General features: G+C 38.1%; 4 protein-coding genes and 1 long non-coding RNA gene across 10 annotated transcripts; 1 reads left to right on the top strand and 4 right to left on the bottom strand.

The window, feature by feature from the left end:
• Positions 1-12,215: 12,215 nt before the first annotated feature.
• Positions 12,216-120,984, bottom strand: ADGRG6 (adhesion G protein-coupled receptor G6). Of its 3 annotated transcripts, none has more exons than XM_027751498.2 (25): positions 120,580-120,984; positions 114,781-114,881; positions 79,563-79,904; positions 73,475-74,095; positions 68,260-68,328; positions 65,156-65,239; positions 59,352-59,437; positions 57,944-57,996; positions 57,810-57,863; positions 48,538-48,680; positions 47,740-47,854; positions 44,461-44,522; positions 42,819-43,026; positions 42,296-42,461; positions 39,036-39,176; positions 35,553-35,669; positions 34,399-34,444; positions 32,807-32,913; positions 30,018-30,145; positions 28,565-28,833; positions 26,924-27,038; positions 25,580-25,863; positions 21,567-21,668; positions 19,212-19,364; positions 12,216-14,978 (listed from the first exon to the last, which is right to left on the bottom strand). In XM_027751498.2, coding segments are annotated over exons 1-25 (3,747 nt in total). In that variant the 5' UTR covers positions 120,582-120,984; the 3' UTR covers positions 12,216-14,799. The 3 variants fall into 3 exon arrangements, with proteins under 3 accessions (XP_027607299.1, XP_027607303.1, XP_027607305.1); XM_027751504.2 differs by lacking the exon at positions 12,216-14,978 and adding an exon at positions 18,391-18,947; XM_027751502.2 differs by lacking the exon at positions 65,156-65,239.
• Positions 120,985-127,047: 6,063 nt separating this feature from the next.
• Positions 127,048-128,362, bottom strand: LOC120324493. The gene is made up of 3 exons (XR_005565849.1): positions 128,005-128,362; positions 127,809-127,878; positions 127,048-127,695 (listed from the first exon to the last, which is right to left on the bottom strand). It is a non-coding gene; the product is annotated as an uncharacterized LOC120324493 (long non-coding RNA).
• A 27,816-nt stretch (positions 128,363-156,178) lies between these two features.
• On the bottom strand, positions 156,179-193,002 carry VTA1 (vesicle trafficking 1). 2 transcript variants are annotated; one of them, XM_027751486.2, is made up of 8 exons: positions 192,858-193,002; positions 181,504-181,598; positions 177,984-178,111; positions 177,245-177,320; positions 173,653-173,764; positions 165,408-165,584; positions 163,701-163,781; positions 156,179-157,645 (listed from the first exon to the last, which is right to left on the bottom strand). In XM_027751486.2, the coding sequence occupies exons 1-8, from the start codon at positions 192,964-192,966 to the stop codon at positions 157,500-157,502; spliced, it is 924 nt and encodes a 307-aa protein (XP_027607287.1). In that variant the 5' UTR covers positions 192,967-193,002; the 3' UTR covers positions 156,179-157,499. The 2 variants fall into 2 exon arrangements, with proteins under 2 accessions (XP_027607287.1, XP_027607288.1); XM_027751487.2 differs by having other exon boundaries at positions 165,408-165,581; positions 192,858-193,001.
• A 2,372-nt stretch (positions 193,003-195,374) lies between these two features.
• On the bottom strand, positions 195,375-202,395 carry GJE1 (gap junction protein epsilon 1). Its single transcript, XM_027751510.2, has 3 exons — positions 198,619-202,395; positions 197,850-198,032; positions 195,375-197,442 (listed from the first exon to the last, which is right to left on the bottom strand). The coding sequence occupies exons 1-3, from the start codon at positions 198,655-198,657 to the stop codon at positions 197,047-197,049; spliced, it is 618 nt and encodes a 205-aa protein (XP_027607311.1). The 5' UTR covers positions 198,658-202,395; the 3' UTR covers positions 195,375-197,046.
• Positions 202,396-205,941: 3,546 nt separating this feature from the next.
• On the top strand, positions 205,942-228,590 carry NMBR (neuromedin B receptor). Of its 3 annotated transcripts, XM_039387405.1 has the most exons (4): positions 206,738-206,797; positions 211,209-211,254; positions 220,907-221,255; positions 223,602-228,590. In XM_039387405.1, exons 3-4 carry the CDS (start codon positions 220,929-220,931, stop codon positions 224,001-224,003), a joined length of 729 nt encoding a protein of 242 aa, XP_039243339.1. In that variant the 5' UTR covers positions 206,738-206,797; positions 211,209-211,254; positions 220,907-220,928; the 3' UTR covers positions 224,004-228,590. The 3 variants fall into 3 exon arrangements, with proteins under 3 accessions (XP_027607310.1, XP_039243339.1, XP_039243338.1); XM_027751509.2 differs by lacking the exon at positions 211,209-211,254 and having other exon boundaries at positions 205,942-206,797; XM_039387404.1 differs by lacking the exons at positions 206,738-206,797; positions 211,209-211,254 and adding an exon at positions 211,603-213,639.
• Positions 228,591-254,778: the final 26,188 nt, after the last annotated feature.

Genomic DNA, 254,778 nt, shown 5'->3' with positions numbered 1-254,778 from the left:
GTAGCTGCATCAGTTATGGTTCAAAGCAAAGGGTTTAGCCTGTCCCAGTGAAAATGTTGCTTTGTAATCATTCATATCTTAATTCTTTAGAATTTATTACAGGGCTGGGAAAGAAGCATCATGTGAGATAAACAGAGTGACAAAAAGATGTATGGGAAGAACCTGTGATTATTAACTGAAAAAATTCAGCATAGACTGTAATTCCACTAGTGTGACTATGCTGATTTATGCCAACTGAAGCTGATTGTTTGTTTGCTTGTGTTAATTGCATTTAAAAAGTAAAGTATTCATTTCTAATCCTCATGTTTGCAGAGAAGTGCTTGAAAACGTAAGTGCATCTAATTGTTAGAAGAAGAATGCAATTATAAGACAACCTAATGGTATTAGGTTAATCTCATGGTACTTAAAGAAAATGATTCCTAATTGTTTTCAGACTATTTTGAGAATTTGATAGGAGTTTTGTAAAATGGTAGTTTTCCCTCTTTTTTGGTTTTTTTTTTTTTTTTTTTTTTTTTTTTTTTTTTTTTTTTTTTTTTTTTTTTTTTTTTTTGGTGCATCTTTCAAACAGTGTCAAAAGGCAGTAAACATTACTTAAGGTAAGCAATCTTTAGCATAAAAATTAGGCAAGTTTGACAGAAGCAGATCTAGTGAGCAAATTATGTTCTGCTTATCTGGAGAAATTGATTGGTTCCTAGGAATTTTGGACTCACGAATTTGAAAATATATTTTCTCAAAATTTCACACCAAAATATTTGAAACCTCTTTTGATTGAACAACCAGTAAGAAAAGAATTTAAATCCATGACCACACTGAAATTAGTTGCAAACTTCTAATTCTTTTCAGGAGGACTTCTAATTGAGATTAGTTGCAAACTTCTAATTATTTTCATTTTTCCAAACAATTTAACATTGTAAAGTGTACTGGTTTGGCCATAATAGAGATTGAATTCTCCATTCACCAGCCAGATACAGAACAAGAAGCAGCATGTACAGTCTACCAAACCTTTTCTTGCTTTTATGGCTTGCCTTCAGTGGTATTCTGCCAACGTTCAATGACTTACTGGTGTTGCTGCTGAGCCAGACTATAACAAATGTCTGTTTCCTAGGGATATTTTTCCTGGGCTCCAGAAAGAGAAGAAGCAATTATTTTCTCACACTCTTCAGAGTGTAAACCTGGAAGAGGGTGAACTCAATGAAAGAGCTCAGATGGTAGGTGGGGAGCACAGCGGCTTTGTTCAGAATTTCTGTGTGACCATGCTGTGTGTTTGCGTGGTGTTCCTGTGGGCACTGGTCAGGGGAGAGAAACCTACATGCCTGTCTTCTTCACAGACCAGTCTACTTGGCAAGCTAAAAAGCCCCAGATACCGTGGAAATGTAGAAAATCATTCAGTAAAGTGACAAAAATTGTTGCAGATGAGCAATAACATCGCAAAGATGTCTAAAACTTCTTATTTGTCTAATATTCTGAAAGAATTAAAAAAAAATAAATGTCAAAACTGACTCTGAGGTAGCTGTAGGCCCCTTCAATTCACAGCCAGGTGCTCCAGAGCTGGGGGACCTTACAGCTGCAATTCATCAGGCATTTCTACTGCAGCTATTTATTATTCAGACCTAGCACATCAATTTCTTCCCCCCCCCTTGCTTTTTCTTAAGGATGTCCCAGTTTTGCTGAGCCCAACAGTTATCCAACAGCAGGTAGCATGTAGAATGTTGACTCGCCCCCTCAACACCAAAGAACAGTACCCCAAAGAATGATCTACAAGTCAAATGGTATTTTGGGGTGACAAGGTTGAAAAGTGACTTGCAGGTCACATTGCTACAGGATCCAGGTGGCTTCCCTGCAACCCCAGAACTATATGGAAGTTGGATGCAGGCAGTGATTTTGCAGACATGTTGGGAATTAATTTTGCATGTACAACATATAAGTCAGTTATTCCGCAGATACTAGGCGAGGCAAAATTCATATATGCAAAGAGCCATATGAAACTCTATAAAATAGATAAGACCATTCAGGAAGCTGCCACAGGGGATGGTAGGAGGTAGAGACAGCTCTTAGACTGACTACTGTAGCCTTACTTGCCCACTCAAAGGACAGTAAAACTATTTTTAATTCGGCCATACACTGTAGCCTGTAATGTCCTCAGTTGTTGGATCTCTGCACTGGAAGAGTTCAGAAAGAACTTATGCTAGTGCCCTAAGTTATAAGGTCCTCTCCTGGGAATTCTTATTTCAATGGACTTTCTCTATATCAAGCAGGAAAAATTCTACATGCTTTTACAGAATGGGAAAAGTGTGTTATCCTCAGTGCTGCTTGCAGTCAGATGGCACTGCTCAGGAACAGAGGAGCTTCTCTGAACACAGGAAAGCACAGGTTTGAAACTAATGTGGAATGAAAAGTGATATCTGACAAAAATAAAACTTTGTTTTGACCACTATTTCCCGTAGCGGTTTTCTTTTTAGAAACATAAATACATAAAAAGAAAACATCTGTCAGTGTCTGCAGGTTTTTTTGTATACACAGTTTTTGTTTTAAATTGAAAAAAGATGCTGAAGAATTAAAAATGTGTAGTTTGTTAACATATTCCAGTAAAAGTTTTTGAGACTTTTCCAACATTTTCTCTTATTACTCTTGAATGTCTTTGTTGCTTTATAGCTTACGCATCAATTTATCTGTGTCTTTACCTGTATTTGAAGCCAGTTATACCACACAGAAGTTTAACATTTGGCATGTGACAGATTTCATAAGAACACCTTTGGTCATGAGTCTAGGGCTCTTTAATGTCACAGATGAATCTCAGTGACATTCGTTTTTCCCTGCTTCCCCTCTCACGTGCTTTTTTATGAACGGCTCCATACAGAAGTTGGACTGGGTTTATTGGCCAAGTATGAGCGGCAGCACTTTTCACAGAGAGAAAAAAGTTCAAAGAAAGATAAAACTTCCACTTTTGCATGTCAGTCACTGCTGTGGCTACAGGAGCACAGTGAGCACAGACACAGCTGCAGCTGCCACCAGCAGCATGACTTCTAACGGCAAAGGCTTCTGCTTGGCTTATCACTACTTACTCCATGACTGCTTATCACTCATTATTCCTCTAAATTTCTAGATAGGATTTTTTTCTAACTGTTCAGTACCCTGGGCCTTAAATAGTTTATTTTTAGTCATCCACTCATGCCTGAGCACTCCCAGTTTGCCTGAAGCCCTGGGGCTGCTTGCAGGGATGGTATCACTGATGCTCTGCCACCTTCCCACGTGCGGCTTTGTGCCCACGGCTGCACCTGCCGCTGGGCCACTGGCTAAGAATAGCGCCCTGTTAGATGGAGTTATCTCTAAACTGCTGCCAGAGGAAAACAGTGAAAAACATGGCACTGCTGAGGGTCACAGAGGAAGCCTAGGGCTGAGATAAAGAGCATGAGGCTCTGAGGGTGCCAGTGAGGTGCTTGGGAAGTGCTATCTCCTTTCTACCCTTGTGTCTACCTCCAAGCACTGTTGTGCTCTGAGTGCCAGAGTGCTCACCGGGAGATCCACGGGAATCTTGAGGACAAGATGACAGTTGGAATAATGATCTTGCAGAAACTGAGCTTTGCCTAGCACTGCTGTCAGGAGGAAGGTCTTAGTGGCATAGCAACCGCAAGATGAAAATGGTCAGGAATGTGAGGGAAAGGGGAGATGGTGTCTTACTCTATAATGCAGTTTCCTGCTGGGAGGAAATCCTGTGGTGCTCCAGCAAGACTCTTACTGAGCAAAGCTCACAGGACTTAGGATTTACTAGTGCTCTCTTGCCTTTCTAATGCCTTGATGCATGTCTCATGTCCAGCTCTATTTGGTCTCAGTGCAGAGTGCAGCAACTCTCCCAGATCCCTAGTAAGGATGAACATCCACGTTAGGCTACACACTGAGTACCCAACTCCCTTCTCCTTCTTCACTCCCTGTTTTTCAGAGGAGTGGCTCAGAGGAGTGCCCTGGCAGGTCCTTTCCTCAGAGGCCAGGCCATGTGCTAAGCCCCTCACTGAGCACTAAATACAAATTGTTCCAACAGAACCACATTCAAGCCTGGACATCTCATTGTAGGTCTGATGTTCTTTGAGCAGAGCGACCCAGAGGGCCATCCACCTGGTGCACAGTGTCACAGGAGTCACATGCCACCCATCCTGGGGACAGTCTTTGGGGCCAGACTTGGGATGGCTTTTACCTCAGAGTTTCATGTTTTCAGGAGATAAATGACACAATTTAAGGCTGCCCTTTGCCTTGATTTTTAGTTTTGGCCCATCCCTGAGTCTTAACTATGAATTTGTTTTTGGTTTAAGCTATCTGACAGTTTCTTGCAATTGATAGATTGATCAGGACAAGTGGAGACAGTTGATTTATATTTCAGTAAGTGTGCTTGCAAATGGTTTTTTATCCTCTCAGACAGAGAAGTGCAAGATGTGCTGTTCATTCACTCTCACGCAGTGACTGACCAGCTGCAATTCCGCCTTCTTTACTCAAGACTTTGATGTCTGTTTTCACCTATAACTTGAAAGTAGCATTCCTTCTGCTGACAAATGTATGATAAATCCAGTATGATAGAGGATTTCTTTTTGTTTTCCCAAAAAAACTTCAGATATTTTTAAACACTAAATATATGTTATCCAATGATTTGTAAGTTGATGTTCCTGCCTTTTAAAAATGATAATTTCATTTACATTTAGAAATCATTCAGCTATAAAGGCTACAAATAGTATTGCCTCATTCATCCACTCTGAAATAATTTATTCTTATGACCAAAATCGTTGCAAAGACAAGCAACCATTTATCATTTTTTATACAGCTGGTTACACCCTGACTCATAGGCACAAGAAGAAGCCATCAGTAGCATGTCATACTTAATAAATCAGTGCATTCAGGTCTGGAGCACATAGCTCTGTTATAGCAATTCAGTGTGCATCAGCTGAGTGAGGACTGGCAGCTGCTAGCGCAATTCTTAACTTGTCACAACTGACAGGTAAAACATGTTAGAGAGAAAAAGAGGTGGATGAAAAACTTTCACTTTGGCAGTCCTGATGACTCAGGAGGACAGGGCAAACTTTTTAAATGGTAATAGCTTCATCATAAGTCTGAGCCCCAAGATTTATGGAAAGGGAAGGCTGACTGCTTGAGAAAAGAAGTCAAACTTTGTGGATGTGAGAGGCCAGCCAAGGAGATAACACGTGGTGAAGCATCCACCCATGGCTTTAAGCTTCTGCTATCTCCACAGTGAAAATATATGCCATAAAACTACCTGAATTTAAAAACTATTGCTGTGCAGCTAAATGGATCCTGCTAAAACGTTAAAGCAGATAACCCATAGATGTTGTTTGTGCATTTGTGTTGCAATATATGAGCAAGTTCTGGGGAACCATAGCTCCAATGCCCCATTGAAAGGACCTGCATGCTAGAAAACCAAAAATTGTATAGGGAGGCTATGCACAATACTAGGCTGAGCTCTTCATCTGAGGAAAGTAAGAGGGCTCTGATCAACCTAAGTGAAGCTGATGCTCCTCATCATCCTACACAGCATGGCTTGATAAATAAATCACAAGTGTATGGCAAAAGAGTTAAAGCATACTGATCCTGTTTTAGCTGATATAAAGAAAACTATTTCTGTAAGATAGGAATCTTATATGTGGGTGTTGGTTAAGTGGACCCTATCCATCCCAAACTGGACAAATGGAATTGTGCAAGACAAACAACCTTTGTTTTCTGAACTCAGGCACTAAGTCACCGGTAATTATTTAGAACAGGTAAATGGGCCAAAACACTTCATAAAACAATATTTGTTTTGTTCCTCAGCTATTGCATCTGCTACTTTTCCACATCCACCTTAGTATTAAAATGCTTCTCTTGGCATTGTGCCAGCCAAGGGAGAAACAGGCTGGTTGAAAGTAACCACATGCCAATCACAATCACAGGGCTGCTCGACACACACTGAAATGTCTGGTTTATGGGAATAAGCCATTGCAGCTCCTATCATCAGGCAGCCAAAACTGTTGTGATTTGTATGCACCAAGACAATTCAAGGTTCGTGTGCAAAAAAGCCCTGTTAGGCAGAGATTACAACCTAAGAAGGAAGGACTCTTTGCCAAAGGGAGAATTTTTTTTCCTATGGTATGAAAAATAACAACAATCAAGCCATTTAATTTAATGTCTAAAAGTGGAATTAGGTCAATACATTTATTTGCAAATATCCTAGAAAACTATTTGTTTCTGTAGCTTGACTCTCGGACAACTGCAGCTAGTGTTTTACTTTTCTAATGGATTGTTTATATAGCAGTTCAGAAAAAAAAGCAGAGAACAAACACATGGCCCATTTTTCAGACCTCTCTGGGACGTGTGTATGCGCATCGGGGTATTCCTGTCTACGCATGTGGTACCAATATGTGTTGTTCCTTAGATCCTTCCCACCCCACTGCCTGCTGAGTACCTGCTGAAATGGCTTCTTAAACAGGGGCCACTGCAGCAGACTCTGCAGTGCCTGCTTGCCAAGTGTTCGAGAAGTTAATTCTTGCCATCCCTGGCAAATGTCAACTTTTGAGTAAACTCAACAGTTTGAGGCAAACTTCTTCATCTGAACATTACCCCTGAAGCTTCTTTCTCACCTTCTTTTTTCAGCCTAACCAAAAGAAAACACTGAAATGTCATTTGCAGCATTTTCAGCAATGGATATATTTCTTTCAACTGGGAAATAAAGGCCCTGTCAATTTTACTGGTAGAGTCAATGGAGGTGCCAGCTGCCATGCTCCCACAGGCAACTGCATGAATTTAGCACAAAGGTTAAGAAGTGAAACAAACATCTGAAGCTCTGGCACAGATTTAACCCGGTTCATAAAGGTGCCAGAGACAAGCCCCAGTTTCTAGTATAAAAAGCTCACACAAGCCTATACTGGAAGTTATACTGAGCAAAATAATAAAGAAAAAGGAAAATTGAACCAGAAGGGTTCTTAGGAGAGTGTCTGCTTCCCACCCCCACCATCCCCCATTTAAGGCAAATGTACCTCTGTCAAAATCAACTCTGATATACATATGCCTAAACCTAACTCACCTCTAAAACCCACCTCTAAAACAGACCAGGGCTCACAGGCAGCGTAGCAATGGTGCCTGCACTTGCTCCTCCAGCACATGTGCTGGTTACTGCTGACCTCTGCACCACAGCACCATACCAGTGCCAGGCTGCTCAAGAGATGGGAGATGTTGCTGCTGTGGTCATCTCTGCTTTAAACCTACAGCAACACGTTTTGGTAAGTGAAGGGATGGGCTGTTGCTGCAGTGGAGAGAGGCTTGTGACTGAAGTGATTAATGGTAGTGTGGAGTGTGATGGCTGTGGGCTCCTTGTTAGGGAGGGTGAAGCTATTTGGTGGATGAGGCAGTTGTTATGGGCAAAGGGTTTGCAGCTGAGAAATTGAAGTGAGAAGAAGATAAGCCAAGGTGAGAGGGTACTTATGAATTTTTTTGTGGGAGCACCTTCCTCCTCAGGCAGTGTGCTGTGTTAGTAAAAATAGCTACATGAAATTAAAGAGGATCATCATAGGGCAGGAGGTTGTCTCTGTGTGTCATCTGATACTGCTGTCAGTGTTCGTGATGGCACCCATGAAGAGTGGGTTTAGGAAGCCCAGGTTCAGCCTGTTTTTAGTCACCTCCAGACAGAGGGTATTCTCTGTCCTGAAAGTCTTCCGGTACTTCAGTAGGACATCTTCACCTTTGCCTTCAGGAGGCAATTTGTAGACTATCCTTACAATAGTTTCCAAGTGATGTCCAGTCTGATTGCAGTGAGAGGCTTTCTTTGCTTGAATATAGGAAACTTCATATACAGCATCTGGTAGGATAAAATACGATCAGAGGATTGCCTGTTCAGTTTGGGTGAAAGCAAAAGGCAAAGTGAAAAAGACCCGTCTTTGGAAGACACTAAAAAATCAACGAGAATAAAAGAGCAGAATGCGTTAAAATCAACTGGCTGTTACCCAGCAACAGTATCCAACAGCCACACTCTCAGGGACAGGCTGCTTCTGCCTGTGCTGATCTTTTGCTGACTGATCTTTTCTGCATTGAAATGTGCATTTGGCTTTTCCCTCAGTTCTGCCCTGCCAGCTCAGGGCAGACTCACATCACCACGTCTCCGTCTAAAACTGGTGCAAAGATCTGAGGATCTAATCCAGCTAAAATAAAGGTAAATTCTTCATTTCTGGTAAGAGCTGCCACCTAACTACAGCAAGGGGTGGGGGCTGCTTTGGACTACCATTTTAAATAAGTCCCAGTCTGCCTGAACACATCTTGCTAACATACAAGAGACATTAGCCAGACTGCTTCAAATCTTGCTCCACAGTTACCACCGACTCTAGGCTACACCAAAAAAAAGGTGAAGAAGACACCCATGGGTTGAGGTCCAGCAAGGCTGCTGGAGCTACATCTCCTTGAGCTGCCCTCCCTGCAGAGTTCAGCCCAGGCCTCTGCAAACACACACAAAACTCCTCTGAGAGCTCTTTGAGTTGCACTCTGCATGGAAAACCACAGTATTTCAGCCCCTGTCATCCAGTGTCCCTGAAAAGCTTTGCCAATGCTAGTTTCCCATGTGTGCCCTCCTTTCTTGAGTACTCTGTCATACACTGTCAATTATGGTTGAGTAGTGCTGCATAATCCCCAGACCACCCTGCACCTCAGATAATTCTAAAAAATGACCATATCTGAGCAAGGACATGTTTGCAGCCAGACTGAGAGGCATACTGGCATGTCTGCTTTCCTGGGAAGTGAGCACTGGTTGTAGGGAGCTCATAAACTTTGGGGAGCTCATGCTGGCTCCTACCTTGCACAGAGCCATACTTGTGTAAGGTCACCAAAAGCTGATATGCCAGTAACACAGCTGTGCTGTGACTGTGAACTTGTGCAATACCAACAACATAAATATTTTGAAGAAATGACGGTGTCATGACATTTGTCATACTAGTCTTGTGCCCTGCTCTGTACACCAAGTCCTGACTGTTCCTGGGCCTCCCTTCCTACTGCTCCTTCTTCCCACAGGCACAGTAGCCATGCCTGTGGGCTGTCTCCGGAAAGAGTAAGTGAGCCCAGAGCAGGTCGTGAGGCTAAATCAGGTCATGTCCTTCCCTGCCCCCCGCCCCTCCTCCCATCTACTTCAGACCACCCCTCTTCCCTTAGCTTAGTGCTGGTGAAAGTGTGGAATCAGAGGGACATGCCAGCGAGAGTCCAAAATTGCAGACCAAACATATTAATTTCAACATGGTGCCATTCTCCAATGGAGCAGCTTTCTGGTCAGTCCTGCCCTACAATGGAATGGCCGTGGGGCAGCTGTACAGCTGAGACTGTAGCCCAGCAGTTCTGCACTATGCTTGAGCTGACTGGGTAATGCATATCAAGGGGAAGGAATATGCTGCTGGGGTTTGTCCTCTCTGGACAGTTATGCATACAGTGAATTTCTGAGTCACTGGTTGGCATCCTTGCAGATCAAATCATTTGCCCAGTACTGGAATAAGCCAGTGTACAAGCCTGAAATTGTGAGAAGGTTCTGTTTGCTCAGCTGACAACAGTGTAGCAGTTGCTAATTCCATGCATCCCCTCAGAGCAAAAAAGGAGAAAATGTAGCAACCGGCAGAGAAAATAGAGAGACTCTATTGCACTTTCCACTAAATACGCCCAAATGCAAGGCAGACAGCTCTCTCCCCTCACTTCCCTGAATGCAGTGTTTGCTTTTTCCGGTGATGTAACCAATTGCTAAATAACAGCCAAACCTGGTATGAACTCTCCTACTTATCTCTGCGCCGGTGTGCATATGGAAGAACATTTCTGCATTTTTCTCTGGATTTTAACAGCTTTGCAACTAGAAATACGCCACTGCCCTCTGCTGGAAAAGCACAAGCCAGGCGAGCAAAAAAGAAAACCAGAGTGGAATTCTGTAAATGTGTAACATTATTGCATTTACTGCACTTGGCACGGGAGAACTGTGAAGTGCAAGACAGGGAAAGTGGGAGTCATCTGCACGCAGGGCAGAGCAGCATGCACTCTCTTACCACGGCTGACTTTCTCCCTCATTTTGGAGGGCTCCCAGGATGGGAAAAACCTTGCAGTGGAAGAAAACATCAGACCGGAGTTATCAATCTTTCTTCTATGCTTCATGTATGGAATACAGCTGGGGTTTTTGAGAACCCTTTTCTATCTAAAGCTATGTTTTTTGAGAGGCCTTACTAGAATAGCCTGGATAAAATGTGCCCAATTTAGGCTGTTACACGCTAAAGACTGAAACTGGCATTTATTTTGTGAGGTAAAGATCACTCAGTGCACCTTGAGAAAACCATGTCACTCAAATTGCTGTCAGATAGCTGTGGTTATACTATCCATACGGAGATCCCCTCAATGTGCACTCCTCATGAGTACTAAATCTGGACTTAATCTGAGACCAACAGCAGCATGGGCTTTGAGTGAGCAGATGTATCTGAATGGGCTACCTTTCCAGAATAGGCTTCCATAAGTTTTATTTAGCTATTCCTGGTGTGGTGTTTATCAGACTGATTTCTCATCATGAGGGGCACTAGTTTCTTCCTGAACTACAGAGGTATTATTGCTAGGTTAGTCTCCAAGCATGGAAATTCTGGAGTTGCTGCCTTGAAGAACCATGACAAATTTTCAGCTTAAAGCTGGAGGGTCAAAAATACTAGTTTACATTGACAGATGCCACAAATAGCCATGGTGCTGTGTTCCACCCACTCCACTGGCCTGCCTCTGTTGCTGGTCAGGGTGACATACTCTGAGGAAGGGGCAAGAAATCCCATTGAAAGTATACGAACATGCAGAGCAGCCCTTGACAACTGTCCTTCCCCTTCTTTCCATCTCAGTTTCCCTTTCTCTTTTTTCTTTTTCCCTTTTCCTTTTCCTAGTGCTACAGTAAATGATTGTCCTGAGGATGGAAGTGTCACGATAGTGACACGAGATCTGAAAATAAAATGGACCGAGTAACCAAAGACTAGCTAAGTGGAGAGTGAAGAGGAAAGCCTCCTTGGCATAGCAGCCGCTGGAGCACTGGGCATGAAATGTCTGCTCCACAGACTGGTTTGCATGATTGACTTTCCTGACATTAACTTCAAAGCCCTTTGCCTAATTTGCTGTCCCATATATGGGTTTACATCTTTATATACAGTAAATGCATAAAAACTTTTTATAATGACTCCATGAATGACACATTGCTGCCCTGCAACTCTGTAGCTGTCCCTGTGGTTACACAGATGTGTCTGATTATAGATCAGCCTTTCAAAAGCAATAAAATGAAGTGGCATTTTATGTAACTCAATGGGTTACAGTAGGAAGCTGTTAACGGTAGAGGATTAAAATAAAATTGTTCTTGGTATTTAAAAAGTGATGAAGTGAGGAGAAAAATAAATCCACCCCCAAATGCTGCAAATCACTCCTTACAAGTTTGGCATCTGCCAAGATCCTACTTGGAAAAAAAACTGGGCTCCTTCCCACACTGTTCAAGGCATAAATCTCAAGGGTAGTGTTCACCATCCACAGACACACATGGACAGACCATACACAGGCATACCCAGCATGCTTATTAATAAATGCCACCTATCCCATGGGGATTTTTAATGCTTTCTAAAAAATATTACTGCTAAATCTTCATATTTTGTGCATTTTCTTTGATGAGACTTAATTACAGATCTAACACATTTCAACAGATTTCTGTATTCTTTAAAGGTAAGCATGTAAAGGTAGACCACTCGTGAGACATTTATTGTTTATAGATTAGTAATCACTAATCAAGTGATTGGCTCAAGAAAATATTTCAGCAGTGATCGAAGTATGACTACAAGTTGAAAGAAGTTATTGATAATGAGGGACTAAATTCAGCTGGAGAGAAACATATGAAAAGAAATAACTTCTGAGTTTTAGATTATTCATTTGTATTACTTTAAAAGATCATCCCAGCATATTGTCTGTTGCCTTGATTTTCCTTTCATTTATATGATGTGACTGCTACCATAAATAAATGAGCTTGCATAACTTCTAGATCATTCACTGAATGTGGCATTGAGTAAATTACAGAAGGGAAAGGCATATTCTGCAAAATGTGTTCCTCTGATGAGATGGAGTTAGTCTTGCACATTTATTTCCAACATTATGGCTAGGCGTGTACCAGAATTCCACTGTGCAATTTTTGGCATTAAACACTAAAAAAGAAAAATAAAAGTAAACCATTCATTATTAAAAGACTTTAATTATTTGGAACATTAACATCAAAACTGTTTACTTGAAAAGATTTCTTTCCACTTTAGTCCATCTTCAAACCTGTTACACTATATTTCACTGACTAGTATTACAAATTAGATCAACATGTTTTCTTATACTTGTAAAAGATAGAACTACAGTAAATCGTTTCACACGGTGTTTAGAAAAAACATATATAAGAAATTATTCTTTCCCTCTTCTTCTATGATAAAGCAGAAATCTAGTTTTAAAGTAACAAGAACAGTCATTACAGAACCGAATATATTTGACATATCTAACCTCACAAATAAATAAATATATACAAGGGAGGTTACAGCATGTCAACTACAAAACAGAAGCTTTACATTGTAGAATTGAGAGCATTCAAGAGCTGACATAGACAGTTTAAGATTACTACATGGTAGTAAAAAAAAAGAAAAAATCTTAATTCAGCAAAAATATAGTAGCTGTACATTAAACTGATAGGTTACAGCTCAGCTTCATTCAGGATACTGTGTTTTCTTTTTATTTATATTTTACTGATATTTTTATTTTACTTATGTTTTATTGATTCCTTATTTTTTCAGGAATGTTTCGTGTTCCTTTGCTTTTAAACACCTTAATCAGGTATAAATCTCACAGTAAGCTGCTATGTGAACCCTATTATCTACAGTAGTTAAGCAAGTGGGATGATAAAATATAAGTTCAGTAAATGCTTGTACATAATCTCTCCCTAGACTATTTCACTTATTAAAGATATCTGACAACACTCATCCCTGTTATTAATAACATTTTAAGTGAATCAGGTTGACTTTTGTTCATACCACCATGTAAGTATCTGCAGTTACAAGACTGAGGTTTCGTTAAGGCCCATGTAGCAACAACAGTGTTTCTGGATGGAATACCATCAGGACATCCTCCTCCCACCAGGTGTTTGCAGCCAGGGAAAATATGCCATTTGTGCGGTCACAGCATTAAATGATCTCTACACACAAAAGCATGTGCAAAGAGCAGAGAAAGCACAAATCCATATCCCTAATCACTGAGCATCCACCTGCTTGGCAACTGAAAAATCTCAGCACAACTTTCTGGTCACCTTCTGAATGCAAATAATTAAATATTTGGCTAAAAATAATTTGGTTAAAAAAAAGTAATTTTAAAAATGAAAACTTCCATTAGGGGACACTCTCCTCTGAAAATAGTACTTGAAAATACCTGTGATGTTTCAGTGCATGCTTTCAGGAATGTGTGCAGCTACAATTTTTATAAAGCCTGTCATTGGATCAAACATGCTTAATGAGGAGAGACGCCCTTTTGCCACTCATGGCCACATGCTAATATGTCATATATTTATAAAGTTTAAACAAGTAAGCATTTTATGCTCTTGTCTATTCTCTGCACATACAACCCCCCCCTCCCCCAGTCACTGTGGACACAGTGTAGCAATGTAAATTCCCTAATATTGCCTGAAGACTGTTTAAACTCTGTGCCTCCAACAACCTCCATCAAGTAATCCAACAGGGATGCCTGGAAACATTAGGTGCCTGGAAAGATGTTATTTGTTTATTATTGGTAAATGTATCCAGGTTATTCTAATGTTGCAATGCCATCTGATGGAGGTGTCTACACATACAGTATATCTGAAATACAGAGACTGACGAACTCAGGGGTTTACAAAGAATTCACCTTGTATTTAAATACTTAAGATTAAGTTTTAGCACCATCCATTGTTTTTAGAATGTCTGTGGTACACTCTGTGGTTTTCTCTGTCATATTTACAGTGTGCATTATTACAAAAATATGTGTGGAGAGAGTTCTAGGTATTTATTTATAGATCTATATATAGTTGAATGTCTTCAATTTTGTTTTGTGAAAAAGAACATTAAACACAGACTTGTGATGGGAAATGCTGCATTTCACACATACCAATCAATAAATGCTGAAACATGACTTTGTGTTTCTTTGTACATGGACAAAAAATGGCCTGAATTTACAGCATATACTGTTTTGCATGATTAAGTCTATTTAGTTAAAAATGCTTTAAAAACCCTAACTGGTGTAAGGGTTTTACTCATTTCTGAATAAAGAAGAGTCAGCACTAGACAGTCAAGAAGCAAGAATCTAACAAGTGTCATAGGGAAAAATCCATATTTTCCAGTTGAAAAAGACCATCAGTAAACTGTTCAATGAAAGCTTGCCTGTACTGCGTGAGATGTCTGCTATTTTCTCCAGGAGTCATGACTTGTTTCTCTTTGGACTATATAATTTAAAGTTAGGCTTGTGGCTCTTTAGCCTTAAAAAATATTTGCACAGGATTACAATTAGCTGTCCAGGTATCACGTTGGCTGGCACACACTTAAAAAACAGCTCAATACCACGGTGGAAAATTGTCTTTTTCCACAACAGTAAGAAGGTAGAGAAATCGGTCCTTAAGTGGAAGCTGTTAACAGAAGAGCATTATAAACTGGGGAAAAAATAACTAAACAGGTCTCATTCTATGACATCCACTATTCTCAATTCCAGGCAGACTTTTTAACTTCCTTTGATTAAAAAGAAAATAAATCATAAGCTCAGTTAGAACTTTGTGCTACGACTAAATGTGTCAGACATGATGATATTTTTATAGAAGTTGTCGGAGTGAGGATTGCAATATCCTTTGACCTTGTCAATAACCTGGTGGACGGGGATGATTGATGTCTGTTCTCCATCCTCTTGGGCAAATTTTGAAGATGGTTTGTCAAGAAAAACATTCTCTAGGAGGAGGAAAAAGCAACAAGAAGTTAGGGCCTCTTACGCAAACTCACTGTTTAAGAGATGTGTCACTTCCATATAGATATGCCTTCAATTGCCACTACTGCTGAATGAAATTACTGCCCTAAAAGCCAGCAAAGAACTTTTTGGCTTGACATTGCTTCTTCTAAATTCTTTTAAGATGCCTGGTTTTGTGGGCAGACCTTTCGAGTATTTCTTGAAATTATCCCCCTATTCTTTTGCCTAAAGTGTAACTGACTCCTATGACTTTTTAATATATTAATTTACTGTTGATGCTTTGCATCTTGCTACCTTTTGATAGCACAGGAATAGGGGTGGCCTCCATAAATAGCATCTCCACGTAATACAGTAGTGGAAAATGACAGTAAACAGATTTAATTATTTCAACAGTGGAGGTTTTGAGTTATGTACAGAAATAACATAATCTGTGCAGAATGTAGCAGAAAATGTCTTGCATCTTAAAGCAGACAACAAGAGCTGAAACTGGCCTAAACCTTGTGCTTGTCTAGCATCACCTTTTTTTTTTCCATAATGTGGAGGGTACAGACTGAACAACTGTGGGGAGAAAAAGATGCAAAAACCAGGCATCCCTTCAGAGTCCATGAGCTATAAGCCAAGGGTGAAGCTGATGAGAAAAAGGAGCAAGGTAATTCCCAGACAGACTGAGAAAGTCTGCTCCAGTGGCTAACATAAGTGCTGTTCGGAGAATGGTCAGTAGGTAGAGCTCATGTAGTGAGAAATGAGAAGGAGAGACCTTGTCTCTCATTTTCTCAAGTATGTTGTATAAACGAGCTTTCTTTCTTATCTCTTCCACTGTAGTGAATAAAGCTGGAACTAATTCTCTTAACCCAGGCAAGGTTTGGACCACTGCAAGCTGACAGTAAAGTGGAGTACCCTGGGAAGCAATGTTTTCTACAGGTGACATTTTTGATGGCTGTTTACAAGACCTTGGTGAAATCACCTTCAAAAATTCATTGTTAAAGGATCATTTAAGAATTAAGCGTATTACTTCAAGTATGATTCAATAAAAACTTTTTTCTTAGGAATAAATGAACTGAAAAATAAACACTAACTTGCCCCTGCAGAAGTCACGATATCAAGCCATAAAAGAGTATAAAGTGCTGCAAAGGAGAAATGGCTTGCAGACTGAGAAATGAAAACAGTTTCACTCATGAAAACAGAAACAGGCATGTTCAGGAATATTGAGATGATTTTTTCAAAGCACCCAAGAATGTCCATGAATTGCAGTGATTAACTCCATGTCCCATAGCAAATTTCTGGGTACTCTGTGCCTTTCAAATGTATGCATTTACCAACCTATGGCTTCACACCTAGATACAGGGTTAAAATCATGTATCACTGAAGTAAATGGGAGTTGTATCAGCAAATTCTCTGCAGACATAATCTTAACTTCTCATTCATAAAAGTGTTGCATAGGGTATTTAAGTACTATCTACAAGTAGTTTGTTTCAGGCTTGTAGACAGCTGGGGCACAAGATGCCGAAGTGACCTCTTTTGTCCACCCGTAAGGGTCCACCCAATATTTGTGTTGGTGCATTCTGCATTCAAGCAGCAGTTCACAGGATGGCTTGCAGGCATGTACATTTTGTCACTCAGAGTTATTCTGAGTGTGACTGGATATAAAAAGAAAAAAGACTAATACGATAATGGCCACAGACCAAATAGAAATACATTATCTTAAAATTCCTGTGATAACTTTTATAAATACTAACAAATCTTCTGGAACTCAATCAGATTGGTTTTGCTTTTTAATGTATGCTTTGTGTATGGGTGTTTCAGGACAATTTCCTTTACCCAGACTACTCTACACAAGCACTAATGTCAGGACATGGTCTGTTTTCTAATATGGTATCTTCCAAATGCTTCATGCCCCATGCAGAGTGCAGACACCTGAAGTTTGAAGCATGCTTATCCTTTGATTCAGCATCAATGGAGCAAGATGTAACAGTGAGAAATAGGCAGTGTTTCTGATTAGCAAAATCCTTTGTGTCAATGAGGACATCATGCAAGAAGCATCCCTCCACCCTGTTTCAACCATGCATTCAACAAAAGCAATTCTCACTTTACCTGTAATGCTCCACCACTGATGAGGAAAGGGCCTTAGAAGACATTATCTATACCACAAACACATGAATGCTTGTGTCAATTCCAGGGAGCACATTATAACCATATTAACAAGACTTGCCAAGACACGTAGCTATTACATTATTTGCCTGCAATTTAGCTAAGTCACCAAACTGAGAAATTCAGCTCTATTAAAAATCAGAATATGAATATTATTTTTTATTACTTTAACACGAGAAGATATGTTAGTATATGTTAGCAAAAATTCCTGTGAAGTATCACAATAAGATGTGTATTTTTAGAGATCAAAGCAAAATGCATTAAAATTTTAAAAATAATAAACGTTTACATTACAAACTTTGATTACCTTGCCAACTAAAATCCCTTTTAGGAACAATTTATGCATGGGATTAAGCTCCTAATTTTTGAAAAAGGTATATGAGCAAGTTTCTTTTAACTTATACTTTGTATCTGGAACAGTTTCTTTGTTTTGCTTTAAGAACACATTGCAAAAACTCCAGCCCTAAGTTTAATTGTCAGCCTGATAAATAGTCCCGACTCCAACAAAACATTTAAGCATATTTTTATCATTAATCCCAAGACCAAGAGTCTAAAAACTGATCTGCCAAGAGTACAAATGGGGATTCTCTGGCTTCAGAACACAAGGCTGTCCTCTACTATTAAATCAACAGTAGCACTGTGATCGGTGGATATTAAGGATGCTATTTGTGGAAGACTGCTGGTAGAAGTGTCCTTCCATAGGGAAGAGATGAAGACAGCTTGATCAGGGCAGCTGGGTGCACTGAAGACCAAACCTGACATGGCAGCAAAGACAGGCAGCCTAGGGAGGCAGGCACCAGCTGTGTGCTCCCAGCACAGTTGTGAAGAGCAGTCCTGAGAGCAAGCTCAGGTGTTATCAGGGAATTTCTAAGATACACAGATATTCTCTATAACCAAAAAAATTTTAAACTCTTATAATACCTGATGTGCAATCCCTCTTGCTAATGGATGCAATGAATATTGGTCACTGGGAAAATAACAATTTAATTCTTAAAAAAATGAGATTTCTAGACAAAAACGGTGTGCCTAATCAAATCAGGCAATGATCATCAATAAAAAAAAGGAAGGTATTTCTTGGAAACTATGCCATGTATCAAGAAAAGAGAGTGTGCCATCATAAGAGAGACACTGGAGACTTATGAAAACAATTTATACTTAAGAAACAACATAACTTTCATTCTAGTAAAATCATCTACTTCATGTATAAACATTGTTTCTAATAAAAATTTTGAAGCAAGTAAACACATCTTTGGGTTAAATATGTGCACAGATTTTATTACCACTATGTTTATAATAGAGTATTCTGTAATAATGTATGTGACTTTACACAGGACAAAAACAGGAATTCACCAAAACAGAGTAACAAAAAAAAAAAAGTGAACTCTATGTGTAATTTTCTGAAATATGATCTCAGACATAACCAAACTTGCAAATCATTCCAGCTCCTCTCTTTCTTTGCTCCCTTTAAGTCTTCTTAAAATGAGCACATTTTCATGGTATGAGTGGAATACAGATGATGCCTTTTATTACATATACCATCGACAGCTAAATAAATAAGCAGTAGATATGGCATGCTATTTGTAGAAGGTCAAGACAATGCATAATCTAGGAACACTGTATCCATTTCCAAGTAGGCTCCATTTGTCGTTTTACCCATAAATGTTTTACAGTTAGATGGAAGGAGTTTAACCATGTGCATCAGCTGTGGACTTGGGCTCTGAAGACTTGATTCCTATTTCCAGCTGTGCTGCCAGCTTTCATGTTACCTTGGGTGATGAACGTCATCTCTCTGTGCTTTGGCTACCCTGTGTTTACAATAGGATAATAAGCAAGATTTGCTTTCATCACACCTGCTTTATTTAGTATGGGAACATACCAAGGTCAGAACTATATATTGGATGTATTGCATGTTAGATAATGATTCTTATTAAAGTAACATATATTTAAAAAATACACTACACAAATTGATGAAATTTTCTCACACTGACCTTTGGGTAGAAACAACTACTGTACCTTTAACATGAAACTATGTATTCACAGACACACTTGCACACAGTGTAAGAACTCACCTGTATGGCTGTTTCGTTTGCAATATGTATTTGTTGTAGATTTTGATTTGGATGTTAAGTAGGTTGAATTGGAGCCGATGGAACTAGAGGATAAGGATTTCCCAAGATTATCAGAACTCTTCTTTATAATATTGGTTGCCGTTTTGCTCCAGTCTAAAAATGATTGAAAAGTTTTACATAAATAACTACCATAGATACTAAATGCCTAATTTATTCAATTATGATTATTTCAGGTAACAGATGCATTTCTTAATATTGCTTACAACAAACAGCCTATCCTTTTCCTGTTAGGCAGCCTCTTTCGTTCTTAAGAATCAAAATTATTCCAACTTAATTTATTCTACCACAATAGTTAAAATTGGTGGCTCTAACACTCTAACAATCATTTGTTAGATTAGATTTGTTAGATTAGAACTGCAAATAAGGCCTAGCTTTCCAGGCTACAAGAGAGCAGAGAAGCTCTGTAGCAGTATAAGGATACCATACTTTCATGACCTGAAGAGCAAAATCTAAAGGGGTGGATAGGATCATTTACAGTGATCTTACCATCTGAGGGTTTGATCTACTGAGGAAGACACTGCATAATAACAGATTCTCAGTTGATTGTTTAGAATATTGGTGCACTATTATTTTACACTGTTTATTCAGTCATTCCCATTTTAAGAGTTTTGTCCAAACCATTAACACAATAGGCTCTTATGCTGGAAGAACTTAAAAAATCAAATTAAATAACTAATACTGATAAACTGAGTGAGGAAAATTACCAGTGAAAAACTCAACAGTCTGTCCCAATATCAGTAGAATAAAAGCATCTAACTACTTCTGTATCAGATACTTGCAGGTAAGTGCAGGAAGTTTCACATTTGAATCACCTTGCTGTTATTCACTGTACCTCAATGAAATTCACAAAATAGAAAAGAAGTCCAAACCAAAGACACCTAGGTCACTTTATCCAAAATCATTGCTATAGGGTTTATGTATGCAAGTTCATATTTGACTTATTTTTCACTGTTCTGCCTGAAAACGGTGTCAGGTTCATGCAGATTAAAAACAGCTCGTAGAGATTGACTGGTTAATGCTAGACATAATGACATCACATTAACTATACCACTGAAGAATTCAAATCCTTCATGTTTTTATTTCTATCATATGCACAAGCTGCTCAACAGCAGTATAAAAAAAAATAGTTTGATCCATCTGCGTTTTTAAGTTCAGGAGTTACAGCATAAACCACACAGAAGCTGAACGTATGAAACAATTTGGATGTCTGATCAGAATGAATATGATTTTCCCAATTTGTATTAGCTCTTGGAAATAATGAATCAAGTTTTCTTACTACAAAATGAAAGTATGTTTTAGAGTGTACAATGAGAATACATTCCCTAAACAAAACAGAGCAGGACAAGCAAAAGTCTTGATACCAAAGCAGTTACTTTAAACCTTGAAACAAGCCCTGTATGCCAAGAGAAAAAGAAAGGACACAAGGGTATTTGGAGAACTGTTATTACCCAGGACAGACTGGCTTACCGTAATGGGCTATGAGCTTATGCCACCTTACATCAACTCTAGATTTGAACACTGGTCATTGAGCAGGAACCATATGAGAAAGAATTATATGGTCCAAATCACCACATCAGGCAGCAAAGTAAAATCCAGTTGCCTGAACACAGCAATCTAATGCCATCCGAGATGGTCAAAGGTGCAGGAAACTACAAATGCAGTGGCCCAAGTGTTACTTTTACGTGTCCAAACCAACTGCTCTCCTCGCTCCCTGACTGTTGCAGATAAAGTTGAGCTTCAGCCATGGAACCTAATCAGGCTTCTGCTTAAGGAATTTTCTATATTTCTGAGTGTCTAATGGTCTTTCTGAATTAAATGGTGAAGGACAGACAGTTTAAAAAGACAAAGATAAAAGCAAAAGAAGACAGAATATTTCTACATGCCTTTTAAGAGTTGCTCCTACATCAGTCTAGCAGTTCACACAATTCAGTCAACATACTTTAATGCAGGAGAAAATGAGTAAAATGGATTTTGAATGACAGAGTTTGAATCTCTGGATCCTTATTTAATTTTTTTTTTTGCATGGTCCAAAGGGCCTTCCAAAACCATGCTTATAGCAGTACAAAATTTACCAGCTGCTTTCAGTGGAAAACTGAGAGACTTGAGAGTTTTTATGAAGTGATATCTGAAAAGTGCTTTGGCACTGTTAGTACTGAAGTGACAGTCTGTGATTAATATATTTTTCCACATCTCTGGCTTACCTTTTATTATATTAAAAGTAACTAACAAGCTGTTTACCTGGACTTTTAAAGACAACTGCAGTACCTAAGGACGGGAGCTGTGAACTGTTTTTACCTGAATTGTCTGCCAGTCGGAATCTGCCACAACAGAGATGTCTCCTCCATTGTTTCTGCACATTTTCTTTCATAGCACAATGGAATACAAATATAAACAAACCTTGAAAAAAGCAAACAAACACCAAATGAAGCATGTATTTATAAACAGATAAACAGATTAACTAAAATCTCTGATCAAAAGTCTATGAAGTACAAGCAAAGAAAAAATAATCTTAAGATTTTGTTATTGTCATCTATGCCTCATTTAAGAGGTACAGAAATTAACTAAAAATTTTCCCATCCTCTAGTTGCTATATGGGTGTTTGGGATATCAGAATACAGAGAATAGGACCCATTTTATTGGCACTGTTGATATAGATTCAGCTCAGTGCTGACCTTTTAGTTTTATTTTTTTTTGGCTTAGAGGAAAATGATTAAAAGGTTTTTTCTTTGAACCAAATGACTATTTTGCAACCAACAAGACTGCAAGAGACAGACTGCAAAGTAAATACAGACACTATGATATTAACAAGGAGATAATTTATCTCCTTCTGTTCCATACCTACTGATCTGTGGGCTGCATTCTTTTAAAACCAGAAGTCTTGCAAATGGCATTAATGGGTGTCCTAAAAAAGCACACTTGGATTTACGTGCATCACATGTATGTACTTGAAAAGATTATGAAAATGTTAAGAATATGTTCACAACTATTAATCAGGTGTCCAACTACAAACTTCCAAAGAAAATGAACTGATTTGTGCATGCAATTGCAGTAAAAGTGTTTAAGAATGTTTTTGCAGAGTTAATCTTTCTCAAGCAATTGTTAAATTTTGATTTTCAAGACAGGAGATAAGCATCCTACCATGTGATAAAGTAGGTCTTAACAAGACATATGGTACAATTTCATCATTGTACAGACACACTTTGGAGCTAAATATAGTAGCTGGAAATCTTATGTGCTCCTGGTTTTTCCCAGGCAGGCTCTGTCTGTGGAATCTTTCGTTGTTCTCCAGCTTAGCCTATTCTTGTTTTACTCGTATTCTCTGGGAGAGAGCCAACCTGAGGCTGAACACCTGATGGCAAAATGCTACTGCCAAATCCCTCATGATTACATATTAAACATGAATAAATGCTACAGAAGGTGGGCAAACGTGGTCAAGTGGCTTCCTCTAATACCATTCCTTTATGATTATCATGAATGGTTCCGTATACTAATGAGTACTGTGTTTCAGTTGGTAGAACAAAATGGCAGGGTATAGCTTGGATAATAATGCTCTAGAGACTCAAATTATCTTCTCTCCTCCAAATTGCTGAGGTCTAATTTTCCACTAATGCATGTCATTGAACTGGATTTGTATTTGCTTATAGCCATCAGGCCAGGATGAGACCTCTGAGATCACTTAACTTTAGGTAAGGGCTGTGTCATGAAACACGTTTTTCCCAAATTTTTTCAAGAGTTGATGGGGGAAAAAAAAGGAAAAACACAATTTAAAAAAGGCAAACATACCTTGATGCATCTCATATGTAACCTCTCTTGAAGTAAGGTTACTGTGTTTGCATTTAGTGAAATATTTTTGTGTGATTTGTTTAAAACACACAAGCAATTCCAATGCAATCATTAGCAGTTCTTACAGTCTTACAGTCTTAGAGACATGCAGTTCCTCTTAGGGCTTCTGCAAAGCTACAAACTTTGTAAATTGATGCTTTATTAAATCGCAGTAAATGTTTGGAACATTCTGAATTGTTAAAAAAGAAAATGCATATTCTGTAGTAATGCAAAACAAATGTACTGCATTAAGTACTTTGCCTTTGCCCTGTCTGGGCTTGGTCTCCAGAATTTTTTTCTCTGTATTTCATTATTCATTAAGTTTACAATGTGCTTTTAGTAGTACAGCTTTGGTTTTGTTTCCCAGAGACAAATCAGACCCTAGGCTTGGCTGTAGCTTGGCTCTGACTTGAAAGTATTTGGCTTGCCCAGGCATATATATAAAATGAGCAGCCAAAAAAGAAATGTTCCCAGATTTTTTACTCTGTGCCTCAAGGAGAGAAAAATAATTTCCTATGTAGATGAAATAGCAAAGTACAGTAACACCAGCAGTTGCTGCAATTTGCTTTTTCACTGCCAGTGCACAGAAAACTGCTGATGGAGGCTGCTGGTATAGCTTAAAATACTCATGCAGCTTTCAAAAACTTGAGAGAGAATAATAATAAACGTATTTATTAAATAAACGAATTTACCAAGGTCTCGATAATTAAGCTCATGCTAATACTGCTGAAAAATTTGCCATACTGAACTCCTTTTTGGCTGCTAGGAAATGCCTCCTGACACAAATCCTAATTTTTAGTTTGTTCCATTCATGTACCCTTACTGGTACATGAACACTGCACCACTTATATGTGATTTTAAACATAACTCTTTTTTCTTTAGCTTTACCTAACTCTTTCACAGCAATAAGTACTTTCACATAGGAGATTGTTATCTTCCTGGGCTTGATGTGACATGCCCGAGCATATACTGTGTCACTATTGCTACCACAATCCAAGAAAAGCTCATCACTCTTCTTTTTGCGTTTACTCCTCAGCTTTTTCACTTTCATCTTCTGACTTAGGTGCCTTCCAAATACTCATTTTCCATTAAATAGTGCTGTTACCCCACAGAGACTTAAACAGTGGTGGTCAACCTTGTGTGCACTCTGCACATACAAGTTTAATTGATTGCACTGGAAATTCTGGTTACAGAAAACTTGTTTAATTTGATCCTTGGCACACTTTTCAGAATTTAAATCTTTTTTCATGTTCTTCTCATACTTCTAATCTCTCTAGGCCCTTCTGAATTTCTCACACAGACACAATGCAGCAAATACTTCATTATGCTGCTAGGGGAATATCAGAATCTGTCCTTTGGAAAAAAAGGCTTCAGTAAGAACAATAAACCATTTTTGCCATTTTGCCCAGAATTTTAGGTTAAAACTGACCCAAACAAAAGCCCAAAACATTACTCTCTTTCCATGAAAGTACAATAAATCTTTTAGCACAATAAATACATCTCAACTGTATCAGATAAAATCCACACAGGATAACATTAAGTACTTTTTCCATAAAGGGAAGATATTTTGCTAACCCTAAGAAAATTCAATTTTTATCTTAATATTTGTGTTGCAACACGTGTTCCTTCAATGACATTCTTGAGTTTGTTTTTTGTTTTGGCTTTTTTTCAGGCAAATGAATTTTTTATATCAATATGTGTATGGTATAACACATGCCCTTCCAATAATCTTCTTGGGTTTTCTCTTCCTTATGCTTTCAATAGTTCTTTATTAGTGGGTAGGGTAAGAGTTGGTTGAGAATCTTATAACATTTGATACATACACAAATTTTAGCTCTGAGCTGAAATTTTTTCTAAATGTCAGCTATATAATTCTGTAATTTATAGCCATTTGAGTACAGTTCACAACATTTTTCAGAAAGACAAACTATGCTGGAAAATGAAAATATTCAAAACTCGATTAAAGGAAAGGAAAATAATCTGACTAAAACAGTCACTGGATTTTTCTTAACCAAAGAATATCCCATAAGTCTATGCTATCTCTACACACTGAAACAGGAAAAGAGGACTGAATTTTGTTTTATGAGCTTTTCATGCCTTAATAAAATAGTTGTGAGCTTTACAGATTCCCTACAGGAATAAAGTAGGGAAGAAGGCTTCCTATATTTGAAAAGAAATGTTGAAGGTGACACAGCATCTATCTCAACAGTGAACACTTCAGACTGTTAGTCAGGAATAGCTCTATTTATAATATAGTGCATTTTATGGAAAAGACCTTGAAATGTCAACTAATTTATGAAACATATTCAATCCACATGTAGTTGGGATCATTATTCCACATAAGGGAAATAAATCAATGATGGTTTTGTATCAATGGAAAACCTAGAGATTGAATATGAGTTCCCAGTCAAATTACTGGGCATAGTATGCCCCAGAACAGCAATAGCTCAAATATTATTCATTTACAGAACAAAAATTCAGCTTACCTTGCAAAGAATTGAAAATTGAGAAGAGGTACAGGAAAGCGAGAGTCAAGGGACCCCAGGCAAAAAAGGCAAAGCCCCATGTCATGCCCAGCAGGAAGGTCAGGCTGACCACGCTACGGAGGTTCCTCAGGATCTCTTCCTTCAGGCTCCGATTAGTTCTTTTCCCATTCCTCCCACAGATTTGCACCATCACCACAATAAACATGGCAATATTCATTAGAAACATGATTCCAAAGTAGCCAGCACAAGTCACATAGAAGACAATTTCATTCTTGATCCAGCAGCTGTAAAAAAATACAAAAAATGATCATTTTTGGTTAATGCAAACTATCCTACAATTATTCACATGACTACAAGGAAAACCAGCCTATTTCTGATTCCACTAATGCAGAACTACGCTTGAAAATGAAACCTTTGTCCATTTTCTGTTTGGAAATACAATGAAGTCCAGAGGTGTCTTAAGTGACTATGGCTCAGAGTACTATCACCTTGGAAATCTAAGGATTGTACCACAATTTTGTCAAAACCAATTATAAAGGAAATCCAACCTCAGATACAAGCTGTGGGAACTGCAATCCTATAGTGAAAAGTTTAAACAGTACAAGCAGCTTCACGGCTGTCATCTGTGTGAAGCATAGTATGTTTTAGTAACAGAATGGGCAAACTTGGATCTTCAGTGTCGAAATTTCAACTTTCTGCCACTGGAGCTAAAGGAGAACTTGTACATGACTGGAGAAGCAGTAGGACTTTTGAGGTAGCCATTTGACAGCCAGTCATATGAGATATCTAGCTTATACCTCTATCAGCAAATGGCCTGAATGTTTAGGATGATACTATAATAGACATATAAAATGACATTTTTATTTATCATGATGAAGCTTTGCCAGGCAAGGAACAGAGCACTCATATAACAATTTTGGCATCTGGAGATTATTAGCTGGACATCAAGAGAAGAAAGAAGACTATCAAACTACATTGGCAAAAGACTAGCTTACTTAAAAAGGAAACTATTTTTATACTACTTCTTTCTTTGCTCTTACCTAGAAAATACAGCTTTCATTTAAGATAAACTAAATTTTATTTTATTTATTTTATTTTCCTGACAAAACCTAGAAATTTTTCTTCTGCCAGAGGAGTGTTTGTACCTGGCATTGGCTAATACAGATTTCCCTCCACTTTTTCTTATGGCCTTCTTCACATTTCAGAGTCAAATAACTTAGAAGACAATTTTGCCCATTTTGCTTGTTTAATGCGTCTTTGACTTTTCCAAAGCAATCTGACTGATGCTAATTTTTTTTCCAAACTATAAATGCTCAATTTTAAGAGATCAAAAGAAATACTCACAAGTCATCTCCTCCTTGCCCGTTAGCATCTTTGCCATATAATTCCTTGCCATAAACATGACTTGCACTTGTATTAGCACTCGCTAAAACAATTGCTATCACCAGAGCTGGCAAACCTGTAACACAAGAAAACTTGGGAGCTTTCAAATTTCCTAAACCTTTACATTCACCATGCTAAGTTGAATTATTGATGTCTCCATCCCTATTGTTTTAGTACAGAGTATCCTGAAAAAACTGCACTGAGAAGGTAGAAGAAAACAATTTTTCAAACAGTACAGATATAAAGAACTTGCAAAGCACTTAATGGGCATTAATGAATACACCTCGTAACCTTCTGTGAGGCAAAAACCATTATTTTAGAATGTGATATGGAAATGAAAATAACACAATCTCCCTTAACTACCCAAAGTTAAATTTGCAACTTCACATAGGTTCTCTAGTGAGAAGATTAAAAAAATATTTTAAAAAATGAGTTTTAAGGGAAGGATATTATTGGGATTTTTTTGAGGGTTTTTTTTCAGAGATGCTAATGGGAATTCATTAGGTTGGGCAACTGGGGGATATGAACTTAAATCTGTAATTTCTCCACTGCTTCTCTCAACCGTAAGCCCCTCCACCTTATAAAACAAAATATATATTTCTTAATAATAACGTAAAGGGAGTATTTTGGGAAAACAGACAACTACGCAGAAGAGAACTCTGTGCAGAAAGGTACAGCTCAAACAAAAGAAATGTACGTTTCCTGATATGCCTTATTTACATGTCTTACCCTTGCTATAACAGAACAGATTCAAAGGGGAAGAGGTTAATTTGCTTTTCCGACCACTCAGTCCTTGCTCTCTGCTGAGGTTGCCAAAGAGGATGCTAGTTGCCAATGGAAAGACATCAATTATCAGCTGTACTGAGGTCAGTGCTCTAGCCGTAAGGTTAATGGTTTTGTATTGTGTTGTATTATTTCAAACACAATATGTGCATTCAGGGGGAAGGCACAGATTCCTGATATAGACAAAACTGAAGAATAAAAGCCTTGCTGCCTGGGCCTTGCAGTTATTTTTCAGTAGTACATTTTCCATTTCAGACCTGCTTTGTACATTGCTTAGGGCAGCCAGGATCTCTCTGTGTTTTAAACACCGTACTGAAGCTCAGAAAATTTGGGTTGCCTCTGATTCCACCAACTTCTACATGTATTTGTTGGCAAGAAAATTTAACCTGAACTTAAAGTTTTTGAAAATCAATGCAAAGATGCCCATAGGCATTGCAGTAACTGCAAGAGTTTCTGCATTCATTGTGTGCTATGGTTCTTCACCTCTGATAGGACACTCTTGTTTCCCCTCTCCCATTCTGGCCTCTCCGGAGAGCAAGACCAGTTTATCCGGTCTCTCCACTCATCCAAGGGCCGTGAGCTGCCCTGGGTGGAGAGTGCCAGTTACAGTGTATTTACACAGAATTATACAGGGGAACTTCGTGACAGAGAGGGCTGGCTGCATGCCAGCACTACTGCAGGCGGGGGGGGGTGGAACACCATGTTGATATTAATTTTGCTCTGCACTTCTGACAGAGAGCTTTTATATAGCAGCATTTATAGAGAGCATTTTAGATAGCAGCATAAGTGCCATGTAAATATTGCATCTTCGGAACTCACCCCAGCCAATGATGCAAAACTTCAGTATGTATCGCCGTATGTACGTGTTGAACACCTTCACCAGAGCAATGTACATATGAACAGCTTCTAGTCCCATCCATGTAAAGGTGGCCAGAAGAAAAAAGTGCAAGAGTGCAGCTACAGTTATGCAGAGGCCATCGATATCAAATGATGCAATCCAGCCGTCGAGCAAAAAAATCAGGTTAAGAAAGAGTAAGGCTGTGCTCAAATTCATCAGGATTTTGGACGGGTAATCTCTTCGCAACTTCCTAATGAGAGAAATACAGGTGCATGTGATTAACTTGCTGTACTCACGCAAGCCACATTCAGCAGCTGGGTTTACTGGTTCACAAAGTAAATAAAAGTACAGGGATCTCCTCTGAGCTGTAAGTGTTTGTACTGTAAGACGTAGTGATGTGTACTTCTGTGTCAGATTGCTGAAGGCTTCTGCTGTGTGTAGTGGGGGTAAGCTACCAGTTCTTTAGGTCCTTAATGAGCTAATTAACTGCCATCATATTTTAGCAACTGATTTTTTCTTTAAAAAACCCCTTTCAAATTAAATATAAAACAGTACTTCTTATTTTAGATAGAAATTGAAAACAAAAAGATACAGCTGACTAGAAGGTCATCTGTGATCATTTTATATGTAAGTCTTCACTTAATTTTTGGAATATATTGTCCAGTGCATGTTGTTTTCTCTTTGTTTGTTTGGCTTTTTTGAATAGGATCTTAGGAAGACTGAAGATCATGTAATTTTTTTTTTAATTGATACACATTGAAATGTAGGAAATTTGGGGCAGCCAAGAACTTCTGCCCTCTTGGACCAGAACATTGTGCCATAGGTAATTTAATAGGAATGCCATCATTGAAGACATTTAAAATGCTTGAAAACCCCCACCTCTTCCCTCACCCCCAGCCAACTATCGTTCTTTAGCAGCTACTGTGTCTTATCCTGTTACAGGCAGAATGGTTTCTTTGTGCTGACATGACTTCATTTTCTCTTTTCACTGTTCACAGAACTGTATCACTTCAAAACTTTTGCCTTCTCTTGAGTCACTTTCACATTTAAGTAGAACTGCTGTTGAAATTGTTGTACCACTTCACAATTTATCTTCATTTTATCTCTCTTCCCAGCTCTTTCTGAAGGGCTCTTGAATGTAATTGTCCTAGCTGGAAATTTATTTTTTTATACCTGGGTCAAAATTTTGACACACATTCACCTTATTCCCAGGCCTGAGCAATACAACACATTAGAAACTGGAGGAAAGACTCTGAATTTATGTCCCCTTGAAAAAACATTTCACTTTTACAATAGTGTGACCGTGATTTTACAGGTTTGGTTTTTTTTTAAACATAGATTTCCCTTCCTGGACAAATAAACCACACTATCCATGTAACTAATTTATTTTATTCAGCACATACAGGTACTACCTTTGTGATGTTTTTCACTTACTCAAATGCAATGTATGTTAGAAGAGTTGCAGCTGAAAATATAGCAGATATTCCACAGCCTATGTAAGTGATAAAGGTCAGGACGTTGTTATTCTGTGAGTCTATTTGTGTCACACTTCTCTGAAGGTCCTATGTGAGAGAAAAGGAAGAGATATCAGTTATAGCCAACACCTATTCTATGATCACCACACTCTTTGTTGGTAATTAGTCAAGTAAAACTCAAAAGCACTTTGGCAATACCACTATAACCTTGACACTGGGGTTCATTTTTACCGAGTGTACTTCGTCTATAGCTGTTACACTTCTCACTTCCTTCCCACAGCTCTCCAAAACATTGTGCTTTAAGTACTATAACTGCTCGGAACAGCAGACAGTCAGAGCCTAATTCTGATCCTTATAATTCAGTACCAGGAGTTCAAACGTCCTTCTCTGGAAAAGTCTCTAGTTTTTAAACTTTTTAGTTTTGTTGCTTATATACAACTGTCTTTCAGAAGATGTAAGATTTAGGAAAATGTAATTTAAAAGTTTTCATACTGAAATGTTCAACATTATTGGGAATTTCTGACATTACTTTTTGTTATTAAAAGTTCATAAGAGTTAATGTAGCTAATCATCTACAGATGAAATCAAGGGCAAGATACTGCTTTTTGGTTTTATGGTCTGCTTTGACATAAAAGCTAAAATTATAATAGAACTGGTGTGAAAAATAGTGACGAAGACAAAAAAAAAGATTTAGAAATGAAGCAGAAAATTCTGAGGATTTTTTTTCCAGTTTTCTGTCTAACTGTAACTGCTACATAGTACCACCTGAGAATAAATGCCACTGTTATTTCCTTTATTTAAGGACAAGAAACTATAAGAATGTTTGGATCTATATCACTGTGGAGAAAATGCAAGCAAATGCTAGCAGATAACGATGTTCATTCTACAGTCAGTGTCACTGCTGTCCCTAGCAAAACTATCCAGCAAAAAGAAATAAAATGCTACAAAACTTTGCATGCTTTGTAGAAAAAGGCAGGAGCAGCTTTTTTACAGCCTGTCCCAACCTTATATGACAGTTTATATATACATAAGGAGAGTGTTATTTGAAAATAATTTAATAGCTGAATTAAAGTCAGAAGCGATTATTAAAATGGAAAAGCAATTAGAAGGGTCAAAACTGTGTAAAAATCTATTGGAATGCAGCCCGAATTCAAAGAACTTCTGCCTTATTTCCTACTGCCACTAAAGCATTCAGGGAAGAGAAGGGACTCATTGAATATATCCTAAAGAAAGCCTTTTCTTTCTCCCTTTGAGGATGGAAAGTGGAACAAGACCACAATTTAGCTTGCAATAAGACACAAAGTTAGTGGCTTTTTCATATCTACAACTCAGCATGATGTGAAGAGAGCAGTCCTATTAAGAAGGGTCTTGAAGGCCAAAGCTGAAAAAGTCAGCATGTGTGGCTCTCTTGCGGGGTTAAACTTTTACGTGATACCGCCGCAAGTTACTTCAAAACCCAAATACTTCCACTTAGGAGCACTGCTGTGACCAAGAGCCAATATCTTTTCTGAAGCTATGTTTTAGAGGCCAAAGAATAATTTCAGCTGGAAAGAAGTGTTTCAGGCCATTACTGAGCATAAACAATCACCAAATGCTAAGAAAAGATAGCAGTATTCCGTTTTTTCATGTTGGGATTTTTTTCCCTGAAAAACACTTCACTAGTGCAAATTGTTGGAGACAGCTGAAGGCTAGAGGCTATGCTACTGAGGCTAAAGTGCACTCTATGGTTCCCTCTTTCATCTCCCTGTTAGGCATTGCTCTACCTTTCTCAGCCACCCATTCTGGAGACTTTGTTTAAGGTTCTGACAGAGAATGAGCTACATGTTCTGTACCAGCCCACTGTTGACAGACTTTTTCCCAGAGCAGGTCTGTAATGTAAGGCATCCCCAAAGCTGATTAAAGCCAAGTAAGAAAAGAGCCAATATATGCTTACACATTTTGCAAAAGAAGGTACTGCTTTATACTTTTTGACATTAGATAAATCTTGTCAGATTTGCAGCCTATATTTGCGAGGGACAAATTAGCCTCTCGATCTAAGGATGAAAGGGAATTATTGTGCTCCCTTGACTTTTCATCCTCATTAGGAGTTTTACTGACTGTAGGACATTTTTCTTTCCCTGTTTTTCCTGACAATATGTGTCTCTCTCCCTTTTGTTCTGAAAACAGCAATTCCAAATTTTTTTCATGATTTTTTTTCTGTAAACAACTTCCCACTTTCCCAATCTGAAAATTTTAAATATACTTAGACTTGTTTCTCATTCACTTCCCTCTTGTCACACCCTCAGCTGCAGGTCAGTTTTGACAGATTATACTACTGAGGGATAAGTCGGGGATCCCCTGCACTTCAGGATCATTAAGATCAATTTTTTCTGTTTCTCTGTGGAAGTGTTAGTACTGGTATTTTGGTATTGCTCAGAAGCCTCAACCCCAGGTCTTCTGTGCCACAGTATTTGCAAAAGAATGTAATAATTTGTAAAGAATGTAATAATTATAATAATAACAACAATAATATTCTTTCATTACTAACTTTATTATTTCATTCCTGAATCCTTATCACTAGTTACTTTATTATGAAAAGATAACTTTATGACAATAAGGGGGAAAATTATTTTTTATTATTATTGTTATTAAAAATCATATGCAAAAGAAATAACCCAAGTAACAAAACTGAGACTTGTCTTGACACGAGAGAAAAACTGCACTGCTGTTCCTAGGAAAGGTAACTTGGTGAACAGCGAGTTTGCCTACCATTAGGATCCCAAAGTGTGTGAGGTGGTTGCATAAGCACACCGTTTCGTTTTCATTGGACTCTGCATCCACCTGGCAGCCCGCAGGGTTCCAGCCACCATTGCCACCTGTGGAAATGAAACATGAGAAACTGCTGTCCAACAAACACGTCAACCTATCTTTTAACAGATTTCTCACTTCACCTTGTGCAAATGCAGAAGCGCTCTCTCAAATTGAATGTGCAAGCATTAAAAACAACCAGGAGAGAAGCAAGTAACAGATTTCCTAGTTTCTGCAGAGAATCACAGCAGGTGAGTGTCTCAGTAATGGACTACTGAGCAGAAGCAATAGATGGAGATCTATAATAAAAGTAGGGAGCTTTTTGGTTAGTGAATAAGACCTACTATGTGGATCATGCATTAAGACACACCTTAGTTTTACCCAATAATAAGACAGTTTTAGAACTCCCTTTTACCCCACTGATGTGACGTGTGCACCTGCCTGCCTCCCACTCATATATCCTCATTTATGGCCCAGGACCAGAGAGGGTCCTTCCCTTCCTCCCTGCAGCATGTAAAGCAGGAGGTCAGAGTGGATAATCCCAAAGATGCCTTGTGGCCTTATGAAAAAACTCGGAATAAACTATTCCCTACTCACCCCACCTGAAAAGGTCATTCTGAAAAATAAATAGAAAGATTTTATTTTTAAAAATTAAATGTTAAAAAGTAAAATCTGTTTTCTTCGTTTTCCCCCTGCTAAAATATGAACTAATTTTGTGAAATAGTTCATATTCTCTGACTTCTAAAGACATTTTTCATAATTCCTGACAAAATCCAGCATAATTTGCTCTGTAATTTCAAGACAATCAAGTACTCAAATTTAAGACAATTTCTCAAAAGACTGTGAAGATGTTCCAAAACCACTCAAAGCTCTTCCCCACTTAAGCAGCCACTGGGAATAGTTTCTTCCCTGTGTGTTTCTCCTTTATTGTGCTTCCTAAGTTCAGCTTCATAGGTAGGTTCTATGATTTTGTGCTCTTTTTTTATCCTCCTGCATTCTCCTCAGTTGTTCTGTATTTCCTGCTTTGAAGTACAAACTTGAATAGCAAATTTTATTTCTTGCAAGACTCTCTGTATTAAACCTCTCCATCCAAAATCCTACTGCTCTATCTGTTTGATTGTAAAGAAGAGTAACATGTCCGTAGTGATCTCTAAAATAGAAGGATATGGAAAGCCATCCCAGAGAACAAACGAGCAGTTAAAAGTATAGCTAAGAACCACTGCTGTGTTTGAGTAGCATTATAATTTAATTTGCGCATACAGACAGATCAGTGAAAAACTGCAATCAGCTATGGAAAAGTAGAGAAACTTGATTGAAAAATTTAAAATGTTAGAAACATTTGCATTAAAAACAAACTTTGAAAAGGAGTATATAACATCTACTGTTACAAGTAACTATATTAACCAGAAAAAATTATACGCTTCATTGAATGGACTTAATTGAATTCTGTAAGGATTAATTAGGAGGAAAAATGGCAAATACTGTATCTGATTTTAAAACTCAAAACAACTTTATTCCCCACATGAAAGAAATCACAGTATTTTTAAACTTACCGTTTTTGTCCATATCCCAGAAGACACAGGTAGGTTTAGGATCTTCCTAAGAACAGATGCAAAAGTAGACTTCATGTACCTCTTCAGGCATAAATCTCATCAACATTTACAACAGTTATTGTAATGCGTATTTCATTTACTGAGCAGAATAATCCATATCATTTAGACTGTTGAAAATTTGTCTAGTGTCAAATTAGAATTTCTTCTGCTAGAAAGACAGATTTGCCCAGATTTTAAAATCTGGAGCACTGCTTCTCTGCACTGTTCCACTACTCCACTGCTCCTTTTCCACATCCTCAGAACAATGAAGTTTTATTGTCTCAGTGAAGTTATCTTTGAGTATGTCTTTATAGAATCTAAACACTTTGTACTGTTCACTTTCTTAGGGCTTCTCCGTGAATCCTTTATGTACATCCTTGACAATATGCAAGTGCCTGCTGAACCCAAGTGGAGGTTCTTTTGCCTCACCTTAAAATATTCATTGTAATGAAACGCAAGATAAAGTTAACGGAACCGTGAAAATTACAAACCAGGTTCTCACAATTTACTTTGGTATTACATTTTAACATTTTCTTTTTTAACATCTCTGGTGCTATTGCCTCTTTTGGATTAGACACTGACTGTGTCTGAGAACAGAGTCAAGCTCACCCCTTCACCGTTTTTTAACTGAAACAGTATGTGCCAAAAGATTGCATTTGGTCTCTATTTCCCTAAATTTGCTGTGGTCATCTTTTAACATGTTCTGTCCATTCCTCCTTTGCTGAAAACCACATAACAACAAAATAATTCAGGGAAGTATTAAATTTGATCAAAGAATTTAAGTAATTCTAAAGTTCCAGTGTAATAAATCATGTCCCTGGTCAAAACCATGGTCATGAACAGAGGTTTTACTTAGTTATTGGCACAGAAATTGCTTCTGAGGGACAGAATGAACAGTTTTTCAGGTAATTCTTAGACCATGAATGGAGTGCGAATGCATGAGGATGGGAGAGGTTACTTGTTTTAACTTTTTGCTTCTGTCCTTTTGTTCTAGAGTTTTTGATTTCCATTTATGTTCTTACTCAAAATCCATCCCAATAAATCAGGCTTTATGCTTAGCCTTTACCACATGCACTCTGCATTCCTGTTCCTCTGAATAATCAGTCTTGTTTTACCTGAATTTTGGTATGCTTGATTGTAACCTTCACATAATCCTGAAGATCCTGAATGGTTAAGTTTCCAATACTGCATGCCACCACAAAACTGGTCAAATTGGCAGGATTTTCTGCATCCTTTGAAAGATTAAGAAAAACATAATAAATGCTTACACAGCACATAACATAAAAGCCAGAGTACATAGTTTCATTTTTGCAGCATGCCAGAATAAGTAAGTTGTCAGCATTTCTGTACTTTTGATTACGCAATATAAGAACATTATGTTTATAAAATCAAATTATGGGTTAGCTTCACTGAAGTTTCCATACATGGGCACAGTCATAGAGAGAGGTTAGAAGGCAAACAAAATTATAACTTAAACAATGTAGCAGATAACAACTCATGATATGATTAGCTCATTTCCCTAAACAAGAATGAACTAGCTCCCTTATTGTTGACACTATCCTTTTGAGTAGATGAAAAGTTTTCAGAGAATAACCTGTTTTCTGTGTATGGTTGCTAAATCATCCTGCATCTTAAAATGAATGACTAAGAAGAAGTAAACAAATTCAAAGCAATGTTATGTACTGAAGGAGGTAGTATTTTCTGCAAGGTCTTATTTGATGGGAATTTAAACAGAATTCTGATATTATCACTGAGCAATACTATTTTTAACCTGCAGCTAAGAATCTTCCAACTGAGAAGTTTTCCTTTATTTATTAAAATGGAAATACTAATTTCTTTTGATGAGCTTCCATTGAGACCTGCATAGTTACATGCCTGGTTGGGAAGCTTGGTCACTGCCTATGGCAGATCTTAGGTCAAATGAAGTCTATTGTCACTCCCTCCCAAAATCTGGTCTGTCAAATTCCTGAACCCTTGATTCCTTCTGTCTAGGGGTTTTATTAACCTAACAAGATGTCAGGTATCAGCTCAGCACTGGGCTCATGAGATCCCACCACTTCTGTCTTCTAAAAGACAGAACAGTTTCAGTTTTTAAGTACACATTATCCTGAGAAGACTATTTCATTCCTTAAAAACCATATCCAAGAATTTTCAGATGCAGTATTTCAGATTATACTGGAGCTTTGTAACAAAATTTCCTAAAACCTTAAAAGTCGAAGAGGAAAGAAAATTGAAATATCTAGATAGTTCTTGAGCACTCAAACAAGACAAAATCTCTTGGCTACCACCTAAATTTTAACATCTGACCAAGTCTGTGGAAATCCTTGGACATATTTCTACAGGTTTCAGTTGATTGTGTCTCTAGCAGATACGAAAAACTAGAAATAAATATCAGTTGGTCTCTCTAGGGAAGGCAATTTAATATATTCTTACTCATCCTTAGAAACAAATAGAAATAATGTGTGTATTAAGGTAAAATACAGGTAACTACTTATTTAGCTGTAAGGCCGTGTTCAGCTAAATTAAGGGAAAATACCATTCTAGTGTTTCTTAACATAGTGAATGAAAGGAAACTGGCACATCCAGGGCATAATTCATTGTATCTATTCCATGCATCTAGATCAAAATACGACTTGCCTAAAAATAAGTGTCCATTTTAGAGGCTTTAGGGTATTCTGCCCAGTCTCCAGCTGCTACTGCAGAAGATGTCACATCTCTTACTCTTACAGGTTCACTGTCACATCTGTCAGTACTTTTGCACCTTGGAGTATCTCAAATTGCAATTGCTCCTTTGTCTGGAGAACTGATGCTGAGTTCTGCACTGGGATGAGTTATGTTACACCTCAACGGTGTCTATTCTTTTCCATCGACTAGCTTTGAAGGCAACTTATGAATAACAGTTCAGGCATTGATGTGTACATAGAACACACCTGCCTTTGGTGAAATGAATCCCACTCTGAATAGCTTTTACATAGTCTTCTAATTAATATAACCATCAGATTTTAATGAATGACAAGATAAAAGTTTCTGAATTCTCCCAGTTGCAATAAAAAAACCCCCTCCAGTACTGTAAAGTAAAATGTTTCACTGTTACATTGACTACTTACAAGGAATACAGCTAAGAGCATTTGGGTTTTTCTAACTGCAATTGAAATAAATGTATCTATGAAATACTTTTATTCTAATGAATAAAGTTACTGGGTTTGAGATGGCATGTGGATTAATTTATTTGTAGGCCTTATTTTAACGTCCTTTTTTTAACTTCCTTTATTTTTAGACCTACTAAAACACAATTTTAATTGTGTTGATCATACCACCCATGAATAGTTTGAAAAACACACAAAAAAGAAAAGGCATTTTAGTTGCAAACTCAGATGCAATTTTTCCTGGTTTTTTCCTTTTTAATGGCTTATTAAGTATCACTTAGAAACACATTCTAAAACTACTAAAGGACACATTCTAATTTTATATGATTTTATGCCATAGTGACAAGAGTCCATCTGTCTTCTTCTGGGTTTTTTTATTAAAGATATCCATCCTGTTTTTCTCAAAAGCAGGCCTAAAATTAATCCATTTTAAAATAGTTAAAATACTTCGGGGTGTATTTCAGAAGGCAACTGTGGGTCATGGGTATTTTCTTGCCCTAGATTATCTGATGAATCTGGATACACTGCCAATAAAAACGATAATATAGAGACAATACAATACTACAGAGTTCTGCGGATGCACAAGAGTCAAAGGTCACTTAAAATACTGATGGGAAAACAAACTCAAGTCTTCTGAGACACATTCTACAGTTCACCATGAAACAATATTTCCTTCTTAATTATCTTTTTTGTTTTTTTCAAAACAGATATGGTTTCGGTTTTCTGTTTTTCAGGTTGCAAACTCTTTATACTTTTTTTGGCATCTACCATGCAGGCACTATTTACAATTACCATTTGATGGGACCCCAAAAAGACAAAACCCAAATCTACCTGAGTACCTTTATTTTTCAGGTGTAAGTATTGTTATCCTTATTCCCTATTAAAATACAGAGAGCTTATGAGAACACAGATATGAAAAGAATAGTATATATCGAAACAAAAGTTCTCTGGTTACTGACCATCAGCCCAGAGTTTCCAACTGAATATAAAGTAGCCAGCTGGATATGATTACTAACCAACTCTTATAAGGAAAAGAGAGTACTTGCAGTGTTACAGGCCAAATTCCCTTCTGATACAAAAGAACCTGGCTCCCCTGAACATCAAAGACTTATATTAATGCATTTAAACACAACTTATGCCCTTTAAAAGGACATGCTACTTTCCTCTGATCATAAGCAGCTGGGATACAGTTTTCCACAGATTACCGAGAAAAGGTTTATCTTACATTTCACAGGAATCTGCAGTCAAATCACAGACTTTAACCCATCTTGGGCACTTCAACTATACTGTCACTCTGAACATAAGACTGTCTTTAGTGCCTACATTTGGTATCATCTTTTAATTTCTGTAACTCACAAAACACTGTGAAATGATTCCTACACTATAGGAAACTTTTAGCAGCTGGCTTTGACCTACCCTATCTGAAATTACTTCAAACACATTAATGTTTACCTGAAAAAGACCATTTTTATTGAAGAAAGTAAACTGAGCCCTGGATATAACTTCAAATTCATCTTGACTTAAATTCTTCAGTAAACTTGGTGGCAGAACAACAGAAGCAAAGGCACTTGTCTGATCCTTGTCAAAATCTATCTGTTAAATAAAACAAGAGAAGAACATGTTCAGACAAAAATCAAACAATCTGTTGTCCACAACTGGGTTCACACCTTTACACAAAGATATCTAAACATGGGTATAGAATCAATCAACACTTATATGACCTGTGTCTATGTAAGAGTTGATGCAATAAATAGGGGTTTTTTTAAGGCTTGGTAGGTTTGCCACCTTCCCAGCATGAGATCAGCCTTCTGCTATAAAAATGTATTAGATAAAACCAACAAAGAAACAAACTCCTCCACAGCTATAATGATGATTTGGAAATAATGGATGGCAATAATGGCAGTCATAATCATTTTCAGTAACCTTCAAGATACTTTTTCTCATAGAAAATAATGCTGAGATCTAAAAAATATGCTCTGAATCCTGTATTAGTTGGATTGATCCACATATCTGAAATAATTTTCTTATAAGCTTTTATAGTTTCTCTACTACAAAAAGGAGATCTTAAAACAATTATTAGTGTCACCCATCTATATTTATTGTGCTATATAGCACAAAAAAAAGACACTTTCTGCCATCAATAGAAATGTAATATATACTGGCAACGTGTCAGACATCTAAAAGCCCACTGTGGCCCAGGGATGTTACAAGTGAGTACGAAATAAATGAGGATGCGACCTTGCATTTTATTAGCAATTCTATGAATGCACACTTTCCCACCATGACATACTCAAGGTGTGCCACCGTAGCCATCAAAGGAAAGGGAATAAGCCATCTCACTATGGCTCTATAGTAAAAGCATTTAAGAATTTTACTGTGAGATATGGAAACTCACACTTCCCCAGAGGCATCCTGATCATGTATTTATGCCTCTCACTATGAGACATTTGATTCTAAAAGCACCATTAGCTAATAGAAAGTTAAAAGTCATAGGTTACTGACAGATTATTCACTGGTTTACTGTGAATAAAAGACACCGTGGTAAATCAGTCAGAAGTGGTTCATAGATATCTCCTGACAGGGATAGATGTAGTTGAAAAACAGGTTTTCAGAGGGTAATTCTGCTACAGTAAACAGAAAGTGTGTGTGATAAAGATGTCCCAGGCACTGCCTGCAAATAGAGTGGAAGAGACTTCTATAAAGAAGCATGGATATATTACAGGAACAATTTAATAATATGAATCACCAAAACCTAACTTAGTCAAAGGTTTGGCAAGAAACATAAAGACATAGGGGACTGAAATAGAATCTTTCCAAATTGCCATGGATAAATTTGCTTGATATCTACTTTAAAAAAAAAAAAAAAAAATAAAATCTGGAAACATTCTGACATACAGCTTGTTACTGTTCCCTGATGAGCCTAGGATAGGACATCACATTGCTGGTGAAAAACATGGGCTTTCACAAGGGAATCTCCCTCCAGGAGGGATAGCAAGTCTCTTTCCTGACAGGTATGGAAAATATAAACGGTGACCACAGCTCCTGAAGATTTTTCTAGCAGGAAGGATGCTAAGAATTCTCAATCAGCTGTTTGAAATGTGAAATCCTCAGAAGAAACTCATGTTCCAATAGGAACATTATAAATACTTTGACAGAGTTTGGATTTTATGATTATTTCGGCAGTGCTGTAATAAATGATTCCAGGACGAGAAGATTCCTGGATGTCCTCAAGCCACAGATGGTAATTCTTGTTATACAAGCGAACATCCAAAACCTGGTTTTAGATTTTTTCCTTTCCTCTTTCCATAAATAAAGGATGAAATCTGGAGGAGAAACATTCCTTTGAAAACAAAGCTGAAAACAGCTATTGAGGAGCTTCATTAATATGAGAGCTAAACAAAAGTAGATTTACAATTATCAAAAATTTCTGATAAAATTGATTCAAAGAAATTTTAGCCAAATGTCTATGAATAGAAATATGTGAAAACTCCATTACATGAAATGTATTCATATCTATTTAAACAGCACCTGAGTTTTGATCCTAAGTCTAGATACATGTAAAAGGCCTGAAGCCTACTATGTTGCTACTACTTTTTAAAAATTATTCTTAGTCTCTTAGACCTTTAAAGATTAGTCTTTAACTGTATGCATAATGACAAGTATTGTTGAATTCAGTTTTGGTTCCTCTGGCCCAAATGACAGTAGATTTTTTTCTTTTTCTGTGTAATATTTTCTGTGTGTTTCTCCAAGTAATGCTCACTCTACTTGAATGGTTAAACACCCAGGAAACTGAGATTACATTGTCACAGACTTCCTATTTAACTGCCAAAAACCCCCAAAAACATTGTATTGCACTTTTGAGAGCATTCAGGTGCCATAAGATGCAGTTAAGCATATAGTGAAATTTAAAGTCTCAGCATCTCATCACTACAGATTTCCAAAGAACCTTTGGAAAATCCTATAGGTGCTCATGCGCATCTCAAATTCTATTTCAAGCTTTCAGATGTCTGATTTTTTCTATTTGGGGGGGGAAAAAAAAAGAGAAAAAATATTTTTGAGGTGACAATAAATAACTTTAATATACTAGCCTGTCTAGATACTGTAGCACCGGAGACCTTCCTGCATTTTGAGTGATCTCTGTTTCTTTTTTTTTTATGTCTAGGCTGGCCAAGCTCCACATGAATGACTTGAACTACGTCAGACATTCCTAAATGGTACAAGCTTAACAACCTATGTGTGGACAACAGGATCAGTCGTAGGTCTCTTTCAGCAGTAAGTGTTAAAACTATACTGGAAGATTGAAGACCTATTGTATCTGAAGAAATCTGCATGTGGATACCTACATCTAGGAGTCTTATTCTAAAGCTGAAAGGCATCAATGGAATTGTTAGCTAGTGTACAATGGATAATACAACAGACTGCTGAAGATTATTTTCCTTTTTCACTAGTAAAAAAACTCACAAAACTAAAAAAGGGTCAAGTTGTTCTGGATTTATAAGCAAATCACTTTTTATCTGCATGGAATGTGAGTTTATCTGTGTTTCCTGTCATTCAAGGAAATACTACATTAATCTGTTTGGATGATTGCAGGAAAAGGGAAATAGAAAGTAAGGGGAGAATTGGGAGTTGTAACTGTTTTTACAGGAACCACAGTAAACACACTTGGAACAACACGCACATTTCATGTTCAAATACAACTGCTTGTTCTGTACCTGGAAATCAGATGCATTATTCTGTGGACTGACACTGAAAGAACCACCTTTGAATGAAGTTGAGTTTATAGAAGACACTCCAAGTGCGAGATTTCGTGTTGAAATACTCATGGATGGTCCAGTGAAATGGATCTTTAAAGCCAAGGCATCAATAGTTTTTAGAGCCCTAAAAACAGAAGTTAAATTATTCTAAAACAAAAGCTTTTGACTGACAGAAACTATCTGACTGACAGAAACTATCACTGCTCCTGAAATAATTTTTCAACAATACTTATATCTATGCTGTGTCATGTGTCAGAAGACTTCTTTTTTTTCCATTGAAATACTTCATCTTAGTCATACACATTAATTTTAGTACAAGAAGAAATATTTGTGTATCTAATTTGGAAAATTCTTTTTGATGAAAATCAGAAAAGTTTGATTTTTGTGCTGCAATCATTTGCCTATTTATGGAAGGATGAATCCTTCCATGAAACCTTGCAAGTTGCTCTCAAAAGCTTGTCTCAAATGAAGAAATACTTACTCTGAAGATGAGGCTGCCAATACACTATCTGAACTGGTTAGAATATTGGAAAAAATGGTCACCACAGTAGAACCCAGAGATTCATCAATTTCTTCATCATTAACAATTTTTTTGAGCTTCTGCACAACGTCATTTACTTTGTCTGAGGTTAGCTGCTGCCCTTCACCAGTGAGATTCAGAAGCTGATTGGCTATATCAGCTGCATTTTCTGTAAGCATACAGTCAAGTAAAAAAGAGAAAATAATGCATTACAGTCCTGAAGTAATACAGAAATACAAGTTTTTATTCACATTGTTGAAATCTAGAGAATGTTCCAGGGTGCTGGGAATGATCATAGGATTTTATAATTTTGTCAAATTTATAATTTTATGAAAAAAGTATATAGAACCTGCTGATTACATACGGTCTTCAATGGCTCCATTTTTCTTTTCTTTATTTTGATTTGAGTTTGCAAATCAGAACTATTGTTGAAACAGTTGATTGAAACAAAAAGTAAGGAATAAAAAGTCTATTTTTTCTCTTTTTTTCTCCTTATGTTATCCTTTTTTTTTCCCCACTGGGAAAAAGAGGTTCACTCTTTCACTATTACTGAAAGAGTATTCACTCTTTTAAGCTTTGTGAAGAAAGGCTGACCCCATTGCAAATGTTTCACTTCTTTCAGAGGATGGTTCTCTTACTCATCAGAGGGCTGGTAAGTATGACACACAAGCAAATTTCATGAGAAGAATCTTCCTGGTAAGGAAAGTTTTATAGTGTGTCCAATGGCAAAACACTAGTGTAAATCACATGTTAAACTGTAACTTCAATGCCACCTGGACAAAAACTAATGTGAATGCTAACCTTTTACAATATCAAAATATTTGAGATTTATTGGAATTTGCAAATAAGATTTTGAAATATCAGCCTTCTTCAGTCTGCAACTGGTTGTGGGTTTTTAATGCTGTTTTTTTATAATACAGCTTTTGGTACATTTACTTTAGAATGTTTACTTTACATGACATGATGTTTTCCTATAGTCTGACTGCAAGTACTCAATCAACTATGTTATGTAGCCGGGCTCCCTAGGACACCTCTATCAATGAAGAAAGAAAAAGAGGCTTCTTCAAGAAAGCAATTCAGAACAGGAGCTTACTTGTAGGTGCTCTAAAATACACACAAGAGTATAATTCTCTTCACTAGCTCTGACAATAAAAAAAAAAGGCCATAAAATTGTTGTCTTGTTATTTTATTACTCCTTTATGGCCAGAGTGACATCAAGGGGTATTTTACAAACTGAGAATAAATCTGAATACATCTGATTCTTTCCCCTGGCAGCTACAGGCATTGGAAACATTTAAAAATTTGTCCTAACTTGAATATCAAATAGAAGCAAGATACCACCTTCATCTACTCTTGTTTGAATTGCCTGAAGAGTTTGATTTATTTCAGTAATTCGTATTCAGAGCTTTTAATGGGTGAGTTGAATTGAACCCGGCACCCTTCCTCAGAGTTTAATTATTTATTCTGATTATTTAGAAAGATTTTCAAACAACTTAGCATAAAGAAGAAAGATATTCTTCCTTAATGTAACTTCCTTATGGGAAGCAGTAATCAAAGTCTACCACACTATTCCTTTAGCCAAGACCAACATCAATATACCCACCTGTGCAATTTCTAAGATCAGGTTGACCCCAGTATGATGTATAATTCTGCAGACCCAAATAGCTAAAGAGGAAAATGACAAAATTCGCATGAAATATAGTAACAAAATTACATACATATTTCATAATTCTTATGCAGGTGTCACAGTGGTCCACTCTTCTCAATTCACAACATTGCTAGCAACATGGCCCCTAGTGAAATGCAATATGAATAGTTGAGAGTGGTATAGAATCAAATGTGATCGATTAAGTGACAGCGCAAACAGAAACCCTATTCTTTTGAACAAATTACCAGCTGATTCCTATACTGATTTGACAAACTGCTTCAATGGAAATTCTAGCCTTTATTTCAGGAAATACCCAAATGCTAACACAAACTATTATGCTCCTATTATGGCCACTCAGGTGCTGTTCCTATAATTTATCCTTGATGTAAATGGCTTTGATTAAGTCAATTGCAAGTCATAATACCTCTCAGAAGAACATGCAGAGGAGCTATGTGAAGATATAAATTATGCCATCCAGGAAAACTAGGGCAAGTCACTTTCAGATCTAGATCCAAAGTAAGGGGCAGATAAAAAGATTCCCTTTTTGTTTTTTTTTTTTTTTTAAAGCCTTACCATAACAAAATACGGAATCACAGAATGGGTCAGGTTGGAAGGGACCACAGCGGATCATATGGTCCAACCTCCCTGCTCAAGCTCCATCCTGGAGCACATGGCACAAAATTGCATCCAGATGGTTCTTGAATATCTCCAGTGAGGAAGACTCCACAACCTCTCTGGGCAATCTGTTCCAGCGCTTGGTCACCCTCACAGTAAGGATGTTCTCCCTCATACTCTGGTGGAATTTTCTGTGCATCAGTTTCTGTTTGTTCCCTCTTGTCCTATTGCTTGGCACCACCAAGAAGAGCCTGGCTCCATCCTCTTGACATCTTCCCTTCAGATACTTAAGAGACATTGATGAGATCCCCTTTCAGTCACCTCTTCTCGAGGCTGAAAAGGCCCAGTTCCCTCAGCCTTTCCTAGTAACAGAGATGTATGAGTCCCTTAATCATCTTTGTCACCCTGTAACAATGGCTCCAAAATTAAACAAACTTTTTCCTCAATTTTCTTTAAAGACAATCATGTTGTCATAGCATGGCAAAGGTAGGATGGTGAAAGGAAAAAACTTATCCTTTCACTAAGCACATGATAAAATAACATTATTCCTCAGCTGATCACATTTATTATAACAGCACACTAGCAGGTAACCTTCTACTGTGGGATGCACAGGACTAAAAGAAACTGTTAGAAGAGCTTCCTCTTCTTTTGAAACACATCCCACCAATGCTCCATACTGGTAAAAGCTAGTGGAGTCAGAGGGAAGGAAAGCACAGCACAGGGCAGAACACAGTAATTTTTTTTAGGAGAAGTGCTGTACACAGACAATCAATGGTATTGTGTAGACCACAAATAAACAATAAAGATAAGCAATACTGGACAACAAAGGCCAGAAACCTTAATTTTTAATGATTCGGAAGTTCTAACATAAAAACAGTTTGACTTCTGTACTACTCACTCTACAACAAAAGTTGGTCAATCAGGATCAGTTCTTGTGCAAGATTAAGAGGCTGAGGAAGTGAGTTATTTAAATATAATGCAGGTTGCTTTCCTGTTTGGCACAGAACCTCAAAGCTGATTCATATCCATGTTGCCATACTGTTTTCAAGAAGAGATGTGGTCTTCTCAAAACATGTTCCAGATGCAATGTGGGCAGATAAGACTAATATATTGCCTTTAATGGTAATCATCCTAAATACTGAGCAAATTAATTAATATTGCATCATCATAACCACATTTAAGGTACTCAAAAAAGATCAAAGCCATAGTGTTTTGGTCATACATCAATGGAGGTAATAATATTCCCATTTTACAAATGGGAAATAGAGATACAGAGTCAAAGTCTTTTGTAGATGTTTGCAAAGAAAGCCTACATTAGGGAAAATATGTCCTAAACCTTAAAAACACAAGTTCAAATCTTTAAGCCTAAGATTATTTCCACCTTCAGTTATGATTAACTACTGGCAAAATGTTTGTTTCACAATTTCTTTTTCTTTCCCCTGGTGAGATGAGATGTTCTGGACTAACCAAATACACATCTCAAATTCATAGAATTTTATTGTTTCTTACACATGGGAGATAGTAGTAGTGGAGTGGTAGCATATGTGAAACTTTGGTTTCAGTAACATAAACATCATGGCCAAGTACAAGGTCCTGAACGTGGGCAGGGCAATCTCAAGCACAAATACAGGCTAGGAGGAGAATGGATTGAGAGTAACCTCGAGGAGAAGGATTTGGGGATGTTGGTTGAAGAAAAGCTTAATGTGAACAGTCAATACAAGCTTGCAGCCTAGAAATCCAACTGTACACTGGGCTGCATCAAAAGCAGTGTGGCCAGCAGGTCAAGGGAGGTGATTCTGCCCCATGAGACCTCGACTGGAGTGCTGCATCCAGCTCTGGGGCCCCCAACATAAGAAGAATGTAGATCTCTTGGAGCAAGTCCAGAGAAGGGCCACAGAGATGATCAAAGGGCTGGAACACCTCTCCTATAAAGACAGGCTGAGAGATTTGGGGTTGTTCTGCCTGGAGAAGTGAAGGCTCTGAGGACACCTTATAGAAGCCTCCAGCACCTACAGGGGGCTACAAGAGATCTGCACAGGAACTTTTTACAAGGGCATATAGTGATAGAACAGTGGTGAATGGTTTCAAACTGAGAGAGATTAGGTTTCAGATACTAGGAAGAAATGTTTTACTTTGAGGGTGGTGAGATGCTAGAACAGGTTACCCGGAGAGGCTGTGGATGCCCCATCCCTGGCAGTATTCAAGATCAGGCTGGAAAAGGCCCTGAATAACTTGGACTATTGAAAGGTGTCCCTGCCCATGGCAGGGGGGTTGGAATCAAATGACCTTGGAAGGTCCCTTCCAACCCAAAACATTCTATGATTCTATGACTTGAATAAAGCAGTTTCATTCTGTAAGAAGATGCTATTTTTATAATCACTTTGAACATGTATTAATTTTGGGCCTCAATATGCCCTACAGAAGTGGTAGATGAGCCTTTTTTTCTTATCAATCAAGTACATACTCTTACTGCATGCACAAAATCTCTCACAGTATAGAAATCGTCTTCCTGAAACACAATACCAGCCAATGGCAACCATTATAGAGAATTTAGATTAACAATATAACCAGAAAGTTGCATCTGAAGCAACTCAGCTTCTCAGACATTTGAACACCTACCAGGTTCTTGATGCAGTCTGAACTGAGCTCCCATGGCAAAATGTGAAGTTGGTCACAGTAGGTCTGGTATCTGGCCAAAAATAGTTTGGAGGGTTTTCTTCAGCTAAACATTTTTCTGTAAAAAAGAGTGTTAATATCATTGTTAACAGTAAATTTCACCACTTAACCGTCTTGCATTTCTTGTCCTCAGCACATCAATCAGTCTACAGTACAAAACTGTCTTCAAATTAAACTCTTGGTTGTTTGCTATAGAGTGTCAATAGATACTGCTACTGCTCAAGGGAAAGGGCTGAACACGCATGCTGCATCCATTTGCATTCCAACAGCCTCCACCTCCTCCCTCCCAAAAGAAAAGTAATCTTTGACTGGCAGTAGGTGCATGGGAAAAGACAACAGCTAAAAAGAGACAGATTAAGGGCAGCAGCTGGCAGGAGCACAAACAGCATTGACAAGTGGGGATGAGAGGCCTCGGAGGTCCAAAATAGAGGTCATTTTAGCACTGGCTGTAAAACATACTTCTTTATCCTCAAACTACCAAAGGAGCTGTCAGGAACTGTCCCAGCCTCTGAACCAGACAGCAAAACACTAACTAAAGCAACCTGGACAACTGCGTTTGTATTAAAATGATATCTTGACCATGGCTTTCTGAGATTAGTGGAACAATGAAGCTTATAGGGACAATTTAAAATCTCCAACAGTCATATCATTTGGAAATGTGTGATTATTTTAACACAGAAGATGCTTATTTATAGACAAGCAAACAAAATTTGTTGTGTAGCAAAGCCAAACACTACTTACCCACTGGATCAACATCCACAGTATGAAGTTGATATCCTTCTTCTATGGTTCGATTATTACTTATGAGCTTCTGTCGGATGTCTTCCTCTTCTAAATTGATGTTGTTGGTAGAATTATAAACCAGAAGAGCCAAAACACCAAAACTGCAAGGAAAATTATCCAAGTGTTTCAGTCGGAACAGTAGAGGTCAAATGTGTGAAAATAAAAATATCTGATTTTCTGAGTACAGAACAGTGTCACCAACACAATGTTGCACATTATCTGTAAATTATTTTTATATATAAGACCACAACAAGAAAATATGGTTGGGAAATTTCATCTTCTAGTTACCATTAAAGAAGCGTGTCATTAAAAGAGCTAAGAAATGTTTTCAGAAGAGTTAGAATATTTTAAAAGATATTAAAAGATGAAACCATAGACTTGTGAGTTCTAAATGGGTCCTAATTAATTTTAAAAATCTGTTTGCTGATGGCTTAGAAATTTAAGAGCTGATTCATGCCACCCCCAGAGGATCTACCTCTACATTGACTACAGAGGAAGACTAGAAGATTAACAAAGAACAGATGCCTAACACTTAAATCTCTGGATTCTAATGGAATGAAAAACACCATGACACACTTCTGAAGCTTTTAGATGTAATTACGAAAGTCAAGTTGCTCAGATGAGTAATTCAAGTCTGAGCACTAATAGCTGTTTTGTACTGTGGCCCACTGCTACTTTCTTGGGCATAAGAAGTAGTTCAAAGTGCCCAAGTCTCTTTCCTGTGAGAGAAATAAAACAGTCCCCACCCTTGTCCAAAAACATAGCTTTTCTGAAAGGGAAACCATGAACAGCCAAGCAGTTCTAGCAGGACAAAGGAAACAAGCTCACAGTGGAAAGCCCAGAAATTTCCTCCTGGGACACAAAGAAACACATATTGGAGACAAGAATATGTTGGTACCCAAGAGCATTGGTTGGCTCTGGCTCGTAGGACATGACGCCACTAAAGTATGGAACACTGGATCTCCATGCAAGCCAAAATGTGGAAAAAAGGAAAAAGCAAACCTGCTTTAGGCTGTCTTCATCTTAGCCTTGCCCTTGGATACCCATCAGCCTGAATAAAGACAGACCTTTGCAGTGAGAGCCATTCCTGGCAGGCTGGGAAGCAGCAGCACTGCCAGCACACATACTGTGAGCACGGCACAAACTAATCAGAGCTGCCTTCACCTGCAGCCCCCTGTGCAAGAAAGCAACAGTCAGCTAAAAGGTCTTGTGGTCTACAGAAAGAAGCACAAAAAAACTACAGGGGTGCTGAAGAGGGCTAGTAGGGTTTTCAGGTACTGCTTTCTATGACAGACAAGGACTTCAACTCAAAAAAAATCTTCCAGAAAGACATCCCCATGATGACAGCTCAGAATTGTACTTTCCAGAGATGTCTAATCTGGTACAGTATAAAACTACGTCTTAGTGTACAGATATTGCTCTAAGATGGCAGATTTAACCCTCTTTCTGTCAGGCATCATTCTGAAAACTGAGTAACTCCAGCCAATAATTCTGAAGTACTCTCTCATAAGTGAAATGGCATTAAAACAATTGGCATTAGAAAACAACCTCTCAGTCTAGGAAAAAAAAAAAACAACAACAAAAAACAACAAAAAGGAAAAGCGAAGTCCAAACCTCATACAGAAATCACAAATGTGAACTAAATACTCCACACATTTAACTTCTGCAGATGTAAATAAATAAGTAAATAAATATACACAGTCCCTGGTTGTTTATTTTCTTTTATTGTTGTTGAACACCAGCACACTTTTCTTTTTTCTTGCCATATTTACTGTCTTACTGGTAACATGTTACTGGAGACGAAAGATAAAAATGTCACCACCTGCTGGCTTGGCTTGCCTTTTTCCCAGTGGATGTATTTTAGCAGAGAAATGACAACTATCCTTGGCCAGGTTGCTCCTGCCCTGCTCCCAGATATACCAAGTTCCTCCTAACATTCCATTCGTCTCTGTGGAGTGTTTAACATAAACAGCAAATAGCCTCAGTAGGGTAGATAAGCATTAGTAGGCTTTTGCTGTATACCTCGGATATATTACAAAGCCAAGTTTATTATGACATTTATTTTTAGAAGAAGCATGGAAATTGCCTACGCGACTGCCAATTCCTTCAGCCCTTCAGTACTTCAGCCTGAGTCTCCTGGCACTTAACCATTTTTCCTAAAAGATCCTGGCTTCACTCATCTATTCCCTTTACTTCAGAAGAGGAAAACTTAATATATTTGATGCCACTCCCTACCTCAGCACTCTGGCTGCAAAAGAGTTCTGAACAGTCACTGCTACTGTTAAGCTGCCTGTTTCAGGACTCCCAACTAACCAAAATGATATTTACTACCCATAACTGCGCAGAGGAATAATAGTAACAAAATAGAATGTATAATGATAGATGAGGTAGAACTTGTTGCAGTTATCTTGAAAAATTATAGAGGAAGGTATTGATAATGAAGCACTGATAAAAATAATCTCTTAAACCAATCTGTTACTTGTTTTCTGAGAAAATCCTAGATCACAAGTCATGTCTACTATATAATAAGAGCCTCCTCCATAATATGACAAAAAAAAAGTCTATTAACTTTTCAGAATGACTCATGCTAGCTTCCCAAAGTAAATAAATATCTTTTAACTTGACAGCTGACGCAATATGAAGCTGAGTGCTTCCTTCCACTTTTGTCACACTCAGATCGCAGAAAGAAAACATTTTAATGGTGAAGAACAAATTCTCAGTTTGGGAAACAGTAGCCCTACAACTCTGCCATGCTCTGCTGGGGTCACTGGATTTGCTATTTATTGTGTGCCATATAAAAGCAGATAGATTCTCACAGCAGTAATCAATTACAAATTACACATAATCTACAGTAACCTGTACTTCCAGCATTACAGCTATTGATATTAAAAAAAATGGACTGTGGTGTATGTAAACACAATGAAGATAAGTATGTTCCTCTTTTCTTTGATTGAAATGGTGACAGCTGGAGCAAGCAGGAAAGCAGGGGAAGACCAGTGTTTCTCCCACTTTGTCCTGGTCTGTTGAGCTAAGCTGGCTCAGAGAGAGGAATTTGCTAAGCTGCACCCTCATCAGAGGCACAGGAGGCGGTGGTGGAGCCTGCACTGCCATGGCTTGTACCACAAAGCCAGCTTTATTCTCTGGCAGCGTGACTCAGAGCTATTCCAGGACAGTGTGCCTACACACGGGCTGTGGTCTCACTGCTTCACGATGCAAGGAGCCTGAAGGAAGGATTAAGAAACCATGTGAACCATGCAGCACAGACTGTCTTGTACCTGAAGAGACGTGGTTGATAATTAGCAATGCACATTTCTCCTTTCTGTTGTACTAGACAGGCTGAACCAATACTGAATTACTGCTGTTGTCAAACTGGTTCACAAATTGCTATTAATTTCTTTCATAGTTAATGTTACTTGATTTAAAGAATATAAAGAATCATTTTTAAAGAAGCTAAATACTCAGGGAATCTAAATTTCCACTCAACGTCACTGGGAATGTAATTGCTAACTACTGTGGTGTATTTTAAAAAGCTTTAAGATGTCAACATTAAATTCTTTATCAATCTTGCTGTTATGTTGGCTCTGAAGACAAGCAGCGATGGGTAGCTATAACTCAAGACTGGCAGCACAAGTAGGCCCACAGTGTCACCTGTGAACAGTACTAAGTTCTTCACATTAACAAGACAGACAAAAAAAGAGCTGACTATTGCATAAGTCACTCAGTGAAGATGTAACACAAAGAGCAGACAAAATGTTAGAAAACACACAGAATGAGACAGAAATAACTAAAAAAGTAGAGGGAAACTAAAAGCATTCCACAAAAGCATCTGAGTTGTGGATAAATTTTTACTTGAGGTGATTTTGACTGCAATACTACTAAAATGTTCAGAACACAGAGCAAAAAACTATGATTCAGCATAACACAGACATTCAAAGTAATGCGAAGGATAAAGAGTTTCCTTTCTCAGGAGAAGGTGATGTTATAATAAAATATAAAATCTGAGACTTCAAGACACAAAACTAAAAATTGCAGTTACTTTTTGGACTATTAAAAATAAAAGTATCCTAAGCCTTCCTTTTTAAGTTAATGACGGTTGTAGAAGAGCAGTGTTGCAAGCAGCATAGTCATGCATCTGTGCTTGTCCTTGTGTCTCTGGGCCTTGCTGCTCCTTGCAGATCTGGTGTAGGAATACAATCAACTATGGTTTTTCAACAGAAGGCACTTATAATATGTGATAACTTGGTATGAAGGCTATTCATTATTACAGAATGTTGCAAAGAGCCAAAATAGAAAGGGCTGGAATCCCTCGCATTTAACATCTGGTCTTTGCTGAAATGAGTTTTTGGTTACCCTTGAACTGTGTTCTGAAACAACGAAGAAAACCCCCGTTCTCCATTCCTCATTCCCCAATGCACTACTTTTCTAAAACCAGCATCTAACAATGTCAAACCTACATTAAAACTAGTTAAAGCCAGTGGAAAGATAAAGGAAGTAACTGGAAGCTGGACCAAGAGCAAGAAGCTTCAGTAAGAGATTAAGAAGAGATCATCCTTCAGTCACTTGAAAGGTATTCCCAACCTCCTCTATCTGTGATGAAGGCTTTCTTTACAGGTCATGGACACAAGATGCCAGCAAGCCACTGTGGAGAAACCTGAGGACTTCTGCTTGGCACTTTGTTGGTTGGTTTTTCAAACAGAATATTATACGTAATATACACATTGTGTGGCATTTTAAAATGTTTGTCAGCCCTAGTAAAGGCTGTCCATTACTGCCTTCAGCAATGGAGGCACTGAAGTTGAAGTTGCAGGGAGTAGAGGTGGGCCAGGTCTAAGTTGTTCCTAAAACCTCACCAGTAGAAACCAGGAAAACTTTTGAAACAGGAGTAGACATCACAGATACGTTCGCTTATAACAAAAATAGCATAATTATTTTATAACAAATAATTTGAAGTAATCTACAAAGAATGTAAAAAGCCTAACATTTCACTTAGGACTAGAAAAACAAAATTATGCTGCTCCGATGTTCCTAACTTCTGCCTAAATCTAATTAATGTAAATTCTATCCAAATGCATTAAACTTTACATTAAGCAAAACAACACCCAAAACCATGGCATGCAGGGTCCTGAATGTGCCTCACTGACACTGGTGGCAAAACTCCCACAAACTTCAAAAAGCAGGACTAGGCCTGGACAGTTCTGATTTTTTCCTTTCTATTTTCATTCCTAAGAGAAAAGCTTTCTGTTTAGGTTTAATAGTCTTTGCACCACGGCTACCACTGTGGTTTTTAATTTGGATGAGACATTTAACAGTACTAACATTAATGTTGTTTCCCATAGTAGAAGCAATTGAACATTGGAAATAGGCCAAAATTATGAAATCAAGCAGTGGAAGCTGGAAAAAGCATAAACTTACTTGTATGTTAAGTAGAGAAAAGTTTATAAATTAATTGGGGCCTGAATCCTCAAAATTGCTTGGAAAATAAAAGAAGAAATGAGAAGCAGGGGAGCTGAGCTGTTTGTTAAAGACCAATTCCCCTACTGTGAGGCAACACTATATAGTCATCTGACAAAACCTAGGATCAGTAGGGTCCTTCTGAGAGAAGGCAGCGGCAGCAGCCACAGGAAGCTTTGACAAGGCTGCAGAGTCATAAAAGGCAAAGAATTAATGAAAGAAACAAACACATTTATAGTTTATCTACACAAAATCCATAAATTGGTTTCACTTTCAAAGGTTTGTGCAAGAGCAATGGGGAACAAAGAAAGAGCTATGTCCACAGGCCATGCTGATTTCCTGTCTATTTTGAACAGCTGGCCTCTCATTAAGAGATGGTAACAGTATGACCAGAGGTAAAAATTAAACACAGACACAAAGTCAAATATAGCTATGATAAAATTCTGTCTATTAAAGTAGTTAATAATCTACCAAAGTATTAACTTGATATATACTTCTGTCATCCAGGGATGTCACAGTATTAAAGGTGCTGATGATAATATGCACATTTGGACTTGGAACTATCTCTCATCACCAGGCACATGAACACCTAATAAGCGCAGTGTACTTTGGATTTCTGCAGCTCATTGAACACAACAGTGAAAGAGAAACAATCCAATTAAATAATTTTCTTTTGTTTTGCTGTTGTCCAGAATGCAGTACAGTTTAAAATATTTTTTTGGAAAACACCTATTTTTAACGTGACAAAAAAAGCCAGCTTCCTACCTCCCACTTCCAGCTTCTGTTTCTTCTCTGAATCATTCTCTCTAACCATTCTCTCTCCTTCCCATGCAAGAAGACTAGGTGAGGAGACTGACAACTGAAGTTCCTTGATAAGGTAGCAGTGTGGTGAATTAAGGTGAAGCAAAGCAAAATGCATAGAAAAGGCTGGGGAAGGTTGCTTTGTTAGGTTTTATTTTACTGCTGTATAAAATACTAATCCAAAAGAAAAGGAAAACAAACATACGTGATCTGAATGATAAGAAAATGAATTCATGTAAAGAGAGGAAAAACCTTCTCAGAGAGCAATTTTTAAGAATTATGATAGTGTCTCAGAAATAAGGCTATGATCTTGTGGAAAATTAAGAAAAGGGAAATAAGTTTTAGTGAGTTAGAGTTAAGATTAATAGGTTAACTGCTGTAAAAGATAAAGATAAGGCCATGATAGTTACTGCTTAGGTCTTAAATTTTAACTGTGGAGTGAATTTCTGTTCAGATGAACACAAAGGTAAATAGAATAAGAAGTACTTAAAAACAAAGTAGAATGTCTTGAGACTGCAACAGTCTTGTTCTTGGCTATACAAAATGGAGAAATAAGAAAATAGTTGGACAACTATTCACAGAAATAAATTATAGGGATATTTAATTAATAGTAACTGCATGAAATCACATTGTGAGCAAGTTCCATATGACAGCCATAACATTTCAGTGGATCATCTGGGCAGTGAGAAATTACCATTACTTCCATCAGGTATTAGGAACTTCTAACCTTTAACTTAGTTTTTTATACTCTGAAATTTTACCCTAGTGTCTTGTAGGATTTCCTAAGAATCCTATCCAGGAAAAATCCAAGAAAGTGGAAAACCTAACAAAGAATCTTGAAAGCAATGAATGGGAAGCAGTAGGAAAAAATAGTTTGCTTTCCAGATCTTCAGAAGTTCAACTTCCTCGCAAACTCTAGAAACCTCAAAGAACTGCCAGTCTGGTTACTAAAGCCAGGAACACTAAAGACCACTGGTAAGCTGATCATTCTTTTTTTTTCATAAGGGAAGGATGTACAAGCATAGATGTATGCTCAGAAGAACTAAGACCTAAAGCTGTTTCAACCAACTTTTCTCAAATGTTTCTTCTGTAAGAGGTAAATGATGCATGAAAATGTATGCAAGACATGAAAGATATACAAAAAAAGACAAAAAATTACTGTGTATATATATTCCTATATACGTATATGTGTAATAGGTGTAAATGTTGTTAGTCATCTATCATGTAGCTCACCTAAATTTTTAATTATCCCTGTGTTACCACAACAGGGTAGGCTGGGCTGGATCTTGACTTCTTTTTTTCGTTTAGTTTTCTAAGTTTTCATAGTAACACTCCTGATTATTTGGAGAACATTAACATTTCGTGTGACAAGATTAACATTTATACTAAATTATTCAGAATGATGACAAAATGCTATTTGACCTTGACAGAAAGTGCACTAGAGCCTTTTCACTAGACCAGGCCACCCCTGACAAACTTTATGACATATTATGAACATGTAATTCTATTGCCTCTGAGATGACATATGATGATCAAAATAAATAGAAATGGGGTTACTTCCCCATAAGAGTAATACATTATGAGAAGTAATTTAGTGGCACAATCACTGTATGTCAAAAAAGGAGGAAAAGGAAACGGAAAGGGAAATTACTAGAATAATTTCTCCCTCTTCACCTTTTTTTAGTAGACCAAGAAGAAGAAAAAAAATCCAGAGGATGGGATAGTGGGATGACGAGACAAGAAGAAATCAGGTGTGCAGCCAGGCTGCCAGCCTTGTAAAAGATGCAGGAATAAGGATGGGGAAAGCTTAACATTCCTCAGCCATCCCAGATTGTTGGTACGAGCTGAGGCATGGCCTCCACTTGAAAGGCACTGTTGGCATAACCATATCATTTAGAAGTGGGAAAAATAATCCTACCCACATCACTACACCCTACTGTAAATGTAGGTCAAGTAGCAAAATAGTCCATTCAGAGACTGGGCTTACAGTGTACCAGTTAAATGGTTTTGCCAACAAAAGCTGTCTTTCTGCCGTGTCTGTGTGGGAAGCAGCTACTACCTTTTACAGATTTTTTCGCACCTAGGTAAACTCTGTAGAAAACTGGAAGCAGCACTGGCTACTTCCTGATGGTAAATTGGGAATCCTGGCCTATCTCTGAAATTAAAAAGCCCAGTTTTTACTACCATTATCATGACAGTTCTCAAAAGTCAGCAGCTAAAGTCCTTTTCTATGGGACTTTTGCCTACACTGCAAATAGATACATTCCATACTCATTTATTGTCCCATCCTCACAAGACTAATGATGTTTTGGTTTCCTCTCCTCAGTTTGGTCCTAAGATTCCCTCCCTCCCCATACTACCCTCAGAATCAGCCTGCTGCTTTCAAAGAAACCCCCAGAAGTCAAATTTTCAGGGGGTGTGACCCATCTAACTTTCTGCCTTTGAGGTTGTTCCAACTCTAGCGCCTCAAAGCCCAGCAGAAGTCAGGAAATGAGAGCATATGGTAAATAGTTTAACTCACACTAGTTTGGCTTTCAATTCTAACATGATTTTTCAGTGTTTTGCATCTAGTAAGATGTCTATTAACTCCAAAGGCTCTGGTTAAAGAGAACAAATACAATGACAGTGGACAGACACCACTGTACTGCAGATTGTTGCCAAAGAAAACTGGGTGTGCCATGCAACTTACATATCATATCTCTATTCAGTTCTCTGAGAGATGAAACCTGAGCTCTGAAAAAAATTATCTGTTACGGTTTACAGCTCCGGAGATTTAAACTAAAACAAACATGATAACAAGTATTAGGTTTCTAAGTACATCCAGAGCACTCAGCTTGTCAGCAGTCATATATTTGCAGACTTGCAGCATATGCCAAATAAGAGACAATGAATCCAATAATTGAAAATAAAGCCTGTTGTAAAGCCACTTGTAATAGCAGCTGTTGCCTCTATTGAGAAAATGTCTTTAAACATGTTACCTTTTAATACTTCTTTTTTCTCTTGCTCCCTCTTTTATGGAGCCTGGGTGGATGCTATAAAAGAAATAGACATTAATTAGGGTGGGATAATTCTCCAAAGGAAAACAGCATAAACATCTTCCTCCTTAATTTACCTGATGTTGACCACATATACAGTGTAATTCCAGTTCTGGAAAGTACGGTTCAACTGAAAAACAGGAAGACATTGATCACATGAATAGTGAGATGTTAATGGGGCTCTTCATTGCTTAAGGCACAGTTAGAATTTCACCCTTCTGCCCCTTGAGAAACTCCCTTCAGTTTTGCAAAGCAAAGAGAACACTCACATTTCAATGAGGTGAATGCTGAATGTTGTATTTCTCACTGGTAGTGAGAAATGTGGCCTTTTATATAGATAGAAGGAAATGTCTATAATGTCATGACACAGTGAATAGGCGAGTGCACAGGATGCTGACCTTTTCCTTTTTTCCCCTCTTAAATTCTCAGGAACACTTTGATAAGAATAGATTTCCTGACAAAGCTACCAGGTAAATATTCACCTGAAAGTCTTCAAACTTTTGATGATTTTCTTTTCAGATCTTCGTACTATTTATTCTGAGTGCAAAGTGGCTGCTCGGTTCTCCTCTCAAGAGACACTTTTGCATACTCTGCTAGGGCCAAGTGACACCTTTCTATATTCTTTGGCTCAGGCACCTAAAGTACTTTGCCTGGCTACTGATGTTAAGAGAACAACCTTGGCAGGTGTGGATGATTGCATTTCTGGTTTGTAGATTACTACTATAGGTGGTTTCCCTATCTTCTGAAAGCTGAAAGCTCCAGGTTTATTAAAAGAAAAATAAAGAATAGTTGCCATATATTCATGATATATTTTCATGTAAATAGTTGTATAAAGACAACTTACGAACTGTGTGTGTGACTATGTGAACTGTCAAAAGAACAGAGAATATCTGTATTCAGGCAGAAAGAACTTTCAGAGACAAGAACTTCAAGAATCCTCCACCCAGAGGGCCCGGAAAGGAGCTTATGTCTACTAAAATGGGTTGAAAACGCAGAGACTACTAGAATCCTCAGCAACTGACCCATGGGAGAAGCCTTCTGAAGCAGAGAACATAAGGATAAACTGGAAAAGTTTATTGCTTCACACAAATCAACACTGCCTGGCTTTTTTAATAATTTCTTTCACCATATAACTTCAAAACCATATTAGCATTTGGGCAGAAAAATTTTGTCCTGTATAGTGATGTTGGAACTCGGACATCTACTGCTTTCAGTGGACAATTACAATTTCTCCATACTTTTCAAAATCTTACCTAGTATCTACATTTCTTAAGAAGTGGAGACATTTCAAAATTTTATCTATAGGGTCGAAGAGCCCCAGTTCCACAGAGCTGAATTCACTACTGCACAAATCAATAATAGAAAGATATTTAGAGAACACATATTTAGAGTTTATTTGGTAGCCTATTTTTTTCCTTTTCCAACTGATAATATTGATGCACCAGATTCATATATGTAATCACACAGGAAAGAAACTTAACTTACCCATTCTGCAATGACATCATGTACTTTTGACACTGAGTTGGAGTTGGAACTAAAGACAGTTATAGATATCCTGTAGAACAGCCCACCTGTCCATTAAAAACAGCATTATAATGTTAGAAACTGAGAAAATTTACCTTTTTAATAATGAGACTTTAGTTTCATGATTAATATAAAGATTAGGCTGAACCTCATATACAAGGACATCTCAGGCTCTTCTCGGCATTAAAAAGTTTGAAGTGAACAAGGCCTGCAGGTTTGGGACCATTCTCGGTAGTGCTGTTGATTCTGACAAGAGTTCCCTTCCCCTTCATATTTTCAGAGACATTTGAAATGTGACATGGAAATTCACAGACAACGTATATAAAAATATTATTTTGCATATGCCTCTAATGTGGTGTGTTAAAGCAATATCATGAAAGTGCCATTAATTAAAAAACTATTATAATTAATGAAGTTTGTAAAAGCAGATAAATACTGCTCTAAGTCATATTGTTATAATTCAGAATTGAACCACTGCAGGTTACATTTAAAACTTTGTGAGAGCAGATAAAACTCATCAGTTAAAAGTAACAAGGTAACTGAGGACATAGGAATAGGTGTGAGAAGGGATATACAGCTCTTGTTTCAAAAGCACAGTCTTTCTCTCAGGCCTGGTGATGGCCAGAGAGTAGATGAACTCACATTAGCTTTACAAAACTGGCAGCTGAACAAACCATCTTTCAGTCACAAAATGTGTAACACTTGGCTTGGTGCAATTTTATATTCAGAAAGCTGTTTTGAAATGTCACTGGGCAAATATAAATTCTCTTTAAGCTCATGAGTGGGTAGGCAGCATTACAAGATTTTACATCTAACAAATAACATCAAATTATTTCCTGGTTATGCTCTGTGTCAAAAGTCTGTACTTCTCACAAGTCACTTTTTTTTTCATTAAGCTACTAAAAAGCCTCTAAGTTCCAGTTGGACAAAATTTCCCAGGATGTGGGGGAGGGTTTAAGAACTTCTGGATGAATTCACTTGCATATATGTGCACATGTGGCATTGCTTGGTTCAGGGCTGTTACCAAACAAAGCTGTGGGTCTTGATCACAGATACATGTATTCATATAATCCTCTGCAAATCTTACAGAGACAGTACACAGGACAGAACAGGGTATGACAATAATTATACAGAAATCCCTTTCTGTCTCTGATTGTAAAGGAACTACTCTATTTTTCTGAATCTAAATAAAAGATCTTTTATTATAAGTGGAGCAAATGTCATAATTTTACAACTTCATAGATAATTATTGTACAAGAGCTTGAAACAGAAGTATCTGGAAAGAAAATCTGAAGCCAGCGTTTTCCAGTTTAATTGTGCATACATCGGTTACTATCTTATTCATGAGATGGCCTGGCCTTATCAATATGGAATTAGTCACATGAACACTGAGATTAGTCTGAAAATTGATCTATGATAAAATACTAAACAGGGTTTCCTAGTTACCTTCTTTGGTAGGCTATGATTAAATTTTATATATGAATAGAATGAACTTGCTTTTTGATTTAATGTCTTTTTTTCCTCCCTTAACTCAGGAGATACACAAATTTGATGTACAGTTTAATCTGAAAATGTGTTTTAGTTTTATATTATTACTGTGATAATTTTAAATAAAAGAGGAAAAGTTAAGTCTTTGAAAGTAAAAAATTGGACTTTGCGCAAGTTGAAAACACTTGCAAGACCCGGATCTCATTTATATGTATATATCTTTGTATATACACATATACAATTTTATATCTATAATGTACGTGTGCTACACAGATACACACATACAGAAAGTGTTCATTTAATATATTCTCACACATTCATATATAATTACACATATGTATAATTACAACCTTATTCAGATAATTATACATATGGACAAAACCACTTTAATATAGGAATATGCAAAGTATTTTTAAAATCAAACATAGAAAGTACAAAACAGTCAATACCTTCGAGATCTCCACCAGATAGTGACCCAAAGCATGGTTTTAATGAAAAAGAGAATAAGAACAAAGAACAAATCTATATTTAAAACACTCTCAGGAGACTGCAGTGGCCGATAGTAAAAACTAAAAATTTTTTCTCATTCTCCACATTAAACTGTGGAAATCCATCTCAAAATGCTGACTGAAAAAAAAATATGGGTACAAAATTGATAAAAAGTAGCCAAAGGTAATTTGAAAATAAAAGAGAAAAAAATAGCATGGATATCAATTCTCCCCACACCCACCATCAATTACAAAAATATAAAGATCAATGAAATACCAGTATTTTTTTTTAAATTCTGTTAGGCAAATTATCTAAATATTCCTTTTTTAAAAAATCTTTGATTTTTGAAATTAAAATCTTAAAAAACATGTAAGTAAAAAAATTCATACAATCCCAAACAATTAAATGGCATAAAATTATATAAAATACATGGCAACCAATATATTATCTTCACAGTGTCATGAGAGCTGTTTTAGAGAAGTACACAAATACTAGAAATCACATTAATGACATGTACTATCACTAAGATGTTACAAATTCCCTTCTACTGCAATTAAATTATTATTCCAAAACATCTTCATATGCTAAGTCGACATACAGCTAAAGGATGAAAGACAGCTACTTCTATGTTCATTCTACAAACTGAATATCTAATAGATAAGATGATGTGGGTTTTTTTCTACATCTAACTTAATAGCTTGACATACTGTAGGTGACCTCAGGTCAACACAGGCAGCAAGAATCAGTGAAGGAGACATAAACAAGACAAAAGGACTGCAGCAGAGCTAGTAAGTTGATTCAGTGATGGGTAAGCGGTGCTGTTTTGGCTTGTCCCAGATGGTAAATTGGCCGAGGAATGAACATGTGCTGAAACTGATGACTGATGGTATGTTACAGAAGAAACTTGTGTTTGGAACCGCATGAGAGAGTGATGGATGGCTGCTGCTGCAGCTGTTGTCAGAGCGCCTGTCAAAATGGTCTCTTTGTGCTGAATAACAATTCCACTATGAAAATGGTAGAGGTATCGCATCATTCATTACTGCAGTTCTGGATGACTCCAAAATAGAAGAGCGATTTGCAAAATGCCCATAATCGGCATTTTTTAAATCCAAGACATGAGTAATAACAATATTCAGAGAAGACATTCCTTCTCTGTCCTTGCTGAAGGATCCATACCCCTCCCCTTCTGAATCCCATTCAGAAAACCTCAATATGTTTGTTGGTGTCAAAACAGCAAAATTCCCTATGTCTTCATTATTGTCAATGTTCTACTGACCATAGAGAGTATCTCCGACTGTCCACTTGATTTTCAATGGAGTTTTGTCCTAAAACAGTTTGATAACAACATTCTACTGGGTCCTAGGACTGAATTTGTCAGTTGGATGTCAGGCATAAATTTTGTGTATGTTGGGTTTGCACATGGAGTCTCTACAGAGATTAAATTTGTAATGCCTTCTGAGTGATGTTCCTTAATGTACGTAGATTTTCTAAACTGAAATGCACTGTTTGCTGGTAACATAGAAAAAGTTTTCCTATCAGCATTGCCTTCTATCATTTCCATGTAAAAATTTTCAGGTGCCAAGTCTAGCAAATCTAGCCTATTTTTCTGGAATGGTGTATCTCCTGTGTAGATGATATAGAAAAGCCAGAAGGAGAATGATGTCTGTCTTCTTGAATGTCAGAGGTGATGTGATGACGAAATACGGTCTCATTCCACCAGTTCACAGGCTCCAAGACACACATGAAATTGGTTGTATTGATGTTGGAGGATGAAATCTAAATAGTTTCTTTTTTGTGTTTGTAAGCAGTGCTGCTGCTGCTGCTGCTAACAGGAGAGCAGAACGCTGGCTCAGAGTCAGAGTGACCTAGTCCATTTGCCAAAGTCCATGCTAGCTCTGCATTAGGACTTCTGCTGTGAAGAAGAGGAACTGCTGCATTCACAGAAGGCTCTATAACTGCATCTACTGCATAAGAAGTGCCATGAAGTGCACTTCTAGAATAACTAAAAATATTTTCATTTGGCAACTGTTCCATCACAGTATTGTCTAGGTTGATTTTTTCTGTAAAAGCAGCCCAAATTTCACTGTGTATTTCAGAAGCAGCTGATGTAGACATAGTTGGAAGAAACAAGTTGTATGGATTTTTTCTCTCTGGATTCTCATCTACTGAGTTTTTACTGAAACGCAGAGGCCTTTGTTTCACTGGCCAAGTAACTGGGGTTGAGATAATTCCTATAATTTTGACCCCTTCTATCTTAGACTCCTGCTGCCACTGTGGTTGTGAATGGGAGAATTCAGGTGAATTTCTCTTCATACTGAAGATAAGTGTAGCAGGAAGGCTGAATTCCAGCAAGTCTGTGTGCAGTAAGCCACACAGTTAATGGATTAAAGAAAATATATGTAATGTGTATGTTCTTGGCTGTCTGCTCTTGGTTTAAAAATCAACTAACCAAGAGTGGAGAACGACACCAGTTAGCTGAGTGAAAGTTCAATTTGCTTCTGCCATAAGTGAATTTGGTTTATTTTCTTAGTCTTTCTACTTTGCCCTGGGTGTTTCAAAGCCACAGAAAGGACTTAATTGTCCAATTTTTATTCATATTAACATTAATAAGATTTCCTTCTGTCATTAAAAAAATTAGAGTAACTGCTCATGGTGAACACAGAGTGAGTGGATCCACAAAAAGGAAACAAACACAACTTGCAAGAAATTTTCAATATTTTCTTCTCACTTTTACAGTTTACTAAATCCAAAGAGTCTGGATTCAGATAAATTCTTTCACATTGTGTACTGCATTGCCTGATTGCCAACGTACAATAAATGATCTACCAAAAGGAAAAATATTCCAAGAGTTTTAAATCCTACAGTAACAACTGATGCATTGGGTAAAAAAAACCCCCAAACCAAACAAGTTAAAAACCAAATGACAAAAAACACCCAGATCCTAAGTTATTTCAGTGGAGCACACTGAAAAAATAAATCTTTAAAAAAATAAATCTTTAAGCCTCAGATGAAAATTGCAGAAATCTATCTCTGTGTTGGTAATAACATTTAACAACCATCTTTAACAAATGAATAAATATTTTAGCAGCACCTCACAAAATGATGCTCAGTCTTTAGGAGACAGTGATATCATAGAATTTGAGAAAACCTCAAAAGAAATCCTGGCTTTAATCCTGTGCTAATAATAGGCTCATTTACTACCTTATTTTTTCCCTTAATCTTTCTAAATGAAAAGTAAACGATATGTGATACTGTCAACATTTTCCCTAGTAAAGTCTGATCCAGCTCTTCTTGAAGTCAGTGGAAAGATTCCTGTTGACTCAGTGGAAGTGGCTTTGCTCCATAGGAATGGTTCCACTTGGCTCCTGCGCCTGACTAGTGAGGAACAGACAATCCAAGCATACTACCACCCTGGCTGCACAAGCGGGAGCCACACAATCCGCAGCCTTGAAACATTTCAACAGCACAGCTCTTTTCGGACCCTTTTCAAAAATCCCTCTCCCTTCCGTAGTTCTTTGCATGGGTAAATACAACGGGTGACACAAAGTTAACCTCTTTCATAGAAGAGCCAGGTAAACATGATACAAATAAACACTGAGTTTGATTCTGTTCTCATTTGCACCATTCTGACATGGTCCAGTGAAGTTAGTCCTGATTTATTTCAGCATAAATGAGATCAGAATTGAGACATGAGCCTTGACATTACGATAGTCGGAAAAACACACCTTAAAATACAACAAATTTGCTTTACATACAGTACAAGAAAAATGTAACACAGGATTTCTTACCATTGTTTGGCTTATCGTTTCTATTAGTATCAGGCATGTTAGTGGTGACAGTGGGTGGTGTAGGAGTAGTAGCATTTACAGTAGCTGGTAATAAAGATGAGAAAGAGGTGAACTTGAATGAAATATGAATGTTAATAAGGTAAGACAAAATGGGAACAATGCATGACCATGTAAAATGAAACCATCTACACACAATGCCATAAATGTTAAATAAACATATTATTTTTTCTGCACAAAGTGATGAATAGGTATGAACTGAGGCCCCAGTCCTGCAATCTTCACTTGCATTGACTTCACTGGGAGTTTTGCCAGTGTAAAGTTTGCAAGATCAGTCCTATAACTGCTTTCACAAACTCAAAATCCTCTTATGAGAGCTTTAGATCGAAACAGCTGTGCAAAGACCAGAAAATAAGTTTGAAGATGCACTTATTGCCTGTGAAAAGAATCATTGTCCCAACTCAAAGACTGAATATGACAAACAAATGAGAAACTAAAACATCCATCTAATTAATTCCATCCATCTAATTAACTCCACCGAGCTCCAAACAATAAAGAGAACTGAAATCAGACTTGGAATAGGTGAGTAGAAATATATATTTTGAAAGCTTGACGTAGGAGCTCAGCCGTACTTTTCTCACTGATACCAATAGGAGTCACTCCAAACAATTCTGGAAACCATCTGGACACTTTCCAAAATTAGAGGGAGGAGCCAAAACCTGCAATTTTTCCCCACAGTAGACTGGGCGGGTATACGTGCTAGAGGAATTCAAAGATTATGCCAATCAATTTTCAAATAATGATTTGGGAAATAATTTAATTTTGTCCAGTAACTCCCAAGGAATGCAGATCCACTCACTGACACATTTACTTTTCTCCTGAAAACTCTTAGTTAAAATCTGAAGGTTGGTATGGTAAAATCCCAAATGTTACATGGCTTTGGACGACTTTGACCAAGAAACAACGTGGAAAGGTTAAACAATCATATTTTGGACAAAAAATTGCATTTTTTATGTTTTGTTAGGTGGATTTAACTAACCTTCTGAGTCTGAAAGTCATAAATTCAAGTCACAACTTAGGGAGTAGGTTCATGTTAAGGTTTCAGTGAGACAAGACAATTAGGGAAAGAGAAGAAGTTGCACGCTGGAGCAAACAGGTTATAACTGGGAAAGTGAGCATATAAAGTGACACCTAAAAAAACCTCTTCTCTCATGAAACCTCAGAGCTATATTGTCTGAGAAACAAGTTATAAGGCTTCTAATAGATTGTATCTTCCAGTCAATGCTGTCAAAGCAGGCATCTTTTAATGAATGAAAATATTTACTAAGCATGACGGAGAAAACAGCTTTCATCAGGCTGTAGCTGATCTGGCACCCACAAACTTTTTGCCTGGTGTTATTGCACAGCATACAACAAACAAACAAAAAAGGAATCCAAACTTGCCTCTCAGTTTAGAGAAAGTCTGCAGTGTCAACAGAAATAGACACTTTTTATGATTTCCATGATTATTACAATAATGATGATGGCGCTGAACGGGGTAAATCTGATATGGCATCTTAGTCCAAAGTGATGAACTGAACACAAGGGACACTTTACCAAACACTTTTTAGAGAAGCAAAGTGAAAATACTCAGTCTTTATGATGGCCTAGGAAGTTAAGAGAGGCAAGTTTGAAAGGTAATATCTTCTACTAGACAAGTTAATAAAGCTGGAAAAAAGGATAAGGCTTTTAGAAAAGCAGGTTTGTTTTGATGAAAGTGTGCCCATTTCTGCAGCCATATTAGCTGACGTAATGATAGTATCTTCTTTTCATCCCATGCCACTTTGATATAGGAAAACATTCAGAGTTCTTCCAAGAGAATATACAAAGTTATTTATATGATGGCTGTATTACCCTTTACATATAAAAAGACTAATACTGAATAATTGTGGATGTCTCATTTACCAAGGTATTTGAGTGGTAGTATTTACATCACACTGTGCTTTGTGAATATGATGCCTGAAAATTACTGTTTAAATCTGATTATGAACATTAACAGCATTTCACTTTCCCTGTGGAGACCAGTACACTATGCTCCAAGAACCTGAACCAAATTTACCTCAGGAAAATCTGGGAAAAGTAAACTAAAGACTGACACAGATCCCTTACTGGCTTTCCAAGAAGAGTACATTTTCCCTTTTATATTTGACCTAATCTGATTTACTTGTAATATTGGTTTTGAAAGAGTTCTCAGACTTCCTCTTCCCCTCTTATATTTTATTATCTCCTGTCTCCTTCTTCCACCATTTGTCCAGAAAAGGGTTACAGAGCTAGACATTTTTGGTGCAGTTGCTGCTGCGATTAAAGTCTAACATAAAAGGCCAACACGTTATCAGGTTTGTGTTCATGAAGGTGTTGTGGAAATGCATTGATGTTGTTCGTGTAAAGCACTTTTTATGGAACTTCAGCATCTAAGGAGAACAGAACAAATTAACCATCCTTGCATGCCCACTGATTCACATGACATGGAAATCTTCAGGGTTCACCAATTCCTTGCATTCAACTGAGCTGACCTTTAAAGACATCTAATGCATTCTTATATGTGGTGATTTTTACACTATTAAACCCTCACTAAGTGCTGTAGCATGTGTTGCATTAACTAATAGCTACTGGATTTTGCAGTTTAATGTTGATTTTTTTGCCTGCTAATCTCAATGTATCTAGTCTCAAAATAGCTTATTGAAAAAAACTCTGAACAAGAGCCACTTCCTTTATTTCCATCTGCTCATTTTTTATTTACAGATGTACGCACTTCTTATACTGGTTAATATTTTACTGTCAAAATGTGCAGGAAGAAAAGATGGGCAGAAAGAAATGAAAGCAGTCAATTAATGCAGTTTTGATATAATGGAGACTATTTGGAAAATGTATTATCATGGGAGTGATCACATTTTTTCCACATATTGTACATACAGGACACCCACACACTTGATGAGACCAAAGAATTCCTTTCCTTGCTATTTTTTATTGCCACTCACCCTTTTAGAAACAATAATAAAAAAGAAATGGAATAAAAAATCTCAGGATTTCCCAAAGATGAAACTGTGAAAAGGACCTGGGCTTCTTACCTTGGCAAAGGCTTCCTAGGTTTGCACAACTGGTTGGTTCAATTGAAGAAGAGGGAATTAGATATGAGCCTTTAAAAGAAGAAAGCAAATAATTTAGAAAGGGTTGACTACTGGGCATAAAGCTATCATGTCTGAAAACATATATCATTCAGTGCAGTCCCCTTCCTAATTTCTCTCAGTGGCAAAACTGACACTGCCATTTGCCTATAAGACTTAATGTGTTTTCATTTTCTGTTTCCTCTGTGGGATCCTTGAAAACCCTGCTGACTTGCAAGTTATAGTCACTTGTGTATCCTCCCATGGTTTTCTTAGCTTTCACTAAATAACATCACATTAAAGGAATGCAGCTTGCATGTACTGTGTGAAATGAGTTTAAGCAAAGGTTCAGTATGGCCATAGGATTTATGCAATCTTTGTGAGTAATAACCCCTGCCTTGGAGGAGCAACTACACTCTGCTACTATAGCACAGGTTACCCACCACACAATTCTGAGTAATCTCCCTGTGACAGACACCAACCAGATAAAAGGTAATTAAACTTGTTTCTTTGCCCAGGGTGTGGGTGTGATTAACATTCTGGTATGCATGATTTATAAACAAATAATGTTATAAGTCTGTATCTCTACAGAATTGTTCATTACAACAAGCATACACTTCGATGATCTGGAGGCAAAAACAGGGCACGTAAGAATGGCTACAGAAAAACAAACGGTGCAACTGAATTAGTTGCACTTTGTGTATCCCAGAAGTTCAGCTGCAGACAGAGCTGCCTTTGCACATTGTGTTGAAAATAATGAGACCATAGAGCACTGGCAAAATGTAAACCTACTAAGAGTGCCGCCCTTTTGGCTTTTGCTTTACTACCTCAGAATCATATCAACTCAATGAGGTTGTCTCCTTCCATAAAATTCAACAGCCACCATCCAGCAGCTTGTAAAGATAGCTAAGGAAGTATTTCCTGTGACGCAAGAACAAATGAAGCATGGACCCTTGACACAGACATCGTATGATGCCGCAGATACCACTACGTGTATTGCTGACAAATATAAGGCAGAATTAAAAATGTGATCCTCAACAAGTATCAAAACTCAGCAAATTTTTTTTAACAGATTAAGAGATAGAGGTAAATTCACTCCCTTGGTATATGAACTCCAGAAAGGATGTTCTAAGTGAATGCACTACATCCTGCATGAGCTTTCTTTTTCCCCCCAAAATAAATATGCTAATATTAAACAGTCAATATCAAAACCTACTCTAAGTTTAATCTCTGTTCTGTAACATGGAACGATGACCTGAGAGTTGGCTGGAAAATCTGCAGGCATTCATATTTTCTTTAGTATTTAAAACAAGACTGCGATTTTATTCGGTGAAACTAAAAAAAATCCAATCCAACTTTACAAAACATTTAAGTCAGAAGACTGTTGTATTGAGTTTGCATGGCAAGGGTTTGGCAGCAGCGGGGCTACAAGAGTGGTTCTGTGAGAAGCTGCAAGAAGTCTCTCCTATGTCCAATGGAGACAATGGCACTCAGCTCCAAAAATGCCACTGGCCAAGGCCGAGTCCATCAGCAACAGTGGTAGTGCCTCTGGGGATAACAGATTTTAAGAAGGGGGAAAGTTACAGGACAACAGCAATGCAGCCAAAAGAGGAGTGAGAATATGTGAGAGCAAAACCCTGCAGACACCAAGGTCAGTTAAAAAGGAGCGTGAGGAGGTGCTCCAGGTGCTGGACCAGAGATTCCCCTACAGCCCATGGTGCAGCCCATGGTGAGGCAGGCTGTCTCCCTGCAGCCCATGGAGGTCCACAGTGGAACAGATATCCACCTGCAGACCATGGAGGACCCCATGCTGGAGGAGGTGGATTCCTGAAGGAGGTTGTGACCCTACGGGAAGCCCATGCTAGAGAAGTCTCCTGGAGGGATCTGTGGACCCATGGAGACAGAAGCCCACGCTGAAGCAGGTTTGCCAACAGGACTTATGACCCCATGGACTTTTATTACAGGCAATTGTGTGATACATCTCACTCCAAATGTCTGACTCAGACATCCATATCTGCTTGTCATAATAGACTTTCGTCATAGTCAGTGGAGAGGAACAAGCACTCCTACAGCAAAAAAACTTCTGACTTCACTAAGACACCTTCTCCAGTATGAGATGCACTGACCTGTGGAATAGCCTTTTTGATTCCACTGTTCATAAACAGTACTGAGGGCAATTATCTCTGCCTGAAAAATTGTCCAGCTGCCTAAGGCAGAAACATCCCACACTGAGTTAAATCTGACAGTGAAATTAAGAATTCCTTTGGCCTTTGGGAATGAAGGACTCATATAAAATGCATATAAAACAAATGCAATTGCAGGCATGGAGACACATGCTGCCACATTATCCTTAAACTGAGTAGATCACATCCTGCTATAGGTATAGCCAATTCAGACTTCAAAATCAGAACCAGAAGTTGTTTAAATGCTCCTCAATTTGCCTGCACTGAACTCTGAACCAGTGTTCAGTAGCAATAAAGTGCTATCATTACCTAGGCTACTTGTTTTAAAATTAGTTCAGATACCCAGGCTGTGTATGTATACCTTTAAATGCAATCTGTGCAAAGGTATGGCAATAAAAACAGAATTCTGTCAAGTCCTACACAAGCACCCCACCATGACTGCACAGCTGTGAAAACACTAGTATAGGGAATAAACTAGTAAAAGGTAAAACTAGGAAAAGACTATCTGAAACAATCTGCCAGTGTTTTCAAGCTCCACAAACCTACTTGTAAAAGCTTTGTCTGAAAAACCCTGAAAATAATACCCCTTGATAAACATAAGCACTGTTCAGGCACAGATACGTTGAGATCACGGCTAAATGCTTGGCTTGCTTTTTTTTAAATGACATGCTGCTTCCTGGTGAAGCATTATTGGAGCTGTGTGAAAACCTTTTCTGCATAAATCCTTCCATTGCTGTTAAATGAAGCCTAATCAGAGTCAGTTCTCCAATGTTAGTGGTTTATTCATGGTTGATAGTCTGACTCATCAACTCTCCTGTTGAAGGATGGTTTTACAAAGAAGGCTTTTACTCAAGTAGAGGAAGGGAAGAAAATTCTAACAATTTAATCACTGGGATTAGTAACCATCTTTGAAATGGTATTGCATCCAGTATTTTCTTTTAGGAAATACTCTGGCTCAGGAAAGCCTTTATCACAGAGGGTGATTTAACATCTAAGAAAGAAAAACACTGACTAATGAGTTAGTTTTCTCATAGGCTGATTTAGAGGAAATAACAATGCTTATACGTAGATACATTTTAAGTGACCTGTATAGACTCCTGGGCCTAAAGTAGGAACACTAATATACTTTTTCTAAAACAGTGCTCTGCTGGACATTGATATCCCAAAGAATAAAGCTGTGCAATGAAAGTAAGTCTACTGTTTCTATTACCACAGCTGTGATACTACATTTGTGTTACAGGACTGTACAGTCTTTAACAGAAAGAAGAACAAGACCCCTACTTCAATCAGAATTAAATGAGACTGCAGCTTTTAAAGAGGTCTTGGTAGGTTGTTTGGTAAAAGTGTTATGGTAGTCATCATGGTATAACAGTGTAAGAAGAGTAAGATTTTTTGGAAAGTTATTCGCTATGAGATCAGTTCATACCGATGAAATAGAAACAACTTCCTTGTCCAGAACACCTTTATCAGCCATAGTCAGATCAGTCTTTTCTTTGTTCTGGTAGAAAGGTGAAAGTATCCAGTTGCTTCTGGTTTTATAGAAGTGTTGCTTAACCTTTTTTAGCAGAGGTACGCTGAGATCTGTCTCAGTGGGTCTAGCTGTGATTGTGTCTCACACTTTGATCTGAGTAAAATAAAGCAAGCAAGATAGCTTTTTTAGCCACCTTAATCCCTTATGAACTATTAGATACAGAAACTAGCATGTCTTAATGGTGCCAGCTTCTGTTCTAAACTAATGACTCTCTTAGTGCTGACAGATGCTCTGTCAGGAGATGTTTATATTGACACTACTTAAACTGTGTTTAAACCAGTAAGTAATAAGGTGTCAGAGGAGCAAGAAGGCAAAATTGGAGAGGACATTAGATGTGAAGAGACCTCACGTGGTTTAGAAAGAAGCAATATCTGTAACCATTTTCTTTGATTTTTTTGCTTTTGTTTTTGTCAACACGTATTCATTATTATTGGAGAGCTTAAACTCTGTGGACATGGAGTTTGACAGCAGCTCATTTTACAAGCATCATATGTATGTGTATAGGCTGTTCCTGGCCATGGTTCAGATTTTCCACTGTGCGTTTTATAATTATCTAAATATCTCCAAAGCTATTAAGCAAAACATTCTTTAAAAATTATTATTATTATTAAATTATTTATTACTTATTGGTTTTTATTATTATTCTTCTAAAGTGACAAAGAGTTTTCAGCTTTGATTTTTTTTTTATTTCAGCAGAAAACTGCCAACCAGCTGTAAAAATATAGACATATACAAAAAATACATCTGGACACTTATGAGAATCAAGTGTCTGAGACATGAAATGAGAACAGGTTGGACAATGTATTGAAATTTATCTTCTAGAGTAATCTACAGGAAAAAAGACCTTCAGTAATTACCAATTAAAAGAAGGACTGATAATATATCATCAGGGACACAAAATCTGATGATTTTGATCTAAAACTCTTCCTTCCTGTCTGCCTCCTCTAATTTAATATTTTTCCCTACTTTCCTGTCTCATATGAATTGTCATTTTGTCACTGATTTTGCTGGTTTTGTACGCTCAGCAGAAGGCTACCAAGCGCTCCCCTGGCTAATCAAAGGGTGAAAGGGCAGGTACAAAAATATTTAGTAATTAGTTAGTTAACATACTTTATTTTTTTTTCTCCAGAGACCACTGTAATCTTACTTGGGGCTAGCAGGTAGTTGCAGTTATCCCCCTTTTGCATGAGTCAATAAGGAGTGTTTGGGAAAAACTTTGATCATTTCAAGCAGCAACTCAATATACTTAGGGGACTTGTTCTTTTCCTTTAAGGAATCAACTCTATACCTTTCAAAGCCTCTGTGTTGGTAAGAGTTGAGCTAAAGTCTAAGAAAGGTAAGACCTAGCTATTTTACTTTCACAGGAACACTCTCATCTTTTTCCATCTTGGTATATGATATGTTCAGTACAATGCAGAAGTGTAGGGGGAAAATAAGCAAAAAAGTCTTGGCAAGGCGTACTCACCACAACTCAAATTGTTTTCTGCTTTCAGTGCTGAAGTTGGAATACTCCAGAATTCATTTTCCCAGTCTACAATGTTTCCTTTCACATCGCAGCTGAGGTTGGCCAGCATTTGTGCATTCATGGTGAAATTCCAGAGGCGGAAGTTGTAAATGTCTCCATTTAGAGAGCTCATTTCATTGCTGTTAGAGCCCAGCACCAGCCTCCCATTTCCAGGGATAACTTTGTCAAAGATACCTGGACAATGCACTATATGATAGGTGCTTTTGGCATATATACCTATAGTCTCTGAGAAGCTGTCCCATACAACACAGAGCTGTTGAAAGGTTCCCGTGAAAAACTCTGCATTTCGGGGCAATGCATTCTCAAGGATGCACTGTGTGCCTGAGATGGACAGAAAATGGCCTTTTGTGGTCTTTCCGAAGCTGAAGAATTCTGTCGACAATGCATTAGTGTAGGAGAAAACCTTCCAGTCGTCATTGTCATCACTGTTGCCTTTGGTTGCTTCGAAGCACAGTGTAAACTGGCTAAGATCTGGCACTGAGACAGACTCTGCCACAGACACAGCATCTATGTCGGGAACCTGGGGAATGATGACTTTCTGATTCCTCAGAGACACAGCGACTAGAAACAAGAGCAGATGAGTAAATTAACAAAAAAAAATTTCATCATATAGAAATATAGGCAGATTGGGGTTCAAAGTAAGATTCATTAAATCAAACATTCATTAGGTGGTATTTATCACTGTAATTGTCATAGTTTGAAATTGGCCCCCCGAGAGGCTGGGGGGGGCTCAGAGGTGATTGGGTGCCAGGACAGTGTTCCCTGGAGAGCCAATCACCACTCATGTTGTTCGCTTCTGCTCAAAATCATATATCACAGCACCGGAAACGGTTGGCAGTCTTCTTGTTCTGGCTGTTGGTGTCTGCTGCATGTAGGTGGAGAAGGCCAGGGGGTGGTTGGGCTCCCTCTCTCCCCCTCTGGGGGTGTGGCTCAAACTGCCACAGTAATATATCAATAGCACACAACAAGGGGAATTAGACTTAGGAGTACACTCTGCTGAAAATATGCAGAGATCCTTTCAATGGCACAGAAAATGCTGTGTAACAGCTAACAACCCCCTATGTTGCATTAAGAGCAATATTAGGACATATTACTTGCTAATTTCCAATTCTGCCTCAGCTCACTTTAACACTCGCAGGATCACTCTTGAGGAAAAAAGGCAACGCAGAAAGAACCGTATATTGCAGAATACACCATCTAAGGAGTCTTTCTGCTGTGCCTTTTGTAATCGGATATGTCTGTCACGTATTGGCCTCATAAGCCACCAGCGTGCCTGTAACAAATGTGGATAGAGCCTTCCCAAATCTTCGTTCGCGAAGCCTAGCCATGACCTCAGCTCACTTTATAAAAATTACTACTCATTCATCGACTAAGGATGCACTAGGCAATGGAGTAAACCAGTTATCTGAAAAACACAGCATGACTTGCTTTTAAGATATATTATTTTGATTACTTGTCTGCATGACTATATTACACTAGTGAAGTTCAGGCCTTGCTGCTTTTAATTATCACAATAGAAGAAAGCTGCCATTACATTCCTTGGCAAACTGAAGCCTTTTGTTTCTGAATTCAGCTAATGGCTTTCTGCAAAGCATTAGGCATCTTCTCATTTTGTCCCCAGCAGCTTTCTGGTTGAATACTGCAATCGCGTGTTCATGAATATTTATATCTAAGCTGCTCACTATTTGCTAACAGTTGGGTCAGCAGTTTTGGATTTTGCACAAGTGTCTAGAATGTCTAGTCCTCCTGTAAATTATGTACTGCTGTAAAGGTATTTAGGCTTTGGTAAAATTGCTCTCTCTGTTATTAAGTATTCTCACTTTCATGGACAAAATGGCAGTCACCAAATGTGAGAAGACGTATCCCATGACATGTGCTTTTTCTCCATGGTACATTAATGACAATTCTGTTCACTCTATTTTGGAGAACATTAGTTTTCAAAATAAAATGTCAATATGTTCAGTTTTATTGGCACATTTATGGCAGCAAAATTCTTCCAGCAAATTTCTCCACAGAATTAAGTTTCTGGCTATCAGACATGCACAGGCAGTCAAGATCAGATTGCAGCAGCTCCTGGTTTTACTTCTGGCTCCACAGTTCTTTGTCAGACCATATCTCCAGCGATATTTGCTACCTCTTACACATTTTCACAGCAAATATGCTGGAAGTGAAACTGTTTCTTGCTGCACCTGAAGGATAACTGCCACAGTAGCTAATTCCTAGACTCCTCTGGGATTTTTCAGTGATGTCACAACTCTTACACTCATTACTACAATTTTTGTCTTCTCAGAATGAAATAAAAACCTTTTTAATATGAGAGGGTGAGACAGTAGGGAAGGGTGACTGTCACATCATACTTGGGAAAAGATGCAGATATATGGGGTATAAGGATTCTGTGTTGTCTGTGGTACTGCAAGTTCCTTTTGCCAACCAAGACACAGCTGCTTGCAAAGACTGAGCTCTAAACTACCATATTTGGATATATACAAGGACATAATTTGACCAATATATTACATACTAAAAGAACATAAAGCATTGCTCACTATCCGCCAACCCACCAACTGCAGAATGGGAGGGAAGAGAGAAAAATACTGGGCTTTTATAGTTACTGGATTTACTTCATAGATTTATTTTTCTTCCCAAGGGAAAAAGTATGTTGTAACAATTTTATAGATAGAAAATGTGTTCAACTCTCCATTGAAAACAGGGGCATTTTTTTAGTGGGGTAATTATACTGTAAGCTCCTTTACGTAACATGGAAAGTGTTCCAGAAGAAGTATAAGGATTCACGACTTGGAAAAGAAGAAAGCTTATTCATATGAGCACTATTCAGCCTGTGTTAGGGTGGTCAGGGAAGTTGTGGACCACTTGTTCAAAATTAAACAGTATAGAAAGAGAAATAAACAGAGAGGACATTGCTCCCATACTGAAGAAATCTCCTCAACTTTGCTGTATGAAAGTGCAAAACTGAGAAGCATTTTGTCCCCATGAAGAAAACAGAATCCCGTGCAGGTGTCTTTCCTGATTGCTGTTGCACACTCAGTCATCACACTGACAAATTTCAGATGTTAGTACTGGAGAAACTGCTTATTCTTTGAGGAAGAATATACATATATTCTTGGAATATTCATCCAAGTGTTTATACTACATTCAGAATAATGTTAAATTGTTTCTCTTAGGAAGACAACTGGATTACAATGGACATGGGCTTTTCTGACATATTGCGATTTTGTCATGAAGAAGGTACAAAAAAATTTACTTGCATCTCACTATCTCACATCTCATACACCCCTTTATGCATAAGCAAGCCAGGAGTCCCTAGACTGCATTTTACCATCCCTTGCAAGGAAAAACTGCTTTCCTGTCAGCTGATGGGCTTTTCAGCACAGTTCAGCTCTTGACTGATGCCTTTGTCTGCCCTGTCACTGATGCTGAAGAAATGTGTCAAACTTCAGTGAGATCTACAAAAGTCTACATACCAAGTGCCTGTTTGAGAGTGTCTTGTTACTACCTCAGTGAATTGTGCTATTAATCTGAGCTACTGCAGTACTGCTCAACAGTATGCTAATTTGACATTGTCTCAAGCATTTCTGTACTAACAGCCATCTCTTGGCTCTCTGTCCTCCCCTTTTGGCAATTGAGTGACTTTTACTGACTAGTGGAGCTATTACTTATGCAGTTAACTATTACTAGGAAATTATTTACCATGCCAGCTCTTCAGCTGGTGTAAATAGACATTAATTTCCCTAAGACTGGCAAAGTTGCATTTGTTTACCGAAGCTGAGGATATGGCCCATCCATCTGCTGTTGGTGTGTTGCAGTAGGTCACAATCAGAAAATCAGTATTTGTGTGGGCAGCCAACTTGCTATGGATAACAGAACACACTTTGCAAAACTCATTTTGAAACTTGTTTGTTCTTACATAACACTGAGCTGTCACAGAAAAGCTGTTCTATTCCCAATCTACTTCCTTCCCAAAACTCATTGACATCTGCCATGAGGATGAGTTGTAATTTCAATGTGTGTGTGCGCTGATGTCCTATTGTCCACTTGCTTTTATAACTTGAAAAGCAAGTGGTACATTATAATACCTTTACCAAGCCCATTTTCTGTATCCATTTCCAGGTTAAATGTCACTATGATCTTTGTCTGTAACAACCTTCTGAAACTAACATAATTGCACAACTGTGGGCAATAAGCAGAATGCAGTTTTAATTTGTCCTAGAAGCATGTGGCCAGCTCTCCCAGCATCCACGGCCAAAATCAAGATGTCAGGTGAAAGTTACACATTTGGAGTAATGAAGCCAAATTCATTGGCCTCAGTCTAGATGCTTAACAAAAAGCCTTAACACAGACCTTCTGAACCAATATATATGAAACATTAAAATACAAGTCACTGGTGAAGGTCTCCGACACTTTTATTCACACTGGGGAATAGTCTTCTTTTTCAAAATAAAAGGATTTCCAAGACTATTTAATGGTGCTATCCATGAACAGAAGGCACTATCCAACATGGCACAGAGGTAATATTTTTGCTTTCATAAAAATACATTACCTCTAGGTATATATACACAAAGGGCTCTCTGACTATGTCTGTGGACCTTTCCTCTCTTCCTCATTAAACACAGCTGAGGGCAACATTGCATCTTTAAATTCCAATTGTAAGTCATCTTACCCCTACAGTGATAATTAAACATTAAAATATTAAAGAGGAATAAAGAAATAAATCATTTGAATAATCTGACTGCAAATAATTTTTATGATCCACTTGATTTTACAACTTCTTACAACACAGCAAGAGTTGCTATTTTCAAATAGAGAAACCTTTCAGAAAATTTGCTTCCACTTGCAGAAGAAAACCAATGCTCCTAGAATTATTACTACATTCATTTTGTCAGCATGAAAGGACCTCAGTAGAAAGAGATATTGTCAGCTCCTCTGTGATGTTACCTTTTTAATTTTAAGAACTGCACACAAATTTTGCTGTCATAATCAGGCCTACTTTTGTCTTATCATTCCTGGGAGTTACTATCTTAATTATTATAAAATATATGACGTGTAATAAATATTTTTAAAATTTAAATAAAGGAAGATGTGCTTGTGACTGAAGACAGAACTGCCAAGCCTCCCTGCTCTGTGATTTTAAGGCAGCCAGCCAATCCGCAGAACATAAGTGTGCTACAATAATGTAAATGCTCAATGCAGTACTAGTGTTCAGTTTAAGGTGTGCAACTTCTACAAAAAGAAAGCCTACTGAGAGAATGCAATTGGAAACTAAAGAAGTGGAATGAACAGTGAGACGCATATGGGGTCTGGCAGCGATCATCCTAATGCCCTCCATTTAACGTCATGCAACTTCTAATTAATGCTTTAAATAAACACCAATCAGAAGCTATTTGCACCCTTCTAGGAGAAAAAGCAGGAGTTTTAGGCTTTTTAAAACCTTTAAAACCACTGTTATGTGTCTAAGGAAGGGAAAGAAATATCAAGGAACTGGAACAAAAGGTAGCCATTTGCAACGTCAGTTCATTCCTGGAAGTTCGTTCCAGAGACTGGACAAACTCTGAGAAGTTCTACTTTCTGTACAAACTCCTCCCTACCACTGGTCATTTCAATGGGCCAGAGGTCTGGCCTGGTGTTGTTTCTATCTCAGCTAAGTTCCCTGTCATGCTGTCTTTAGGTTCCTATGTCCTCTGCAGGTATGCTGACCTGAAGGACATGCATCCTGCTTTCAAATCTGCCGGCATAAATTGGTAGAGGCAGGAACTGTTAGGCCTAAAATCTTTGCATGGGAAAAGTTTTTCTAACACATTTCCTGTCATGTGTCAGAATAAAATAATTTTGATTCAAAGAAAAATAAATTAGTTAAAAAAACATACAAGAGAACCCTGTAGCCTGTATCCTGCAGTTCCCCCATCCTTTCCCTTCTCATGGAGGACTTGATTCCTTTGGGAAGTGTCATTCTAATCCTTATAGGACATTTCCTTCTAACATCTATAAAGGGATGAAATGCTTTGGTTTTACTTACTTCGTACATAACTGGCATTAAAACCTTTCTTTTGGATACTGAAGTCACTTTTAAATGACACAATCATTTCATTCCCAGTAGAGTTATAGGATAATCCTTTGGCAGTGATGCCACAAAGGTTCATTGGGCTTTCTCCATTGTCTAATGTCAGTGAATCATAAATGCAGCCTGGAGCTTCTTCAATGTCAAAATCAATAAATGTTAGCTGTATGATAAATCCATGAGGTGCTCGGATGATCCACTTGCATGCTTGGCTGTTGGGATAGTCACTGGGGAAGCACGGGGAAGTGAAAACTCCAGAGGGGTCAGTCAGCACGATCCTACAGTCGTAGCATCCATGAGCTGACAATAAAAACAGAGAAGGCTGGAGGTCAGGCAGAAAGGTAACTTAAAAGGCAAGTAATCATCAACACAATAAGTAAATGTATTTCTATACAGAAAAATGTAAACAGAGATGGGAGAAAGAAAGGCAGGAAAAGGCCTCACTTCTAGTGGGCAAAATGCTGGAGGAATAGTACAGGAAAAGAGTATTTTATATAAGAAATCTTACAGCAAAGAAATATAAATTATACTGCTAAATATTAATTTGTGCACATGATATATATTTGCCATTAATATTGGCCTGATAAAGGCAAAGCGAATGCAGTCTTTTTGAATTCAGAAAGGCAAATTCTGAAACTGCTACTTCAAGAAAGATGACTGGTATAATTTCATTTTTTGACTGCTGGTCTGATGCTGACTGGTGGCTGTCCCAGCAGCTCTATGCCATGCCACTGTTTCCAGAGAAGTGTCCCCAGAAAGGAGCAGCATGAGATGGGTTGAAGAGCAGCAGAAGTGGCAGTTCCTGAAGGTTAGTCATCTGCATTTCCAGCTAATGCATTCCACATCACTCAGAAGAGTAGCAGTAAGCTACTGGTTTTTGAATCAACAGTAAATTACTGTGTTCTTCCCATGCTGAATCAGCTCCATTGACATATTTGTGGCAGTCAGGCTTTAAGAAATTCTTATTGTATTCCTCATACTCCTTTGCTCACCTGCTGTGCTCATCCACGAGAACTGCGAGCCCAGTTAGCCCCCAGGGTTGCGTTTCTTGTTTCGTTTACACTTGCTCATTTATCATATATTTACTTAGCATAATATATGATATAATTACCATAAACTTCCTGCTGCTAAAATCTGTAACAATTTGTCAAAGCATTACTGAATAAACTAGGTGGGAACTGAATATCACCAACAGATAACCTAAGAAAGTATTTGTCACATTTATGCTGAATTACTTTGCTAATATTCCATCAGGCCACAATTCTGAGTCAAGTACTACAAGTACGGAAAAAATAGGACTACCTAGGATCTGATATTTTTCAATCACATTTAAATGCTGTTTGGCCTAAGCAAATGGACCCTGACCCTGTAAAGCGACATGTCAAAAAAAGCAGTTTACATCCGCAGGTAGAATTGTTACACTTTTTATAATTTTTATTTGCAAAACACAAATCATATGACTGCAAAGAGGTAAAGAGACTGTTCGTTATTTGGGCTCTCAGAGCCAAATGCAGGCTGGTTACATTAGAAAAGCTCAATGGGATCCTTCTTTGTTTAAATGAGAAAAAAGGATTGTCTGAAATATTTGCAGGTAACTTTGGGAAGAAGTAGTGCTCCTGGCATTGGAAAACTTGATCTGTGTAGTATAAAGAGAAGCCTATCCACGCTGATTTTCTCTGCAAATCTTTACAGTTAGAGGACTATTCTAACCTGCACTGCAACCCTGGTGTTCCATTTATTAACCAGAGAGGGAATATTTACTTATTGGTATGGTGACTCTAAATCCTGCAGTTGTACAAACAGACGATGGCTTAATTGCCATCATAGATTTTGCACAGATAGGTATAGCTTTTAGAGAACCACCCTAGACTGAAAGGAGGAAGAAGGACAGGAAAAGCATGCTCTATGCCACAAGCCACTGCAGGCAGTCTGCTAGTCCAGGGCTAGTGAGCCTTTACAGGGCAGAGCAGCTGTAAGACAGTTCTGTTTGGATCTGCCTCCCACTGGAAGGCTCACTGATTCGAGCTCCTGCCTTCCTTATTGCTAGGATGAGAGCTCACAGGGGCTGAGAATTTGGCAGCATGCCTCACTCACTCTCCTACTCATTCCTGCCAGAGAAACAAATGACACAGTCATGGGCAGTTGAGAGCTTTCCCTGAGCGCTCAGATGGACTTGGAGTCAGGGACTACTCTGTTAAGTGATGTAAATACAAATAGGAACATGGGTATTAATGTACGCTCATTCGTTCTTAGACACCTAATGTAATTTTAAGGCATTATAAAACATTGCTGAACCACATAAAATATGCTACTTGTCAGTAAAACTGTTGTTCCCTTATTAGTAGAATATTGCATTCAACCTGAGACTGGAAAAGTCAAATTTGTCCATCAGAAAGAATACTGATGTTCCTTGTCTTTATTAATTCTATTGATTGTCAACAGCCAAAACAGGACTCATCTTTCTATTCATCTCTCCCTTGAGTATGTATCATTGTTTCGAGGCTGCATAAAAAAAAAAAAGTCAGCACACGTAAGAAAAAATACTTTTATCCCTGCTGTCACTGCAAATATTAAAACATAAATGTTGTTTCTGGTATTTTTTTTAATAATTTAATTTTCGCAGTAATGTGTTCTCATTTTATTACATCCATACAGTTTTGTTGGTTTTACATCAAAAAAACCAGCCCCTAAATTTAGGTAGGAAAATAAGTGCTCAAAACTTTGCATACACAGAAGAAACAGATTTGGTAAGCAAAATAGTTTACTTTTTTTGAAGTGGGTTGGCTCCATTTTGGCATAGTAGCTATTCTGTCCATGACTGCAATTTGAAGGAGAAATATCCTGTTTTCATGCAAATGTCCACAGTAGTAAGTAAAAAGAAAAGAAAACAAACAACAAAACTATATATAAACAGAATGGTTTTGAATGGAACTTTTTGCACAGCTTCTCATGAGACAGTTATTTTTCTATAAACATCACCTATTTTACTCATTAAAGAGAAAAACTGCTGTGGCAACCTTAGGCTGTCAGCCAAAGCTGACAGATATTTTGCAATCCCATTGGCCCAGAGCAGTTCTGAACTACGGAGACTGAATACTTGTTGCAATACACACCACAAATATTTCCACAAGCAATCCAAGATATTTATTGATTTTAATGTGAACAAATTTAGGTATGATATTCCTGGTCAGAAACCCCACATAAGCAGAATCTGCTGACCTGTAATTTTTACCACTTTAGACCACAGGAAATTCACTCTCTAAATATATTTTATACAAATATATTTATACAACGCCTTTCTCTTCCCCCCCCCCATATTCTTCCCCAAACCAAAATGAGCACTTCTTTAGATAGTGAAATCAAGCACTTAATTTCAACATTTTGTAAACTCAAAGTTACACTTTCTTTTCCCTGCATCATACTCATACTTCCTATAATAAAAGAATAATTAAGCTTTTAGTGTGACACTTCAACACTATGCTAAAAAGGGAAATGAATAAATTCTTCTGGAGTACCCTAGAGCTTTCACCAAAGTTATCAAAGCAATTCACAAATGTTAATTGACTTCAGAAGGGGAATTAACTATAGTGGAAATGGCATGGAGATAATGGGACAAAAATGGCAAAACTTTCCACAGATTTTGGGTTCCTCAAAGAAGAAATGAGACTTGATTTTTCTTAACTACTTGGTATTTGTACAGGGTTTTATATGTCCAAAACACACTATCAATGACTTGAAACTGCAGCTGGGAGAGCACTCTGCCAATCTGGCCCACTGCAGAAAATAAAAAAATGAGTATTTAATGGCCAATGGAAAATTTTGGTCACAGCAATTTGGCTATCTTTGATAGGAACTTGTCAGTAAAGGCAGGAATACAATCCCATTCTCGTTGTTGCCGACGTTCCTAACCATGAAAACATTCCCCCCTCTTCTATGAATCTCCTGCCAATTTTACATATATACCTTTTAGTTTCTATAAAGGGGAAAGTATCTTATACTATTCTGAATCATCTGAAGACTGCCCTAAAACTAAGGGGCTAAGTGAAACAGTATGTGATGCATTAAAGATTGCACCGTACCAACAGATGCGTACACGCAAACTTCATACCCTGTGAAAAAAAATTAATTGACCATCTTGTTCTGTCTACTGATTGTGTCTCTTTATAGGACTCTTTATAGAGTCCTAGCACACAATTCCACCACTGGAACTCATGAAGACACCTGTAAGCACTGAAATGCACAATCTGAAAGCAACTTTCATAAGCCAGTTGTGGGCAGCTGAAGCAACAATCAGACAGAGCTACAATACTTAACTGCAGATTTGGGAAGGAAACATTCTTTATATAACCTTATCACATTTGTTCATACTTCTCTTTTTTTAAAATTTTTTCTTAAATGACTAACACATTCCAGTACTTGCCTCCAAAATCTGTCATATTTTCCTGTAGCTTCCCACATTTCTCTACTTCTTTCCATTATCATCCTTTCCCCCCAAACCTATCTTTTACCCTATTATGCTCTGCACTTCTTTATCAGGCATGAGTTTTGACTTCTACCTCTCCACCTGCTTTCATTTCTGCACTTATCCAAGCTTGGAGAAGTGCTGGACAACAAGTTTCGTTTGGCTGAGAATTTTCAGAAGAGCGCAAAAGTGATCCAGCTTGGGACACTGTCTATTTCAGCCCTAAAGACTTAACTTTTGTGAAGGTTAGGATCAAAAGAAAACAGTGTCTCTGGGGAAAAAAGTCTGCATTTGCAAATTGTGCATTATCCAGTTTGTTTTCAAACTAATTGACACCTTGCATTGGGTCTTTCTTTTTCCAGCCGTGGGATGCAGCATTTTCCACCTGACAGAAGCATAAATGACTACATATGTGTAGGCAGTGGCACAGGACACCAATGATAGCCCGTGCGGATTGAATTAACACTACTGGTATTTTTTTTTAATACTTTAAAAGGTTCCTTCATAAAACAGAATGCTGCTGGATTTCATTTTGGCATGAAAATTAAATTTACTTCTCTCTGTAGATGATATAATTTTCATATGAAAATATCCTAAAATAAATCTATGTCGCTCTGGAATTGAATTTTCAGAAAAAAACCCAAAACATTTCATGCTAACTCTAGTCATATTAAAGTGGACAACAAAATCTCCCCTGCCTGACAGAATTAGGCCAATCCTAAACCACAGAAAATCTTACCTAGAGTACCCAGCACTTTAGGCATAAAAAGCAGTAAAGAATTAACTATAATTTGCTTTCATGTTGACGTGGGAGACCTTTTAAGCACTTTACATGCATTTGAAAAGGCAGCACTTTTTTTGTGATGGTGATTTGAATTAAGTAGGAGAGAAGCACAGCCAGGTGACATGACAGAGACACTTTTAAGTGTGCGGTGATGGCCAAAATAGAAAAACTTTACAATCATTTGCTGCAACAGCATGAAAAAAAAAAATCTATTTTGATGAACATTAGGTGGAAAAAAAATTTGCTTTGAATAAGCAATTAATTGTCAGGGGTTTTTTTCTATTTCAAGGATATCATAACACAAATATGGCCAAACATTAGGTTAGATGTATTTATGACTGCAAATAGATGGGTGAATGAGGTCAGAACGGGCACACCTGCAGACAAGCAAGAGGAAGGGCCAAACCACCAAGATGTGGGTGGCCTGGAATGGCTACAGAACAAACAAACCCGTGTTATTCCAAAAAGACACAAACACCAAACTCAGAACAGCTATCACATGGCAAGGCTTCCACAGTAGCTTATCTTCACTTTAAAAATCATTTTGATGTAAAGGGGATCTGTAGATCTACAAAAATATCTATATTCAAAGTGTGAGCATATTATTTGCAAAGAAATGTCCCATCATTCACTCTGAACATAAAGTAATGCTCTGTTCTGCTTACTCACTTGTAAGTTAGTTATGAGATATGACATAGACAATTTTCATGCATAATATGAAGCCTAGCACTCTTCTGGAGCCTCTGCAGACCAAACCATGTACTCTGCTCTCTGTGCACTTTTTGAGTTCAGTCTGAGAAAGTGCAAATGAGGAGATGTGACAGGTTTACTTTTGCTTCTATATTTGCTATCCAAATTGTAGAAGCTGTTTAAGCTCCCAAAAATATTATGCTACAGTACGCTGATAAAAATTACCATATACATACATAATTTAATGTTAGCATGTATTGTAATCCTCAAAGCAAACAGACAATTCTAATTCTATTTAAACATCCAGATTTAAAAAATAAAATAAAGGATTATCTCTGCAATAAATAGAAGGAAAGTAAGACTCTCATCCTGATGTGTACAAAAGTTTGTCCCTACACATACAATGTTACAGGGCTGAGGTCTACTGTTTGGAAGCATGGCTGTGTCCCCTGATTTGTAATCATCACATGGCACAATTTCTACTTCAGCATTTCTACTAGGTGTGCACAGCTCTAAATTCACAAAAGTTTTGAGCAAACCCTAAAATCTCACAGATACGATTTGAATTTAAGCATAGACTCAAAATTCGGCAACTGTTTAAAGTCCTCTCCTGCACAATGGTGCCTTTGAGTCCTGTATTTGAAGCTTTACAGCCCTGTCTTCAGCCTTGCAGCCCCCTCAAGGCCAAACGGGAGGACGTGACTCCGTAACTGTTGCCGTCTGAAAACCACAGGGGAGGCACTGCATGGATCTGAGCAGGGAATAAGACTGTGCCATCCTATCTACTTCTGATCACTTTATTTTCTTTTTAGTGAAAGAAGTAATAACTGGACCAACATAGGCAAACATCCATTCAGGGAGTGAGATCCACTCTCGAACACACATATGATGAGTATGGAAAGCCGGTAACCATGTGAATAAATAATGCTGATTGAATTTGGGGGGAGACAGAGGTCGATCTTTTATACCAAACTGTAATGAAATAGTTCCTTCCAGACTTTAAATTTCCTTTCCAAATTACTTTCCACCTCAAGACCAGGAAATGCAAAGTTTAATATGTAGAATTCCTAACAGGATAAACATTACAAGTTTCTCTGTGAAATCACCGGCATAGACTCATCAGTAATATAACCAGCATAATTTATAAAATAAAATTTTATAAGCTTTATATGAGTAAAACTTTACATTATTCTCCTGCAACACATAATCAAGCATATTTTTCACAGCATAAGTACAATAAAGTTGTAACTAGGAAGAATCTTCTGCATCTGTGTTATTCTTTATTTGCAAATGTGACTTTTTTTGTTGATTGGTAAGAAAACACTATTTTAAGCGCTATTAAAAACTCAGTCCAGACTCTCATTCTGCATCATTCCCATTGCATCATCTTCATAGTACTTCTTGTACCCAGCAAGAATTTAAAGCCTCCATATTCCTGACTGGAAATAGCACATAACCCTGGCAGAGTCTTTTATAATTCAATGAAAGACAAGATTGTGCTCTCACAAAATAATTCAACAATTGGGATTTGGCCACTGAATCCAGGAGACAAAGGGAGTACTATGCCTTGGCCAGTCCTATCAGCTTGCTTCACATCATCTCTTGCTGACACATTATGTCCTGCAACATATGCTTTAAACCGATGAACCAGTTGGTGCACCTAAGAATAATGAAATGGTAGGAAAAAAAAAATCTCCTCACAGGCTAATATAGAGACTTATATGAAAGTGTAACTGTTGTCTATGAAATAACTTATTATTCCTGCTTTCTGTTGCTCTAGCCCTTATTACTTATCAGTTAATTAACAAATTAAATTTGTCATCACATGTAATTAGAACTGATTATTTTCTCTCTTTTGTAGGACAAGAACAAAGCAATTAATGAAATTGTATGTGGCAAATTGAAAACTGATAAAAGACAATATTTTCTCTTATGTTACACTGTAACCCCATGGAACTCGGACCTGAAAAGTATCAAAGCAGGGAATGTAAAATGCAGAAAGTGAACAGACATTTTTCCAAGCATCTAATAGGACCTCTGAATCCCTCCAGATATAAAATAATTGATAAGGAATTGTAAAATAACTGTAAGGAATTGTAAACCTTCTGACTTATGTCTGAAATTAATCTTAACCAACTGATCAGGAACAGTATTAATAGTGCCACCTTGCTTGTGGACACATTCCCAGTCTCTGGAACTCAACTGCCCGTATGGCTGTAGAACAAGGCTCTGGCACTACTTAGGCCAGTCCAGACAGCTCTTCTACAAACACTTCCTGGGTACAGCTGAGCAGCCAGCACAGGTTGGAGGCCATTCCCAACATGCAGCCTCGATACAGCTACCCTAGTTTTATAATGTGTGCACCTGAGGCACAGCATGAGCTGGCCTCTGAGGCAGAGAACAGCCCTGGGCATATCTCATCTACTGGAGTAGAATTGGCCATTGCAGGTGTGGAGAACGGGAAGAAGTCATGTGAGGCAGAGACAAGGCTCGGTCTTGTGTATCTTATGTAGCAGCAAACAGAGCAGTTGTCGCTAGTTTTGATGTTCCAACATTATAATGAAATCTGGGAGAAACAGGTGGTATTACATCCTGTTTCTAACATGATAATCAAAATTATCTTTCAGGATACACGTGAGGTCAGTAACAGCAATAATGTACCAAAAAAAAATCAGGAAGAGCAAAGCTTAATTTTGAAATCAGGTTAAGATTAGAAGAGCAGAAGTGAGAATAGTAAATTACTGACTCGGGAAGCATTTACCAAGAACACAGGCAGTCGCCACCTACCACTAAACCCAGCAGCAAGCTTTTCACTAAAACCAAGACAGCAGAAGCTGGTCTGCACTTCCTCTTGACACAACTGTATGATATGGTCCTACACCAAAAGAGATTTTGTTATTTATTTTCTCATAAATAAATATAGAAACCATGGCTTGATTATTAGTCCTTTTTGTAAGGGACACAGATGGACTGGAATTTCACACTGACTGAGCGTGTACCATTTGTATTCAGGCTGTTGAGACTTTGGACAGGACATTTCAGGGAACTGACCTCTTGACTTCTCAAGCATCCTATCCAGCCCTCAAACTCAAAGGAGTTACCTAAGTATTGACATTTTCAGCACTTGTTACACACTGGATCTCCAAACCTTTATGATAGTCCTGGAAAGGTAAGAGCTGATGCTCTTCTCAGAGTGGGATGCTAGCACAATATAGAGACCATTAGACATTCATTGTGCTTCCAGATATTCTATACTGCACCCAGGCCCCATTTTGCGCTAGAATTTGGTAGGTATTTATTTCTTTAGGGTTATTAAAGCCCTAAAAAAGCTCTGACCCCTCTTCATCACTCTAGCACAGATATCCTATCCCCTGACAGCAACCAGCTTTATCACAGCAGTGACTCCAGCAGGTTTTGATTGATCTGGGAAATTAAGGGAACCAGCTACAATAGAAGAAAATACACTCAGAGCCAGGGTGGGGGCCCTGCACTGCCTGTTTCCCCTTAGTTGTTTGGTTTTGTGCCAATGAAAATGGAAGTGGAAACAAACACACTGACTAGGTAAATCTGCCCTGACCCATATGAGTAGAGTTCACACTGTAGACAAAGTTATGGATTTCCCCCAGAGGGAGGGGGTAATGTGAAAATCCTGTGTTACACCCATTGTAACTTAAGAATATTTTCATTGGCATTCCTGTGATAATCTTATAAAAATAACAGAATTGACTTGCTGATTTTGGCCTGAGTTGGATTTTTTTTCCACAAAGTAACAGAAGTTTGGGACAAAGAGTGATATTGGCAGTTCAGTTTAGATATGCTGGTTGAAAAAGTATTAACTAGTAACTATATATAGGTGAATACAATAAGCACATAAGCTAACGTGCATGTCAGTAAAGAGAAAATTAAGTTATTGAAGGGATAGGGTGGAAACAGGTGAAGTGTTTTTTGAAAGGTTGATGCATGTAACAGTGTTTTCAATCTTGAGATCTACATGTCATACTCTATTACAAATCATGCTAAGCTTTACAAAAGAAATGGTCATCAAGAATGTCGTGGGTTTGTCTACTCCAGCAAGAAGTTCTGGCTGCTGGCTCCCAGCTGGTCTGCCACTGCAGTGTTATAAAGAGGATCCCATCCTCAGCTGGAGTAAATCGATAAGCACAGTTAGCTTCAACACAGCTACACCAGGCTGCACAGGCTGAAGAGCTTATTATGGCTAAATAAATTCTTGGGTATCAGTCGTGCAAATGAGCGTCATGCTTGTCTGGGAAGCTGTTCAAAAAATTAGTGGGAAAACAGCTGACAATCTTCTAGTGAGGTGTGGGTTGTAGAACTTGAGATCCCACTGAAGCGCACGGATATTGGTTAAAATAAGATTACATCTAGGCACAGGTCAGCTTCTTAGTAAATCTCAATCAGACAGATGCAGACAAGAAATACATTTCTTCTACATATACACTGGACACAGACTAAAGAAATTGTTAGAATACAATTTCTAGGTAACAGAATATTCTGTGTAGTAAAAGTAGAAAATACTGCCTTTTCACTAGGTGCTTTACCCAACAAATCCAACACACACCCAATAGCCAAAGCAGTTTCCATTTGACCCATGATGCCTTCAACATCTTTTATTGCTTGTAAGAGGGCAGTTCAATTGCAGAGTTTACTTTCCCAGGCTTCAGTGTTGAAATGTCTTTTCCTGTTGCTACTATCAGTATTCTGAATAAGCATAATTTTAAACTCCCACAAAGGCCTCTAAAAAACACAAGGTGGAGGGGGTTATACTACTTCTTATCAGTGATATTCTTCAAGCTTTGTGTGTTTATTGGTTATATTTTGTGTTTAGAAATTTTTTTAGAATTGCTTAGCTATCCCAGAAAATTTGCTATTAATTACAAGGATCACTTGCAGCAGAGGATGAAACTACATTTTGCTGGGGTTTAACAATATACAGAAGCTATGCCAAATTACTTTGCACTAGAATTTACTATTATAATACAAGACTAAAGCATTCTAGACATACTGGGAAACACCAACTCAAAATCGATTTCATATAGGACCTTCAAAACATTTTAAGACTTTATTATCTGTCCTTTATACCAGTTTTCAAACTGTCTAGTTTGGTATTATTTGGGTTACTTATATTTCAGTACTTTAGTATTTTCTGGATCATTTTATTAAGCCATTAAAAATAGACGCTGTTAGCAATATATCTGTCTCAGCTGATCTGCAAGAAGGAGCAATGTAAGTAAAAATATTTGAGTTTTTTTAACATCAAAAAATAATAAAGAGTTTTTCTATTACAAACAGAAATATTTTGTTCTATCCTATCATGGAAAATTAGCCATTCTTTCACCTTCCACAGAAAATAACATATTCAAATGTTAACACTTATTATTCAATCAGTTCTGCCCAGACCAAATTGAAAAGATGCTGAATAATTATATCAGGTATTTTCTTGTACACTGTAAATATTGAGAGGTGAGGAGACTGGAAGGGGTTAGAGCCTCTTTGCTAGCCCAAGTTTTCACCCTTCCTGCTTCATTTAGAGACTTGCTAGAAATAGTGCAGCTACACAAGTGAGATCAGAAATTACTTCTTAATATTTTTCATTGCTGAGAACAGAATAATGCCATAACAGAATAATGCCATGATATGGCAGACTAATGCAGAATGATACCTCTAGTTGAGGGGAAGTGTGTGCATTTTGGACCCTTAGTGCTACTTTGATCTCTCTAATGCTGTTTTTTGCTCCATATTCTTAAACAAGGCATTCATTATAATTTTAAATAATTTCAGTGATACAGCATCTAGCTTTCTTATCGTATTGTTTCTATCAGATGTAAATGTGGTAAGGAATGGCATACCTAACTCAAAACACTAATTCTTTCAACTGCTGTATTACTAATTTCCACCCCTAGTTTGTTGGTGTATTTGCTGGAGAAAAGAAAACATTATGAACACAGACAGCAAAGTCTTGTATTAAACAGTGAAGTGTCTCCTTATCTTTCATTAAACTTAAAATGACTGATCTTTGTGTGACTATACCCAAACCTTTTATTTTTTCTCACTCTGGGCTATGTGATTTATTTTTCTAACCTCCATCCAGTTCTCCAACTGCTCTAGACACTGAACTCCCACTGCAATCAATCAAAAAGTCTACCTACACATTCCATTGCTTTTTCCAACTCTATAAGCTTTTTCTACCAGTTCTCTAAAGACAGATATTCTGTGGATGAATGGACTTTAAAGTTAGGAATTTGACTCTGATCGAACTCCTTGAGAACAGACAGTATGTGCCCTACTTCTCTTTTTGCATCTTGCTTCTTTACTGAAAGCAAAAAAACACATTTACAATGATCAAATCAGAAATAAGTGATTAACTGTGCCTTTTTTGTTAACTATGACCACTTACCACATAAAAACTGAAAATATTCTCTCTTTAAGCAAGAAAACTATGATAAGCTTGACCAAGTTTGGCTTTAAAACCTCTCTGGTAGATTCCAAAATGCTTAGTGCCTTGATTTTATTATTTATTTACATCTTAAGGAACAGCTTTACAAATATGGTGTGATGTTTTTAAACATGTCTGCTACAATGTTAAACTAATCTCTGTATTAAAGACATGTATTGTATTTAATTATGCAATACTGGACCACTTCAATCTCAAATACTAAGAGAAATCAATTCTTCACTGAAAGAGGAATTCTGAAAATACACTTCTTGTTTGTCTGGGGAAAGTTCTTGTTTCCACAAATCCAAATCAGCAAGTTATTCAGCTTATTATAAGAACAAGAACGCTTTCTTAGTCTTAACAGAACTTTCTTCATGTGAAGGAATTTATTTTATTTTCTGTGATGGTTCTGCAATCATCAGCATTATTTGGACACAACATCAGAAGCACTTGCCATTTAATGGAAACTGCAGAGTTTTACAACTGATTCGCTCTGCAATTTCTGAAACCAAACCAAGCCAATCAACCAAAGGAAATCTCTTTCATGAATCTGTTATTGACATATAAAGCAGACAGGAAAAGGTATTTTGTTAGCTCTGGAGACACAGTTTAAGGAGGTTTTAAAAGATTAGGAAGTCTAATGACAGGTGCACAGTGTTCCTTAAAATGAGACGGGAAGTGAGTACGAGACAGAATTTTATGGCATCATCCTTCTGTAAAACTAAATGAACAAACTGTTCTCTCTTAATAATGACTATACACTAACATTTACAACCAAGTATTGTGCCTTTACTTGACCTTTAACACACTGTACTGCATTAATTGCCTTAACTATTCAATTAATGACAGCCAAGTCCTGGGTTGCTTCCATATTCCTTCTGTCTGAGATTATTTTTAAAAATATTTTCCTGAAATATTAAACTCTGCAGTGGTTTTGTATTCAACAAAACTTTGAAGTTCAAACAAGCCAACATGTGAATTAATTTCAAAGCTTAACATTCTCACCTCGCAATTTTTCAGCTAATCTTTCTAGCAAAACCTACCTCAGAGAATACCAGTGACCATGGCACTCTCCTTTTCCACATCATTTCCAACACCATTTGTTACTACATTTCAACTGTTTTTCAAGGAGAGCCTATTTCAAAGCCACAGTGAAAAAGATATCTTCTTATTTAGAGTTTGAGTCCATTTATCAGTATTTTCTGTCTTTGCACCTGAGATATGAACTAATAACTATATGAAAGTAACTGAGTACCTAGAGAGATTATCTGGACACCTCTGAGAATCAAAGCCCAGTTTGACTGAAAGTTTTCTATTTCTGAAATTCTCAAACCCGCAGAGATTGAATCCTTCAGGATCCTATGTCCTGGCTCTTCCAATGATGAAGTCTGACTGAGATATAAAATAAAATGGGCCTAATAAAAAGAGTAAATATGGAAGAGACACTAATCAAACTCTAGTATTGAGCATTTGATGCTGAATTTCCAAGAGTACTTACAATTCCCACTGCTTTCCCATTACTTACCTTTTAATATAGTTTTTAATCACAATTTCTTTGATTCTGCAGATACGCAAAATCTTAAAGATCACAATACTATAACTTTTGAGCTAGCATTTGAACAAGCAATGGTACAAGCCCAAAGACATAAACATACCAGTGTGGAGAGTATAAGCATACTTCTCTTAAAGAGGGAGAGGATTTTGCTTCCTGAATGTAGATTTACTTTACAGTAACAGTCAATAACAAAAGTTAGAAGCAAATAGTTAAAAGTCAGTATATTTTTACCCATGACTCCAGGTTTATGATTATGCAGAGTTAATCGCAAAGTTTGGAGGGAGAACTAGAGAGAAATATCTCAAGTGTTATGGAACAAAATGATTAACAGAAAAGCAATTTGCCAGGTGTGACAATTAATAAAAAAGCAGCAAAACATAAAGCATATGCCCATTGCTATGACACCCTTCATTATGCTACCAGTATGACCCACCACAATACACTAAGTACAGCAGCAAGGTATTTAATTCACCTCCTACAACAAAGAACAAAGCAGTGTTCTTGGGAGTTCTCTTGTCATTTTTTAGTTTGGGTTTTTTTGCCCAATTTCTTCACATACGCTGTGTAATCTATTAAACTATAAACTTGAGTTTATAAATGAACCCATCAATTACTTTTAACTCCACTCTTTTAGGATTTATCTCAGTGATTGTTTCCCTGTATTGAAAATTCGCTTCAGAGGCTACTGAAGCACATCAGTGCAGTGTTCAAAAGCAGTCTAAGGAGACTGGTGGGAACAGTGGCTGTCTCCCACATACTCAGCCTATTATAGGATCAAGAACAAAGTTAGTGCGAACTCTGTTCACTGTTGTCCACCTAGATATTCTAGATATTTCATCGAAAGTCTGGATGAACACTTCAAAATAGGGTAATAAATTATTAAGGTAATAAATTTAAGGCTTTGAAGAAGAAGATATGTTTAAACATATTAAACAAAAAATATACATAAAATGTATCTAATTCTCTTTATTTCAGTTCAAAATTCTACGCTTAACTAAAAACTTTTATCCTTTCATCATCCTTTGCTAGATCATCTAATTTTAGGCTTCATCCAGAACTGTTTAAACTCAAAAGAAATGCTCTCACGGTTTGCAGTTGGATTTGGATCACACCCTATAGACTCAAACATGAAAAACTGTAACTGACAAAAACGGAACCTGATAGGGTGATCTGGCTGCTGGTCATGTACAGTTTCTGTCATAGAAACAAATAACCTACCTTACTATCTTCACACACTAAGTTCAACAGAAATATAGAAGTTGCTTAAGGTGAATACCTGAAGCGTGGCAAGATTTCACACAGAAAGCATACTGCCTGTGAGTGACTATAATATCTGATCAGAAAACAGCAGGCAACAGAGTGGAAAAAGTTCTTCTTACTAAGAAACCTCACAGTTTGAGTTTTGAATTATTATTCAATGTGGTCCCTACCAGGCATACACAAGAAAGAGAAAATCTGCACAAACAAGAAGTAATTTGAAAAATTGTTCCAACAACATTGCCCTATGTCCCTCTAATATCTGAATGCAGCAAGTAATAAAAACTGTAAGATAATGAAGCAAACCACAGCACTTTTCCAGAGTGAAAGAAAAACATAAATACAAGGCCTCACCTGGGCAATGTGTTACCTTCGTAGAGGTAGAATAAGAAAAGGCGAGAAGTGGTCTAAAAACATAGAATTAACTTGTTTGGTGAGTCTTGTCTGTAATGCAGAGTCACAATCGAACAACTACAGCTACTGAAAATAAGGTAAGGCATAGCATAATGACACTTTCCATGCTAAATGATCATATAATTGTACTCACGTGAGCGTGGATGAGAAAAAAGCGGACAAAGACTAGTGAAAAAACAGTGAGGGCTGTATCTGACTCTTCCTTTCTCCTAATAGTGTGTCCTTCTAATATGATATACTATATCCTGAGAGCAAGGATACTGTGAAACATCCATCAGGCCATGGTACAGACAGGAATTAGGAAAAGGCATATTAATACTATGCTGTATAGGTTGGAACCCGCTTTACAGACCTGCTTAAACACAGCTCAGCCTACTTAACAAGTTGGTAAGTGTTCCTTGCCATACCACAGTGAGACTTTTTTAGTGGTCATATTTCACTCATGCAAGTAAGAAAAGAATGAGTCGTGAGTCATTTCATAACAACTCTGCAGAAATTAGTTCAACACTATGGCTGTGGGACAACTTAGCTGGACTGTCAGAGCACAGAGGAACAAGGAGAGAGAGTCCAAAAATCATCAGTAAGAAACAGAGTAAAAAGGATAGCGCTTGTGTAAACAGGAAGTAAAGGAAGTCTTGCATTTCACCCTGACCATAGTGTCTAATTGCTATGGATAAGAAAAATTAAACAATTCCTTTCACTCTACCTATGTGCATAACCAAGTAGCTGTTGTACTCCGCATGCCCTCTTGTTGACCTAAATCCACCTTGCTACAGCCCTGTGACTCCATTATTTCTTCCACACAAGCCACTGACTAAGCCCAGAACTATGGTAGACTCCTGTAGCAGAATTTTAGGCAGTTCATCTGAGTTTGGTCAAGAGTTCATCAATAAAACTTAGTGACTTTATGCTTACTTTCTTCTAGAGGTTTTTATCAAAGACTTTCAGCTAGTAGCTCAATTCAGAAACAGTCAATATAAGGAGCTCCTTAGGGAAAGTATTCCTTTTTTTTTTCTAATTACTTGAGTAGACCCTAGTGCGAAGTCTAGTCTGCAAAACAGATGTTGGCCAAGAGTTAAAGAATTATTGTATCTACTTCCTTAAGAGACAGGCTATTCCAGATCTCCTAGTACTTATGAAATCTATTAAATCTATTTTAGTAGCTGTGTGGCTGGCACTAGCATCAATCATTGCGAGTTTTTCAGCAAAAGTTGCTGAGCAGTCAGTGTGTGCAAACCAACAGGGAAGTCTTCAGTATGGTTCAGGATAGCTTCAGTATAGCTCTCCCTTAGCACGCATGGAAAAGTAGAGACCTTTTAATACCTGCAGGTATTAAATCTAACATGAATCTAACACCTGGTCAGCTGATCCAGACATTAATTTGATGTAGCAAAGAAGTAACCTCCTGAAAATAAGTAGCATATGAAAAACTAGATGGAAAATCTTATTTCAAAAAAAAAGGAAAAATTAAGAAATCTCCTTCAAAAATATTCTGCAAAGTAATAGTAAATAAGTGTAAAACCTTTTCATTGTCATCACTTTCAAAACCTTTAGAAAACCTTTTTTAAATATTGAAGGAAATTCAAAACAATTACTTAAAAATTTGTTTTGAATTTGCAAATCATTAAAACACTTAATCTAGCATTTTTATCCTGTCACTTTTCTTTAAAATTGATATACTTTTCAGTTTAAACAAAAACAATATGTTTGGGGAAGAAAAATCAATCTTATTTAATAACAACTGAATTCCTCATCCAAGCTTTCCAGGAACTCCAATATTTTCTTTCCTTTTTTTATTGTGCAGCAAACTCTGAAATGAGACAGAGTGCTGGAGATCCATCTGTAGTCTAAAAAGCTTTTGGATGTGCAAGACAGCTCTTCTGTGGCTGTCATGACTGCAGGTTTTTCTCAGTGAAGGCAGTTCCCATCCCCTCTTGTAGTCAGACTCAAGACTATTCACCCAGAACAGCCAAAACAGGCTCTGACAGCTTACTGGACTAACAGCAATTACAGCATTTTGTAGTGTGTGGTAATTGAGTCATTATGATCAGGCTGCAACAATCACAAGAAGGAAAAAATTCTTATAATAGCTCAGATGGTAACTGCTTGCATATTTTCTTCAGTCTGTATCAGTTATGAAAACGGAAGAGCACTTGATGATTAGGTAGAATGCCTTCCTTCCAACAGAACCATTCAGGTACCACTTGTATCTATGCAATGCCATAGAAACAAAAAGTTGATGTCATCCTGATCTAAATGGCTACGAAAGTGTGACCACATCTTCCAGTACTGAATCACACGCTGCACTACAGAAAACTAGTGGTGTCAGTCTCAACACTTTTTTTGGCTCATCTGGTAAGTCTGCTTCAGCCTGAACTCTAAACTTAAATATAATTAAGTGTCAGCAGCAACTTTAAGCAGTTTTTGGTTATGGAAATGGCAAAGGGCTGTTTGTAAGTAATCAGGCAACTCCTAGATTCATCTGTCAGCTGTGACTCCCAGACATTTGCCAGAAGAGTCTTCATTCATTTATGACGAGGCAAACAATTGCACCTTTTCTTTCAAAGCCAATTTTGTTAGTCTGCAAATGCAAATCTTGCTATTTTATTTACAAGTAACCAAACCTTCCTGTTCTGAGAAAGCAGTTACTTTACAGGAAGTAACAGTATCAGAAGTTTCTTGGTATTTGGACTTACTAAAAAACCAAAACCAGCACAACAGTTTCAAATGGAAAGGTCTGAAAACATCTACGTCTGAGCCAGCTGATCTCTGAACTGCCCATCAATAAGAAATAATCTATTTATGTGACCATATCTGAGTTGATATGAGGATATGCAGAAGTGCTCTGTCCTTCTAGGGAGAGGTAGGACCGTTAGTCCCATGGTTACCAGATCTGCACTGTGCAGAATAGCAGGTTTGTTCCCTCATTTGTGAGAAAGAACTTATAGAATATATGGTGAACTGCTGACTATCTTGGTTCCTTCTTCATCTTAGTTTATTTCTGTCTCTTCTGCATTTCAGAAGAAAGCAGAAATTAATGCTTTCTTTTTCCAGTGATGGTTCTTTTTATTCTCCTTCACAGTCTCAGGGAGCATTATATGAAAACCAGACATTTGACACCTTTCTCAAGGTGGTAAAACTGTGGTCTGGCTATTTGTTGCAACTGAAAAGGTTCTTCTGCTTATGTTTACAGTTGTGAGGAGCTACCACTCAAGTGAGTTGCTTCAAGCTTTCATTACATTTTAGTAAGGTACTAGCTCAGTCTTTTCCACTGCTTGTCAACATGATCAAACATATCCTAATATTTTCAAGCCCATTTCTGCCAGATGCAGTCTTAGTCTAGAGCACTGGGAGAGGAGTGTAATTACAAGTCACACATCCTGAAGGTATGCTAATAATGTTAACACTTGTAAAGGTTGCCAGTAACTGGCAGTCAGGTAAAACCAGTTTACTCCAATTTTTCCCTCTGACCAGACCAGTGTCTTCGCTACCGCAAAGGATCTGCGGTATAAGAAACGCTAGAATTAGTGGACACCTGGACAAATAAAAAGTGACATTTTGTCTTTTAAACCTCTTGGAGTTCTCTGCAGGGTTTAGTTGTGCCATGTGGGTTAATGTAATCCAGCTGACATGGTCCACTTGGACATCCAGAACCTTTCTGGCAAAGACTCTCACCATAAGCTTTAAAGGAAACTAAGCACCATTCTATAAAATGGAAGGTTCTGGCACAGATAAGTAACTGGTTAAGAGTTAGGGTATAGGAGCAAATATGAAGCTGCAAAAACACAAGAAAGTCACCAGCAGAGTTCCATAGGGGTCTTTGCTGGGATCCACATTAATTAACATACCCAGAAAGTATCTGGAAAAGCAGTAGAAGAGTACAAAGTTTGCTGATGATGGAAAGCTCCTCCAGACAGTAGATACCTTGAAGGCAAAGTGCAAAGAACAGAAAAATGAATCTCATAAGACAGAGTGACTGGGCAATAAAATAACAAATAAAATTCAACATAGATAAGTGTGACAGTGCCCTGAGTGCACTAAAAGCCCTTAATTGGCTTTCAGTTCTTGCTGGACATATGCTGTAGGTGTATCTGTATCTGGCCTTTGTCTCTGGCTGCTCCTGACACGACTTCCTGGACAGACCCTGGGCCTACTTCTTCACCTCACCCTGTCTACTAAACCAGCTGAGACATGGTGAGACTGTGCCAGTCAGTGAGAACTCTGTGCTGGAGTCAGCCTGGCTTCCAGATCCTCCTCCATCACGGACAACCCAGCTCCTGCTGCTCCCAGCCAGGTGACAGCTGGGGATCCCAGCCTGGGTTCAATGAAGATGTTGAGCCACAGGCAGAAAATGCATAGGTGTGGGTCTGGGGTGGGGATGGTCAGGGCAAGAGAGGGAGTAGTCAGGTACTTTTCAAGCTGGGAAAGAGATGATATAATGACATCTGACAAAGGTCTACAAAAGGTCTTTGGGGGACAGGGAAAAGAGAGATAGGGAGTACCTGCTAACTGTTTTCACTTGGTGACCCCATGTTATAGAAGCCGGGTTCAAAGTAAGGAGAACAAGGTGATTCTTCATGCAGTGGGAAGTGGACACATGGCACTCCCTGCCTGAGGACAACTGTGGATGTGCAAGTTCAAAGGGAGAGTGGGCAACTAGTTGGCAGAAATCCATTACAGACTACTAAAAAGGCAAGCCACACCAGCCTCAGTGAGATTTGCATTCCCCAAATGGAAATAGTTGAAGACTGGGACAATTTTGAGGTGAAGCATCATGTACACAGGCCTTGTTTTAACTCTTCTGTTCCAGGTGCCCATCTATAAACACTGGGCTGCTTTGACCCCTGGCTTCAACCAGTAACAGACTTACTTCTGTTCCAAGGGCAGATGGGCATCAGGACCTTGTCCACAGTTACAGGAAAATTAAATTATTTGATGACCTGTAATCTGAAAACTGCCACAGTTATTAAACATGTCATAATTTCTGGAAGACTCATTTGTCTTACCACTGGCTACATGTCTGGAGGGTAAGAAAAACACCCTTAGCTCTAAAGGAAATCCTTTTTCAAATCTGATGTCTTAAGGATTACAATCCTTGTTCTTTTTGAGGATGTTGGCACCAAAGGCGCTAAGGAAGCCGGGGGATGGTTGGCACTGCATGCCAGTTCCAGTCTTTCATCTAGCAGAATATCTTCACATCAAAGATATCCTACCCTTTACTGAATATATTTATTTATTTACTTATTTGTTGCTGAAGAATTAGGAATCTTTCCACAAAGCTCTGGGCACCCTGCCATTACTTCAGATACACAAAGATTTTATGTGTTTCAGAGAACCCCACTTCCTACCAAAATGCCACCTTCGTTCAAACCTCAGTCCACACAGGACCTACTCATCCAAATTCCAACACTCCCCAAGTGCTCCTCCAGAAACTAACACTGCAGAAGTGAAAGACTGAACATATTTTCTCTAGATAGATATTTTCTTGTCACTGTTTTGCTAAGTGTAACATTGAATCCTCTATTCCAAACACCAACATTTTGTTTTCTTTTTCCAACAGCATGATACAAATCAATCATCAATAAACTAATAATTACAGTGCCTTAAAACAAACAAACACACAAAAAAGCAAACAAGCAAGCAAAAAAAATCCCCAAAACCCAAAAAAACACACCAAACCAAACCACACCCATACACAGTATCACCCTAGAGAGAATACTGGAGAAGATGGAGAAACAATATTTTTCAAATGCGCAACCAGAAATACCCATGGAATAAAAAATCAAAGGGAATTTTTTTTTTTTTCAAGTGGTAGGAGCATGTGGGAAGTACATGTTCTTTTTTTTCTTTTTCATTATAAAAGACTATGTACTGGTGTTACTTAGGTCATGCAGGACCAGGTTGATCTAACTGCTGGATCACTCAAAGGATGCAATAAATAATAAAATTAAAAAGAAAGGTCTTCTAAGCAAATTGCTTCACAGGGAAGTAGTTTGATTACTCCAATCACTGTCAATTTCAGCCTTCTTGAACTGTCTCAAAAATATAGTGGAGAACATCTCAATTAAGTGAATATGAGCGATACAAGAAAAATCAGTAAATTATATTTTGTTAACAAGACTTTCTGCTCTGCATATGGGATACATTAAAATTCTAACTCAGCACCTCGAAGAGTAATTATATTTTTATCTACATATACACAGCCATCTCAACAATATAAACTCCTCCCAGAAACATTCAGACACCACTAGGATTGTACAATCAAGGACTACTGAAGTTAGGAAATGCCACAGTTAACCTTCCTCTGGCCTTTGTGCATAGATAATTGAAAAAAAAAAAAAACCTCAATTACATAATCACATACTCATTTTGGATCTCATTTAGTTCACAGGAAGGACAAAACACATGAAATAAGCAACTTTGCAGTATCCTGCTTTACCTCAATTCTTCAAAGTGTTACCCTCAGCCTTGAAGCAATTCCAGACCTCTCCTAAGACATAAACACTGATTTCCTCACGAGCTTTTCTCTGGTGTTCATTAGTATAACATTTGAACATTTCTTCAACAGTTATTTTAATTAAAAACTTACAATATTACTGTGAGGGAAGAAGTATTCTTAAATTCATTTTACAGAAGTGTAGCTGGGGAATATCAAGATGAGAAGAATCTTCTGATGTTAGGTATCTCATTTCAGACACACAGGACCTAACTTACTTGTGATTTCCAACATTATACAGAGGTTAATATAGTCAAATACAGTTCCTCTTCACTTCAGTTGCAATTACAGATGCAAATCATTCTATAGGTTTAAATTAGGCACAGAAAATGAGACTCATTGAAGACAGCCATGAAATTCATTTGCTTAGCCACCCCTAGCAGAAAAGAGCCAGAGTTTTCTAACATAGCCTTCAGCCACCCTAGCAATGAGCTTTTCTTGCAATCCAGTACCTCATTTAGTGTACATATTTTACCTCTGGCCACAGTTTAAGCAAAGACATTAAAACCTGTTTTCAGCCTCATACCATGTCTGCTCTGTCCAAAGCTGGAGGCCAATGACAAAAAGTAGGAGGCTTTGTAATAAAAACTGCATCATCACTGTGGATGTGAAAATGGAAAAATCCATAGGCAACCTGAATTCTTCCATTCTGTTATTTCCAAATTACTGAATTGACAGCTTTCTAGCCTTAATGCTTTCTTTAAATTATTTTCTTAGTAAAGTTTTCTTCTGTTATTTAAAATAAGTCAAATTTGAAAACCACCCTTGTGTGACAGTCAAAGGAAACCTACCCCGCTCGTCTACCACACAGGTATCTGACATTTCAACTGAATTAGCAAGTGCCGATTCTAGATTATCATTCTCTATTGCACTAGCTGAATCCCAAGCTTTTCCTCACCTCCACATAAGACAGGAAATGATGAGAAAGTAAAAATATATAAATGTCTTACTCTCTGTCAGAATTGGTGTGATTGAAGGGTTGTGTTACTTTAAAGCAGTAACAGACAAGTAAGAGACATTTAAAAGCATGTGACATTTCAGAAATAAACATACTGTGTCATAATTAGAAAAGACAGATTACAAGGATATGGCGATATTTGTATATAATTGGGAGCCTAGATATTTACTCAAACCTCTCTTATTGCTGCTGATAAAAAGGTGCTAACAATTAGAACCATTATTCATTCAAGTCTCATAGGGATATATTTTTCCATGATCAAAGCAGCCTTTACTCAAGAACAATTTACTTAAAGGGTGGACAAAGGCTCTGTGTTATTGGGCTGGATTTATTAATCTGTCAGCGCACACAGGCAGTACAGGAGATCCACCTGCACAATTCAAATAAACACAATAACGTATCAAAGTTTAAGTTGCTTTTTAAACATATTACTATTTAACATTTATATTATTATGATATTATTACTTCAAGGGGACAACCCTCTTGGAGTAGCTTTAAAAATATAACAGGCAAATGGTTAACCTTAATGAAAACTTTGTATGTGTAATACATACCATAACCCCAAGAAATGTCCCTAAGGGAACATATTCACTAGATCATTGTTTAGACTGGGCATATTGGTCTTCAGTGTTTTTCATAATTGTTGACAAATTGGTAAGCATAGCCCAACACTGATATCTAATGGTGCAGAATGTCTCCTTGCATTTGAAGTAACTTGCTCTTGAATGTATAGACTACCTCAGTCATACAAAGTCTACCTGCATAGCATTTGACTATCATGATATTTGTTACCACTGGTACTTGTATACATACCTCTAAGTCTACACTCTGAGGCTGTAATTATTATGAGGAATGATATAAAAGGAATAATGGGGACTGTTGATGAGAACTGTTGTGAGGGTCAGTATAAAATACTGAACCACAAATATAAAGACAATTAAATTATGACAAACTGCAAAGAACAAACTGCAAGCACCACAGAAGAGCTTCTCTGCACGAAACAAAAACTTTCACCAACTGCTATTAAGTAATTTATTTTTGTGACTCACAGCATTCATGTTTTCATGACCAGACTCTAGTCAAAGACCTTCCTCTGTTTTTACAATATGTAACATTACTTTCCATTCTGCTGTCATTGTATCATCTCTGATATTGAATTCTGTAAAGGAAAACTAATAGAAACCTAATGTGAAATACTACGAATTGCTAAGAGACTAGATCTTTTTTTAAGTTTGGCTTGATCCCTGCTAACAGAAGATGTTTCTACAGATTTCCACATATTTCAAGTGAATAAACACAGTAGCTGATTAAGATAAGAAGCATTGGAGACCTCACCCTAAAGATTAAAACTGGCCAGGCTGAGCTGTCTTCTCATTAGAAACAGAAACTACAGTAAAATATGAGGAAAGCTCAAAAACTCATGCCACTATAACCAAAAGCAATCCACTTCAAGGGGAAAAAGAAAGCTTTCCTCTGCATGTTAGGATTAAAAAGCAGTCAGATTATGGATGGATGGGTAGGTAGAAACAAGAGTGGATGTCTGGATTCTTACGATACTTTAAATGACTCTGCCAGTTACTGAACAATCCTCAACCGGATGCATTAAACCTAACTGAAAAAGAGGATGATATGTCAAAAATGCTGGTTTCTCCTTGGCTTAGTTTTTGAGTGCTGAGAATGTTATTTCCCACCAAATCTCAGAATCAGAGGTTCTCTGACTCCTGCAAATGTTACTGTGTCCTGCACAAAGCATGAAAAGTGCTGGAAGAAAAATTCAGTAATATTCCTTTCAGAAGAGATTGTGCATCTGAGTTTTTTGCTGGAGCTCGTCAGTTCTTAAGTACCAAGAAGGGATTCACGACATGGGGATTACACAGACAAAAAGCAGAATACAAAAACCTCTTCCATTTCACTGGGTGAGATCACAGTAATCTGCAGACAAAACCCACAAGTTACAGCATATAATCACTGGCAAGTGTACATAGTAACTCTTTTTAGAGTTCTTTAAGCCTTTTTCCTTTCTCAACAGTGAACAGCAATGATGCAGCACCACACAAGTTAAATCTTTAAAGGCATGGGGCACAACTTTGGCTTCCTCTGACATAGGAACATTGTTTGGCTAAGACACAAACTACCAAGTAGTTTCTATTTGGACATCTGGGGAGGGATTTTCCAAAGAGCTCCACAGTGATGTACCTCTGCACTTATTCAAAGATAGTAAAACCTACATTGACTTTGGTGAGACCCAGTAAAATTAATGATATGTAATCCAGTTAAAATGGAAAAACGACCAGATCATACACAGCTGAACATTCACTGAAGAGTTTTTTTATATCTTATTCCAGAAGTTGTGCAAAAGTATTTCAAGGTTAAAGCATATTTGTCTCAATTTCACCACTCTTAAGCACAAAAAAGCAAAATGCATGATTGTTGTGAGATTATTTCATTATTTTTTCAATCATACTATTACTAAGTTTTTTTCCTTTTTTGGAAAAAAAATCTCTATTTAAGAAAATTTGTTCTTTTAAGAAAACACGCTGAAATTTTAAAATGAACATAATTTTCTCCTTCAAATTCAGAGTATTTATTACATCAGAAAACTGATTAAGATGATAAAGCAAGATAAATGTTTTGAAAACAACAGCTTTAAAAACTGGACTCTTCTCAGCTACATAATTGATACATTCCATTGCTATGATGTGCTATTCAGAAAAGTTTTATGCAGCCAAGCATTTTTTTTCCAAATAGAACAACTTCAGATACTTTCGTTGAAGGTAACAGTCAAAACAGTCAGTAACTACAGGAGTTGCCTGAAAAAGGATACTTCTATCACACACATCAACATTGCTGAAAATGAGAGGAAGAAAACCATCTAAACCAAAAGACAACTGACTATGCCAGATATTATTTGCAGGTAACTTCTAAGTTACCAGTGTTTGGCAAGAGATTTAAAAATTGCTCATTTAGTACTACCCACACGTGAAAAATGTGAACATTTTATTAGAGGAAGGACTGTATACATAGAGAGATGTTTGCCTTTTTAATCCTCAGTACTATCTTATGATTGCCATGGGCCACCAGAAGAAGAAATTTATTATTCTACCAGTGCGACGTCTTTCTTTTTGACTTCCATCAAGACCCTTCCAAGAATGCAGAAGGGTTAAAAGCAATTCACTTGTAAAGCAGTGAAATAATCAGTTAACAGAAAAGCAATTCCTCATATGCAGAGACAGACAGAGGGAAGCCCTGACAGGTAGCATTTCTGATATACATGCCTTTGCCAGTTCCAATGGCAATATCTTAACAGAAGCACACCCAATCCAAAACAAGATCAAAATACTAGACATCATGGAAACAGTATACTCCCAAAATCTGACAGGTCAAAGAAAAAATCCTGTGCTTTATAAACTACTTACATAATAAACTGTAACCAGAGCAGCTGGTGCACACAGCATATTTGAGGTACCGGGCTTACCCATGTGAGCGAGGGGGTTCATTATTTTTATTGTTACATTTCCTTTAAATATCTTTATCAGTTTTTGTTTTCTAAAAGCCCCGCAACCTGTAACTCACTGTACAAATGATGCCTTTGTTCAACACCAACATTTGCCTTCTTGTGTGTATATTAAATAAATACTCGAAAAATAATGGTTCTCTAAACCAAAGTTAAAATCCAACATGAGCTGAACACCATTTGGGTGATTTGTTGTTCAAAACATTGGATAGGTGGGCACCCACACTCAGCACAAAATCTCTCAGTTATTTTAGATTTCATTACAAAAGACATATTACTGGTGTTCCTTTGTGTATTTCTAACAACTCATCAGTCAAGATGATTTCAGGATTCTCTGTATGCTCTCAGTTTCTGTAAAGTGCAGTATAATATATGACTAACATACTTTGGAAGTGGAAGATATTTAGACAGAATCAGAAGAAAAAAAACCACTAAAATATTCAAAATTTAAACCTGCTTAGAGACCTTTCCTGTAAATTGAAGATGATGAGAAAAAACAGTTGTCCTCGCAACACAAGAACAAATGTCACAGAGGACTGGGTCACTTGTACAAATGCCTCTGTGATAACTTCAACCATGAGGTCTTTTTCTCCACCTAAATAGCAAGTTCTGATTAAAAAATGCCTTCAGCTTCATAGTATGGATTTCTCACTGAACAGCTCTTAATTAAAAGAGCTGTGAGAAGCCAGAGCATGCATCCGAACAAAACAAACTCTGTTCAAGATAGAGAGTCGCAGTTTTCTGGCTGACACCCATTAAGAAGCATATTCATGAGGGAAAAAGCTGGAATTGGGAAAAACTCTGATGGCTTTGTATCCTTTCAAAAATTAGGTTAGCTGTGTGACAATCTTTTCATGGATTTACCCTATGTTCTGCAAGAGCTAACTCTTGCAGATATTTAGCCCTGGAAAAAAAAGCATCTGTTTTACAATGTACTGGGAGACAGTTGGACTACTTTGGGGATATCCAGAAGAAAAACGGTTTCAAGAATAGGAACTAACTTTTTGTCACTCTTTAATTGAGTAAAATATTTTCCAACACATGTTTTTTCAGTCTACAAGAACTTTCAAAAAATAAGTTCTCTGAAAATATGCCATGCTGACATTTCTATACAATATTAAGTATCTTGCATCTTAATAGATATTGCTGCAGTTTTAGAGCATTACTCAATCTGAGTTACCACTGTGGTGGCCTTGATTGTCAAATTTGACTATTTGCAACACTGGAATTTGAACAAACCAGTAAATAACTGAAAAGATGTTCAGAAATTGCTGAAAAGGAAATTCACAAAATGGGAATTGGTAAACATGTTTGGGGGCTGAAATCTTGAGGACAATTAGCAAAATAGTTTCCAACCAACAAATTGAAAACAGTCAGCATACTGTTCATGTGGCTGTAGTCCCAGACAGTAGGGTAAAAAACTCAAAAAAACCCCTACAACATGGAAGATTAAAACTACAACATGAAAGATGATAATAATGGAGCACAAGTTCATAGTGGTACCAAAAAATTGTGACAGGAGTTGTGTTTAGGACAGAAATTGGCTGGATCTTTCAAGAGAAGGCAAACAAAATTAACTACTGGAGGCCAGACTACATAAGCAGTCCTCTAACTATGAATTATACACTTAATTTTCCTGTACTGCAGCAAGAGTTAGAGCTTAGTCTGTCATTTACAGGAACTGAGCAGACCAAGAAGCACTGAACCCAGACAAAAGAAGAGGTGTTTCTGGAAGTCCTCCCTTCCCTTGATATGGGAATTTATATTTTGGTTCAATGTATCACTGTAAGGGATGTACTTCTTTGATGCAACTTACCATTATTACACTATTATTTTCATTAGCTCTGTAGAAAATGTTTACAGTATATAGCTAAAATACTTTATTTTTCTCTCATAGGAGAGATACTTTTCCCTTCCATGAGGAGAAGAAAAAATCTGGAAACAGTACAGGTAAGTTATTTAATCAGAGGTAATTCATACACAATCTTAACAAGGAATGTAGTTTTCTAGGTGAGTTTTCTTATATCATAATATCTTACTAAATTGTAGCTACAAGTCCATGATATTTTTCCATATTCTTGAAAAACAAAAGTCATACATACTTTTCTTCATTTTAGTATTGTATATCTATCACAGACATTTCTGTGCTGTGGTTTTATAAAAATGCAAATTTTAACATTTTATTATCAGGAAGTGATAACTGAGGCCTTGATTTAGTTAGTTGCATGTTACACCTTGTGTAAATCACTTAAGCAATCTCATTAAGTAACCAAATCCTATATTCTAGCAAAACAATCATTGACATAGCAATAGGCATCTCAAATCTGCAAGATCAGCTCTTCTGATTGAGAAATGCTGACTTTACAGTGGTAATCACTCACTTCTAAAAGGTCCACCGGGATATTAAATCAACCATTTTAATTACTCAGTATTAATTGTGATGCATACTGAAATGTGCATCACACGATTGCTAGACCTGTATGTAGGGAACTTTTATCTGGAAAGCTTCTATTCCTAATCAACACCTTCACTTCATGATGCAACACTTGTCCCATAACTAATACATAACTAATACATGCTAGAAAAAAGTGACATTCTCAAAGACTTCAGTCTTTTAGTAAGAGAGAAACACATTTTGCTCTAAAATGTTCATTCACATTATTGAGAGGAACTGACAAATAGCATAAAGAATTAATTTTTTTTAAAAATAATAACCTTTATCAAGGGCAGCCTTTTGTAAAGCACAGTCACAAGTTATCTTGGGGCTATTGTTGGATGTACCACTCAGGTAGGTACTTTTATTATCTTTTGTCATAGACAAACATCCAAATTGTTGTTGGCTATGTTTTTAATTTCTAACAGTGAACAGAAAAAAATGAGTCAAAAATAATTTATAAATGGATTCTGAAATCCTATAGGTCATAAAGATTGGACCTTCAGTGCCAGATTGTTCTTTCTTTAAAGGTATACTCTTTATGGAAAGGTAAATTATTTAGCCTATGTTCTAATAAAGGAGTGCAGAGACCCTGTAAGATGAGGTCCCAGTCGGCCTTGAAATTCTGTGATGTTTGAGCGTATTCCACGTGGGTTTAGCTATCAGTGCATATCAGAGGAGGGGGAAAAAATCACCATGTTTTTAAGGCAATATTGTTATGGTTACTGCAAGGAGGTCCAAACTCTTTAGGGAAAAGAATTATCAACACCATAAAAAATAATAGCTGAAAAAAGTAAACAGAGGTAATGAGAGGCAGGTTCCTGTGACATTCATTCCAACAGTAATTTACTTTTACATTAACAAATTGTCAACTAGGGGAAATACAAGAAAGCCAACTAGCAATTTTTTCTCTGCAAGGTTTGTATGAACAGAAATTCTAAACACATGCCTCAAGCCAGGAAAAAGGGAGATATTAAACAGAACATGAAGAGGATTGCTTTTCATATGTTTTGCTTAAGCTAAATTAAAATATAAAAGAAGATTGACAGAGAAAAGAGAAAGAATAAAAATACTTGAGAACTATTGATTAAATACACAGATTCCTTCTGACTAATCTCCCAATTACTTATGATGTATGTATGCCTGTGTAAGGAAAGAGACTCCCAGACTGAACATTTTTTCAAACTTTTTATGTTTCCTGAGTTTTTCCATAGCTTTCAGAAACATGAATTTCCATACTTGAGTCAGGGATGGTACTCTCAGTCACATTTACCCTACTCAGCTGTTGCTTTACCTATGCACACCTGTTCCCACCCGTGGAATGCCATGAAAGAAGCTTCACAAAGCACCAGTAATAATGTTATAAAATCATTCCTTGCTGTACGCGAGGATTGTGCCGACTGACAGGGTTAATGCCTTGGCACTTCGGTTCTTGCTGTGCACATGGTAAGAAAGAGGAAGATAAGGGAATGTGCTGACAACCATTTCATCACTTGCTCAGTGATAGGATCTTTGGCCCCTGTTTGGGGTACACAGCTTGAGATCTGTGGTGAAAAAACACACTTCCTGACTTGGCTGTTCCAGATAAAACCCAATCCATTTTCACGGATGGCAATGTCACTAACTCTTGCTGCTAGGGCTGGTGGCATGAGCAATACTTCCCACCATACTGACTTCCCACCTCTTATTAGGCTGTTGAATCCACAGGTTCAATCTGAAATACTCCCATAAATGAGAGAGGACTTTAATCCCTCCTTTATCTACATAGGTCCAATTAAAGAGCACAATAGACAGAGATGATCTGATATTGGGATCATCATCAGCCATGTGGCTGAAGGACCTGCTTTCAGGTTTATTCTTTTTTCTAACCTCTCCTTCTTGATGAATTAAATATAGCACAAAATTTTGCTTTGAATCACCACTAAAATTAAAATTTCAAGGCTTGTAATAGAATTGAAACTACTCTTTGGTGAACTTCTAGGAACTGATTAAAACCTTTTGGGAACATGGAAACGTGATTACAGACATCAGTGCATTTTACCAACAGATGACCAAAACAACAAAACCTCACCCTGGCATTAGCTACAGTCATAGTAATTCTATGAGAACATCAGTATGGGGCATAAGAAATAGTATAGTAAGAATTACAAATGTCCTCATGGCTTTACTAAGATAAATACTTTCCACATTCTGAATAAAACTAAACATGGTTGCACAGCAGTCAACATTTGAAATGCCTATTGACTCTTACGTAATTATATGTTTATTAATGACATAAGAAGGTAAACATTCTTATGAGGATGTGATCTCCTCAAATGTTCAAGTGTTCAAAACTTTGAAAGTCTAATACTGACAAGACACTTGAAAATTAGACTGGAAAGTAATTATGCAAACTGGAATCTGCTTTTAAGGTCACTGAGAAAACTCCAGTTCTTCTCCTGGGTTACCAGAGAGAGCACAGACAACTCCAAAAGAAAACACAATGTTAAAACATCAGACATTTTGCTATGACAACTGAAAAGTGAAAAGCAAGGGGGGACTAAACTGAACATTTTTGTGAGGCTATACACACCCAAAGCAACTGATTTTTACTTTCTGTAGTGAACTGCTGTTTCCTTATGTGAGATAAAAATGAGGCCACTGCAACAGGACAAACACCAACACAAATTTTAGGCAGAGTAAAACCACTGTCGTATTCTAAGAAGTGCAGTTTCCAAAGGATCTCCTCATTTCCCAGATTTTTAACCAAAATAGATGCTACAGGGCAACGATTACGGAAGCGCTATAGAAATAGGGAAGTTTGGAAATTATCTAATGTATTTCTCAGCCCCAAGGAAAGAGGAATGTAGATTTAAACCATTTCTGGCAGATATTACTACACATTCCCAAGGACTGAGATTCCCCAGTCTTTCTTGGCAGTCTATTCCTCTAAACCTTTTGATGAGATGTCCTCCCTTCATTTACCTTGCTGTAATTTAGGCCTATTCTTTTTTTCCCTTCCAACTGCCCAGAAAGATCAGTCTATCCCTTCCCGCTGCAGCTATCTCTTTAAATAATCTCAATTTTTATGCATTCCCCCCTCTGACTACCCTAGACCAAAAAATCTTAGCTCTTTCAGTCTGCCTTCATTAGTTATGTTTTCCACAACTCTGTTCACTCTTGTTCTCTTTTGGGCTCTCTGAAACCAATGAAATGTACGTAGAAACAAAACGTTAGGAATGTCTGAACGTGATATAAAAGCAGATTTAACTAATTCTGTTTAAAACACCCTCATTCTAACATCTCAGCTTCTATACAGTCCTTTCACTGGAAGATATGTAAGCTGTTTACAATGGAGGCGAGATATACGCTCATCACGGGGAAACTGAGGCACAGCTAAATGACTCACATAAGGCCATCAGAGACATCTGCCCCAGAGAGGAACGGAAACTTGTCAAGTTACTAACTGAGCTGTGCTGTAACTTCACCCCGTGTCACAACACATGATGTTAAGCCAGTCTGCCAAAACAGTTATGGCTGCTGAGATTTTAACTAACATGTTATATTTTTATAAATTATTTTCATTTTAATAATTTCTTTGTGTTCTTCTATTTCAAGTGTCTCAGTCCATCCATTGATTCCTTTGAGGTATCAGACCTATATTTTGGGACTGCGCTTTTGCTGCACCTGCTTGTCAGGACCTTACTTATCAATTTGTGGCTAAACATTGTTTCCACAGACCATCCCACGCCCGTTCTAAATTTTCTGCGGCGTAATCCTTCTCCTAACCTTTGTTTCTGAAAGCAGGCCAAGTGCTGTAGTTTTTCTCAAGGTAAACTATAAAATTATTACTTTTGCATTTTTCCATGTCACAGTGTGACTGATATCTTTATCTTAACGAATAGCCCCTTAAATAATCCATAAAACCTAGACCTGATGATCTTAATCCCTCGCTTGTATGTAACCTCCTCTAGGCAAAGCTTAATAAGCCCCAAAAGCTTTCTAAGCTTACAGCTCACTAGAGAGGCTGGATGAATGTCAGGCTTCATGATATTTCTACTGTAACTTTAGCAAAGCTTAAACTGCCAGAGAGATTATGAATACCATATGAATCCACAGCCAAGGTGACCAATACCTTTTAAGAATATGAAATAAAAAATGCAAGAGCAGCAGTGTTTCCCACTTTGTGTGTCTTGCTCTATTAAAAAAAGCAGATGAAAATACTCCATTTTCCCACATAACCTATGCTTTTACATCAACGTAAAAAGAAATATGAATCCTGGGGGTCTACAGGCAAGCACTGCCAAGTGACAGGTTCCTGTAAAGGTAAACAGCAGACTACCTATCATCTATTTCACTGTTGAACAGCAAACATTTGTCTATTGAATGTGGGCATTTCCAGGGTACCTTATTTATCTACTTATCATTCAGACAGATAGGGAAATATCTTCTGCATTTATTGAAAGGTTTGAAGATTTCAAATCTGTTCCTGTGGAGTCAAGAAAGGAAAAGCACCCACAGGGATGCACTTGAGATGTAAAAGACTTGGGTTCAGGTCTTTGCTCTGATTTCCATCAGAGACCTGGTTCTGAGTTTCCTACATGCCAAGCCAGTGCCTGAGAAAAAAGCATGAACAGTTAGAGGCTGGAACACTTTGTCTGCTTTTACCAACCCAATGACACCAACCATTTTATTGCTGAAGTGGTTAGCCAGGGGCATATATGATTTCATAAAAACACATCTTGGAGTTTGGCACAGGTCTTTTCACCCAGCTACTTGTTCAGTACCAGCATAGCTAGCGATGGCATGCTGTGGTTAGCTGAATGCACAGGTGAGCCTGTGGTTGGCTTCCTCTGTCCTCAAAGCAGAAGGCTTGGACCTTCTGCCTCATGGGACTTAGGCTTGCCGTGTCACCTGCACTTTCAATAACTGAACTGTTATCGAGAGGAATTAGCAAAGGCTAATAATCTTTGGGTCTTATTGTTCTAGTAGTCATCAGAAAACAGCCCACAGGACATGTAAATTAGATCAGGTTTTGCTGATTTACTTTATGCTAAGGATGGCAGCTGCACGGCCCAGGATCACCGGGACACAAAATCTGCCAGCCAATGGAGTCATAGGTGAGAGCAGATCCCAGGTATTCTTCTGGCTACACAATTTAATGAAAATGAAAAACACCTAATAAAATGACATGAATCTGGAAACTGTTACTGCATTGTTTTTTCTCTAAAAAAAAAAAAAGTGCGGGTATTAAAAATGTAAAAAAATGCACCTTTTACCTAAAGAAAAAAAAAAACATTATCAAAGAAGCTAAAAGCTCTTGCTATATATAAACAATCCTTTTTTCCAATGGCAAGTCTGTAAAAGCAAAACTACTCATCCGATATGGAATCAGCTGAGCACAAGCTGCTCCAAAATTTTCATATGCTCCAGAATAAACTCCAGAGATTTTTTTCCAGTAAAGCAGCTGGAGCTCCTAAAATACTTTTCACTCTAGTGGTTAGGACAAGACATTTAGTAAATGAAACCTCTCATTCACATATTTAAAGAAAACAGTCAGAATGTATTACATTATGCTGTGCTGAAGTGTCACCACAGATCAAGATGATGTCAAGTTAAAACTGATTCTTCTTTACAGTGTATTATTATCTCAGATACATATAAATTGCTGAGGAATGTTTCTATTATATGAATCATAAAAGCATTTAAAAATAATAAGCACACTACAGTTATTTTACAACTTTGAACTAGAGTGAAGAGTTACTGAATACATAATTTACAGGCACAAACAGTACTGTGGAAAATAGAAGAGCTACATGATTACTCACAGTATTCCAAAAATTAGAAGAAATTCAAAAGAGATAGGCAAGGTAAACACAAAGAAAGGACAGCATGAAAGAATTAAAAAGAAAAAAGCCAAAGGAAAAAATAGTAACAATTAATAACAAAAATAATGAGTAACAAAACAAAGCAAGGCAAAATGATAAAAAAAACCAACAAAAAGAAAATTCAGTGGTAGCAGAACAAGGTATCAAATCACAACTAATTACTATAATGCATAACTTTCATCAAATTCTTATATTGGACATAATTCAGTCATATATAAGCATAATCCTCAGTCATCAAAACATTGGCTCCTAGACCACTTATTTACGCAAGAAGATAAATTACTGACTTACCTGCTTGCTGCATGCATATAATATATGTGGTAAACAAAATGAGACAGTACTGCAGCTTCCATTTCCAGTGATAGCACCACATTTCACTTACATGAGACATCCTGTGGGGGGGAAAAAAGGCAAGAAAGAATTCAGGGAATTTTCCAAGAAGACAAGAAAAAGAGGAAAACACTGTTGTTAATCAAACAAGTAACTAGCATTAAATAAAGTAGCACTTGAAAATTATGGATGGCCCTAGTATTGCTTAAATGGGGACACAAGTCTGCCAAAAAGGGTCAGAAATTATATTGTCTGGTTCTTAGCAGACAACAAAGTCTAAGACTGGTCAGCATTGGGCTTCTAAGCAGATATATGTGGGTGGTATTTCAGTAAAAGAAACAAGAAGCACAGTCTGTATGAGTTAAGGTGTAGGGTTCTTTTTAAATACTTTTGCTTAATTTACCTAATTTACACATATAAACACATTTATGCTATTTAAACATATATAATACATACATATATAAAGATGGTAGGTGATCATTTGCCTCTGCCCTTAACAAGGCTTTCCATCTTGCAGTGCTAATATTTTGACAGTTATAACATTTTCTGCTGAAAACTTTTATGAAAATCCTGAAACTTTCCTTGCCAAAATCTAGGAGCTCATCTGTGCTGCCAATGAAGTCAGAGACAGCTTTATTATTTAATAAAACAAATGCAATTATATAAAAGTCTCTATCAGTTATAGCTTGAAATTGAAGCTTCCTTTCCCTTGAAGCATACAGGATATTTAATGGCTAAACCAAAATGTTTCCTCCATAGTGAGCAGAAAAGGAAGCAAAAAAGACTTAATAAATTTGGACAGGTCTTTAACCAGGTATCCAAAATGAACAGTGTTCCACTACATTACCATCTCATCTTATTCAACAAGTTAGTGGCAAGCAAAAGGAAGCAACATATAATGAAACACAACACACATTATTTTGACCAACTCCTTCCCCTCCTATTTGGTGATGATAACTGACTTTTGTTCAGTAAGATATTATCTACCTATACTGGGAGAAAACTTGTTTGCTCCACAGACACGGCTGTGAACCCACCAGTGAAAGCTGGGGGCAAATATAAAACCTTTCCCAGTATCAGCTTCTGTTTCTTCCCAAAGCAGAAGCCAAACTTAATGCAGCAAGATAAACCACTATAAAGGAACAACTAATGTTTCAGATTAAAAAGTGGTAGTTCATCAAAGCACCCCCCTGGGCCAGACGCCAGTGGGCCCAAGTAAATGGCACTTCAGCAGACTGCTGAAGACTGCAGTCAGTCAGGCTTTCATTTAGTGCAGTGTTACACAGCACAGGTATCTGATTACAAAAGAATTTCAGTTCTTTATGGGTAGTTGTATCAAATTAAGAATCTGAAGCAGACTTATTTTTTCTGAAATACTGTAAAGTCAAACTTAACAAGTGTTGAAGACAAGCACAGAAAACACTGGGCTCTGAAATACAAGAATCTCTTTGATGAAGCCAGACACACAAAGTAACCAGATTATCAAACAATAGAATTATTGTCCTTCAACTTAATATCCAAAATCCCTATTAAAATTTCAGACAAGAGAATGCAGAGATTTTGAAACCATTACTGTTCAATGTATACAATTCATAAATCCACAGTACTTTTAATATTAATTTAGAAAACACAGTTTGAACAGAAGTCCTTGTAAGATACAAAACCAGTTGCACACACATGCAAGCATGTACAACATACGTATGTTTTCACAGAGTGGGGAAATGGAAACGTTGAGGCTAGCAGCATGACATACCAGAGATACAAGAGAACACTGCTCTTCCTACAGAAGAATTCGCAGGTACTGATGAGCTACATGCCATCCTGCTGCATAATTTACGAATGCAAACGTGTAGAAGCAGTTGCATTACTAGTTTTTGACCGTTGCTTTGTTTTGAGCAAGCACAGATACAGTTATCAGACTAGGAAATAGCTGCAAACAATTATTTATTAACTCAGAAAAAATCTGTGTTGGTTTTTATCAAACCGAAACATTGTCTGTATCATCACTTTTGATGTCTCTGTGAACTCAGCCAAAGCTTTTGCTCATTTAACAGCTGGGGAATCCAAGACACCAAGTTTGAAATACTTGAGGAAAAATAACATGACAAGCTTCTGCTGCCTAGGTCTGGTGTGAATGTACCCAGTCACATTGCCTTTAGTGCCTTTCTTAAAGAATATGAAATTCTGCATTAGTCTGAAAGAGGTATTTAATTTGGCCAATTTGCTATTGTTAATGTTCACTTGCATTGCAGTAATGCTTATGAGGCCAGTACTTCATGGTACTCCCTGGTGACAGTTTACATTCTGTTTCCTCATCCTTACTTATGAAAGTAGTACAAGTTAAGAAAGATTTCAAGAACATGGATAATCAAAACCAGAGCAGAGCATAAATAAGTGCAAACAGTAAGGCAGAAAGTTGGTATAAAGATTTTTCCCCAGAGAAAAAAAAGCTAGATAGTTAAACAATTGCTATTAAAAAAATATACAATTCTCCACCAAAATAAATAAACAAATATGTAAACAATACCAAAACTGTCTTCTCCACTTACATTTTTTACAGTTGAAAGACAAAACAATTCTCTTTACACTACATCATCTCAGTTGACAAGAAAGGTTTATCAAACTCACACAAGAATGACCACAGGAGAAGCATGCTACCAAAACACTCCACTAATGTGGGCACCATGAGTCAGAACTGTTTCTTTTGGAGAGGATTTTTGAAGAACTATTTTACAAAGCATAACCTCTACCTGAGTGCTACAAATAAGTGAGAAAATCATTTTATTTATATATATGATATATATATGATATATATTTGATCTTGTGGAGATAAAAAGTCAAAATTCAGAAAACTGACTGCCTACAGCTTTCCACTGTGATGTGTCACACCCTTGTCCATACAAGAAATTGTCAGGGATGGAAGTCAGCTAACACGTTGCCAACAAAAAGGCTTCTTGCACAACAAAATCCATCCGTGATATTTTTTAGTGTGACATCCCAGACAATTACGATAAGGTGTTGTAGTAACTGACAAATAAATACTTCCAAGACATTAGAAAGACAGCCTAGTTGCAGATAATATTCACCTCTTAATACCCACTATGTTTATATTTATTTTAAAGTTCTTCTTCTTGATTACTTGTGTTAATTAACATCTAGAAGTGAATCCAAACAGCATACGAATAATTCAGTACAAAAACTAGCAAACAGTTCTGGGCTAGTTTATAGCTTATCAAGGGATGATATGGTCCCCTGACAGCACTGACTTGATGGTTCTTTGGTCTTATGTTATTATTTTTAATAGTATTAAAAAGATGTGTTCTGTCATTTAAAATTCAGCAGCAGCACAGAGAATGGCTATTGCACAGCAATGTACTAAAACACACCATGAGTAAGCAAAGGGACGGATCTTTGTCCACAGCAACATATATGTATTATTTCACTCTTTAGCTTTGGTTACATTAAAATTGCGGAGAGCATACTAAGTGTTCTTCTCTACTGTTTTCTTCTCTATTTTGTATCAATTTAAATGAAAAAGCCCTGTTCTGTCCCCAGTTGGTAACAGACTAGCAGTTCTGAAGAAATCATTGTAAAGTGTCAAACAGAGAACCAAAACTTTTTACCTAATATATTTGGAAACTATTAGGACACCTATGGTAGAAGTATATCCATTACAGCTGGATGTAGTCTCAAAACAGCAATCTCTTGTAACGTTTTGGGGTTTTTTGGCCTTCTGTGGAGTCTGATAGAAGAAGTACTATTTTTTTCTATGGACTTGCATTTCCTATAGTAGACACTGTGTGATATGACCACTCTAGCTACCAATTCAGTAAAGTCCAGTCCACAGCTACTTTTATTTCCTATAACATAAGGAGACAATGAGCTTATTCACAATTCATTCCAGAAGAGCAAAATAGACATGTAATTTATCTAAACCATAAATGGATGTAACTTGACATAGTCCAAGATGGGATTACTGCAAGTTTTACTACATCCAACTACTAAATCTTTTACTCTACGTGCCAGCAGCCAGCTAGCAAGAACAACATCATCACCTTTTAGGGAGTATACAGCTCCACAAGACAACATACACAAAATGTGAATAATCCTGGAGCATATCATTTGTATACTGTACAGTCTCAAAACATGCAATACAAATTTGAATACACCATCTTCCTTGTTCAGAGCTTTGTCAAAGTTCCCTGAAGTTACATGTGAATTCTACAGCGTGCCTCAGGCACACTGACATGACTTTCTTTGGTCTTTGACATGTCTAAAGCTATTAGGGAAAAATGTTGCTGACACTTTAAAATTAAAAGAAAGATAAGATCAATTTCACAATTTTTTTTTCTCACAGAGGTTGTAAACAAAAATACTTTAAGCTTAATCACTCTCAAGTGGAACTACAAGTAAAAGGTGATGGCAACTCACAGTTTAGTTCACAAAGGTTAATAGAGGAGTTGATTTTAACTTTGAAATCCTTGCTTTAAACTGTAGCACATGAATGTCTTGAAAGATTAATTACACAATACCCCTTAAAAATTTCATTTTGTTAAGCACTACTTGTTCCTAATTATTCTTACAGTCAACCTTGAAAACACTATCATGCTCATCAAAAGAGATGAAAAAAAATTAAGACTGTTCCTTTTAATTTGAACAGTATCAGCTCTATCAGAGCCATCTAAGTCCCTTGGCTTTCCTTTCAAAAGAAGCTTTTCCAAGTTGCAGGCAACAAATCTGCTGGCTGTTTCCAACTCAGTAGCACTGCAACATCAGGTCTTTAGGAACTCCTTTTCATTTTCTGCCTCAACTTCACGGTGTACTGTGTGGGCCCCCTACCCTCTTCCCCTTGTACGGATTCCCTCGGGTGTAGCCACAGGTCTTCGCTCTTGACTGCGAACGCACCGGCGAAACGTCAAACACCAAACCTCAGCACTTCGCCTTACCGTCGGCGAGAGACAGTCAGTAAAGGAGAAATATCTCGGGGAAGGCGCCCAGAGGCCACGGCACCAGCCCGCCCGGGGCCAGGCAGCGTACGGCAGGAGGGAGAACCCCCGACCCGGCTACGACGCCCCCGCCCGCCCCTCGTCCCCCGACGGCGGCAGAGCCCCGCGCTGCCCCCGCTCCGCCGTGCGCTGTGGAGAGTCGCGGTGGGGCTAGGAATGTTTTATGAAGGCCGCCCGGCACTGCCTCTCCCCTTTTTATTTTTTCCCTACTTGTTCTGGCACCGCACCTGGAAGGCCCCCCGTGGTGCCTGTGGTGCCAGCGCTTCTCGACGTGAACGACCGCGGCCCCGAGCCGAGAGGCCGGGACCGGGCGGGTGCCGGGGCACCGGCGTTCAGGGAAAGCGGCGAGCGGGGCCGAGGGTTTCGCTACTTGTCTGCAAACACGGGGAAACTCACCAGGACGGTCCTAAGGACGGGATTAGAGTGCCTTGTGAAAGGCAGCGGCCGTCCGGGAGCCTGCAGGGCAGCCGCCGACGGACGCGGAGCCCGGACGGGGCAGAGCCCCGCCAGTCCTGCCCTCTCAGTTCCCGGCGTGAAACTCCGCCGTTTCCCCATTCCTTCAGCCCTACCTACCTGCGCGGCTCAAGTCTGGTATTACTCACCACCTACTGTGGGTGGTGGTGGGGGGGAAGCCCTGCCGCTCTGCCCGGGGTTCCCTGCCCCACGATGGAGCCCGCGGGGATTATCCGCGCTCCCCCAGCGCCGCGGGTGGCCGGCAGCAGCCCTTGCCCCAGAGACCGGAGAAGAGACTTACATGGTGACATTACGGGACGGCTCTACTCCGGCTCTCAGCAACCATCCTCCCTCGCTGCCGCTCGCTCTGCCTCTGGCCCGCTCCCTCGCCGGCTTCTCGCAAAGGTCATCACTCCTTGCCCACCTCTCTTCCCCGCCCGCGCTGATCCGCTCCTCCTCCGCCGCGATGCTTCCCCCACCCCGCGCCGCGCCGGGACCTGCCTCTCTCTGCACAAGTGGAGGAAACTTCGGTGCGAAGGGAAGTCGCCCCCGCAGAGGGCAGGGGCCGCCCCGCCCGCTGGCCGATCCCCGCGCCCTGCGCCCCGCAGTCAGGTGGCGGCTCCGGAGGCTCCGGCGCGGCCCCGCGGGCTGGCCCGACCCCCCCGCCGCACCGGGGGCAGGACGGGACCCGCCGAGCCGCCAGCGGGGGCCCCCGCGCACTGCTCCGAGGACCTGCTCCACGGGGCTGGCGCGCCCCTCTGGGCAGAGGGGTGGCTACCGGGACCCCGCTGCCTGCGACCCCTGGGAGGGCGCTCCCCGGGCGGCACCACGCGGCACGGCCATGCAGCGCCCCGGCTCGATGGTTAAGGGCCAGCCCCGGGGTGCGCAGCCCCCAAACACCCCTCAGGGGGTGGTAGCCACAGGCCCAAAGCCACCCTCAAAGGACACGGGCCTCCTCTGAGAAGATTCCATACCAGGGACACTGACCTTGGTGGTCACAGCGCCCTGGGCATGTTGCACCTCGCAGCATCCCAGTGCCAGCAAGGCCTCTGGGCGCAAGCACACCCTGCACACCCACCACAATGTGCACTGCAGAGGTAAGCGCCCACAGATGTGCCTGCTCGCCCCAACACTCTGTCTCACTGTGTCCCAGAGCTGTAGACACAGACCCCAAGGCACTTTGTGTTGGTTTCCTTTGAAGCATACAACACACTATACTTGGGATACAAGATGGGTAAGTGGAGGTGATGCAGCTCTGACCTACTTTCTGAAGCGTGCAAGGCAGTAATGCTGCTCCCACATAGAGTGCTGGCCCACACCTCACTCCTGGGTAGCGTTTTTGGAGGATGGTAGTTTGTGCCATTTCCTAAAGATCCTGAGTTGCTTTGTTTAGTTGAAATCTGTCCAATGTGCTACTGCACTACAGGTAGGTAGGAAAACATGGATAGAAAGGAAAAACCAAAAGGTCAGCAGAGAAATCCAAAATTTTCACAGTACTCTATGGATCTGAGCTGGCAGGATGAACAAGGATGGGGGAAGAAAGTGAATCATCCAATGAAGTTATCAGCCTGCAATGGCAGTTACAAGCAAACAGAGTTCCTATTTTAAAAAATAAAGAAAACATCACTAAATTTTTCATGAACTTTATACTGAACATTAATATTCACTTATTCTGGTCAATTTTTATTCTCTGTCTTTAAAACCTGTAAGCTATAGGCCTGCTTTCATTTTAAATTCCTGGCACTGAATGTGGGTGCAGGAACCTCTGGGCCTGTGTCAGCCAAATCTACACGGCCAACAGTGCAGGCTTGGGCAAAATCAAACTAAAAGTTCTCACAGCCTGGGCTTATTGTACACCCGCTGATTGCATTTACCTCATGTGCACAGCAAAGTCTGTGCTTCTAGAATGCACTGGACTCACTGTGAGCTCTGAATCTCCTGGGCATATTGGACCCACTGTGTATGAGATGTGTGCAGTAAATCAAGAGCATCTGAAAGAAGTCAATCTGCCATTCATAAGGAGATTAGTGATATGTGTGTAGTGTATATTTGCTGTCTGTGTTGGAAACTTCCATCTTCCTTCCCTACTTGGAAGGCATTAAAGGTGATTGCAATTCCAGAACCTTGCAGTCAAGCTAAAAAAAAAGGAAAAAAAGAAATCATGGGGTTTTTTCCCCATCATGTTTTTGTTGAGTTGTTTCTTGGTTAATTCTCCTGTTCTGAATTTGCTGTCATATAGTTTTGCAATCGTCAGTCTGCTTTCTGCTCCACAATAGGAGCACTGCTACTCCTGGATCTCAAACTGGACACTGCCCAGTGAGAAATGCCTGTACTGTCTTGTGGGGATAATGTGCAGTGCAGATTTTCTGGACACTGAAGTAGCATGTTGCTGGAGACAGTCTCAGAGCTGCAGAGCAGCAAAGAGAAGCCTAATCGGTCATGCCCATCATTATCTGGCAGCAGCTCACTGTGCCACATCTGCCTTTAATCAATAGTGAAACAACTTGGCATGGAGTGGCTAGGCAGAGAAGGCTACGTTTCTGGCTGCTGCTTAGCAAGAGTGAGACTTTCTGTGTAGATTGCAGTGACAAACTGCAGGCTACCTTACAACACTCATCTCAGGTTAACATTGCAGGCTGTGTTTTGCACAATATGATTAAGAGGAAAAAAAATTACAAAAGTCTGGAAAACAGCGCTATAATCAACAACTGAAAGGTACTTTATATTGACATTTAGTGAGTGATGCCACCAGAAAGGCAAGCACATCTTTTTATTCTCTTCTTACTGCATCTGTAGTGACAATGTGGCTTCACACTTATTTTTACTATACTATAAGCAATGGTGTCTGAATATTTTTAGGTACAGGGGTAGCATATTCTACAAATAATCCAGAACGTTTAATGAATATTCTGAGATGATTAGTGAAATATTTTGTATTCATTTTATAGGCCCCTATTTTTATGGCTTTGTTCATGTATTTCTTTAAGCTTACAGTTAGGGTGGTTTCCTTATATTTTGTGCAACTTTGCATGGACTTCTAAAAATATTTATAAGAATGTCAAAGAATAGTTCATAAATAATATGAAATACCATATTTTATGTCTGTATACTTCATTTTAACCTATGAGACACATGATTTTTCACTGAACTTTTGTTTCGAAAATTTCTTTATTATATCAATTTCATTTAGGAAAATCTGTGTTTATTTTCCAAAGAAGTGCAAATACTGAAACTTTATTGCCCATAACAGTGCAAAAGAGAAAACACTTAACGTGGAACAATAAAGAGGAAGCTGAATATAAATAGTGCAGTGCTATAACTTCATGAAGAAAATTCAAGATCATATGCATTCTCAAAAAGTCCAAGGGAAAAAAAAAGTTATCTTTGCATTTTACAATCGTTCCAGGCTTTCTGCCTGGTCATTCTCCTGTTTTGGAGAAAACATGATAGATACCCACAGCTGAATCTGAAAGTTCAAAGGTGAGCTCTCAAAAGCTGGTTTTCAGGATCAAAGTCTGGGTGTTGGTCTAAAAGGTGAAGTAGCAGAATTTATGTGAACTGTTGGGAACAGCAGTTCACATCAATTCAAGAATTCAAGAATTCAAGAAGTACTTCAGATTGTTGACATATAGCAGACAAGGACTCTGTTTCACTGTGCTTTTACATTAAGTAATCTCTACAGTCCCACAGCTTTTCCTTTTTGAGAGTCTTCTATCCCTCTAAAGACTACTTAATCAGCTGCCAGATTTCCCAGCACCGACTGGCCTTGTTTGCCCCTACCTGGGTCACTGCAGAATTCATTTTTCATAGTCCACAGGACAATCTGACCAAACTTCCTGGCTTTTTTCCTGCCAGGAGGTCTCTAAACAGCTCCTTTTCCCTTATTTTCCCTTGTCTGAGAGATTAAGAGCCTTATGTTTCTGTTTCAGGTGTAAAGGTAGTGTGAACTGGATCAGGAGTGTGTTTTACTTGGTTTAGTTTTTTTTTTTTTTCCAGGGAGATATTTTCCCTTCAGATTTGAGATGCCTTCCAGACAAAGCTGGTTCCCATTAGTAAGAGACTGAAGAGGTGGCAAGTCAGTTTTCACTGTGGCCCTTAATGGTTTCAATTAAGTACTGGGCAGGGGCACAATGGTTTTGCCTAAGTACAGTGCTGAGTGAGTGAGCGTGTTTTAGAGGCTGCTGACCCAGTAGATAGGGAGGAATGGCATGCAGCCTGCGTGCTTGACCAAGTTCCATTCAAACATGGGCTTCCAGGAACTTGGGAGGCAAGGAAATTGTAAGGACTGTATTGACTCAAGTTAGTAATTGGTGAAACTGCCTATAAATGATTGCACTGACATGTATGTTCTTGAATTTAATTTTTTATCTCCTGAAAGCAAGCATAAAGTGAATTGTAACTAATGTATTTTTACAATGCACGTGCAGAAGTTCAGGGGCTAACATACACTCAGATGTTTGCTTCATTGGTACTTTGTCTATGTGCTTTCATATGCATAAAACTTAGGTTATGAAATATTTCCTGTCAGGGAGGTTACCACTAGCTAAAACATTGTGCATTGTGCCAGGTGAGATGTCTTTGATGAAGTGCTGAGAGCATGGCGTATCCAGTGCCTGCACACATTGCACTCCATAAAATCCTGTAAAGTCTGTGACCTCAGGCAAAGCACGAGATAGATCAGGCAGCAAAATAATTTGGATGGTTTTCACAAAATATTTGATATCTTTGATCACTCTTGGTTTTGAGCCCATTTCAACTCCTTACTCTTGATCAGGCACTCCAGGGGTCCTAAACCTTAGCCTGCTGGATCATGCTGCCACTGGTGGTTTTGCACACATTTCTGATCTGTGGGGTTGGGAGGATGCTGGAGGTCCTTGCTTCCTGAACTTTCATTTCTCTGAAGGGGAAGAAGAGCTTCATAACTTTTTTCTAGCTTCAAATGATTGAACTTAGAAGTGGTGCTCACTTTACATGATGATGCACTCTTACTATAAAAAACCTGTAGGATGATTGTTATCAGCAATGAAAAATTACTGGCAGCCTGATCTGAGATGGTGTCTGGTGTTTGAACAGGAAGATAAACCTGGTAAGAAAGAATCAGAGGATACGCAGGGAGAGCTAGTCAATTTGGTGTGATATAAAGCACAGGGGAAAAAGCTCAGTAGTGAAAATAGAGGCTTCATCAAAGAGATAATTCTGCCAAGTATACTTTTGAATTTCTTAGATATGAACCGACATGGTAAGCTGTCGGATTAAGCTATCCAATGTGGCTCTGTGGCTACAAGTCATTTGAACGGTAAATTCAACATCAGCTTAACTGCCCCACCTCCTCAACAGATTAACTCTGAAATAGGAACTTTTTAGAGAAGGTTACACTAATAGCTGGGGTCTCTCCCACAGTGTTGATGCTGGGAGCAAACACACCAATATTTTTGTACAAGACCAAGATAACCTTTTCCTGCCAGCATCTGTGTACAACCTTCTCATGAATGAATACATACTTGACTGGAATGAGAATAAATATTCATCCCTGAAAGATTCTAAAATGTCAACAAATTTGAATTTTGCTCCACATATGTTACTTCACAAATAAAAAAATTCTAAGGAGCAATAGGTTTCAGCTGAGTAGGGCTATATTTTTATGGTACCAGTTAAATTTATTAATCTCTAATTCTGGATTCTTGATTTATTTTTTTTTTTTTTCAGTCACAGATTAGCCAGTTTGGAGGAGCTAAAAAACCCAGTCATTCACCTATTTTTAGAACCCAACTTTTCCTACAATACTTCTGGGCAGGATTTCTCACTTCCAGTTTCTGTCCAGATGTTAAATATTTGGAGCAACTGGAAGAAAAGCTGACTTCATGGTATTTCCATCAGGTTCCACTAGTGGAACAACTGGAAACCTCACGAGGAAAGCCCTTCTCTAAGTGTTCAGATTAGTTTTGAAGACTCAAGAGCTTAGGAAAGTTTGGATAAGTTTTGAGTAAGCATCAAAATATTTGGATGCTTATCAGAACTGAAACCAGAGTAAACAGTATGAAGTTCATTCATCATTCTTTGTAAAAACTGCACAAGTGGTAACAAAATTGTAGAATCACATAGAAATAGTAATAATTGCATGTTAATCACAATCAATTAACTTTTTCCCATTTCATAAAAAATAATATACTTATGCAGAATGGAAATCAGATACTAAACACAAGTGCAACATTAAAAAAAGGATTCAAAGAGCAGAGTTGTAGTTCTGTGGTGAAAACAGTAAACATACAGATGTATAAAACCTTTCTAACTTTTAAGAGAATGAAAGAAAAAATGAGCTAGAACCATGTTTGTGATTAACTAGCTGCCCACTACTCTTCTGAAACTTCTCACTGTGTTCAGGCTGAAACCACAGGAGTTCCAGACCAATGTTTTAGGATAATTCTGTAAAGTATTGCTTTGAAGATACGAGAAAAAGTACTTGCAATTCCAGGTTTAAATAAACTATACAAAAAAACACCCCAACAATATTGGTTCAAAACTATGTAAAAATTTGACCTGCCTTTATAATTTAAATTCCATTTCCTGTACATATGCATCATTATAAATTACAGAAGTGCATATACTGTCTGTTCCAGAAGACGAGAATGAAATGAGACAGTTTCTTGAGCCTGAAGCACAGGTTGGAGTGATAAAGGTAATGCTTTGTCTGGCAGCCTTCAGCACCCCAAACTGAACAATTAGGAATGCTTTAAAAGCTGAACTAAATAGCACAGACTCTGGTGTGAATTCAGAGTAATAATTAAACCCATGTTTTGGGCTCCCAGGGCTCATTAAGTATGAGAGCAATTCATTAAAATAAAAAGGTACTGATCAGAGAAAAAAAATCCAAGCCCTGAACTTTTGGAAGTACATTTTTAATTACCCTCATCATAATATCTGAAAGGTTGATTACACAGTATACTTAAGCGAATACATGGATTTACCGTAATTTTCCAAATAGAAAACTGACAGAGAGACGGATTAAGAGCAAAATTACAGAAAAGTACCCACATACTAAGTGTCCAGACTAAAAATGCTAGGATATTATTTTCCCTTAAGATTTCTGTGATATATTTATAACACTTCTGAATTTTTTAGTTGTATTCCTGTTGAGCTCACGTTTTCTCATAGTAAAAATTAATAGGGAAGTGTAAATACAGCAGTTAGTAATTATTTTTTTCCAATCTAAAATACTTTATGGCAGCGGTAGGAACCAGTTTTTCATAGCTTCCTTAAAATAGTGTTTGTCTGCCTTCAACTCCTTTCCCAGGCATCGGTCTCCTTTTCTCGCTGGTTGCAGGTATTGCGCACAGTGAAGAGGCATATCAAATTCTAAAAATAACTGTGATTCTTGCCGGTGTATGTATAGACTTCCGTCAGTGAACAGAGCTGGAACCTTGAGGAGGGTGTGATGAGAACCAAAAGGTTATATAACAATATATAATGTTATCTGGCTACTTCCTAACCATGTCCAGCTCACGGAGCTCCACTTGAAACTGGATCACCTACCTCCAGAACCTCCAGTTAAGCCACCATATTTTATTCCAAGTTGACCTGATGCAGTAACAACATCCTGCAACTAAAGAAGAGAAAGCTGTGAGGGAAAACTAATCTGAAACAGATTATAATTTATTTACTCAAAGGAATACTGCTAGATGAGCCAAAATGAGTTCAGAATCACTAGGTTAATATGTATTTGCCTCACCAAACATGAACTTTTCCATAAAATGATTTGGAATCCACATCTCTGCAGGCCTCCTTGTGACTTCTTTGTATCTCTCTTTTCCTTTCACAGGCAGAATATAATTGAAAAGAAAGGTAAAAAGCAGTGAAAAAAACCTGAAAAGCAAAAGCACAGTCTCATTAAGAGAATGATACTGGAACAGGAGTATGTTTATGTGATTGTGGCAGATAAGGAGAGTTATCAGTGGTCACTTTCCGCAGACCAGCTGCAAGAACAGGGGAAGGAAGTCAGCAGTGGAGCAACAGACATCAAAGCTTTATAGATTTGATTCAGAATTGTCATAGAAGACCTAGTCTAACACTGAACATGCTCACTTAATTGTGAAAGATGAGTTAGAGGCATATGTTTTTGACTTACTTTATTTCTTTTTCAACACTGGTGTGACTCTCATCATAGAAGCAAGACTGTATCTACTGGTACTGCAATGTGAATGTGCAGTCCCATGAATATCCCATTTAATGAAGTGCAATTAAGACTGTGTTTGTTGGACGTGCTTCTAACTTGTCATACCTCAAGTCACTTAATTTTTCTAAAATATTTAAAATATTTTAAATCCTTTGTGAAAGTTTATGCATTTTCTTCAGTTTTTAGTATATAGTAAGACATAGTAAAACATCCTAAAATACAGTCTCAGGAATTGAATTAATTTAATCTCTTAGTATTACTTCTATGGGGCATGTGTTGGATGGTTAAATCTATACTTTTTTGCTTAATTTAAGAGAGAGTGCATGAGAAAAACAGTTGAAGTTTTATTTCTCCATGATGAATAAATAAGATCTGGAAAATTTTGTGGGGAAGGGGAAAGAAACAAAGAATCTCTACTTCTCTAACTCAAAATTAGGGCTTGACAAGGCACAGGAAAATATGCAAGGAGAAAAGAACATATTTTCCATTTTACTCTGTGCTTTACTTTGGTGCTTCATTCTTACCATTATAAAGTTTTCCTAGCCCCCTTCCCCCTTCTTTCCTTCCTGCCCCTTCTGCCCACACCTTTCCCCCACAAATAGTTGATGGTAAAATTGTTTCAATTTGAGATTTTAAAATAAATGTTGTTCAACTTAACTCTATATTTTTGAAAATTTTAAGTGCTGTTTTTTCACTTCTGTTTGGAAAATATGGACCAGTTCTACCCTCACTAAAGGTGTCTCCTGTACTCTTTTGCTAGGACCTGGAGACTGTTTATTTTACTTCCCTAAGCATTAGGGATATATGGATATATTAGGGACTGTATGGATATAAAACATAATCCTGCCGACTGTACCCCTGACTGCCAGGAGGAGTTTAAATGTAGATATAACTGGCAGCGTAATCCTCCCCGATACCACAACCCTTTCCTCAGGGCTGGGGTTAAAAAGGCACAGGACAGTGTTTACCAGTGAAGCAACTGCAGCAAGAGACAGTAGCTTACCCACAGCAAATCCCAGCCCAAGGGAAGAAATCACTCATTACTGGAGTGAGGAGCAAGCTTTGCCCACAGAGCGGGACACAGGAGTAGAAGACAGATCCCACAGCACAGGAATTGGGGCTGCTTCTGTGTTCCTGTGGCTTGCTTTGTATTTCAGACATAAGGTCTAGGTAATTGTGAGAGTTGCTATTACTTAAATGCTCTAAGTCTTACATTATAACACTTATTAGGGTTACTGTGTTTCTAAGACAAAAGAAATAAGTAAAATCTCTGTTAATAATATTAATTACTGACTACTTATATACACTTAATCTCAGAAATCTATTGCAATAAACAGAGAGAAACCGCTGCAAATAATGTAAATACAGGTACAAGTATAAATATTCAAGATTCACAAAGTTTAAATGTGTTTGAATATCGTTCCCATTTAACTTTCTTATTTTGCTATTTTAAATCATTTTCTTTAGAGGTAGGCAATCATGACAATGCAAAGGGTTAAAGAGCAAATTCCAAAGAAATCCCTTGTATGAAATCTTCTGAACTTAGTTTAATGATATTTTTTGGTAAGCCACAAAGATTAATTGAAAAAATATAGTAATTCTTTTGAAGTTCACCATTTTCATTAGGATGTTGAAACGTCTTCCTGCAGCTAATCTTTGTCTAATCTATTCTGAACATACTTATTTATTTTTTCAAATAGCAAAGGAAATTCAGACAGTTGAAGGTTAGTGCTGCTTATTAATTTCATGACACTGATATTGTCAGTAATTTATTAAGCTAGAGGTATTTGGCAAACGAGTTAGAGTTAATGACTCAGCAGCTTAACTATGTCCCTAAAGCAATGATCTCATATACAGGTTATTTTAAGTCCTAAGTTATAGGAGTCTAGTTTTGAATGACTTGGTTTTACCATCATCACATCATAGCTCACATCTGCCTTGGGATCTTCATTTAAAGTCTCAGCAGAGAAGTGAATGGGACCGTGGTGAGGGCCAATGTCTCTCTTATGGCAGGTCTATACCATTCCACTTACAGACAAGACATGTTAGCTCTATACCGTGGGAAGGCAGCAATGTCTACCCCAAACTCCTTCTATGAAAAGGTCAGCAGCACTGGAATCTCACTTTCAAATACCCGCCTTAGGACATTTAAAGTAGTATGCTGGAAATATTAACGTGTTAGTAGAGTTATTCTGTGTATCATTAAATGAACCCACATTTAGATATTCAGAATGGGTGTTCCTCTGGGTGCTGTCCTTTCTTCTTGCAAAACATGCTTCCTCCCTGTCTCCTCTGCCCTTATTCTTTCATGCCTTTTTGGATGATGATGGAAAAGGAAACAGCACAAAGGCTTCCTAATTATCTTTCTGTCCCCTAAGCATGCAGCGCTCCACCTCCACCTTCTCCTTGCTCAATAATAGGCAACTGGATCCACCCTCTACTGGAATTTCACACAGCATCTTAGCAAATAAGGCATATGTAAACAAAGGAGTGCAAAACCCTAATCACTACTGAGGAAGAAGGGTGAGTATATGAGGTGACAGAAGACAAACATCTATAGGGTGATTAAGAAGATCCAGAAAATTTTGGGAAGTGTTTGTTCCTTTGTGCTTCTTGATGCACAGCATGCATAGGCCCATAGATATGTGTTGCTGTGTTTTTCCCATGGCTTTCCTGCGGAAGTGGAGATGTGCTAGAGGAGTGTGTCTTTTGGGTTCCAGTTCAGTTCTCTCATAATGTGCTATGTAGAAAAGGGAAGGGAAAGACATAAAAGCCTGAAAACATCCTTTAACTAAGTCTAGCTGGTGAGTAAGAGAGGTGAGAAGTTAAGAAGGAAGATGCAGGAAAAATGGTAGAGGCACTGAAAATTAATTAGTAGAAGACTGGATGGATAAACCAAATAGATACTGAAGAGGCATAGGCAGGGCCACATAATGGAGAGAAGAGAAATGGAAATACTGCTAAAGAGCAAAAAAATGGCAAGACACACTATAGTGAGAAGAGGAAAGAGTGGAAGATGACAGAAGGAGGTACAGAAGGAAAACAATACATTAAATTGGAAAACTTAAAAAACTTTAAAAATATGAAATAAACATTAAGTTTATGAAAATTAAAATTATTAGATCAAAAGGAAGTGGATGTGGAAAAGATGATGCAAAAACTTGGTCCTGGAGTTCATACACTGGAAGCAAACATTTTTTAAAATATTTTTCACAATGGAACTGTAAATGCACTTTTCAGAGCACTGCTTTTAAGTATCACACATATTATGTGAGAAAGTGTGTGTAGAGATAATGCCCACTATACTAAATATTATAAGGATGGACAATCCAAATCATTAAAAGCCATGAATTTACAATCATTACATTCTTCCTCCATTTCTCATTCCTTTTTTTTTTTTTTGTGAACTTGAATGCAGACATCCATTAAGCTAGTGAGAAAAATGGAGCTGAATTTGATCTAGCCTGCCTGGAATGGCTCCCAACACTACTTGGTTCAATAGTCAGCAAGACTATTAAATGGGACTTTTTATAGAGTTTCCATAAATAACCAGCTCAGATTCAGAAAAGTCTGAATGCCCCAAATTCATATGAAGTCGGTAAGAAGAGTATCTGTTAAGCTGCTATCCAAATTTTCTCCCTTCACCTTATATCAGAAGAACTTCCTCTATCATTAAAAGCAACCTCTAGACAAAATCTAAGGGGTTTTTTTCTGAGTTATCATAATTAAATAACTTTGTATTATTGACATAGACATTTCAAAAGACAAGAAGAAAAATTATGATGTCTCTAGTGATGGTTATTGAGGACTGTCTCTTGAAACTGTACTATTGTTCTCAATTTCTTTACTCTCAGTCATTTATCTGGTGTATTTGGTTGGTGTGGGTTTTGGTTTTTTGGTTGGTTTTTTCTTTTTTTTTTCCTGGCCGCTGTTACTACTTAAGCTTCTGAAAACACAACTAAAAGACTATAATAGTAACTTAAGACACCATCATCTTAGCTGTAATGTTGGATCTCAGGACAGGTTACTGATTTCAACAAGTACTTATACTGCAATCAGCAGTGGAAATAATTTGAAACTGCTCTGCCTTCACAAGCAGAGCAGATTGCCCCTGAGGTTAAGGGAAAGGTTCCCACTGACTTCAACAGGCTTTGGATTAAGCTGTGAATAAGGATCTGTGCAGGGTAAATACTGGTGACAGAATCTGGGGCTTTGCCAGATAAACACAGAAAGGGAGACAGGGAATTTCAGAATGCTTCATTCCTGGAAGAGATGAGACTTTCTATCCTTTGTTTTTTAGCTCCAATTGTTCCCCATCCAAAAAAAAAGGTCAGGAGGAAAGAAACAGGAGAAAAGACTGAATTTTTCTCTTGCTCTCAAATCTTCAGCAGAATGTGAGTACATTCATAAGAAACCATTCTGTTTTTAAACACTCTTTGCTAACAATCAAAATATAGGAAGGCAGTGTGTTAGAACCCATGGACAATTCTTATAAACAAGGTTTGGGGTTAAATGTCAGAGTGTACACTGCAGAATTGCATTCCCCATCAGCATCTATTTTGTAGTTGTTTGAAAATAGTCTGATGATTAATACTGGGACATCCTCTTCAATACAATATACAACATTACCCCTCCCTCTTATCCAATTTGGGAATATTAAGAGCTAAGGAATACTCCTTTATCGAATGCTCTTTTTAATGAGATTACAGCAAGATATCCCTTTAAAAGCTGTTTTTGTGTGGGGACACAGCAAATATTCCAATTTTTACTGAGCAATGTTTCTCTTAATTTTCCATCGGTTTTCATATTTTTAAATAAGTGAAGTGTTAATGCTTTCTGAATTATACTAGATTTAAAATTTGTTACAAAGCATGGGGGGGGGACACCTTGAAAATAAATAACTTACGTACTAGACCAGAATTAAACACACTGATTTATTTTCAAAGATGTGTAGATGTGGCACTTAGGGACATGGTTTATTTGTGGACTTGGCAGTGTTGCGTTAATGGTTGGTCTTGATCTTAGAGGTCTTTTCCAACCAAGATGATTCTATGACTCTATAGGCTGGACATGTATTAAAATCATCATATGAGGCACTGCAAGGACTTAAATATTGTATTCTTTAGATCATCAATGGATTAATCACTGTTTTTGTCTTCAAGCACTTTCTGCTCAAGCCGCCATGTAGAAAAAAAAGCAGCAAATGTGAGCACTGTATTAAATTTGTTGTGACGCACTGGTGTTTTTAAGAAATAACAAATAGATCATTTTTGACAGAAAAGTAGGTTTGAACAAAGACTGATGCAGGGAAGCAAGTTCATAAAGACTGTGAATTTCCAGCGCAAGGGGAAAGCATTTGTTCTTTTCTTAGCCAGAAAGCACATTCATCTGTCCCAGCGTCAGCAGTGCAAATACGTGCAATTTACACATTATTGTCTAAGCTTCTGAAAAAAATGTGGCCCTTGAGGCTTTCTTCTTCAGAAAATACAAAGTTAAGCTTCCCACTAACATTTTTTTTTTGTTGGGAATCACGTAAAAGCAGTTAGGAAGCACAATTAAAAAATCCCTTGACTGTAATGCATTCACCACACCCCCAAGCCCAGTCTTAGCAGGAAAATAATTCGGTGATACAGTAGGGTTGCCTTATCATGACATGCCTAAAAAAGTCATCTTGACAATTAGATTGCTAAAGCATGGGGTGAAATTCATTGCAAGTTTAGTTTATAATGCAAAAGTTGTTGCAGGTAAGTGGGATGTAAAATTTCATATTCTACTTTAGTTAGTAGATGAAACCAAATATATCAATGAGCTTTGATGAGATTGCAGGCCCTCTGATTTGGGTCTCCTTTAGCATGGAATAGGTTTTTACTTTAAAAGCACAATAGATTCAAATGCCTGAGCTTTTGGGTTTATTTTCCCTTGAGGTAATAGTTCCTTGGCAACTGACCATACCTCTTCTACTTGATTTGCATAAGAAACAGCAGGACAGTGTGAATAGTTAGTACAGAAGACTTCCTCTTCAGAGAAAATGTCGTGTGTTATGACCAAAATATATTCATATATATCCTATACACACTCATATGTGTGTGGGGGGGTGTTGAGTGATAACTAATTCATTGTCTGCATGGGGACTGAAAGAAACTGAGAACTCCTAGATGCACACTGAAAAAGAAGTGCTGTATTCTGAAAATAACATGGAAAAACAATCATCTTGCAAATATATCTGTTGCTCAAGTAAAGTATTACCTTAATAAAGGAGCTAAGAACCCACTTGTGTCTATATAGATGTAATTGTATTCTAGTTTATTATTTTAGCTCTAGCTTATGATAGAATTACTCATTTAAATTACAGATATAATAAAAACTAGTCCTGCACAGCCCAGTGAGTAAAATCACCAAGACAACACTTAAGATCTGGAGTCCAAATGAGAGTAACACTGTCTAACCAAAAATTCCCTTGGTTAATGCTTTATTTATGTATCTTTGCTTGTATTTCAAGCTGCTTAAACCATGGAAAATGCAGCCTTTTAGTCACTCCTCTCACAGCCATGATGCACTAAAATTTCAAAATTGTCTTCCGTTTGATGGATGCAGGACTGGCCCCCCATGGTGTTGATACCAACAATAGAAAGAAACGGCCTGGAAAAATTTTGGTACCTACAGTATGGTCTTCCCTCCAACACATACTGTCCTCCTCTTCACAAGAACATACTGCCCTTCCTCTCCTGATCCTCACTGTGCTATGGAGACCCCGATCCTGCAGATTCTATCATATCCCAACTAACAACACTGTTCCCAGTAGTGCTCAGGGCAATGCAAGAGGATATCAACCTTAAATCTTCTCTTTTCCCAGTCTGGTTTCCTCCTTTTTTTGTTCATAAAGCAAATGATTTCCCATACTGTCATTTTTTTCAGACTACAGACTTTTACATACATCTCTTTTCCTTCACACACCCTCCATCCCACCTCACTGCATCCTCAAACTCTGCAAGTGGATTTGTTAAATGAGGGAGGCAAGCTGGCACAAGCCAGCTGAAAGAAAGGTAGCTGGCAGAATTTCACTAATCTGGGAACTTTTCTTAGAGAAGGTTGTAGTAACGTACTTGGAAACCCACATAGGTAACCCATCATTCTGGCTCTGAAACCTGTGTGAGTAGCCTGCTTAACACCGATACAGGGGAGCACCCAGCACCTGTGCTCAAACCTTTACGAAGGAGCAATAGCTGCCAGGGGAAGGAAGAACAGAGGAGGAGAGTCGAAGGGGACATTGCCTGGGACATGGTTGGAGACACTCTTCGAAGGAGGTGCCCCAACATTGAGGGAGTTATGGCTTTGAGGGACTTCAGCTTTGGACAACCCATGTCAGAACAGGGACACCCCAGAGGGCCTATGGCATGTGAGTCACTCACGCTGGATGTGAGTGGAGTAGAGCAGAAAGAGTAAGTAAGGAGTGTCAGAAAGTAACCATTATTCAACAATGCCAATTTCATGCAGTGCCCTGTTGTAAAGGTACTGAGACAGTATCAGGAACAGTGTGGCCAGTGGGACCAGGGAAGTGATTCTTCCCTTGTACTCAGTGCTGGTGAGGCCACATCTGGGGTACTGTGCCCAGTTCTGGGCCCCTCAGTTCAGGAAGGAGGTGCTGGAGCAGGTCCAGAGAAGAGCAACGAGACTGGTGAAGGGACTGGAGCACAAGTCCTATGAGGAGAGACTGAGGGAACTGGGGTTGTTTAGCCTGGAGAAGAGGAGGTTCAGGGGAGACCTCATCACTCTCTACAACTACCTGAAAGGAGGTAGTAGCCAGGTGGGCGTCAGTCTCTTCTCCCAGGCAACCAGCAGTAGGACAAGAGGGCATGGTCTTAAGCTCTGCCAGAGGAGGTTTAGGTTGGATAATAGGAAGAAATTTTTTATGGAGAGAGTAATCAGGCATTGGAATGGGCTGCCCAGGGCAGTGGAGGATTCACTGTCCTGGAGGTTTTTAAAATGAGACTGGATGTGGCACTTAGTGCCATGGTCTAGTAACTACAGCAGTGTTGGATCAAGGGTTGGACTTGATGATCTCAGAGGTCTTTTCCAACCTGGTTGATTCTATGATTCAATGCAACAGGTGATGAAAATGAAGGGAGTTTAAACCAGGAAGAGTAGAGAAGTGATATTTGACTGAAGCTGAACCTAGGAAAGGTGTGTCACTTGGTGTTTGTTTAATTGTTAAAACTTTTTCTGAATCAATCATTAGAAGGTTATGTTAACAGGCAATAAAAAAAATTCATAAGATAATTGAATTATTTGGTTTAGAAGGGACCTTAAAGATTGTCTTTGCCCATGGCAGGGACACCTTCCACTAGACCAAGTTTCTCAGAGCCCCATCCAACCTGATTTTGAACACTTCCAGGGATGAGTCACCCACAACTTCTCTGGGCAACCTGTTTCAGGGCCTCACCCCCCTCACAGTAAAGAATTTCTTCCAAGTATCAAATCTAAACCTGCCTTTTTTCAATTTAAAGCCATCAACCTTTGTCCTATCACTACATGCTCTTGTAAAAAGTCACTCTCCAACTCTCTTGTAAGCTTCCTTTAGATCTAGGAAGACTGCTGTAAGGTCTCCCTGAAGCCTTCTCTTCTTCAGGTGGAACAACCCCAAATCTCTCAATGTGTCTTCATAGGAGAAGGGCTCCAACTCCCTGATTATATTCATCATCCTCCTCTGGACTCACACCAACAGGTCCATGTCCTTTTATATTGGGGGTTCCAGAGTTTGATGCAGTACTCCAGGTGGAGTTTCACAAGAGCAGAATAGAGGGGCACAATCATTTCCCTTCACCTGCTGGCCACGCTGCTTTGAATGCAGCCCAGGACATGGCTGGTTCTCTGGGCTGCAAGTGCATATTGCTGGGTCATGCTGAGGTTCTCATCCACCAATACTGAAAAACTCTTCTCCTCAGAGCTGCTCTCCATTTGACACTGTTTTATCTGCAACAGCTTTGGAGTCACCATCTTGTATTTATAAGCCACTGCAAATAATGTCTTCCATCTTACCCTTCTACTTCTCACATGCAAGAATGCTCCTCCCGATTTCAAAATAAGCCCAGCATTTTTCAAAAAGTTCCAGGTACAATTGTGACCTTAACTAATTCCTCTAAATAGAAATGCTGACAGTGGCTAACTCACTGTTGATTTTGTTAACTGTGTGCATACCGCTGATAAACATGTTGAGTTTCACATGCTGAGAAAATACAGGCAAAATTTTCCTCCATCCAAACTGAGGCTTTGTCTCAGTCTGAGGAGACTGGAATGTTTGCTAAAGAGGATGAGTTATGAGATAGACCAAACTTCTCTCTCTCAGCAATTGTAAATTCAAAAATTAAGGGGCTTTAATCGAGGAAGTGTGGAAGAAAAGAAGAAATAACAACCCTTTATTAAAAGATATATGTATATTGGCAAGAACAGTAACAGAACATAAAAACAGCTAAACAATGGTCCTGTACCCAGAAGTTCCCTTCAAACAAAAGAAAAAGTCTGAATGAATACTTCTCTGTCCTTTAGCGCAGTTCCAACCACGGCCGGCAGGGGGCGCTGTTGGGTCACTGGAGGTGCAGGGCCTGCAGTGCTCTGTGTTGGCCTGCAGGGGGCGCTGTTGGGCTCTGGCGGTCACCGCGCGGGAAGGGGGGTCTGGGGCCTGGTCTTGGATCATGGGAGAAGCTGAAAAGAAAATGGGGGACCCTTCCCCCAATGGGAGAAAAAGGAGAAGGGAAGCAGTTCACTCCCACGGGACTCACTGTTGTCTCAGATGACGGTGTCTCAAAGCTCCGCCCTTCTCTCCCTGTGGGCACGCAACTCTCTGATGGAAACACAGCAGATCCGGGCTGGAGACAAGAGACAGCTTGCAGGCAAGTTGAGGCCAGTAGTCAGAGCTGACCAGGATGAGAAGCCAGCAAGGCAGACCTCCAGGTCCCCTCTCCAAATGCACGCACGCAGACCCCCGTCTCCGTCCCAGAGTGAGAACTCCGCGGTCTGCCCTGTCCTCTGTCCCATCTGCCAGCTCCCCACCTTTCCAAAACCTTCCCCCCCTCACTCCAGCATTTGATGGACCATTAGCTAGGAATGCAGCCTGGTCAGCCCTTTCTTTTGTAAGGTTAGTTGATTCCCTTCCCCCTTCCCTATTCGAACTCTGTTTCTCTTACAGGGAAGCAGGGAAAGAAAAATTCCTCTCTCAGATTTATATCCTATAACAGGCTTATTTTCCTGAAAAGCCAGTTACATTTATATATACATACATATAAGCATCTAAACCGAAATTCCTATTATGCAACTGGCATTATCATGTTTATTGGACATTTTTGAAAATAATGAGAAGCCTTTTCAACTGGTATGGCACTTTAATGGCGAGATGTGAAGTGAATAATTAAATTCAGTACCAAAGAACTTGATATATAACTCCTGACATATCCTGTTATAAGCTTTAAGATAGGAAACTGCAATTTCCCAGTGCAAACATATTTTAGGCTTAATCTAATCAGAATGACTGTGAATCAATGATTCACAAGTTTTATGTGTACACCCTTATTATGATATTGTTCTTAGAGTCACATAGTTCCCTTTATACCAGAAGAAACTATTCTAAAATAATTGATAGTCTATGGTTTGCCAGTATTTCTTCAGAATATCCTTTCAGTGCTGTCTGCAGAGAAATAAAGAGACTAGACTTCCCTCAATGGCCACCAAATGAAGGAAAACCTTTTTGTAATGGTTGTCATGACCATTTATAATATTTGTTAGTTTGTCATCCACTCCTACAGTGGATTTTACAGAATTACTGGAAAAGAGAATAGACTGCAATTTAATTCAATCACAGCAACCAAAGGATGGAAACAGACCCCACACAATTGCTGTATTTTTTTTCTCTCTTAAGAATGATACTGGCACCTAAACAAAGAAAATTTGAGGAGGAGAAGGAATCTGGCTTTCATTTTTGGAAAGTATAACGGTAAGCCAACAATATGTCTATGGAGACAATAACATATCCATCTCTGCAATGGCTTTGGCAGTCATTCTTTGGTCTCAATTTCCTGTTACACAGTGTTAGAACTCAAGGTACAAATGCTCTCTCCACCTTGTCCTATCTCCCTTTTCCTCTCCTCTCCTAAAAAGTGAATGAAGTCTCAGCCTTCTGGAACATTATTCCCTAAAAGAAGTTATGCATCGTCCAGACTGTGCTCATCTGGCTCCTTTCCCCTCACTGCTTCTAGGAACTGGAATGGTTTTCTGAGTTGTCCTATTATGATCAAAGCCACTTGTTTTCACCTTAGCACACCACCAGCTCATTTAGATGCCAAGTGGGATTCCATCCCATCCTTCATGGAATTATATCCACCTTCCTGACTAGAGTTCACTGCTGCAATGCCATGAGGCAGGGCTTGCAACAGGGCTTAAATTTTCACTTTACTTCTTCTTTTGATACTGAATCTCAGTTCCTCCTTCACTTGGAATGCATATTGCTTAATCTTTCTCTCTACCAATTGTCATTGTAACATGTTGGTTGTAGGTTTTTAACTGCATGTGGTAATCCTGCCACATTTACTGAAAGCTGCATAGTACATAGGTGTTGGACTCCATCATGGGGTCTCAAGACAGCCCACACTTTCATGGTGGATCTGGAAGTGGGTGTACTGAACATCCCAACAAGACCTTCTACCTGTACTGGCATACTCAAACATAAACTAAAACCTGATGACTCAGAAGAAAGGTCATTAGATCTAGATAAATTAGAAAAAAATTAAAGCATTTGAAAATGCTTCTTCCTTGCTAAGGTTGCTTGCTTTAAGTAATGGTGCAATCTTCACTTTCTTCCTCCAAGTTTTCTGGCCTGAGACATCCTGGACAAGACAAGAAGGTAAGATGCCCCCTTTTCTTGTCACAGTCGCCTCAAGAAAACACACAGCACCAAGCACTCTTGGGAAATCAGAGCACCTTTCTTATACATATGCATCTGTATGATCCATAATTCAGAATTTATATTTTTTTTCCAGGTCTGAAAGCATTAATGGGACATTGTCTTTACTCTCTACAGGTTTTTCCAGAGGTAATGGGATGGCAGGCTCGTGCATATAATCTTCCACCATGTGGTTTAAGAGACTAGAGCTCTGTTTTTTGAAGAAAAGTCTGTATTACCCTTCCTTGTAAGCTAAACTGTTGGTATTGTCTTTCTCTTGAGATTCATTTTCTTGACTGTTGCTTCAGTCTAGCTGACTTGCAGGAGAGTTTCTAAAACTTTTGTGCTTCCTTCCAAAGTCTTTTTTTTATTTTGTCAGATGACAAATCAGCACATGGTAACAGAACATTTACTAGACTTCATCCTGTCACTGTAGGAAATTATGTTTCTGTTTTCTCCGTTATGTGCCAAGATTGTGCCTTCTGCCTGGATGCCCTCTCCATGTATTCGTCAACGGGACTTGAAGTTTACAATGCAACCCTCCCCTTTGTATGAGTTACAGAATACATCTGAGCTTGTATTGATGAGTATTTCTATCTTATCTTTTACCAGCCACATCAGCAAGAACCCTCCCTCCAACTTTAATTGGAAATACATTAAGGATATAGCTGAGAAATATCTCCGGTTTCCATTATGAGAAGTGGAAGCCTGTTAATAGTAAGGTTTCCAGGTAAAGGATAGTGAAACCAACTCTTTAGAGACCACATTTGCCCACTGAGCAGACATACATCTAATGAAACGTGTGAAATATTGCAAGGATGAGATACATCTCTTTCTGGCCTTTTTGAGGACTATGACCTTGACACACAAACAGTTTTCTCTGCAGTAAATAGAACTACAACTGAAGCTGAAAGATGCTGGGAGAATATACCAAAATAAACATTTTGTGGTTTGGCTTTTTTTATAGATACTGAATTGTTGGAAAAGTCAGGGTGAGAATCACCACCAGCAGTACTTGACATTTACATCTGACACAGAACACTCATCAAGTAAGATAAGATTTCAATTCATGAATGGGTTAGCAAATGGCTGTCTGGCTGCATTATAATCCACAGCTAGAAAAAGCCATTTTTTCCCAAAAATCTAATCCATAAAAACATAGAATCATTTAGGTTGGAAAAGACCCCTTAGATCATTGATTTCAACCATTAACCCAGCACTGCCATGTCCACTACTAAACCAAGTCCCTAAAAGCCACCTGTGCATGTCTTTTAAATACCTCCAGGGATGGGGACTCCGCCACTTCTCTGGGCAGCCTGTTTTAGCGCTTTACAAGCCTTTCTGTGGAGAAATTTTTCCTAATATCCAATCTAAACCTTCCCTGATAAAATTTGAGGCCATTTCCTCTTGTCCTGTCACTAGTCGCCTGGGAGAAGGCAATTCACATGAAAATTTTACTTTAAAAGTACCTAAATATAAAAAAGAAAACACTTGTTCCATTTCTGCTAAAGGGATCTAGTACAGAAATATAGCTGATACCAAATACTTCTTTACATAAAATTTATTAGTAATATTTTTGCATGCACCCTTTGAAAAACAGGAAACATTTGGGCAGACTAAATTGGATTTGGTATGGCTCCAAAGGTGCTTCAGTGCACACTGCTTTCAAAATTGAACAATTATGGTATAGCAGTAAAAATGCTATTTTGATCTGAGAGAAAGAACCAGAACATGATCAGTGACTAAAGTATCTGTGCTAATGGAAAATGCAGATTAAATGCATTAGAAATAATATTCCTAAAGTAAGCTCTTCTCCAGTAAAGGACATCACCAAAATGCTTAATTTGATGGACAAAGGAGTAACTGAGGACACTGTTACTTCACTGTTCAGAGAAACCTGTCTAATTTAATGATTTAAGCATAATCTGACTACTTAAACAGTAACATACAAATACCAATATTTTAATAAACCCAGGTCCAGAAAGCACTGTAAACCACTTGTTGCAACCATTCACAGTACTGCTGGCAGCAAGGCAGCCCAACACAGGCTTCCATTGCTATACTAGCACTCCTAACCCTACGCCAGAAGGGATAACCAGCAATGCTGAAACCCAAGCTGCCACAATTTTGTGTTAGCAGTATTAAGGTAACTCTGGTTACTTCTGCTAAAATAATGCTCCTCACTTAAAGCTAAACAGCCTTCAAAAGTATGCTCTTGCTTTGCACATGGAAACAAAGAGCTCTCTTTTGGCTTTATCAGTTGGTCTAAATATTTGGGATTTCAACAGCATGGGGAGTGGGAAAATGATATTTACACTACCCACCTTTAAGCACTTAACGTACTTCCTTCCCCCTCCTTGTCTCCAGTGTCTGCCTGGTTTACATTTGCCGCAGCTATAGCACCTCTCACTCCTCTGGGAACAAAACACCAGAAACAGCACATCACCTCTAGCTTTCTGATAAGTGGCAAGGAAACAGGATATAAATTCACATGACAAGTACTTGGCTAATCATTTTTCATAAGTGATAGTGCTATTATATTAGATACTAAACAGGGAAAATACGTGTACAAACAGAGCCATTAATCTACTTCAGGTCATTCACAGAGAAATACTTTAAGGATCAGGTTCTCATTTACTTAATTGATTTTTATTCTCCACATGTTTGTGCAAGATTATGACGTAAGAAGTCAAAATCAACAGTTCTGGTGAAACAACTAAAGAGAGATGTCAGAGAATACCACTATGCAAAGAATTTATGTACAGAAAGCTCTCAGTGTCATCAAAACTATCATCGAGATGAGAAATGTTAATATCAAACCAGGAGGCTGCCTTTGGAATGGACAATGTTGCATTAGTAACAATGAAGACACCAGAGTTTACAAATGTATTGCTTTCTCTAAATTTTATACACCTATAATTCCAATTCTCATAGACTACGCATACCTGAAGCTTACTCAACTTGTTCCAAGAACTCTAGGTCTATATGGAAGTTGCTCTCCAGAACAATTCTTCACCTGGGCAGACAGGTAATTTAAACTGAACAAGCATCTGCCTGGTATTTTGTAAACAGAGAGGTTTTAACAGTACATATGAAGGAAATGCAAAGATTTTGCTTTTCTATGGGCATTTTAGAATGGGATATGATGATTCTGAAGTTTTATTCTATACTGTATCATACTATCATACATGGAATAATTAACTCCACCTATTTGGGAATGAGAAAAGGTGGAAATATGAATCTTTAATTCTTGACTGGTGAAAACATGCTGTAAATTCCACGCAGCCCCATACTGTGTTCCATCAGCAGAATTCACACACTGGCCTTACAATTTACCCTTTTCTTATACGTGCAGTAAGTTTAATACAATCAGATCTTATGACATGTCACTGTATATTTCTCTATAGCTACTTCTCCCCAGTGAAGTCTCTAGTCATGAAAGAGAGAAACTGAAGGGCAATTAAAACTCCCACTTAGTTGGTGCATTCGAAAATAACTGTTACACCTGTTGTCATTCTCTTTATGTTTCTGTGTATCTGTCCAGAATTGGTGTGTTAAAGATGTAACTTTAATACTGATATTCTAGAGAGTTAAAGAGGTTTAATCCAAAATTCCTTATTTCACTTGGACAATACAATTGGTCCTATTACACTCATTTTCTTGTTTACATACAATTTGTTTTCATTGTGATAATTTCCACAGTGCATGGTAGTACAAAGTCTTAATTTGTAACACTTTGTGCCATTATTATCAGTCTAGGAGTTGTGACTGCTGAGCCTAAAGCACAGCTAAAACTCAAAACACCAGCATAACTGCTGTGTGAAATTAGAAGTGTGAACACTAATGAAAAGAAAGGATTGGTTTAGACTTTCTAGAATCACCACACTCATTTAATTCCAGGTATGGTTTATTTGGTCTCCAACGCTGTCATTATTAAAAATGAGATTTATAAAGCAACCTTTTAATTGGACACAAATCTCATGCTATAGATGTTGCTTGAATGACAGGGACATGGTTTACTGATGGACTTGGCGGTGCTGGGTTAATGATTCTATGATCTATGATCCTCTTTCTAGCATTTGGATAACTCAAATGCCATGTGGAACAAGTTGTGTATCTCTCGTGTAGTTCCATAGCGATGCTGAGTGCTTAGATGGTCTTCTGTAAGATTTAACCTGTGACAGGCTCTGGGAAGCAGAATTTACCTAGATATCCTGTCCTAAAATTACTTGGAGGGTATTGTTTCCCATTTGTTTACCTTCTTCACCACTGACATAATTTGTGTCTAAATTATTGGGTCCTGCATTGATATAAAACACGCATTAGAACATGTATGTTTTTTCACGCTTGGCAGACCTACAGGAAAACAGCAGAAAAACAGTGGAAGAGGGGATTAAAACAGAGGAGGCAGATTAGATTGTTCACAGGAGTAATCTGTCGCAGCACCAGATACCAGATTCAACCAGACAAGTAAAACGGATGTAGTCACTGTTCCATTAAAGCCAAAAGTCTGGTTAGAGGGAATGGCATGAATAGTGTGAGTCAGTGTCTGCCCCAATTACTGCCCGTCTCATGCTTGTACCAGTGCAGCAAAGCATGCCAATAGGGATCCTAAAGAAACATAGTTTAGAAGAACAGAATTTGTGCTGAAAATACTCTTTGTAATTGCACATTCTCATTGCACATTTCAGAATGGTTGATTAAAAAAATTATGAATAGCTTTTACTGCCAGCTGTCTTTGCAGAGAAGCAGAGAGATCAGTTGGGGAAGTCAGAGCCCCTCCAACATGTACGTTTCTTATGGATGACTGAGGAATAGCCACAGTGGTGATCTCTCTTTTCTGGAGATGAATTAATGTAATCTTTTGTACACCAATTACATGTTTCTTTGGGAAGACAATAAAATATATTAGAACTTCATCATTAGTAAATTTTATGATTAATAAATTGTATCAGGTGAAGCAAGAAGCACTTTGTTGGACCTTTTATGATTTTGGTTACTCTTAATAGCAACTTTTCTTAAAATTTATCAGTTTTATTAAGCTTGTGCTACAGAAAGTAGAAAACATGCTTAATAGATGAAGGGTCACTAGTTGAATGAGACTCACAAGAATTTACCAGTAAAATAAAATTAAAACTTTAGATGTTATAATATAAATCCAGCATAGAATCAAAGTAAAGGCTAGTTTCTTTTTTTTTTTGTTGTTTTGATCCTAATTCCATATTAGGGATCATTCATAAAGCAAAGTTAAACAGAAATGCACAGCTCTTCCTTTAGAAGTTTAAATCCATTATGAAGGCAGGAAAGTAAAAGCTCTGCCTGATCCTCTTCCCTGCATGCCTCCTAGTTTTGCCAAGCAAGTTCACAGTAACTGTTGACTCCAAACAGGCAAAAGTAGGAAGTCCAATTAGTCTGCAAAGAGATGGTCATTCCTTTGTATCTAACTGACACTGGATATACTTCATTCAACACATTAATACACTCCCATTTTTAAAAAAAGGGTGCTTTGTAAAACTCTGGCATGCTTACATCCTGTTTCTGTCATAATGCATCATACTGTGGTCAGAAGTACTGACATTGGATACCAACCAGAGCAGCTTCCAAGATAAAATACATACTTAAATCTTATTTTGTTTTCAAAATAGCACTCCTGTTTGAAAGCAATTAGTCTAAACTAAAGACAAACAAACAAACAAAACAAAAATCCCCAAACAAGAAAAGCAGCACACCTGTTGAATAGATAAATCCTCTCTATAGAAAACATTCAGCAGTCACATAGGATAATGACAACTAGAATTATGCAAAGCTCAGGGATGCTATTTGACACAATGGCCTGCTTTGAACTCTCCTTTGGTTCACATACTCTCAGGGTTTGTCATCCAAGAGTCTTCCAAAAGACAAAGCAAAACCCAATCAAAATGGAGTCTGCATTACAAAATACCGATCCATGGCCTTTCCCCCTAAACTAGTGTTGGTTCACTGGATTTTCATTTTGACAAATCTAGTCAAGTTTCACATCCAAAACTGTAATTAGAGAAAATAAACAAAGATCCTGTTGAGAAATAATGCATTTAAAATTATAGTGGAAGGAACAACTGAAAAAACAGTGCTGGCCGATGTGGAATAAGGCTACTTAAAAAAACCCAAACAACAAACAAACAAAAATCCCCCACATATGAAGTGATGCAATTTTCTTCTTGCAGTTTACAAATTGCCTGTTTTGTATAAGATGCTCAAGAAAAATACTGTAAAGAGAAAAAAAAAAACCACCTTTGGTTAGTTTGCTGACTTTTAGGAGTTGGCAAGATACAGAAATAAGTGAATCCCTCCATCAAGACCTAGGCTGCTTTGAGTAAGAATGCAGATCTGGAACAAAAAGTGAGAAGTTGGGGAAACCTGTATCCCAGGAAAAAGAAAAAAGGAAATTCTACAGCATGCCAACAATATCATGGCACAGGTAGAACACTCCGCTCTCCAGAAGTGTCCAGATGGGGGTATGCCAGCTGGTAGTTACAACTTCCACTCCCAAGCAAATCTCAGAAGTAGCAAATACAGGTACAGGTACACGTGACAGAAAAAAACCCCTTCATTATATATATATAGTTCTTTTTACACCATGTGCTCCACAGATACTAGACCCTCGAATTGTAAAGGAAATGGACAAAATCATGACAATAATTGATGACATTTAGTCTGTATAAACTTTGAAATTGTGTTAAAAATTTTTAGGAGTAGTTTAGTAGATAAAATCTTCACAACAAATTAAGTCTTCAAGCTCTGAACTGATTTTTAAGAGTATTTTTTGTTTTGATTATCTTTGCTTCCACTTAAGGCAATCGTGATATAAGTTTATACCCACTGCCCATCCTTTTCCCCACTTCTCCTTTACATGCTCTGCAATCACATGTCAGCAAAGAATATCTGTCCCTTCTCCATGAACCTACAGTTCCTGTAGCAATTACACAGGTTCATGAAAATCATGCTTGCAGCAATGCATAAAACAGCATACATATGTGCTCCATCTCAAGAGAACAAAGTAAGCCATTCCCCAGCAAGTCACACAATTTTTACAACATAATGGTTTTAAAAAAAACCCTACTGACAAGCCTAAAGTACCTGCCATTACTGTTACTACATTGGAGGGGTGGGATTTGGTTTCTTTTAAATTGTTCACATGACTTGTTCATGAGGCATGGCAACCAATAGGCTGGCCACATGCATGGAACAGTAATTGAAAGCAATCAGACACTGGTAAACAGAATAAAAAGAATAATTTTTATTCCACATAAATAATCATATTGCATAATCTTCTCTGTAGAGAATTCCACATACTTACTGAAAGGTCCAATTATGTCCCCATGGAAGTGCTAATTTCATCATTTAAGTTAAAGATCTCCATGGCTCTAGATTCCTCCTCCCATAAGCAGAAAATCTGACATCTTGATACTAAATTAGATATGACAGAATCAGACATTACTAAGTCAGAGATAGATGTTCATATGCTGAATTTTATTATCTTTCTCTTCATGCAGAACTGCACCAGGTAATTTTCTTCTCTCCCTGCCTATTTTGATGACACTAATTTGAATTTGTGGTGCCAGGGAAAGGAATCACTGATGAAATGTTTATTTGCATTCAATAGCTGAATGCTTGCAAAAAATTCCAGTGTGATCATGTAGCATGCTGGCTTGTTTGTGAATGCTGCAACACAGGTTATGAACTTGCATTCAGTGGAAAGTGTGGCATTTAAAAAAATATCAGATAGAAATGCATGTGCTGTGTTTAAATGTCTATGAGGCAAAATACAAATTTGCAAACACTTCCCCAACTTTTTTTAAATTTGCCTCTACCTAGCCTAAAATACAATACAAAGTACAAGAGTAGTTAGTTGAGCACTTTAACTTAGTAAAAACTCTGAATAAGAAAGGTCTGTGCAAATCTCTCATTCGGGACAATCAAATGAATCAATGTGTAATCCATTAAGAAAAATACTTGAAGGATGAGTGAATTTTGTTGGGGTAGTTTCCTCTCCCACTTCTATCCTCTCTTACATTTTACTACTGAGAGACTTCAAATATATAAAATCTTGGTTTCAATTATATCTTGCCAGAAACAAATATTAGTTACATTAGAAACTGTAGTTTCTTTTATACTAACAAGAATGATGTCCACATAGAATAAAGACAGAACCTCACAGTATTGAAATAAGCACACTTCTCCCCAAACACTCATAGCAATAAAGACGTAGGCAGTTAAATTTTGAACATTTGTTTTATTTTAGAATCTGGGTTCATTTTTCCTTTCTTCCATCCACCTCTGTATGGAAATTTTTGTGCAAAATGTGCTTTCCAAATAAAGTCCTTTTACTGGGCACTGCACAGAGCATAGCTGGAAAAAAGGGTAATATGAATAGCCACCCTAGATTTTCTATTATTTTCTATTTTTCATGTACATAACTTCGTAATTTACATTGCATTTTTCATGAACAATATATGCTATGATCATTTTAGTGATGTAAAGGTGTCTTAAAAAATTTATGAGAGATTAGTTACCTATAACTAATTCCCTCTATGATGTATTACTTATAGATACCACAGTGTTAACTAATGAATTTCTCCTTTCAACCATCTCCTCCACTCCTTTTCAGTGGTACATTTCCAGCAGCATCTGCCCCATTGTCATCCATGGTTCTCTCTCTTCCCATATCACCTCATCACAGTCTACTGAGAGGACCTCTGCAATAAAACTGCCAATTGCTTATAGACAAAGCCAAGAAGACAAACGAGATGAACTTCTATGAACAGAAATTCTGACTCTATCAGAAAGTTTAACAAGGGAATGGGAGTCTCATAGGATGAGTTCTAGAAGAGAAAAAAAAGAGCAAGAGTTCAAATGTAGCAAAGAAAAACTATTTCATAATTTTAAGCATGTCTGAGGTTACCAGCTGTCAAACACTGGAGATAAATGGCATCTAAAATGGCATTAGGTCTAAGTTGTAACACACAGAGAATTAATAATTTTAATTGCATTCCACAAAAAGTTCAGATTTACTATTTTTTAGAGTGAAGGGCGGTCCCCTAGTGACACAAAGTATGAAGTAGTTATCCTTATCAAAATGACCAGCTCACTATACAGATGCTAAACATTTCTCACTGCAGGATAAATTTTCTTCAGGAATCAAGACACACACAACACATATTAATCCATGTGCTCTGGTATCCTCCTGGGAGGCCCAAGGACTCACACAACACTTTTGTGCCAAATCCCAGAAGAAATTATTTAGTGAGTCTTCAAATGTTATGAAGTGCTTGACAGTCCTACTATAAACAAAGCCATTCAGTTCTGGTTTCTTTACTGTTTTTAAAGGCTGCAGTACACATGGTGGCTACTGTGTTCGGTCACATGAACAAAACAACCCTCTTCTGCAGTCTTTTGTACTTTTTGCCAAAGTTCCTAGACAGTTGAGTATAATGGCAGGTACGCTGAACTTAGCCACTCAGTGAATGCCAGTCAGCAAGACCTTTGTTTTGGAGTGATGATGGAGGAACCTACCAAGGTATAGACTGATTAAACGTACTATCTTTGCAAAGTACTTCTGCCAGTTGCTTGCCAAAATCTCAATAAACTACTTTAAATCTAAGTCTTAATAGACAAAGAGTTTCAGAAAAATGGCTGAAAAAATATGCCAGTATAAAGATTCTGAGATTAGAACCTCCAGTCTGGAGAACTATTAGCATACCAACACCTGGATCCATTAATGCCATTACCATTGTTCCAGCTGTATTTTACTCAACAAGCAAAGCTTTCTACCTGAACACAGCAAACACTTATGTATATGAGTACTCTTACTGTTGCAACAGGACCATTCACATGAGTGAAGTTACTGAGGCAAATAAGTGTAAGATAAAGGCCAGATGTGTGTGGTTTCTATTATCAAATGGCTGCTGAGCTTAAGTGCAGCAGTTATGAGTACCTGCATGCCTGTTTTACAAATACAGATTTAGTATCTACACTGAATAAAGTATTTTTCCCAAGACTGTGCTGATACACTTGATTAACTTCAGCACAGAAGAAATATTTGCTGTTTTTTTACAACAGCTTACAGAGATTTCAGTATGGGTTTGTTCCTGCAAAGCTGTATTCACACCAAGAGCTACGGCCTCTATTTTGAACAGTGCCATATCTTGATGCTCTACATCTCAACCTCTGAAAAACTCTTCATATTGCAAATTTAAAAGGTGTCTGCATTGAGAAACATGCAGACTGTGGATATTCTTTCACAATCACAAACAAACATATATTAGGTATTGAATTAATACAATCTAGAAATATTTCTTCATTCTGCCCCACACTATTATCCACAAAATGCTTACAATGCTCCATAAAAAACATTAGGTTTAATAAAGATGAAATTATGTATCACTGGAAAACACTGGGAGAAATGGGGTTATCACAATGTCTCAAGTGCTGCAATACCTTTTCTAATAGTTACACTTCCAGGTATTTTGGGTGATGAACAATTACTCAAGGTTGAGCAGAAGTCAGAAAAACCTTCCCAAAGCTCATCAACTTGACAAACAGAAATTTTAACTCTAGAATCACTACAGTCTTGCAATCAAATCCATAAATTCATCAAGCTCTCTTAAAATAAATTAATGCTTCATCCCTAATGCCTTAAGAAAGCCATTCTGTAACTACAGTTAATTTTTTTCAATAAATAAGATTTTTATCATCTCAGTAGCCCTTCTTTGCATCTTGTACTGGTAAATAACTTTCATCAACAATGATGAGAATCAAACCCAGGACTGTCAAGTGACAGTGTACTTACTGTACTGACAGAATCTCATCCAACATACCCTAAATTCTCATTATTTCACTGTACTAGGCAAAGCTTATCAGAATTGCTTCAGCTTCCAGTATCCTAATTTTTATTAAAAAAATACTCTCTTGTTAAAACCCAAGTGAATGACTTTGTGTTTTGTGTTTTCAGTTTCACTCCAGTCTAGTCCTTCAGTTCAAGTCATAGAATTTTCCCCAGTTCCCTGCAGGTCTTGCAATAATTCCCAACTTCATCTCATCCACAAATCACATGTGACTTAGACGGTGACCTCAATCTATGCCACTGATACATGAAACAAGATGTGTCCTTAGGCTCATCTCTCTTCGTTTCCATCCTGAAAATAATTTATAATTTACTGCAATCTCTTTTTCCACCAGCTTAAATCCATCTTTCAATTCTCATGTTAATCTATTTCAACCTAAGTATTTTTAGATCCTTATGTCAAGCATCACTTCAATTTGAGTAAACTAAATTAATTACATTAATTTTCTAAAAAGTGACTATTCCAAACCACCCAGGATGAGGCGCAGAACTAAAGGGCAAGAAAAAACATACTATATGCTATCATACCCATGTTTGAACTTCCAAGACTTCTGTTCACAGTCTGAAGTAAGCTTTTTCTCGTGGTTAAACTAACAGGTCTGAAGTTGATCACAGATTTCTTTTTTTAAAAAATACATTGCTTTATTCCATTTAAAGTTCTTTTTATTGTACTAATACTTATTTCAGTATTGTAGAATGGGGGTTATGTTGGATTTCTGATGAATCCAACATTTTAAGATTTGCACTAGATACTACTACTCTATATAAATTGCTGCCTATCACTTACATATCTGAGATATGTTTCCATATCTCAGATCTCCTCATGCCTTCCCATTGCCTCCCAAATTATATTATCAAATTTTTTTCCCGTTTTTTCCATTCTCATTATACATCTTCTGACTACATATTAATACCTACTCTGCCTCTCCTAAAAACTCTATTTATTTTGGGAACTTGTTATAATAATCAGCCCTTCCCTGGTTGTTACTTGTCAGAATTACAAAAATCCTGACTATATTAAGAAGAGTTAAATCTAAAGAAGCCCATTTTAAAGATGGGTTAACTGAGACAAAGAAAAGTTGACAATTGCATCAACTGCTTAGCTGGAGGTCTCCAAACTCCCAGAGATTAGTTTGTGGGCTCTGACTTGGAATATAGCCCTGAGTAGTTAATTTCCATACACCCTTCTTAGGATATTGTAGTCATACTGCTGTCAAAGAGCCTCTGAAGCTCAGAAGGAAAGTACAATCACTTCCTTCTTCTTTATAGCACCTACCAGCTAAAAACCAGATCGGATAATCTTCGCAAATTACCTGAGAATGTCTAAACATGTGCACTATCACTCATACTTAGCATTGTATTCAAATAAAGCAACCTCCCCTCTAGCTATGGGAGCACCAGAGATTAAATACAGACACTGAAAATGGGGAGGCAAATCACAACAGGAAGGAAAGCGCAAAATCAGTAGACAGCATTTCAAGGCAAACATGGATGTCTGTAGTTCTCTTTCTAAAAGGGCCACATCAAGTCAATTTTAATTATTTGATAAATATGTGCTTATAATAATAAGCACAGATTTCAAGGATGAGAGGATCTGCTCCTCTCCAATTTCAGAATGCTGTCAACTTGTATTTTTTTTGCTTCCCTTTTAGAGCTAGACTTAGTCTCTGCTATAATTTCATCAACTCGGAAAACTTTCTTTGGTGCTACAACTCACATTTTTCCCAGTCTGCATAAAAAAATATTATATTTCTTTTCTTGTCATTCTCGTGCTCCTCTCCATCTCTCCTATCTTTCTGTAATCTTCAGGCATTTTTTTGCATCTGTTTCAAGGTTCTAAAATCAGACAACAACTCTAACCTCATTCAAATCACTGTCCTGCTCCATTCCCATGTGGGATTTTAAGTATTTCTTCTATTTTCTTCTGCAATCATTTCTGCACCCCTTCTCATTCTGTGGAGAATATGATTTCTTTTTCTCTCCTCTCTTTCAAGTTGGTTTTCAATACTCTTATTTACAGGTTTTCTATTCTGAGATCATTTAAGGGCATTACAACATTTATGATCAGAGTGCTCCAATACTCTTGTAACCAAAGAAAGCTCTGCTGGCAGCATTGATACTCTTTTCTCACTGACAGTGAAATATCTAATGCAAATTCATATTTTCTCTTCTCTTGTTACTGCAGTTGTGCACTCAAAGGTGGTGATGCAGTAGGAAAAAAGCATTGCTACTTTTCCCAACAAACTTGGTTAAAATTGCAACATTTAAAAAGAGGTACTCTGAGGTGATTGTGAACAGTTGCTGTCAGTATCAGGTTGCACTGGTGGTTTAGAAACTTGGCATCAAAAAACAGGTTTTTCTAATCCAGATATCCCAGCTCAGGCTCCAATTCCATAAACTGCACAACAAAGGACATTTTAAAAGAAAGCAAGAATTATACTTTATAAGCATGGGTACTTTCCAATCTCAATCCAAACATTACCACAAAGCCTTTACAATAACAGAAACCATATTTGTTCTTTAGTAAATCTAACTTCCTCTAAATTTGTGTTCTCATTCTTTTTGTACCTAGCTCCTGTTTTACTGTTGACATGAAAAAGGAGAAAATCAAACACGATTCATTTGGAATACCACACAATTAAATGCTAGCTTTTGGTCCAATGCTAGTACATTTTGCATTAAGAACAACATTTGTCAGCAGTATCTATATATTTGTACCTGATATTTTCTGAATACTTGTAAACAAGGTAGTAATTATAATTTTTGGAAGGCATTCCTATAGCTCACCATTGAATTTACATGCATTATATTATAAATGCACAGACATGTGTCTGCACACTCACCACCTCCCAAATTCTACCTCAGTAAGTTTCTCTGTTGTTAATTTTTCATAGGTCAATATTATATAGTCTCAAAAACTACAATTACAATCACATGCTGGAATGTGATCATACTTAAGTCTGTGCTTCTGAAACTTCACTTACAAAGGACATCATTAAAAATTCCACCTAAAATTACTTCAACAATTTGAGAACATTGCCTCCAGTACTAGTAAATCCAATTCATGCATATTTGAAAAAATCTCCACTATTTCATAAAGGATCACCTGCTCCACAAGACACTTAACAGACTTTTTCAGGAATCCTGAAGTGTAATATGGAACTTTTCCTGGAGAGAAGTACAAAGAACTGCAAAAACATAAAGTAATACAAAAGGCCTTTTAAGTAACAAACATTGAACAGATTTACTAAAATTCTAGCTTACATGATCAGCAAAACTGAACATGGAATATCTGACCGAAAATGCCTCTTTCTCCTTTTCTAAGTAAGACTGAGAAGATTAAGAACTCATAATTCAAAAGAGAATGGCCAACAAGCATGTAGGTGGCAATCACATTGAATAAGGGAGCTGTTGACTGCAGTATGGAACAAAATCAGCACTCTCCTTTATTTAACACTGTACTTGTATGTTATGGGAATCAGTTGAGAGAAGCTATGGGTTGATACTTTATCACTCAGAGCAACTGTAAAATGAATCAGTCAACACTTAAAAGCTCACACTATATTTTACAATTTTAAATTCCAGTGCCTAGGACAAATTCCAATTTGGAATAACTACAGCCTAACATTTTCAAATGTGTACACTTTTCGAACAGTTCTACAACACTGGTTTGTACTTTTGGGCTATCTGCTGTATTTAACACTGTCCCAGAGGTTATACTTACTGGAATGGAAATATTTTGCTATAATTTACTTTTGGCATCAGTTTGGATGATAAATATTCAGTCTGTTACCTCAAACATTAGCAGGTTAAAGATGGAATTTCAAACATGGTTTCATGAACTTTTATAAAACTGAACTGAAAAATAAATGATCAGAGCAAAAGTATTTTATGCAAAATAAAACTCAGTATGCTAAGTCAAGTATTGTTGTCTGAAGGTTGGTATTCGGATATGTTAAAATTTTACATGATATTTTATACAGTATATCTTCTAAACATTAATTTATTTTCAGAAAGAATGACCTGATAGCTTCTTTAAGAAATTCTAACATTTTTGTACTAGCATTTTCATCTCCATTCCCCTCAGGAACACTTACTTTACTTCTTTCGAAGCCAAAGAATGTTGATAGATTTGTAAATGATCATTCAAGAAAATTGCTTATGACTTTTACATTGCTTATTGCTTTTTTACTGATGATTTCCTGATTTCCTAGAGGAATCAAGAGGTTCAGTATAATCATGGTCAACAGACACTACTTTACACGCTTTAAGAAATACTTAAATTTTCATTTTCAATCTTAGTTACGTACTTCCATTTCACATCATTGAATCACAAAAAAAAAATCAATTTTAATTTAAAAGCCTCAAATTAAATCATAGCTTGCTTATTTTGCATGTAATAAAAAAATCTTTGGGACTTTTGTATTATTTTATAAATAGAAACAGGAAAACTGAATTTCCTCCTACAAATGCTGGGGACTGATGCTGGTATTAGAAAATAGTAGTATGATCCTCAAGTGGAAGCAACTTCTGATTTTTTTTATAGCAATGCTGAATGGATTTCATAGCAATGCTACAGTGTAAAAGAATAATTATATACATAGAATAATTTGCAGTAATTCAGTTTACTACTGACATGAGGGATCTATCTTGCATGAAGCACTGTACAAAACACAGTTATTGCTCAGATCTGTAGAATTACTGTCAAAAAAGTTTCAGATGGTTTTATTCTAAGTTTCCCAAAACAATTAAAATCTAACCCAATGCGCTGTTCAGATTAGCATGCTATACCAGATCAGAAAGCAGTACAAAAAATACCATGTTTTATCTGTTAAATCTCAGTCAACTGAAGTGCTTAAGCATACATTTACAAGTTTCATATTACCCCTTTCAAATCTGCTGACAAAGATTCCACACTCTTAAAAGGATACAACCAACTAAACTTTAATGCGTACTTATGTTTGATTTTCTTTTCCTCATCTTTTTGCTTTGAATAAGACTTATTTTAGTCACTGCAAAGCAGTACAGCTATAAAAATGTAAATTTGATCCAGTAGCTTGGAAAGAAAGAGATAAAATGTCATTTAAATTATAACATAAATCAGACATGCTTTATGTTGTACTCCATTATTATGTCATGCCAGTTAAAAGACTACTTATTTTTAATTTTAAACAGCATGGAGGGATTTTTAACAATCAAGAGTTCTATAATTGCAAGGGCAGATTTCATAAAGACTCAAAATCCAGTTTCCAAGATATTTTAATTAAATCCCAAGTCCAAAAAGTCTCCACAACAAAGCAGACAGGAAAAATATTAGTTGAAAAAATGAAACTCTATGACACTAAGACCAGAGACAAACCTATACTGCTTTATTGGTTGAAGAACAAGCTTTTTTTTCAGTCTCTTAAAAAGATGGAACAGTTACGAAGTAAATCTCCCTAAAAGTTCATGTTTAGAATCTCTGCCTCCAGTTTCAGGATCATTGCTGATAAATATTAGTACTTTCCCTTAATTTCCCTTACATATACAAAATTGTAAAGTGTTCACACAGAAGGAGCAAGAACCAATAATGAAGAATACATGTTGCAATCCATGCAGCTATAGGGGATTAGGTTGGAACACCATCAAAATTATTCTCTCTGAAGTAACAAGAGATGTTTTCTCCAGTACATTTTAAAATGAGATGCAAAGGTCCTCAAGTCTCCCTCAACCTTGACTTAAGTCTCAGGTAATACAAATACCAAAATAATTCATTTACAGAATAAAGTTCTTCCTACTGTGGATCTGTCAGCCTTCTCACATTCTCTCATTTTAGGAGGAAAGCACTAATCTTAGTTACCATTTTAAAGCTATTATACTTATTAAATAATTGTCCGGAATAATAAAATAAGAGTAAGAATTTTAACAGAACATCTTAATTCTCAAGTCTTTTACAGTCAGCGCTTTCCCATTCTGATAATCTAAATACTGCAAGTATTCTAACTTTTGCATGGTGTTCGTAGTACTTTCTTCAGTATTTTGCTTACAACAAGCCACTGCATTCATGTTTCTAGCTCCACTGTCTGTAAGATGAAAACAGAGATTCCTACTGTACCATTAATTGCTAATCTGACAATGAAAAGGGGTTTCATTGTCCTGGGTGATGGAATTGAGAATTTCTGAGTAACTCCCCTACCCTAACAGGTACAGTAATAAGATGTTAGTTTTTTAGGCAAAAGACGAATCTGTTGAATAAAGGCTTCATTCTCTGCCTGTAATTAGTAACTTGAGGGCCTTCTGTAGATTCTGCACAGCAGTGCTCACATCTTCATATTGCAAAGCACTGCCAGCATATTTGCAATACTTTTGAGCTCTGGCAAAGTCCTCTGGAGTCAAGCGGACTTCTCCTGCAAAAACATAAGTATTACAAAGTTACTATAAAGGAAATCTGACTTAGGCTTCCTTTCTTATGATTTTTATGTTAGACTTATAGTTGTGGTAATTATTATGAAAACCAGGCTAATATTTGTGGTAGTACTACAAAGCCCAAGCTATGGAATTTCTTTTGTTCTCTTTTCTTTCCATTTATATAATGCTGAACTTCTTTACTTCTGGCATTTGAAAAATACGAGCACCTTTCTAAACACTGGTATTTGTATGACCCAGTGTCTTTCAAAAGTCAAGACCTTTGAGAAAGATGTGCTCTTCATCTAAGGCAGCAGAGGAGAGCTTTTAAACAACCTGTAAGAAACAAGGACAGTGCTCTTTGTGTTTACAGTATAATTACTCTGCTCTCTTCTTCAGGAATAATACATTTGAGTTAGAAACTGTTCCTTCTTAACTGGATAACTTTTCAAAATGTAGAATTCCTCACCAGCATGTTTTCACACATTTTATATTTCTGTTTTTCCAAATAATTCTTAAGTTTCCAATTTTATGTAAGATGACTGGAAACAAGATTGATGTCATTAAATGTGCCCATTTTTGTAATTCTGGAGAACACTAGCAAAAAATATTCTCATAATATACTATAAACCATCTGTTACTTATTAATCAGAATATTTTCTTAACATAAGTTAAAATACTGGGAATTCTGCAACACTCAAACACATGCATTCAGTCTTCAAGAAAGCACAGTAGGGACTTATGCCCTAACTGGTAGAAGATTTTATATATGAATAGCATCAGTGATGTGTGCATAAAATAAAGCACAGTTATGTTACTGTACCTCCTTCCACCCATAAATTCACTAGGAGTTTTAAGGCTAATCCCATGCCACTCCAATAACCAATGGACAAATTATAAAACCTTTACTAAGGTTCTTTCAGAACAATTTAACTTGTAAATGATGCATTTTTATGGACACGGATAAATAATTATATGAAACACTAAAGATTATGTCTATATTTAATAATTTCCAACACAGCATTTTATTAGCAGTGAACAGATTACACAGATTAAGAGAAAATGCATTTTTAAATGCACCATAGGTTTTATATAAAAATTGATTAAACAAAGATTTAGTTCTCTGAGTACAACATTTTAAGCAATGACATGAATATAGTTAAATCCATTTTTATGGCACAACTTCAGTTAGCTGGATCCTTTCTTTCAAAAGAGAACTGTCGTTAGCAATACTGTGAGAATGTTTACTAAAGAATCTCAGTTCTTATCAAAAAGTGTCTATTGTATTTGCTTTTCCTTCCCCCAATCTTATTATTTAAGAACAGCTTTTGAACAAATAAAATGAAAAACCTGGGAATATTAAAAACTAGACTGGTCTGCTGGTTTTCAAAACAACCCTACTCCAATAAAAAGCAGAAAGGTAAGTGCCCTTAAGCTTAATTTATCAATTTTTAAAACATACTCTAAAACTCTACTTATCTTCCCTTCAATAAATAAATATAAGCATTGAGGGACATAAAAACTTGGTGGGCTCATTATAATTGCAATGTATATTAGTTTACCGTTGAATAAATGAAGCCACATTACATCTCTTAAAATACGTATACATGTGAGTAAATACACGTGAGGGAGTGCATAAACACAGGCACACACTTTGGTTATTTTGTAGCATACGTAAAGTTACAGAGTAGAAGCAGCTGGGGTCAATCTGCGACCACATTACAGAACATCTTTAAGGAATTATAAAAGACCAGTTCCCCTCAAAGTGGCTTTATGCTATGATGCCAAAAGAAACTACAAAATCATTCTTTAAAAACTGGCCAAGGCATCAGTCCAGTATTCAACTAATTTATTGGAAGCAAGCCTAAATTCACCCATCTAATCTTATTTTTACAGTATGAGCTCTATTAATGTTTTGCTGGCATAAAGCCTTATTTATTATGAAATCTACTTCAGATGCTATTATGACATAACTTGAGGGAAAAAAGTTAACAGTTTTAAATTTATAAACCAAAGTTTACACAGTAAGGGTGTTGATCTTTTGATGTACTCAGTAGCCTGAGCTCCTATTGAAATCAGCACCTCACAATGGACAAACAAAATAGAAATAAACTAGTTCTGTGTTCTTAAGTTTTCAAAATAATGTGAAACTTAATTGTAATGACTGCCTTACATCAAAGGTATAAACACAGAAGTGAGTTACCAACTTTAATCTACATATTCTAAGGATTAAGTAGTTTCGCAGGAAAGGACCTGGGGGTCCTGATGGACAACAATTTGTCCAAGAGTCAACAATCTGCCCTTGCAGCGAAGAGAGACAACAGCATCCTGCGCTGGATTACGAAGAGCATTGCCAGCAGGCTGAGGGAGGTGATTCCTTGCAGCCCTAGTGAGGCCGCATCTGGAGTGCTGTGTCCAGTTCTGGGCTCCTCAGTGCAAGAAAGAGTGACTGACATCCTGGTGACAAGTCCAGTGAAGGGCCACAAAGATGATTAAGGGAATGAAGCACCTCTCATATGAGAAGAGGCTGAGAGAGCTGGGACCATTCAGCTTAGAGAAGAGAGGGCTCAGGGGAATCTTATTAATGTATATAAATACCTGAAGGGGGAGCATACAGAGGACAGAGCCAGGTTCTTTTCAGTGGTGCCTAGTGACAAGATCAGAGGTGATGGGCATAAACTGAAACACAGGAGGGTTGTGTCTGAACATCAGGAAACAGTTTTTCTTGTAAGGGTAACCAAGCTCTGGGACAGGTTGCTCAGAGGGGCTGCGAAGTGTCTGTCCTTGGAGAAATTCAAAAGCTGCCTTTCGTATTAAGTGACATTTTTTCTCAAACTTCCTCCTTCAGTGCAGCAAATTGTACTACAGAGAGAGTGCATGGGCAGGGGGAGACACAAAGGACATGGTCCTGAGTGACTGGTTTTACAGGACCCTTCCTTGAGCAGAGGGGTTGAACCACACCACCTCCTGAAGTCCCTTCCAACCTAAAGTATCCTATGATTCTGAGCTCTAAAACAACACCAAGATGGGAAAAGTTTACTGTATTTATCCTGAAACAAACCTGCTTCTGTGTCTGCAATTATTAGCACAGTAGTTATATTACTGAAACATGAAAGGCATATGGAATCCAAAGCATGATTCTTTTTGTTCAAGAAGAACACAAAGTGAAAATGATTTGACTAAAACTGCTGAAAATCGTGTTGGGAAAAAAGTAGTTTTAGAATGAAAGTAGTGTGTATTTTACATGATATATCTGCTTCTCCCTAGTGTCCTCTTCTACCCATCAGATGTTTTTCCTTTTTATGATGCCCAAATATAAGGTAGTTGATTTAAGAATATTTCAATCACACAAACTGGTGCATAAAAACAGTGATGGCAAAGGTAAAAAATGGTTTTTGAAACAAGATGCTCTTTTTCCCCATTAAAGCACTTGAAATATTTGAAAGGATTTCTTTTTAAGATCATAAAAGCACATTCAATGTCAAATTATTATTTCTACATTATTATACGCACAACTAGAATGGACAAATGCTTTCTCTATACTATGCCACTTGTGGAAGGGAGCATATGGCAATGTAAGAAGATCTTATAAAAACTGTGTAGCACAACTATGAATGCATGTAGTGTTAGCAGAATCTAGGGGTAATAAATTTTTTAAGAAAACTACACCAGACAAGTGCACACACACACATGCACAAAGCTGCTGTGTAGCTCTACACTCTGTAGTAAAATACATTAACCAGTAATTAAATGCAAAAGTTTTGACACTTCAGAAGTCATGTTAATCTCAGAAACCTGCTCCCACAGGACAGGACAACTATTCAAAGACTCATGCTGACTCAAAATCAAAGAATACTGTTCCTTTAACTTAATTTTCTTTTGATAAAATATTCAACTCCTCTCCACCAAAAGTTTTTCTCCCATCTTAGTATTAATCAAATTGCTTCTCGCATGTTATGGGAAGGAAAGAAAATATATCATTTATTCTAAAGATATACATTTGATCTTACTACCAGAAGGAGTCTTGCAGGAATATGTGGAATATCCTGTTTGGCTATGTCTATACTAGCACATTCAACAGTGCCAAAGAACGCGTCTCAGCACTCAAACTTGACTGTCTACAGTGTCAACCTGCTGGAACACGCTCCAGTATGGTTTTGGCCCAAGCAAACTAGCATTTTCCCAAACAATTCCTGGACATGACTTGTGGTCAGAGCAGGCTACAGACTGTTCAAGCAGTCTTCACAAGCTACCTTGTTTAGAAGGTTTAAAAGTTTAATAGTATGGATGTGAGTGGTTCTGTGCCACTCATGCCAAATATTTATAGGCACGTATAATTTGTTAGTATAGACAGAGACACTGTGTCTAATCATGAAGCAAGTGTACTTTGCACTGTGCTAGCTCTATGGATCTATTGGAGGGCAACATTGACTCCTTCCCATGCAAAGGAAACTTCAGTTCCATGGGAATGGTACCTACCTCAATATGGAGCAAGGATCTAGTCCAAATATATATATTGCAACTAGGAGCTGGGGGGGGTGCTCCTGAGTCCCAGAGTTTAGTACATCCCTTGAGATACAGGCATTTCTCAATCTACTTATGGGTCAGAGAACAAGGCTACTGTGTAACAGAGTACTGTTGGCATCAAGGGGACTCCTCAGCAGCATGAGAAGAATGGTATCTGCCCTTACTCTTACATGTACAGCTGAGGGGAGGATGCTTTGGGTAATGACCAGGCATGCACAATACGACAGAGACAGGCACAGACAAACGCTTTCCATTGCTCTCAAGCTTTTTAATTCTACACATACAAACAAAACTGTCACTGCATCTCTGCTGACTGACACATGCCCTATGCCCTCCTGAACTCCTACATAACTGAAAACGTATTTTCTAAGCTTTTAGAACTGAGGATCTGTATGACCTGTATCAGCTCTTCCAGTGCACTTCTGCAAAACTCCCTCATAAGAATGTAACTTTGAGCTGTTCCAAGACCCAAACTTGCAGTGACACAACAGATGTGCACAGGAGGAATGCAGGCATACAAATACTCAGGTTAGGTCAAGTTAAAGATTTATCATGTTGCTTAGCAAGGCTCTTAATCACACAATATTACTTACTACGCATTCTCACAAACACACTCAATTCCTTTTTATTTATGTACTTATTAAGCCAGGTTATCACAGGTAAGTGGTTAGAGGTACCAATGCACTGATACCATTCAGATATTGAATAATATAAATATCTATTTCACGGACAGAAAAACTCCTAGAAACCAGTTAATTTGTCCAAATGCACATGAGTGTTCAAATTAGAATATAGGATAATTCCAGCTTCATTGTCAGTCACTACTCTTTCACTGGTTTCCCTAAGGTTAGCATTTATGTGCACACTTCAAAGCATGGTATATGCAAGCAGACATAAAAATACACATGATATAGGTTATTAGTGATTTTAACATCAAAGGCAGATGGCATCTTAGAAGATAAAAGCCTTGATTAAATGGTACATCAAAATGACATAATTAGCAATACCTTATAAATTATTTCATTTAACATGGGTACTACTTGTAGTCAACAAGCACACATAACAATTATGCTGCACCAAAACCACCACTGGAATGTTGCAATTATTTAATGAAGTGAATATATAACTTACATATTGACCCTGTAGAATAAATTTTAAGTAAAGGGAATGTGTATTAATGACCAAAAATATAATTTAGCAAGGCCATTGGGACTATAGGCTGTGCTAAGTATATCAAAACCTCATCTGAGAAGTAAAAACATAAATAATAAAAAGCCTTACACAATGGTAGCTCATGGGTTCAAAACAGTCAGATAGACAGCATTAACCATACACTGCAACAAAGCTTTCAGAAACTATTAAACTCTTAGCAAAAAAATGTCTAGGTGATGTCAATTCTTTTTAAAATTTTGGAATTAGTAGCATTCAGATAACAATGACAATATTTCTCAAACTTCTTCCTGCAGTGCAGGGGAGACAAAAAGGACAAAGTATGCCCATGTACAAGCAATACAAATGCCACCAGCTTACCTCCAGACTGAGCACTGTAAAGGGAAGGATCGACTAGAGGAATATTCTGAGGAGCAGGCTGAATGGTGTTACTTGTCACTCCTGCAAATCAATGCAAAAAAGATGGACTTAGGTTATTTTTACTCAGGCTTTAAAATAAACAAACAAAATGGAACAGGTACACCTAATGATTTTTAAATTCAGCAGCTGATAGCTTACTAATTCGGAAAATGTGTAACAAATAATTTTAAAGCCCTCACTTCACACTATGAAAGTTTTATAAAATTATACAGAAGAATATACAGGCTGTCATCCATTTTATCAGTACAGGATTTCACAGAAATTTAATTTCAAGCATCAAAAAGATAGGAAAACACTACTCCAAGAGACTCCCTAGAGCATTGAGGAAAACCTGCTAAAGAAAAGTATGAGTTAACTTTGATGTCTGAAACTTAAATTCTACATTTTAATATCAGAGACAATCTCTATTATTTATTTTTAAAGCCTCATGCCTGTCATCTAACACTTGCAAACTATCTCCTTCCTAATTACTTCAAAAACAATTGATGAAAATAAAAAAGCTAGCTAGATTTAAAAGAGAAATGGTGATGCTAGAAGAAACAGCACTTCATGCTGTGAAACATTCTTGTATGTGTTCCCATTTTAGACACACTCATTTGCCTAGATCCAAAAGTGTGTTTTTGCAATATGTCCAGTTCATAGTAGACTAACATAAAGTTATTTCTACAACATCTGCTATGTAGGAAGATGGTATAATCACTTTTCTAAATTATCTGTTACTGCATGGAATGATTGATGGGCTTAAAACTATGTAATGCAATGAGATTCATGTATTCCAACAAGGTACATACTCCATAATTTTCAGATATGGTAAAAACAACACACTCTCCCACCCAGATCCAAAAAAACCCCACCTATCTGAATGATTTCCCTTTGATAAAACTGAAAAAAGAGCATCCTGAACTCCTCATAGGTTGAAGCATTTTTAAAATGAGAAAGTAAAAGGAGGGATTGTGTGACAAAAACATGTTCGATAATATAAAAAAGTATCTAAACAATCCTTTAAGACAATTTTTTTTAATACTGCAACTGGGAAGGAACTTTAGCACATAATAATAAGGATGTACGAGGCAGTATGTTTAGCAGTAGGGATAAAATTCCCATTAATAATATTGTCTGAGGTCAATCACAGTAAAGTACTTGCACAGGAAAAGGAGCATGAATCAAAAAGAAGAAAAGTATGAATAGTACATCAGGCATTATTGCTGTAGTGTTGCTGTAGCAATTTCAACATTATGTTGGATATGCTCCCGCATAAAGAATGACAGCCCATCTGCACAGGGAAAGCCAAATATGAAATGAAACAACACAATTTCATCTATCAAGTGAAAGATACAGCGCTTTATAGTATAGATGTTGCGATGCAACATCATTTTACTGGTTCTAGAGAAGACAAAAAATTCTGTCTGCAGGGATAGTAATTTTTTTAGTCCATAAATCTCTTCTGGCAAAGTGCTCCAAAATATGAATTACACATTTTAAAAAACGTAAAAAAAAGTATTCCCTATGGCATTTTTATAATATTATCTTATGAAGATGCTTTTGCCACACAATACCTGTGTTATTCTACTTTATAGGTAATGGAAAGTGGGCTAGAGTTCATCTCTCAGTACAGGCATGGATTTTTTAGGTGTGATTTGGACATACCTGTGTTATGAGGTACTTCAGCTGGAGTGTTGGCTGGTGCATGGGCACCTGGTGGTATATGTATGCCAGTGTAATTACTAGTTGGTGTGTTGTTAGCTTCATATGTAGATGATGATGCTGGTTGAGTTGTTCCACTATGGACAGAAGATGACCCCGCTTCTTCCTTTTCAACATCTGCTAAGATGACACAAAACAGGAATTACTGCAGCTGTTCCGTACAAACACTTGAAAACTCTGGCTTTCTTTAAAACCTCCTTTCGAATTTTTATCTGTAAAAAAATTGCCACCACAGTGTGCCATAAAACATCAACCCAAGCCACCTACAATTGATTTGACAAAATAAAAAAGTAACATACCATACAATAAAGATCTAGAAACTCACATGCTTTCAAAGATCTCTTCTGTTCAAATTGAAGGATTGTTTCATTACTGCTCTGAATATAAGATATCTTTCTCATTAGAACAATCCCTTATACATTCATGTACTGCATCCACAGTAGTTAAACAAGATGTACAAACATGCAGCACTATATACATGCAGCATGTATATATTTTAATATATACATGAATCAGAATATGGAAAACTGTATTTGCCCTACAAACTCTTTGTAAAAAACTAGATAATCCTTTTACCCCATATCAAACCATGGATAAATAGCAAAAAAGAGGAACTTTGGGAAAGTAATACCAAACAAGAAAACTAAATGCAGCTTAGCTAAGTCATAATTGTATCTAGAACAGTTACAGTACATAATGTTCTATAAAAACAATATATCCCATAGCATGTACAAAGAACATACATATTATTTTTCAGTCTCGTCATGTTCTTAAGGTTCTGGTCTAGTTTATTCAATGTTGCTTTAAAGGCTAGTGATCAATTTATTATGCTAATGATCCAGTTACTTTAGAACATGGTTGATTTCTGCTCCTTCATTTGAATTCAGTTCAATTTAAAACAGTTAATTTTCTTTTGCTGTATCAATATTGTCAGATGGAACAAGTACAGTTTTGGGAATTGCTTATTTAACAGACAGTTCTTGAAAGTGAAAAAAAAATATATAGGAGCACAAAACTCATATGTGTGTAGAGCTAGAAAAAGATGTTTTTTATGAAACCCATACTGATCTTCAACTACACAAGATTATTATTACTATGTTATTCAAACACTTATACTGCTTAATAATGAAACCACCTACTGTTAAAAATATTACTATTACAAATATAAGAATTTTTTCCCCTGTAAGACCCTCTTCCTCCCAGAAAAAACTTCAGGTGCTACCTCCACTAAACAACTTTTAAGTCACAACACTATTTACTAAAATAAAAGGCTATAAAGCAGAGTAAAATCAACAGTATTGTTGTTAGAACATTTTTACTAGACTTTAATAAATACACTGTAGTTTTATTAAACTGTTTCTGACATAGGCAAACAAACATCTGGCAGATTTCTGGAAGACAAAGGGTATCCTAAGGACCCAGATTTTTCCTATATTTTTTGCTAGTAATTCATACTACAATATTAGGTGGTTAATACGCATGGAAATAAAATTAATGCCTGACAACTGTCAAAAAAGAGAAGAAAACTGTTTATTTTTGAGGTTCAAAAGTAAACAATGTATGTCTTTTAAATAATATTGCAATGATAAGAATAAGTTCGAATGCTGTATTTTTCAGTGGTTTTGGTGTTAACTTTAAAAAATCAGTTTCAGAAAAAAATACATTTAACAAAAACACAGAGGCTTACTACACATAAGATGAATGAAATAGTTATGTACAACACTCATCATGCTGTCTGAAGGTAAGGCTGCCCAATATTACTTGTAACACTGCTACCAATTATTTATAGCTTTGTCAAATTGTAGCTATAAAGTTGGCTTCTCCAAGCTGGGCGTCTGCATGAAGCTAGGATTTCGGAAAAGTTGTTATAAAAATTACTAAGCCACTTTTAAGAATGAGGCAGTAAGATCGAACATGCTTCCACTGTACTCAGTATCTCAACTAGGAAAAATTACCTGTAAATTCATGCCCAGACTTAAACCATTAATGCATTTATTCCTTTGTTCTGCCCCCTGTAGCTTCCTGTTGCCCTTATCTGCTTTTCCAGTCCCATTCTGATTTCTCTTTCTGTGCACTAGGACTTCATACCCCTGCAACCTCTTGCCCCATACTTTTGTTTCTCTTGCAGTAATCCCATCTTCTCTCCAAGACATTCTCAGTTTCAGCTTCAAGTTCCTCACTGCATAGTTCAGGGTCTCTTGTCACTCCTGTAACAGTGCAATGCTGTAGGGAGCACTGGCCATGGAAAACATGAACTCAAAAAAGTCTGCCAATGTTAAAAACAACCAAAACCAGTGTTACCAGTGCTGACCATCCTTAATTACAGTGCCTGCAAAAGGTAAATTCAATAAAGGCAATCTACTTTTTAATCAGGTATATGTACCAAAAGATTAAGCTCAACTGTTTGATTTGCTCATTATGCAACTGGCCAGTGTTAAACTGCATTAAATGTAAAAGTAGTTTTGTTTAAATTAACTCTTCTTAGGTGTTTAAAGTGCCCAGATATCATCAAAGCATTGTAAGTATTCTTCCTGCAAAGTAAATATTTAAAAACTCTTTATCAAAGATTAAAGTATTAGAAACATTTTAAGATACGCACTTGCAGTATTTGTGAATAGTTTTAACAGTAGTGCCAAATAAAAGGATTTCACACTGCTGAAAAAGAACATTTAAGTCAACAAACTGTTTTTAAATTCTGCAGTTAGAACATCCATAACATTACTAAAAAAAAAATAATCTTTTCCAGGCAATGGGAATGAACACTAAAAAAAATTAGAGAATTATTTTCTCATAAAGCAGTAGTAACCTAGAACTCAAAGTTCCTTGCAATTTGCTTAAAGATGCTGAAATACTAGGCTGTGAAACAGTGACACAATTGTTTTACATGTCGTTTCAGCTCCAGCTAAGTTTCTTGTCTTGGAACCTCATAAACCTTTGTGCTTGAATCCCAGCATAATGAATCCATAAGCTCTTCATATTTTCTGCAAAGCTACAGTATACCCACACCATCTGTTTGCGTTTTTAAAATTATTATTTATTTATGGAACGCAAGACTTCGTGAAATAAGACTGATATCCCTGGCCCCATAACCAACTATCCAAAGATACTTTTGTACAAACAGGATTCTCAAGGCTTAATGGGATTTCCTTGTCTAGTGTAAGGAAGCACCAATTATGACTTAACTTCAGCAGCTTAGTGCGCTAAATTTAAGAGTAAAAAAATTTTTATTTTTAAGGAGTCCAGACTTCTCCAATTCTATGGACTCCTATTTTTAATGAATTCAGAGATTTAAAAGGTATCAATTTTAATTTTAAAACGTTTTCTTTTTCTCATTCTGCTGCATTGCTTCTCTTTTGCTTGAGATGTTGCTATAAGATTCATAATGTAAGGTTCTATTGGAACACTGATTTTTAAAAAAAATATATATACATCCAATTTTTTTCCACAACATTGAGAAATAAACTCTAAAGTGCATCAACTTTTCATACAAAATGTTCTTTCTACTAGCTGGAACTAATAATGTTTTCTCAAATTCTGTAATATAAATGTAGATTACATATTACATATTGCAGTGTAAGCAATTACATTTCATTTATTTACTATGGTTATACTATAACCATTTAGAACTTTTAAATATTTCCATTTTTTTCCATTAGTATAAAATCTTGTTGGATGACCTAGGGCAAATGCTAAGTAACCTTTATATGTACTCTAGGACTTGTATTCCAACTGCATTAATAAATTAAGCATGTTATTTTAAGGTTTCCATGGTGGCATCCTGACAAAAGTATCCATGAATCCAACAGCAGAACTGCATAAAGCATGCCTATGTTGCTGTAAAAACATCTCCAAGAGTTACAGTATGGTTTTCAAAAATCACAAAAAAACCCCAACACTTTGGAAAAAAATGGTAATTTGTCAAGCTTCAGAGACCTAGCTTCACTCTGTTTAAACAGACTTTTTCCACTTGCTAGGGGAGGAAGAAAATGAACAAGCAGAAAGGAATGGGGAAGGTCCAGTCGTACATTCAAACAATGCTGCTTTTCTTCTTATGATGCACAAAGCAAGAATTGAAACTCTTTTTTACGGATTCTTCTCATAAAAAATAATTTGCATAAAGTTTTTGTCTTGGTTGTGTAAAACATTAGGGACACCTACACTGTGGAGTTAACTGTCAAAATAAATGTCAGAAAAGGTATTTTTCATTTCATTTCTCAGAAAATAAAAGTGTGAGAAATTATCTTTCTACATGAAATACAATTCAACAACAATATAAAAAGATATTGCCAAATTACAGATCTTTCAGGCTCCCTAACAGTAAGGATGTTAAAATTTTGGCTCACTCAGCATTTGCGTCCCTTTTAAGTTGCATGTAGATATAACTTGGTAATGAGAGCAAGAGTCTTCACCAATTCACCTGTACTGAACTGCAACGAGTGCTAAGGATTTGAGTAAGGCCCTGAATTCTACTTTCACTTCTACAACAGTTTCTTTTGCGGCCTTGAGCAAGTCAGTTATCTTTGCATTCCATATTAATAAAATGAAGAGAGAACATATTTGTTGCTGCTGAGGAACAGCTTCTACACAAGTTGCACACACAGATTTTTAGCAAAAGCTTTGTAATATTTACTTAGAAATTCTATTTTTGCAGTTGTTTACAATTCACAATTTGTTTCAGATAATCAGGTGAGCTTTACCACACTATGAGCCAGACCCCTAAAGAGAACTCATTTAAAACTAAAAATATTTAACTGAGCTATTCATTACATTCAATATACCAAAAGACTGTTCTCCCATATGTTCCATTTTTCATTAAATCATCAAACTGGTGTAATTTGACAAAGACGTGATGAGGTTTGCAGTGGGAGTTGCAACTTGCACTTTTAGAGGTGGCTACATAAGTTTTATGAATTTATGTATTAATATAGGTGATTGATATATTTATACTTGTGCGTGCATACGTACAAAGTCTCATATACTAGGTCAGAAGAAAACTTCAAATGGTTAATGTTCTTAGTTTTTTCATTAGGTATGTGAAGAATGATACATAGAGGTTATTGTCATTGTGCAGAATTAGTCTATTTTAATCTGCATAGTAAAAATATCCATTCCAAAGACATCCTATTTCGTAAGAGATTAACCTCTAAAATTCATATTCAATCTGTGCTGACTGAGGAGAAAAACAAAGAGACCTCTTATTAATAAAACTGATCACTATCAAAAGCAATTGGTTAAATGCAAAAAGAACTAAACATCCACAAAGCATTAAGCATAGAAAAACTGCAATCAAAGGAAAAGTAAATGGGTGAAAATATTTTCAAAGTTAGTTTAATAAATTACATACAATTTCTATTTCTATATTTTTTAGAAATGAATAATTTTTGCATATCTTTTGCTTTTATCAATAACTGAAAAACATAATCAGTTTACACACATAATAGTAATACTTTTTTCTGGTTTAGCAGTTTAACCAAAAGAGTTTTGCACATGATTTCATCTGACTTCACAAAAACACGCACACATCTGTGAAGTTTGCAGATCTCTACTTTAGAAGTAGGGTAACATCTATAAAGATTAGAAATAAAAATATGGCAACTCTGATTTGATTGTTTAGTTACTCTTAGTAAATATACACATAATAAAAAAAGAGAACAGAGCTGTCTTTCTCAGAAGAGATTAGGATGTGATCCTGTAAGAGAGAGTCTGCTTAGTATGTGTTCTGTTACTTTATAGAGAGGCTAGTTCATGTCTGCTCAAAGTGGTGTATCTGTCTTTAAAAAGCTCTAAATGAGAAAGTTTTGAATATCCCTAGCATTTCATACTGAAGAGCCAGGCCTTTTAAATTAGCAGCAATTTAGACAGGTCTGAGTGTATTAAATAGAAGACGGTAAAATTGGATACTGTTCCCATTTTAGGAGAAACCCTCAAGGCCATACAGCAGGTGAAAATCGGCAAGGCAGCTGGGATTGATGGAATTCCACCTGAAATCTGGAAACATGGGGGCCTTGCACTCCACACCAAATTTCATGAGTTCGTGGTGCGCTGTTTGGAACTCGGCGAACTACCATCTGACCTTCGTGATGCAGTCATCATCACCTTGTATAAGAAGAAAGGAATTAAATCTGACTGCTCAAACTATCGTGGTATTACTCTGCTCTCCATTGCTGGCAAAATCCTGGCAAGAATACTCTTGAACAGACTAAGCACTATATACCACTATAGCAGAAGGTATCCTTCCTGAAAGTCAGTGTTGTTTCAGAGCCAACAGGAGCACCACAGACATGGTATTTGTCCTCAGACAACTGCAAGAGAAGTGTAGGGAACAGAACAAAGGTCTCTGTGTAACCTTTGTCGACCTCACCAAGGCTTTTGACACTGTGAGCAGAAAAGGTCTGTGGCAGATTTTGGAACGTTTAGGTTGTCCCCCCAAGTTCCTTAAAATGATCATCTCACTCCATGAGGATCAGCATGGCCAAGTCAGATATGGCAACACACTTTCTGAGCCCTTTTTAATTAAGAATGGTGTGAAACAAGGCCGCCCTTGTTGCCCACACAGAAGCAGCCCTGCAGCGTTTAACATCCTGCTTTGCAGATGCTACTGAGCTCTTTGGACTGGAAGTCAGCTTAAAGAAGACAAAGGTCCTCCATCAACCTGCACCTCAGGAAGTCCCCCATCATCCCCACATCACCATTGGCCAATCGGAGCTCAAATCAGTCCAACAGTTTAATTACCTCGGTAGCCTCATCTCCTCCGATGGTAAGATTGACGGAGAGATAGACAACAGGTTAGCAAAGGCATATAGCGCTTTTGGAAAACTCCACAAAAGAGTATGGCGTAATAAACACTTGAAGAAAAGCACCAAGATCAGTGTTTACAAAGCCATAGTGTTGTCGACTCTCTTATATGGCTCCGAATCATGGGTCATCTACCGCCACCACCTGCGTCTCCTAGAACGCTTCCATCAACGCTGCCTCCGTACAATCCTAAACATCCACTGGTCAGACTATGTGACCAATACATCTGTTCTAGAGCAAGCAGCTGTCACAAGTATTGAGGCCATGTTGATGAGAACAAAGCTGCGCTGGGCAGGGCACGTCTCCAGGATGAAGGCCTCCCTAAGATCTTGCTTTATGGTGAACTTGCCACCGGCTGCCGCAAGAGAGGAGCCCCGAAGAAAAGATACAAGGACTCCCTGAAACAACATCTCAGCCTTGGCCATATTGATCACCATAACTGGTCTACTCTGGCCTCAAGTCGGGAGGCCTGGAGACACACCATCTATAACGCAGCTGTCTCCTTTGAGAACACATGCAGGATCACCCTCGAGGAAAAAACGTAACGCAGAAAGAACCGTGTATTGCAGAATACACCACCTATGGAGTCTTTCTGCTGTGCCTTTTGCAATCGGATATGTCTATCTTGTATTGGCCTCATAAGCCACCAGCGTGCCTGTAGCAAATGTGGATAGAGCCTTCCCAAATCTTCATTCGCGAAGTCTAGCCATGAGTAATAAACATTCGTTTTGGTTAAGTGGATGTGCTTGGAAATCCCCACTTTACCTAACAGTTACAGAGGATTCAAGGAATCCTGTACAGGAAGCTCAGGTAGCCAGAGGACCACAGGGAAAAGCTGAAGACATGAGGAAAAGGTGGATGAGTGAGAAAGAGGCAGGAAATCCAACTGAAAAACAGCAGACCTGTTTTGAAACCCACAATACTGTACAGGGAGAAAGGGGTTGTCTCACAACCAGGTGTTTGCTTTGAAGTTGAATTCACCTATCAGTTCATTTTCAAATCCTATGTAACTTCTGAAAGAGGATAAACTGGCAAAGGGATCATAACTTTACAGAACAGATTTAAAAGAAGGAGCGTGAGTATTAATAAAGAAATACAAAGTTCTGGCCCAAAGCTGACAATGCCTTCTTAGAAAGTAGCTGTATTCAAAATAATAATCTCTACTACAAAGAAAAAAAATATTTTATTAAATAAGTCAATCAAACAGTAAAGTCCAATAAAATTTAACAGTAGGAGAAGCGGAAAAGAAAAAGCAGAAGGTGGCCCACTGTGAATGGAACATTAAATGGGGAAGTTTTGCTTCCTGTGGGGTGCTCCCTGAAGAACTGTGCATACCATCCATTTCGGTCTTGGCACAGTCCTCTGCTCTTTTGAAAATAAAAGAAAAACATACCGAAACTCTCTCCTTCCATTCCAATGGGGCCAGGTTGAGGAGTCTCTCCATTCTTTAAGCAGTTATGAATGTATGCTGCCTTCCACCTGGCGTACTTCCTGTGCTGGGCGTTCTGGGGAAGGGAAAAGGTCAGACATTTTACCCACTCACTTCTGTGATTTATGCATTCAAAACAGAAATATAAACATGTTTTCCACCTTGAGAGAAGATTAGAAAACTAGATTGCTTTCTCTTCTGTCATTTGACACCCCTTTAAAGACAAACAACATGTGTGAAATTAACAGGTGTATTAAAAAAAAAATAAGATAACAGCTCTAACAAGATCTCAGCATGAAAGGAAAATGTGGAGATCTTTGATTAATGCAGCATGTCAGGAAAAGGAAATAAATTATACCAAGACCATCTATTCATACCAGTATGAAATGCAGAGCACTGTGTAGGAAGTACCGATGTGACATGATGATGAAAGTTTCCTATCTCCATAAACTTAAAATGACTATTCACTTTAGATTTAAATACCTGAAACTTAAAATGCGACTGATGCTGATCAGTAATATAAAATCTTTTCTAATTACATTATTTTAAAATTAAAAAAATTATTTAAAAGCATGAATACAGAAAGGCTGATGTAGATGCAGATTAATGTGATTTGTTTGGGATATTCTAGGACATATAATATTTTGATTAATATCTTCACAACATAGCTAAAATTCAGATGACAGACCTTTTTTGCAAATTTAAACAAACTGCTAATGACAACCTTAATAGTACAGTTAATAGAAAAAATAACATGTCTTTAAAAATAATTATTATATTGACAGTCAATATATTTTTTTGCCAACTCTCCTTTTCTGAAATGGTGTCAGTATGAAGCAATAGCAGTGAGAAGCAAAGTGGCTGCCTGCCTTTCTGATTCCATTTCCATGGTAACAGTTTGAAATTGAAAAAATCAACATGATTTTTCATTATTTTCAGTTTCTGGGAAAGAGAAATTGAGGAAAAGCATTTCACCTGGGTTTTCATAAATTCTTCTTTTCAGAAAACATGAGTGATTGAAATAAATGCCAGAATCTTAACAATTTTAAGATTTTCCATTTCATTTTTTAAAATATACTTTACTGTTCCCGGGTACAACCTTCAACATGTCAAAACATGAACTGAAGATTAGCCACTTTGTATTTCCTGGGACTGTTTCAACAGTTTCAACAGTTTATTTAATCCAGGAATTCCCAATTATTGCAATAAATCTTAAACTGATTATGTAAATTAACTACTTTGTCATAAGTTATATGAGAAATGACCAGTTCTGACAGTTTTGAGGTAATATTTATCAAGGAACAAGGCTGAATATAAACAGAGATGAGAAATTTAGAAGGATGAGTGGAATAAACTGGCCAAATCAACAATGCAGATTGTGATAGCATGCTTCACATCAACATCACCACCTGCAAGGTACTGGTGAACTCAAATTTCCACACTAACAATCACAGGTAAAGTGGTTTGGAAACTGAGGTAGACTGATGTCTCTTTAGAAGTCCTGACTGAAATTAAATCCAAAGTTTTTGAGAATTAATAAATTGACATTTAATACTGTACTTCACAAAGCCTATTGCACTGTCATCTAGAACAGGGTAGAGAGACACAATACAAAAGGTATCTCTAGCAAGCTCCCTTGCTCATATTTAATACATTGTATCCACCAGGACCCTTATGAAGCCCAAGAGAAAGATACAGTCTTCATTTTTGCAAGTAAGATTTTCTTCAGAAAAAAAGCCTATCCTTAAGACAGGTTTATTAAAATACATTCACTATACCTCAGAAGCAAAAAGTGCAATTGGAAAATCTGACTTTCTGCTAAATGCTTTCTTTTAATAATCATTTCTGGTCAGTCAGTGTTACAGATTACAAGTGTCATGTCTGTCATGCATCCCAACTGCAAAGGTTATCATTCCAGAACTGAGAAGCAAAATTTGTTGTGTTCAGTTTGTTTGTAATATGCACTGCTGTCCCTTTTTGGAAGACTACCCTACTGAATGAATGTTACTACTAAGGTTAATGAAAAGAACAGCTTCCTACTGACCTGATGAAAGCTGTGTCTCGTAAAACACATCTTCCAGAAAATCCTTTTGCCTACTTCTAATAATGAGATATAGAACATTCACCCTTAATTTTTGACACAATCCATTCATACTACCCAATAATCAACAACTGCCATTTAAAAAAATACATATTAAGTACAATACCCATTTTCTGATTCTAGGCGTCAAATATCTGCTTTCTATGCCTTCTGTTGTTGATTTAAAAGCCTTTTAGTAGTTGATAATACATATATATGAAGGCAATTACATGTTGAAAAAACAGGCAGATGATCTGAATGTAGGTGTCATACTATATAACCAGGTGTCAGGCTGAGCTTACTTCTGGCTAACAAAAGCTTCTGCAAAAGTCTAAGACAGTCACATCATATTTGTCCCATCATTCCTTCATGTGAAACTGGATGAGGACACTGTTTGAATGTTATGATGCTATACAGAAGTTTCCTGTATTTCTGGTACACTCTCTTTTATTGTCTTCACTGATTAAATAAAATGAGAGAATTCTGCTTCTTTCCAATTTCAAAGCACATCTGTCCTTTCAGCATCAGCAACAAAAACCCCTGACACAGGGGGTAAACATACTACTACTAGCACTCCACATCAACATTAATAAAAATTTCTTCCATCTACAAAGGAAGATTGCTTCAGGACCGCTGAGGAGTCACCAAATCAGTGCACTGACCTGTGCACTGGATTCCTACAGCCTAAGATGATTGCATTTTCAATCCAACTCAATATGCATTCACTCTCTGGCTCTAGAAAATGTTATTTGATACAGTAAAGGATGTCAGGGTGCAGAGCAGCCAGTTTTAAGAGAACACATGAAAGAGCAAACTTACTTGTGCCTCTTGATAAATGAAAATTTTAGATTGGTATAGTCTCAGGGAATGGATGATGCAGAATCTTAAAAGAACTCTTGGCCAAGCATTTCTCTTGAGTAAGACCTATCTTTAATATTTACACTTACATCCCATAGTATACAAGAAGTGCACCACTATTAAGACCATTTTTTTACCCTCCTTCCAATATTTACAAATGAAAGTAGCCACAACATCTGCATTTTAAACTGAGCAAGTACAACTTGCACATTAGGCACACTTATCAGATTGGGGATTTACATACAGGATGTTGAGTCTGTGAATTCCAAACTGGGCACGGAAAAAAGCGAAGGCGGAAAAAGCCACGAACCTTTCATCATTTTTCCCTATAAGCATTCCCACTTGTTCAATGTAATGCTATGTGTCCCACAGTAATAATCAAACTTTGAATTTCTAACTGATACTTCCCATAAAGCATCCTCCAACAGGTAACAGTTGTCTAGTATTTCACATATGATTTATTTGAAATACTTCATACAACTCTTTTTGAGTTACTAACAAGCGTAAGACTATACAATCAGAACATATGTTCTTTGAAATTCATATTCACACATTATAAAGGCAACATCTGTGTTAGCAAAAGCAATCACATAATACAGTCGTATGCCTAACACTTACCTCTTCAGAGAGCTCCCCAAATACTGTTAGAACATCTATCAGGAGACTTGCAGTATAAAAGGATTTTATCATGTTTCTGTAAAAGAGAAAATATTTCGCTAACGTGGTAATGTCAGTCTTCAGAATCATACTATTACAAGTTGTCATTTTTAGATCATAATGGCTTATTTCAAGTCAAATATCACTATTCTTTTTCTTTTAATCTGATGTTACAGAACCTGCTTCACAACATTTAAATCTAGCAATATATTGATTAGTACCCTGACTACAGTGAAGAAAATGTTCAGTATGTTTTAAAACTGCTCATGTGTTCTGTACTTAGATTCTAGTTTGGAATGCTCCATGTAGGACATAGGAAATCCTATATTAGTTTCGAAAAATACATCAACATGCCATAGTAATTGCTGTTAACCAAACCACATAATGGATCATCACAACTATTTTACTATCCGTCAGTAGAAACTATAATGTGCTTGATGTAAATAAAGTGCAGTATTAGCCTGTGGTTTTAAAAGGCTTGCCAGCAGGTTAACAGCCTCTTAAGGAACATAAGACGGAGGATACCAGATAACGTGTGAAGTTAGAGACCTACAAGTAGCAACAAATCAAGTTTTCTAAAAGAGAAAAGAATGCATTAAAACACAATTCTTGTTTCCATTCAAATTAAAGGGAGTTTGGATATTCACATTCCCTGACCAGTAGCTTAATTCAGATAAGAAAACCAAAGATTTTCACCTACTTATGAAATTGTCCAGCTCTGTCTTCATTGTCTGCATATAAAAACATTTTCAAAGCATAATTCTCCACATGAGCAGAACCAACAATTTCCTGAGTAATTGCTTCATTATCACCAAATTGCTTTTTCATCTGAAAAGTGTTGGAAAAATACATCAATTACTTTATTAGACCCTAGCAATTCTGCAAACACAAAATGAACCTGCTGACTTAAACAAGGACAATACAATTTAGAAAGAAACAACATACACTTTGTTTTACAAATTTCCAGCTTCTAACATAACAAAATGCTAAAAGCGGTGTGTGAAAGAGAAGGCACATTCTTTTGGAGAGAGAAACATTATGAAAAAGTAGCTCTGAATCTTCAATCACAAAATATTTATAAAAACCACAGAAAATCTCTGTAAAAGTTAAAAATAAACACAACTACAGTATTGTGAAGGAATAGCTACAGATGTTTTTCCCTTTTGTATCCAAAAGACCAGGCACTCCAAAGCCTGTATCAGGATTCAACACAGTTCAATCAGTAAAGTAATCCATGCTTTATAAAGGTGCTGTAGATCAGAGTGATCATGTACAAAAAAAGCTCTTATAAAGCTTATTTAACTTACAAGCTCTTATAAAGCTTATTTAATTGCAGTTTATTATATCTTTCAAAGTGTGTGAGCCCTACCTTGACTGGTCTAGTGACTTATGGATTTACTGGAATTTTCAGTGTAAGCAGTGTATTTCAATTCAAGACCTCTTTTCAAAGATGTTAGAGTACAAGAATCTTCAGGTTTCCTAATAAAAATCAGTAAAGCAAACAACCCTCTAACAGTTACAACAGGTGGATTTACAGCTTCTGAATAGGCTTACTGTTTGCACATGAGGAAATCTCAGGTTATCCTTAGAGAACAAAAACAGGAACACTGCATGATACTAACCTGCAGCCTTTATTTTGCCAAAAGATTTAAAAACAATCTCTGAATGGTAGTTATTTTTCATTGTGCGTGTGAAGAAAATGTAATCACGCAGGCTGCATTTCCATATTTTTTAGACTGCTGCCAACTTTTTAAGACATAGAATGTTGCCAGAAGAGTTACCTGATTTCAATAGTGAAGTATAAGCTTTCCAAATAGAATTTTAAATTTAAAGACTTTCGTCAACAAGTACTCTAAGTGGTTTTTAAAAAGTATTTGTTCTACAAAGTGTAATTTTCTTGTGAGAATACCATAATTTGTAAATTGAAAGATATGTAACTGAGATGAAACACAGAAGCTAACTCAGGAGAAAAGTTGTTTGCATACACATATATTTCCCCAGTCTGTCTATATACCTCACACTCAGAAAATAACTATACTTGAATAACTATACTTGATCTGACGTTCAATGGAGATTATTTTAAACATACAAGTGACACTGTTATATACACTTCTAAAAATATTAAAGTGAAGTTATTTACTGTTGAAACTACCCATCACACAGTCTGTGATTCAATAAAGCAGTACTGGTGTTATAAATGTTGATTCAAAATTTGAACCTAAAAACCAAGCCACTTCAGTTTAACTTTACAAAAAAAAACCCCTGAAACATTTAAATGAAACAGTCATGTACTGGGAAAGCAAACCAACACAATTTTATGTAAAAATATTTCTGAGGGAAACATGCATTTTGGATACAAAATCACTGTGTTTAATTCACATTTTTGGAATATTATGACGTTTCTTGCAAAGGACAGATCTGGTAATTTCCAGCTATATCTACGCAGTTTTATTCTTTGGTATTGTAAAGATCAGGATTGTTTGCAAGCTTCTGTCTTAACCTCTAAAACACCCAACTGCAGCGCCAGTGAAAGCACAGACCTGCAGTGCTTCTTTGTGCCCCCTGGTGGCACAGAGGGCAGACTGAAAACGGCTGCTGTTACATTACTGCAGAGGTCCAACTTTTCCATAAACCCAAGCTTCCCAGGCCACAAAACTGCTGTACTAGATTTGCTTAGAGGTGCTCTCTCCATCCTTCCACCACTTAGATACGTGGAAGAACCTTCAATGCCTGTGCATCAGTTGTCTCACAATCTTACCAGCAACTGAAAGATGAAAGCATGGACATTTGCTGCTCTTCTAGTCTTTCCACCTTTGAAACAGAAGGGGTAACTGAATGCTGCAGACAGATTAACTGCTGCAGTACCACACCGGATCCAACAAATTTCAACAGTCCTTAGGAAATGAAGAGTAAACTCTTCTGGAGTTTTAATCTCACCTCTCCTGCCACCTCTCTCCCTTTCTGAACATGAAACCAGACTCATTGAAGGTGTCAAAATCTGATGAAATAACATACTAAGAAGTCGCTGTACGCTGAATTTTCCATTACTAAAGATCAGTGATAAAACATAGCAAGAAGCACAAGGTGTGAGAAAAAAACCCAAATAGTTCATGTTTCCTTTTTTTACTGAAGAATCTTAGAATCATAAAATGGTTTGAGTTGGAAGGGACTTAAAGGATCATCTAGTTCCAACTGTCCCTGCCATGGGTAGGGATGCCATTCACTAAATGAGGTTGCTCAGGCAGGACCCATCCAACCTGGCCTTGAATACTTTCACAGATGAGGCATCCACCTTTCACAAATGAAGGCTGTTGTACTAGTTTTGCACAAACTCTTCAGGCACTGTTGTGGCTAGATTTCGGACAGAATTACTAATAGTAAACATACAAAGAACTGCTGCTTCATTTTTCAACATTATTTTCTGCTTCCAGATGAGCACTTAAACCTTAAAACCCACACACACTTCTTCCTTTGAGAATACTGAAAACTACAAGGTAGTAGTACAATATTGTTCTACAAGGTAGAACATAAACAGCTCCTAGAACTTAAACTGACCATTTATACAATAACTGTACCTTTTATAAATCTGTTCTATTTAAGGCTTTTTAATAGGATCAGATCCATTCAAAGAGCATGGTACGGCCATCTCTGACACAGATTAGACTGCACTTACAAAAATTCATAGTATGAAATCTCCAATCTCTAACAGAGGATACGATCAGAAGTATCTTTATCTTTTACAGTTTAAAAAACTCCCTGGGTACAACGTTTTAGGTCAAAACTTTCAAAAGCATCCAAGGACTAGGCTAGTGAGTCCTACAGTGAAAATAACACTCACACACTTCAAGGAATCAAAGGCAAATACATTAAAAAGGTCGTCTAGAACACCTGTATTTATTTCATAACGAATTATGATTTGTCATGAGAATATGTTTGAATAAAGTATTGTAATTCATGTTGTCTACACAAAACCTTATGGCAAAATTTCAGTTACGTTTGTGCATGCATACATACACACATACAGCTTTACCTCTTCCTTTACCTTTTCAAATCCTTCTGCCAATTTATTACATACAACTTAAATTCATACAATGTGCCTGCATACAGAACAGTTGCATCAATAACTGATGTTGGAGAAGAGATCTTATTTGCAGAAGCTTAAATAAAAATTAAAGTAATATCATGAATCATTTTAAAGGAGAGCGATAAATTCTACTTACAGCTTCCAACTGATCCATAAGCTTGGATAAAAATTTACGGCATTCTGGGGTTTTACTATCAATCTTCATCCCTGTTTGCATTGCATACAAACGGCCTTGAAACGATACAAAACACAAAAACAACAGAAGTGATTATCTAAGGCAAAACCCATTAGCAAACAAAGCAATGCCTCCCACACATCTGAAAGACAAACTCGTGGTTTAACAGTGTAATGACATCAGTACTAGTGAGCAATGTCAGTGAAATACAGATATGCTTGGTCTTGCAGAGATACTAGGAGATATTTTTGTGAGACTTATGCTTTATTTTCCCCAATGACTACTCCCGCTGATTTCAAATTGATGTTTGTATCACTATTATGCAATATTAAGTGATTTTGTAAATTATCACTACCCTTGCTTGCAATGCTCTCAAATAGGAACTTCAAGTCGATTTGAGAGAGTGTGTATATATCTCAAAAATGGAACTTCATGTAGTAGGAACCAGTTAGCTTTAAAACACCACTTTATTAAACAGAATTAAGCATCTATTATCTCCATGTACATAGCATCAAAAAACTCAAGACAAAAACCCGATCTTTAAAGCAGACAAGACAGGCTTTATTAAACTTTATCTGTAAGTAGATTTGTCAGTTTTTAATATGATCTTGAAAATGAACGATGATTAACACCTTCTGATCAAAAATTATCTTTTTACTACCAAAATCCGTGAATTTTAGATTTGCACATGGCAGAACTTTATAGGCTTCGTGAAACTGTGGGCAAACCCAAACAACTGTTATTTAATAGGATTAACATCTACAGAGAAGGGAAAATGGACAGAAACATTCAGTAACCAAATGCAGAACATCTGCCACAAAAAAGGCATTCTACTAACTCTCACTCTTGACCTCTAAGGCAGTCCTACAGGACACTTTCTATGCTATGTAGACTTCATCAAGTCTACAATACTAAGTAATACAATACTAAGCTAATGACTGATAGGTACTCTTAAGCCCACCTTATTTATCTTCAAGATGCTGACATTAATATTAAACATTACTAAACCAGCATACATAAAGTTGAAATTAGATTTCAAACAAATTCAAACACAGAAAGAGACAGAGATTGTATCTAAGGCACTGAAATAAATAAAGTCTACCATCAATTAAAATACCATCATCACATGACAAGGAATTAATACTCAGTCTTCAATTAAATTGATTTTTAAGTAAATCCTTGACTGTAAGCTCGCCTGAACACATTTCATGGTATAATTTAATAATATAAAACTTAAGAATTAATATCAGGGTTGCTAAACCTATAAGCCATCGAGATCAGTAGTTTCTTTTTGATGGATGGAAGTTTCAGATGTTTTCAGAAGCAAATAAATTGAGTTGAGACCAATATGCATTAGGGTGACAAATTCAGAATACCCTTGGTCATTACTGGATATAGATTTATTTTACTTATTGAAGTATGCATCTTCAGATCTCTTCCATAACTCATTTACATAAAAAGAATTCTGATCCCATATAAATGGATCTTGCAAATGTCTTTAGTCTTGAGGATGCTTAATAATTAAAAGATGTCCTAATTTTTAACTGTTACACTTGTGTTACCCACATGTGGCTTTTTTCACACTCTTTGCAAATACTTCCATTTAAATAGTGAAAGCAAGGTAATTTTTTTCCTCACTAATACCCAAAGGGGTGTATTTACAGGACTGTGCCATCTGTAGGTTTTGTAGGCAGCCTTGAAAAGCCAGCCCTTTCCCCTCTTAGGATTTCAGAGGCTCAGAAAAACTTTAAGACTCCTTCAGACACTCCAATGAACAAATGCAGAAGAGCAAGTCTTGAACATACAGAAAACACAGGTCAGAGAACAATAGTTACAGTTAAGAAACACGCTTTTCTTGTCCATATATAACTTTACACTGTGGCTGATATCAAGCAATGTTCCATACCAACACCACTTTCCTGCCAACAGAAGATTCAGGGACCAAAGTGCCCAAGAGTCCTTAGGTCACTCACGACTGAAGGTCTATTATCCAAAGCACAGATTGTCAAGAAAACATGAAGGTGCTCTAGCAGCAGCAGTTCTACAGACACTAAGAACAAAGACATCCTACAGACAATTAATGTCACCTGAGATAAATGTGTTCCATCCGTCACAGCAATTACATCTCTGTACCACACAATCGACCATATGAGACAGCTACCACGTTTAGCCACCAATTCCCAATTTGGATCAGTGCCTATATAAATTGTATAGGAGATTTCCTGAAAGATCTTATTAACTGGTAAAAGGTCAAAGCACACTTAAGTTACTGTAACAAGAGAGTCTACTGTGATCTTCAGGAACTTTTGAAGTCCAGACTTTTTGCATACTCACTTCTTCACATACATTTGAAAGGAGGACTACTGCATAACAAACCTGTCTAGACAGGCGTCTGATGAGGCAGTCATAGAGATAAAGGCAAACGCTATTCCTTCTTTCTCAAGTAAGTGGTGATCAAGAAAGAGCAGGATGTCTGTGAAAAATACTATTAACAGAGTATCACTACCGAGTAGCATTCCATACTAAAAGGTAGTCTTGACTCAGATATCACTGATAAAAGAACCTGGTTGTAATGAAGGATAAGGCAACTTGCAGGTCAGAAAATGCAAACCATACCCTTCCAGTCAAAATCTCCCCAAACATCAGTTTCAGTTGATGAACTGAAGATACAGAAGAAAAAGTACACTCTCCACAGTCTGAATCTCACCATTGCCAAACAAAATGTTGTTAAGTATGTTTAGGCACACTTACTGCTTTACTCAGCGCTGTTCTAGTCAAAAGTAGGGCTTTGGGACAGAAAACCTCTATCAACAATCACTAAACTTATCAAGCAAACAGCACATAAAATAGCTGAAAAACTGAAAGAACTAGAGATTTCTAGAGACAGAAACAAAACTGGAAGACAAGGAAATAATTTGGTATTTACCTTTAAAGACACTGTATGCATGGCCAGACTTCGCGAACGAAGATTTGGGAAAGGTCATTACCCTTCCAGCCTGCGCAGTGGATTTTTTAGGTGAGACCCAGTGTGCGCTGAACTGAGCCCACCCTTTAATCCTAAGGTTCATCTGCCGGGGCCAAGCGAGCTTGGACAGTGGCAGTGAGGTCCTCAGGACGTAGGTTTGTTTAGAGTGACCTTCTCTTAGATGGATGGCCTTACAGGGCTGACGAGCTCCATCTGCCCAGGGGAGTTTCCCTTGAACGGGAATCGAACCCGGGTCGCAGCGGTGAGAGTGCTGCATCCTAACCACTAGACCACCGGGGGCCCCTTTAAAGACACTACTGAAATAAAAATAATATTTTTAATGTTTCAAAATTTTGCTTTTGAAATTATCTGTATGAAGAGCAATATGTGAGTGAATCTGAAAGCAATAAGCAGTAAGCAATTTCTTTTCAAATCCCTTGCCTTATTACTGACAACAGGAAAAAGTGTCTACTAGTTCTACTCTTTCCATTTTTGAGTATTAATACATTGTATTCCTAAGGTAAACAATTAAATTCCAAATGCAGGTTTTTCCATGTCTGCATCTTCTGCCATTCTCTTTGCTCTCTCTAATTTTGAAACGTCCCAAGTGTAAGACTGTGTTGGTTTTGATACTACTACCTTTGCCAATGAAGGTGTTAGAAGTCTCTAGCATATCTTTTACTTTTGTGTGTACTTCATCACACAAGTATTACTTATAGTAAAGATACACAATAGTAACTGAAAAATATGTTTTCATCTAGTGAAGGAAATCTATTAATGCCCTTTTTCTGTCTAACTTGCAGCAAATGGGCAAACCCACTAAATTTTCAGCAGCAATGAGCAAAATGTAACTTTCCAGTGTTAATATCGTCAGTCAAATTTTAAACTGGCAATTAATGGTTAAAGAACTGTCCACCATGTTTATGTTGACAGGTAATCTCAGTAGCAAATAACTCATAAGCAAGAGGCTAAAAGTTTACTGCCTCCAAGGTCTCTTGCTGAGAAAGTCGACAGTGACATGAGTTCAGTTGCCCCCTCCCCCCAATATCTAAGAGAAAAGAGAGTAATTATTTACATTCCTTTAAATACAGCTGTTTTGGTTCCTGTAATATTGCAAAAGTAGTGGCATGTATTATTACTGTGCTTGTTAAGTCACAAAACTTTTGCTTTAATGGAAGTGGTTCAACTTCTAACAAGTGGAAGTTAATCTCCCGAACAGTATGGACACCACAGAAAGAAATCCTCTTAGTGTTCTGTATTACGAATGCATTATTTTACCTTATAAAATACCATACTTGAGATGCCATTTTACATCAAAATTATTTCATAGAAAAAAAAAGTCCAAAGTGCATGCCCCCAATGACCGCAGTAATATACTGTAAAACTCAACAACTAGACTTAAAGGGGCCATTTGCTTAGTAACATTTGATAAAAAAAATTCCTCTGTGAAAAGCCAAGCTTCTGGAAATGCTGACGTAAAAAGACAACTACATCCATACACTGTAGCTGCAAAAGTTTTCAAGTTTTTAAGCCTAAATGGAGTATATGAAGAAAGCAGACAATCTGGGAATTAAGGGACCTGTAATTCTCATCTCTCTTCACTATTTGTGATGAAGTTCTGGAATTCTTGTAAACAAACAGATGAATGAAATTATTCCTTCTTTTTGTTTTATGCACTCACCCTAATAACAGACAACTATTTTTTGCCCCCTTTATCGAAATCAGGTAGCAAAAAAGACTTTAATGCAGCCAACAACAGTAGCATATGCATAAAGTAAAGCACTAACAAGGTAAAGGAGTCTACATAGAGCTAATGTCTAAATATTAACGAATATTATAAGTAGAGCTAAAGTCACTTGTAATTTTATACACAAAGAACTGTTTTGCCAATTATTAACTAAAAGAGAGCTTGCTCTCAGTTTGCAGACAGGACATTTATCTTCAAATTCATAAAGACTTGGCAAGTTATCATTCTCACAAAAATGTTTTGCCAAGACAACTACAAAATATACATCTTGACTTGCTGCCCTTAATCTTTGTTCAGTAAATACTAAGTGTGGGTGTGCTGGATGGAATTATACAGTGAGCTTTACAGAAACTTCTTTGCCTTCATTTATGTCACGTTATTTTTCCTTTGCTAACACCCAGCACAATTTCAGAGAAAGTATTTTGTCTTTAGTATGTGCCAGGCATTCATTCTCATACACATTAAGTTACTCCAGATTTATGTTTGGATAACAACTGAAACTCCCCTCACTCCCACTTTAAACTAACTCTGTGCCAAGTAAAAAATACTGGAGAACAAAAGTTCCAGCCAGCAAGCATGCACAAAACACTGATTCTATGTTCTAAATTCTGTCCTACCCATCTTTCTTTTTCCTGGCCTAACAGGATCAAATGATTATATTTTTTTTCCCTGTACATATTTAATTCTCTGGCATTCAAAAAGAAAAATTATTAGCAACTGGAATATTTTCGACATTTGAGAGCAACAGATTGCGATAAAACACTAACAAATAACATTGCAGTAAACTTTAGCTACATTTTTATTCTGATTAAGGAATGAAAGCTTTTTCAGGCTGTAATTTATTACTTGTTCATAATCTTTACCTTCCTCTTCCTTTTGTCAAACCACTGACAGAAAAACATTTGTTAACTGCTTGGTACAGGAAGCCAACAGCTGGAATACAAATGTAGGAAGCAAGAGATACTACTGGAAACATATTTTCATATAAAAATGAATTATGCTTGCTTTCATGAACATTAATGTGCCATATTTCAGTCATGCAAGTTCTGTGTGCAAATCATAAATATATGGTATTTCTACATGGCTAAGTGCAAGTTGTCTGAATCCAAAGACTTTTAAAAATAGATTTAACAGTTCTAACAAACAAACTTTGAAGGGCCTTATACTGCCTCCTCATTATAAGATGCTGAAGAAAACTTGGCAAAAGACAAGATATTGGACTGGCAGCATCAATTCAAAAACCTAAAACATTCCAGAGAAAGCAAATTATTTTTAAATATTTATTTTAAAGTAAAATTAGTTTAAGGAGAAATGTAAGAAAAAAAGATCTGATATAAAAGTAGAGGGAATGAAGACTACAAACAAATTTAATTAAGAAACCCATAACAATAAAAGGATAATGTCATGACCCCTTTGTCCCCTCAGGTTCTTTCACAGTATTTTAAGTTTTAGCAAGGAAAATGGACTCATAGCAATATAATTCAGGGTCACGTAACATGCTAGACAAATTCTGTCAAGTCAAAATGATCTCAAATAAAGTGTCTTACTTAAAATTCCTGACAGTTACAGTAAGTTACATTACAATTCCATTTTATTTGAATAATAGCAACTTGTAAACAAGACAAATAGGTGAGACAAAATTTCCAATGACAAACAAGTGGTAACTATTAAGGTTAGCTGACAAATAATCTAGTAATATCTATTACAAATCCTAGGAAATTACTCTGTATTTTACACTAACATATTTCAGTCTGGTTTAAGGACTAATTTTGATCTTGTAAAATTTGAATAAGAGATCTATATGTGGAATTCATAAGCTTCTAAGCTTTTGTACAATATTTAAATTACCAGTATTTTTAGAAGTTTGTGTCTACAGTCTAATAAGGAAAAGGAAATATTTCTAGTTAAATCAGAAAAACTACATTAAATGTAGGATTTATAGCAATTGAGATCTCTAGAATGCCACAGGAGGGCAAAGCAGCTACTCTGGATTAGTTATCGCCAAGTCACAAGGATAAAACAGCTTGTAGTGATTAGAGCACAAATCTGAAGCACTTCTGTGGAACACCCTCCAGTTTGGCTTTAACTGGAAGAAGAAGCCTATTTCGTGCCCTGGAAATCTTTTGGTTCAAGACATTGTCAACTAGTTCTGGGAAGAAAAATTGTCTCTTTTGCTTTTTCTCTCCTGCTTGATCTCACAAAACCAGAAACATTAATACAACACTAAGATCCTTCAGAAGCATTTCTCTGGTGCTTTTGCATGTCAAGAATTTAAAAAGTGAAAAATTTTTCACACCTTTTTTAAGATCAAATTTACTGATCTCACATGAATGTTTTTTGATGTTTAGTACACTGTAAAGCAAAAGTCATCACAGCTCTGCTTTTTGGAAGTTACTAGAATCATAATTTCTCATGTTGTATCCATTAGATATCCAAACACTGTTGTGTTATATATCATGAAACATCAGTCCCTTTCTGGCAACTCACTCGCATTCTCTCAATACTTTTGAATCAGAACATCGATGCCCAGTAAGTACAGAAGTCCAAAATAAACTACCAATCATCTTTGCAAAGAGCTTAAAAACACTACTGAAAGGCTGAAACAACAGCCATTAAGGAAAATCTTGCTTTAAACTCTAAACTAGAAATTTTTGGAAGACACAGCTACTCTCAAGACTTACAATTGTTAAAAAAATTACTTCTGAGTCAAACTGTCTATGCCAGAGATAAAATTTCTTCAGTTATTACAGGTCAGAGATTTTTTTATCAGAGCCTGCCTCCTTGTGTCTGTAGAATAACATCTCAAAGTAGTCAAACAGTCAGACTCATTTAAGTTTTCAACATAAAAATTTATTTTATTGACTACCAATTAATTATTTGCCTTTTGCTAGACAATCAGTGTAGCACAGATTTCTGGTATTCCCTTATACCTGCTGAATCAGTTGATCTTTACTGAACCTGAAACAGCTACATACATTAACGGTCTAATCTCTTTTTAAGGAGAATTATTTTGTGAGATCATGTCCTGCAAAACTTAAAAAAGTTTTTTTATTTCTTTACAGTCTATGTTCTAAGTAGAACACATTTAACAACCAAGTAAATTTATATTTGCTTCCAGACAGTATCATATTTTTATTGCTTCAATCAATTATGTCCATCTACTAACGACAGAGATAAGAAAGTAACAGTTTACACACAACATATAACGGTACTGATCGTATGCTGCTTGGAATTTGAATACCTATAAAGGAGGTTAAGCACAAAGGTTTTGTAAGGAATACACAGGACTACCATCAATAAACCCATTTTTTAATTTTTGCAGTGTTTCTAAGAAGTACCACAACAAAAAGTATCTGTGATGTGTTACAGCATGCAAGAACATCGATATTCTTCTACATTTTATTTCTCACGTGGAAAATTATGTGGCAGTTGAAAACTACAAATAATCCCTGTTGTAGCTATTCATACGGTGTAAAACAGATTAATGTTCATTAAATTACTGTTTCTTTAAATTAATATATGCCAGCAATATCAAAAGAGTGGGAGTCCTGTCTTCACCTCACGTCACGGTGTCCTGTTCCTTGTCCTTGTCTGTGTGGGAGTGCAGCTCTTTAAGAAGCAGTGAATTGGCCTGGATGAAAAATAGCTTACTATTGGCTTTCATCATACTGGGGTTGGGAATGAGAGGCCAGAGAAGGACTACAGTATCTTCTTTAGGTGGCACCACTGATTTATGCTAGCTTAATGCTTAAAATGCACTATACCCTAAAAAAACATAAGAGACAAAAATGTAAAACAGTGTATGCAAATAAAATGTGTAACTGCCATTTAAATTCTCTACCAGCTCTCATGGATGCTGATGAGAGACAAAAATATTAACAAGGCAGTAAGTAGTTACTCCTGACAATTTTAGTGCTAAGCTATAGAAAGCAATATTTTAGGTTGCAAACATATCTTGTCAGATATTTGCTTCTGATGTTCAAATTAATTCGTGTCATAGCTCTTATTATCAGAAATATACAAGTGGAATTTAACTAAAATGAACATAAATCAAAACCTAGCAAACATATGCCCATACTGACAACTAGTGTGCTATGGAAACATTAATAATACTAGGACCAAAGCTTTGTTATAGGTATGAGCCACTTATGGCAATATTCCAAAGCTATAAACACGTCACTCTTCAGACTGATAGTTACACCCAGCAGATGACCAAAAGTTCTGCCTCACAGAGCGGCTGCGCAAGCAGCCTTGCGATAGAACGTGCAGCACTGACTCACCACATGACCTGTCACTGCAGGGCCCCCTTTGGCTACTGGGCAACACCAGCCTCCTGGTCCCAGGACACACAGTGCTAGTCATGCATCTGCAGATGAGGCTGGTGGAGAAGCCCCAGCACAGAGAACACCACATGTTCCAGCACACATCGAGATTTCCTCACACTATTCCCTCCACACAATACATTATAGAAAATGTATAGAGCTCCTCTGAAACACATTTCAAAGGCTAAACAAAGAGATGTTCACTTTTTCCAGTGAAGCATCTAATGAGAAACACTGCTTTAACTCTACATAAATCTGCATTGCTTTCAAAACGTTATCTGAAAAGTATCCTGAAACTTTTTTGTATACCCAGACCTACACTTTTAGAAACGTATCTTTTCAGTAAAGCTTTTATTATTCATTGAATGCTAGCAGTATATGCAGTACATTTTTTGGACAGTAGTAATATTAATAATTCATACTTTGGGATTTCACATAATTGTTCTAAACCCACAATGTTAAAAATTAATGGTTCATAAATCTTTTTGCTTCAAAGCCAGAACTAAATGAAGAAAAAAAAAATCCTACGAAACAGGAGTTCCGCATTTTAGTCAATCCAGACAATACTCATCCACCATGGGAGGAAATAAGTGTCACCAGTGGAACATTGGTGAAAATTAATTCTTCTCCTTTGTGTATTTAAAAGAACAAAGGATCTGAGCAAGACCTAACTTGAAAAAGAGGTGTCACTGTTTTTCACTTTATGTAATATTTTAATTAGAATATAGCCTTCACTGTACTCAGTAATTAATCAGATGTGTTGAAGTATTCAAATGAAAAAATAAAATTTTCAGACTGCTTAGGACAGACAAGGCAAACAACTTTACAGAAAATGGTAATTATCCAACACAGGCTTTTTTTCCCTCTACAATAAGACTTACATTAAGTTTCAGAATTGAAAAGACGAAGAAAAATAGAGTTCAGACACTTAACCATTTCTGTTTTAAAATAAAAATAGACTTGTATCTTGTCATCTATACTAAGTGCTAGTGTTTTTCCTGTCTAGTCAGATAGGGTGTTACATCTGATAGAAAAACCCAAAGAAACACACACACAAAAAAACCAAACCAAAAAATCAGTGCAACTTGACCTAACTGGTGATTCCTGCTACACAAAGTGTGCCTTGTCTCATGTTTTGCCATTAAATAAAGAGCAAGTACCACTGAGAACAACCAATGTTCTAATATGTAGCTATCTCCCTTCTCTGGTTGCAGTTTTCCACATTAGCACAGTATTCCTGCGTAACACATAGAAATTTATATTATTCTTCTGACAAATTTTTCAGAGCTTTCTGAAGATCCAATTTCATGAATTCATCCTTACAAATTAAACTATATCTAGTTTTTAGCTCTTTTTGAAGACAAGCCAAGTAAACCCCTCAGATGATCTCGCATCTCAATAAAAAGAAAAAAATAAACAACACTGTGACTACATACCCTCCTTTCCCTTAAGGGGAGTGGTCGTCACAGACATAAACAGACATTTCTGGTGATCTCAGGCATTTTCCCAGTGTGGTTTAACTGTAACAGGAATTTAAGACTAACAGCAGGCTCGCATTTCTTAGTTCGCTATGAAAAGTCTTTTAGAAAGGCTCACAGTCCACCCTGATGACCATTAGCTTAGAAGCCATGTCAGCTTAAAAAATATGCCTATTAATTAGGAAGTTTTACAGTAAGATTTTGCTGTGTTCATTTCAGTGAAACAAAGAGAAAAAGAGCCACCCACTCGCCCCTTTTGAGAACCCTGAGAAGGTGACAAAGCCCTACAGAAAACAAAATGAACACTACTGGCAGGACCAAAGACTCTCAAACCCTAAACGCTTACTCAGATACACAGGACAGAAAGGAGGTCTTCTCAGGAGGAGAAAAACTTCGAAAAGGCTCTCGAGTATTATTTTATACCATACTTATTACAGCTATCCCAACACTGACGGAACACTGGACTTCACACAAGTGTGTCCAAGCATGCACTCGGGTTGCTGGCATACGCCCCCGCCTGCGAAGAGCCTTTAACTCCGCAAAAGGACAGAGCCCACAGGAGGCGGGTGGGGGCAGGACCGCGACCGCCTGGCACCGCCCAGAGGTGGGGCCTTCCCACCGCCCTCGCGAACCCGCACATCCCACGGGCCCCCCAGGCGGGCAAGGCAGGGGAGGGGAGGGCAAGGGAAGGGAGGGGCGCTCCGCCCGGCGCGGCGACTGGCGGCCGGGGCAGGGGGCGGTGGCCGAGCCAGGGACCGGCGGGGCGGGGCGGCGCCGCGGCCGCCTCCTCCTCACTCACGTACAGTAGTACGCCACCACGGGCTCGCGCTTGTCCAGCTCCTGCGCGGTCCGCAGATGGTGCTGAATGCTCTTGAGCGGTGGCGGCAGCGGGGGCAGGGCCGGGGCCGCCATGGCGCGCGCAGGCGGCAGAGCACAGCTCTCGCTCCCGAGGCTGGCGCGCGCCGCTTCCGCTTCCGGCTCCGGGCGCCGTGGGCGGGGGCCGGCGGGGGAGAGAGGGGGCGGAACTGCGCCCCCTGCTGGCCGGGCGGGAGGCATCGCGCCGTGCGGCGCGTCTGTCCGTCTGTCCGCCAATGCGGACCCACACCCTCAAGGGCCACCTGCGTGGCCCCTTAGTGCTTGAAACGCGTCCCACAGCAGCCGTGAGGAAGGGCCTGGAGATCCCGGGGCGGCCGCGGCTTCCCCTGGCCCTGCCTGGCCCCGGCTATGCCCTCGCCCTTCCCATCCCTCGTCTCCTTTCCAAAAGAGCTGTGCAGACCCTCCCTGTGGAGGTATACCGGCAAGTAAAATCTCAGATTGAAAAACCTGCCCCTTGGGCTGCGCCAAGGCTCACCAGGCGTCCGGGGAGCCCTTGTGGGCTGAACTGCACCTTCTCTCCTGGACCTCTGCCCTTCCTCCCGCTGGAGAAGCCGTATGCTACCGTGGTCGGGCTAATAGGGCTGGGCTGCTTCCCAGCAGCTGTCAGCAGGTCCACCAGCCCTGGAACGTACATCTTGTAGGATCACTACTTCCCAGATAACTTCTTATTGGAGGGACCTCCAGAGATTTCTGGTTTTACTGAGAGCAGATAAGAACAGCAAAAGTCGTGAACTGTCAAAGCAAAATGGTTTCAAATGGATCTCACAAATTATTTCAGTGTCTATCAGCTTCTCATTATGACAGAATAATTAAAATTATTTTTAAATTTCTTCTAGATATTCCTATTGCCAAACCTCTTCTTGGTCTCAAAATGACTGTCTGCAAGGCAAGAGAATGTGAATGCACCAGGGCATAAAAAAAGATGTGTGTTGGAGGGAGGCATGGGGTAGAAGAGATGGCTGCATTGTCTCATTGCTGGCATGGGAGAGTGCTGAAAAGAGAATAGAAGGGAAATGATGTCTGAACAAACGAAAGGATGCCAAGAAGGGAACAGAACAAGAAGTGGTTACAGGACTGGGATGTTGTGGTGGTATACTAGAAGCTGGCTGGCCCAGAACAGCTATATCTTTGATGTAAATGCAATCACATCACAATTACAGCTCTTTGTTAAGTGAGAACTAAAATGGTCATGATCGCTGACTAGAGACAAAACCGACTACAAACACATGAGCTGGGGATTGCTTTGAGTGCTGTCTGTGAAAATGAGGTGGCTCAAGTATGGTGGAGAACAATAAAAAAATCAAAGAAGCATTTACAGCGTGAACCTGATGTAAGCAACAAAAATGCTTCCTCAGTGATCTGGGAGACAGGACTTCATGTTCACTGCGTAAAGAAATAGAATTGAATCAAAGAATCCCAAAGTGGATTATATAATTCCTTTTATAAGGGCAATAAAACCCCAAACCTTCAGATCATCTCAAATATATGCTAAGCATTTGAGTTAAAATCGGTGTTAACACAGAGAAACACATGAAGGCATATCAATCTCAGAGGGAGTAAGGGTGGAAGGAAGCTGATAGAAAACAATGTAAATGACGATTAAAGTGGTGGGAGTTTGGGAGACCAGGCAAAAGAAAAGTTTAGAGACCCTTGAGAGTACAACGAATGCCGGGCAAACAAATAGCAAATATAGGAAAAAGAAGTGTTGACAACTGTGGGGAAATGGTTTCTTTACATGAAGATAATATCTCCATCACCTTCTTCCAGACACTAATGACAGAATCAGTCACAGAAAAACATTTGCACTAAAAGGCAATAATGCACATTTTGTTTCTAAATGAAAAACAGAGGAATTTGACTATCTTAATTTCACAGGAAATACAGGGGAAAAATTGGTGTTGTATCTCATTTACAAGAAGGAAACTTTTTAGTATGTTCTAGATTTTGACCACCAAGGGAAAGGGCATAGTGCTGGGTAATCCAGCTCCTAAAGCTCCCCTGGGCATCCTCAGGCAGTCCCATGCTAGTACTTCAAGGCTCTTGGTGGTTAACAAGAACATCCCCTGAGGGCTTGGGGGTTTTGGCACTCCTCTGACCTCTCTGAAGTGTTTGGAAATCTACACTACAGAAGAAGAACAGCAAGCAATGGAAATATTAAGCACTAGGGAAAATACTGACAAGGTTGTGATTAAGTTATTTTATTACTATACAAATATCTGATTGTGATTTGCATACCATTGATCACAACTGCACCTAGCACATGAAAGTAAATTCTTCTTTTTAGTAGTTCTATCTATTGTATTCCTTTATAAATAAAAAAAGGTTTTTTTCCTTAGATTACAAGTTTCAGTTGCAAAAAATAATTCCAGATGGATACTGACATATACAGTGAAAAATTAAACATGTATCAACCAAAGCACATGGCACATTATGCAAACAAGAAATTAGCACAGTGATTTTTATTCCACTTGTAATGCTTGAAAATATCAAATAACTTACAAGTAAGTTTAATATTGAACAAATCTGATGGTGTTGACTGGACATTTGTTTAAGACAACATATATCTTATTCTCGTAGGGAAAAAAATAACATTAATACTTTAATATAGTGAATGCACTGAAATTTATCATCTTGTTCTTGATCAGCATATTAAAAAAATCACACATCTAATTGTCACCCACTTTGTTTTAAATGGCCCAGATTCAATCAAATCCAAGACACCTAAATCATGCAATTCCATTTATGTAACGAGGACTACTATTGTGAGTGAGGATTACAACCTTGTTTGGGACTGCATAAGTAGCAGTTGGTGCTAAAACATTTGGTAATAATTTTTCCAGAATTTTCCAAATATTCCTGAAAGGACCCAAATGTCACTGGGACCTCAAGTTTTTATGTTTGAAAAACAAACAGAAAATAGCTAATTGTTATGATTGCTATTCTTACATATTTTATACAGGAAACTACCTCCTCCTTTCTTTCCCGTTTCAAAATCTGTTTTATTTCCATTATCTCACTTCAGCAGAAGGAAATCACTTGTAAATTTGATATGTTTATTAGTCCCTAAGAAGAAACTGTTGCATACAAAAATATCTGATACCTATATAAAGTTTGAAACCTAACCACATACACTTATTGCATAGAATAATTTTAGTATGCAGACTTCTTTTTTAGCTGTTATTCTAGCAACTTTAGTCAGAGCAAGAAGTTAGGTGTGACACATACAGGAAAAAATTCTGTGGGCCCAATTCTGCAGTCATACACAAGCAAAACTCTCACTGAAATCAAGTCATTATTGGGTCTAGAGAAGGCTTATCGTCGATATTTTATTTTGACACTTTTAAGCCTCTTATGCAAAATTAAGTCTTTACTTCTTTCAAAACGGGATCATACTAAATTATTAAAAATCTTCTACATCTTAAGCCAAAACATAAGGAGGGTAAGGCATTCCAGTCAGCACAAAGAATATTATGTGACTCTCTCACTTATAAAAGGAGATTCCCAGCCAGCACGTGAAACTAGCTGGACCACTACAAAGCAAGCGAGTATTGATGGATATGTTGTACCCACAGTTCTAACCAGGAGTCTCTGCCCTAGGGAGCTGAGATGCAGGTTGTAACAGTGGCACTGATTTGGAAGATGCTCAAATGCTTTCTGGTACTCAGAGGTTATCCACCATTACCGCTTAATTCTCAAGCCATAAGAACATGTAAGAAATTTGGAATAGTTTTTCTTGGAAGGTCAATAACCTTATTAGCCCCCATCGCATGCATTCAGAAAACCTGTGAATAACAGTACATTTATAAATTACCTCCTCCTCACATACAGACATTCCTCTGGAGGCAAAACTATTGTTTGTGGTAGGTCATGAAAATATGTTACTCTTTTAAATCTTATTGTCTTTAGTCTTGACATGGAAACAAAGATTATTCACATAACGTGGTAGTTTTTAGATAAGGAGTAAATGTCAGATGACTATTCTGCAGCAGTAATCGTGAGTGTGGTTCTCTTCTGCAACACTACATAGAGGACAAGAAATGTTTTTTGTTATGGCTTGAAATAATTTTGATAAAACTACAGGTGGACACGGTGGTAAATGAGTAGGAGTGGTTGACCTCACTGAGTTTTTAAGAAACCTAGCCTTCTACATGAGATCTCAAAAATTTCAGCAACACACAAGATCATTGTAATCACAGTAAATGTATACATTGCAATAAGAAAAATTGTCTTTTCAAAGTGCTCTGGCACCATGCACCGGGTAATGTTAAACTTTTTTTCAAGTGCTCCCACATCGCACATGTAGATTGCGTTCACTTTGAAACCAAAGAGCTGAATCTGAAGCCAAAAAGCAACAACTTCAAGGACAATCCTTAAGAAAACAGAGAAGATATAAAACCCCGTGTAGGATGACTTTTGAAGAATATCTTCCTGTTTGATGCTCTTACATGCAGCATAAAGGTGAAAAAAGGCTCCAGGTACGAGTACAATCACCAGCTGTAAAGCCCAGAATACCTAAAATGTAGCGGAAAGATAGCTGTCAGATCATTTACAACTGCATAGGGACAGTTAAAATGCACACATATTGGAACATTTTGCAAGTCTGTTTTTAACATGTATTAAATGTTTAAACACTTAGATGACAATAAAGGTAAAATCACTGTTATGTTTTGATTTGAAATTTCAGTTGGTTTCTGAAACATTAGGAGTGTTGTTATGAAGGACAGAAAGCACAAATCCATATTTAGTCACAGATAAAGGGTTATTAAAAGGAATATATTAATGAAAAAAAGATAGGGATAATTAGCCCAGTCAGTTACTACTTCTTATATGGAACACTCATGTTTAAATTTTGCAGTTTATTTTCTTCATATTAGATTTTTGCAATTAAAAAAAAAAAACAAACAAAAAAAGATAATTACCTGAGGAGTTATAGGCCTGAACTGGTTGTAACAGAAAAGATTAACCTCTCTCTTGTCTGGGTCACAGCTGAAATGCAAGGCCTCATTTCCATAAACAGCAAAGCCCAAAACGCCAAGGAAAAACATTCGAATTGAGCCAAAAAAAAGAGTGTGGAATTGGCCAATTACCGTTGGTGGCCTGAGCTGCAAATCACAGGGTTATTCACCATAAAAACAAAAATGAACACTGTTATTGTTGGAGGTCTACTTGCTTTTTTTCATTATCCAAAATATTTATTTTATTCTACTTGTTTTAAAAGGAGTTTGCCTATGAAGGCTGCAGTAGCTTTCTAACAAAATAACGGCTTACAACACTTTTATTGTTCCTACTAATTTTATATAAACGTTCATTTGTCTAGCAGTTGTCAGTTCATTTGTTTCACTGCCTTTATCTGTATTCCGCTGCTGCAGAACGCGCCAGACGGAGCTGAGCGTTTCGACCCAAAGTCTATTCGTTTTGCTGTTGACATGATGTCAGGTGATGGCAAAGCACGGACCGCCGTTCCACCATCAAACCCAGCCATACTTATAACCATACTTATTCCTGCAAATTAAAGTTCAGGTCCCCACAGGGCCATTTACAGCCCCCCTCAAGCCGCCTTCAGCGTCCCGCCCGGGCAGCACCGCTGCCCTGTGCTCGGGGGCGGCGGGCGCGGCGCGGCCCCCGCGCGGCTTGGGGCCAGACCCCGGCTCCGGGCAGTGCCGTGGGGAGCCGCCCCCGGGTACTCACACATCCCTCCGAGAAGCTCCGGATGTAGTTGGGGGACATGTCTGGGGAAGGTACTCTGCGTGGGCGGCGGCGACCAGAGCCGGAGCCCTCCCTGGCCCCGGCCCTGGCCCCGGCCCCGGCTCGCTCCGCCCTTTGCCCCCGGGCGGGCCCCCGCGGTCGGGCCGGCAGGGGCGCAGCAAAAGCGGGGTCGGTTGGCGCCGGACGATAATCCCGGGCCAGCACCGTCAGCAGCGCTGGCCGCCACCGCCGCCCCCCTGCCGGCTGCGCACCTGCCCCTGCCCCGCTGCCTTACGCCGGCCTTTCACCGCCGCTGTACCGACCATCACCCCGGCCCGTCCCCGGTCCCGGTTAAGAACCCGGCGCATCGCTATCGGGGCTGCCGTCGGCTGGAGGACCCGGCACCCAGCGAGCCGGAACATCCAGAGTTTAATAGCCGCTTTTTAACTAAGTCCAATAAAAAAGAAAGGACACAACAAGACTTGGAATCCGTTGGTCCACGATTCTGAATTCAAAGAACTAGCAATTGAATTAAATATTATTAACCACTCTAAAATTGCTATTAATAACTTAATGGCTATAATTGCAATTGATAATTTGCCAGCTTACTCAGTATGTGCAGTTGAAAGATCTCTAGAAGAGCTAGGCATGTGAGCCCATACGGATGCTAGACACTCCTGCTGGTAAATAGCCTTAAGGATGTATCAACTCAGTGGTCTGAACCCAGTGGGAGTTTTACGAGAAGATGGAGAGAGGAAGAAGACAGGAAACCAGTAAGGGGCAAATGCTAACTTGTCAGTCACTGGAGTGCAACAGTTTATTTGGTATTTTGGGCGCACAAGAAAATGAAATCCAGATGACAAATCCAAAGAGGGGCATTTATTCTTTTCCCTCTATCATGAGAGAACCTCCCTCGTAACTGGTTGCAGCGTGACTTCAGGCTGATGTAACAAAAGGCATTGTTCCCTCTGTGATGAATGCTCAGAGGCATGGAAGCCTAGGCAGAAGGAGGGAAGAGATGGGAATCACGGTTCATTTTATGTATGGATTTAGCTGTTGTGTGTGTACAAGGTACCTCGATGTGACTGCATTAATGACATCATTAAAATAACTGTAGTAAGACATCAGAACATCCTTTGTAAGGGGAATCTGCCCTGTGTCTGCTGAAGTAGCTCAGTTGCAAAGATGTTGAAAAATGCTCCAATAAGTACATGTTATTTACTACAATTTCTAGTTCAGGCAGTTAATGAAATGTCTGTTTATCTCATGGAGTACTGTAAAAGGTGCTGTATCAGTAACACCGAGACTGGGTTTCCAAACTTTTAATAATGCAATCTGCTGCTCTGCTCTGCTGCATAGAGTGAATGCTGAGGTTTGCGTATGTGGAATGAACTAAAAGCAATAATGCCTCATAGTGGTATGTAATCTACAATAAAGTACTGTGGTTCCCAGACTGTGTGACTAACCTTCACCAAAATGCAGTAATTGTGATTACAGTGAATTGTTTTTCAGTACATAATATATCTGGAGCTTAATTATCATCCAAAAGTAATTTGAATGTTCCCACAATAGTATGCAATGACTAAATTAGCTCAGCACACTGTGCAGATGTTTAATGTCAGTAATATTTCAATAATTTCATTATTTAAAATGTGAATTGCTATTGAAAACCTGCTGCTGAATATACTTCAAAAATACTTGTTTTAGTATTTATTATGATCTCTTTAAGCAGAAATGTTTATAAATGCAATAACAGGAAAACCGAAAATTTCCTAGTTTCTAAATGAAGACAGATCTTTCTGTGCTTTTCATTATGCTTGGTATAGTAGTAATTATTTGCACATTAATTGATGCACATGAACACACAATAGTCATGACGTTTGGTCAGCATTTGATTCCACTATAGGCAGAAACAATATTTAAGAACACATTTTAGGTAAAAAAGCTGCACTATACAAATGCTACTTTGCATCTTGTTATTTTTAGGTGAGGATCATGTAATTACTTACCTGATTAGATCATCTAATCTAATCTAAGACAATCGAATCATTCTCTGTAGAACTTCAGAAACAGCACTATGGAAACTTGAATTTCTGTCCTGTGATAAAGATGCTAAAAGAAGAGTTATCTGGCAATGCCCTGATTTGGTTCTGGGAACACATAAGGAATACAGCTGCACTGAACTAAAAAAAAGAAAAATTCTGGAGAGGTCGTCAAATAAACCCAGTACAAACCCCATGAGCGTCTGCACTGAAACCCCCCTGAGTGTGATAAATGTGCCCACAATAAAATTGTCACTTTCTTTGAAGTGGCTCAATACCTGCCATGTGAGATCAAGCACAGGAATCCCATTATCTTCACACTAGGAGAAACTAATAGCAATGTTTTTCTTTTGTCATGTGTGTTCAATAATGTGCTTTGCAACACCACATTAGGAGGATAACTTGAGATGGAAGTAGAGTAAGTTGGCATTGTGCAGTCCTTTTGAATGCAGTCTGCTGACAAAACTCAAGCCATTCCGTGGGACTTTGTTGACAGAAAATCAGTATTTGTTTTGAATCTATAGAAGCAGCTGTCTGTTAATTGTCTATCACAAACAAATGGGATGGAAGATGTTGATATCACACTTGTTTCCAAGTCAGTCCTAAGCCTGTCTTTCAACTCAAGTTGGCAACTCAGCTATGTGCTCTTTAACCTTTTAATGAGTTGGAGTCCTACTGAATAATCATAGTAAAACAAATGGAATCTAAATGCATGCATAAAGCTGCAGTTGTGCTTGGAGGGATGAGTTGTGTGTTTAACATTAAGCACCCAATTCACTGCTTTAATAGAATGGTTAAATGCAGTGGCCCCTATTACCCTTGTGCCATGAAAGAAACAGGACCGTGAAAATGGCACAAAAAATTGAATTGGTATCAATAAAATAAGTTTTTTTCTGCAAAAAGAGAGGTAGCATGCTAAATATTGGAAAACAGCTGCTTCTGACAGCTTTCCAGCTTTGTCTAATGTTGGAAGCACCTGAATTTCCATTTTGCTTTGCAGAGTTCCCTGTGTTGAAGCTTAGGTCCAGTGGAGGCCTCTATCAGTTGCGGACTGGTGCCTGCACTTCAATTTGGATCTGAGATGGAGGTTGCTTCACTTTCCGCTAGGCCAGGAGTCTTAGGAGTCAGGTGACTTCCTCAGATCCTCCTCACTGCTGATTTATGTGTGGCACAAAAAATAGGAGGCAGGATGTAAAGTCTGAGAGCTGAGAGGGGTGGACAAGTGTCTAGGTTTATTGGACAGGGATATGGCTCAGCCATGCCACGCAATATGGGAAGATGTGTCATAAATACAGCTTCTTCCTCACTTTTTTTTAAAATTAATTCAAAGTCAATTTAATCTAAAAAAATTAAGAAATACACATGATGAATCACCAATATTCTTTTCTACACATGGTTTGCCCAGCCATACAGACTTAACAGGAAGAATTTCTATATTGGTGTTTGTTGGAGCTTTCCAGGCTTGGGAGGCCACAAACTTCTGCTTGTAGCCCAGTGCTCCAGGGATATAGTACTGGTGTTAGACAGAGCCCAGCATTAACCACAGAATGTAGGTATTTCTTCTGTTCCCTGGAGTCTTGAAGAGGAAAGGACTACATGGCACATATCAGACATATTTTATGTTAGTTAGCTTATCCCTGAGCAGCCATAGTTGAACTTAGTGTTTCTCTTTTAAATATATTTAGTTTTCTAGCTTATGCTATTTGTGACATTCTCCACACAAATCCACAATAATTCTTATCTTTAGAATAAGATAATAATTCTTCTCATATCAGCTTCTCCCAGGGAGTGCACTGGCAATGCCTATGAGATGTTTAACTTCCAGTGCTATTTTATTAGTAAAAGAATTGTAGAGGCTTGATGTTTGAATGTCTAACCTTAGAGTTTGAGGTCTGGCCTTAGAGATGTGATCTTAGAAACTGAACAGTTGTCCTCCTTGACTCCAAACATGGAGCATTTCATACCGAGCTAGAGAGACCTTGTCTCCTTCCGTGCCTTTCTTCGACTCTGCCTACTCTTCCCAGGTGCTTCTTGGACCCACTTCTAGCTACCCACATAGGAACAGTTGCAAACCCTGTTATGTATTCTGAAACCTGGGGAAATGATCTATTTCAGTAGCCTCTTGTCCTTTAAATAGAGCCCCTAACTCAAGAAGCTGAAATGAAAATCTCTGCCAAAAAAACCCTCCATCAAAATAAGAAAGCCTCTATTGAGAAGTAACAAGAAAGAAAACAGGAGTTACTTAAGGTTATTGTACATTTGACTGTCTGGAAGAAGTCACTCTTTGTTACAATGCATGCCCACTTTTTCCAGCTGTGTCTGCTGGTCTAAGGTGTGATACTACAAAATTTATTGAAAGGCTTGGTTCCCGATGCTCAGTGTTTAAAATCAAATACTATTTCTTCCTTGGTTATTGCCATGTTTCTTTTTAATGTGTGACTGATGATCAGGCTTTCAAACATGATCACTTCCAGGGCTGCATTTGAACCCAGTTTTCATTTAATGTGCAAGCACACATACTGAATAAAGTCTTCTTACTGCAGGTAGTTTTGGTGGCAGATATGCTTGAATGGGACTACACAAAGCTTGTTGTGATGTGCAAATCTGGAATTAGCCCCGGAATTATCAAGTGCCTTGAGCTGCACAAACGTGGGAAAGAAGTGTTTTTCTCTGTCAGAACAACTTCTCGGTAGAGGGCGTTTGTGAGGTGTGTGGAGTTCCTCATTCCTACATGAACTGCTTATGAATCCCTACGTTTGGGAATTACTGATGAAGAGTATTTACCTCTCACATTTGTGGTTCCTGCCCTATGGTGTTGCATTCCCAGATGCACTCCATCTGTGCTGGCTGATTGTGCCTGTGCAGTTTCTTTCTCACTAAGGACACTTACCTGTGGCACTCTCTCCCTTGCTCTTGTGCCAAGTACTGTGTCACAGCTGCATGATGAGATTGTCTCAGGGCTGTAATCTGAAATAAGATCCAAAGACGTGGGTGTACTAATTTTGTTTGAAAAGAGAATGAAGAACAGTTTATGTGGAGATCTGAATTCCGACTGGTTTATATCAGGGTCTGTGGATCTTCCCCCCAATACCTTTTTGCCTCTGTGGGAATTTATATTCATACTGTTTGAGTGTATTCCCTTGTCTTTACACAGACATCTGTTGAACAACACTAGAAGCATAATCTAAATTTTTGTTTTCTCTGAGCTGGAGTCACTCACTCTCTCCAAAGCTTATTTCCTTGCTGTTCAGAGTTCTGAAAAACATAGAGTAGATAAAATCAAGTACCGATAAAAATCAAGAACATAAATTCACACTGAAAATGTTTCTAATTCCTTAACCTTAGGAATTACTGTGGACTAAAGGACAGATAAAATTTATTAGGATAGAAGAAATTCTCCTGGAAGGCAGCACTAGGAGTGGTAATATTGTGCAACAAAAAGCAAGGAGTCTCACTTCTCTCCACTCAAACTGCAATAAGCTTCTGCCAATAGAAGCTTTTAAAGTGTTCTTCTGATGATATTCATGCGAAAAGACTCAACTTCCTCTTGTCCCAAATAATTAATATTAAATATATGTTGAATTTAAACTGTTCTCCCAATGGGAAGCATATTGATTGTTCATATATAAACCCATTTTCAAATAAATTAGCAAAAGGATCATACTCTCAGCGTTAAAATTTAGCTCACAGTGTTAAAGACATATATTAGATCCCGCAATGGGAACCAAAAAGACTGATTCAGAGCGTTAGCAGAGACCTCAATATTGATGATCTTAGAAAATTTCGTGTATACTCAGCAAAGTAGAGGGTCACACCAATTTAGATAAATATCTAAGCCATCAGTAAGGCTGCCTCGGAGGAACTGTAGATGCATTTAACACTGTGTGGAGGAAACTTGATCAGTAACAAGAATCACTTCCAGAGGAGCTCTGTGACAATTCCAATGAGCCGCCTAGTGGTAAAGGTGAAGTCTCTAGCCTGATCTTTTCTGAGGCGAAGCACTGGCTGGGTCTCTAACAAATTTTTCAGCATTATATGAATCAGTAATTTACACAACTTTAACACATTTATATCTTCAGGGATGTGAGAAGAATCACAACGATCAATCAATTGATACAGAGAGGTGTAACTTTTAAGAAACATTAATGCTTTTTGTTTGATAATCTTAGTAAAAATTTATTTAAGAGAAATCTCTGATTTAATTCCTACACTAGACAGCATGCCATGGACAGACTATGTATCACTGCACATGGGACATGCTTTGCTTCTGATATTTGAGTGGACAGACTCTCCATACACCTGTCATAAACTCACAGAGCTTCAAGAGAACTCTTAATAACATGAATAATCAAGTTTGCTACAAACTCATACATCCTCCTTTTGAGAAAAGGAAATAAAGGAATAAGTCTGCAGAGCGTGTTAATGGCTAATGCTGTTATTCCTCTGCATTAGTACTTTGTCTCGAAAACTTCAGTTCAGTAGGTCTGCCCGTCTTCCAGCATATGTACACGGCTATGTACATTCATGGCTTCTGCTGGAAACAGATGGAACTGTTTGGGAAGCCTACACACGTGCAGACACTAGGAAGTAAAAGACATTACCTCACTGAAAAGCGAGAAACACTAGGGACAAATGCTACTCTTCAAAGAGGCAAACAACATTCATTCTCCACTGTGTTATACCATTTGCATAGTAAGTCACGGAAAAAAGACAACATCTGTCTCCCTTTCCATGTCGAGACCACTATGAAATGCAACTTCGCGAATCAAACCCTAAAACTTTAAACACAGCTGATGCCTTTGAGTAAAATCTATGCAGAACCCACAGCTGGATGTCAGGAATAAAATCGCTTTATTTCCAAGTCCCTCGCTCCCTGTCACCCTGCGTTTCAAAGCGCCGTGGTTTCACCTGGGTAAAATGCTGGAAGACTGGTTTCCGGAGGCGATCCCGCGTTCTGCCCGACGTGGCGGACAGCTCTCCGGTTTGTCGGAGAGCATCTCTCGGGGACTGCTTGCGGAGGGCAGCGGCGGGGGGGTGAGGCTCCCCTCGCCCCTCCCGCTCCTCCCGTCGTCTCCATCGCGCTCAGGGGCTGGGACCCCGCGGGACGGCGCCGGCTCCGGGATCCGCCTCTCCCTTTCGCGCAAGATCCACCTCGGCAGCTCGGGGCTGGGGGCGAGGGCACAGGCGCCTGCAGGAGGAGAGGCGGGGCGGCCCCTCCCGGTACCAGGTATAAACAGGGGCTGCGGAGTAAGGAGGGAGCTTGCTCTGCGCCTCGCCCCCGCCTCTGGCGCCGCCGCCCGCAGCTGCGGGCCGAGCAGCGCCGGCGCCGCTGGACAGCGCTGGCGGCCCCGGGGCCGCTGCGGGCGCGGGGAGGTGGCCGGACCGAGCATCCGAGGGCTCTCCCGGGGACGAGGGCAGGCAGCCGCTGTCCTGACGGCGTTCGCTGCCCGCAAGGCTCAGGATCTCTTGCCACCTGCCCACTGGGACAGGCTTGTGCGAAAAGCTGAGGGGCAGAACATGGAAATTTTTATTTCCCTCCCCCGCCACTGCACCGTTGGACATTCTTCTGCATTTCTGAAGGGAAAAAACTCGTCAGAGAAGGGGAAGGAAGAAGGGCAGTAGGGAAGGGGGGAGAAAGTTGGTTGACTTGCAGAAAAGTAAAGCTTTCCAGTGGCTCCCACTGCACTTTGCGCTAGAGACCCTCAGTCCACCCGAAGCTGGAGGATGGAGCCAGAGCTCTCGCCCGAGCTCACAACAATGCCCCTTGGGGAGAATGGGAGTGCCCACCTGGTGCCCGACACAGCCCTGCTGCCCCCAGAGAAGGGCACGGCCATGTTCATCATCCGTTGTGTGATCCCATCGCTTTACCTCCTCATCATCACTGTCGGCTTGCTGGGCAACATCACACTTATGAAGATCTTCATTTCCAACAGTGCCATGAGAAGTGTGCCCAACATCTTCATCTCCAGCCTTGCAGCTGGTGATCTGCTGCTGCTAGTGACCTGTGTCCCCGTGGACGCCTCCCGGTATTTCTCTGAGGAGTGGCTCTTTGGGGAGCTGGGCTGCAAGCTCATCCCTGTCATCCAGCTCACCTCCGTTGGTGTCTCCGTCTTCACTCTCACTGCCCTCAGTGCTGACAGGTAGGAAAGCTGGGCTGCCAGTTCTCAGCTCTCTGCAGCTTGGGCAAAGACTGGCTGGAGCTAGCATGAAAGGTGAAGTGCCCCTCTGGATAAGGTGTCCCTGGTTTGCAGTCCCCTCATTCCAGCTTGTGAGGTGCCCGTGCTGCTTCCCTCCTGACAATGGCAAGTCTGGTATTAACTGGAGTTAAAAGGTATCTGGAAATGGGTGTGCCTGGGCCTTTAGCTTCCAGGGTGTCAGCTGCAAAAACTGGGTTTAGCCCTGTCTTCTGCACCTCTGGGATGGGCCTGTAACAGGCCATATACTGAAATCGTATTCTTTTGAGGAAGGTTTTAGATGCCAGATATGACCCTTGCCAAGTCACAGTGTTATGCTAACAGGCAGTGAGCAACTTAAACCAAGTCAAGCACAGAGGTACTTTTAATCAATTTGTTTCTTTCTGCTGAGAAAGTGTATGTACGTGTATCTGTGCCTTAGTAGAAGAGCAGGTTACCAGAGGTGACTGCCAGAACTAGCTTGGCTTCTGGGAATTCAGAGGATCCAAACTGTTCTGTTGTAATTGTCAGTCTTAAACTTTTGTTCAAACTATTCTTTTTGTCTTCTGAACTTTTAGAAAAGTGGAGAAAAAAAAAGAAAATACCCCAAAACAAATAGAAAGTAACACTTTCATCTTCAGTACTTGTCAAATTAGGAAGAAACAAAGAGCTGGATCCCCAATTTTTCCTTCCAATTACTATGAATGGGTACTTAAGGAATTTATAACAACTGAGTGCCTGTTGGACTGTGTTTCAGGCTCTGAAAGACAAAATCTTGCAGTGTAATTGCAACCTTGAATTAAATGAAATTATCTTTCTTCTGTTATCTAAGCAGGGTTTTTTTAAGTCAGAAATGAAAATATTTAATTCCTTCTCCATAGAAATTATCCCATTTTATTTTATTGGGTTTTAAACCGAGACACTGCATTATATTGGTGCGTAATGTGAAGTCTTGAGTTTAGTGATATATCTTCACAATTACAATAATGTTTCTTTAAAACTTTTAATCCTTTTTCTAATAGAGTCTTGTAATTTTTTTTTTTTTTTTTTTGCTAATTCAGTAAATTGTTTGATTACACCTGAGGATAGTCTTCAGCAGACATAAATTTCAGTTGTATTTGAATCAAGACTGAACACACTTTTCTATAAAGACTTCATAACTTATGAAAATTGGTTATATTTTTTTAATAATAGCTTGCAAAACATACCTTAAAGTGAACACCTGTAACACTCTGATTAACTCAGTTAAAGAGTATGTCAAAATCTGTCCTTAAAGAGCCAAGGAAGCCCTGCAGTGCTCTTTCTGCTCTATTTCCACTGTTTAAAATTATGATTGTGGTATCTTATTTGAAAAGGGAAGAAGTTGCTTGTAGTGGACATCGTCTCCCAGTGAAATGTAATGTGAGAGAATGCCAGTGATTTAAGGGTTCATTCATTTGCTTTTTATATGGATTTGGAGCACTCATTGTTTGATCCTTCCTTTAATATCAGTAAAGATTGAAGAAGTAATAATGCTGAATCTGTTTACGCTGAAAGCATTTAGGATTGCACATACCAGAAAACAGCTTCAGTTTGTGTGCTGAGATCATATAAGCTCATAATAAATACATTCCTCTAGCATTTTGGAGTCTGCAGTATATACCAATGTCAGAAATGGTTTTTACTAGGAATTAAACAACTCTGTTTTTTTAAACTCTGCAATTTTATTTTTGGTTACTGAGAAAAAAAGCATTTATTTTCCAGTCAGAAGATCAGCCACTGACTTCAGAGACCAGTCTCCTAGGGGCCCAGGATATCGCTGAGTGAAGCTGGCTAAACTGTCGGTGGAGTTAGAGTTGGAATCACATCTACTATTTTTTGTACGACACTTGTATTGAACTAGAGGGTCCACTGGTGTGGAGGGGTTTGCGTCACACTAATTTGTAGCCTGATCCTAACATGTGTCATCTTGACTAGATCAGTTATGGGTAATTATGCAGGCAGATCAGGAGTGGTGGCAGCGTCCTGCACCCAAGAGGTGCTGAGGAGGTGAGGCCTGGCTGGGTGCAGTGTTTTCTCTAGATAAGTGAATCTAGCATAGAATATTTGTACGCAGTGATGTCACTACATGGGCTCCATTATAATTCAGTACATATTTGGTTTGATACACAATGTCTTCTCTGTCTCTTTCACAGAAAATGCTCAAAGTACATTTTAATATATGATAATTAAAGCCTTTCCTGCTTTTTATTCCCTGTTACCATGGGACTGTATGGAATGCCAGACATTGATTCCACTAAGGAACAGATTTAGGAATATTTAGAATTCTTTGCAACATGCCTGCGTGAATTAGGATAAGGAAGGTTGTCTTGGTTTCCACAGTGTAATTAGCACTTATTGCTTATGTGGAAATTCTGCATGATGGTTTACATGTATGTTGATACATTTAACAAAAGCAGCTACAGAAGCTATAAACTCTGAATGAATGTTACCAACAGACTGAAGATTTAAGGAAGAAAAAATAGTACTAATTGCATATATATATATTTTCTAAAGTTACTTTATTTCATATGGATTTTTGTCACAGAAGTCCCTTTCAGCATCAGTAATGCTTTCTGTCTGACAAACATGCACCTTTTAACTGAAAGCTTCATTATCTTGTACTGAGATGGTTTGAGTTTTGCTTTGGGTTTGGGGTTTGTGTATGTGTACAAACATGATATGTAATTTTTAACAATTCTTCCCAGACTTCCCTAGAGCACACTTGGAAACTGAAATTAGCAGCACACAGCATAGGTTGCTGCCCACCCCCATCACAGGAATAGAGGCTGGTTCTTCCCATCCCTGAACTCTTGGTGCCCTGACTGACCAGGGAGTGGTGCCCTGACTGACCAGGGAGTGGTGCCCTGACTGACCAGGGAGTGGTGCCCAGATGCAGCCCCACACATGTTGGGGCACAGGGGGATGGGAGTGGTAGAGATGGTGGGGATGGTGGCGGTAGAGATGATGCACTGGTGGTGCAGGGTGTTGGTGTGAGAGCAGGTTGTGATCTCCCTCTGCTGTGGTGTGGGGAAGGCAGCATAGGAGCTGTGCTGCTGAGCCAGACATCCCTTCTCAATGCCATGCAGGAGATGTGTAGGGACAGCACCTGTGCCCCCCATGGCCACTCTTCTCTATTGTGGAGAAACCAGATCACGTCTGGAAATGTTAATATTTCTCTGGTTTATAAAACCAAGGAAAAAAGAGAAGGTGGATTACAGAAAGAGAAAACCTAGTAATTACAGTGGATGACAAATGAAAAAAAAAGAATGGGGCTGAAGGACAAAAGTATACAAAACAGCAAAATAAAAGGAACTAAGGGCACCATAGGGCAGAACACCCCCAATAGCACTCAACACACCCTGAAAGTGCCCACAGGGCTGATGTATGAAGGCCAGGGATGCACTTCCTAAAGATGTGATGGGACAAGGAATTAAAAGTGGGGTCTCTGATGAGCTTGTTTCTCCAGGGTTCATGGACTGCAGTTTTGACCAGATCTAAAGGATGTTACTGAGAAAGTCCTAGGACTTGGTGTGGTCTTTGATAAGGAGGATAAAAATAAAGAGTGCAAAGTGTTGCCAGAGGGACTGCAGCATGACACACATGAAGAAAATGTGTGCCAATATCTCCTCACTTCAAAAAAGGGCAGAAGCCACAGATGAATCTGACTTGGACCATCCCATGAACTTGTTCACTACTCCAAGGAGTGCCTTTCCAGTTTATGTCCATGGTGGACCATGCAGTTAGCTCAGAATGCAAACTGGGCCCATGAGGTTCCTCACTCTCTTCTCAGAGTAAGAGGTCTTGCTGCTTTGTTCCTGGGAAGGAGTCAAGGTAGGGCAAGGACCTGTTCCTGGTAAGGAATCCAGGTAGGGTAAAGACACAGGTGGCAAGAACAGAAAGGTGTTTCCAAGGTACTTTTCAGAGCTAGAGGTCTGAATGACACATAAACCTTGGTGTGGAGAGGTGGCTGGAAAAGCTCAGGAGGCAGTGAATTAAGAGTGAGTAACAATGTGTGCCTTTGGCCATTACTGCATTATTGTGTGGTACCCACAAAATGCCAAGACACTGGAGTAAACTTTGAAGGAATATATGTCAGTGTCTTCAAACAGCTCTAGATTTGTCCCACATAGTCTTTCCTTTTCTCCTTGGCTGTGGTTTATGCCTCATTTCTAATGTAATCTGTAACAATAGGATTAAATTTAATTCTGCTACTTTTCCTACATTGAATTTTCTTTCTAATGAAGGATTTAAATGTGTTAGCTCAAATGCAGTCCTGCTACACTCTAATGGAGACAGCAAAGCTGAACTCACCCTGCTGCAGTTAAAATAGCATCTTCTTTGCTTTCTTTCTAAAAAGTGTGACGTAAGGACACCTTTGATGAGGCAAATACTTGATTAACCAGGTAAGAGTTTGAAAATTTAAATTCATACTTAAATAACTAAATACAGTGCCTGAGATGTTTAAAATATATTCTATAGATTTGCATAGCTAAACTATTTGATCCTTCTTTTCTTGGTTTTATTTCTTTGTTTATTTACTTTAAATGTGTAAGATATTAATCTGTATTTTTAAAACTGTAAAAAGGCTAAAAAATGGTTTTTGCAAGTTTACTATTTGTGTGATGACTTCTGATGACAGTTGGTAACAAAATCCATTTTGTCTCAGTTTGCATGTCTATTGTCTCCCTTTTTTGGGGGAACTAAGGAAGTGTAAAAAGCTGCACTAATAACTCCTTTAGGTTTTTCATTAGTAATAGCACTTTAATAAAAATTTCTTTTTACTCTTTTCAGAACTTACTTACAGTTTCTTCTTTTGTTATGGAAGATGCTGATTCAGGCTGAAATACTATGATTGGAGAAATGTGAAATCCTCATTTCTTATTACATGTGGTGGAGCAGGTGAAGCAGGAAAGTGGACATGATTTCCTTTTGAGCTCTAATAGCTGATATTCAGGGATTAAAGAGCCTTTACAAGGAAAGTAGTATTAAATGACATCTTGAAAATTAACTGAAGAATAAAGAAAAAAAAATCAAAGGTAAAATGAAAGATTATCTGTATAGGAGAAAAACTGTATATAGTAGATGGGAAAAAAAATTATATGGACCAAGTAGAAGTATGAATCTTCTTAGAAACACATACACTTGAGGTAAATGTATTGAATGAATGAGTCACTGAAGAACATTAAAATAAATCACAGTCCAGATGTTTCTCTTACTGTAGGCTGTAGCAATATGGTTATAATTGTGCAATAACAGGCAAAGCAAAAGAAAAATAAGAGTCATTTGGCAAGCTTTGTCGGTCACATTTTTTCAACTCGTATTTTAGTTTATGTGTGCCAACTTGATTTACAAAATAAACCTTGCTAAAACACCTTTGTCAAGTTAAACAGCGAAGCCTGTTTTCACCTATCTCCACTCTAAAATGTTCTTATTGATTTATATTCATTTTGTACAGATCGAAAGAATATGATGGCAAATATTTCAAAAGAAACAAAAGGGATGTCAGAAAACTCCCACAGAACACTGCAGAAAGAATTTTATGTCTGGAGTAGGTTAAAGAGTTAACTATTCTAGGGTAATATTGTCCAAGCCAGGCAAGTCAAATCAAATGTTGGAGAAATTCCACTTGTGTCCGTCTTTACACAGCTGAAAATGATTTTTCAGTAAATAACATTTTCCTCCCAAGTTAGGCAACTGTTTCTCAAAATTCATGCAGACACCTACATCTGTTAAACTCCTGCCTTTGTGCCTGTGTCCTGTGTGTGCTCTTCAACTCATACAGAAGCGGCTTAGATAGAGGATGGCAAAGTGAGAAATGGCTGTGATGTTTATCCTGGTCAGTGATCAATGCAGTGGCTGTGTTGCGCTGGCAACAGCCAGCTTTGCTTTGACTAATGCAAATGCCAGTGTCCAGTAGCCTTTCACAGGCCGCAACCTAAATCCTGGGAGACAGTTTCAAAAGCATCCCTCCTGTTTCCTGCTTCTTTGATCAATTCAGTAAAAGCCTGAAGTGCCGGGGACAGACAAAATAGCTGCTAAACAGCAAATCCAGCCCAGTTCTTACCAAGCATGCAAATCTCCATTCATTTATTTTATCTGTTTGGCTCTTGCCATGACATGGTACACAACTACCTTGTATATTACATTGCAATGGGTTAATACGAATCGAACTGTTGGAATCCTCAAGTCTGCATTTGTCATGCCCTTAGAAATTATGTCAAAGATCAAGTGTGCTTTCTTTAGGGAAAAGCTTTTACATGTTTACTGTGATGATAAATTTGTTAGAGAATAAATAATAGATCTCTTTTCTATGTGTGCAGAGTGATGGAACTCTCAAATATTCTCCTGAAAAGGGATAGTTTAATTGAGTCCTCATTTTGAATAGTTTAATTATAGAAGAACTTCTGTATTTATCATATGAGTTTTGCTGCAGAACCATTCTTCCAGACTATATATTCCTGGTGCTAAATTATTTTTATGTGTTTTTGTATGTACTAATGAAAAAATGTATATGCAGTCACATTCCCTAGGTCTAGACATGTATCTCCACTACGAAATTCTAAATCTATGCTGAGATTCAGCCAAGTTTGATAGTGTAATTACAAATGGAAAGTAAGTTATTACTAGTTCATGAAATTTGTGGAATGTATGAGGAAACCTCCTTTGGTGTCCATTACAGAGAAGTGTGTTTTGGCATTAACTTCACACAACTTGTCAGATATCAGAGAAAATAACCAGAGACAAACAACCCACATGAAGCTTGGTGTAATTACATCTGCTGCATACAGGTTTGTATATTTCCAGCTTTGTGTGAGCATATATACAAATAAAATTGTGGTGCGTGTACAAACATGAAAGAAATGGATTATTCAATATGTTGTCATTGTATCTCGTATGATTTTGTTTTTTCCCTCACATGACTATCCCAAATATGGTTTCATTTTTTTCCAACTGATTTTCACAGTATTTTTTTAAAAATATTGTCATGTTTGTGTTTTGGCTCCATGTTTGTCTGATTGTTTGTATTTTAAGGATTGCTATATTAACTTTTTCCTCTGATTTTTTTAATCTTCCCTTTTTTCCATGGTATTTACTTGTTTTTTTCGTCTACACTGATTTCAGGGTAGACTAAGAATAGAAGTTGCAAATGAAACTGAACTGGAAACTTTTTTAAAAGTGGCAGAGTGGAGCCTTCTAGATGATAATACTGGAGCAAATAAATGAAGTTGCTGCTTTTGAATTTAGAAATTAGAAATTTGGGGTCTAAATTCTCAAATAGTAAAATCTAAGTCTGTTCTAGATATATTAATAGAGATTTGGTTATTTAATTCTTCCTGGCTTGTAACATTTCTAAAAATCATCTGACCATGTGATGTTCTCTGCAATAGTATGCTATCTGCCATGGCATGGACTATAACTGAGTTCCTCAAGGAAACAGGAGGAAATGTTTTGTAACAGCAGAACTTTTATAAAGGTAAACTGGCACTAAACATAGTTTACACTCAGGATTTCTGCTTCCAGGCACTTTAGTGTCTGTGACTAATATTTTTATTGACCTTCTGCTCAATCAGTGATGATTTTGTGAGATCTTCTTCATTCAAATATGTATAGATATTGTTGCTGGGAGACATGTAGTAAGTATGCTGTGAATATGCAGATAAGCATGCATCTCTGTCTCATCAACTGAAAGGTAGGGGTATCAATGGAATTTGGATCAAACCCATTTGGAGATACGGGTTTCTCTTTTCTCAAAGTCCTTTGACCCTTGAAGTTTCAGAACATAAACTCTGGAAGGATAAAACAAGATTAGTTCTTGTTTTCCAGGTGTTTTTTTTTTAAATAGAGAGCAGAGAATGAGTGAACAAAGCCAATAGTAGGTAAGGTGTCCTAGCTCCACATTGCAATGCCTAGTGTCTAGCCTAGGTGCTGACTTTCCCCTCCACCTCTCCACCCCTCCAGAGCAGAATCCAAAATCCAGAATCCCAAATTAGGGTTGGAATGAGGTAAATGCTCCAGAAAGGCAATAAAAGCCAAGAGAATACACATGCTAAACTGCCTTGTACTTTAAGAACAGGGTTCTCTCCTCACAAGTGAAATGTTAATTTTGAGCCGCTGTCTAGCAGGCCTGATCAATGACTCTCCGACACCCTGGCTGAATGAATGGCTCCATTTTGTTCTTGGAGAGGCAGGTACCAGAGCTGCCTTTGCCATGGCAGTTTTGTGAAGGTTAATGATTTTGGTGTGCTCCAGTCATTATTCAAACACAACTTTGAGATCAGGCTCCTCAGCTTTTCTGTGCTTAGCTACAGGATCCTAATGAAGCTTAGATGCCAACTAAGTAGGTACAATCCTGGCATGCACAGCAGGGGAAATACAACTGCTTGTTTAGTTTAGAAGTTAAGAAAGAATGTGCATAGCAGGTTGGAACGGGTCAACCATTGTGCGAGGCTTCTGGATAATGTTTTTGGGACCAGGCACCTGAAAGCATGTGGGGTTTTTGCCATATACATAAATATGTTTGCATATATTTATGTTTTATATATATATATATTTATATATATATACTCACAAACCCATATTCAACAGTACCAAAGCATAGGCCTGAGTGCTGGAAGTCAGCCATTTGTCAAACAGTTGTTAGAGCAGTTCATGGTGTGGTTTTCACCCGGGTCAATCAATATTCTCCTAAACAATTTTCAGGCATGATCCAGTATTAAACACAAGCTCAGAGGCCATTACCAATAGAAGTGTAAACTGCCTAATTTTGTTGGAAGCGGTGGTCTCATATTGGGATATTAAAAAGTTGAACTAGTCATGGATGTCCAGCCAATACCGCTTGTCCTCCAGGCCTAAGAATAGACTCTAGCACTATTTAGTTTGCTCATATAAATGTAGCGTAAGTGTTTATTAGATTACATTCATGTTTGCTTGTCTTATCTTGTCTCTCCTCTCTTTTCTCTAAGTAGAAACTTAGAGAAACTGCAACTCTAATGAACACCTATTTGTCTGTCTTAAGATATGTGAACATATGTTGATGAGTGACTTGGAATTATCAAACTTAAATATAAATTTACTGGGAATACTGAAATATATGAACTTTTCTGAATAATAGCCACTGAAACAATTTACTAATTTTTCTTTCAGGAGGAGAATTGAAGAAATTACTGATGGTACTTTTAACTATTGCAGTTATAAATAAATGGCTTTAGAGAAGTAGAACTAAAAATCCAGATTGTGGGCAATGAGTTAGCATTGCAAGATTTGTGCGAGCTTGTAAGAAGCATAGTTAGCTAATGTGAGGTGAATAGCAAGAGGAAGAAGTAGCAAGACAAGAAAAATGAAAAGGAAAACCAAAATTTCTTCTCTGATACACTGAGTGGACAGGACAGGTAATATATTTCATGCAGAAACACCCATCATCCTGGGAAACTTCTGTTTTGATTGTTTTCAGGGTGGAGAAATCATCAACCAAAAGTTTAAATCAGACTTTTTTGTTGAAGCATTATTGATAGCTTTTTGGCTCAACAAAGCATATTTCTGTAGTAGAAAACTTTTTTGCCTTGGGAAAATCTTGGGATTTTCCCCTTAAGAAACACAGAACACATGTCATTGACATTCACTTTAAGTGTGTTTACACATGGTCTGCTGGTCTTCATTTCAAATACTGTTCATTATATCAAGAGGTGCTCATTCCTGAGTGAATGCAATTCTCTGCCTTTAAGAGATAAGCACAGAATAAAAATATTGGGACTATCTGTGGAAAAAAAACACATTAAGATATCTTTTTTGCATTGCAAGAATTTGTAAGAATAAAATAGAATAAATGCAAATTTCAGTTTGTCTGCTGTGAAAGAAATTCGCGCAACACAAATGTGGGACATCAAATGATCCCATATTGTTCTCGGCTAGATAAATTGTTCTCCTCTTAATTTTTCAACTGGAGTTGAGTCAAATGAACTGCCATACAAGGAAAAGGACTTTGGTCCTATCCAAAATTTCATTCTACTGTAGTGGAATGGACACGGTATTTGTATTTTCAACAAATACTGACCATACAGCTGTGTTTTCTATTCAGATATGTTTTATGTTGTTAGGTTTTTTGTGTTTGAAATCACCATGCAGTGACACAATAAAAGATTATCACATGAATGGTTTTGGTAAATGACTCTAGTTTTCAGGAAATGCGGTACTATGGCACAGCAACATCACTTAAAAAAAACTTATTTATGAGAAAGCAAATTATACCAACCCCTCCAGCTTCAGGATTGAAATGAAAATTAAAGCCAGATAATATGGATTGTGTCTCTCCTTGCTTTATGACACTTCATTATTGTATTTAGTTTCATTGTGATGGCATGTAGAAAACTAGATTATAAATTAGTGTCCTATTTGTGATAGGTGCTATATAAACAGGAACAAGAAGAAAGTCCTTGATCTGAAGGGTTTTTAAGAAATGACAACAGACAATCCAGAATCAAAAGGGCAAGGAGATATTGTGGCAATTCTGGTTGGAATTGTTGGCTGTTATCTTAGTCCAGTTGCTGCCTAAGTGTTGTCTAGATGCTTCGTGTTGTTTTTTTTTGTTTGTTTGTTTTTAAGGTCATCACAACTAAGTACTCTAGAAAAGGAAGCAGCAATGTAGTGGAAAGACAGCTTAGCTCTAAGCATGAAGCAGCTTCTTTTAAAGTCAAGTGTGTGGGAGGGGAATAGCATTGTGGAAGCAGCAGAGACAGGAATAGAGCTTTCCATTCTAGTTTGAAGCTGATAAATACCTTTACGAATGGCTTTGAAAACAGAAGTTAGGAGAATAAGATAGATTGGTATTTATAAGGTAGCAACATGTTATAGTGCTGGAGGAAGAGGATATTCTTTTCATCAATTTTTTGGGGTTGTGTAGAAGGGAGGAGATTTCTTTCTATTGAAAAAACACTATACAAACAGAACCAATCTGCAGAATGGGCAAGTTTGTGCTTGTGTCTGTTGGCAGAAACCACAGCTCCAAAGAAAGGAAGTGTTTCCTGAGTTGGGGTCTCTTTGTTAACAGTCATAATGATAAAGGATATAGGAAGACAGAATTTACATGAAGGTTTCTAATTAAAACCAAATGCGTATTTATGAATATTTCCTGAACTTCACATAAATCTATAATTTGCTTTTTTTCCATCAGTGAAGTAAAGAAAAAGATGGATTTATTTATTAATTTGACTAATTTGCACCTTTGCTCAATTTACTGGTGGTTTTTAATTGACGGAAAATATGCTTTTTTTAATTTGAATGGTTGGTGGTATGCTTTAGAGTTTGTGTATTCACTTTGGGAACACTTCTCATTTCATTCAGTTTACATTTGATTTTATCTGTAACCTGTCTCTTTCTACTCTATATCTTTGCAAAGATATGAACAAGATGATGGATTTTGTACAGCACTTAGTGTCTTTTTCTTCTCGTTGACACTGAGTACTGTGAAGAGCTGAGCCCTAGGAAGAAGGAGGACACTTGTAGTCAGTAAAGTAGCAAGTAGAATAAAAGAAATTTTTTTGTACTAAACTCAGCTGTTTTGTGAAAAGGGGCACTTTGCTCCAGTGCCTTCCAACTGGAGTCAGTCATAGCTCAAGGAAAAGCATGATATTTTGCTGAAACAGCCAAAGTAGAAATATATGCCACGTCTTTTTCTAATGTGAAGACTTCTGAAAAGGTCTTCTGTTTATATATTAACAAATGCTAAAACAATTATTTGTGATAACGGTCATTGTCCTGGGTCATAGGGCTGTGGTCAAAATAGTTTGAAGCAATGCAATGGGAAAGAAAAGCTAAAAGTAATCTGTAATACAATATATTATTTTTGTCCAATGCCCTCCCCATGCCCCAAAGACCCCAAACCAGCTCTTCCCAAAGAATGTAAAGTTTTTTTAAAAATGAGCAGATGTAAGGACTTGACGTCACCTCAGTTGAATGAAATGAAATAGAGGGTCTGTCTCTATGTAATGAAATCAAGGCGGACAGCAATAGGAAGCAGTTATTGAATAATAAGGTCACAGTTTGTGTTGGGTAGTATTCATGCTTTGTGAAGAAGCTTCTGTCCTTCTTATGGCAGTATAAAGGATTTCTTTACACCTTGGTGTCCAGGGAGTTTCTCATTGTGCGTTAGCAGAAATGGTAAACATAGATTAACAAAGACAGTTTGCTGATTTTCATTTTCTACTGCATGATATGGGTGAAGATACAGTAAAAATCTTTCCGAATTCAGAGAAGATATGCACATAAATAGCCATTATTTTCAATTATTTAGTGATAAAAAAAATTATCACAATTCTGAGACAGAGGACTCCAAGGCACATTTTGACTCAAATATTCTCAGAAGAAAAGATACCAAGACAGTGCTCTGCTCCAGACATTTTCATGGCATAGCCAGCTGCAGTGCTGATTGCCAGCAAACTCAAAGTTGCTGTGTGGTGGTGCAGCTTTAATCCAAAATTCATCAAATATCTGCTCATGGTGTTGAAAAGCTATGAACTACCTGTCAGGACTTGCAAATTAGCCATAAAGGATATCTGGGATCACAACTCCATTTCCCAGCAGTCCCTTCAGCAACTATGTTATATTTGGGTATAAACTAACCCTTGGTATATATTTAGACCCCTGCTCATAGCCATACATATTTAAATGTCTATATGCATGTATGTGTATCTAGATACTTGGATATGGAGTTTTATCACAAAGTGATAGGCATCTAAGTTAGAGTTCTCAGTCTAATCTCACTGTATAGCTAACAGAGAAAAATAAACACCTGAGAGCGTGATTTAATGCACCTGAAATCTGAATCACTCTTTGAAAGTATATCTCCACTGACTAGAAAGACCTGAAGATGGATGAAGTTATGTACCTGAAGTATGAATCTCTCCTGACTCCTTTCTTCTTATCAAATTTTCCTTTAGATATTAAAGAAGAATATTTTTTCCAATTCTCAAAACTTTTGCTGTTTCAGAAAAAACCCCCAGCCATTTCAAATCACATTGAAAATAAAAACAAAAGAATTGAGAAAGCTAAAAGAACTTATGAGACAAAGCAACCTTCCAAATTACCGCCCCTTAGACAAACTGAAATGTTCTGTTTAAGGTTTAGTTTTTAATAAAAACATTAAAGCATAACTTACTTACAAAAAAAAAATAAATTAAAAAATCTAAGGAAAACATTAAGATATCCCCCATAAATTTTTTTCAAAGTATACTTGCCCTTTTAGCATGTACATTTTCTTGTGGAAAATTTCAATTTTTCTCCCTTCCTGCAATGATGTTGTTTAATAAAATAATTCCTGACCAGAGTCTACCTCTGTTTGTTTACTTTACTTTGCTGTAGAGTGATATTTCCATTCTCTGCAATTCTTCCTGTTTTCATTGTAAGGGCTATGAAATTATCAATTCCACAAAGGTTTATATGTAATCATATATTATGAGACAGTTTTCCAAAATGCAGCGTAGAGCAGCAGCTTCCAACTATGGATGTGGAAATGTTTACTTTATGTAAGAGTTTAATAGTTGCAGGCTGTTGGGAGTAATTTCTGCCTGACTTCATGGAGATGTATATATTCCTCTGAGGAGGACTGGGGGGGCTATCCTAGAGTAGGAAAGCTATGGTGGCAGACAGGAAGGAGCCCTGGGCTTCAGGAGCTGAGGAAGGAAGGAAATGCTAAGTGTGCGTGTGCTGGTACAAGAGGGAGGTGGAAATACAGAGGTAGGATGCACATTTGGAGATTTGCTGGGGGGTATTTGGAGAAAGAAAGTGCAGAGTCATGGCTGATTCTGGGCTTTCACCACACTGGCTTGGAACGGGCACCTACAGCCACAGGTTACGGTGCCTCCCTCTGCCACCTCTGATGAATATGTATACAAATAAAGGTACAGATTTAGAGAATGCAAATTTAAGAAAGATTACAAGCCTCTTGACATTTCAAATAAGAGCAAAACATATTATTTTAATCAAAACCATGACGTGATCTTGTGCATCACATGTTGAATTTGAATACCTTTTAATTTGCATCTGCATTTTGATCAATTTCAGGTACAAAGCAATTGTAAATCCCATGGACATCCAGACCTCCAGTGCAGTGCTATGGACCTGTCTTAAAGCCACTGCCATCTGGGTAATCTCCATGCTCCTAGCAGTTCCTGAAGCAGTGTTCTCTGAACTGGCTCACATCAATGACACGGATAATGCCACTTTCACAGCGTGCATACCATACCCCCTGACAGATGACATGCACCCAAAGATCCATTCTGTGCTGCTTTTCCTTGTATATTTCCTTGTGCCTCTTGTGATTATTAGTATCTACTACTATCATATTGCAAAGAGTTTAATAAAAAGTGCTCACAACATCCCTGGAGAATACAGTGAGCATTCCAAAAGACAGGTAAGCAATTTGCTTTTTACATCCTGTTGAAAGATTTGTGTTTTGTATACACTTATAAATGAAAGTAAAGGAATTATAACACCCAAATAGTTTGGATTTTACAGAAGATGAGTTCAGTTTCCACATCAACTAAGACAAGGATTATCTGAAAAATCTCCTAGTTTTCACAATTACTCAGTATTAAGCCCAGTATGTAAATTAATATGAGCAAGGAAAAATATAAATTCAATGCCACCAATCCACATTCTTAACAGTAAATGACATTGGTACATGTGCTTGTATATGCTGTTAATTTAACCATTACTTGTGTTCTTACTAAAGAATGATGTTTTTTGTAGTTACTGTAGACAGGCTTCACCTGTCTCTATAGGCAGCCATTTTGGGAAAGAAATCTTTGAGAATTGTCCCTCTTTTATTTGTGCTTGGAAATGAGAAAACTGACATAAGCAGGGAAAATTTATGTAGGAAATCTAAGGTTTTCTCAGACCAAGGAGTGCTGAAAAGATGAACACAGAGCATTAACTGATTATTTTTTGACTTTCTGAGTAGATCTTCCTTGGATATAATCCTGAACTCTCACTTTTCTAATATCCTTTCTGTTATCCTTTCTGCTATAACACTCCTGGTATAGATTCTGTATACCTTTGAGACAAAGCTTTTTAAAATGCTGGACTAAGCCATCTTCCCTGTAAGGCACAGGAAGCAGTAAGATAGCAACATTAGCAGGAACACATGTACAAACACCAGTTTTGCAGTGAAAGTGCCTCGACCACTTTGCAAAAGCATTAGTAGTGATAGAGAAAAATACTTATGCCTATTAAAACAACTTTGAATGATTTTCTCTTCCAGTATTTTATAAAACTACTCCCATACTAACTGAAATCTCCTTGCATATATAGTATGTGCATATTCATTTAAAGGAAAGACTACATTCCCTCATGTCCTTTTTGAGCAGCATTTCATTTCTGCTCTGGTCTGTTTCTTGTCAAAAGTGCGTACATATTAGCACTTCAGGTATTATTTTATTTTCTTGTGAAATATAGAGAGCCTTTTGGCTGAACTCTCTAGATGGAAAAAAATGTTTAATTTATATCACATTTCTGAACTCACATGTATTTTCAAAGTAAGAACATATTTTTTCATTCTACTTGTTTTTTTTTTCTTTTTTTAATCTACGAGGCTCAGAAGAATAGAAAATTCTGGTATACTTACATGTCTTCCAGCAAGAGGAAATAAATTCACACTATTGCTATAAAATCATGTTTCTTTAGGCCAAGTGTAAAATTCACTCTCTGCCTCTGCACCTTTTAGTTTGCTCTTGCAATATGAGTGCAAATGCTACCAAATTGAAATGTTAGAGTATTCCCATCTTTTGGGAATTCCCCACTGTTTTTTGTTTAGACAGAGACAAGAAAACTACTTAAAGATTAATTTCACAAATTTTGAAACCCTGTTAGAATAAATTTGCTTCATTTTTTTTTCCAGAAAATTGAGCAGAACTAGAAAACTTTCCTGCATTTGCAAAATTTTCATACTTCATATACATAATAAATCTTTTAGGAAGAATATGAAGAAACTTTCTGCCTCTCTTTGGTGCCTTCTATCTGTCCAGTCTCTCTCTCGCTTTGGATTCACTGTGTAGGCTCATATCTTGCCAAATTTTCAGCCATTCTCAGTAGCGTCACTGTAATCTGTTATAACTTAGTGCTGAAATTAAGGTACATTTCATGTCATTATTGAAGATTTAATGGAACCTTTCACTTTACCCTGGAATTAAGATGCTTTATACTGTGTAATGCAGTTTTGGTGGTTTCTCTAGGAGAGAGGGGCAAGCTGAGGCACTTCAGGAAAAACAGTGGGATATAAATATATATGTATATATATATATAGAATGGCTAACACCCTAATAATGTCTCTACATTTCATTCACAATGTCTCTAGATTTTAAAGCCAACAGTTTCTAAATAGCTTTCTAACTAAAACTTAAGTTTCAAGCCAAGCACTGAAAAGATTATGGTTCATGACATCCTTTGGAGCTTACTTTTAGGCTAAAAGCCAATGTTTCCTTGGGTCATGAATCAGTCTTGCTGTGTATATCGTATAGAAAGAGCAACCTTGTGTAACTGCAAACAGCTAGGATCTGTCAGTGAAAGTAAACTGAAAGTGGGAAAGGAAAGTAAATGAGACGGAACAAGTAATTCAACGCGTGAAGGAAGCATTTTTACTGGCCTTACTTATGATAGTTGTTGAAGCTAATATAAAGCAAAATACTACGTTTTAATTAAGTCTGTTATGTGGAGTAGTTCTATTCATTGTTGTTCATTTGGGTTCTCTTCATCTTTTTAGATGGAAACTCGGAAACGTCTGGCAAAAATCGTTCTAGTTTTTGTTGGCTTCTTTGCTATCTGCTGGTTTCCTAACCATGTGCTATACATGTACCGATCTTTTCATTACAATAAGATTGATCCATCAACAGGACATATGGTTGTTACCTTAGTGGCCCGAGTGCTAAGCTTCTGCAATTCTTGTGTCAACCCATTTGCATTGTATTTTCTCAGTGAGAGTTTCAGAAGGCATTTCAACAACCAGCTTTGCTGCAGGAAGAAAGCTCAGCAAGAGAGATCTGCCAGCTACTTGCGGAACTCTTCTGCCATTCAAATGACTTCCCTGAAAAGCAATACCAGGCACACAGCAACGACCATGACACAACTGAATGGGCACAACTTGAAACAAGAAATGTCATTATGATTTAACATGTGTAATTTTTGACTGTGAAACAAATTTGAACATTTTATTTGCAGTTTGTAACTCACTTTTGGCTCTCGTGATTAGACTGTCTAAGTACTCCAAATAGAGGTTCTCTCAAAGTCTGGCCAGTATCAGATTATCTCACACCTAGTCTGACTCTTAGATAGAAATGAGCAGTACATTTTATTGAGAAACCAAAACTGACTGGTGTTACACTGTACTTTAAAGGACATGCTAGTATGTGTTTAACATGAAGGAAAGCAGGGTATCTGATATAATATTGCTTTTAAAAGTTTAGATTTTCTGATTTGAAAAAATATGTATTTTCAACTGAATATTGATCCAGGCTTATGTTTTACTCTAATAGATTTTGCATTATTTTAGCTGTGTGGTATCTACAAACATTGCTCATTAAGACTGTTAGGCATTTTGGACTCAATTAAAGGGCCATTACAACACATAAATTCTAGTTTCAGATAAAAAAGTATTCAAGTATTGAGTGCCAGATCTTTACCTCGTTGAAATCCACCTTGTTTGTTCACTTTGGTAGACATACGTGATGAGATTTTACTCTTTGAAGCTTCTGTTTGCTGCCGAGGTCAGAAGTTTATCTGCTAAAATTTCATTCTTTTCATGGTTAACATATCAAAAGAAAAATGTGTGCAACATGCAGGTTTTCTAGAACTCAGTGTCTGAAAGCTCGTTTCTCTGACTGTTAAGACTGTGGCACCATTGGTTTAGAGTTTCTACATGTTATATATTTGCTGCTAACTGATGTTGTTGATATCAGTACACAGCTAAGAAGGATGCTAAGTGTACTGGGAGGGCTGAACATTCAAGAAGGTAAAATTCTGAGTGGCTACTTCACAGGGGTTCTGTGGCAAGTCTTCATACGGCTCAGCAGGATCTCAGAGTGCAGAACCCAGATTAATACCAGACAAAACCAAACTGAAGGATGCCATGCAGGAGCGCACTCAACATACTCTGATCGCTAAGGATCATCCAGACCATGGGCCAGACAAGTCCTAGTCTGAAACAACCCCCAACTAATGAAACATGGGTGGCTGGCATGAGTAGCTGGCATTGGTTGCTCAGTACCAGCTGTTTGCTTTCTGTGTTTTAAGCACATGTCTTATGAGGAGTTGCTGAATGAGCGGGAGTTATGTAGTCTGGAGAAAAGGAGGCTCAGGAGGACCTTATCAGTCTCTAAAACTCCGTGGAAGGAGGTTGAAGCCAGGTGGGGGTGAGTCTCTTCTTCCAAGTAATAACCGACAGGCCGAGAGGAAATAGTTTCAAGCTGTGTCAGGGAATGTTAGATTAGATTTTAGGAAAAATGTTTTCACTGAAAGGGTGATCAGGCATATTAGAATAGGCTACCTAGGTAAGTACTGGAATCACCATCCCTGGAAATGTTCAAAAAGAGTGTGTATATATCAGTTGGGGATATGGTTTAGTGGTGAACATAGTGGTGCTAGGCTAATGGTTGAATGCGATGATCTTAGAGGTCCTTTCCAATTTTAACTATCTTGTGATTCTATTCTGTCTTCTAGATCTACTCCTAATGCACACACTGTTTACCAGTCTCAACAAGGCTCCAGTACTGTTGAAAATCTGACACTTTCTTTTCCTGAAGGCTCATGTGCATAAATAGTCCATGCACTTCTGAAAATCCTGTCTGAGCTGCCTAAAAAAATGATTTTCTAATGTTTTTGTTAGTCATTCTAGTGCCATGGGCAGCATACATCTTTGTCATTATTCCTAGGAGGACATTTTCAAAGTACATGGTCAGTGCAGACCTGGGATTAAAACAACTGGGAATGCTGTGTGAGGCTCTAGTACCAATTACCATCATGTCCAGAACAAATTTGCTAGGAGGATCTGCTCCTCTTTTTTTCAGTTACAGATCTCTGCTAGGGATACTCCATACAAAGCTTGCAAAACTGCCCTTCAGATCTCAAGAAAGCAAGAAGTTCAGCCCTAAAATAATATGTTTTTTTTTTTAAATTTTTTTAATCAGTTCACATGCCAACACAGGTAGTCAACTAGGCACAAAGACAGAAACATATTTCTGCTGCTCAGGCAAGGCTGTTCATATAAAACAGAGCTGGGGGAGTCAGCTCTGATTCAGAGTTGACTCTGGGGAGTCAGAGCTGATTCCCCATTACACAGCTGCACGGTGTCAGATGAATAATTATTCCCAAGCCAGGTGAGAGGCTAGCTGGGGCAGGGTTTATTTTGTGTCTGAGCTTCAGAGAGAAAATGCTCAGTGTCATTCTTAGGAGAAGGGGCAGTAATGGCAGATAAGGGCACCTTGTGAAATTATTTTGTTATGGCCAGTTCATGAGCCAAATGTAATTTTAAATACCTTTCTCTTTGAAATTGGATGGAACTGCGCCAGCACAGATCTCTCTGTCACAACATTGTATCCTCGACTTCTGCAGTGACTTGTCTAAGGTGAATACTAGAAAGTACACCAGAAATTTAGATTGGATTTCAGAATTAGTTTCCAGCCTTATAATTTCAAAAGCTGAAGTGCTAATGCAGTGTAGCAACTCACTATTCCTTTTGTCCTTATTTATGCACTTGCATTTATTTAGTTCTGTTTGTAACTGTGGAACCATCGGAAGTTCAAAATTTCTTTCTCAATTCCCGTCTTCAAGACTAGTCATACCCCGCCCCAATTTTTAAAGCAGCAAGAAGTTAAACTGATGTAATCTGTACATGATTTAGCCAATTATCTGAGAAAAAAAATCCCCAGTTGTTACCACTCAACAGGGAAAGTAACAGATTGAAGTTCTTAATGTCAACCAGCGTGGTCCAGTTGGAAGGACCTATAGGGTGATGTAATGTAGTTAAAGTTGTGTGCAGCATTCAAATGAGAAAACTTATGAAGTTCAGTGTAGTTCAGCTCCATACTACCTGCCCTAGCTGATTGCTGTTGCCCTGTGGCTTCAGTGGCTCCTTGGAAGGCTTTACACAAAGGAGCCAATTGATTCGAACTTGTAAATCTCTGTGTAATGGTTTAGCAAATTGTCACCTGTCGTGGTTTAGGAATGGTATTCCACAATCTAGTGTTCCCAAAGTTTTGGATTCTGCACTTCTGATCAGTCTCGAATCCTTTTTACTCACAAATATTTCACACCTGCAAACCACAAAAGCTTAATCTTCCTTTGTCAATTCTTAGTGCTGATCACTGACTGCAATCAAGTTTCCCATTCATTTGTGCTGTTTTTTTTCTGGTTCCCAGCTCCTGATTTTGTTTAGCAACTTTCTACACTGCATAGCATTTCACAGGACTTCTAAATCCATTGTGTTCTTTATTTCCTAAATGCATTTGTCTGATGGGGACATTACCAGATGATACAGGTGCCCTACCGGAAAAATAATAATCTAATTTGTAGTAGATTTGATGCTTGTGTTTGATTCATACTCTTCACTCAGCATCTTAAAGTGCTGTGTGTGTTATGGACAGCATGAGCCAGCTTTCTGGCAGAACTGCAAGCTACATTATGTTTCTTTTTGTTGCGAGGGGAAGGTGTTCTAGACTATAACTCCTTCTTGTCAGGAAATCAGCACAATTTTGGTTCATTATTTCCCAGGCCTAATACTCCAAGTCTGTTTTGAGTAAGTAACCTAAACTGTATATAGCTCCTCTCAAATTCTTGTAGCATGGTGTGCCGGAATTAGTTAATCTTTCTGGAGCTTTACTGGATGTATTGCTAGCCCAATATGCACATTTTGGAAGTGTCTGTTACTGTGTTTCTGTACATATTGTATACAAGTACAGCTGTATGTATAAAGCTGTTTTCAGAGAACACTACTTGCTAACAATTAAATGATTGCAGAACACATTTTATGAAGTATTTTCTTCTAACTGTAGTCAAAGAAACAAAGGAAATCCATAAATGAGATCATGTCACCTTTTCACATACTACATTTAGATCTGTGCTAAAACAGTTGTTAAAATACCACCTGATTATTTCTTTCTGTTATGAAAACTTTCTCATTTCAGAAACATCAGTTCTTTTCTGTCTTCCTCTCCTGAATTTTGAGATGGTGTCTTTCAAACATATTTTTGCAACAATTGAGAAAACTACCATCCCTTCTCAGTGTTTGAAAAATGAGGGAATAGAGGTAAATACTGTTTCCTCAGTGTAAGACTTTTTTTTTCTCTAGACTAAAGCTAGTACTGAATAAGTCTGATAGCATCTTGTCACTCCACCCTGTCAGTCATAAAAGCATTATATACACTGGTGAATTCTGAAATGTCAGTATGGTTAAATTCTTAACTGACCTGAGACACCACATTTAGTATTACACTGTGACATGATAATTATCCTCAACAAAACCACTTCAGTTACAATATGGAACAAATCTTTGCAACACGCCTACCCCATAAATATTTTTCTTAGCTCAGTCAAATAGGTTTACAGAAATTATGTCCCAGAAGTTAGTCAGGCTGTGAAGTCTAGGCTCAAAGGGGGAAGGTGATAAGACCGGTGTCGTAGTTCGAGACCCTTAAAATCCAATTCTCGAGTCCAAGCCCCCCTCCCACATCTCACCCCAGTGAGATGGGTTTTCCAGACACTACACAAGACTCAATATGGGGGGAAAAGGAATTATATTACAATCACTGTACAAATAAATATTACAATACATCATATACATAATCTTAACTATCTCTCCTATGATAAATCAGTATTTACAATGGATCAATCTCTTCTCCGTCCAATAAAAGTTCAGAAGGGAAGAAGGAAGAGATCCTTTCCACTCTCAGAACAGCAGTGTCTCTCCTCTTCCATGCATTAGCTGTAGCTGGACTGCTGTAGCTGGATCTCCTTCCATTACACACAAGGGGGGTCTCCTCTCACCCCCTCTCTCTCCCGTGGACTGCGATATCAGGGACAAGCTCGCATCACCACATCATATCATGAAGTGCAGGGGGTCTTCATGACGGTCTCTTTCCTCAGGGGATTCACCCCCGAGTCAGAACGTCTCGGGCAGCTTTCAGTTGAAAGCCTTTGCCTCAACCATTCTGTCAGAGCTCCTGTGCTCTGTCTTAGCTGCTGCCAGCTTGGCAGCAGCAGCGGGGGGGCGGCAAGGTCACCCCCTCCGCATTCCGTCTAGCCGTCCCAGTCCAGTTCCAGGATGTCTTGAGCTTCTTAGCTCCTCTCTCCGGTGCATGCTGCACTCCAAGACTCCTCTCAAATAGGAGTCCATCTCCTCCTCCTCTCTAGGAGGTCTCAGAGGGGTTTGGGGGGGTTGTTTCAGTTCTTACCCCAAACTCTCTCTTTCTGTAGAGCTTAGTCCTGCTCTGTCTCTCTCCGTTAGAGATCTCTGTGTCTTCCTGCTTGGCTGCAGGCCGTCTCTGCTGCATCTTATCTCTTTCTGGCTCTCTGCCATGGTTCTGCGTCCACTGCTGCCCTGCTGCCGCTTTTAGTATCTCCTGCTGCCCACTCACAGTGGAGAAAGACTCTCAGCTTCTCAGTCACAGACTCTGGTCCAGTTTAATACTGTTTCCGAGTTTCTATGACTCCAACTGGGGGCTGGGGGGCCGTGGCTCCCCAGAGGGGCTCTTGCCCCTTCTCCTCGTGGCTTTACAACATGGCCACTTCCCAACAACTACAACATCCTTCTTTTCCGGTCTGGTTGTGATATATTTATATTTTGCAGGAGCGCTGATTGGTTCAACCCCAAGGGACACCACCCCCTTGGGGGTTACCATTTTTTTAACTCCAGGGGGAAAACTTTTTTTCCCCCACCACACCCAGGCTCACTAAAGATGAGCCTAGGGGTGGCATACCTGGGATGGAGGCAAAACCATTAGCCCATTTGAAGTGCATCTACACCAATGCACTCAGTATGGCCAGCAAGCAGGAGGAGCTGGAAGCCACTGTACAGCAGGAAAGTTATGATGTAGTCACTATCACAGAAACATGGTGGGATGACTCTCACAACTAGAGTGCTACAATGGATAACTATAAGCTCTTTAGACATTGTACAAGTGGCTGGCAAAAGTCTCATGCTTGCTGACCCTTGTACTCATGAGTGACTTCAACTTGCCAGTTGTCTGCTGGAAATACAGTGCAGCAGAGAGGAAGCAGTCTAGGAGGTTTCTGGAGTGTGCGGAAGACAAATTCCTAAAAAAACTGGTAAATAAACTTTCCAGAGGAGGTGCTCTAGTAGACCTGTTTTTTCTGAACAATGAAAGATTGGTGGGTGATGTGGTGGTCAGTGGCCGTCTTGGACATAGTGACCAGGAAATGGTAGAGTTTTCAGTCCTGGGTGAAGTAAGGAAGAGAGCACCAGCAGAACTTCCACCTTGAACCTCCAGCAAGCAGACTTTGGCCTACTTAGGACATTGATTGACAAAGTCCCTTGAGAGTCAGGGGACTTTCCTGAAGGGCAAAGGACTCCAGGAGTGATGGGTGTGCTTTAAAAAGGAATTGTTAAATATTCAGGATAAGCTGTCCCCACATGTGTAGAAAGACAAGTCTTCAGGAAAAAAGACTGGCCTGATTAAACAGAGAACTTATGCTGGAATTTAGGGAAAAAAAGAGAATCTATCATCTCTGGAAGGAGGGTCAGGTAACTTGCGAGGACTACAAGGATGATGCAAGGTCATGTAGGGAGAAGATGAGAAGGGCCAAAGCCCAACTAGAACTTGATTTTGATGCTACAGTTAAAGACAACAAAAAAAGTTTCTATAAATACACTGGCAGCAAAAGTAGGGTCAAGGAGTGTCTCCATCATTTGTCAAATGCAGAAAGTAATGCAGCGTCAGGGAATGAAGAAAAGGTAGAGGTACTTATTGCCTTCTTTGCCTCAATCTTCAATATTGAGACCAGTTTCCTCAGGATACCCAGCTCCTAGAGCTGGAAGTTGGTGATGGGGAGATGAGTGAAGCCCCCATAACCCAGGAGGAGATGGTTACTGACCTGCTATGCTAATTAGACACTCCCAAGTCTAACGGCCCTTATGGTATCCACCCCTGAGTAATGAGAGAACTGGTGAAAGAACTTGCCAAACCAGTATTTGACTGGAAATTAGCAAAGGTAATGCCCATCTACAAGAAAGGTCAGAAGGATGATCTGGGGAACTACAGGCCTGTTAGCCTAACCTTGGTTCTGGGAAAGGTTACAGAAGAGTTCATCCTGAGTGCCATTACACAGCACATGCAGGACAACCAGGGGATCAAGCCCAGCCAACATGGATTTATGAAAGGTAAGTCCTGTTTGACCAACTTTGTCCTTCTATGACAAAGTGACCCTCTTAGTAGATGAGGAAAAGACTGTGGGTGTCATCTATCTAGACTTCAGTAAAGTGTTTGACACTGTCTCCAACAGTATCCTCCTAGAAAAACTGGCTGCTCATGGCTTGGATGGGTGGACTCTCCAATGGCTAAAAAACTGAGCCCAGAGAGTTATGGTGAAAGGAGCTAAATCTAGTTGGCAGCCAGTTGCTAGCGGTGTTCCCCAAGGCTCAGTTTTAAGGCTGGTCCTGTTTAACATCTTTATTGATGACGTAGACATGGGAATTGAGTGCACCCTAAGTAAATTTGCAGATGACACTAAGTTGGGTGGGAGTGTTGATCTGCTTGTTGGAAGGCTCTGCAGAAAGACTTGGACAGACTCTATTAAGGGCTTAGCACAACTGCATAAGGTGTAATAAGGCGAAGTGCTGGGTCCTGTTTGTTAGGTTGCAGCAATCCCATGCAGCACTACAGGTGCTACAGTCACTGTAGGAGTGACTTGAGAACTGTTCAGGAGAAAGGGACCTGAGAGTGCTGGTTGACAGCCAGCTGAACATGAGCCAGCAGTGTGTACAGGTGACCAAAATGGCCAATGGCATCTTAGCCAATATCAAGAATAGTGTAGCCAGCAGGAAGTGATCATCCCAACCTGCATTTGGCATTGGTGAGGCCACACCTTGAGTTTTGGGTCCCTCCCTTTAAAAAGGACATTGAGGTGCTGGAGTGTGTCTGAAGAAGGGCAGTGTGGTGGGTTGACCTTGGCTTGACACTAGGTGCCCACCTAGCCACTCTATCACTCCCCTTCCCAGCTGGATAGGGGAGAGAGTAAGATGGAAACAACCTGTGGGTTGGGATAAGGCAGTTTGTTAAAGCCAAAACAAAAGCTTGCGTGGGCAAAAACGAAGCAAAAATAATAAGATTTATTCTCTACTTCCCATGGGCAGCAATGGTCGGCCACTCCCAAGAAGCAGGGCTTTGGTATGCATAATGGTTCCTCAGCAGGCAACCATTGCAGACAATGAATGCCTGCCTTCCTGCTCCTTGCCTTAGCTCTTATATCTGAGCTGATGTCATATGGTCTGGAATATGCCTTTGGTCAGTTTGGGTCAGTTGGCCTACTTGTGTCCCCTCCCAGGATCTTGCCCTCATTTGAGGAAGGAATGTCACAGTGCTGATGCTGTGCTCAGCAGTAGCCAAAACACCGGTGTGTTATCAACACCCTTCTAGCTACCAATACAAAGCACAGCACTGTGAGGGCTACTGTGGGGAAATGAACTCCAGCTCAGCCAGACCCAATAAAGGCAACAAGGTTCATGAAAGGTCTAGAAAATATATCTTACGAAGAATGGTTGAGGGAGCTGGGTTTGTTTAGTCTTAAGAACAGGAAGCTCAGAGGGAACCTCATCACTCTCTACAGCTACTTGAAAGGAGATTCTAGTGAGATAGGGACCAGTCTCTTCTACTGCACCTGCAGTGAGAGGACTAGATGAAATGGCCTTAAGCTGAGACAGGGGAGATTCAGATTAGATATTAGAAAAAACTTTTTTCACTGTTAAGATGGTCAGGCATTGGAATAGGTTGCCCAGGGTGAGTCATAATCTCTGGAGGTATTTAAGAAGCTTCTGGATCTGGCACTGAGTGATATGTGTTAGTATTTTAGGTTACATTGGTAGTGCTGGGTGGACGGTTGGATCCAATGATCTTAAAGTCTCATCCAACCTTGATGTTTCTATGATTCTAAATACAAGCAAAGGGAGAGTCAATTTAGAAGTAGAAGAGAAAAATGATTTCTCATAATTTAAATGGCCTCATGTTAAGTTGAAAATTTCCAGTACATTTCTTTCTTCATTTATTTCTAAAATAAGAGCCTGTTGTACAATAGTCAGCCCTTCAATGACATCACAACTCGACCTCACAGAATCACTGGATGCTTTTGAAAATCTACCTGCATATTTGTGGTACTTGTAACACAGGATGCTCAGTGTTACCTGCTATAGGCTTTTTCCCTCTTTGAGTCTTCTCGTTCCCCTGCCTGCTACTGGGGTCCCATCTGCTGTGCCAGAAATGGTTATAGGAGAAAGAAGAATGAGCAAAAGGATAGACTAAAAAGATATGTCTTCAAATGGTCTCTATGGACTCAGATTTCCAGCATGACAGCATTTCAGCAAACACAGTCTGAAAGCATAAAACTTCTAGTAGGCTAGAGGTCCCTTGGGATCTACAAGACATCTGAAATGTCTTCTGCATGCTATGGCTCAAGAGGTGTAGCTTTCCAAAGAGATGAAATGTTTTATATTTCAAGTTATGGAAATATAAAACAAACAAAGAACTAAGTACAGTTCACAAGTGCATTCAGGCACTTCTGGGATTGGTCCTGGTCAGTGGAGTGAAGGAGCAAGTTTGAATGAAGAACTTGACTGCATGCTTTACATTAAAGCACATTCTGCAGCTGCTTAACTGGCAGGTTGGCACGAAAAATATATTGCTCAGACAGATCTGCTTTTGATTTCTGATTTGATTTAGACAAGTCTAATACACTTTTGACACTTTGCTTTTATTTCTAGTTGTTTCTGACTTATTTCTGACTCCCTATTCTTCTCTGTCTTGGTGGCTATCAAGAATGCAAAAAAATTCATTTTGCTTTCAATGAATAAATGACTTTAATGGCCTAAGCCAGTAGCAAAATGGCAATATACTGGAGCCAAAACTAATGTTGTTGCCTTTGTTTGTTTGCTTATTTCTTTATTTCTTGATACTATACACTTTTAGGAGGTATAGAGTTGAGGATGTTAGGTGTATGACATAAATTAAGCTTGGATTTTGTATTACAACATGATGCACACAGAAAATTTCTATAGCATTGATTTTGAACAGAAAAGGTATAATATATGGTCATTCTTAAGTAATCTGGTGAACTGTTTTTAATCTGTCAAGAGGTGGATTTTGTTACTTCATTCTTTAAATAAATGGAGTCATTTGTGAGTAAGAAGCCTTGCATCATTAGTGGCTCAGTGCTCTATTGATTTGCCTTGTAGTGGATGTTTGACTCAGAAAACATACTCTCGAGTGAACAAAAGGAGATATTAATGCTGTCTTTCTCGAGGGGAGGATGGTACCACAGCTTAACTGGTTTTAACTCTTCATGGTTCTCAGTGCTTCATGAACCATTCTGTATTACTGCTGCCCAGTGCCTATGGACTACATTTCTTATGCATCTTCAACAGTCTACCTCCAGCTGACCCACTGTGTAGAGCGTGAATGCAACTTGCTGCCTTAGCTTCCATAAAGCTGGAGGGTCCCATCTACATGGCATCTGAGACAAGATGTCTCTGCTGACATTAGCAATTTTGCAAGACCTTGCTCTATAGCAGACAGCCCCTCCTGCATTTGTACCATGTACTGCTTACCTGCCTGTCAAATAAGATCCTTCTAATTTCAGTCCTCTCAAATTCTTCTCATTGCAAGGCCAAGGCATGTAGCAACCTCACAGTAGCTGGGAACTGAAAAGCAGAGCAGGAATAGGATGAAAAGATGTTTCAGCTATATCCTATTCCTTCTTGTCCTGTCCCTATATGCATAATGGAAAAACAGCTCCACCACAGGTGAATACCTTTGGAAAGCTATCTGTGCTTGATCTGTGCTCCATCTGAACTATTAACAAAAATGTCATATATATTTTAGGCGTAAAAGACAAGGGTAGAGCCCCTTGTGTCTTCTCTCCGTGTATTGTGACTGTCACTCTTGTCACTACAAACCCCAGATGAAAACTCTAAGCACAACCCAAGATTTGTCTCCTTTTGCTGAAAGTCTTTGCAGCACCTGGCCTAGACAACTCACTGTTGCTTGTGTGCCATGACTATTGTGGTTGGAGCACCACTATTCCCAGCAACATGTACTTTCTCTTGGCCTTTTTACAATGCTCTGCAGAGCAGTGCATAGCCCTTTGCCCAGGCTGAGCTGAGATTTGAATTCCACTCTTAAGTTATACATAGTTTTGAACTGTATGCATTTTAAGAACTGTGAAAGTCTGGAGTTATACTTAGAACTTAGGGTTCTAAGACAGTGAAGTAGAATCAATATTATCTAAAACCACTGCTGGTTCTAAAATTGCAAAGTACCCTTACTTTTAAGCATCCCTATGTCTGAAACTAAATGTTGCCAAGCCCTCACCAGCTTTGCTTGTTTGAGAGCAGAGTTACTTAATATCTGTAACAGCGTACAGAATCAGAAAAGCATAGCATAGCTTTTGGTAGGCTTGTGAATCTACAGCAGTGTTTCCAGTCTGATTCTGTGGCTGCAGAGAATGAAGCTGTCAGCAGCAGGGGAAGTATCTATCTGCAGGGGAGAATGCCGGAACGGACAATATTACAGCTTTTACTGCACACAAACCTCATTTAAGTGCTTCTCCCATGCCTAGACACTGTTTGCTTTCATTTCCTCTGCACGCAAAAGCAGATATATTCAAGATGTTTCATTATTACCATTTTCCTATAGATTCATTGAAGAAAACCCAGGACCTGTACTATATTTCCACTCAGTGAAGGAATGGTAGTGTTCCAAAACACCTTTGTACCCCCAGGAGCTGTATGGGCTCCCGTGCCTCAGTTTAACATTATAACTTCTTAAGCCAGGTCATAGGCAGCCTTACCAGAGGGGATGCGTTACTGTGTCTGTTGGTCACCAATGCAAGTGAGCTAATTGGGAACATCAAGTTTGGAGGCAGGTTGGGCTGCAGTGATCATGCATTGCAGTCCTGAGGGGTATGGGTGAAGTAAGGCGTAAGGTTAGATCCCTGAAACTTAGGAAAGCAGATTTTCAGCTCTTCAGGAAGATAGTCGGTGGAATCCACTGGGATACTGCCTTCGGGGACAAAGGGGTGGAATGGACCTGGTAGATTTTTAAGGAAGTCTTCCAGAGACCACAAGGGTTAGCAATCCCCAGGAGCAAGAAATCAGGCAAGGAAGGCAAGAGATCAGCATGGTTGAGTAGGGAATTGCTAGTCAAACTAAAGGGAAAGCAGCAAATACACAGACAGTGGAAAAAAGGACAGGTAACCCAGGAAGAGTATAGAGATGAAGTTAGCTTGTGAGGAAGTGAAGATGGAACTTTACCTGGAAAGGGACACAAAGAGTAACAGGAAAGGCTTCTACAAGTATGGTCAAAGAAGGTGTACCCCTGCTGATGAACAACACTGAAAAAACTGGTAACAATGGAAAAAACTGAAGCACTCAATAACTTTTTTTCTCAGTCTTCAATGGCAACCTCCTTGCCCACACATCTTGAGTGGATGGACAGCAGGATGGGGACTGGGGGAGCCCAGTACCTCCCATTTTAAGTAAAGATCAGGTTCAAGACCACTTGAGGAACCTTAATGTACCTAAGTCTATCAGACCCAATGAAATGCATCCCAGAGTTCACAGGGAATTGTCTAATGTAGTTACCAAGCCACTTTCCATATTTGAAAAGTCCTGTCAGTCAGGTGAAGTCCCAGGTGACTGGAAAAAGAGGGCCTACAAGAAAGATCGAGAGAAAGTATTTACAAGAGTATGTAGTGACTGGACAAGGGGGAATGGCTTCAAACTGAAAGAAAGTAGGTTTAGGTTGGATATTAGAAGAACTTCTTTACTGTGAGGGTGGTGAGGCACTGGAACAGGTTGCCCAGATATGTTGTGAATGTCCCATCCCTGGAATTGTTCAAGACCAGAATGGATGGATCTCTGAGAAACCTGGTCTAGTGAAAGGTGTCCCTCCCTGTGGCAGGGTGATTGGAACGAGACGATCTTTAATGTCCCTTCCATGACTGTATGATCTATAGCCAGGTTTTTCTAGTAACCTGGCTCAGCTGCTGGACCAGAGTGCTGACAAAGCAGAAAAAGCTAAAATTACTGGTGCATCTCTCTTGTCTTTTGAGTGAGACATCATTGGTATCATGACTTCTAGGACCACAAACCACTCCCATAGGACTTCTCTTTATGCATGGCACAGGGAAGGAGCTAAAGATAGCAAGGATCACTGTAAATCCAGTATTTCGTAATTTTGGAGATCTTTCCTTTGTCACTCTAATGACCTTTTACTGTGGTTTTCTTGAATGTTCTGTGTGGTGCTTACACAGAAAAGTGGTTTTGTGGGTTTAGCCTTTATTGAAACGAAGTGTTTTCATCACACTGGCAGCTTGTATCACAAGAAGTCAGGCTGCATTTCCCAGCACACTGACCAGTACTAACAACAGCTCGAGAATACATTTCAATTAAACATCAAAGCTTCAAATCAGCTTATACCTGGACAGGATTTAGCAGTGCCTGACCAGAAAAGCAGCTAATAAAGATGTATTTCTGAATAATATTATTAAAAGCTGAGCAGATGCAAATTCCCAGTTTGGCTCTTTTGCCCACAAGTGCAGTACAGGACAGAAACTACGTGCAGAGAGGAGGAAATGGTCTTTTACACACTATGTACAGGAGGGCCAGTGTGCCTGTGAGATTCCCAAAAGGGCAAGTACGTGCTAGGAAGATAACCATCTTCTCAGCTCCTTTTCAAAGATGAAAAGATGTTTTATGATTATTTTATAATGACAGTAGCAGCCTGGTTTGGGTTAAAAAAGGAGCACATTGCTAAGGAGTTTTCTACCTTTCAGCAGTGTTTAACCAAGCACTGAATAGAAGAAAGACGTTGAGGTGCTGGTGTGTGTCCAGAGAAGGGCAATGGGGCTGTTGAAGGGTCTGGAGCACAAATCTTATGAGAGGTGGCTGAGGGAGCTGGGGCTGTTTCCCTCAGGGGGAAACTTATCACTCTCTACAGCTACCTGAAAAGAGGTTGTAGCCAGGTGGGGGTCAGTCTCTTCTCTCTGGTAACAAGTGACAGGATGAGAGGAAATGACCTCAAGTTATGCCAGGGAGAGTTTACACTGAATATTAGGGAGTAAAAATCAGAGAAGGGGTTATAAAGCATTGAAACAGACTGCCCAGGAAAGTGGTGGAATCATCGTACCTGGAAGTGTTCAAAAAACATGTGGCTGCCACACTTGAGGACGTGGTTTAATGGTGATCATGGTAGTGGTGCTATATTGACCGTTGGACTTGATGATCTTAGATGTCTTTTCTAACCTTAAAAATTCTATGATTCCATGATTGTATCCTGCAGATCAATGATTGTTTACATAGGAGGTCATAGAGTCCTTCCTCCTCTTTGGGAACGCTCATCAGCTTTCTGTGGCAGTGCTTGGATTGTAGATGTGTGATCTGAGAAGTTAGCTGTGATGTACAGTATCAGCATTCAGTGACATTCAAACGCCAACAAGCAGAGCTGTTGACAATTCCCATGACATTGTCAGGTCTGCAATCAGACTCTGTAACTGGAGAAAATAGACACAATATTTTTAAGGCTCTTGTATATAAGAGAATGAGAAGAAGTAAGAGGAGCTTTCCATTACAAAAAAAGTTTTTCTAGGTCTTAACAAAACACTTACTTAGTATTTGGCATCTTACTGCCATTTAGCTAACCTGCCAAAGCTGATCATCATGCTGACCGTTCAGAAAATTGTTTTTAAAATATAGATTTCTCTCTTACAGAAGCCATTTTGAAAACTCAAAATGATTTTTGGAAAAAATAGCTTGAGCTTTACAAGTTAACCTAAGTCCACATCAAATTACCTTGTAGGAAATGCTAATCAGGTAAGCAACTAATTACCACCTAATCATTAACATTTCCCATTAAATATTAAAAGATAAGGAATCACAGCTATTTTTCACTTGAAATTTGACCAAAACTTAGTAAAGAATGAGTCAAGACGGGCCAATTCTTCAGGCCAACTGCTTTTGACCCTTCTACCCTGCAATGTCTTGTACCTTATGTTGCACCTTACATAGCGAGAGCATGAAAATACTTTCTGCTATAAGTTTTGGTCATGTAACTAGCAAGTAATCTCAGATACAAGCCCTTAAAAGTATCAAGAATTCTCTGAAAGAAAAGTGATGGAGGTAAGACAGTAGTCTGGATCTTTGGTTTTGGTCTTTTTTTAAAATTTTTTATGCTAATGGATTGACATATAGCTTAGAGATGTTTTTTAAGACCTCATTTTAAGTCTGGAATAACTAGAAATCATGAGTTCAGAAACATTATTTTGGGCTTACATTGGTGTGAGTACAAAACAGGAAACCTTACTCTGTATTTTCTAAGAAGGTTTTTCTGTACTAAGAATTAGGTGATACTGATATTTCAGATTCTCTTACTTTCTCTTTATCTTTCCAATAGAAACTCTCAAGCCCTGAAATTTAACATGAATTTATGCATGTTTATTCTTGGTGGTGTAAAGCCATAGTAAATATATAGTAAAATATTCTTACACGACTTTAAATTTTTCTCAAATACATGCAAACCAGTCACAAAGTTCTTATTTATATCCATAGGAAATGCATATAAATATAGAGAGGACAATAGTTCCTCAAAGTGCTTGTGGGTTATAAATCAGACCATGTGGGACCGAATATCCATTGCACTACCTCAGCAGTTGCCTGAGTTGCAGAATAATTGGGTTCTAATTAAATTTTACTTTTGGAGAAAAACTGCTAAAAATTAAATCTTAAGAGCTTTGTGTTTCAAGCTGAGAACATGTTGGCAAATGTTCCTTGTAATAAGCCTGTTAAAAATCCATTTATTCATCTCATTTAGCCTCTGTAATTCCCACAGAAGCACAAAACCAACAAAGAACGACTGAAAACTAAACTCAGGTGTCCCATGTGATGGTTTCCATTAGGATTGTTAGAAAAATTGAAATTCTTCCCAAGAAAAGAAATTATACAAAAAATCTCAACAAGTTCCTCTTGAAAATGTCACATTTTAGGTGAAAAAAAAAATTAAATCTCTTAAGAAAAATTACAGTACTACTTGAATCTAAGCAAAAATTAATGGTTTTGAGGAGAGGAACACCAACTGCCCAATTCAAACTCTGGCATAAGTCTTAGATCTAGGGAACTGTTTGACAGTCCCCATGAAGAAGTGATATACGCAAAAGGTCAAGTTTTAAAGGATCTGTCCTGTATACTGAGAATTTTTACCAGGGAATCACTTTTATATTAACTACATTACATTTGGCTTTTATTTAATGTGAAAGATATCATTATGAACAAGCACAACACAGTAATTTGATGGAAAGACAGAAAGTAAAAGTGGTTATTCCATCAGTCTGTCCACTGAAAATAAAGATGTCTTCTGACACAGTTTAATATCAGACACTGCATAAGTGAAGCCATGACATATCAGAACACTTCAGTGTTTTCCCAGAGCTTGCACAATGGTAGAACCAAGAGAAAGTTTTAGTGCAAAAGCATTTTCTCTTTTTACTGCATACCCTGCAGGCAGAGCCCTTGGGTACACCCTTCAGTCATGTCAAATAGATTAAAACTTTCCTTTTTTGTAGCTGTCTTTCACAAAATCCTGTTGGATCAATGGTTGTGTGCAGTACTCATAAAGAATAAGAGAAAATGTCAAGTCTATGACTTTTTAGTTCTCCTGTGTTTTCTAAAATGTGGCAAATAAAGCCACACAACATATGACAAGTGAGCAGAAAATACTATAGGTCGCGTAATCAACTGAAGAATGCTGATTTTGCAGTGCATCTGTTTTGCACTTTCATTGCTAAGTGGCAAATAAGTTTCAAAGGATACAAAACCCTCACAAACCATACATACATAGCAGGGAACCAGAATAAATCACATACCTGCTACTGCTGAGTAGACACTCCCATAGGCCTGCTGAGGGCTTCCACACTCTTCAGAGAGTGTGTTGCCTTATGGCATTTGTCTAAAGTGGGGATGGCTAACAGCACAGCACTCATCAAGAAAATGGACTTGATAAAACCCCACAAAACCAGACCACTATTAGTCTGTTGATAAATCAACTACAATATTATATTAATTTCATGTTAATGAAGCTAAAGTAAAAGTTAACATTGTGCTTCATCGCGCTGTAATCATTCATTCAAATATAGGCTAGACATCTAACTCTGATGTGTAATTTACCTTCTACAGAGTGTGCTGCAGTGTATATGTCTATGCTCTCATCCAGAGTAATGCACAGCCTGAGTGCCTGGATGTTTATACAATCTTGCAACTGGAAGGAAGGAAGCTTTTTGCTATCCAGTCATAAACGAACCCACTCTGTTTTTCTGTACGCAGTCCTTCCTCATTGTAATCATCAGAACTGTTGCAGAGAAGGAGGTCAAAATCCTTCCTGCTTTTCAGGACTCATTAACAGAAGAATGCCATTATCTGCAAAAATGGTGTTTGCCAGAAAAGAAAGGCATAACCTTTGTAAGACCAGTGCTGAAAGCAGAAGTGGTTGAGTATCTCAGAGAACACTGTACCAGTACCATAGTGCATGCTTCACTGACTGCCCTAAAAAAAACCCTCCCTTCCATGTCTGGAAAAGACAGCTTGATCAGTCCTGCAGACTTTCTTGTGCAACTGAATAGCTGCTCAGCATGCCCAACAAGTTGGACATTATACATGTTCTTATGAGAGCACTATGGTGGCATGCTCATCAAGGAGGAGGAATTCCTCTGGCATCAGATGAGGAAATAATGAAAGAAGACAATAAGAAGGTAGCAGAGAAGAAGCTCCTAAGGTCTCCCAAAATAGGAGACATTACTCTGAAAATCTGACTTGGTTTCACCAAGTCCAGGGGGAAACATACTTCAGAGACTTCACCGTATTTTCTTAGGGTATGGGTGACTAGAACAAGTCAATGCCATAGATGTATCTGCACATCTTCCTCCTAGGGGAGCCCTTTCTAAAGGAAGATGCATGGGTAAGGTGTCACATAAACATAAAGGAAGAATCAGGTAATACATCCCTCATCAGTGATTTCGAACAGAGTTGGAGCTTCTTTTGCTTCCTTTCAGCAGGCATTTCTAATTGTGTACTGCAATGTAATGTACACACAAGGATTTTCCATTCTGTCAGGCATTCTGATTGTTCACACCATGAGAAACATCTGGACAATTTCATATGCTGCAGTTTGTGCTGTAGAAGTTAAGAGAGCTATTTTTTCTCTTCTTATTTAAATTTGGTGAGTTTTTCAACTCCACAAGGGAAAGAAAAAAACCCAAAGCTGGAAATGAATCTTTTATACAGTAATATCATTATAGAAATGTCTTAAAAAAAAAAGGAAGAATGTTATATTCTTAGTCTGTTTTTACACCCCCAGGCTACAGTGATAAATAACACTTTGCTTTTCCTCTCCTTCCCCATTCCTGTGGCAGTTAGTGTTGTTCTTTCTGGAAAAACTCCACGGTGTAAATAATAAGACAAACCCACTTTTGCTATGGTGGGAGTTGAAGACAGAACACTAACTTGAAAAATCAGTGGTCCTCATAAGATTATAGTTTTATGGATGGGGAAACAAGACATCTGAGACCAACCTTTAAGTCTTAGGAGGTAATATATGAGACTTCACAGAACTAACTTTACCTACAAGAAGTTTATGGTACTTAGGAAGGAAAATTACTTAAGATGTTTACAGATTACAGTCTGTAATATGCTGGAGGATGTAGCAAGTGCCAAAGTCATGTGCTGATATGAAGCTGGGGTAGGACAGGAAAATGCCTAAAAATACAGACATGTTCTTGCAGCACCAGTATACCTTTCAGGAAGAAATAATACAATAACGTTAAGACTGGTCTCTAAAACTTACCACATATATGGAGTTCTAGTAAAAAGGAAACTTCTCTTTTTAGTGATTATCTTAAAAAAGAATGGTAGGTCTTTGTGGTAGGACCCTTACTGTGATTTGGAGGAGCACTTTAATAGAGGTATGACAGAGAGAGTGGGAAGTAGCTGAAAAAGTAAGTTAAAGGACCATAAAACACCATTATTTATTTTTAAAAGTAAATCCCGACATCCTGTATTGACAGAAGAGGCCTTACATCTGTTTTAAAAGCCTTACTGAAACAGGACATTGCTACTTTACTCTGAGCAGATATTGGAAATTTCAAGGGCAGATCATGTCTGGAAAAATTCTCAAATTATTGTGTAAAGCAAAAGCTATCTCAATACCTTCTTTCCAGTTTTTACAAACACTGCCTCGTACTGAGAAGCAGCAGACTTCTAGTGTGTGAATGTGCCTTTTGTGCTGACTGAGCCAGCTTGACCTTACTTCAAAAAAACAACCTTAGGAGCATTAGGAACCACAGTACATTCCCATCACGAACACCAACTGAGCAGTCCAGCCATGAGGACAATTTGTACTCAGGGTACTCAGGCATGCAAGATATGAAGGCTGCAATGTGCTGGTGCTTTGGTCCCTCCTGGGACTGTGTGGGCAGGCAGAGTAGACCCTACACTCCCTACAAACCTTGTCTATAACTTCTCTTATGCACAGACTGGAACTCCTGATGGATATGCTACACCTCCACTAAATCCCTTATACGTACACCTGATAGTCACAGGCTGTAACTCTGCATGAGTTACATTGCAGGAAAACAGTCATAGCCTGGACATATTTGGACAAGAGTCCAAATACTCCCTCAACACACTGACACACACAAGTACTGATAAGAATTAATACTCAATGGATTGTCCTGGTGAAAATTATGATGAGCTGCAAATCTAATCAGAACTGTTAATTTAAATATTTATGTGTTGAGTCTGTGTGCTTGTATAACTGCACTCACTAATCATATATACAGTCTCAGGCAGGTTTAGGTGTGTTATAGTGCACGTTGCTGCTGAGATGTTCCACTGGTCAAGCATGACGAACAAGGACACGATAATTACAAAGCATTGTAGAATGGTTTGGGTTGTAAGGAACCTTAAACAGTTCCAATCCCTGCCATGGGCAGGGACCCTCTCACTAGATCAGGTTTCTCAAAACCCTGTCCAACCTGTTCTTGAACACCTCCAGGTATGGAGAGTACACAACCTCTCTGGGTAACCTGTTCTAGTGCCTTACCACTGACACAGTAAATAATTTCTCCCTAATATCTAATATAAACCTACCCTCCTGCAGTTTAAAGCCATTCCACCCTTAATCTATTGCTACATGCCCTTGTAGCAAGTCCCTCTCCAGTTCTCTTGTAGGTCCCCTTTAAGCTGCTATAAGGTGTCTCCAGAGCCTTCTCTTCTCCAGGCTGAAGAACTCCAACTCACTCAATCTCCCTTCATAGGAGAAGTACTCCAGCCCTCTGGTCAACTTTGTGGCCCTCCTCTGGACTTGTTCCAGCAGGTCCACATCCTTAAGCTGGGGGACCCAGAGCTGGATGCCGTACTCCTGGGGGGATCCCACAAGAGCAGAATAGAGGAACAGAATTGCCTTCCTCAACCTGCTGTCCACGTTTTTTTGATGCAGCCCAGGATGCTTTCTGTGCTGCCAATGCACATTGCTGGCTCATGTCCAGCATCTCCTCCATCAGCCATCCCAAGCCCTTCTTGGCTGGGCTGCTCTTGATCAGTTCATCTGTATTAATACTGGGGATTGCCATGACCCAGGCGCATGTTGGCCTTGTTGAACTTCATGAGGTTTGCAGACGCCCACCTCCCAGGGTCCCTCTGGATTGCATCCTTTTCCTCCAGCATGTTGAATACATGATGCAGCTGGGTGTTGTTGGCACATTTGCTGTGGGCGCACTCAAGCCCACTGTCCATGTTTTATACAAGGATGTTAAACAGCGCTGGAGTGGTCTTTTCCTGGCCATGATGTGTTTTAAGATATCTTTCATTTATTTTCTTTTCTTTCTCTGACTTATCTATTTGTCTCGTAAATATGTGTGCATGCAGTACCTTTGAAGGTTCTTACTCTTTCTTGCTGTTTTAAGCATTAGCAGAATGGAACCAATGCTAAAAAAATAATGTCATATTACCTATTTATGAAGTCTGAGTGTAAAGTTAGGCAAATATTTTCATTACATCCTACTCAAAGTATCTGCTTCATAACTCTTATTCTTTGTAAATGCTAAAACATAAATCACTTGCTTTTTGTATACTCTATGACCCTCAGTGATTTACCACTCAGGAAATAACAGTGAGAGGATTGAGAGCCTGAATTTTACTCATCTTACAGTTTATTTCTATAAGAACATTTTGTAAACTTAGACTTACTCTCTCCTATATTGAGCTAACAAGTAGATGTATCATTAAATTATATAAACATTTTTTAATGAAATATTTTAATTTTTTTTCCTTTTCTTGGCATGATAAATGCAATCTCACTTAGAACAAAAAAAATGCTCTTCTGCATCTTAGCTTTCAGTTGAAAGTGTCTTTGATAAACTGACAAAAAGTGTTTTCCTTTATTCTTCATTCCCTATCTATAAAACTACTTCATAGTAAAACTATTTCATAGCTGTTAAGAAGGGTAAGAATGATATGCAGAAAGGTGGTTATTATGTAAAAAAAAAGGTGAAAAATCAAAAGCCTAATCCCAAGTTTGCATATATTAGCCTTGGTCCTCTCCCTTAATGACAATATTCATTACCTAGAACATGTAATACATAATATTTTCTCAGGTGGATCTTGTATTTCCAAAAACTCTCAGGAGTTCCCTTGTTCCCAGACTTCATGCTCATTCAGCTTTCGGCATATCTATAATGACTGAAGAGGGTTGATTAGTACGTACTGTGGTACCTTTTCTAATTAAGGCTTTCTCTCCAAGGGTATGAATTTCACATTTTGGTAGTAAGCCACAAAGGATTAAACTCTTTGTTGACACAGCTGAATGAGATTTGAGGTTACTTACTCCCCTAATGACTGGCCCTGCACATTTTTTGCCAGTTCACTTCCCCAGAATAGTATTTCATAATATTCAACCTCAAATCTCTTTTTTTTTTTTTTAATTTTTCAACATAGTACTTTTAAACAGAGTTGTTACTTTTTACTAGTTCTTGGCAGATATTCTGGCTCTGCAGAAAAAGTAATCTGTTTTGACGCAGGATTTCCAAAATATTCCTGTACTCAGAACTGACCAAATATATATATTTCTTTCAAGTGATTAATCCTCTAGCTGTTTTCTTAAAGCCAATTCTTTTGTTATGCTTACAGTTTTTCATAAGCACAGAGAAGATTTTTCTTGGGAGGAAAATGAAGCTGAAGAGTCGATCCTGCAGAAAGAGAAATATTCTCTTCATTGGTGTGATGGTTTCACTCTAGGCCTTTCTGGAGACCAGCTTATAACCAGGAAGGAACTAGGAAAGTGATCACGGAAGTATTCCATGCTATTCCTTTATGTAACTTGAGGTATAAATAAAACCAGCAGGAGGGACCTTGCTCTCTTCCTTTCCGGCGAGGTTCGAGAACGGTGGGTCCCTGTCTCGGTCTGGCTTATCTGGAGCTGAGGCCTACAGTGACTGCTGTTATCTGCCACGCGTGAGGGGAGAGCCAAGGGCCGTGTCTAGCCATCCTGCCTGTTCGAAGGGAAGTGGTGAGATTTTTGCTAGTTTGCCTTCAGTTGGCTGGTTGACTTGCTCAGTCTTTCTCCCTTTTTTGTCCTTCTCCCTTCTCCCTCCCCCTCTTCCCTTTCTGGGGAGCTGTTTGGGATTTCTGGAGTTGTGGTGTGTGGTATTCTCGTTGTGTGTATCTGTCTCATATATAAAATATATATATGTATATATTTTTGCTATAGCTTTGGCTGCTTGGGTCGTTTCTTTTCTCTTCCCTCTCTGGGAAGCGGGTCCTTGTTGTCGAGTTTCGGGGGCTTGGTAGGAAGCCAGCTCAAAGCTTGCACAATTGGGCAGAGGATTGCTCTTTTGGTGTGTCTACAACAATGTAATGGACCATAAGTAGCAGTGGCTCAGTCCATGGCTCGTAAAGTGAAGTGGCTGCAACTCTCTAAGACATACAGAAGACTGTTATTTGAGAGGAATGTTCCCCAAATGCCATACTTGGGGTTTTAAAAGTCAGAAAATCATCACAGTGGGCACTAATGAGCTTAGTAGACAAGAAGTTGAAATGTATGCAGTGAGTTTCAACATCTAAATGTTATTCACTAATATACCCTACCAATCTACCACATTCTCTGGGGATCCACAATGAGTGTAAGTCTCCTAATTTTCCAGTTAGCCTTGAGATTAACATGCTTCCATCCTACCTTCCACCATTTGGTTTACCTTTTCTAAAGCATGTGTTCTACTAAACCTGTCAGGGAAGCCAATAATCCTAACAGAGCAGTTTTCACACACTGTACTGAATGCTGGAAAAAGAGGGCAATCTGCTTGTGGCCATCTTGGCTTTTGAGTAAATGACAAGAGCGAATAGGATAGGAAGGAGAGAAGTGATTCCTTTGCTTGCCAGCATTGCCTAGAATTAAGTAGGTGTTAGAAGATAAACCATCTGTGAAGAACAGGGAGGTGCCAAGAAGCTCTCGTAGAGTAACGGGGATGTGAGAGGACACACAGGAAAGGCTGGGGTAGGCAGATGAAATCAAGCAGTGACTTGGTTAGCCTGAAGATAAAGCAGCAGGGGGAACAGGCAGAAGTGACCTTGGAAGCAGGACACTGGTTTAGGGGAAGTTGAATCTACTCAGTACATATGTCAGTAAGCTACTGTATGCCTTTTGGCCATGCAGAAGCTCTCATAGCCTCCAGGAAGGAAGCTGCACTAAGAGATAGTGGCTCTGTGATAAAACTGCAGTACCTGTGGGAGTTCTGGCAGCTGCTATTAACAGCTTGATGTATTTTCAATGTACTGTATATTGTTTTCTGTGAAAAAGGTCTATCTGGGAAGCAAGGAGTAAGATTGCTTATTTCTAGGTGATATTGCTCAACTCTCACAGCACTCTCTGGAGGCTTCCTCTCCTGAAAGCAACTGGAAAGGGGAAAAACCTGCAGAGTGTGCCCAAATCACCTGATACCTTAATTACAAAAAAGTGATTGTGTTGATTGTGGGGTGGGGGTAGTGGAGATTGTGGGGATTGGATGAATACCAGGCAGTCCAAATCCTCCAGGATCCATGTTCTAGGGAACAACCAGGTATTTTCTGCAACAGCTTCCATGACATAGAGAGAAAGTATGCCTAAGACTGCCTTTTGGAGAGGCAGACTCAAAAAACAAATTGGGACAGAAGCCTTGTGTGCCTTTGCTGAAAGCTCCAGATGCTGGTTCACTGGCAGCTGCTGACTATCACTGCAAGTTGCAAAGTCACTAATTATTGATTATTATTTGCAGAACAAATTGGTTGTCCTTCTACATATGTCTGCCTACAAACACCTGCCAGACAACTAGCTAATTGCTAGCCAGTGATCTTTGGACAGAGTGTTTCATGTTCTCGCCTACATATCAGCTCGTTGTTTTGAGGCAGTACAAATTAACAAAAGCTGCTTCAAGTGAAAAACTAGTTTAAAGCTGCTCTAGGTAATGTCCCCCTCGCTGCCAGCTGCAGTGAAAGAAAGATCTGGCACAAAAAGGCAGTACAGTTGTGTTCTCCCAATTCTTATCTCATATAGCCTTCATAGTGACTCAGATCAGCGCACAGCATCAGGAAGCCATAAATGATAGTTTGTAGTTTCTAGATATCCTTCTCTGAATAAACATTTTTTGTGTGCAAGAGGAAAAATTTGTGTTAAACATAAGCGCAAGACAGGATTATTACTAAAAAAATAACATCTACTAGCAATTACACAGCAACAGTTGTTTCCTGTTGCTTAAGCTAAGAGTATGATAAAGATAGAACTATTTTTAAGGTTAAGCAAAATTCGGTTGACTAACTAAATAACGGGTTATACAAATGATGATATAATACTGTGATAATGAATTTTTCTGGCTACCAAGTTTCTGTCAACAGAAGACTGGTTTTTGTGCATCCAGTTTGTTGCAATCATTCATTCTAAAGCTGGTGGTATCATCTGTGACCATGACAACTTTATAAAATCAATACATTGCTACAAAATTATCTAAAAACTTACCTTAATTGTCAATGTATTGATGCTGATAACTCATACTTCATTATTTGTGTTCTGAAATTTTCATACTTCAGACAAATGTTCAAATTAAAAATAAAAACATAGTATCAAATGTTATAGAACCAATCTGAAGAGAGGTAGCTGCTTGACGTAATTCAGGCCACTTATTTACTTACCTGCAAGGTGTACTAATGATTTTGCAAGGAAAACTTTCTGCTTTCATGGGAGATGGACTTCATTTCTATTAACAAAAAAAACACATTTTGTTGCTCTATTTCACTCTAGATATTTTATTCATTTATTTATTTACCGTGGTGGACACTTAGTTGTGACCTAAGACAAAACCTCCTGTTGCTAATGATGGCCACTGAAAAGCATAGAATAACATAGATGTAACATGAGTAATTCTTACCAGGATATCATCCCAGAGCATGTGCTTGGTTTCCCACCATTCTTTACTGCAGTCTGCTAACTCATATGACAACTACAAGAATGTTCTTCCATCACTGGGATTACTTGATGTTTTTTAGGTGCCGCACAATGGAAACGCCTTTTTCAATGCCCAAGGAACCAGAAACACAAGGAAGAGATCTTAGATGTTCTTTCCTAACCAAACTGCTTTCAAATGATGACAGGAAGATGAGCTAAGTAATTTTCAGTAATGAGATAACACAGAGCTAAATTAATGGATATGCACTTATAGAAAAGAGAGAATGCTTATAAATGAAACACTTTTCATTTAGGTCTGAATACATGGATCCACTTTGATGAGTTAACAAAATGTATTGCCTTTTCAGCACAACATTAGTTCTTAATAATATTAAAGGTATTTGATTTCTTTGACTGGGAAGAAAACCAGTCCTGGTCACAGCCATTGTAAATACTAATCCCTTTGTCTGTTTTATTTTCCACATGTAACACAACAATATTTCTATTAATTTCTATGCATTGCTAACATAGGACAGGACAGTCTTCTAGAAGGTAATTATTTTATGCTCAAAGAAGGTTGCTGTAATCCCTTTCTTAATCACCTTATTCATCGTATGGACATTGTGGTTTTGGATAGTGTGAGTTACAACTATTGAATTATCATAGCAAAGAGTGAACAGAAAAAAAAAGAAAGACAGGGGAGGAATAGCAGCAAAATTAAATAGAGAACCATCCTAGTGAAAGGAAAATAAAATCAGTTTTAAAATTCTGTTTTATCTATTCATCATGGGTCTTTCACAGATAATAGACTTGTATAATTTTATGGGAATTCGGGTATAATGTTAAATCACAAGGAAGAATGATTTCCTTAAACACATTTAATAAGCTTCTTTAACTTTCAGAATGATTTGTATTGTCAGGAAATCTCCAATGAAGACTTCTCTGAGGCTGAAATAACACTGTATATCTCTTGGGGTGAAAGAAGAGATATACAGGTGAAACCTGAAATAACATGAATTGAGAAGAACTTTAAAGGCTCTCTATAACGAGTTTAACAACTGATGTTTTGTCTCTGATAAAGAGATATGCGTTCTAGCTTGAAATAAATGGATAGTTCCAGTCATTGTGATTTCATAATCTGCCTTACCAATGATTACCACTGACCTGGCCTATTTCTTCTGTATATTAACAGGACAGTAACTTATTTTGTTCTCTGAATTAACCAGAATAGCTGGTTCCTGTCCTAAAACACTGACTTACATGGTCTTTTCCAGAATTGTCTTCCATTCATTTTTTCTCCCTAATAAAGCATCGAGTCAGAGAAATGTCATTAAAAACCCCCTCTGAACCCTTTTTCACTCCTTAGAAAATTACTGTCAACCTTATACTCATTACAGTGTTGGCTTAGACTCCTATCTTCTTGAATTTAACTGAAAAAAAAAGAAAATTAAAAAACATAATCATATCATGATACAGTTTGATTTTTATACTGGAAGATCCCAAAGTGGTTTTCACTTTGATTTTCTATAAGTCACTCTTAAGAGTACCTCCTGGGACCATCATCTAAGCCACTAAACATTTTTACATGCCATGGAAAACATGCCATCCCGTGCCACTGCCTCAAGCAGGTCTCCCAGAGGAGATATACCTTAGCAAGTTAAAAAGGCTTTAAGCTGAAAACACCTTACTGCACTAAAAAGGAGTGTCCTGTTAAATTCCTCAGGGCTTCTTTCACTGTAATAGCAGATAGATCCTGTAAAACCTTATGTCCTCTTGTACAAATCTGCTATTGGCTATTTGCACAATTAATAATATAGCATGAAATGGGATTCTAAGGAGCTACATGTTCAGGAGAAAAGAATACTAAGGCACAAGAAGTTTTCTGAATTAACCATTATTTTCTATCTCTTGGACAGTAAAGGGGAGTCATCCTGCATTTAACAGTCGTTGTCATCTCACATTAAATATAAGCAATATCTGTGAGGATGCAAACAGTAACTGCACAGGGAAACACTGCATCCTGTGGTGTTCATGACCAAGGCCAGCCAGTTTTCAGTTGACTCCCTGATGCCACACATATAACACCCCCCAAACGAGGTGGAAAATTAAGGTCTTTATATTTGTACTGAAATTATATTAAAATAAATTAAAAATTATATTAAAATAAATTATAAATATTCCTGCCTGCTTGCCATAGGAAAGAGGGCAAATGATTTACCACATTTTTAAGGGATATGGCTTATCTTCTCTTGTTCTCACGTTTTATTATCTTCTAAAAAGCAAACTTTGCTCCTATGACCATGTTAAATATGAAGAAAGAACAAATCATCTGGATACTTTGCATCATTTCTACTCTGCTCTCAAAGACTATAACTTTCTGAGACACTTGTGCTAGGATATGACAGGGACACCGGAGAAAATAGAATTACACATAACTTTCCTTACTTCAATAGATTCAGCATTTGTGTCTCTATGAAAACAACTGGATATTTTTATCTCAGAGTCAGTACCTCCAGCAGCAAAACACCTTCTAATATTTTTTAGAGAAGATGTTTGCATGGAGTTTGAGAAACTGAATAAGTGGAGCTTCCTACAAAATAAAACTCTAAATAATATCTAATGCTGACTCAGACTGAAAGTCTGAACGCTGGATTACCCTTAATTACATTAATCAATGTATTCAATTACCATCTCCATTAATGACAAAATTTTGATTTATCTGCTTGAATAATTACTAGCTGTGATCAGTCATCTGACCGAACTTTTGAAGAAGAATGTCCTTTTACATGAAGCTAAAGTGCTATTTATGCTATTTATGCTTGGGTTAAGTTCAGCTCATGAACATGTGCTCTCTGATTTCTTTCTGAGAATTGGTCTTAGGCACAAACACTTTAGCAATGTTTTCTAATACTGTAGGGCTTGCAGGTGTTATGAGTCTAAGTCTAGCATTGGAAAATAATTCCAATACCTCTCATGGGTGATTTAGTCATCAGCTTTTCTCATTTTGAGTTGAAATTGTCACTATCTTCTGATGCCTAGGCCTGGAATAATAAGCAGCTTCACAAGCTACTTGGCAGATCCTATAAAGAAAGATTTTAAACATTTTGAACATTTTGGAATGCACCATTAGATCTCAAATTATGTTTAGATTTGGTTCATTTCTCCCTATTATTAAAATGTGCCATATAGTAAAACAGCCTTTCCTGAGAGGACAGGATCCTTGCAGTATCCTGCCTGCTTTCTTCTGCATCATGGCCTCTAAGAAATAACTTTTCTCTTCCCTTCTGACAAAACTTGCAGCTATAAATGCTAGCATTATTACCTGCTAATACCAGGAAGAGTGCTAACGTTTTGCCTTGGGAATACCTGGTCCTTACTTCACTAGCCCTAGGGAAGGAAGGAGGAGGGAAAAGGAGTGCCATGGAAGTGGTCTCCTGTCACTCCAAAGTCCATGTTTCATTAAGGCGGGGAATTTAAACTCTTCCTTCCTGCTTTGAAGAGCAAATAAATTGCCTTAAGTTACACTAGCAACAACACTCCAATATGTGTGGCTACATGAAGAGAAAACGCAGAGTGTTCTATGGCCTCCAGTTCCAGATTTTGTCATGTCTCTGCCTGCTGAGAAGAGGAGCAAGTCATATATCCTCAAGATAAATAGATGTCTTTGCATATTCACAAGGATCCTGGCAGTGAGCATCATTTAGACTCTCATGGTGCAGCCTTTTCATTCTAGACTGATGTAGAGCTCTGTAGCAAAATTATATCCCTGTATTTCCAATAGCACAACAAACCACCACATTTTTGCAATTATAGTATCTGTAGGGTTGGGGTTTTTTTCTATAAACACAATCAGTTCAGGAGATGTAGACATTTTGCAAGTGTTATTCCCTAATCCATGATTTAAGCACTTTAGTTAGATTATATCAATATTAGGTACATCAGACAGTAACACAAAATGTTGGTTCATAGAAGCAATAGCTTATTTCTATTTTTTGCTCAATTTTAGGGTGAATATCTAAAACATTAGAAGGTTTTCTTTGATATATGACTCATCTTCTTCTAGTATTGAAATATGAAAATAAAAGCAATTTAAAATTTTCCTTATTTCTTGCACATATTCGAATACCTTAATTCTTTTCTTCTGGTTTCTGTCTTTAAAGAAAAAAAAAGAAGAAAGCAAAATCTGAGGTGTTCTTTTTGTTGCACCATTACAATAAATTATTGTTAAATATGGTGTCCTGAGTTCTGTTTGATTCCTCTTCTTGTTTTGTTAACTTGATGAAATAACCTTTGTTACATTTCAACACAGCATCTTGATAAAGAATAGTATTTGTTTTAAGAATAGCCACATGTGTTTTTTGTTATTGTCACCTCACATAAAACCATGATTCTCCGCAATTTAAAGACAATGTTCTCAGCAAGAGACTGAAATATCACAAAGAATGATCTCCTGGTGAGAAGAAGCAAAAAACAGATTTCTCTCAGCAAAATGCAAATTCATTTCATGGGGTTTTGCACAGCACAGCAAAGGGAACCATAGCAACATCAGCAAGCATATACATTCAGAAGCTGTTATTAACTAATACAGCTGAGACAAAAATTAAAGAGCAAAATCAATAGTGTTCAAAGTTTGCAAGCAAAGATGTGATGATCCTTCAAATTTTGCATTTGGATTCGGTGTTCATACAAAATCACGTATAAAGGTCACAGATACGTAAATTTTAAATCTCTCGGTTGCATTTCTACTGATATAACAAACCTTAGTAACTGCAAGGGTACCTTGTGAACTGCAAAGCTTTGTGCAGCATGTAGGGTGTTTAGTGCTAACTTTCCCAGTTCCTAGAGGTTCAATGAATTAGAAAGATAATCTACCGTGCTGGCTGCTAATGCATATATTACACTGATTAACAGTCTTGATCTTTTCCTCCAGACAGCCTGTCATGACACCAGCATCAAATGCTGTTTTACTTCTCCTGCAGATCGGACATTATTTTGCTTGGAGAGTCACAGTCTACTTAAGAATAATAAAAGAAAAAGTCAGACTGGATTCAATCCATAAAGAAGTGATGGGAGAGAATATTAATAATGGCAGCACTGTAGCAAAAAAACCCAGAAACCAAAAAAATCCCCCAGAGTATATCTGTTTTACAATATATAACATAAATTTGAATTGAGATAATGAGTTTGGTTGATAAAGACTCTGTAAAACAC

The sequence above is a fragment of the Pipra filicauda genome, unplaced genomic scaffold (assembly GCF_003945595.2).
Source record: "Pipra filicauda isolate LSUMZ 115617 unplaced genomic scaffold, ASM394559v2 scaffold55_size4083901_pilon, whole genome shotgun sequence".
Lineage (NCBI taxonomy): Eukaryota > Metazoa > Chordata > Aves > Passeriformes > Pipridae > Pipra > Pipra filicauda.
The sequence above is the reverse complement of the archived record's forward strand: the minus strand, read 5'-3'. Positions and strand labels throughout refer to the sequence as shown.

Coding starts and splice junctions, on each gene's coding strand:
- VTA1 (XM_027751486.2), bottom strand. CDS start 192,966: ATGGCGGCCCCGGCCCTGCCCCCGCTGCCGCCACCGCTCAAGAGCATT. Junction 178,112..181,503: donor TTATGGATCAGTTGGAAGCT/GTAAGTAGAATT, acceptor AACACTTTTCAG/ATGAAAAAGCAATTTGGTGA. Junction 157,646..163,700: donor TTACAGTGCTCAGTCTGGAG/GTAAGCTGGTGG, acceptor ATGTTTTTGCAG/GAGAAGTCCGCTTGACTCCA.
- ADGRG6 (XM_027751498.2), bottom strand. Junction 57,864..57,943: donor GTATATGTGGTCAACATCAG/GTAAATTAAGGA, acceptor TTTCTTTTATAG/CATCCACCCAGGCTCCATAA. Junction 44,523..47,739: donor CAGACTGCATCAAGAACCTG/GTAGGTGTTCAA, acceptor TTTCCTCTTTAG/CTATTTGGGTCTGCAGAATT.
- GJE1 (XM_027751510.2), bottom strand. CDS start 198,657: ATGTCCCCCAACTACATCCGGAGCTTCTCGGAGGGATGT. Junction 198,033..198,618: donor GGAGCTTCTCGGAGGGATGT/GTGAGTACCCGG, acceptor TGTGATTTGCAG/CTCAGGCCACCAACGGTAAT. Junction 197,443..197,849: donor TCAGGCCTATAACTCCTCAG/GTAATTATCTTT, acceptor GCTACATTTTAG/GTATTCTGGGCTTTACAGCT.
- NMBR (XM_027751509.2), top strand. CDS start 206,382: ATGGAGCCAGAGCTCTCGCCCGAGCTCACAACAATGCCCCTTGGGGAG. Junction 206,798..220,906: donor ACTGCCCTCAGTGCTGACAG/GTAGGAAAGCTG, acceptor GATCAATTTCAG/GTACAAAGCAATTGTAAATC. Junction 221,256..223,601: donor GTGAGCATTCCAAAAGACAG/GTAAGCAATTTG, acceptor TCATCTTTTTAG/ATGGAAACTCGGAAACGTCT.